The sequence below is a fragment of the Poecilia reticulata genome, chromosome 9 (genome assembly GCF_904066995.2).
Source record: "Poecilia reticulata chromosome 9, P_reticulata-male-v2, whole genome shotgun sequence".
Lineage (NCBI taxonomy): Eukaryota > Metazoa > Chordata > Actinopteri > Cyprinodontiformes > Poeciliidae > Poecilia > Poecilia reticulata.
The window spans coordinates 24,578,373-24,832,655 of record NC_088838.1 but is presented as its reverse complement, the minus strand read 5'-3'; the positions used below and the strand labels follow the sequence as shown (position 1 = coordinate 24,832,655).

Here is a 254,283-nt window from a genome sequence, read left to right as displayed (position 1 = left end):
CAGAATCAGAAATCAAAGAACATAATACCCTCAGACACAATGTCACCTTACAAGATTAATTGGTAAATATGAAAATTGTTTGCTTACACATGTTTCAAATGGACAGCCACAGTATGTTGGACCTCCAGCCATGAAGTAGTCAATACAACGGGCTGGTATGACAACTGTTGAGGTTTGGGAAGTGCAACATTTTATCAGAGATTATATCAATTTGGAAAACAGGTTTTTTCCAAAAAGCACTCTCAACCAAATCTGCTACAGACATTTCCTGTGTTCGAATATCCAAAAATATCAGAAAGTGCATCTTTTGCCATAAGCTGTTTTTCCATCATGAGGCCTAAAAGTGCTTTTCTGTTTTCATTAAATAATAATAATAATAAAAAAAACTATGAGTGAATTTATGGAAATGGACCAGAACCCTCCTTTTGCTGAATCATCTGCTATCATTATGAACCAGCAAGTTTTTGGCAAGCTGCTTATGGAACAGGTGGCGCTGTAAGCTAGATGCAGAGAGAGTAAAATTAATAATAACTACAATAGTCTCCATCGCGTTGTTCAAGTTCACTACTGAGCTTTGCAAACTGCACAGACTGATGGATGATAGAAAATAAAAAAACTGCATATGTGGAGCAATATATCGAAGTCTGTTAATAAGCTGATGCACCTTAAAGAACAAAGATGCAAAGCTAAGCTGTGTTGGTGCAGTTTGTCCATTCATCCACAGCAAATGGTACTTTTAATGGATTATGCTCATCCTAAATCTTTTGTCAACCACAACTTCATAGAGGAGAGTGACCATGCATTCTGTCATTGTTTTAGCCTCAATAAAAAGTTGCTTCTGTTGTGTTAATGTCAAAGCTGCTCTGATGCTATCATTGCTGTCTCCTGTTCTCTGGAAATGTGTCCAGTATTCACTGGAAGTATGCAAGCAGGCTCTGTGCTTTACATCTCTGCTCCTCAGATTCAAACAGCCATAGATTTGTACTGTGGTGTTTTTTTTATTGTACAACTTATAACTTTTGCCGTCAACAGAATAAGCAAACTCATCTATGCACTTTTATTCCAGAATAGTTTCCATCTTTTTGTCTTTGAAAGAGACAGTTTGAAGCTATTTGACTTTGTTAACTTTCACATTGTTCTTCTGTCCATGAAGAACATTATAAATGTGGTCAAGTAAGGCATTACTTGACCAAATGCCTTACTGTCTTTGGTCAAGCAAACCAGGTAAAAAGTGCTACACATGTTGGTGGCCTGGTTTCCTCTACAGATGATCTACTGAACTGATGTGCACTCCGTTGAATCATAGCAGCTGACATCCATCCATTCATCCATCCATCCATTTTCTTGACACCATTGTCCCTTAGTGGGGTCGGGAGGGGTGCTGGTGCCCATCTCCAGCTAACGTTCCGGGCGAGAGGCGGGGTTCACCCTGGACAGGTCGCCAGTCTGTCGCAGAGCAGCTGACATGTATTTCATAATATTAGATCCACAAACTGGTCGGAGTTCCAGGCATTTTTCTTGGGGGCACAAGGAGTTTTAAAAGTATTTGGGCCTCGGGTCACTAAATGGATAGGCCTGATGTAGGCTCCCGCTTTTCTGGCACCATGGTGTGGAGGATGGATATTAAATCCTCTTTACAGTTATGCCAACTTTTTGTTGCTCTATTACATATAAACTCCACAAAATATAATAAAATTGCTCACTGAAAAGTGATGTGAAAATCTTTAAGGGGTAGGACTACTGCAGGAACTAGTTTTGGTTGTGCTGCTTTTGACAATGCCGCACATTACACAAGCAGTTTCTTTAATGGCTTGACAAACACATATAACAATGCCTTCCACTTAACCTGTCTCCTCCTTATTTCCATTTTTTAATCATCTTCTTCTGTGCAGCTTTAGGTGTTAAAGAGTCAAGAGATGTGGTGCAAAGTGACAGCGCACAGCAAAGCTCTTGTCAAGTTTAACAGCTCCCTATCTGGGAAGCGGTGACGAAGAATAAAATCTTTACGGAGAAAGAAAAAAGAGCCATATGCTCCTGGTTAATTATGTATTTTTTAATAACATATTTATTGTTGGCATGAAAAATTCATAGTTTTTTTTTTGAGCCAAGTGCGTCTCTCAGCTTGATCAACCATGGAGACGCATTACCGGCTGACTCACCATATATGCTTTGAATATCTTTAATTGCTATCTGTTCCATGTAGGCGTTCCTCTGCTCTTTATCCAGAGGGCACGTTCAGACAAGCAGAAGATTTGGGTGATTATAGGGATAGACCCACTTTGAACTGTATATAAATTACACATTTTAACCAGACTGATATATTGGGTCTTTCTAAGACTTTTCAGCATGTGTCAATGCAATAATTGCTTTAGGCGCTACAAGAATCGCATATGTGCCCAAGAAAAGTTTGAGAGGAACATTAAGTTTTAAAAGATGCTGAACATGTTTTGTATTCAGTCAAGCTGATATAGAACTCAGTATGCATCTTTGCGCTCACTGGATGGGTTGTCTGCTGGTGAAAGGCCCTGCAAACTTACTTTAGCCTCTAAGAGAGTATTTAACATTCAGAAATGTGCGCAAGTTTAAGTGCAAAGTGTAAAAGTCACCCTGCCTTGAGCACTGACAGACCCCGACTTCCTGTTAGCCCTGTGTCATGATTCATTTTTGTTCTTTCTGACACCCGACAGGCACGGTGCACAATTTAGGGAATTTTGCTTCTGTCAATCAGAAGCGCCAATGCCAATCAAATTACTCTGTTCTCTCTTGGCTCCCCTCTTGTCTTTAATCACGCAGTCAGCTGCTTTTGTCATCTGGCGTGCAGTGACAACCACAGGAGGCGATCTGTATTCAACAATCATACATTGCAACACTCCCGCCGCCTCCATGCTCTATATTGAAATAAGAGTGTGAGAAGTCTCGAAGAGGAAGAAAATGAGCGCGTACACATGCACATAAAGGCTCCTGGATATACGAGCCACGCTCTTCATTTGGCTGTGCTTTTACAGATATGAAACTCTCAGAGGAACATTCTGGCATTATTGTCCTCAAGTGGCACAGAAATGTAAACACAAAAAGTTTGCTTAAGTTAATTATTCCATTTCCACTTGGTTGTCTATTTGCATAAATTCCAGCAGCTCTATGAATACATTACAGACTTGAAAAACAAATCCACCATTTGCATTCAAGTTCTACGTTTACATGCACACATCATCGGTGTGATTGTCTTAATAATTTGGGAGATTTTTAATGATACATCTGAGCCATTCTTTTCTCAGGTTGGATATGTATCTTCAATAATTAATAGTAATAAAAAAACTAGACAAACACGTTTGAATTCTCACAGGATGAACATTTTGGATTCAGGCTCCAATGTATTCATACACGCCCAAAACCTTTTGAACACGTTTCATGTTCCTTAGCAAGATGCAGACATCATCATACTTTTTGGACCTTTGCAGGATCCTGGCAGACTTTTGACAGAGTTTATAGAGTTTATTTAATTTAGTTGTACTGTAGGCAAGGAACTGGTCTTGAAGAATGGTTAATAAATTTTTAATAGACTTAATGTTAGTCTATTTTTTTCTATTTCCAAATCAATTCTGATGTATGTTTGGGGTTGTTGTCCCATTGGAACATCAGCTTATGTCCACCAAGATAAGTCAGTCTAAAATAAATCTTTGAAGAATTTTAATTAATATGAGTTATAGCAACTTTAATTTCCCTTTGGGATCAATAAAGTATTTTTGAATTTTTATTTGAATCTGAACCTGTTGATTTGAGGTGAAGTTAAAGAAACTAGATGTGAGGATCTTGGGTTGTTTGAGTTTGGTCACTATTTGTATTCCTAACTATTTTCCTTTTCCTTTATAAGTGTTTGATATGTCTGCAACTTGGTAAGGTACTAATATTCAAATATTAGTGGTTATGTGTATGAATAAGTTTCAGCCTATATAATTTTTACTTGTTTTGAACAGAGAAAATCCACAAAAAGTTTTTTATTGTGCATCAAATTATTACTTTTAAAAATAAGTAAAGTTTTAGGCTTTGCAAGCAAAATTTTGAAATTTGTTGTTAAAGTCACAAAGTTACTGTGACATGCCACTTGTACTTTTATGAAAGCGTCTGACTTTATAAAGGCTTTGCACAGTGATGTTATTATCTTTCTGTAACTATCATAAGGTTATGTTGATTCACCAGCAGTTTGTGGGTTTAATTTATTTAATTTTTTCCCCCATCCATTTGAAAATAGCATAATCAATAACTCCAAATGGCCGGTGTTGTTTCTGCAACACTAGCCACAGACACTGCATTTCTGAGAAATGAGAGTCTTGGTTCTTATCAGTTGGTTTGCAAACACCATTTGGTATCAGATGGAGATGACAGACACTCAAGTAATAGAGAGTAGCAGTTTTTATGCGTTTACATTGCTTGTTTATGGTCCCCAGGCATGTTCGAATAGCATTAAAATACACTGCTCTAATTGTTAATTCATGGTTGACACCATTAATGTATTTAAATTAGGTTCAACTAGTAAAGCTTGTGCCTGTTCTGAGAGAAAAAGATCAGTATGATACATTTTTTTCTTTTACTGAGGAGAACCTAGGTTGCATTTTCTAAAGTTTTCTTGGATTAGGATTAGCGTATAGTAGCAAGTATTGTCTTGAATCCATTTTTGTATTCAAAAAAAGCATTTAGACCTTTTAAATGTTTTCCACATTCCATGTTAAAAACATAAATCTAAAGGGATTTCTTTGGTGTTTTCCGTGACAGATCAGCACAAAGTTGTGTGTATGAAGCAGTAGGAAAGGATACGTGGGTCTTACCATTATTCAGAGAAGCATCAAGAATCCCACACTAGCTATTAAGAAAAGCAGCAATTGCCACGGCAACAGCTAATGGGGATCCAGATAACCAAACAAACAAAACAAACAAGGAGGTATACGCTACAATGAATACATTCAAACAAAAACGAAACACAGAACATAATCAATTGTTGTGACGAAAAAAAATGAAATTGATTAACATGTGGATGAGGACAAAACTTTTTTCTTTTAACCTTGGCAGTTATTTTCTAATTTTCTGTTCTCTAATTGGTGAATAGAGAAGAGATTGAAAAGGAAGAGCTGCAGAGATCCACAGCTCAGGCTGGAGAATCACTTGACAGGAAGCTAATGGTCAAGAAATTTGTCACGAGTCATAAAGGAAAATATGGGCAAATATGTAGAAGAAAATGATTTGCTCGGATGAGACCAAGATTTAACCTTTTAGTGTAAGACGTTGTATGTGTTGCAATGAACACATAGAACACAACATGATGCTGCAACTGCTGTGTTTTCTTCCAGGTACGGGGAAACTGGTCACAGTTGAGGTAATTATGGAAACCCTGAGATAAAAACCTATCAGGGGACTTCACACTGTAGGAGAGGGACACTTTTCAAAGGTGGTGGAACAAAGTTTTGATTCATGAAAGTAAATAAAATTGCATACTATGCTATGAGATTTGTAAAACTTTGAAAACCATGTATCACTTTGGCTTCAATTACCTAATAATGCAATATTTTACTTGTTTATTACATAAAATCCCATTGAAATACATTGATGTTGCGGTTTTAAGATCTCAAAATGTGAAAAGCTTACATTTTCCAGGCACTGTGTATACCATACTGTATTCTGTACTTAATTGGTTAAATGTCGACAAAGTATACCTCTGACATAAACGTTTTTATAAAGCAGATGGACTAAAAATACCTATCTCGCAGCAGAATCTATTAAATGACAAAGTAGTTATCTAGTGACAGTCCATGTCTCTGCTGTGCAGTAAAGTGCTTCAGGGAAAATCACATCAATGTTTTGTAAAATGGCTTTGACATTTGACATTAACCATTACCAAATGACTGGCATGGGAACAATGTTTGTGTGCTTTAGCATCCTGGAATAAGCTCTGCTGTGATTCTGCTTCTAAGCACTTCCTACATTTCACAGCGATGCTTGTAGAAAATGTCTGACTTAAAGATCTCATTGTTTTCTTAACCGTCTCTGCAGAATTTAGAAAGAGAGCAAGAGTTTCCTCTCTCCACTCACACATTCCCACTTTAATATTTAAGAGAGCAATATTTTCCATTAAAAAAAATAAAAAATTCAAGCATTTCCATATTGTAAAATGCCCACGCAAGTGAAGCTGCTTCTTCTTCAAAACACATTCTAGCATTTTTTTTTTTTCCAGAAAATGCATAATAATTTAAATGGTAATAACACAATATTCTGAACTGCCAGCACATTGCTACCCACACATGAGTGCATGTGCGGGTTGAGAGCTGAACGAGTCGAGAGACATCAGAACGCCGTGTTAACACAGTCTGCACTCCTTAATATCTTCGTCTGCTGCCCTCGTTCTTTGCTCTCTGAGGAATAAATACCTACTGATATAAAAAAAAACAAAAGCTCTGAAAAAAACAAAAAAATTAGCATAAAACAAACGAGAACTGAAAGTCACATGGAGCTCTTCGTCCGCTTCTGTAATGAGAAGCCAGCCACTGAAATTAGCCGTATTAGAGCTTCAGAGCGGAGCGATGATGCTGGAAGTCTAAGGTCAGCAACCTCATTTCAGAAACTGTGTTACAAGTAAATTTCCTCTAATGTAATTTTGCAAATAAAACCCCAACAACCAGACGGTTTTATTGCTGTGAATTTTACATGGAGAGAAAAAATGTTGGAAAATTTATATGAGCTCGAGTGAATTTGTTACAGTGAGTGAGTGATTCACATGTTTACACATAATCTGTTTAAATTAGGGTGGCAAGAGGAAACGGTCCTATAATTACAAACACAGCGTGTCCAAAACAAAAAAATATTCAGATGTTTTTGTGCAATTTGACTGAATGTTATAAGAATAAAAAAAAGTCTGCAACAAAGAAGTGAGTTTCCTCTGTAATGCATGTCCTCATAGAGTTCAGAAATGAAGAATGTTCTCTTTACTTTGCCAAAAGCAGAAGTACAAGTCTGTTTTGTTCTGATGAGTTGTGTAGAGTAGGTTAATAAGGTACTGGCATTAGAAGAGCTTGGATGTGATCCTCATATTCGTCTTTCACAACCTTAAATTAGCAAAAGTTTGGACTTCCTAAAATTGGGAATAGCTAATATTCTCCTGTTTATAATTTATTTATTTGCTTCATTTTTACCTTGTTGGAGAACATATAAACAGAAAACAGCTCTAACGGGAGCAACATAGAAAATGTGATTGAAAAATAAAATTAAAAATGTTAATTTCTAAAGGAATTCAAATATTAGTGAGGAAAGTTTGAGCATGCTAGCTGGTCACGCTGTGTCTGTGATCCCTCCAGGAGCTTCTAAACAAGAATCACCATTCATCCAGAGAAGGTGTCATGTTTGCAGAGTGAGTCGGACCCAAAGGCAGGAAGGCAACAGGCGTCAGGCAGAACACAACATGATGGGGCGATTAATTGAATGTGACACAACTCTGGACCTGCAAAAGCTGAGGAGTCCAAAAGCCAACACAGAAGAACACGGGGTTCAAGCTGGTATGAAGCAAACAGGAAAATCTGACAACGAGAGGATGAAAATCAAATGCTTATATAAATGTATACTTGGATTGTGTTACTGCTTTTGGATGAAATACAGGGGAATCATTTTTAATAGGCAGCAGATTTTAAAAGAACTGAACATCTCAGAGGAAGGTGGAGAAATGACTGATGAGTAAAACAATTATTTAAATTAATAAATTAAATGTCTGAAACATAACATGACAAAGCTAAAAACAAGAGGTATAAACATGAAAAAAGGCATAGAAAGGGGATGTTTTTTTCTTTTTTTGCGACTATTATTAAACTGCAGTTTGTTTAGACCTCAGATGTGTTGAGTCACTGTTATCAGCACCTACTATCTGTAGTGGTACTGGTATTGTTTTTGGCAGCTAACTCTAATTAGTTGGCTGCATTCATGCAAAATTGTATTTTGGTGATTACTTCTTCACAGAGGAAGTATACTTAAAAACCACAGAGTCATAATAAAGGCTCCCTCAATATCACTGCTCAGTAATTCAGTTAAAATCAAAGTAACATCTTAAATTAAATCCTAATAAATATGCAGTTTAGATTCGTTTTGAAATAGTGAAATAGTCTTTTTTTTAAGCAATGAATTGCAGTCATATTCAGTTAGTTAGAAACATATTGGTGAGTTTACACATACTGTTTGTCATCTTCAAGCTGGTATAAAACACTTTTTCAAAGCTACATCACTGCTTTGAAAGCTTGTGATTTTTAGTGATCAGGTGTAATTTCCTCATTGTAAAAGGGAAAATCCTTTTAGTTAATAGAAATAAAGGCTTTCAAACATTAATCTGTGTGTAATTAATCTGATATAAAGTGTTTCACTTTGTAATAAATATGCATTTCAGTAATATTAAAATTTATGGAGTGGGTTTGTAGATATTATGACTTAAAAACCGCTACTATCCAGTCAGTTTTCATATTTTCTTACAGTCCCAGAACCATTTCTAATGTAGAAAGTTTCTGATCTTCATTTACATGATGTGGAAATAAGAGAAAGAAAGTTGGTTGTTGCCAAAATTCTGTTCTGTACACCATCCCTAAATCTGTGCCACCCTGGATAGAGAGCCCATGTCATATTTGTAGAAATAAAATATGACATAATCCACAATCTACGTAAAACTGAGTATATTTGTTTTGCTAGTTGTGCAGATGTGACACTTATATTGTGATACTGGGAGGATTTATGAGCTAAAACCTTAAAACAATGGATGTGATCAGAGCTAATGCCACCCACAGCCCAGTTCAGCCGTTGGTTACCGTGGTGACAGAATACAGGTTGATGGAGAGTCGCTGGTAACCGAGGAGACGCATAGACTACATCCTGCAGCTCTGGAGTCGAGAGACGTAAACAGGTGCTGTTTTGATCTCTGCTTCATCAAAATCCTTTTAAAAAAATCTATTTAATTTCTGTCAACATTTTTTAAACAAAAAACAAATTATCTGTGTGCAAAGAAATAAAACTTAAAGTTAAGTAGTTTATTTTTTATAGTTATTCCTTTCCTGTTTTTTATCCAGCCCAATTCAATTAAATCAAGAAAGTCAGAGGAAGTCACAGCTGTGAGAACTGCACAAAAATACCAAACGTAAAATCAATGGCGGACTGATTGCACACTTAATATCAGTACACAAAGTAAACTTGACAGTATTACAAAGAATAACAACAAATATCAGAGTCTAATTATGAAACTGGTTTTCTATAGTAGTTCTAAACAATGAAAAGCAACGCAACACAGCAAGCATCACCCTCACATCTCAGCAGCTGAAACGCTCTGCAGCTGCAGCAGCACGGAGTCAGCCCACTCCTCTGAGCTTCATAGGTAATAAGATGGTGAGGCAGTAATGCTGATGAAATACCAAGAGAATCTGATTTGAAATTTGAGCTTTCTTTTATCTTTTACAATTGAGAGATGCCTATGGAATATTTATGACTTACTGACATGAGCACAAATTCAATTGCAGCTTCAAAAGCCTGCGATAAAGTGGGTGTGAAGTGGGTCGTTATGTTTAAATCAGCACTTCATTATGGGCAGGGTTTCATTGTGTATTTTTAAGGTATGTTAAGCAAACAAAATATATTATATCAGTAAGTGATCACCTGGGATGCAGGCTAACCAATTATTTAACTTACAAAAACAGATTTCCCACCCAGCAGTTTTCTCAGTGCTAAACTAACCTTCTTAGCTGCTGGCTGTAACTTTATTATTTTAAGACAGAACAAAGGAGTTGTGCTAATCCTCCTACGCTTAATCCTATCCCTAGAATTTGCATCATCTGCTGAAAAATAGATATTCTTGCTTCTGATAAATTGTTCCAAAGGATTTTCTTTATTTATCTAAACTCCCATCTATCTTATCTGTATGTATAAACAGTTTACTTTAGTTTCAAGTATTTCAGATTCTTTTTTACTTCCTGCTCTGTGCTTTATTTCATTGTAACAGATTCAATAATTACGTCTGAGGATGAAGAATTGCACAGCGCCCTCCATAATTATTACCATAAGTAGATGTGTACCGATGCCATAAAACACACGGTTGTTGTGCAGACTTGGTGACCCAGAGATGCCGCTCTTTACTCTGGTTCTACACCAGTCAGCTTTGGAGATCTTTTATTATAGTAGTTAAATTTGTTGGGCTGAAAATGAAATGTCTTAATGTTTTTGCTTAAAGTTCACCAACAAGCTTCAGCAATGAAAGTTTGCACGTGTGCAGGTTTTCTACCGATAAGCATCACACATAACCTCAGGAGACCTGAATTTTCCAGACCATATCAGGATGTGTATTTTTAGCACCGTCCACATTTATTGGCACTTCTGGTAAAGATCCATAAAAAGACTTAAAATAAGGTAAGTTGCAGTTGTTGATGATTAAGCTTGGGTCCTTGTCAAGCCTTTCTTGCTAAAGTCCCAGCTGTCATAAACTTTCTTTCATTCTTTTGCTCTGCCTATAGTTATGGGCAGATTTAGAGAAAATATCTAGTCGTACTCCTGTTTCCTGACTCAACAAGGCCTGCATGCACGGGATTCCCACCAGTCACAACTCCAAATTCAATTGACCAAAGGTAGATAAAGTGGAAAACAAACTTTTGGAGTTGCGGATTGCTTGCAGACAATCTGATCTATTTCTCACACATTTCTTACATTTATCTTACAGGATGTCTGGTGTGATGGCAGTGGAGCATTGATGATTCTGATAAAAACATCGCTTGTTTTCCCATCTTTACCAGGGTTGCCAATAAAAATGTATGTCATTCTGGAGAAGCTCCCAGATGACAGGCTGTGAAAACAGCTGCATTATATAAAATAATTTTAAAACAAGTAATTACTGCAGACTATTGATGGAAACTGTTGACTCAGTGTGATATACACTGCACCGAGGCTACTGTACTACCGTATATATTTGGGGAGGACACGACACTTTCACATCCAAACAGAACATCCTGTCCCGCTTCCTGCGCCAAAAGTGACACACAAACACAGATATGACACACATACCGACTCGCAAATAATACAGAACATGCATCTCTACAGACATCCTGCTCGTCACATTCTCCTCGTTCTTTTTACTCTCCTTTTTTTGAAATTATTATAATATGCCACTGTCCCGAGAGTAAACTTTGAAGGTCTCACAGAAATGCAAAGTGAAAAAGTGGAAGTCAACCTAAATAATGCGGAAACACCTTGTTTATTTTCTTTTTGGTGCCCTTATTGTTTAGGTTGTTGCTTTCTGTGGTTCAGGTGTGCGTGAAAGCATGTGAAGGGAGTGTAAAAGAAAAAAAGTGTCCTGTTATACCAGGGAGGGCTGGTCATCTGTTTCTCTATTTTAGGCTCAAGTTGTTTCCCCCTCTCTCTCCCTGAGTGGGTTTTGTTTTAGCGTGTGACTGCATGTGTTCTGGCTTCAGCGTGTTTGTGTTTGTCTTAGCGTGTGGGTCCATATGTGCACGTTGCAATGAACTCTGTGACCTTTGCATGATGGTCCGGCTAAATAAAGACACACACATCTTTCTCCCCCTCTTCATGTTTGGCAGCATCGCTCCGCCGTCTCAAACAACCGCAGGAGTCTAGGTTTCGGTTGCACGTCGATCTGCAGGATTTCACGGCCTGTAATGGTGGTTTTCACTCAGGAGAAAATTCGGTTTTGACTCGTCCTCTGAGTTCAGACGAGGCCGCGGTCTTTCTCAACAGCTCTAATGGAGTTATTAAACTGATGCCATGCTGCCCATGACAATCATGTGACAGCTTTGCCTCTCAACTCTTTCTTTATCAACACCAGGAGGCACAATAATGCGTCAGTGTTTATGAAGCTGTGAAAAACACCGGAGTAATTGTGTCCACGGGGAAAACAAAAATGAGTCTCATGCTTAAATCTTTTTTTTTTTTTTTCTCGAAGTGTCACACATCCAGTCGGAAAACAGTCTTATTTAGGATGCGATTTATTCAAACTCACATACAGGAGCCCCAACCTGTTTACATAATGCTTTATCAAACCCCTGAACCTCGAACCTTGCTCAGCCCAACACTGGTGCAATAAAAATAAATAGTACCTTTACAGTCGTATCTCTTTGGAAATACGTGAGCTGAATTATAAGTCAAAGATCTAGCAGAAAACCTTCATAGAAGCAATAAATCATATGCAGCAGGGGTGCTAAACTTTATGTTTATTCAGCCTCTCTTTGGCCAGTGCTCTGTGCAGGACAAATAGATGTATCTGATTTTATGTAAATGTGCTCCATTTTGTTGCTTATTATTAGTTACCGATTAAAGCTCTTATGACCTACTTCAGGGTGGACGTTTTTGCACAAATGCTATTTGTTCAAGTTTATTTTTCAAATTATGTTAATCTACTGTATGATGGAAAGTTATGTATACTGTTGTCAACAGTGTAGTACAATATGAGGGGAATAAATGATCATGGTTGGTGTCCGTTTCAGTAAATATGTGAATAGTTATTAAAAAAATGAGGACAGATCAGTCTCAAGGTTTGAAAAAGCTTAATTATTCAAATGTTACAACCTTCATATTTGTTGGCACCTTGTGGAAATCTTATTTTCAACAGAAAATAACCATTTTCTTTCTTTGTCATCAGGAATATGCTCCAAGATGTTCACCCACAAAACCCTTAATATTTTCATATCATATAGAAATATTTAGATTATTTTATTTAGTATGTTTATTAAATGGGGGCAAAAAAAATTCAATTAAAAAGGAGTTTTAAACAAAATGAACAAACTCTATTTGGGATTATTGACAAATTTAAATAAAATAAATATAACTGATGCACTCTTCTCTACTTTTTATTAGGTTCCTATATTTGAAAAAAATCTTTCCCTTAGGTGAAAATAAGATTTGGCACAAATCATATTTGATGTTGCAATTATGGTGGGATTATTGGTGATGAGTTGCAAAGCTAAAAATTGTGCAAGATGAGAAGACGGAGCTTTAATATGCATGAGCTGGAATACATAATCAGTTGGTTACCAAAAGTAAAAAGTATTATTTTTTAAATCACTGCAAGTTAAACTGATATTTGTCCTACAGTAAGGTGAGAAAATTTGTCTTTTGTGCCCAATTATGTACAACTATACTTGAGATTTTTAAATCTACAAAGTATAACAGAAAACTCAAATGTCTACAGTACAGTTTGAGTCAAGCCAGCCAAATGAGATGTTTGGTGAACAATTGTCCAATTCCTCTGGATCAAAGCTGAACATACAGACTGTATGTCTCCAAATCCTCCTGAAGTTTCTGTCATGGAGTGGTTGGTTGAGGTGAGGAAGTGGACGCAGGTAGACCCAGGATGTAATGAAAAATGAAGAATTTAATGATAATAATCCACACAAGGAACAACAGAGAACAGCACGGGGAAACAGGCATCTACGGGAACAGACGACAAAGATTGACAAGGATCCGACGAAGAACACAGACAACAGGTGAGACTAAATACACATGGAGTAATCACGGGGAGACACACCTGGGAGACAATCAACGGGGAAGACGCAGAGACAGGACTCACAGAGAACAGGATCACACAGAAAACTCAAAAATAAACACACAGAAACACGGATCACGACAGTTTCAGTAAAACCTTAGCGAATAGTTTGGCCACTTTATGAATCCCTGGAGCTAGACAAAGGCTTTCTGCAAAAAACTAGGCTTCAAATTATTATGGTGAGAAAATCGATGTGAAAAGTTAGCCGCTTTTTTGATGCTGGAAGTCACTAAATCTATTTTATGATGCAGGCCTCAGGTGTGTAAAAGCAGGTTAACAAGCGTATGGCACAAGGAAGCAGAACCTCCATGTAGAAAGATCTGGGATTTGAACCAGTTACCTTCTTGCTGCAAGGATTAGAAATTATTTAGAAATAAGCAGAAACAAAACATAAATCTAATATAAACTTTTTTCTACCCAAAGAAACATTTTCTAAATCTCACTTGGTATTTGCAGTGCTTTAGTATCTGAATGTTTTCTACATTTGCATTATCTTTCTGCTAATTATTGGAGCTATGAAGTCAAATTGATGGTGTAGTTTTCTAAATTTGCTTCTTCTTTGTTTACTTGCAGGTGTTTTCCCGGATCGATTACACCAAGGAACACCATGTGGCACCGTTCCTAACTCAGCTTAATTGTAGATTTTTCTCCTTTCAGAAATAACAGATGTCTCCAAGGTAACAGCCGGAGGGGGAGAGGGAAGGAGGGACGGTCAAATGAATAACAAATGAATGCCCAATTAAGTTTTTAACACGTTACTTTATTCACACGTGCAAAAAATAAATAGTGAATAAGACATAAATAAAACTAGCCTCTGTTTGGTCTTTGAAAAGAAAACACATGCTTTATATGTTGTCTTAACTTGCCCAACCAGTCCGTCTTACCGACCAGGTCAGTATTTATACTGGGGATTCTCCCAGTGAACAACAGAAGTGGTATCAACACACATTCAGAGCACCACTCTGCGACACAACGGCTGCTGAAATGATTCTAATCATAATTGCCTGTGCCCTCTTAAAAATGACATTTTTATCACAGGCTTCACAAAGCAAAAGTGCATTTTAATGCCTCCACCTCTGGTCGCCTTCCCCGCGCTCCGTTTCTCGTTTCTCATCCAGCCTCTCGGGAGTTTTTCGAAGCCAAATTGCACAGAGAGAGAATTTATCTGGCCTCAGAATGGGGCTGAGATTGGAAAAGGGGAACGCTCGTTGGTGGAACGCCCTCTTGAAAACATGCATATTCATGAAGCCAAATGCCACATCCATCAGAAAATTTATAAAACGCTTGTTGCACATCCAAATCCAAGCCTGCAGTGACTCTTAAAACCAACAAAAACAAAACATGCTACATAATATGATGCATGTTGTGTAAAATTAAACTAAAACACAAACAAATCAGTTTGGAGGAGAGATGGAGAATCAGTAAAATGCTTGGAGAAATGTGGCTGGAACCCTAAACTGAAACTTTGCCGATGCACATTTTGATTTAATATAAGCATTCAGTCTTCTTGGGTACATATTTAACTTCATTTATAGTGAACCTGATGAACTTGAAATGAGTTTCTTCTGCCCTGATAAAATCTGACATTTTACATTCGAAGAGATAATTTGGAGAAACGTTACAAAGACTCCAAAGGTACCCATTGTGTTAACAAATTCTGGCATTTGTCTACAAAGAACTAAATGTTCTTGGGTCAAAATGTATTTCTGAGCTGCTTGTCAAGCATGAACCAAGTAAACCCCTCAAGTCTTCAGACTCCTGATTACTCAGCGTTCCACAAAACAAGATGACGAAGCATTTAGTCTTTCTGCTTCTCAGATCTGGAACAAACTCCATGACAATCTGAGATGTGCAGAAACTGCTGAGTCCTTTCAATCAGGACTAAGAAAAATGACTGCTTGTGATCAAAGATTCTGACTCATGAACTGTTTCTTTGAATTACGGGACTGAATGTAAGGTTTGGCTTTCTGTTTCAATTTTAGATGAAACCTCAAGTTAAAATTGCTTTTTAAATCTGTATTGACATTTATTTCCTTAGTATTTCCTTGCCTTGATTATCATTATATAACATAACGATTTGTCTTGCCTCATGAAGGAATTAGTGAAGTTAGGGGAAGCACAAAAATCTTTAAAGGTGACTTTTTCTTTCTTGAACAGGTTAGGAAAGGCCTATGGACAAAACATGTTCATAACATTTTTTGATCAAATCATAGATGATGAGATTTCAGTCTGTCCAGTTTGATCTCCTTTCACAATGAGCAATTTTAGGATGTCTTGTTACTTTAAATCCAAATAAGCTGTCGCTGGCTGTGCCCCCAACTCGATGTTTACACTCATATAAAAATGGTCACCAACAGATACACAGTTACACAATGGTACGTCTTGGAAGAGCAGAAGTAGAGCCTCCTGCACAACCAACAAGAGTACAGCTGGTGGTTTCTGGTTGCTAAGTAAACAACTAACCACATGTTTCTTCCAGCAGCCATTGTACAGGGCATACAGCAGTAAAATCAGCTTTGGTTGAAAAGTAATGGGACTCTGCTGGCGCAGTGCCCAACAAATGTGACTTAACAATCTGGAAGCTTTTGAAACGGCTCACTTTGCAGACACCAAAAATCATTAATGTATTGCCAAAAAAAATGGCTGAGTAGTTTGTTAAGCATTTGGGTTGTTTTTAAAAGCAGTTGCGACCCAAATGGAAGTATCAGAATGCATAGTTTCCTTTAAATTCACAGTGTAGAGACAGTCATCCTTAAAATGAGAAAAATATGCAAAGTATGACATTTTCTGCAGTAACATTTTTCCATAATTAATGAAAAACATAACAGTAACTGATTAGAGAGCTTTTCCAGAGTCTAGTAGTAATGTTGAAGTAACTGCTAACTACTGGATGAGGTCATCATAAACCAACCAAATGATGTCTATTTGTCAGGTGTAATGAGTAGGACTCCAAAAAAGAATCCCACTTTCCAAGAAATCATCCAGATCTGGCTAAAATATTGTGTGAGAATCTCCTGTGGTCTGAACAGATCCGAGATTAACTTTATGCTGTGATACCAAAAGGTAACTTTGACACAAGAACAACTTTTCACATCTTAAAAGAACACCGTACTCTAAGTGAAACGCAGTAGTCATGGTTTTGTAGAAGAGGACTAAAACATGAATGTTTTAGTCGGTATTTACCCAAAATCCTCAGGTGTTTGCTAAGCAACTGAAGATTAAAAAGGCTCAACATCATGTTGAGTCCAAGCATACTTCCAAAATCAACATGGCTATTCCCTAATGAGATTAAAATTCAACCCTCCCTTATTTGAATATGTGTTGTAGCCACAACCTGATTGGTTTAGAAAGGTAGAGTAGGCTGATATTACCAAATCAGGATGTGAGAGGTTGATTTACTCCTACTAACAAAGTCTGAAATCAAATAAAGGTGCTTTGACAAGGAATTAAAGCATGTGCACATTTATTTATTTCATTTATTTTCACAGTTTTTTTGTTGTTGATTTAAATAAGATCTCACTAAAGGTGGAACAGGAGGTGTGTGAACTTTTGAGAGCCACTGCAATTATGCATTTTCACTCCCAGTGCAAGGTCCCCTTCCTCCCTGCTGTGGGTCGGCTGTGCGGACCAGTCCTGCTTTGTATTCAGTCTCAGGTCAGCGAATCAGGGGCACAGGGACGCTGTGTTTCAATGAATATACAACACGGTAAACATGAAACTGACTGCTCTCAATTCTTGGCCTTGATAAGTTATCTGTTCACCTCCTAGTGCAGCTTAAATCAAAGCTCTGCTATGAATATGGAAATGAAACTACAGAGAGATAAAGGAGGGCACATTTTGAAGGTGCATCCTCTATGACTACTGCATGTGTCTGTGTTTGTGTTTGTGCGTGTGTGTGTGCGTGTGAGAGAGAGAGAGAGAGAGAGAGAGAGAGAGAGAGAGAGAGAGAGAGAGAGATGGAAAACCAGGACAGGGCAGCTTGAACTTGGATCTGTGAAATCTCCAAACTGCCCGTCAGCATAAATCAATCAGAATTCACTGAAGACCTCCTGACCTCAAATCTAACAAGCTGTCACAACAAGAGAGAGTGTGTGGGGGGCTGCTTTGCTGCACGTCTCATGACTTGAATACAGCTGGTGCAGAATGACATATTAAGTATGCGTGTGTGTGTGTGTGTGCGCGTGTGTGTGTGTGTGTGTGCGTGTGTGTGTGTGTGTGTGTGTGTGTGTGTGTGTGTGTGTGTGCGTGTGTGTGCGTGTGCGTGTGTGTGAGCGTGTTCATACACAGCCTAATTCCTCCTAGACTTCCTCTGTGTTTGTTGGCAGTAGGCAGCCTACATCTCATGTCCCACTGTGACAGGAGATTTCCCAGTGACATTTTGAACAGCTATCAGCCCACAACGTTATGGACTATTTCCTGAAGTTGTGTTGCCATTGAGGGCTTTTTTACGACAGCTGGAAATTGCTTTGAATTGCACTTGGCTTCGGCGCGTACGCAGGAGAAACACCTCATATTTGTGAGCATATTCCAAAATGTCCTCCTGGAAATTACCGCGTCGTCTCCCCACTCCCACCTCCTATTTTTCCATGATGCTCCATTACATAAAAATGTATGAAATAAACGGACCGGAGAATGACTCATGCTTTTTCAAGTTGCTTTATTTTCGACCTGGGAGGGTGTGTGGAGAGGGGGGGGAGGCCATGACAGATGGGAGAGATAGTAGATTGTAAAGCTTAGACCGAACAAATTGGTCCAAACACAGTTGAGGAAGAGACAAAGCAGGGAGCTTCAGAAGCATGGCAATCAGCTGCATCTGTGACCTTTTAAGTCATGAGTTTTGACTGTTTTTAAATAAACAAAGTAGGACTCTTGTCACAGGAGACTTTATTTGGTGAGTTTTGAACATCTTTGCCACTGAAAATGATTAAAAACCAACATGAACATGATCTCTGTGGCTGTTTGTTTTAGTCATTTTATGGAACTGAAGCAGCATTTTCTTTAAAGGAAACCAGGGAACTGTTAAACAAGTGCACAAAGCTCCCGCTCACATCGGTTTGATTAAATCATACTTAAACCTCCCAGCAGCTCCATGTGATATGGATCGTGGCCTTAAAGTCCTACAAACCATTGACATTTTCATGCTCGATTACTGTTCCGAGGAAAGTTTGACGAGAGGAGAGGTTTTCCTGCTGCAGAGTTTTAAGCTTGGTAAAAATTTGCACCCTGCTGAATGTGCTTGTATCTCCGATGAACGATTTCACGCCACTACGACTAGATGAAACGATGGCAAATTTTGCATTTTTAGATTCTGCACAAAATCCTCAAGAGCTTGAGTTCAAATAAACTGCACTCTCACCAAGCACTAACTCTGATGGCAAAAGGAAACTTTCGCTCTCGTCAAGGAACTTAAAAATTTGTACAGTGTTCTCATTCTTTGTTCAGTTGGCTTCATCCTCTGCACAAAAGCATATAATTACAAATAAATAGGTTACAGACAGAAAATGCAATGCAAATAAATCTTCAATCTGTGCGTTCCATCATATACACCAAAACAAAAAAGAAGTAGTAATACTAGGTAAATACGTCACAGAGCCAGATGTCACTGAGTCAGGCTGGTGTTCTGTAAGGCTCTTTGGTCCCTGCAGGGTGCTCACTAGAAAGCCATGCACTCAGTTCACGTAAAGAGAAACACTGACTTTCAGCTTGGTAAGACTGTCTCAATGGAGAGATCTCTTCATTGACAGCAATATGTTGCCTGAACCTGCAAATCTGGTCTCTGCTCTGATCAATATTACAGTAGATCTGCAGCATCGCAGCCAGACGAGGCACTGACTGTTTCTACAGACGGAGAAGAGAACAATAAAGTCGTCCCACATGCAGAAACACACACATACACATTCACACAGGTCAGCAGGATTAGGAAATTGGTGTGTCACTGCTGACAGCCCTTGTCCCATAGAGTTCATAATAAGCCTGTTGTGGCGTTCACAGTTAGACACATCTTCCTCTCTTGTTTTCATCACTGTCAGTACCTCTGCCATCCATCCATCCTCTCTTGCCTCCCTGCAGCAGAGAGGTTTAGCTGCGGGTGACGCTGTATCCCAGGTGCTGCTGAAGAGCCACTCAGACACATTGTTCACCATGACCCCTGTAGGTGTAATTAAGGGGCACATCACGCACCCATAATTGCATTGTTCATCCACCTTTTACAGTCGCTCTGAGTGTCTACCTGGTAAATACTAGCAGTTTTTTTTTCTCAGAAAATAATGCTTGGAGTTTAAATAATATTCTAGTTTTTTTTTTTCAGTCTTCAACAGATGTAGCTCACATTAATGAGCTCTGAAGGAGGATCAAAGCAGTTCTGAAAGTTACATAAATGGTCCAGTTTGTTGGAAGAGGTCCTCATGGTTCAGTCCATTCAAAGTGACAGTCCAGTTAAACACAGGAAACAACATGTCAAAAGGCCCACACTTTAGTAACCTACACAAGTTAAAAAAAAAAAGTAGGAGCCATTTTTGGAACTCCTGCAAAAGCCAGCAGCAAAGGTGGCTTTCCACATAAAACCTCTGCGAGTTGAGTTTGAAAGGGCGCTCTTGTTTGTGAAATCACATCTGAGAACCTTTGAAACCTTCTCTTGTTGTTGCTCTTTAAAATCAAGGAACACATGTTTGCCCTGCAGCGGGACGAATTAAGACTGCAGACGTAAGAAATCACCGCTAACCTTGTGTCCTCCTTGTGCTCTGTGCTGATAAATAAAAGGCCCCCAGGCGCACAGGAATCTAAGGCCACTTGCCTCTCAATAGCCGGTACTTACAAAACATTGTATGTACATATTATAAAAGTCTTTATTCACAATGAAAACTTGGTTCTCAGGATATTTCCTGCAACATGTAGCTCTTCGTGTACATTTCTGCAGCGATGTGTCCTTGAGTCGATACAATCTGGAGACGAACGCCGTATTTGGGATCTCATCAGCAGTCCCGAAGCGCCAAGCAGTTTTATGCAGTCAGCCCCCTTTTCATGTCCCATTTTCAACTCATCCCCAGCTTCAATTCATGACTAAACACAGTTCAATTTGTCTGTTTGCGCACTACGGTTGAAAAAGTGTCCCTCAGTTCTGAATTTTACACTGAAATCTCCACATTTTAACATATTTTTAAAACAGCCCTTTGAGTGTTTGGTAAAATGGAAATGATTGTTCTGCTTTGCCTCAGGAGAAGCTCTGTCTGTGTGCACGTTATGTGCAGCACATTTACATGCTAAAAGAAAGTACCCTTGGTGGTTCTGCACAGAATCTTTTTAAAAGCCTTTCTGAAGTCTTTGTTGAAGATGGTGTATATGACTGGATTGAGGGAAGAGTTGCAGTAGCCAATCCAGAAGAAGAACGTGAAGAGTGGGTCGGGAATGACGCAGGTCTCTGGGCACACTGCCCGCAGAGAGTAGGAGAAGAAGAAGGGGAACCAGCACACCACAAAGACACCGATGACCACGGCCAGGACGAAGGTGAACCGTTTCTCCCGGTTGACCATTGCCTTACGCCTCGCAGCCCCCGGATTGCTCTCTGTTTTTGACTTCCTTCCTGGCACCAGGCGAGCGCCCTTCGAAGTGGCAATCATGTCACGGTAGCGCTTGACTGAGGCTGGGGAGTGGATGCCCCCCCCAGCAGGTGACCCCGGCATGCTGGCGCTCCCCCGGCCCCTTCCCTGGCTGTGCTCTGCGTCACTCTCTGTGCTCGAGCTGTCGTCATTGTTATTGTCGGCCTTCTTCCCTCTCAGCTTTTTGCCCTTCTTCACCTCCTCCTTGGTTTTGGGTGCAGGCTGAGGCGCAGGGTTGGATGAGGGGGCCGAGGTGACAGGGGGAGTTGAGACGGGAGACACAGCTGGAGACTGGGCAGGGGGCTGCAGGAGGTTATTAGTGGTTGGATTCTGGGGACTCTGTGAGTCTCCTGGGGAAGGGGAAGGGGTGATAGCAAGAGTAGGGGGTCTGGTGTTTGAGGTTTTGCTTGCTGAAGGGGGAGTGCTCTCTTCATCATCCTTTCCGTTGGCTTGTATGTGTCGTGCAGGCTGACTTGGTGTTGCACAGGCGACCCCGTCCTTCCTGGGCTCCCCAGGAGGGCAGCGTGTTCTCTGTTTGGCTATTTGGTAGATTCTCACATACACCAGGATCATGATGAGGCAGGGGGCAAAGAAGGAGCCTATGGTGGAGTACAAGATGTACCAACGCTCATCATTCAGCTGGCACTGAGGTCCTCTTTCACTCGCCTCATCACTAACCTCACTCTTGTTGAGTGAGAGCAGAGGGGGGAAGGAGATGACGGAAGAGATCAGCCACACCACCACGATGGCGCCTTTGATGCGTCTGGGAGTCCGCTGGCGCCCGTAAGTGACCCTGGAGATGGACAGGTAGCGGTCCAACGAGATGGCGCACAGGTGCACGATGGAGGAGGTGCAGAACAGCACGTCCAGCGCCAGGTAGATCTCACACCACAGAGATTTAAAGTACCAGTAGCCGAGTAGTTCGTTGGCCAGCGAGAAGGGGATAATCAGCGTGGCCACTAGGATGTCCGCAGCAGCCAGAGACACCAGGAACAGGTTCTGCGGACCTCGTAGAGACCTGCTGGTCAGCACGGCGATGATGACCATGATGTTTCCGACGATGGTGAAGACGACCATCAGCGTTATGGCAGTGGCGAAGGCCGCCGTGGCTTCGGGGGAGTAAGGGGCGAGGGATCGGACACTCTGGTTGCAGGGCGCGGAGCCTCCGGAGCCGCTCACACTGCTGTTCCAGCCGGTCAGCAGCATGGAGCAGCCGCCCTCCACCGCTGAAGCCATGCCTGGATTATTTCTCTAAATCAGAACAAAATATGCACGTAGGACACCGTGATTACTCACAGAGCGTCCACTTAACGGATGCATAAAAGTGCAAGAAACTGTGCAGTTGTACGCCGTTTCTTCTTGCGGTCCAATGCGCATTTAAATCAAGACATCAGTCATCCATTCATAATGAATTGAAAGTCATATTTACCTCACTTCTTTCAGTTCTCTTTCAGCGCCGTCAAATGATTGATTCTTTGCATCCTCCGCAACATTTTCTCCAAGTCCATTTTAGGCACAAAAACCAGTCCAAGTCAATGCGTCAGAGCGCAGATAGCGGATTCTTATCAGTTCTTGGAACCAATTTCCTCCAAAAAAAGATTAAAAGTAATTTTTTTCTGATGCGGTGCGTCCGCCCTTTCGGAGTTATAAAACAACGGAAAAACCACTGACACTTCTATTCCGCTCAATTTGTCTTTAATGATTAAGTTGTGTCCCAATTACGAGGAAATTCAATTAAAACATGTCTAATTCAGTTTTGTTAATTGCGACAATATAAGAAATTGGATCAGGGTAAATTTGGACACTTTTGCAGTCAGTGCGTCCTCGTCTGGAGACACGCACGTATCAAATAAATAATAAGAAAGAGAAAAAGTGAAATTTTCACGATGGCTCAATAATAAAAGCTACTTGTTCTTAACTTCAAAGGACAGGCTGTCAGTCCCCGTGTTTCCTGTTGGTCGAGCAAAAAAAGGGGGGGAAAAAAGAAAAGAAAAGGAGGAAAAGTAAACATTTGGCTCTCCAACCTGGCGCACGCAGCCAGATGTGCTCCTGAAACGTTTCCTCACATCATGAAATGATCCCTTCTTTTCGGACTAAGCTCTGTGGATCTCAGGAGTTGCGTTTTTTTGGTCCTCGGTGCGACAGAAGTTCGTGAAGAACCCTTGAATCAGCCGCTCCACTGGCGCACATCACCCGACTTCCTCGCCGAGGCGCAGCAGCATCTTCTCTTGCGAGCAGGACCTTCCGACGAAATCTAATAAGTGGGGGTGCCTCCCATCCGCCTCTTGCGCCTCTTTCAGACCCGGTGATGTCACTGTGGAGCGTCATGGGATCCTTACTCTCTTCATCGCTGCAAGCCCCACTCACTCTCACAACTTAAGACCTAAACTCAAGCCAACGCAGATGGGACATGGCTTGTTTCCCCTGGATGCTGAGGCGACCAGATGAGGGCTGATGCCGCCCGCTTCAGAGGAAACATTAGCTGGATTTCAGATGCTGGGACGCTTCATCACTCTCTTTCTGCTTAAGCATTTTTAAATATCCACCAAAGGATTTTTAAAAGACTACACAAATACAAACCATGGCAGGTTAAGGGCGTCACTAAGAAGAGCATTAATTGGTTTAAAAAAATAAATAAAATGTTTTATTCATCATGCACCGAGGGGTTTACAAATAAAGTCTACTAGAGGTGTAATCTAGAAAAGATCAAGAGTGTTGTGTCCATGCATTTTAATAAGAAGTTGAGTGGAAGAAAAAAATGTGGCACACAAAGGAGCACAAGCAGAAGTTTTTAGAGCAGGCCTCCCCCACTCAACTCCTTCAAACTAGCCAGCAGCAATTAGCAAACATCTGGTGGAACTGTGTGTCTGCTGAGCTCGTTATACCAGCTACTTCTGAGTGAAATGCTGATAAAAACGTGGTTAAAGGGTTGATAGAGGAGTGATGCTGTGATGATTTTCTGAAGGTGGGGTTTCAGAAACAGTAGGGGGTTCTTAAAGAGATACAGGCCTAATTTCAAGGCATAAAATTACAAAGTCAAAATTCTTTTAAGTCATATTTGATATGCACAGCATTTTTATAACAGCTGAAAAGTAACAGTTACTTGATTGTGCTATAAAATAGCAAAATGTGCCTGGAAAATACATAATACTGCCCTTTAAACCATGAAATAATCATTTAATGTAGCCCATAGGCTGTAAATCAAAAAGTTATGGATCATCAGTGAACCATGAGGTCAGCTATATTTTCTCACAGTGTGTCCACTCACCAGTGGGTAGTCAAGCAAACAAGCAACATAAGACACATTTGGGGCACAGCTAACATAGATTTGTCCTCCTCCACCCCATTAAAGGACGTCCCCCTGAATGGTGAGTCCCATTGTGGATGTATAGCAAAGTAGCAGAAATAAATAGATGCATATGAGAATATTTGGACGGGGAGTCTGGGAAATGGAGGAGTGGCCGCTCTTAGGAGGGCTCGGTCAGGAACTTTTTAAATGTGATATTTTGTTCTAATTATTCAATTAGACTATAGTGCACATAATGGACTGATGTTTCACTGCAAAAAAAAACAAAACAAAAAAAAACATAATGAGATTTCCTTAATAAAGTGAAATCATGACAAGTTCTGAAGTTCACATAAAATAAACGTGTTCTGTTTGGAGACCGCAGCCTCCCTGAGTGCTGCAGCGCTAATGCATTAACTGTATAAGTGGTCCTTCTGGGTTGGGAGCTCAGCGCACTACATTATGAGGTTTCATATCTCAGTTATGAAACATCGTTTTGCGAAGAACGGGGGTTATTTCAGCAACAAGATAAGTAAATTATAACCTTCTCCTCTCTCCAGCAGCTTCCACTCCCCTGCCTGAAAACGCACCGAGTCACCCTGCACCTCTGCTGATGGTGCGAGGCGCAGGGCAGCGGTAACAGCCGCTCTCTGCGATAATGCGTCTGCATCATCACTTGACTTCTGTTTAAGTTTATCTGCATTAAGAATCTGTCTGCGCTTTCTTTCTCCCACGAGAAAAACAACCACGACACATCTGATTGGCTGGCCGCTTGAGATCGAGGGTCCGATTGTTCAATTATCTTGTGAAACTTGCGTCACGCTGGAAGCTTTAATGGGCCGCAAAGCTAAACAGCAGCAGAGTGTTGGTTAACGCAGGGAGGGGGCTCCTGTTGCTGCAGCAAACTCGGATGCAAAACGGAACAATATTCCAACATGCACTCTAAACTTACACTGAACCTAAATGGGTTAATGTTACTGGGACAGAAATTGGGTGATTTAAACCAAATGGGTCAAAGTTGTGACCCAGTTTGTTAAGGAAGGAGCTTCAACAGAGAAACGCATTTTCTTTGAACAAACTCCCTTTGCCTTTTTGTACTAAGGATGACACCTCAAATGTCCTTACACACTGTGAAAAAGAACATTAGTAAAGTATTTAATATTAATTATTATTTTGTAGAATAGTCACGAAGCAATTTATTTTGTGAAAGTCTAGCAAATTACAACGTTTCAGACAGTGACAAAGGCTTCTAAGTTTTTGAGAAGCATAAAACACAGAATTTGGAAAACAGTAAAAAAAAAAAAGGGACAAAATGAATTTGGTACTTTAGAAACTTTGGGCCCAGAACTACTGCCTTGATACGCTCTTTTAAGAGTTTGGTTAAGGCTGCAGCAGTGAGGTCCATCACAACCTGGACTTTTAAAATCATTCATTGTTTACTATTAACATTCAACAAAACAAGGAAGCATTTCTTATGAAAAGATACCAAAGGGAAAACAGATTAGATTCACAAATACACACAAACACAACACAGAGAAGGCGAGTAATGATTTCTCTGTGAAATTTGAATGTTGTCTCAAGGTTACTGTACAATCTCTTATTCTTATTAGCATTTCCATTTTACGCTGAAGTTGCGAATCAAGAGAGAAATAATATTTTCCACAAGCAAAGATATTAAACTAGTCGATATTTCCTGACACTGATTTTTTGCCTGAAAAATCCTAATGAATGTCATTACTGTGTTTTAATTACTCATAAATTTAATGTCTCTCCTTAGTAATTAATGTACCTGCATGAAACTCCTGAAATTCTTCTTTGTTTTGAGGTTTGCTAACGCAGCTGAGATTTCCCTCCTCCTGCTCATGGAGCAAACTTCAGCGTGATGAAGCAGGCATAAAACTGGCTTCTCATGAATTTTTCATCAACATATTACCCCATAAGTTATTCTGTTTAACCCACTCTTTGGTAGCTTCACCAGTAGACATAAGTAACTTTGACCAACTCATTTGAGAGAAAAGCAGAACTAATAACCAAACCCTGCTGAATTAAATCAACCCAGTGTGTGAGCAAAGTAACCCTGTTTTTTAAACAGCGGTTTTTGGAGTGTACATTAACCTGTCACGCACACACACAAATACACACACAGTCTTATGAATGGTGTGTGTGAGTGGGAGGTTGTGCTTGCTTGTTTTTGTTGTGCATACCCCTCCCCACCCTTCCACACACACACACACACACACACACACACACACACACGCACACACACGCACACACACACACACACACACACACACACACACACACACACACACACACACACACACACACACACACACACACACACACACACACAAACGTATCTCAGCTTTAATGAGAGAGAAGCTCTGCAAGCCACCCATGGAATTACAATCGGACGGCCCGCTTACTGATTGCGTGACCTGAAGCAGCAGCCAATAATGCTCGTACATTTTTTTCCTGCTCCTGCTACACATTCTAAATATAAAGGGACGGAGAATAAAGCTTTTAGCGAGAGAGAGAGAGCGCACTCCAATCAAGTGTGTCTGTTTTTGTAGGTGAACTGTGCTTAGTAACACGCTGAAAATGCATTCTGGGGTTGAGGGGTGTGTCACCGATGCCAAGGTTGCAACTCATAGCGTTCAGTGTGCGGTACACACACGGCCTCTGAAGTGCTTGTTGTGTAAGACCACGTGCACACACTCTCACGTACAGTATGCCGCACACAAAGACTCAGGAGCCTGGAGGTAATTCTGCTGTCATGGATCAAGCACACCGGATCAACAGTTCTTGCTTGACATCCAGGTCTGGAAAAGATTGAGTTCCCTCCGGGGACGGAGCTGCTGTCTTTAGGAAAACTTGCTGAACTTTTTCCATTGTTGAAATCTGTTCAAAAAGATCAAAAACGTTGGGGAAAAAGTCTATAAATGCTGCATTTGAACTTCCATCTCTGCAGGTTTACTCACGGCAGGGCTCTGCTGGGATTTTATGTGCATGTCGGGCTCAGGTCAATATCAGTCAGAGGGCACTTCCTGCCTGTTTGATTTGAAAGTTCAGATTCTTTTTTTAAGGTCTGGACCTTGTTTCCATTGAGCTTCTATTTTTAGTGCAAATTTGATTTCTGGGAGTCAAGAGAATACACTTTGAGCGACTTATAGAGATGTACTGTGAACTGTAGAGCTGTAGAAAAGTACATATATTGGGCATCTTATGTTTATTTTGTCACATGTAAAGGTTTTCAGATCTTCTGATAAATCTTAAAATCGAACAAAGATAACATCAGCAAACAAAATGGCTGTTTTCAAATGTGAAACGTCGACCCCCATCATCATTTCAGGGTCTCGTCAAGATGGCGCCCACCTTCAGTAGCCACAAGGTGAGGTCAGGGCCTTCCTGCTCCCAGCTGCTCCAACATGCAGTCAATTTTCAAATCATAATTTATTTTACAAAGACAAATATTCTATCCAAACCATACAGGCAATGACTGCAATCAAACATTTGTGGTAAGAGGCAGTGAGTTTGTTATACGACATCAACATTGACTTCAGGAAATTATCCTAATCATATTAATGTTTATTTTATTTTATTTTTTTTACCATGAACAGACCACATATGGCGATGCCACAATTTCCCACTTGTACTTAAGTCCAGATTTTGAACATAAATAGAGTTTGCAACCTTCTTTGAGTTTAACCAGGTCACCAGCGGATGGTCAGATGACCTCCTTACCGGTAGAGACCTGAATTCACGACTCCATAAGTCATTCAGGTTCTGAAGCATCACAAAACCATCATAGCACCACCACCATGTTTGAGACTGTTTTCTAAAAAAGGGGACTTTTTCTAACAGGCTAAACATCTTCCAAAAAACAACACCTCGTTCCTTTGCTCTGTAGAATATTTTCCCCAAAAAGTCATGGCAGTCATTAAGATGTAAATATGAGATGAGCGTTTTTTTGTGTTTTTCACCTTGTTGCTCCTCCACGGCTGCCATTTTTACCCAGTCTCTTTCCTGTTACTGAATCATGAACTCTGACCTTTAGTGAGGCAAGTGAGACCTGCGTTGTGGCCTCCTGAATGTGTTTCTGAAGCTCTCTGGGAGTAATCTGGGTAACCCAACCACTCCTGGAAGAGTCACCACTGTGCCATGTTTTCTCTGTGAATAATGCTACAGTTTGATGGAGTCCCAGAGTTCATGACTTTCTAATATTTTCTAATTGATCTGTTCATGGTTCTTTTCCCTAATCACAATTTAAAAAGGATTTTTGCATTTACTCTGGTTATTTTTGACTGATATCAACATTTGTTGGATTATGTAAAACATTTAAGGGTGATAATAAAGCCAAAAACATAATAAATGTGTGATAAGGCAAATACTTTTCACAGTACCAAGGACTGCAGACATTGAGTGCAAAGAATGTTTATGTTTTTCTGGCCATTTTCCAGCAATTTCAGGGGAAAGCTCAGCGTTTGGAAGAAAGTAAGAGATCATGGTTTAGTATTTCAAGCTTCTTCTAGACTTATTCTTAATGTGAGTTCTGGAAGCATGCAAAGAATTAATTTTACTGCTGTCAAATGGTCAAAGAGTCATTTCCCGAACTGCATTTGCAATGAGAGACCCTGCTGCTTCTGTATGTACCAGCAGGCCTCGGCAAATGAATGCACATTGTTATTCTGCAGCCTCTTATATCACAGATGCATTTTCATCACCTGGGATTCCTCATACAAGAGACATGAACCGTCCCCATCTGTGAACAGCAAACCCAGCAAAACTCCACGTCCAAAAGGAAGAGGGATCGCTGTGCTAATCCCTAATCTGACACAGTCACCCATTTGTAAATACGTTACAGAGACATACAGACGCAAACACACACGTATAAGCCATCAGTAGGTATTGCCGCAGCTTAATATAATATGATTAGAGCTGACAGTAGTTTAATCCAGGCTCAGAGTGTGACTAATAGTTTGAGTCTGTTTTCATTAGGGAGGCTGATTGATAAAGGATGAACTGAATATGACAAATTTAATGAGAGGCATTTGAACAGAGAGATGGTGGAATAGTTTTACTTCCAAGCATGATTATTTAAACGCACAGAAGGACAACAGCACCAACTCTTTTGTGAATTAAAAAAAAATGCACTGGGAGGCACCGCAGATAAAGATTGTGTGTGATTGAAATGATTCTGGGTTAAATCCATCAGGAAAAGGCAGAATAAACAGCATGCTGGCGTCATCTGCTGGACGCTCAGAAATCTCCTCATTTCCCGGTTGTTTTAAAAGCTGTCACTAGAGAGCACTGTCCTGCTGCAAACTAGACATTTTTTGACTTATTCTTTTCTTCTCTGGTAGTCTGCCTTTCCCTCTGGAGTAGCCTACGGATCACAATAGAGTAAAAATAACAACAATGACGTGTGAACTGAAGTCAAATTTCCTGTCACAGAATCTTGGCCAGTAGAGTTGAATGATTCTGATCTATAGGTATAAGTCAAAAATCTGTCTGCAAACACTGGTAAATGTATAAAGCGTGAACAATGATAGCGATAAAAGCCCTCTCAGCGAGGGGAGATGGATTAATGCAGGGCCGGAATAACAAGGATGTGGGCCCCTGGGCCGGACCCAGTTATGGTGCCCGATCCACTAACGAAAAAATATTTTACTGATGCAAATTACAGTTGATTAATGAGTGATTCTACCCATCCGAAGGTTTGAGTTGCTGCATGGCAGGTTTAATTTGTCCCCTGGTCAGTGGCTCCAAAATATCTTACTATAATTTCATGATTTTCAAATTCTTCAGTATAGTTTATATTCATAGAAATCCCAAAGTGTGTAAAAAACTGATATTGGCCTACGAGTTTTATGCACATTCATAAAATAAAAAAAAGTAAAGTTGATGACCTCGTTTTGAAGTTCCATGACCCAGAATACATGACAGCAAACTGCATCACGCGATTGTTTAAGATTGTTTATTTACCCAGCTAACTTCCTGTGTACACAACTACCACTTCCTGTAGTTACAGTAATGAATGACCTGAAACAGATTCTTTCATCTGGTTTCTGTTGACCTATATTTAATAGTGAACTTTTAACTCCCCGTAAATAAATAACGTTGCACATTATCTCTGCCTCATCGCCACGTAGGACACAATTTTAAAATCAAATAATCTATTTTATAATGTTGCAACATTCAGACAGAAACACAAACAATTTGAAACAGTGTCGTTTCGCTTGACTGAACATTTTACTCATTAAATGTTATAAACTTGGATGAATTTGTTATTTTTTTGAAAAGGTCAGGGAGGATATTCCACAAGCGAGGCACAGCAGATTTATTTTTACATGTTTTTTTTTTTAGATAATCTCTGCTAGACAGAGCTCCAGTAATCAACATACTGTAAAATGTGCAACAAAAAAATTAACATGATGCAGTTACAAAACATGTTAATACAGCTTTTATTGTGGCACGAACATAAATTGAAACATTTTGACAAATCCAAGCTTTACTTTGACAACAAAATGCTATAATAGTATAGAATAGCTACGGCCACATTTATCATAACATGGCCTTTAAAATAAATGTAACTCCTCATTGTGAATGATGATAAGATGAGAAAAAATCTGATCTTTGCACGGCCTTTTTTTTTTAAAACTTCTGCTTTTTTGAGTTGATCCTTTTAATTAGTAATCCATGACTGGTGTATAAATATGACATGACACAGAGACCCACTTGTGCTGCCGGCTGGACACTTGGTTAAAAATAGACTAAAATTTAACTTGTCATCACAAACAGAGAGCAGAAAGGCAAAGAACGTAAAAATAACCTCCAAGGCTCACAGATTTAGAAGTGCAGAGAAGAGTCAGGCATAATAAGATCAATAAGTCACAACCATTTTGATGGCTTAATAGATACTGAAGCAAAAAGTTTATTTTCTGCTCTACTAATCCAAACATAAACATTTAGAGTTTGCTAAACTCTATACTGGGACATGAAAACATGTGCTTTGGTTATGGTAGAAGTTTTCAAAAATAAGCTGCCATTAAGTCTTATGATGATGTCTGTACAAATCAACACAGAAATTATAACATGCTTACATGTAATCAAATTAGAAGTCATATTTCGTCACATTTTTCAGTTGAAGACTTGATTACATTAAAACCTGTGGTGAGCTCTGTTTGTCGTGGTTTTACGTATTTGTGACAAAGTCAAGTCAAACTAGGAATTTACCACTAATGTCAGATTTTTTTTATTGTAAAATCAGGTTGTTTTACAACATTATAAATCAGAAGAGAAAATATATAATGTTTTCTACTTCACATTAGCACTGAAGCCAACCTGATATGCAATAAGATTTATTATGTATTTCTACAAAGGTTGTTTAAAGAAAAAGAACGAGAAGATGGAAAATCCTGTCAGTCTATGAAATCTTGTTTATATTCATAAAATGGCTTGCAGAGAACATTATGTCTAAATTAAAATCAAGGTGCAGAAGTGGAAGTTTAAGTTTTATAGAAATATAATTAAATATTCATTTATTTATTTTTTCTAGTCTTGACTAAAGCCAATGGGCATTTTTCTGATGTGGAAAAATGTGTCAAGTGGAAGAAAGAAGTCAAATATAGTTCCACTAAAGCACACGTTAGGGAACGGATACTTGTAAATGAGAGGAAGTTGGGGGTTTTGTTTTGGCCATGGGTAAAAATAAGTGTGGGCGGCCCGATAATAAAAAATGAGGTAGTAGATGGAGCTGATCTTTTAACAGAGGTGAGGCATTAATGTATACAGTGCTATAAAAAGCATTGGTTACATGTTTCAAATCCTCAAACAATTTTAAAATCACCCAAAGATTATCTGAGTTTTTAAATAATGATTTTATAATAAACTACTTATTCCTAACCTTTAACAACTGGCAGCAAAATCTAGCATTTGTGACTGCTGGTCATTAATCTTTTTCATCACTGTAGATGTATAACGAAAAGTCACAATTCTTCTTAGAAATTTTTCACATTTCAAATGTTTTCCTTTGTCATTGTCCAGGATCGGATGATAAGACCAGGAATCATAGATCCATTAGTTGCAAAGGACCCGTGAAAAATTACATGACCTCCACCTTTATTGACTAAAAGTCTCATCTGCTTTTCCAGAAATTTCCCACCTGGTGTAACGTGACCCACGCTTTTCAAAAAGTTCCCCATAAAGAACCGTTAAAATAGGATGTAAATGAAAGGAGAGATGACAGACATCTGTAAAGTGGAAAAATATCTTACAGAGCTAAAGCTGAATGTTTGAAATAATGTATATAAAAAGTCAGTTTAGAAGTAAACTTTAACAGGATATGCACTTTAAATATCCTGTTGAAATTTGAGAAAGACTCTCCAAACTAAGTGAGAACATTCTGCAAAACTCAAATCTCTAAAGCTGTTCACACAACTCCAGTGTGCAGATAGAACTTTGTATGTATGTGTTGGGGGTGGAAGAGGACTTTAGACCGTAAAATCCACTCTGCAGGATAATCCTCCAAAGCACGCAGCAACGAACAGCTTCAATATTCCCTGATTCAGCAGGAGCGCTGCAGGGTCGGTGTGTGAAGTTATGCATTTGCAACGTGCTCTGGGAAACCACTGCAATACTCTCGGGACCATTTTGTCTCTGCAGAGGGGCAGTTGAAGAAAAATGATCTGATGTACCAGAGCAGACAGGTTAAGGTGTGTTTATGAAAAAAGGAAGAGGAGGACAAGAATCAAATGTGTTTTCCTGCAAGTTTTTATTCGAGTGGAAAAAGCCCTCCCAGAATAGATTGAAATTTGCAGGATTAAAGTGCAGTAACACATATCAAAAACTGCAACACAGTCATTGCAAACCTTAAATAATTAAAAACTATTTACATAATGGAAAAAAAAAAAAAAACTGCTGCCAGCCAATATATGCGTCTCATAAAACAGGCTGTAGTTAGTGCATTTTCATAACTTCAATGGAATAAATCCGAGAATTGTTCACTATTGCTTTAAGTAGCTAACACAGTGCTGCCTGAAAGATGTCACAGTGGCTTCAGTATGAAAGCAAAAACAGACCTTTCAAATAAACAGGCACCTTATTCTTAAATTAGCACACACACACACAACAAAAACACACTACCAGAAAAGCAGGAACAACTTCCCTCACCGGTAAAAGGGGAAAGTACAAGTAGCTGCTCCAACCTGCTACTTCTGGACTGTAGTCATTTTCAAGTTCAATACTTCAGCAGGTTTCTACACTGCAACAGTTTGTTTTAACCAGTAATACATTTGTCAGTTTCTGCTTTAAACAGAAATCCAGTCATGTGATGCCAGCAACACAAGTAGCTTTTCTCCGAGTCCTTGTTAGATGTACCATTTTCTGCACAAATGAATCATTTGTTGAGTCCTGATAAGAATCTGAGCTGAAGACATCACTCGTCTCAGCCCTGACAGAGGATGTCGGTCTCAAACTGCAGCAGCTGTCCCATGAAAGCCAGATTGGGGGAGATGACGTGGCGCCGCTGCTTGACGAAGTCAAAGGCCTCGTCGAGGCGGACGCGCTGCGTGTGCATGAGGTAGGCCAGACAGATGGTGGCTGAGCGGGAGATGCCTGCCTGACAGTGCACCAGCACCCGACCACCGCTCTTTTTCACAGAGTCTGTGGGTAACACCGGAAAAAACAACAAAGTTTAGTACAATCGGTACTGTTCACACATTTTTAAAACAATCATTGCACTGCCTAAAGCTTTACTTGTCTGGTAAACAAACATATAGACTCAGTAAAAACTCTGATAACTGATGATGGCACTTGACAAAATGTAAGATTTTTTTATTTTTACTCTTTTATTTTTATGATGTAAAAGCACTTTAAACTACCTTGTTGTTGAAAAGGGCTTTAGAAATAAACTTGACTGATTGGTTGAACAAGAAGTCCAAGAGAGCCTCGTTTTATGCAGTACATTTTCCAACTGGACCAGATTTACACATAGTGAGGAAAAGTGAAGAAAGTACATTCTCATTGTTATTTAAAGCCTCCTCTGACTACATGTTTACTATTGGCTACAAGGTCAAAGCTTAGGAGTGAATGAATCTCATCTGTAAGTTGTGGAAAATAATCCACTTGTTTTGTAACTAGATTATTATATTTTGCCAATAAGCTACAAAATCATCTCTTGTACATAAGCTGCTTAAAAGTGTTATGTTGCATTTCATATCAAATTAGGTCACTTGAGTTTCTTTGCCCTCTAAAATGTGGTTGGTTAAAGTTCAAACTGGGATTTGAACAAATAAACGACTTGAGGTCACTGAGCAGAAGGTGAAGGGGCTCACCGATGAACGAGATGGCTGTGTGAAAGCAGGCTCTAATGTCGGCCACCAGCGTATCCTCCACAGTGAGCCGAAGGTACTGGAGATCTCCTTCGTAGAAGTTTGGGCAGGTGGAGGACACGTTGAGGACAGCTGTGATGCCTGCTGCTGCCAGCGTCTCTCTGCGGGACGAGTGGATGGCGCTGCCCAGGAACAGGAAGGGCAGCAGCTCCACCGGACCATCCTGGAAATTATTAAAACAACAATTAATCAATACGTTTGATTTTTTTATTTTTTTTTATTTAGAAAGATAACATTTAGATTCACTGATTAGGATTTCTTGACATACCTGATCATATGCTGGAGTCCTCCGGCCTGTCACCATTGGCTCTGGTTCCACTGAATGGAGGGGGTTTACACCAGAGTGGTAACAAAGATCTGGAAAGGCCTCTGAAAATCCCTCAAATCCACCTAAAAATGGAGGTCAAACAGCGTTTTAGCTTAATGAAACATTTTACAAGAATGCTCCTCTTATATAATGTAGGAAGAAGTAAGAACATTTTATCATTTTGTTCCATTTTCTAAGTGTGGAAAAAAAAAAAGCCTTAGCAAATGATTGTTTTTCATTAATTAATGTTCAGAAATGAAAAGTGTTTTCACCTTGCAGAAAGCAGATTTGCGTCTGGACTTCGTTCTGCAGGGCGGTGAGCAACATCTGGGCCACACTCTCCGACTTGAGCTCGGCCAACGAGCCGCTCCTCTCATCCACCACCACCAGCGGGGAGAACTCTCCGCGCCGCAGCCGGCCCAGGAGCGCCTTGTCCGGGATGAGCCACTCCAGGGCCACCACCGAGCTCTTGGACCTGCGGCGCAGCATCGAGTTCCAGTTGACGTTTCGGGACTCGCAAATGTGCGTCCTGGAGAAGTCGAGGAAAGGTCTGCAGTCCAGCACCACGCACCCGCTGGAGGTGTACTGATCCCGTGGGGTCCTGAGGATGTGGACCAGCTCGTTGTTTGTTATTTCTAGTGTTACACTGCTTGAAGCCATGGCGCAAAAGTTTGAAATAGGTGAAAAGTCAACCTAAAAAAAACTTTCAAAAGTACACAAAATCGAGGTGTTTACTTAAGAAAAAAACTAAACTAGTATAGTTGTAAATGCAAAACAATGCGCCTGTATTAAAACTGAAAATAAATTTGAAATTGAGTAAGTGTAGAGAGAACTTAAACTCTCCCTGAGGCGGCTAAAACCGTCTTCAGTTTCATAGTTTCAGTTGTTCATTGATAACAGCCGCGAAAATGGGCGGGGTCGCGTGGGCTCCGCCCCGTTTTCCGCAGAGGCAGCAACGTCACAGGCGGAAAAGCCAAATATGGCTTGTCCGACAGTCCTCATATGGACACTGACGTTAAGCTCAACTTTCCTACTGCGCACGTGGTCGTTTGGGGTTATACGGTGTTTTTGTGTTGAGTGACGTGATGCTGCGAGTTGAAAGCTAGGAACTGCAGCCTTCAGAGGAAATGCTGAAGGCTGTGAGCTATCATTTAGGTCAAATTAATCCCCTGGAGCTCTAAGCCACAGCAAATCTGTCCCGTTTCTCTCTCCATGTCTGTCACAAACAGATGTTGCACTTTTCCTCGTTCATCCCTGTTTGTTTTTTTATTATGAATTCACTTTTGGGAAAGGGGAAATGTTACATTCAAAGTATGACATTATAGACTTTGTGTCAAAGACGTTTACCAAGATTACTGGGGCATTTTACTGCATAATGCAACATTTATTATAAAAAAATATATAAATGACTAAGAAATGCAAGCTACTAAACATGTTAGTTAACGATTTTTTCTTGAGTGTTTTTAGCATTAAAGTGAAAGAAATCTGTAAAAACATTTGTTGTCACAAAGGTCATAACATGGTTTTATTGAAGTGTACTAAAACAGGACCTTCACTGAAGCCTATTGCGTAGGGAAGTCTAAATAAAACAATGCCTTATTCAGCTATGAATATAGCCAATTTATTTTTATTCAATGATGGACGTCATGGGAAAGCGGAAGATATGTCACAATGACAACATTTCTCAGTGGGATTAGCATGCTGCTTTGATGATCTAAATATGTTCATTTTTGCCAATTCACAATGAAATAAATACAAAATATTTTAATCAGACTGACTAAAACTGTCACGTACTTTGTTTTGCAGGTGCTCTGAGGGTGAAATTTTAAATATACAAGTATGGATGTTAAGAGGTTTGCAATGTTTAGTAAAGAAATTAGAAGCCTTATCCTTATATTGGCAAATGTGAAGTAATGGATATTTATGACCTAAAATAAATTAACAAAACAAAACAAAAAAAAACCCAAACAGAAACAAGTTGTTAATAAATAAAATGTCAATATCTAATAAACTCAAGACTGCTTTTTTCTATCATTAAAGAGGGTGGTGTAGTTCACACTCATTATTGGTAAATGCCATGTTATGTCTGATCTTTAATTCATTTGTTGAAAAGGTGTTTTTTTTAAGTGTAATTTGAGTAGACAAAGCTAGAAGTAGGCATAAAAAGACATTAGTATTAATTGTTAACATCTTGTAGTTTTACACCATGATGATGAACACTGACAAACTTCAGATTTATAAATATTTTGGGTTAAAACAGGTAAAAACTGAAAACCAGATACAGCGATACGAGCAGGCGAGTATTTAAAGAAAAAAGTGGGAGTAAAAGCAGTAAAATATGATTTGAATTGTAAACTTATAATCAAGTATTTTTCAAATTTGTGTAGAATGATTGTATAATCATTTGATTATCACTATTTAGGTGTATTTCAATGTGACTGCAATGGAATGAGTTGTTTTGAATTAGACTCTTGGTGCTGTAAAAATAAATTTCAATGCAAACTGTTTCAGTAAAACACAAATAACAAGGAAGTTAAATGCCAGAAGTTCTATTTTGGTGAACTAGTCATGCAGATGTCTTTCCATAACTATCAGTACGGTGTCTGCATGTTTACTGTCGTATTGCTCATATGATAGGCTGTAATCTCACATCTTTGTCCTCGTTTCCTCATAGCCCACACTGAAATTACTCTGCCTTCCCACATGATTCTCTCCCACTCAAACCTCTGACTCCAACTTTCTTCATGCTCCCACTTCCCTTTCCCTCGCCGCTGCCTGTTCCTCCTCCGGTAGCGCGACCACTTTGTCATCCCGTCTCCCTGCTGAGGCAGCACTTTCAATCCACTGCAATGTACACACTCAAGCACACTTTACTACACACTTCATCATGGCTGTCAGGAGAGCAGCTGAGAGTGCACTTATGGTAGCCTCAGCCTGCACAGTGGGTTTAAACACAATGGGGTAAGACTGGTGAGACGCTGAAGACTGCTTGGCTGGAAGGTTGTGACGTGAGAGCCTTTGTGTGTGGGCGTCTTTAAGAGTGTTTTCTGTTTTTTTTTTCACTCCTCTCCCCCATGTCAGCAAGCCCCAAAGGAAGCAGCAGCAGCAGACACACATCCTGTCACCATCAATGCAAACCTCAACCTCCACACACCCTCACGTTGTATTGTCACAACCTCTGTTGTCATAGCTCATAACCCAAACTACCTACACATATTCAAGCCTTTGTCAGAAATTTTCCGAAACGTTCTCAGCACCGTTTGTGATTTCGTAGGTGATTTCCTGGTGATGGTTACTCATCTAATATGGATGAGTAATAATATCGGTTAATTTCATTTTCGGTTTTTGATATTTCATTATCTTCCCCGTTACATAAGGCTGAAAGACTGGTTTAAATTTGTCGTTGGTAATGACTGTTTTTACAGGAAGCGTGACTTGATGCTGACATCAGGAAGCAAATTAACTCAGTAGCATACAAAATATGAAGCAGTGTTGTTTGATAAACACAGTCAAGATCAGCAGAGGCACTTCTTCTGAATCAGTTAACAGTCATAACTGGAAATCGTGACACACTTAATATTCACAGTCACATTTGCTTATTTCTTTTTCTCTGAATGAACACGAGTAAACAAACATCAACAGAACTTCTGACGACAACATCTGCTGCTTGGTTTTTATCTCCTTTCTCCCACCAGAGGGATTATCTAGGATTATTTGGGTGGCTGGGGCTATTAATCTGAAAAACACTAATCCAGGAGATTTTCCTCATCCTGATTCTCTTCTTAAATGTCCACGTGGCTACACAGCTCCACTTCATCTGGCTGGGACAGGAAGAGGAGGTGTCCATGCTGGGGTCTGAACTGTAATACGCTCTGGTGCAATTACGGTCAAAAAGTGAACTTCTACTTACTCTGAGCACAAATAGCAATTTACAGTGAATTTTAAAAACAACAATTGGGTAAACAATTTTGAAATTTATGGGATTGTTTTCTTCTACACAGGGTCAAAATTATACTTACATATCAAAATAAATACATTAACCCCTAGTAACATTAGTTGAAATGACCATTTTCAAGTTGCAGCTCAACACCAAATTTGTTCACTGAAATAAGAGAATCGAGCTCCAACTTATAAAATATGTGTTAATTTGTCACATGTAATCAGATTAGGTTTGTCAAATGTATTTGTTTAACTTAATAAACACAGTGCAGTAAGATAGAAATCAGTATTTTGGAGACATTGGTATGATTACCTCCTAAAAAGATAGGGGTCTTTTTCTTTTTTTAGGACTACAAGTTTGTAATGTAATCCATCTGATAAATGTACTTAGATAAACTTATTTATTTAAGGTTTCATTTGCTCAATTGAACTTTATTTGAGAGTGGGAATTCCCAAAGGTCATCAGGCTGCGACTCAAACCAATCCTCTTTGAGAACTAAGGCCTCCATACATGAGTTGTGTTTTACACCACAGCAGAAACTTAATTTGATTACTTTTGACCAGTAAACTGCATTATGTGATCACCTGTTTCCTTGTTTCAGTGTAGTCACCATCAATTTCCTGGTAAAAATCTGTCTGAATTTCCTCTTTTTGGGGAAACTGAAGGACTCATATAATTTGAATGATTTGCTTGGACGGATTTGGCTTTTAGTCCATATACGCTTTCTGTAGAACTGAAAGTTACTCCAGGAGCTTAATGTTGGGCTGCTTTATCAATTCTTAAGGCAGTTTTGATGTGTTTGAATGCTTTTGTACTTCTGAGACATCCAGCTGGGTCAAAGCATCATCCTATTATTGATTTAAACTAAAGTTCATGAATTTTAGAAGTTATTCTGTCTTCATTGCCAAACCCACAGCATGATGCTTCCACCACCTGGCTTGACAGATGGCATTTTGTTCTGACGTTTGTAAGGTTCAATGTAAAATTGTAAGATTTGTAGGTTATTTTTATTATTCCATATACTTTGATCATTACAGAATTACAACTAGTAGATCCTTTTAGTGTGATTTAATGCAAAACAGTCCCAAAGTCCTATGCTGCCACTACTTGCTTTGGTCACTTCTAGTGCATTGTAATGTCAAATTTGCTTAGCTCTGGACTTTAACACTGGTGTCTTTAGATCTTTTAGTTTATGACAGACTTCAGCTTTGTTGGTTTCTGAGATGTTCCTGACCAAATTTATATGGATCACTGTTCGGGTCATGTTGAAACTTGACCATAGAAGGTTTTTTAATTGCACAATAATCCAAAAGTGCACATCAAAAGTGGTTTTGGAGTCAATAACAGAGACTGACATTATTTCTCTGGTATAGTCCCTCAAATCACTGACCTTAGATTATTTGAAAATGTGTTTTATATGCATATGATCCAGGGTGCCAGAAAAAAAAAAACAATAATAAAAAAAATCCCCTGAAATATGCCAGGAGTTTGTTGATGGTCGCTGTATTTAAAATTTAGACCCTCTGTAGATTAAAGAAAGTTCCTCTACAAAATCAGATTGACTCATACCACCTTTGTTGTTGACTCATACCACCTTCAAAAATAGAGTTTAAAATAAATCACCAAAGGCCCAAATTAGTATGTAGTTTATGCTGATCGTATGTGAAGGTAAATGTCTGAGTGCAGCTGAAATAACTCAGTGTTGAGCAATTTCTGCTTTTGTTCTTCTGCCAACTTTCTGTCATATGAGCTGATCCAAATAAAAACAAGATCTACAACTCTCAAGCGACTTATCATTTTTCAATGGCACCAAAACCCATATGAACTTTCATATCATTTCTAGACATGACTTGACATGACTTTTCATGCTGGAAAATTTATTTGATCATGGCGTAAAATCTATAAACGGAAGTGAGTTGCTCAATGCCTTTCCCGTCATGTTAAAGTGTAATTACTGTGTACATCATACTGTGGCCTTTGTGTGTTTGTTCTTCTTTTTGATCCTCAAGTCTTTGACTTCTTTCTGCCGATTCATCATCATCCTACAGAAAGGATAACAGAGAAAGTCCCTTTTAAGGAAAAATGTTTTTTTTTTAAACATGCTTGTGGTTTTAAATATCAATATAACTTACAACACTTACTGGAAGAAGTAAAAAACATTTTTTTTCCAAAATAACAAAAGTCGACTGACTCAGATGAGCTGTGTTCACTCAGTCTAATAAATTGGCATTTAGTAATACAATCTAAGATCATAGCTGGCTCTAATTCACCTTACATGATTTAGTCTGTCATACATGTTGCTTGGTATCACTTCTTTTCACCTCCACTCTTCCTGGGAATCCCCGCCCACTCATCCACCCAAGTCTCTCACCTCAGGAGAACTATGAGGCCTACGCTCGCTGCCAGACTCAGTGTTGTAACCGCAACAATGAGTACCATAAGCCGGTCCTCTGTAGGAGAGTAGACGTCATGAGCCAGTGGGGGCAGAGTGACGAAGGGTTGGTGGGTCTGAAGAGGCAAAGGCTTGACTGGGAAGGAGGAGGAGGACAAACACAGATGTGAGTCAGTGTCTGTGTTACAGGCCAGGGATTGTTAACACCAAGCATTGTTGTTCAGATTAAAGTCACTAAACAGACACATCATTAAACACCTCACTTTTTATAGGTCATCAATACATGTTAGTACAGAACACAGGAGAATACAATGAGTTATTAGGACGCCATCCTCTAACTCCATCTAGAGTTAACCCCAAAGCCCCAAAAGTTTTAAATTATTCTGGTTCCTCTGACTGGAAGTAATAGCAACATTTTGGATTTGTTGCCCAGTTGCCCGGGTTGAGAGATAATCTGTAGAGAGAATAACAGATTAGGGTGATGGCAGGGAAGCCTTCCAACCTTAAATAAAAAAGATAAATATGAGGTTGCTGTGGTGGCACAGTGGTAGAGCACAACCCACATATGGAGGCGTTAGTATGGAGGCATTAATATGGAGGCGTTAGTATGGAGGCATTAATATGGAGGCGTTAGTATGGAGGCGTTAGTATGGAGGCATTAATATGGAGGCATTAGTATGGAGGCATTAATATGGAGGCGTTAGTATGGAGGCGTTAGTATGGAGGCGTTAGTATGGAGGCATTAATATGGAGGCGTTAGTATGGAGGCATTAATATGGAGGCATTAGTATGGAGGCATTAATATGGAGGCGTTAGTATGGAGGCGTTAGTATGGAGGCATTAATATGGAGGCGTTAGTATGGAGGCATTAATATGGAGGCGTTAGTATGGAGGCATTAATATGGAGGCGTTAGTATGGAGGCATTAATATGGAGGCGTTAGTATGGAGGCATTAATATGGAGGCGTTAGTATGGAGGCATTAATATGGAGGCGTTAGTATGGAGGCATTAATATGGAGGCGTTAGTATGGAGGCATTAATATGGAGGCGTTAGTATGGAGGCGTTAGTATGGAGGCATTAATATGGAGGCATTAATATGGAGGCGTTAGTATGGAGGCATTAGTATGGAGGCGTTAGTATGGAGGCATTAATATGGAGGCGTTAGTATGGAGGCATTAATATGGAGGCGTTAGTATGGAGGCATTAATATGGAGGCGTTAGTATGGAGGCGTTAGTATGGAGGCATTAATATGGAGGCATTAATATGGAGGCATTAGTATGGAGGCATTAGTATGGAGGCATTAATATGGAGGCATTAATATGGAGGCGTTAGTATGGAGGCATTAGTATGGAGGCGTTAGTATGGAGGCATTAATATGGAGGCATTAGTATGGAGGCATTAATATGGAGGCGTTAGTATGGAGGCGTTAGTATGGAGGCGTTAGTATGGAGGCATTAATATGGAGGCGTTAGTATGGAGGCGTTAGTATGGAGGCATTAATATGGAGGCGTTAGTATGGAGGCATTAATATGGAGGCGTTAGTATGGAGGCATTAATATGGAGGCGTTAGTATGGAGGCGTTAGTATGGAGGCATTAATATGGAGGCGTTAGTATGGAGGCATTAATATGGAGGCGTTAGTATGGAGGCATTAATATGGAGGCGTTAGTATGGAGGCGTTAGTATGGAGGCGTTAGTATGGAGGCATTAATATGGAGGCGTTAGTATGGAGGCATTAATATGGAGGCGTTAGTATGGAGGCGTTAGTATGGAGGCGTTAGTATGGAGGCATTAATATGGAGGCATTAATATGGAGGCGTTAGTATGGAGGCGTTAGTATGGAGGCGTTAGTATGGAGGCGTTAGTATGGAGGCATTAATATGGAGGCATTAATATGGAGGCGTTAGTATGGAGGCGTTAGTATGGAGGCGTTAGTATGGAGGCATTAATATGGAGGCGTTAATATGGAGGCATTAATATGGAGGCGTTAGTATGGAGGCGTTAGTATGGAGGCATTAATATGGAGGCATTAATATGGAGGCATTAATATGGAGGCGTTAGTATGGAGGCGTTAGTATGGAGGCATTAATATGGAGGCGTTAGTATGGAGGCGTTAGTATGGAGGCGTTAGTATGGAGGCATTAATATGGAGGCGTTAGTATGGAGGCGTTAGTATGGAGGCGTTAGTATGGAGGCATTAATATGGAGGCGTTAGTTCTCGACGTCACAGGTTGGCGTCCCGGCCTGATGACCTTTTGCCACATGTCTCCCCCTCTCTCTTTAATTATTCTCCTGTCTAACCACTCTCAAATATAAGATTTATTTGAGCAACTTTTTGTAAAAAAAAAGACTTTTAGTTGTATTTTTACTGTACTGTTGAGTAATTTTACTTTGAAGTATTGCTAGTGGATACTCTACCCACTGTCAGTAATGTCACTGTCTGAACAAGCTTGTTTTTTTAACCAAAACAAAAAAATGACCATACACAGATTTTTCTTAAAGCTACATACATTTTAAATAGGAAGAAATTGATTTAGAATTTTTAATTTTTTTGCCTAATTTTGTTTTTTGTAATTATATTATTCATATGAATTATTTTCATCTTGGTCTTTAAAATACCCACATTTCCACATAACTTTATATTTTGATCCATTGAATGATGCAATTTTTAAATATTAAATGACTGATGTTTAGATAATTTACTCAGTACTCTTGTAGCCTTTTTACCAAATACTTTTTTTACTCTTACTTCAGTTATTTATTGGACAGTTACTTTTTAGCCAACACTACTTCAGCATATTATTACTTGTGTAAATATATATAGCTACTCTTACTTGCGTTCAATTTTTGGCTACTTTACCCATTTCTGCTTGTTAAATACATTTTCTTGATCTCAGTTTCTGATTGTCTGTTCCTTTGTTAGTTTTTATTTCACTGTTTGTAATGTTGAAGTTTCTGTACTCTTATATCTCTACTATTGTCTACAGAGTGTCTGTACATCTACCAATTAACTTCTTTCCATGTTTAAGCTGCCTGCACTCCAAGCTGCCTGTATAACTCACCTATCCTGTAAATCAAGCTGTCTAGATTAAATACTACTTATTGGTTTCTTATTCAGTTCCTGATTGTTCTGATTCCTTGCATATTATTTTGAATTCAACTTGATCTTAATCCAATTAATTCATTTTAAAGACACAACTACACTGTGGGCGCGCTCACAGTGTTAGAGCATAATACACTTCCTGCAAATACACTGCACTGCATCGACTGTCTGCCATGTAATAAAACCTGACTTCACCTGTGAGCTGGAAAGAAGCTCGATAGTAGACGGCTCCATTTTCATCTTGCAGAGAGCAGCGATATGTTCCTTGTTCATCCAAATGAAGCTGATTCAGGACTATAGACGCGTCTTGTGTCACCACCAAGGGCTGGAAATCCTTTTCAGTCAGCTGTGTATACAAATTTCGAAGTGATACAGCAAAGAGGAATAATGTGGCTTCAAAAAAGCTAAATATGGGATAAAACCAGGACATGCACTTTGTTCGGGCTATTAAAAGTTATGTTAAAGTGAAATTTAAAGTGCCATGCATGCTTCCTTTTGCAATAACATGTTTCGGCTGTGAGAGACCTTTTTGGTGTCTAGCTCTCCAGTAGCCCTGGAGTAGTGGTACTCTGGCTTTCCCAGAAGGAAACGATGCCATGGAAGGAAGCAGTTCAGTACCGCTTGGCCTCCCTCCTCTGCCTGCACCGGATGCACTGGGAAAAAAATGAGATGAGGGCAGAACAGGAGCTTTTTTATTCATTTGCATCCGGATTACCTCTGTAATCTTCTTCATTAGCACTGCACATGGACATGCAGCAGATTTTGCTCAAGAACACATTTCCACACCCGTGACATGTTTTAATGCACTCTCAAGAATGACTTCCCTCCTACCTCATAGGTAGGACTCCCATCCATTCATCAACCCTCTCACTAACATATAAATACTAAGCTACAAAAGCATAAAAGCATACCGTCACAGTCCAGCTGGCCTGACACAGCTGGACAGATGTGCGTCTTGTACTTGCAAGAGACACAATCCATGACTCTTCTATTGAGAAGCCCTGTAAGCCACACATGCATGCACACGTGTTCAGTTAGCATGCGCCAACTCAACCCGGTTTGCACAGGCAGGAGCAGCACAGGTGGTGGGATCAGAGAGCAAACGTACCACACTTGTTGGGGCAAAGCTCTGAAGGAAAAAGAAACAGAAAAATGAACCGTAACTAATGCACAGCACTGACTTGCACAAAGTGCTTTGCTTTTCATGCCAGGCAGAACTTGCTACTGTTCAAGTTGATTACCATTAGGGATGAAAGCTTCCAAGTGTTTCTCCAAGATCTTCCTGCCTTTCTCCATGATCTGAATGGTTTCGTGTCTTAGAGACTCTTTGAAAACAGAGACAGGATGCACTGATGTTAGATTTAATGCAAAGATATGAGTAATATCTGAGTTCATCACTTTACTTTGCATTCAGAAACAGTTACTCACTAATTTTAAGCAACAGTTTTCCTCTCATTTATCTTTAAATCTCACCAATATGAGGAGCGTTCAAGAAGCGGTGAAATTCACTCTGGTACTCAGTTTTGGCTCTGTACAACGTGGTTGGATCTAAGCAGTTACCAAAAAAACACAAAATTCTTGGTGATGATATTTTAGAAAAACACAATAATAACAAGCAATCACATAAAGTGTAAATGCAAAATGAAAATAGTATGTTGACTTATATCGGTTTCCATCAAATTGCTATCAACATTTACTTTTAGTAAGTTACTTGGAATTGTGGTTGAAAAGTCCTTCCAACTTGATAATTGTGCTTTTTTTCTGTGTTGGAGAGTACTTTGTCTCAATACTGCCTCCAAGTACAAATGCTTTACTTGAGTTTTTTTATTTTTTTTCTGGGGCCAGTAATGTATCTCATCCGACACATGAAGAAAGACTAAAAGGAGCGCATACACATATAGCCAAAAATCAGAACAAGTTTCAATTTATTATTTTATCTTAAGCTACGCTGTTAGCACTATGCTAACTTTAGTTTCCAACAATAACAGGACAGGACTACCACAGTGTGTTGACATATCATAGGGATATCACCCCATTTAATGCTTTGTTTTTCTTCGTTTTTTTGGGACCATTAGTGCAATTAATTGCATTTTTTTTTTACATGCAAAAGTCCCAAGCCGGAACCTTGGTATTGTGTTTCTGGTATTCCTGTAAATCTGACACAAGAGCGACACCTGCAAACGACAGTGATGGTAATTATGAAGTAATAATTCTGTGAAGTGGAACAGAGGCGTGCTGCATTGCTGCAGGTCCTGTGGCTGTTAGAATCCCGGCCTGATAACCTTTGCCGCATGTCTTCCCCTCTCTCTTTACCCACCTTCCTGTCTGAACACTCTCAAATAAATAAAGGCCAGTAGAGCCAATAAAACCTTAATGAAACAGGAAGTATGTGAGAGAGAGGAAGGACAAGGACTCATTCTAGAAAATTGACCTGATTAATTTAAGTGAACCTGACAAAATGAGTAAGCAGTAAGCTGTTATAGATATCTAGTAACTCTTATCAGGGTTAAATTTGTATCAAGCGGTCCACACAAGTAAAACAAAAATAAGTTAACATGGCGCATGACAAATATGTTAGATGAGTAAAGTGAACTAAATAGATTTTACAGTGTACAGGGTTTATAGTCTCACCAATGACTCCCTTTCGACTCTGACTTGTTTCCCTGTATGTCACAAAGGCTTGATCGGAAATCATTTGGAACATAATTTGTTGTTCCACGGAGGAAGCAGACAGGATGTAGTCCTCATGCATGGTCTTGATGGAGCGTTCACACTGCAGACAGGCCGCAGACGTAACGATGCGGTGGACCAGAACCACCAGAATCAGCAGCATCTCCCTGCAGCTCTATGAACCAGAATGAATGTGTTCAGCAGATCTGAATATTTAGAATTATCAAAAAATATTACTTTAAAGATGCAAACACCTTTACCGATTGCTCTTTTGGTATAACTGTCCCCATGGTGTGCGGTGGGTGTGTTTTCTGATGTTTAGTAAGTTCACCTGGAATACAAAAGCACTTTAACTCATTTGAAGGCCAAAATGTTGTTCACAAACAATTTCAACATACTTTTAATGAAGACAATATATAAAAAAAATTAAAATCAATCGTATATCAAATCAAGACCAAAGCAATCCTGCTCATACTGTAATACTGTTTGATACTAGAATACATTGTAATAGGAAGAAGATAAAAATATGCCTACTTCTCTGCTTTAATTTGATGACTACTGATGAAACAAGAACTAGTTGACTGAACCTGTCTCATGACTCAGTGGTTAGTTTCTGAGGTACTGAACTATTCTGGTTTGATTATTATTATTTTGTTCTGTATTCTATATCTGACATTTCTTCACAATGATTCTGTAGTCCTCTGTTGATTTGCTACATACATTTTTTTTTTGTCATATTTTAGTTTATCAAGTCTGAGTAGATTCCTACTTTCCAATCTTTCCAAAATATAACGTAGACCTCTAAAATAAGTAATATATAAATAAACAATACAAATACTGAAAAGCTTGAAAGTTTTCCCTCTGTTGGTACTGCTGGTGCTGTTCCACACTTAACATTAACAGAAACACCAACATGATTTCTACAGTGCCCTGCAAAAATATTTATGCTACAGTGTGTATGTAAAGTATTTACAGCATGTCACTTTTCCACATTTTGTAATCTATTCCAAAGATTACCAAAGACTCTATTCCAAATTGTATTAAATTCAGCTTGACCAAGCGTGAAAAGAACAAACAAACAAGATCTTCTCTAAGCATGGAAAGCTGGTTGAGAACACAAAAAATTGTATTATGTGGAGAAATGTGGAAAAGTTCAACAAGTCAGACTACTTCTGAAAGGTAGTGCAACATATTTAATCAATTAGCTAGATTTAGTGAGAGAAAAGTGACCTTATCGCCCACCTCATCTGTGTGTAGCTTGTTGCTGTCACCCAGTGGCAGAAAATGACACAGCAATATATCGCCTGATCTGATGATCTTACCTTTTTATTCATTCTGGGTAGTTGCTGTGCTTGGCTAAATTACAGAAGTGAATGGTAACTAATTATGTTCACTCTGTTACTTTTACTTGAGTAACTTTGTAGAAATAAAGCACTTTTAGGACTATCACTGCATCAAGATTTTTATTTTTACTTGAGTAATAACATTATGAAGCATCTCTCTTACTTTTCTGGATACTCTGGTTAACTTCAGGGAATGAAGAACAAAACATTTTAACCAAAAATTCATACGACACACATCTGCAGCTCTTATTAAAGTGACATAGTGTTTGCACATATAATATGTTGTTCTAATGTTGTTTTCTATCTACTGAGCCATTTGGAGACAATAAATATACTGTAAACACCATAAGTCATAAATTGAAGTACCTTACTGTAAGATGCAGTATTTAAAAATTACATAATGTATTGTAATGTTTTACTTTTAATATTAAAAAAAAATGCCTGGAAATGTTTTTCTCTTGCTTGAATTTATTATTTCGTAATTATTTGTATTTAGTTTTTAAAATACTCAAATGTTCAAATATCTATTTTTTTGTCAGTCTGATTATAACATTTTAAAATATTACATCAAATGTTATGATTAGTGGCCTTTTAATTAAATACGTTTTTACTCTAACTTGAGTAATATCTTGGACTGGTACTTTTTACTTTAACTTGAGGAAATATAAGGTTAAAGTAAAAAGTAATAAGGTTTTTAATAAGTTAAAGAAGGAAGTTGAGTATATTTTTAGCTACTTTATCCTATCGAAGTGTTGTTTTTATCGCACAGAAGCAACAAACTAGTTATTTTTAAAAACAACAAAAATTAAATTAGTGAAAGCAGGAAACTGAAACGATATTAAATCCTCAGTCATCGCAATCTTACCACCTTACCTTTAGCCTCAAATAGATATTCAGTGTTTCCTATGACAACGAATATTTCAAGGTAACTGACATACATTTTGCATGTTTAGGTCGTGTTAATACATGTAAAACCTGACTTGATTATCTTAATGGCTAAAGTTACTTTATAGATATTTATTTTGCTCCGAATTTGTAATTTGAGAACACAAAACACTATAAAAAATGGGATATTTCATTTCAAAAGCCAAAACTGTTTGCATACTACATTTCCCATGAGTCTGTCTTGCGGTGCAATGTGAGCGATGGGTTCATGGATGAATCCCCGCATTGGCTGGGCGGGTTCAAGCCACGACGCACATGCGCAGTACGATCGATACGTTGGTTGACATCTCGACTGTGTGGCTACGCCAAGTGACCTCGGCGACTCAACTGCAGAGAGAAGGTAAATATGTCCTGATTATCAAGCTGTTGGGGTCATTTTAGATGTGTTAGGTATATCTCTCTACCTTTATTTGTTGTACTAACGTGTATTTCAACTGTAAAGGTAGCTGGCAGGACAGGTTGTAATGGGAAACCTCATATACCGAGCAGAAAAGTGCTATTGTTACACTGACGTCTCGACAGGTTCAGCCTCTTGTGAAAACTTACACTAGACAACAGCTTTGTAATTCTATCAAAGTAGAATTATATATTTTTTTATTTATAAATCTGGAGTTACTATGGAGAAAATATAGGTGTACGATTGTGTTTATCATGTAGGAAAGGTTTGAAAACATGCTTTGTGTGTTAAAGTGCAATAGTACGCACTTCCAGAGTTACCAACAGAAACGCATTCTGCCTCAGCTGTAAAATAAAGGAGAGTTTTAGTATGTTACAAGGAGTTCCTAAAGTCTACCTACCCTTTAAATTGGTCACATTTGGTTTTGGATTGGATTTAGAATCTGGATTTTGACTTAAGACATTGTAATACAAGAATGTAGACATAGACAGATTTTATTGTCATTCAACTATATTTTTTACATTTAAAAATGTACAAATTGAAAGAAATTTTGTTGCAAGGCTCCAATTATAATAGGTAAATAAATAAGTAATAATAAAAGGATCAATATAAATGTATATAATAAAAGACTGAACGAATGGGAGTTTAGTATCCTTATGAGCGTTGGCATGACGGATGAAGTTGTTGTGGAATCTGGTTGTTCTGCATTTGAAGCTGCTGAACCTTTTCCAAGAGGGCAGCAGGGAGAACAAACTATGCTGAAGGTGGAAGGAGTCTTTTATAATTGCCCGAGCCCTGGACAGGCAGCGACTGTGAGCTGTGTCAAGGATGGAAAGAAGCTCAGTCCCAATGATTTTCTCAGCTGTCCTCACCTACACGTTGCCAGTCACAGGTATTAAATGCTCCAAACTAGACAGAGATACTGCTGGTCAGTGTAGTCTCTATTGTCCCTGTGTAGAGAGGATGGGAGGGGGTAGGTTTGCTCTTCTCATCCGACGTAAATTCCTGTATCCCCAGGAATTGAATTTAATGTCCCTGACCTGTTCCACTGCAGCAGCATTGATGAGGAGGGGTGTGTGACTTGGCTGATTTTTCCTGAAATCAACTTTATGCTTTGGGCTAAACGTTGTAGTTCTGGCTGCATGGTAGCGCTTGTTCTCCTGCCGGAAGACGAACCTTTACCCCATTCTTAAGTCTCTTGGAGTCTTAAGTCATTATCTGCTGGACGTAAAAGATTCTCTTCAAGTGTTGTCCTGTGTCTGTCATCTTCCTATCAACTCTGGCTAGTCACATTGTCCCAGCTCAGGAAAACCATCAGCATCATGCAACACTGTGGAAATGGTGTGTTCATGTTGTTTGTTTTCCATCACACGATGGCCAAGCAGCTACACATGCTTACCATCCCTCCTCTTTTTCAGTGTCTTTCCTCATGCCACTCTTCCATTGAGATACTATTTACATAGCTGTTCTACTAACACTCTCCTATTTGAAATGTGAATCTCTGCACTTCCTCTTCTCCTCTGAATAATGCTCTCTTCTATGCGCCCGGTTAGAAACAGCTGCAAACTGACTGTGTTTTGCTAGGTTTGCATTTGTACCATATTCTTTCTGTTTTGGATGATGGGAAGAAAATGTAAGATATCACATTTTCATGTATTACATGTAAGATACAACATCCCAAGTAAAGAACTTGGGATGTTGCTTTGTTTAATTTAGTCCTGTCTTAAAACGTATTACAGCTTTATATGTGACCTACCTGCTAAAGGTGGGCATTTATTGTATTGCTTATCATTTATTGTATTGCTTATCATTAGGAATGCTGTTTCGCAATGCAGCTCCATTTGCATTGCGATTAAATTACACATGTGGACTCTAATCAATACATTAGCATGCCGTTCTATCCAGATTTTTTATTGTAGATGTGTTTTACTGTTTCCTTCTGCTTCACAGTCATGTAGTACTTTGCGTTGGTCTAAAACTACAAAAAATATATTGAAATTAATGCTGCAAAATGTAGCACAGTTATGTGCACCAATGATTTTGGGATGAAAGAAGGACGTAAAAGTAGAACCGAAGCAACTGCAGAGAATGAGAAATTCTAGACCTTTATCGGAGGGCATTATGAAAACAAGTGAAGGCAGTTTTTGCAGAATATGTCCCATTTCCTCAAAGTAACTTTAGCAAAAACATAAGAACACAGAGTTGAAACTTAATCATAGTTTGCCTTATTTAAGTGACGTTTTAATGATCTATCAGACGTGCAGTTGACTGAAAACCACAGGCTTGCTGCTGTGCAGATGTTAGAGGGCTGCTCATCCTAAATATTATTTACTCTGACCCAGTGATAAATGAAGCTGTACCTTGCTGACTTGCTGTCTGTGCCGTTCTGACTGATTGTAGCCTCTCGTTAGGCTTTCATTACTTCTGTTAGCTCTGGTGCTTATGTAACTTTATATGAACACTGAACCTGACTACCTGATGTTTATCAGATGACACCTGCTGCGCACATTATCTGCTGGACGATAATTAGATATGCTGCTGGACGCTTACAGCCAATGTGAGTTACTCAGAGTGGTGAGTAACTCTATCGCAGGGTCTGGGAGCCGGACCAGAAAGCAGCTTCAGACGTTCCGCTGTCATGTTTTATTCTTCCTTTCTCCTTCTGATTGGACATTGAGGCATACCCCAGCTGACGTTTAATACTTCTCATCTTACAGGTTTCGACAAAGCAGTCGTTATCCAGATATGAAGACATTAAGAATTTGCAGGTAGACTTCAGCTGCCAACGAGATCGTTTTCAAGAAGCACTGATACCAAGTTAGCAGCCGTCGCACCTCCACCAAACCTGCTTCTCTTCACACCTTTATACAAGCTTTCAGCATGTATCAGATTGTCCCAGGAGCTCCTGGAGAGCAGCATGTGATTGACAGAGCCCATGGCTCCCCGCGGAAAAAGAAATTTGGACAGGAGAGCCGGCCGATGGTGCTGGCAGGTCTGTTGGGTGCCGTGTTGGTTCTGGCCGCTGTCGTCGCCTGGTGCTATTATTCATTGTCTCTTCGTAAAGCCCAGCTGCTGAAGACCGAGTCGCTGGAGCTGAAAAATAATGGCTACATTATACGGAACGGCACAGGGGATATTATCTTCACCATGGCATTCAGGTAAGTCTGCAGTGGAAAAGTGTTTAATTATTCAACAGATTTTCATCTTAATTCATGTCAATGAAGACAGAACTAGTACAAAAGTATGCTGATGTTGATAGTAAAATTAAACACGGTTTACAAATGAAATGAATGGAGAGTTTTAAATGTGACGGTATAAGAATAGCAGAGTGAGAAGATGGATAAAGAACATTACCTTCTAAGTTTATTGAATGAAAAATGTGACATCAGCTAAAAACACAGCAAAGAATGCCGCACTCAATATAATCAGTAGTTAGGATATGGATATAATATAGTAAAATGCTCATGCTACTGGGTGAAAAGTTCAGTTAGATCTATAATAGAACATTAACAGGATATTGTGGTTTCTGTATTATTTGCATGTAGATTTTTTTGATATTAACTAAATCAAAGACATTTGCTTAGGAGACTTTCTTCTCTAGTGCTGCCACCCGGTTGTTATAAAGTCAACAAATTGTTGCAATCAACTAGCCTTACTAAAAACCTTTTACCAATTAATTTTATATAATCTACCAACTTTAATTTTACCGTACTTTTAGTTTGATCTAAATCTGAATATATGCCAATCATAAGGTTCCTGTTAATACTGGCATGCATTTTGAGTGAGTTTGACAACAATTTGAACGTTTAGCGCTTGACAATTGGGTCAGAACATTTCCAAAAGCTCATTTTGGGATTTGACCCATTGTGCAGTGGTGAGTGTTTGTCAAAAATGGTCCAAGGAAGAAACAGTGGTTAATCAAAGAATGTTTATGGGCAGCCAAAGCTTATTGATGCACTGAGGGAAGGCGTCCCTTATTGAGGGAAGGTCAGTCAATTAAACAGTTTAACTACTGTAGCTCATATTATTGAAAAAAAAAAGTTGGGACTGATAGAACGGTGTCAGAATAGTAATCAGTGCTCCATGATTTGTTGCATATGGGAGTGCTTAGCTTAAAGATGAGTCAGCATGCCTTTTCTTCTCGTAATGTTATTCCTCATGAATGTACATGACTAAACTAAATTCATTGTCTTGGACTGAATTAGATTCTGCACATAAATTGATAGCTGGACCTTGTGAAGTTAAAAGTATAGGCAGATGGACCAGGCAGTCTAAAACAAAAGTGAAAAGGGGAACTGCTATGAAATTTTAGGACTCAGCAATGAACCAAGAATAAATATTGGTAAAAGAACCATGGTTACCTCTTGTGGAGTGACTAGATGTGTTTGCATCAGCAAAGTTGTTCAGCTTTTTTGGCTGCTCGTGCTGAGCAGCTGCCAGTCTGCGCTTTGTGAGTTAGAGATGGGAAACCAGATGAGACATGATTGCCCCCTGAGGGGAGACCGATTTAGTCATGGACCATTATCTGCAGAGGTCATATCAACAGAAATAGCTTGTAGCTGGGGCTTTGTCGTCTATCTCCAGCTAGTTTTGATTTCAGCTGCACAGAATATGACTTGCTTAATCTGTAGTGTGAATAACTTCCCCTATTGTGTTGTGTATCCTCTCTGTCCATGCATTGTTCGAGGTCTGGCACTCTGGATCTGGACTCCTGCACAAAGGAGGGACATAATCTCAGCTGTACTCGGTCAGGAACTGGCAAGCTGAACTTTTTCATCCAGACAGTCCAAGAAAAGACTGTCATGTGCTATCGCATCCGCTGGGAGGAGCTGCTGGATGGGAGCTATGTGGAACATGCCATGGTCTACAATGACTCTCACTGGTACGGAGGAGCAGAGATGGCAAGGCAGTACTGGCCTATGAGAAACCAAGGGGAACAGGAACCGCATCCTTTCGTCACCAGCGACGTTTACGCCAATCGAAATGCATTTGGGGGAATCCTCGAGCGTTACTGGCTGTCTTCCAATGCAACCGCAATAAAGATTAACGACTCTGTACCTTTTCATTTGGGCTGGTCAGAGAAGAACAGGACTCTCAGATTTGTGGCCCGATACCAGGGCTCTCCTTTTAAACCACCGGTGGGACATTCTGGCTTCCCTGAGCTCAGCTACAGGGTCTGTGTGGGGCTTGATATCACATCCCTCCACAAATATATGGTAAGTATGTTTGCATACATGGAGAGAACAGAAAGTTATTTTCTGACAAAACCTTAATTGCACTTATGCACTAGGAAGAGATTTTAAAGCTCATTAGTGTCTTAAAATCATTAGTGTCTTAAAATCTAAAATATTTGCACAAATAAACTCTATAGTTTGTCCTTGATAAATGCTGCTGCTGATGGTGGTGGACATTTATTATATCATTTATCATGTGATTCTTAAGAATCAACATTTTTCTGTCATTGTCATGTCAAATTCCCGTTAAGGATGTTTAAAACCCCACAAAACTGTCACTGTGGTTGGGATTAATACTTTTACTATTTTCTCCGCTGTTTGTTCAATGAAAGCTGCAATAGATACCAAAACATTTGAAAATATAATTACTGTGTGCAGTTTAGTGATACAAATCACACTACTTTCATAGTAACTGCCTTACTTTGTGGTCCATACAACTAGAGAAGACTATTCACTCCATCACTCCCTCTGTAATTTCACTAAAATGCCAGAGAACTGTTTAAATGGTATGGTAGAAAATTTTTGTTTAGAATCGGTTCATTTTTAAAACCTTGTTGTGCCTTGAAGCCATTAATATAACGTATAAACATATAGAAAATATAATCAAAAAGCTAGTTTACATTATATGTCCTCTAACAGTATACCAGATACACAAAATTAGCATTTATTTCAAACTGTTCCTCAATAACAAAAAGAAAAGAGGTTGCTATTAAATGTTATTAAACTCTTTATGTTCTGTGTGTTGCTTTGTTTTGTCAGGTGCGTCGATACTTCCCAAAGCCCATCAACGTTCCATCCCAAGAAGTGTTCAGAAGGCCGGTGTGGTCCACTAGGGCTTTTCTTAAGTCTGCTGTAACTCAGGAGAAGCTGCTGCGCTACGCAGCAGACATCATTAAATATGGCTTTAAGTGGTCCCATCTGGAGCTGGATGACCGCTACACCTCTGACTACGGAGAGTTTGACTTTGACCCCCAGAAGTTCCCCAATGCCAGCGGCATGTTTGAAAAACTCAGAAAAGACGGGTTTCAGGTGACGCTGTGGACACATCCTTTTATCAACTACGACTCCATAAATTTTGGAGTTGCTCTGGAGAAAGGACTGTTTGTCCAGGAGCCGAGCGGAGAGCTGCCCGCCCTGGTCCGCTGGTGGAACGGGATTGGAGGCATCTTGGACTTTACAAACCCAGAAGCTTCTGGGTGGTTCTTGTCACACTTAAATTCCCTCAAACGGCGCTATAATGTGACGTCGTTCAAGTTTGACGCAGGGGAAACGAGCTACCTCCCTCGTCAGTTTAGCACTCTGGTCCCTCTGTCTGACCCCTCCACCTTCACCCGGTACTACACCGAGATGACCATACCTTTCAGTTCACACGCTGAGCTCCGTGTGGGTTACCAGAGTCAGAATATCTCCTGTTTCTTTAGGATCATTAACAGAGATTCAGTTTGGGGATATGAGCTTGGCCTCAAGTCCATCATCCCTACTGTTCTGACTATAAGCATTCTGGGATACCAGTTTGTCTTACCAGACATGATAGGAGGAAATGCGTACCCCAACCGCACTGCAGGTAGAAAACACCACAGCCTAGATGTTTTGATCTGAATTTTTAAAGGTCTTGATAACTCTGCTGTATTTCAGGTGTGATAAATGGAACACAGGCTCTGCCAGACAAAGAGCTGTACATCCGATGGTTGCAGCTGTCCGCTTTTATGCCTGCCATGCAGTTCTCCATACCACCATGGGCTTACGATGATGAGGTGAGCATGTACAAGACATATCTCACAATTGGAATAAGTTGATGATTTAATTTATTTATTGTTATTGTTATAATCACAATATTGCCCTCTCTTGTACTTTTGGAATCAATGCATATCTCAAGTAGGTTAAAAATGCAGGAATTTGTAAAAGGTTTCATTTTGGTCTCCTCTGACCAGTGCATCGTTCTTCCACATAGTGTCCCTTACCTTGCTTGTGCCAAATTGGACTTCTTTTGGATTTCTTGTAAAAATTCATTTTTGCTTATCGCCCCTTTGTGAAAACTAGATTTGTGGAGTAGAAATCTTACAGTTGTGCTGCTGTTAGATTTTTCAACATTAGCTGTAGACCTGTGCAGCTTCTCTAGTGTTACCATGGACCTCTTGGCTCCTTCTCTGATAAATGCTCAACCTGTCAGGTCGGAAAACAATTAAATGGACATATGGTTGTATGTTGGTTGTTGTTCCGTCTTCTGTTCAATTTTTGAGTGTTGGGTTGAACTCCGAGAGCGTCAAAGCTTGGTATATTTATTGTATTATACCCTAACCATGTTTAAACTTCCCTGTACCTTCCTCCTTAACCGTTCTGCTGTGTTCTTTGGTCTTTGTGATGCTGTTTGTTCACTAATGTTAACCACTGAGGCCTTCGCAGAACAGCTGTTCCAAAAAACATTAATTTACACACACAGGTGTGCTGCATTTACTAATCATTTGTATCTGGAGGCAAATATCTGCTCTGGACTTAAATGTTTTGCATCAGAGTAAAGAGAACTATATAAATGCATGTCACACTTTGTACATTTGTCCTTGTAAAAAATGTATAAAACCATGTAGAATTTTCCTTTGATTGTACAGTTATGCACCACTTTGTGCTGGTCTGTCACATAAAATCTGTGAAAAATGCATTGAAATTTTGTGACAGCATTTTAAAAAAATCAAGGACTATGAATACTAATTGGTTTTTATGCTTAAAATACATTAAATACATTTGCCAAATAAAGAAATAGTTTATAAATTATTCTTATTCAGAAAAGAAATTGTTTTCTTTGGGCAGTTTTCAATATTACCACAAGAGGGCGTCAACATGTTTCTTTTAAGTAGAAAGATTTTTGTCTCAAAACCAAACTGCAAGCAATATGAAACCCACAATGGTTTCAGTATTTTTCTTTCTGTCTTGCAGGCAGTTTGCTATTGTTATGAAGCAAAAAGTAGTTGCTGGAATGCTGTGTATCTGAGGCGAATTGTTCAGGGTTTCAATGGGTCTCTTCTAGAGATGTGCCGATCAGGATTTTTTCTGCCGATACCGATCACCCGAGGGCCGATACCGATCACCGATACCGATCACATAATAATAATAATTATTATTTTTATCATAAACACTACCGGTTACATTATGTGGAAAAAGGAACCATAAATTCACCTTAATTTAGACAAAAACTTTTTTTAATAACTTTTTCCAAGAAGAAAACTAAACAAAACAGGCATTGTGCAAATTGTACTGCTATTGGTAATACTATCTTTAACAGACTGATAAGATATGAAGGTTCTGAAAAGGCTAAATAATGCAAGGAGTCAAAAATAAAACCTCTCAACATTACCAAAAAAAAAGTGTAAAACTTAACATTCAAAGGCAAATACAGGATCCATTACAATAAACAATCCAGAGTTACTGAATGAAAACTTCCTGATAGCATGGCGGCTAGCTGATTACTGCTAGTTCTGAGTGGCTGTTTCTAACTGAGCGGAGTAATTATGCAGAGCAGGGAGGAGATCGATAATTTTTTTTTTAGAGATTATCTGTCTTATGTTAGGACAGCAAAAGTTTTAATATGTAAAATGTATTTTTTTAGGTTAGATGCTGCAGCTTTAAGCAGAGGTTCGGTGTGAGAGTCACTACCAGGTGGAGCAGAAGCGGCGCTCCGTCTGTGAGATATTACTACCTGTAGCGCGTAGCAGCGGTTCAACAACGAGAGCAGAACCAGCGTCTTACATTGCAGCTCAAAGACTTAAATAATTTTGCGGGTTATTTGTTTAGCTTACTGACCATCATGCTAATCCGGGTGAGTGTTTGTAGCTGTGTGCTGCTTTACCTGCTATCTAATCCTAACATATGTCTTTTTTACTGCAGTGTAGCCAAACTCCGTCAAGTATGCCATTGTTTTTATGCTATATTAGATTCGTCGTATTGATGCATTCTGACGTGCTTCAATTTTCCGCCGCAATACGCAAACGTCCCCATTCACTCAGTGCGTTATAGTTCCACATCGCTTAGGATTTGTTGCTGCGCGTTTGCGCAGTGTGAACAAAAGAGGAGACCAGCTGCACAGGCAGGCTGCGAAATGAGATGCAGGTGATCGGTATCGGCAACAAGAGCCGATGATCGCCGATCACCGTTCACGCACTTTTTCACAAAAATCGGCCCGATTATGATTGGTGACCAATCGATCGGCAGACCTCTAGTCTCTTCTCATGTCCTTCATGTCATAACCTGCTGGTTAAAAACCATCTCAGCCGAAGATTTGACTGTAATACCAAATTGTTCCATTATTAACTGAAACCCTTCCTTCCTAGTCAGATATTATGCTGGGATGCAACCACCAATGAAATTTCCCACGTTCATGCAAAATATAAATGTATAAATGCTTGATAATTTGTTGTTTGTGCTCTTTTGTGATGCTAAAACACAATTTATTAATCTCCAGGTGGTTCAGATTGCACGGAAGTTCTCAGAACTCCATGAAAGAGACGTGGCTCCAAGGGTTCTTGAGCTGGCAGGGAAAGTTCTTGGTACCGGAGACCCCATCATAAGGCCTTTGTGGTGGATCGCCAAAGACGACGAGGCAGCCTTCAAGATTGACTCCCAGTTTCTGATTGGGGATGATCTTTTGGTGGCTCCAGTGTTGGAGCCAGGAAAACTAGAGAGGGACATCTACCTCCCAGCAGGCCAGTGGAAAGGCAAAAAAAGAACGTACAAAGGTCCCTTGCACCTCACTGACTACCCGGTGACTCTGGATGAGTTGGCTTACTTTTATTGGGTTGAGACATGAAAAATAACTTTACATAAGGTTGCACTGACAAATGCACTGTATCTTCAGCAAGTAAGACAGTAAATGACAGAGAATGTTTGCTTTCTGAAGGGAAAGTTCAAATTTTGGTGGATGTTGAGTCTATGCCTCCAACAAGCTGCTCTTCTTGCCTAAATAAATGATTTTTTGTTGAGATGCACCAATCAGGCCTTTACTGACCAACACAGATGTCTGGTTTTCTTTGACGTTAGACCTGTCAATTTACATTTTTCCCCTAAGAACTTTAAACACTTAGAAAAAAACATGTCATGTTAGAAAACTTAATCCAGGTCCAGAACTCCAATGAATATCCTGTTGGTCCCTCCCAGAGCATTTACCACTAGTTAAAAATGTGTGACCAGTCACACACAAAAAATATTCTGTTTAGAATATGTGCTAAAAAGAATCTAAAACTATCAAATTTTACCTGGAGAGAATAATTTCATTTTTTCTTTCTTGCAACTCCGTGAGGGTGAACTAATTTCTCTGCTCTTGTGGAATATATATGAGCCTATAATCTCATTTCCTTTGCCTTACAGTTGACATATGCAGCATGTGATTCATTCACACATTGTTAACTGATCCTGATATTTTGAAGAAAGTAAAATGAAATGCCAGTAAAAAATGACATGCTTTGTCAGGAGAACACTTTGAAGTCCACATTCTTAATGCCAGTATGCATACACTATTCAAATGTGGATATTTAGCTTTTATAGGTTTAATGAATATAAAGAAAATCAGAATCTGCTTTGGAAATTACTGATCAGAGCCAATCAAGCCAGATACGGTGATTGATTGGTGCATCTCATTTTTAGTTTTCTTTACGTTTTTGTGCCAAACCCCATCCTCGTGCCTTCCATCAAGCGAATCCTTGATAGTGCCATAACTAAAGCCTTCCTTTGTTGTGCAAAAAGCTAATCCTCAATGCCTAAGACCATCAGCTTTAGATGTCATGCAAATAGGGTTATGGTTGTGTCAGAGTGTTTTTTTACTCTGTGAAGGACAGTGTCAACTAAAATACAGAGTAGCTCTGATAACTGTGCCATCAGATAAAAAAAGTATCTGATGGGGGATTTTCTGGATGCAAATCTGAACCCTGACTTGGGCTTCTGGACCTCTGGTAAAAGTGCTTGTCTTAACTTGCCAACTATTCAACTGCCCAAGTTAACACACATAAACTTACATTTTAGATTTCTGCACTTTATTGTAATCTCACTTGACAATAACAAACAGTTTAAGGAGAAATCCTGTCTTTCTGGGTACTTGTAAGCAAACTGCAAATTCCTTACAGGTTGGTGATTCCTAACCTATTGTGCCATTTCACTTTCAAAATCACACAAGCTAAATTTATTGCTCAGGGTGTCATTAATGTTGAGATGTTCTTTACTTACAGTAGCACATTTATTATAAACTATTATCCTTTATGATGCCATATTTTTGCCTGTTCTCACATTTGCCTTGTAGTTTTTCTTTCCTTATCTCTGCTTTGCAAAGTAAGTAGCAAAGTATTGATACAATTCTGTGCACGCTGAAATGCTTGAAGCCACGTCTTTGCAAATGCATGAACTATTATGCACTTGCAGTGATTGCTAGCATGAGACAAAAGCACAAAGATGGTGAAAATATCTGGATGTAGTGCTCTTAATATATTCACATGTCATGAGGTTTGTCTTTAGTCTGTTTTACTTTCTAGCAGAGCTAAAAACAGCTGGCAGGAAGTGAAAAGGTGACAGCAGATTGTAAAATGTTATCTTTACAGAGATTTTAATCACCCAAAGGCTTTTTAAAGGGAACTCTATTCATAAATTAAATAAATACGTTGAGTTATTTCTGACATGTTTATTGAAATTAACCCAGGGATCTCCAGCGTGACAATAGAGATCTTTCAAGGCTTAAAGGGGGATTTTTAAAAATTTTGTTTTAATGGTAACCTTTTTGATTGCTGCACACAAACACTTGGTATTTAAAGGGCGAGTGCCAAACAATATGAACAATGCATTATTAATGCAGTGCATGTATGTTTGAAGTGTACCAGAGAACTGTGCATTCCTCACTATGATTCTGTATGGATTTCCTAACATTCTGTAGGTTTGAATGAATATGAATGCTCTGCAACATTGTGCCATATTGTAATTATAGTATTCATATGTAATGTTTTTTACAAGGTTGTATGCATAAAAAATAATTTTTTGTTCTCACACTCCTGATAGTGTTTGGTTGATAAATCTATGCTCAGTGTTTCTCCTGAGTATTGATTTTCTTTATCTAAACTTTTGACTGAATGAACTGCATGACATGCAAAAACCTGATATGACATGTGATTCCAGCACAATCTCAGTTATCTTCCTCTTCCAGTATGAGGAAGACTTCCTTTTTCAGTGTTAAGCTCAATTTAATTTCAGCTTTAAGTCATGCAATGTGTTAAAAACTCATATTTGGTTTCCCACTGTTATTGTTTTGCTGCCGTGTTAAAATTGGGCACAATCTAATTTTATCGTATTGATTTTAACTTGATTTGTTTCACTAATAAATATAATACATTTTAAATATTGTTTCTAGTCACTGCTAGTGTTATAACGTTTAAGAGAATAAAACCCTATTTTATTCTGTTACACACAGAAACCAAAAAATCTGCTGCAGTGAAACAAATATGTTGAAAAAGAAAAATCAAGAAATGCTAATGATTTGGTAAATAATTAAGGATGAAATATATCAAGAAATGTTTGACATCAGAGTCTGAAAGACGAAATGCTTATCAATATTACAGGTACAGTGAGCAAAACGTTCTCAAGCTTTTGTGAAAAATAAGAGTTTAAAAATTAATGGCTCCTTTTTCCTCTTCCAGGGAAGTCATTGAGAGTTCAACGTCTAACTACAATTCAGTTCAATTGAATTTTTTCAGTTTCCTCCCACAGTCCAAAAACATGACTGTCAGGTAAATTGGCCTCTCCAAATTGCCCCTAGGTGTGAGTATGTGTGTCTCTGTGTTGCCCTGCGACAAACTGGCGACCTGTCCAGGGTGATCCCGCCTCTCGCCTGGAACGTTAGCTGGAGATGGACACCAGCACCCCTCCTGATCCCACTAAGGGACAAGGGTGTAAAGAAAATGGATGGATGAATTAAGTTCATCTATATAACACCAATTTTACAACAGATGTCGTCTCGATGAAATTTTTTTTAGCAAAGATTGATAAAAGTTTTCTATCAGAAGAAGCTTGCAGCATTCGTTCCTCCTGGCCCAACATGTTGCCACAAGTTGTCGCTTGCATTGCATTGCTGACTTTGAAACTGTCCCTCATGAGAGCCACACTTTTAGTGATAATGGAAAGGAAAACTCTCCTTTAACAGGAAGAAACCTCCTGCAGAACCTGGCTGGGTATGAGCAGCTATTTCTCACGAACAACAAGCTTCAAGTTGCTGTTTCTTCTTTAGTGGATTCCTGTGCAGTGACTCTGCACAGAGGGCATTGTGGTTCAGCACATCATGAATGGTTTCCATATAAAGCAATTCTGGTGTGATGATGGAGTGCACGGTTCTTCTGGTTATTTAATCTTGTTTCTTTGTCACAATCTTGTAAGAGATAAAAAATATTTCTTTCCTTTTGATTATGGCTGCTTTCAGATCTTTAGAAATTAATTTATAACAAATCTCTTCACAGTTCAGGTAAATACCATGTGGAAGTTCAAAACGTTCTTCCTCTTCCATTATGTAAATTGTTTTGACATTTTCAAAACATGAGAGATATGAGAGATAACTAACTAGTAGATTTTCAGTCACTGGAATAGCCTGATGTTTGTCACTTTATTAGTTTTAAATACTGTAAAAAAATATCAGAGAAACATGCTAATTATCTTTAAAGGTTTTGATATCGAGAAGATCATATAAATAAAATAATTACAGTACAGCAATTTGTTAACTGAACAGTTCATTAGTTTATTCCTTCATTGCTTACATTTGTATTGATTATGTTTAAAAGAGACATGTGTGTTAAATGATAAATATAAATGCTGCATATTTGTCCTGACTGCATGTTTGCTGTCAACTCAGTAACTGTTAATAGACAAAACAAACCAGAATAGCATCATTATTTCAGAACCTTAAATAAAGAGCATCATAAGAGCTGGAGACAGGAGCAGCAGGATGATACCGGGTCCAGTTGGTACGGCACTGTTACACAAGTCCTTGTCACAGCACTTTATGGGAGAAATGCATGCTGCTCTGGGCACGCAGCTCTTGGTAATCAGATCTGTAAGAGCAAGAAAACGTCTCAATAGTATTTGTAAATATGCTGTATGATGTCCATAAAGTTCTTATACAAAAAGTTAAATCTTTTTACAAGTGATCAATTCTATCAGCAGAGAGTCTCATACATTTAACAGCTTACCATTCACCTTCGCAGAAATACATCGGTCGAGACCATCAGGACAAGTTAGAATAAATGTGCAGTTACTGGGTTCAGTTGTGTAGCATGTGTAGCATCTCAATCCAGATGCTAAATGAAGAATTAAAAGAATTTGACATAATTATCAATGACAACAAAAACAAGCTAAGAACTTGACAGATGTGTGTCTTTCTTATTAAACTTACAAGCTGCTTAAATACAAATTTTCAGTTAAATGAAAAGAAAGTCTTAAAGCCTTTAATGGTAAAAACATAAGGAAATTGTTTGTACTGTTGAACACAGCATTAACACTGTTCAATCCAAACTCTTAATACAGAATTCAGTACATTAATGAGTTCATTTCTGTACTAATTGTTTTTACAGAAATGAGTAAATCAACCAATCTTCAACAAAAACAAGACTCAAAATTTGGTTTAAAATAAAAAAAATAAATAAAATCCAGTTCAAATGTTTTGTACACTAATAATGAGAGCTTTAAACAAATATATGACTTACAGCTTTGAATCAAGTCATAGAGATACTCCTAAACTTTAGGACAAAACCTGAATTGCTTATAAAACCTAATCTTTCTTTTATTTCTCCCTTTTTTGTTAAATTCAAATAATTCTTACCAATAGAAAAAGTTACAAACAGGACAAGAACTCCGTAAAGCTTCATGATGAACGTAGGCTGTGCGTAGAAAATTTTTTTTTCTTTTAGCCCTTTATTCTTTCACTTTATTTTTGTACGTAAACCCACTCTAACTTGACCTGAATATAAACTCCTCCTAAAAACTCAGCATTACTTTCAGTTCTGACTGGTGTTTATTCAGGATATTAGAATATGTCATTTAGAAAAAGAAACGTAAAAATGCCAAAGTCAGTAACTATTAACAGATTTTTATTGCACTGTATTTAAAAACAGTTTAAAGAAATAAAAAAATAACGTACTTTTAGTATTCCACTTCAAACTTATAGAAAATCAATCTGAAAGTGAGGCAAAATGCGTCTATTTCATATTTACACTCATGTTTGTAAAGGGAACATTTCAATGTAGTAAAGCTTATACATGTAATGATGCTATCACAATAAAGTGACTTATTAAATATAAAACCCTTATTTTCCAAACAAACTAATGTAAAAATATTTTGCAGGTTGAGAGGTTTAAATATTTAGTTAGCTACAGGTTTTAGCCATGATATAAAGAGGGGATAAATTCTTAAATATTTCAGGTTTAGAAAAAAATCTTTTAAACCTGAAACGCATGAATAAATCACAGGTGTTCTGCTTGATGAAGTCAAGTGGGAGGTTGATGACGGGAAGTCTACCATCCCACTGTTTATTGATGGCATAACTGGAACCATCCCTGGAGTGATGTAGGCAGTAGTTTGATCCGTCCTTGGAGGGTGTGAAGGTCCAAGGCTTCCTTGTGGTAGACTTTGTACAGGTAGGGCTAAAGGCGGAGATGAAGTTTCAGGTAAAGTAGGCCTCATGGTGGAAAAGAGATGCTCAGATGGCATGGGGAGACTTGGTCTGACACCATCAAGAGCATGAATAGCTGTAGAGAGTCTAGTGTGCTTTAGCTTCTCTATTTCAGCCCTCCACTTCTCATCTCGTCGCAACAAACAGTCTACTACCTTAGCTTCAAATTCCTTAAAGGCTGTGTTCATGCATTGCTCCATGGCCTCGACATTTCTATCCATGTTTTGCTCCCTATTCAAAGCACTATCTACGGAGGCCCGGAAATCTTCTTCCAATGATGTAATCCTACCCCTCATGTTAGTTAAATCACTCCTAATATCTTTAATGTCTGCCATAGGGAGAAATTCTTCCTCATCTTCCTCTCTTTCTTCAACTTCATTATCTGATACATAAAGGGAGCTAATCAGAGAAGTTATTTTACCTACAGGATTTCTCCTTGTAACCCAGGCTTCTCCTCCTCTGTTGTCAATTGCCTCTTCCTGATCTACAAGAAGACCTGCTCCACTTTCTTCCTCATCCTGATCAGTATCTTTTTCCTCAGCATGTTCTGATTGAGAGGTTGTGTCATTCATCTTGAAAAAAACACCCAAACAAATAAATTCAAATCTACAACAAGATTCTCTTTAACTGTGTCAACATATATATAGCACAAAACCTGAAATTATAATATCCTGGTCCCCATACCGGCCACCATTTTGTAAAATTCAGCTTCTATTTAAAGTGGAACACACAAATACATACAAGTGGGGATACTCCACAGGCATCGGGTAAAAAATGTTACACCAGTTAAATTGACAACAAAAATAAATAGTCAACCACTCAGAATGAAATTTTGTTCGAGTTTTAGCAACAATGATTTATTACAAAAACCAAAACCTAAGAAAATATTAATAGCAATCTGGATAAATAAATCAGCAGCCAAAAATTCAAAAGTCCATGTCATTAAAGAAACTCAAATGGTTAAATGTTCAAATATTCTCAATCCTTTTTAATACAAATATTGTCCACAAAAAAGTTCCATATCCTGGAAGTTCCAAGTTCCTCCCGTTTAATCCAAAATCCTAATGCAAAACAAAAAATCCAAAGCGTCAAAAACCCCCGCCCCAAAAAAAGAGAAAAAGAGTGGTACCACCAAAAATCCCCAAAAAGAAACGTAAAGTTCAGATCTCACTGGGAATGTCTGTCCCAAAGAATGAGTGAGTCGCTGGGTAATCAAAGAATGAGTGAATTGCTTGGTAATCAAAGAATGAGTGAGTCACTGGGTAACCAAAGAATGAGTGAGTCGCTGAGCAATCAAAGAATGAGTGAGTCACTAGGTATCCAAAGAAGGAGTGAGACACAAGGTAACCAAAGAATGAGTGAGTCGCTGGGTAATCAAAGAATGAGTGAGTCGCTGGATAATCAAAGAATGAGTGACTCACTATGTAACAAAAGAATGAGTGAGTCGCTGAGTAACCAAAGAATGAGTGAGTCACTGGGTAACCAAAGAATGAGTGAGTCGCTGGGGAACCATAGAATGAGTGAGTCACTGGGTAATTAAAGAATAAGTGAGTCGCTGGGTAATCAAAGAATGAGTGACTCACTATGTAACAAAAGAATGAGTGAGTCGCTGAGTAACCAAAGAATGAGTGAGTGGCTACGTAACCAAAGAATGAGTGAGTCACTGAGTAATGAAAGAATGAGTGAGTCACTAGGTAACCAAAGAATGAGTGAGTCACTAGGTAATCAAAGAATGAGTGAGTCACTATGTAACCAAAGAATGAGTGAGTCGCTGAGTAACCAAAGAATGAGTGAGTCGCTACGTAATCAAAGAATGAGTGAGTCACTACATAACCAAAGAATGAGTGAGTCACTGGGTAATGAAAGAATGAGTGAGTCACTAGGTAACCAAAGAATGAGTGAGTCGCTGGGTAACCATAGAATGAGTGAGTCACTGGGTAATGAAAGCATGAGTGAGTCACTGGGTAATGACAGCATGAGTGAGTCACTACGTAATCAAAGAATGAGTGAGTCACTACATGATCAAAGAGAGTGAGTCACTACATGACCAAAGAATGAGTGAGTCGCTGAGTAACCAAAGAATGAGTAAGTCACTGGGTAACCAAAGAATGAGTGAGTCGCTGAGCAATCAAAGAATGAGTGAGTCGCTACATAACCAAAGAATGAATGAGTCACTGGGTAATGAAAGAATGAGTGAGTCACTGGGTAACCAAAGAATGAGTGAGTCGCTGGGTAACCATAGAATGAGTGAGTCACTGGGTAATGAAAGCGTGAGTGAGTCACTGGGTAATGACAGCATGAGTGAGTCACTACGTAATCACAGAATGAGTGAGTCACTACATGACCAAAGAATGAGTGAGTCGCTGAGTAACCAAAGAATGAGTGAGTCACTGGGTAACCAAAGAATGAGTGAGTCGCTGGATAATCAAAGAATGAGTAAGTCACTGGGTAACCAAAGAATGAGTGAGTCGCTGAGTAATCAAAGAATGAGTGAGTCGCTACATAACCAAAGAATGAATGAGTCACTGGGTAATGAAAGAATGAGTGAGTCACTAGGTAACCAAAGAATGAGTGAGTCGCTGAGTGATCAAAGAATGAGTGAGTCACTACATAATCACAGAATGAGTGAGTCACTACATAAAAGAATGAATTAGTCACTGGGAAATGAAAGAATGAGTGAGTCACTAGGTAATCAAAGAATGAGTGAGTCGCTGGGTAACCTTAGAATGAGTGAGTCACTGGGTAATGAAAGAATGAGTGAGTCACTACGTAATCAAAGAATGAGTGAGTCACTGGGTAATGAAAGCATGAGTGAGTCACTAGGTAACCAAAGAATGAGTGAGTCGCTGGGTAACCAAAGAATGATTGAGTCACTGGGTAATGAAAGCATGAGTGAGTTACTACGTAATCAAAGAATGAGTGAGTCACTACATGACCAAAGAATGAGTGAGTCACTAGGTAACCAAAGAATGAGTGAGTCGCTACATAATCACAGAATGAATGAGTCACTGGGTAATGAAAGAGTGAGTCACTAGGTAACCAAAGAATGAGTGAGTCGCTGGGTAACCTTAGAATGAGTGAGTCACTGGGTAATGAAAGCATGAGTGAGTCACTACGTAATCAAAGAATGAGTGAGTCACTACATGACCAAAGAATGAGTGAGTCACTACATGACCAAAGAATGAGTGAGTCACTGGGTAATGAAAGAATGAGTGAGTCACTACGTAATCAAAGAATGAGTGAGTCACTACATGACCAAAGAATGAGTGAGTCACTACATGACCAAAGACTGAGTGAGTCGCTGAGTAACCAAAGAATTAGTGAGTCACTAGGTAATCAAAGAATGAGTGAGTCACTACATGACCAAAGAAAGAGTGAGTAACTACATGACCAAAGAATGAGTGAGTCGCTGAGTAACCAAAGAATGAGTGAGTCACTAGATAATCAAAGAATGAGTGAGTCTCTACGTAACCAAAGAATGAGTGAGTCGCTACGTAACCAAAGAATGAGTGAGTCGCTGAGTAATCAAAGAAGGAGTGAGTCGCTACATAATCACAGAATGAGTGAGTCACTACATAACCAAAGAATGAATGAGTCACTGGGTAATGAAAGAATGAGTGAGTCACTAGGTAACCAAAGAATGAGTGAGTCACTAGGTAACCAAAGAATGAGGGAGTTTCTGAGTAACCAAAGAATGAGTGAGTCACTACATGACCAAAGAATGAGTGAGTCACTAGGTAACCAAAGAATGAGTGAGTCGCTACATAATCACAGAATGAATGAGTCACTGGGTAATGAAAGAGTGAGTCACTAGGTAACCAAAGAATGAGTGAGTCGCTGGGTAACCTTAGAATGAGTGAGTCACTGGGTAATGAAAGCATGAGTGAGTCACTACGTAATCAAAGAATGAGTGAGTCACTACATGACCAAAGAATGAGTGAGTCACTACATGACCAAAGAATGAGTGAGTCACTGGGTAATGAAAGCATGAGTGAGTCACTACGTAATCAAAGAATGAGTGAGTCACTACATGACCAAAGAATGAGTGAGTCACTACATGACCAAAGACTGAGTGAGTCGCTGAGTAACCAAAGAATTAGTGAGTCACTAGGTAATCAAAGAATGAGTGAGTCACTACATGACCAAAGAAAGAGTGAGTAACTACATGACCAAAGAATGAGTGAGTCGCTGAGTAACCAAAGAATGAGTGAGTCACTAGATAATCAAAGAATGAGTGAGTCTCTACGTAACCAAAGAATGAGTGAGTCGCTGGGTAACCAAAGAATGAGTGAGTCGCTGAGTAATCAAAGAATGAGTGAGTCACTACATAATCACAGAATGAGTGAGTCACTACATAACCAAAGAATGAATGAGTCACTGGGAAATGAAAGAATGAGTGAGTCACTAGGTAATCAAAGAATGAGTGAGTCGCTGGGTAACCTTAGAATGAGTGAGTCACTGGGTAATGAAAGAATGAGTCGCTGAGTAACCAAAGAATGAGTGAGTCGCTGAGTAACAAAAGAATGAGAGTTGCTATGTAACCAAAGAATGAGTGAGTCTCTACGAAATCAAAGAATGAGTGAGTCGCTGCGTAATGAAAGAATGAGTGAGTCACTTGGTAACCAAAGAATGAGTGAGTCGCTGGGTAACCATAGAATGAGTGAGTCACTACATGACCAAAGAATGAGTGAGTCACTACATGACCAAAGACTGAGTGAGTCGCTGAGTAACCAAAGAATTAGTGAGTCACTAGGTAATCAAAGAATGAGTGAGTCACTACATGACCAAAGAAAGAGTGAGTAACTACATGACCAAAGAATGAGTGAGTCGCTGAGTAACCAAAGAATGAGTGAGTCACTAGATAATCAAAGAATGAGTGAGTCTCTACGTAACCAAAGAATGAGTGAGTCGCTAGGTAACCAAAGAATGAGTGAGTCGCTGAGTGATCAAAGAATGAGTGAGTCACTACATAATCACAGAATGAGTGAGTCACTACATCAAAGAATGACTTAGTCACTGGGAATTGAAAGAATGAGTGAGTCACTAGGTAATCAAAGAATGAGTGAGTCGCTGGGTAACCTTAGAATGAGTGAGTCACTGGGTAATGAAAGAATGAGTGAGTCGCTGGGTAAACAAAGAATGAGTGAGTTGCTGAGTGAACAAAGAATGAGTGAGTCGCGACATAATCACAGAATGAGTGAGTCACTACATAAAAGAATGAGTGAGTCACTAGGTAATCAAAGAATGAGTGAGTCACTAGGTAACCAAAGAATGAGTGAGTCGCTGGGTAACCATAGAATGAGTGAGTCACTGGGTAATGAAAGCATGAGTGAGTCACTATGTAATCAAAGAATGAGTGTGTCACTACATGACCAAAGAATGAGTGAGTCACTACATGATCAAAGAATGAGTGAGTCACTATGTAACCAAAGAATGAGTGAGTCGCTGAGTAACCAAAGAATGAGTGAGTCACTGAGTAACCAAAGAATGAGTGAGTCGCTGAGTAATCAAAGAATGAGTGAGTCACTGGGTAATCAAAGAATGAGTGAGTCGCTGGGTAAACAAAGAAAGAGTGAGTCACTACGTAACCAAAGAATGAGTGAGTCACTACGTAACCAAAGAATGAGTGAGACACTAGGTAACCAAAGAATGAGTGAGACACTAGGTAACCAAAGAATGAGTGAGTCGCAATGTAATCAAAGAATGAGTGAGTCGCTACGTTGTAAAATTCAGCTTCTATTTAAAGCGGATCTCACAAATACACACAAGGTGGATACTTCACAGGCATCGGGTAAAATATGTTACACCAGTTAAATTGACAACAAAAATAAATTGTCAACCACTCAGAATGAAATTTTGTTTGACTTTTAGCAACAATGATTTATTACAAAAACCACGACCTAAGAAAATAATAATAGTTATCTGCATAAAAAAATCAGTAGCTAAATATTTAAAAGTCCATGTCAGTAAAGAAACTCAGATGGTTAAATGTTCAAATATTCTCGATCCTTTTTAATATGAATATTGTCCACAAAAAAGTTCCAGATCCTGGGAGACTCTCTCCCTTTTAATCCAAAGTCCCAATCCAAAACAAAAATTCCAACGAGTCCTCCATTTGCTGGGCCCAGGCCTCTCTCCCCCCGCTCCGCTCTCTCTGCCCCCTTACAGTCAGATTGCTGTCAAATAAACTAGTGCCTAAAAAATCCTTAAAAAAAAAAGACTACCGGAGTAATGTGCGACAATGCGTCATGTTGTCGGGGTTTTTTTATTCCTCCAACTGATCAGCGTCACCCTGCGTATTGAAGCTTTTAGCCTGGCAGCCTTACGCTCTTATGAAGATATGTTTTGACTGCATCTGTAAACTAAGTCCAAGCTTCATCCTGAGGGTCTGATAGAGGCGATCTCTGCTGCCTTTTGCATGTCGGTTCAGAGAGCCGCTGCTTAGTCAGCAGAGCTTCCTGCTGCGCATCGGGCGGAGGAGCAGCAGGTGGTTTTGTTGAATTCAACTGTAACCAAACGGGATCCGTTCATAGTAAGTTTGGTTCGTGATGTTCCAAAAGCACCATTGTGGTCAGTGTGATAATTTGACTCCTATACGAGTAACTATCCAGAGATCATCAGCATCAGTGTTTGGAAAAAAAAAAGTCAGACCTTTGTGCAACGAACTTTTCTCCGCTGCTCACGAAGAATGATGTGTTTATTGCTCTTTTAATTCTGCATAATAGACTTAGTAAAAGAGGAGGAGGGGGGTGTCAATATTTGCTGTGAAAATAGCTGATAAAGCCTCCAAGTAGTTGTGAAGGGTTTTTGCGCTTACGTCACTATGACGTCGTCGCGACTAGTCGACATCGACTCAACTATTATTAATGTAGTCGACCTTAAAAAACATGTAGTCGTTCAACTCTTAATGTAAAGTAAATGCTTTTACTTTACAAGCGTTTTAAATTTGATCAGTTCTTGTTAAAAAGTAAATCTAATCTTACCTGCAGAGAAAGAGAGAAACAGGATCAGAACTCCAATAAGCTGCATTGTGAACTTGATCTGCACTTGATCAGCCCTTTGAATCAATCTGGGTCCTACAGACGGTTTTTAACCCTCTCTGGTTTCATGCAAGGTCCAACAGAGCGCCTGTAATCTGAACAAACAGCCCACAGATGACGTCATTTACCTGGCAGTGAATTAGTTGAAAATCATAAATTATAATATCAGGTTTGTGCTGCAATTTAGAAGATGTTGGCTAGATAAACAAAAACAAACATAAAACATTTAATATAAACTGCTCTAAATAAGTAAGTTTAAAACAAGAATTGCGAATTGCCGAGAGGACACGAATAAATAGGAGGAAATAGCAACAACAAAAAAGAGAAAGAAAGTAAAATAATTCTCTTGTCACCCAAAAAAAAACAGTCAAACTGCAGTTCTAGTTCCAGTTTACATTGACAATAGCAAATGTAGAAAAGTACAAGTGAAACTGAGCACAACAACGTGAGAGAAAACTGTGGATTAAACAGGAAAGGTCCAGTCACCATTTTGGCAACAATAAATCAACAATAATCAATTTTAATGGATATAACAATCATATTGTAATTCAGCCATCAATTACAATATGAAGTGTGTTGCTGTGGTGTTTTTCTCATTTATGTCAGCGTCTCCTCTGACTTTCTGGGGGATATGAATAGTGCTGGTTGTAATAATTAGGGCTTCAAATGTCACATTAATCAATTAATAAATGCTGTATGCTGACTGGATCAAACTTTTGTTGAACTTGCTGGCAACAGATAGAAAGTTAGTCTTTGGAAGGAGTCCAACATCTTGATTTGACAATTCCAGCTTCTAAGCGTTTTTGTGCACACACCTCTTTCAGATCTGCCTGAAAGGATTCATGCCACTGGCAGATCTAGGTTCAAAATAATCTCTTTGTTATATCATATGCTTCTTTTGATTGGATTAAGGTTTTGCAGTGGCAGAGTCATGACTGGATTCTAGATGGAGCTAAAGATTATTTAGGGAGTCCTTCTACCACATTAACATTTTACTTAAGTAAAAGTAAAAAAAGTACTAGCTTTTAAAAATACTTAAGTATTAAAAGTAAAAGTACTTGCTGAATACATAACCTAATCGCTAAAATCTCTAAGTGTGCCGATCGTATTTAATTTTAATACATCAGAAATGTGCCATTTTAATGAACAATGCCACAGATTAAACATTTTCTTGTTGTGTTTATTCTCTGTAACAGTTTAGACTTAGATATGTGATTCTATGAATCATAATTTCAGGGATGGAAACATCTTGTCTCCTGCATTTATTTAGAAAGATATCCAACTGAAAGGGGATGGAATGAAGGTGTGTGAGGGAGGACATCCAACCAAGGAGCCATGTAGCAGAGTTGTAATCAAGACCACAGAACCCGAGACCAAGACCAGGGCCCTGCGCTACATGACACAATAAAATTAAGTTTACCTATCAAAATTGGTTCTCAGATTGATATGAAAGATCCACAGTCCCACCTAGATATTAAATACTTAGAGCTGAAATATATTTAACCAGTATCAATTAAAACTCATTTCATTCTGTTTTGCTTTCATCGCTGTGCTACAATCCGCAGAGGTCTCCTGCTATCCCTAGAAAAATAACACGCTGGGCGGTTGCCCATGTCGGAAACCACAACTGAAACATAGCAACTAAAGGTAAACAGTTCAACTATGAACACTATCCAACGACGCAACAAGCAAGAAGTAACCAAGCAGCATCGTGACTGTTCTCATCCTCCCTCCCACTACAATGTTTGCCACCATGACAGGAGACGAAATCAATCAATAAGCAATGAGCATGCTCTGTGTTCATAATTTCAACTTTTACTTATTCGGCGATTAAATAAATGTGTGTGTATTATATATATATATATATATATATATATATATATATATATATATAGCTACTGCAGTGTACACAACAACAAAGAACAGGCTGTCACTGAGGCTTCAGTCCTTTAGGACTTAGTAAAGATCCGTCCAGAAGAATCGGATCGTTCCTGAATGTCATATCACTATATTGCAGACTTTGGTCACAGCGTTGTCCCATGCAACACCTCAGTCAACACACAGTAATTCAGGGCATGAGTGACAACTTTTTTTCATCGCGGATGCAACATATTTTAGCTGATTTTATGATTTATGCAGCTATTATCGATTAGACAGACATATTCTCCCGCTCAGAGAAAACCACTGCACATTTCTTGGAGCTCCGAGTGCGAGTAAAGGGGGAGGCGAAGGGTGACAACAGACACACGCAAGTCACGTTATACTTGGATTTTACGACGCCACGTTAAGTCCCTGAACTTCACATTTTAACGGAAAATTTTTTTAATGCGACTTGGATGTAACGAGTAACGCGACAGTTTTCTAGAAATGTAGTGAAGCAGAAAGTACAGATACTTGCTGTAAAATGTATTGGAGTAAAAGTAGAAAGTACCCATTATTAAATCTACTTAAGTAAAGTACAGATACACGAAAACTCTACTTAAGTACAGTAACGAAGTACTTGTACTTCGTTACTTCCTACCACTGATTTACAGCACGAGTGGTCATAGTAGAAACAATGCGGTTAGCTCCTCTACTGGTATGTCCATGACTCTAACAAATTTGAGTTAGCTTTTGAACATATTTTCTAATATTTTTTCATAAGAGAACCAGATCGAAAGACTTACCACAGCGGAGCACTGAGCAGACTGTGGAGAATTTCCGGTTTCCTGTCGTCTATGGCAACCATAGAGGGCGCTAAAAAAACACCCATCACAGGGCAACTACGACACAAATTTTAGCAAGAATTTCACTAATACCCGTTACATAAAAGTAAAAAAATATTTGGTAAATGACGACTCAAGTACTGAGCAACTAACCAGAACATATGAATTAATATTTAAAAACAACGTCATCAGATTCACATCAGAACTTCTGAACAGGTATTGTAGCTGCTAAAATCCTATATTTTAGGCTACTGGTTGTTCTTGAAAGGCATTGGTTTTACGTGCGCTAGATTCATAATGCCGATCTTCCGTTTGACATAAAATAAAGTCATTTATTGTCAGAACAATGTCCATTGCCTTACTGTTTCCATTTAGATCCACATAAATTCGACCTACATCCAAACTAAGCACAGTAGAAAACTGTTTGCCTCAGCCTATTAACAACACCTGAACAGAATCATGGTTGACCTTAAATAACCCATCCCCCCATCAGACACTCAGAACTCAAAACTAAATACGCCCCCTGGTGGCGATATATCCATCCATTTTCTTGCACCCTTGTCCCTTAGTGGGGTCGGGAGGGTTGCTGGTGCCCATCTCCAGCTAGCGGGCCGGGCGAGAGGCGGGATACACCCTGGACAGGTCGCCAGTCTGTCGCAGGACAACAGAGAGACACACAGGACAAACAACCATGCACACACACACTCACACCTAGGGGCAATTTGGACAGACCAATTAACCTAACAGTCATGTTTTTGGACTGTGGGAGGAAGCCGGAGTACCTGGAGAAAACCCACGCATGCACAGGGAGAACATGCAAACCGGGGCTGGGAATCAAACCCAGAATCTTCTTGCTGCAAGGCAACAGCTCTACCAACTGCGCCACTGTGCAGCCCCGGCGATATACCCAAGAAAGGATAAATGGCTCCTACAGAAATGCTCTTATTTTAAAAAAATGTTTTAAATGAGTTATGTATCTTTTGAATGTCTTTGATCTGTGCAATCCTTTTGATGTGTGATGCATGTTTTCAGCCCAGGTACCCTTTACAAATTAGTTATTGATTTCAATGACATTTTAACCTTAAGACGACGAAATTAAATAAAAAAATGATGGTAGTGCATATAGGCAGTAACAAAAACAGGAAATGGTTACCAAGGTGAAAACGACATGTGCAAAGTTTACACGCAATGGAGCTTGCACACTTTACCCAAACCTGAGGGAAATTATTTAAAAAGCAACTTACCTCCCTTAAGGTTATAGTATCTGAGAAGTCACATTGACCGATAATATTGTCTGTATAACGAACATAGGCAAAACAAAGCAAATTTATTTAAACAAAATATGTACACAAAAAACATTAAGCTATGGAAAAAAATATATTTCATAGGAACACTGTTAGAATTGCAGTCAAAATTCAATTAATTTCAATTCAGTTTTTTTATATAGTCCCAGTTGAGAATATGCCATTTAGGAGCATTTAAAAACTACGACAGAAAAACCTCCAGCAGAACCAACATCCTCCACATGAGCAGCCATCTGCTGTGACGACTGGAGCTGCAGAAGACACACAAAAAGCAAACAGACTTTGATACACAGGCTTTGATAAATTAAAAGAGGACTTCAGGACCATGTTGCAGGCCAGTGCACAATCTGGAATAAACAAAGTGATTCGAGTTTTAGTCATCCTGCCTCTTTAAAGGGGTGAAGGCAGCACACCCACATCTTCCCATATTTTAATGGTTTTGTTTAAACATAAAGATCCACTTGAACACAGATTCATTCCTTGCTTGGGGAAGCACCTCATGATTACTCTGGTAACATACAGACTGAGGCCTAACAGGAATGAACTAACAAGAATGGAAACATAACAAGACATCTTGTAATTAATTTAATCTTCTGAGAGCTAAAATAAGACTCAAAGTGCTAACAGACATCATAAAGGTTTGTTTGTAGAAGATTTGGAAAAGCTAACTGGGAAACAGTGTAAGTGGAAGCAAAGGTGAACTCTTTGGGTGTTGGTGAACACGTTTGGAGGAAGAATAAGTTTAACACGCCAAAAGTGACATTTGGGCTCAATATGAGCTGTCTAACAAGATATAGCAATGTCAAACCTCAACTGAAACAACAGCACAGGTTTTATCCTTTAGCATTAACAAGCTCTGGACTTTATTTTTTTTTACATCTGCTTAAAGAGAACTATATGAATGCATGTCACAATTTGTACATTTGTCCTTGTAAAAAATATTAAAAACCATGCAGAATTTTCTTTTGATTGTACAGTTATGCACCACTTTGTGCTGGTCTGTCACATAAAATTTGTGTAAAATGCATTGAAATTTTGTGACAGCATATTTAAAAAAATCAAGACCTATGAATACTGATTGGTTTTTATGCTTAAAATACATTAAATACATTTGCCAAATGAAGAAATAATTAATATATTATTCTGATTCAGAAAATAAATTATTTTCTTAGAGCAGTTTTTAGTATTACCACAAGAGGGCGCCAACATGTTTCTTTTAAATAGGGAGATTTTTGTCTCAAAACCAAACTGCAAGCAATTTTGAAACCCACAATGGTTTCAGTATTTTTCCTTTTGTCTTGCAGGCAGTTTGCTATTGTTATGAAGCAAAAAGTAGTTGCTAGAATGCTGTGTATCTGAGGCGAATTGTTCAGGGTTTCAATGGGTCTCTTCTCATGTCCTTCATGTCACAACCTGCTGGTTAAAAACCATCTCAGCCGAAGATTTGACTGTAATACCAAATTGTTCCATTATTAACTGAAACCCTTCCTTCCTAGTCAGATATTATGCTGGGATGCAACCACCAATGAAATTTCCCACGTTCATGCAAAATATAAATGTATAAATGCTTGATAATTTGTTGTTTGTGCTCTTTTGTGATGCTAAAACACAATTTATTAATCTCCAGGTTCAGATTGCACGGAAGTTCTCAGAACTCCATGAAAGAGACGTGGCTCCAAGGGTTCTTGAGCTGGCAGGGAAAGTTCTTGGTACCGGAGACCCCATCATAAGGCCTTTGTGGTGGATCGCCAAAGACGACGAGGCAGCCTTCAAGATTGACTCCCAGTTTCTGATTGGGGATGATCTTTTGGTGGCTCCAGTGTTGGAGCCAGGAAAACTAGAGAGGGACATCTACCTCCCAGCAGGCCAGTGGAAAGGCAAAAAAAGAACGTACAAAGGTCCCTTGCACCTCACGGACTACCCGGTGACTCTGGATGAGTTGGCTTACTTTTATTGGGTTGAGACATAAAAAATAACTTTACATAAGGTTGCACTGACAAATGCACTGTATCTTCAGCAAGTAAGCCAGTAAATGACAGAGAATGTTTGCTTTCTAAAGGGAAAGTTCAAATTTTGGTGGATGTTGAGTTTATGCCTCCAACAAGATGCTCTTCTTGCCTAAATAAATGATTTTTTGTTGAGATGCACCAATCAGGCCTTTACTGACCAACACAGATGTCTGGTTTTCTTTGACGTTAGACCTGTCAATTTACATTTTTCCCCTAAGAACTTTAAACACTTAGAAAAAAACATGTCATGTTAGAAAACTTAATTCAGGTCCAGAACTCCAACGCAGTAAAAACTGCTGGGTTAAAAATAACCCAATTCGTAACCCAGCGCTGGGTCATATATGGACCGACCCAGCGCTGGGTTGTTTTAACTCAACTGGGTTGGGTTGAGGGTTTGACCCAGCACATTGGGTCATGGCAACTAACCAAACGTTGGGTTAAATTGACATGTTTTAATTGATCTAAAATTGGGTTGAAACTCATAACCCAACATAAGGGTTATTGTACCACTATAGTTGGGTTAAAATTAAGAAAGATTTATTTTAAATTTCACTATATAAAAACAGGATTGAAAACAATCTGAATTTAAAACTTCTTTTATTTCCACGTGATACATATATAGAGCCAGCAGATTTCACTTACAAAAGTTACAAAACATAAGTAAGTTGTTTCAAAAGTATATAGTTAAACTCCAGAAGTATCTGTTACTACACATTAGAAAACATTTCATGTAAAAAGTCTGTTTTAAAGCAAACTACAAGTAAAACTTTCAGCCATTAAACAAGGAGCATTTTTAACGACACTTTAGCATTTTTGCCTGTCTCCCTGCATGAGGACATATGGGTTCCATGTTGTCACATTTTGTAGATGTGCCACCAGGTTTGTCCCAACCTGATGGATAGAGAAGACAGAAAAAACAGGCCATTAGTGATGCACTTATTTAAACAGCAAACAATTTGAGCATGATTCAGAGATGAATGTTGACTTACAGGCTGGATATCAATGAAACCTTCTGAACTTCCAGGTTGATAGGTCTGAAACTTCTCCCAAATGAGTAAGGTGGAGCCGGGAGGAGTACTGGCAGCAGCTGCAGGACTACATCTTCTACTGTATCAAACATAAGCTAGTGTTAAAATGTTTTAGTAACTAGAAAGCATGAAAAAAATGTAGAGAACATTTCTTCTGAGCTTCAATACCTTGAGGGAGCAGACTCCTGTTCTTCGCCATACAGAAGGTCTTCGTTGAGAACGAAGAGTTTGGGTTTGGCTCAATTCTCCTGAAGATCCTGGATGTAAAATTACAAAATCTATCAGAAAAGACAAAATCACAAATCAAACTTTCAGAAAGACTGAATTCAATCTTATATATGTCTCCACCAGTGGTGGAGAAAGTACTCAAAAAATGTACTTAAGTAAAAGTACAAATACACAGACAAAAATGTACTCAAGTAAAAGTCAAAGTACCACATTAACATTTTACTTAAGTAAAAGTAAAAAAGTACTGGCTTTTAAAAATACTTAAGTATTAAAAGTAAAAGTACTTGCTGAATGCATTGCCTAATCACTAATATCATTAAGTGTACCAATCATATGATCATATGCCACAGATAAAACATGTTTTTATTGCATTTACTCTGTAACATAGTTTAGACTTAGATATGTGATTCTATGCATCATAATTTCAGGGATGGAAACATCTCGTCTCCTGTCATAACATAACATGAACTTCACTTTTTTGCCACACATTTATTTTGAAAGAAATCCAACTGGCAGAGGAGGACATGGAACCAAGGAGCCTCATAGCAGAGTTGTAGTCTGGACCACCGAACCCAAGACCAAATCAAAACCAGCACCCCGTGCTACATGACAATAAACTTTAGTGCACCTATCAAAACTGCTTCTCAAATTGATCTGAAAGATTCACTTTCCCACCTAGATATTAAATACTTAGAGCTGAAATAAATTTAACCAGTGACAATTCAAACTCTTCTTCATTCTGTTTTGCTTTCATCTCTGTGCCACAATACACAGAGGTCTAGAGGTCTCCTGCCATCCCTAAAGAAATAACGCCCTGTGCGGTTGCCCATATTGCCAATGTCATAAATAATAATTGTCTGCACCATTAAACATAGCGATTAACAACGCTCAACTATGAACACTGTCCAAGGCCCAATAAGCAAGAAGTAACCAAGCAGGAGGAGCACCGTGACTGTTCTCATCCTCCCTCCTGCTGCAACGTCTGCAAAAACAAAGAGCAATGAACATGCTCTGCGTTGCTACATTCTTGTTTTATTTATTCACCAATTAAATATAAAGATATTTTAATGAAATAAAATAGCTACTGCAGTGTACGCAGAGCATTACAAGAGCAAAGAATGGCTCTCACTGAGGCTTCAGTCCTATAGGATTTAGTCAAGATCCGTCCAGAAGAATCGGATCGTCCATGAATGTCATATTACAATATTGCACTTTGGTCACAGCGTTGTCCCATATCTGCAACATGTCAGTCATCGCAGATGCAACATGTGTCTCAGTCAATTCAGCTGGCTTTGCTAGCATCACCGGAGCTTACCTTTCTTTAAGCTTTCCTTCCAAGTGACGTTAAAAATTGGACAAAGTTCCCACCGTCTGTGAAAGCTGCTGATTTTACATGTCGCCATATCTTATGATTTATGCAGCGCTATTATATTACTGACGCTCAGAGAAAACCACTGCGCATGTCTTGGAGCTCCGCGTGCGACTAAAGGTGGAGCCGATGGGTGACAACAGACACTAAGTCACGTTATTGCTTGGATTTTACGGCGCCACCTTAAATCCCTGAACTTCACATTTTAACTGAAAAAAAACCCACTATGCGACTTGGATGTAACGAGTAACGCGACAGTTTTGTAGAAATGTAGTGAAGTAGAAAGTACAGATACTTACTGTAAAATGTAGTGGAGTAAAAGTAGAAAGTACCCATTATTAAATCTACTTAAGTAAAGTAGAGATACACGAAAACTCTACTTAAGTACAGTAACGACGTACTTGTACTTCATTACTTCCCACCACTGGTCTTCACTGCAAATAACTTGTAAATAGCCAGCAATTTCAAATGTTCAGAGTAATTTTTATGTTCCTAAAAATAAATATAGCACTTAATAAAATAACACATATAATTTAATTTAGAAGTAAAACTTAACTTAAACACCAAGTTAGTGCTGAATAACTTTCAGCACTAACTTTAAATAAATGTATTTGTAATTAACAATAATAATAAAATTAGCAAACATTAACATAGTCTTATTTTTGCTTTTAACTCGTTGCGGAAAGCCAGCGGGAGTTTGAAAGCAATGTGCCGGGAGAAGGTCGTTCTCTCTCGGCTTAACGAGCCTTAACGAGCCGCACCCGATGACCCGGTCAACGGACTCTTTGCACCTCAGCTTCCGCGTTCGGGGAAAAGCGGCTCGATTGTTTCCGATCCAATAAAAATATCATTTTACACTAGGTGCTTGCAGGACTTGGCCGAGGTTTGTACATCGATCCGAAGCCCCAACAACTGGAGAAAGGTTTTAAGATGTACATTCACTGATACGAAGGTGAGTTTTACTTAAACTTTGTGGCTAACATTAACCTTAGCTTATGCTAGTAGGCCATATTCTCGGACATTGTTCTTGTAAAAATGTGCTATTTAAGTATCTAAACATTCTAATGGACAATGTTTTTTATCTTATTTTCGTTAGTGTCAGAGACTAACGGGGGAGATTACGGTTTGGGCTTTTAGCTTCCGAAGCCTGACGGAGCACAACAAGCCTCTTAGCTTAACAGTAGCGCAGCTCTGGTGTCAGAGTTCTGGTTCAGCGGACAGTTCAGGTTCAAAGTTGCTGCTTTTAGAAAAATATGACCGTGTTGCTTAATGTCTGTCTCCGTGTTATTTCGTTTTGTTACCTTTGCATGTTTCTTGTGAAGAGCTCAGATAGGACGATGTTTACAGCAGTGTGTACAGGCGGATCGGTTTCTCGGCTGTCTGGCACTGGTCCGCTCACTCGTTCCAAGAACTCGCTCTTTCAGGCTGAATACAGAAGTGATTCCATGGAAATAACTCAGGGAGGCTCCTTTATTTACCATCCGTCTCCTCCGGTAGTTTTAGGCTGATCCGGAGTGAAGTGAAGGCTGCAAACTTTGTGTTGTGCAGCGTTAGCTTTAACTGGTAGTGGCAAATATTTACAAGCCACCATCTTCTTAATTCAGGATCGCTTGGAAATTAATGAAAACTTAAAAGTCCATTATATTAGGAAGACAACAATGTTCATAGTATTGCTTTTTTGCATCTAAAATACGACTTAGTCTTTTCTAGCAGTCATAGTAACTCAAAGCGGAAACAAGTGAGCCGCATTAACTCCTGGAGATGTGACGTCAACGCCGTAGGCGTAAAGAGCCCACTGACAGAGGGGGCGAGATGAGCGAGCGGCTGCAGGGAAGCATGTTTGTAATTAAGCTATATGTTAATAAGCCGAGCACATAGTTATTATAAATGACACAACTAATTTATAATAACTTTGCAAAAGTTATTTTATTTTCAAAAAGCATAATATACCCACTTTATTAATAGCTCTGTTCGCTCTCCTCCGCCATTACTGCTGGTGTTGTCGCCTAAGCCCGCTGAGGATGGGCGCGCATATTACACCCAGTGAAAATCAGGGGACAAACCGTTAACTGTCATTCTTTCTAAAACTAAATCGATTTTTAAACATTTAACATGTTTATGGAGAGCCGTTTCAGCCAAAATTAAATCTGAATTTAATTTACTTGACAAATTGTGCCCTTCCCCTTCATCTTTTTTTTCCCCCAACAGCCATGTGGTAGCAACACCGAAGCTCTTTGTCAGAGCAAGCTACCGTAATAAACATTTTAAATAACCATAAAAATAAATATCAGACATGTTTGAAAAAAATAAAATTTATTTATAAAATCCTATTCACGTTGAAACTTTATGTTCTTTTTACTTATCATGTCTTATTTCAAAGGAGAGGAGAAGCCCGATGTGCAACGTTCACAGTCTTGTTGAAAATGGAGGCTTGTGAAGAGGGGCGTGGCTTCTTCCAAGTTTCGTCTTTAACCCAACCAATTGGTTAAATCTACCCAACACCTGACCCAACAGAAGTGTTCAAGCTGTAAACCTCCGGTAAATTTCTGACCCAGCTCTTGCGTTATGAATTTTGATCCAATATTTGGTCAAACTAACCCAACCTATGACCCAACAGCTTCAACCCAGAAATTGGGTTATGAAAATAGCCCAGCATTTTTTACTGAGAATGAATATCTTGTTGGTCCCTCCCAGGGCATTTACCACTAGTTAAAAATGTGTGACCAGTCACATAAAAAATATTCTGTTTAAAATATGTGCAAAAAAGAATCTAAAACTATCAAATTTTACCTGCTGATAATAATTTCATTTTTCTTTCTTGCAACTCAGAGAGTGGGAACTAATTTCTCTGCTCTTGTGGAATATATATGAGCCTATAACAGTGGTTCTTAACCTTTTTTGAGGTACCGAACCCCCCAGTTGCATATGCGCATTCACCGAACCCTTCTTGTTCCAACCCCTTCTCCCCCCCTCCCAACACACAAAATACTTAGCGGTATTCTGATTTAGTAATGTAATTATATTAGCTGTGTAACCACCCCCACGCCACTAGAGGCAGTACAAACCCCGAAAAAATGAGACAGATTTAGACTATAGAATTTGGTAAAAACTGTGAGCTTTGCTGAAGTAATTAAAGACAAAAGTTCAAATCCATGCTGAGAGTGGAACTCCTTCAATTGGTGCTCCTCTGCAGCACTGATTGGCTAAGCAATGTAACGTCACCCTCTGCAGCAAGTGATGGCAAAGCGGGGCGTCATCACGACTTTACACAAGTGTGTCTTTACCTCCGCGGCAGAGGCTCCGCCGAACCCGAGACCGACTCATCGAACCCCTGGGGTTCGATCGAACCCAGGTTAAGAACCACTGGCCTATAATCTCATTTCCTTTGCCTTACAGTTGACATATGCAGCATGTGATTTCATTCACACACTGTCAACTGATCCTGATATTTTGAAGAAAGTAAAATGAAATGCCAGTAAAAACATGACATAAATTGTCAGAAGAACACTTTGAAGTCCACATTCTTAATTCCAGTATGCATACACTATTCAAATGTGGATATTTAGCTTTTATAGGTTTATTGAATATAAAGAAAATCAGAATCTGCTTTGGAAATTACTGATCAGGGCCAATCATAGATACGGTGATTGATTGGTGCATCTCATTTTTAATTTTCTTTGTTTTTGTGCCAAACCCCATCCTCGTGCCTTCCATCAAGCGAATCCTTGATAGTGCCATAACTAAAGCCTTCCTTTGTCGTGCAAAAAGCTAATCCTCAATGCCTAAGACCATCAGCTTTAGATGACATGCAAATAGGGTTATGGTTGTGTCAGAGTGTTTTTCTTTACTCTGTGAAGGACAGTGTCAACTAAAATAAAGAGTAGCTCTGATAACTGTGTCATCAGATAAGGAAAGCATTAGCTGGGCGATTTTCTGGATGCAAATATGAACCCTGACTTGGGCTTTTGCACCTCTTGTAAAGGTGCTTGTCTGAACTTGCCAACTTTTCAACTGCCCAAGTTAACACACATAAACTTACATTTTAGATTTCTGCACTTTATTGTAATCTCACTTAACAATAACAAACAGTTTAAGGAGAAATCCTGTCTTTCTGGGTACTTGTAAGCAAACTGCAAATTCCTTAGAGGCTGGTGATTCTTTGACTGAATGAACTGCATGACATGCAAAAACCTGATATGACATGTGATTCCAGCACAATCTCACTTATCTTCCTCTTCCAGTATGAGGAAGACGTCCTTTTTCAATGTTAAGCTCAATTTAATTTCAGCTTTAAGTCATGCAATGTGTTAAAAACTGTCATATTTGGTTTCCCACTGTTATTATTTTGCTGCTGTGTTAAAATTGGGCACAATCTAATTTTATCGTGTTGATTTTGACTTGATTTGTTTCACTAATAAATATAATACATTTTAAATATTGTTTCTAGTCACTGCTAGTGTTATAACGTTTAAGAGAATAAAACCCTATTATATCCTGTTACACACAAAAACCAAAAAATCTGCTGCAGTGAAACAAATATGTTGAAAAAGAAAAATCAAGAAATGCTAATGATTTGGTAAATAATTAAGGATGAAATATATCAAGAAATGTTTGACATCAGAGTCTGAAAGACGAAATGCTTATCAATATTACAGGTACAGTGAGCAAAACGTTCTCAAGCTTTTGTGAACAATAGAGTTTAAAAATTAATGGCTCCTTTTTCCTCTTCCAGAGAAGTCATTGAGAGTTCAACGTCTTAACTACAATTCAGTTCAATTGAATTAAGTTCATCTATATGACACCAATTTTACAACAGATGTCGTCTCATGGAAGATTTTTAGCAAAGATTGATAAAAGTTTTCTATCAAAAGAAGCTTGCAGCATTCATTCCTCCTGGACCAACATGTTGCCACAAGTTGTCGCTTGCATTGCATTGCTGACTTTGAAACTGTCCCTCATGAGAGCCACACTTTCAGTAATAATGGAAAGGAAAACTCTCCTTTAACAGGAAGAAACCTCCAGTAGAACCTGGCTGGGTATGAGCAGCTATTTCTCACGAACAACAAGCTTCAACTTGTCGTTTCCTCTTAAATGGATTCCTGTGCAGTGACTGTGCAGAGAGGGCATTGTGGTTCAGCACATCATGAATGGTTTCCATATAAAGCAATTCTGGTGTGATGATGGAGTGCAAGGTTCTTTTGGTTATTTAATCTTGTTTCTTTTTCACAGTCTTGTAAGAGATAAAAAATATTTCTTTCCTCCTTTTGATTGTAGCTGCTTTCAGATCTTTAGAAATAAATTTATAACAAATACCATCATGATTTCACAAAACTTAATTTATGATCATTTGTTGTGATTATTTATTTAATTACTTTTTTATATGTGTGAATTACCCACATGTTATATGAATGTCATGTTGGCACCCAATACAAATAAATGGAATGACAAACAAATTGACCCTAAATTAACCCTAAACAAATCTCTTCACAGTTCAGGGAAATACCGTGTGGAACTTCAAAACATTCTTCCTCTCCCATTATGTAAATTGTTTTGACATATTTTCAAAACATGAGAGATATGGGAGATAACTATTTAGTAGATTTTCAGTCACTGGAATATCCTGATGTTCATCATTTTATATTTGTTTTAAATACTGTAAAAAAATCAGAGAAACATGCTAGTTATCTTTAAAGGTTTTGATATCGAGAAGATCATATAAATAAGTGTTTCTCAACCTTTTCTGGCCCAGCGCCCCCCTAGCCTTTATCCAGGTCCCTCACCGCCCCCCACCAAAGAATTTGCAGGCTACTTTGCACTGACCATTATTTTATCATTAATATTACTATCACTGTTGTAGATGTTTTGATTTTTATGCTTCTTTCTGTATTTATCATCAAAAATAATACATATAATATAATATAATATAATATAATATAATATAATATAATATAATATAATATAATATAATATAATATAAAAATAATACAGGCGTCTACGAAAAATGCAATGAACATTCAACTTAAAATTGGTTGGCCTAACAGCAGCCAATCAGAGTGGAAAAAATATTCTTATTTTGTGCCATTTTCTAGTTGTTAAGTCTTGCACAAAATGACCAGATAAAAGATGTACAACATGCCAGTTTAAACTTTGAACTATTTGCAAACGACTGAGCTCTGCAACATTAAAACATGGATAGAACTGTAACTACATTAATCATAACTCTTCTTCCCTTCAGTGTTTCTGTCGGTTTCTGGTGGTGCAGCTCTGTGCTGCCTTCAGGAGAATGGGACAACAGAGCATCATCCATAAAATTTCACCCACATGGCATTTATTGTGCAAACCAGAGCTTTCAGTGGAAAAATAAAAGTTCCAGATCCTTTTAATACCATACAAATATGAGACAGAAACATGGATTATATCTTTATATAGACCTGTCTATTGATTTATAGAGTAATAGTTTTACTGGACAGAAATTACAAAAAACAAATCTGGTTCTTAATCAAATCCTAATGAGTCAAATTGAAAGTGTCATGGAGTCATCAGCCTCATGACATTAACACTGACATGAAAAATAATATTGAAGAAATAAATATATCAAATCTAATAAAAAAAATATAAATAGGTGATCAGTTCTTTACTGTTTGATCACATCAGTACTAGATGTGGTCTCAACAAACCCATGACACTTCAACAATATTATTTTACCTTTCATCTGGAAATATTGTCTGTTTACTCTTGCCATACAGTCCTCTGTATTAATTATTGCTCGAAAGGTCTTGCCATACCAGTATTTACTTTAGTTTCTTAGTTTATTCTTGCATTTTGTTCTTCATTCATTTCCATTTACTTTAATTTGATTATTATTATCATCTCTTGGTTTATTGCTATGTCCACATTAGTTTCTTTCCTGTTGCTACATTTATTTTATCGTTTATTGACGCTCACCACCAGTAATCTCATCACCTGCTGCGCCGCCTAATCATCATGTGTTTCACATCATGTGTTGATTTTTCACTGTTCAGCGTCGGATCCTCTGTTGTTATGCCATAATTCACATCTATAGATGAATCGGGCAAAACAGAGCGAAGAACGCAGCGCTTCGTTTTGCCCGCTTCTCATGTTTCAGTTTTGAGCAGCGTTTTTTTGTTGTTGTTTTTTTTACTCCCTAAGGTGCAGGGCGGTCGGGAAACAAGTAAGTTCTCATAGTACCAAGTAAGTTCTCATTTCAGTGAGAAGTTGCAAACCTCAGCACCTTCATGGAAACATTGAAAGCAACTGTGCGTGAATAATTTATTATCATCATGTAGTGAATCTAAATAACAGTCTTGTAGTGTTGATTCTGATGATTTTCTTACCCTTGCACACAGATTTAAACACAGTCACCAAGGGTTGCAAACTTCCCTTTATGCCATGTGGTGGTCTGTCTTCTTGCTGTGCAATGGAGCCGTACCGACAGGTCCTGGCGTCTTCCTGCTGCTGATGTCTTCAGCTCTCTTTATGCTCTTCATTTGAGGCCCTAAGTCAGTTCTGTTCTGCTTTATTGTTTAGACTCAGTTTGTATGACTGAAGAATAAATAAAAAAAATGTTAACCTTTGAGAGTGTCTCTGGGTACATAATAAAACTACACAGAACTGAATTCAAGTGACTGTCACCTATCCTGCATATATGCAGATTTATTCACACAAGAATTTTGTACATTTTATACAGTACAAGTTAAAATATGTCCAATCCACTTTATTTACATAGCAAATACAAGAGCTATACATAGAGATGAACATTTAGGCAACCGAATATTTAAAATGCAGTAGCGAACACTTCTTTGTTACTGTGAAAATTACATTAAAATTTATTATTTGACATCAAATATTGGTATTTATAATTTGACAAAACTGAAGCTCAATTCTGTATGTTGGTACATTTATTGTATCCCAGTAAGTTTCCATAACAAACAATTTTATGTACCATCTTGTTCAAGGTCACAAAAGACCTGGAGCCTTTCATAAATAGACATCAGCATAAATCCAGCTAGTTCGTTGATAAGTACAATACATTTTTAATGTTAAGATAATCTCCATAAATTAGTCATAGATAAACGTTCCAACTGTAGACCAAATGAAAATACGCGTATGTTTCTTCATTATATCTACATTAATACCTGATCTCATAAGCACAGGACAGGTTTTACTAAACTTTTAATTTTCCTTGTTTTGCAATCATTGGAGGTTTGCATCATTGCATCAAATTGGAGGTTTAAAAATCATACTTTCTGAATAATGTTATGATTTAATTAGATATAAAGCTTGAGTAATTACTCTTTACTTATACTGTTTATCAGGGATATCAAGGCTGCATGTGTTAAAATGATCCCCTCAGTACTATTAATAGGTAAATCCTTAAAAGCACTTAAGTTGTTTCCAAAAAACTTAAAGTAATGAAATTAATATTCTCACCATCACTGGTAGAGAAATCAAAACAAAACTTAATCAGGGTTAGAGAAAGTAAAAAGTGCACAATACTGATATTAGAATAGATTAAAAAAAATAAGCTGACATGTGATGCAGGTGGAGAATGAGTACCAAAATAAATTATTATTTATTTATTTATTTTTTAACTTTTCTGGTTTGGTACACCTCACCACATTTTGTGACCTATAGCTTGATGGAAACTTACATTTAGCCACAAGTTTGACTGTGACGGTTATAGAGTGTCACATGTGTCAAGTGAAGTGCTAGGTTTCAAATAGTGCAAACAGGAACTGTTTCTTGTTGTAAAACTGTGTGTGTGAGAGAAAAACATTTAAATTTAAAATAAAAAAACTTGGAATTTAAAGTCGCTTTAAAGTTGAGAGCTGCAATGTCGACTTTAAAGTGACATTCTATTCTATTCTATTCTATTCTATTCTATTCTATTCTATTCTATTCTATTCTATAGACGCTGATTTTTATTGTCATACCCACAATCTATTCATAGATTCTTATTTACTGAAACTCACTGACTTGGTAGAGTTTCAAATTGCACAGATTATGGTTAAAGTCAGAAACAAAATATTACCAGAAAATATTCAAAAATTATTTTCTGATAGAGTGGGGGCATATGACTATAGAGAAAACCTCAATTTCAGAACTTTGAAGGCTCGAACAACAATGAAAATAATGTGCATTTCTGGTGTTGGTGTGAAGATCTGGAATAAACTCTCTAAAGAGCTGAAGCAAAGTCCAAGCATGAGATATTTTAAGAAAGGTCTCAAAATAGCTATTATTCAAAGGTATAAGGAAGAACAAGGGGGATAATCCTTGCTGGGAATTAAAACTCTAAGTATGATTTCATCAAGTGGGTGCAGGTCTGTGCAGGTGTGGGTAAATGTATAAAGGTATGTAAATAGTTGTGTATTTTGTATATAAGCAGATGGGTGTGTATATGGGTGTATGTATGTATATGTGAATATGTATATATGTATGTGTACAAATGTGTATGTGTGTGTATGCAGTACTTTCATTTGGCTGAGGAAATATTACTACATTTATTATTTCATTTTGTCAAGAAGGATATTGGAAACTGAAAATAATGTGATAAATTACAGCTGGAAAAGGGGTATGATTATATAAGTTATACTTCTTCATACTCCTTTTCAGACTCATAATCACCGATGTGATGTGTCTTCAAGAAATTTATTATGTACTTTGTGTTTGTTCTACACTGCCGGTGAAAGGTTTGTCTGAAATAAATTACTAAATTACAAATTCTATTCTATTCTATTCTATTCTATTCTATTCTATTCTATTCTATTCTATTCTATTCTATTGTTTTAACCACAAAACAATATACTTTCTAAGCAGGAAAATAGGTGCAGACATGTTATGTTCAGACAAAGTCAGAAAATCTCTCATTTTCTCTCTGATGCTTTTCTCAGGTCTTCAGTATAAAGTTCCTGTAGTGAAGAAGAACATAGACTTTCCTTTATACCAGTGTTTCTCAACCTTTTTTGGCCCAGCGCCCCCCTCTCCTTTATCCAGGTCCCTCACTGCCCCCCACCAAAGAATTTGTAGGCTACTTTGCACTGACTATTATTTTATTATTAATATTACTATCACTATTGTACATGTTTTGATTTTTATGCTTGTTTCTGTATTTATCATCAAAAATAATTTCCCAGTGAACAAAAAAGTCATGGGAATAGAAATTATTTTCACAGGCGTCTACGAAAAATGCAATGAACATTCAACTTAAAATTGGTTGGCCTAACAGCAGCCAATCAGAGTGGAAAAAATATTCTTATTTTGTGTCATTTTCTAGTTTTCAGACTGACATAAACCTTTTAAAACAACGGAAACAATTTCTGCATTCTGATTATTGAAATTTAAAAGTGCTGTGTTGTTCCATCACCCCCGTTTTACTGGACCACTTACAGCACCGGTGTTAACGCTATAAAATGAACGCTCTCTATCGTGGTATCACCCATGGAGGGATTTCTTTATTTCTTTATTTAAATGGGTTCATTTTTCAGAGGGATGCACGGTGAGGGTATCGTGATTTTAGCTACCAGTAGCAGGAGAACGGAGCTGCGCCAAGAAGCTAACAGAAGCTAACAAACACTGAATAGAAGAAGAGCTGCCATCGGTACAGTTGCAGCCAAGCATGATTTAATGTTACACAATACAGTTTTATCAAGTTGCTCAAAGTCTAAACTGGCATTGTTGTAGATTTAAGGTGTAAAGTTTACCTTCGACCAAACGCCCCCCAAAGACCTCCCAGCGCCCCACTTTCGTAAAAATGTCCGCCAGCGCCCCCTGCCGTCCTCTGAACGCCCCCTGGGGGGCGGTACCGCCCACGTTGAGAACCGCTAAAATAAAATTTTTACAGTACAGCATTTTGTTAACTGAACAGTTCATTAGTTTATTCCTTTATTGCTTACATTTTTATTGTTTTATCTTTAAAAGAGACATATGTCTTTTACATGATGAATAAAAATGCTGCATATCTGTCCTGACTGCATGTTTGCTGTCAACTCAGCGTAACTGTTAATAGACAAAACAATAAACCAGGACAGGATCATGATTTCAGAGCCTTAAATAAAGAGCATCATAAGGGCTGAAGACAGAAGCAGCAGGGTGACACCGGGTCCAGTTGGTACGGCACTGTTACACAAATCTCCTTCACAGCACGATATGGGACCAGTGCATCCTGCGCTGAGCATGCAGGTCTTGGTAACCAAGTCTGTCAGGCAGAACAGGAAAACATGTAAATGAGGTTGATAAATATAATATTGTGTCCATAAAATACTCATGCCAAAAATTTAATTTTTTTGTAAGTGATCTGTTGTAGCAGCAGAGATTCTCACACATCTAACGGCTTACCTCCTGTCTTGACAGAAGAACATCGGTTGGTTACCGCAGGGCAGGTCATAATGTTAGTGCAGGAGTTTGGTTCAGCTCCTACACATGTGTAGCATCTCAATCCACACGCTAAATAATGAAAAAAGTATTGAACATGAGCAGCTTATAGAAAGTCAACGTAAAATGTGACAAAATGTGTTTACTTCATATTTACACTCATTGTCTAAAAGGGAACATTTTAATGTAGTAAAACTTATACATGTAATAATGTTACCACAATAAAGTGACTTATTAAATACAAAACCCTTATTTTCCAAACTGATGTAGAAATATTTTTACATGTTGACATGTTTATTTAGCCAAGATATAAGGGGAGGATGAATTTTTGAATGTTTTACATTTAGAAAACAAATCTTCAGAGAGTCACATTTACTTTACATAGGTTTGATCAGTTCTTGTTAAAAAGTAAATCTAATCTTACCTGCAGAGAAAGAGAGAAACAGGATCAGAACTCCGATAAGCTGCATTGTGAACTTGATCTGCGTATCGACCTTCTGAATCAATCTGGGTCCTACAGACGGTTTTTAACCCTCTCTGGTTTCATGCAAGTTCCAACAGAGCACCTGTAATCTGAACAAACAGCCCACAGATGACGTCATTTACCCGGCAGTGAATTAGTTGGAAATTATAAATTATAATATCAGGTTTGTGTTGCAATTTAGAACAAGTTAGCTGGATAACAAAAACAAACACAAAGCATTTAATATAAACTGCTCTAAGTAAGTAAGTTTAAAACAAGAATTGCCGAGAGGACACGAATAAATAGGAGGAAATAGCACCAACAAAAAAGAGAAAGAAAGTAAAATAATTCTCTTGTCATCCAAAAAAACAGTCATACTCCAGTTGTAGTTCCAGTTTACATCAACAATAGCAAATGTAGAAAAGTCCAACAAGAAAAACTGAGTACAACAATTTGAGAAAAACAGGACCGGTCCAGTCACCATTTTGGCAACAATAAATCAACAATAATCAATTTTAATGGATATAACAATCATATTGTAATTCAGCCATCAATTACAATATGAAGTGTGTTCCATATACACCAAACCTTCTACATCCTTCACTACATCTACTAAGTTTCTGTGTGCTGTCCTCTTTCTCAGAACCTGTTATTTCTGGTTCTGAGAAAGAGGAAGAGGAAAACTTCCTGTCTCTACTGTCCCTCCTAACTAATGGTTTTAAAGTGACTGACTCCTTACTAAGAATCTGATCCTCTCTTTTCAGCTTCAGCCAATACCAATTATGGTCGCAAGTGCCATCTAAAACTGATATATATTTGCATTTGGACAAAGGTTGGCAGAGTACCCAAAATACTCAAGTAGAGTAGCACTACTTCAACACCACTCAGATAAAAGTAAGAAGTATTCATCGTGACAGTTTCGTGTGTATGTCCCGTTATAAATACTCAGATGCCAGAGGATTGGATGAGAATGTATTTACAGCACATGAGTGGTCATAGTAGAAACAATGCGGTTAGCTCCTCTACTGGTATGTCCATGACTCTATAACAAATTTAAGTTAGCTTTTGAACATATTTTCTAATATTTCTCAGAAGACAATCAGATGGAAAGACTTACCACAGCAGAGGATTGAGCAGACTGTGGGGAATTTCCGGTTTCCTGTCGTCTATGGCAACCATAGAGGGCGCTAAAAACCGATAAATGACAACTCAAGTACTGAGCAACTAACTGAGCAACTAACCAGAACATATTAATTAATATTTTAAATCAAAGTCATCAGATTCACATCATAAATTCTGAAAAGATATGCTCTTAATTTAAAAAAAGGGTTTTAAATGAGTTAGCCTATGTCCATTTTGAATGTCTTTGATCTGTGCAATCCTTTTGATGTGTGATGCATGTTTTCAGCCCAGGTACCCCTTACAAAATAGTTATTGATTTCAATGGCGTTTTAACCTAGTTAAATAAACTACATAAAATACAAAATAATGGTAGTGCATATCAGAGGCAGTAACAAAAACAGGAAATGGTTAACAACAGTGAGTAAGGTGAAAACAACCTTCCATTGCATGCAAAGTTTACATGCAATGGAGCTTGCACACTTTACCCAAACCTGAGGGAAATTATTTAAAAAGCAACTCCCCTAAGGTTATAGTATCTGAGAAGTCACATTGATCGATAATATTGTCTGTATAACAAACATAGGCAAAACAAAGCAAATTTATTTAAACAAAATAAGTAAACAAAAAAATTTTAAGATATGGAAAAATATATTTCATAGGAACACTGTTAGAATTGCAGTCAAAATTCTATTAATTTCAAATCAGTTTATTTATATAGTCCCAGTTGAGAATATGCCATTTAGGAGCATTTAAAAACTACGACAGAAAAACCTCCAGCAGAACCAACATCCTCCACATGAGCAGCCATCTGCTGTGACGACTGGAGCTGCAGAAGACACACAAAAAGCAAACAGACTTTGATACACAGGCTTTGATAAATAAAAAGAGGACTTCAGGACCATGTTGCAGACCAGTGCACAATCTGGAAAAAACTAAGTAAATTGAGTTTTAGTCATCCTGCCTCTTTAAAGAGGTGAAGGCAGCACACCCACATCTTCCCATATTTTTAACGGTTTTGTTTAATCATAAAGCTCCAACATATTACTATCACTTGAAGACAGATTCATTCCTTGCTTGGGGAAGCACCTCATGATTACCATGGAAACATAGAGACTGAGGCCTAACAGGAATGAACTAACACAAGAATGGAAACATAACAAGAAACAATTGACTCAAAGTGCTAACAGACATCATGAAGGTTTGTTTGTAGAAGATTTGGAAAAGCTAACTGGGAAAACAGGGTCAGGTTAAGTGGAAGCAAAGGTGAACTCTTTGGGTGTTGGTGAACACGTTAGGAGGAAGAATAAGTTTAACACGCCAAAAGTGACATTTGTGCTCAATATGAGCTGTCTAACAAAATAGCAATGTCAAACCTCAACTGAAACAACAGCACAGGTTTTATCCTTTAGCATCAACAAAGTGCAATGTGCAGTAGAATTGGCAGCAATAATTAAGACTTTATGTTATCAAGCATAACGATAGTCGAAGGTATAGGAAAGTCTATGTTCTTCTTCACTACAGGAACTTTATACTGAAAACCTGAGAAAAGCAGCTGAAAATCATCAGAGAGAAAATGAGAGATTTTCTGACTTTGTCTGAACATAACATGTCTGCACCTATTTTCCTGCTTAGAAAGTCTATTGTTTTGTGGTTAAAACAATAGAATAGAATAGAATAGAATAGAATAGAATAGAATAGAATAGAATAGAATGTCACCTTAAAGTCGACATTGCAGCTCTCAACTTTAAAGCGACTTTAAATTCCAAGTTTTTTTTTATTTTAAATTTAAATGTTTTTCTCTCACACACAGTTTTACAACAAGAAACAGTTCCTGTTTGCACTATTTGAAACCTAGAACCTCACTTGACACTTGTGACACTCTATAACCGTGTTTTTCAACCATTTTTGAGTCAAGGTACACTGTTTTAATTGAAAAAATCCCGAGGCACACCACCAACTAAAAATGGAAATAAAGATACTCTGTAGCCGCCTATATAGTCATTCTTATCAAAGTCTCTTGAATAGGAATCAAATAAATGGGGGGGGGGGGGGGGGGGGGGGGGGCCGTCGCTCCTTCACCCTGACGCTCCTTCCCTCGGTCGGGGGGGGCGCCGATCTATGTTTTCGCATCCACCTGAATAATGTGTAGTTGCGCCACTGGCAGCACTCCGTCTCCAAAGCCGAACCATGGTTTCGTTCACACCGAGCTTAAGTGCAGCGGCTCTATTTCCCTCCTGTAGTGCCAGATCGACAACCCTCAACTTAAAAGCTGCATGATATGAGTTTGAAAACATTTCTCCGTCGTGCCTGCTGCTAGCATGTGCTTGTTCTAAATGAAAATTAGCCGTTCTTCCTTGATTTACAATTTTGACTTCTAATGATTCACTTCCTGCTAGAAAGCCCCCTGGTGGTTGAAGAAAAATCCACAGAAAAGCCACAGCGGGCTGCAATCCGCATGGTTCAAAGTTAAGGAAAAAAGTAGCAGCTTTTAGTCCGGAAAATACGGTACCGTAGTGAAATTGAATAATTTCCACGGCACACCTGACGATCACTCACGGCACACTAGTGTGCCGCGGAACAGTGGTTGAAAAACACTGCTCTATAACCGTCACAGTCAAACTTGTGGCTAAATGTAAGTTTCCATCAAGCTGTAGGTCACAAAATGTGGTGAGGTGTACCAAACCAGAAAAGTAAAAAAAAAAAACAACCTTTTTTATTTTTATTTTGGTACTCATTCTCCGCCTGCATCACATGTCAGCTTATTTTTTTAATCCATTCTAATATCAGTATTGTGCACTTTTTACTTTCTCTAACCCTGATTAAGTTTTGTTTTGATTTCTCTACCAATGATGGTGAGAATATAAATTTTATTACTTTAAGTTTTTTGGAAACAACTTAAGTGCTTTTAAGGATTTACCTATTAACAGTACTGAGGGGATCATTTTAACACATGCAGCCTTGATATCCCTGATAAACAGCATAAGTAAAGAGTAATTACTCAAGCTTTATATCTAATTAAATCATAACATTATTCAGAAAGTATGATCTTTAAACCTCCAATTTGTTACAATGATTGCAAAACAAGGCAAATTAAAAGTTTAGTAAAAACTGTCCTGTGCTTATGAGATCAGGTATTAATGTAGATATAATGAAGAAACATAAGCGTATTTTCATTTGGTCTACAGTTGGAACGTTTATCTATGACTAATTTATGGAGATTATCTTAACATTAAAAATGTATTGTACTTATCAACGAACTAGCTGGATTTATGCTGATGTCCATTTATGAAAGGCTCCAGGTCTTTTGTGACCTTGAACAAGATGGTACATAAAATTGTTTGTTATGGAAACTTACTGTGATACAATAAATGTACCAACATACAGAATTGAGCTTCAGTTTTGTCAAATTATAGATGCCAATATTTGATGTCAAATAATACATTTTAATGTAATTTTCACAGTAACAAAGAAGTGTTTGCTACTGCATTTTAAATATTTGGTTGTCTAAATGTTCATCTCTATGTATAGCTCTTGTATTTGCTATGTAAATAAAGTGGATTGGACATATTTTAACCTGTACTGTATAAAAGGTACCCAATTCTTGTGTGAATAAATCTGCATATATGCAGGATAGGTGACAGTCACTTGAATTCAGTTCTGTGTAGTTTTATTATGTACCCAGAGACACTCTCAAAGGTTAACATTTTTTTTATTTATTCTTCAGTCATACAAACTGAGTCTAAACAATAAAGCAGAACAGAACTGACTTAGGGCCTCAAATGAAGAGCATAAAGAGAGCTGAAGACATCAGCAGCAGGAAGACGCCAGGACCTGTCGGTACGGCTCCATTGCACAGCAAGAAGACAGACCACCACATGGCATAAAGGGAAGTTTGCAACCCTTGGTGACTGTGTTTAAATCTGTGTGCAAGGGTAAGAAAATCATCAGAATCAACACTACAAGACTGTTATTAGATACACTACATGATGATAATAAATTATTCACGCACAGTTGCTTTCAATGTTTCCATGAAGGTGCTGAGGTTTGCAACTTCACTGAAATGAAAACTTACTTGGTACTTTTGTAGAGAAGCAACCGTTTATCCCATCAGTGCAAGACTCAATGGAAGTACAGGATTCCTTTTCAGCACCGACGCATGTGTAACATTTTAATCCACACGCTAGAGAAACAAAAAAATGAATGCATGCAGCCACGAACAAACATCTGAAATTGTATAATTTATCATCTAAATATTTTAATTTGTCATTGTCACTGAAATGGAAATGGAGAATCTTTCTGAGCCTGAGTATATTAAGAAAGCTTTAACAAATTGGTGAAAAGCAGACACTGACCCAGCTAAAAATGAGCTACAATAATTTTTGTACATAATTTTACAGGCTGTTACTGTAAATGTTAGTTGAGGGAAGTAAATATCAGGTTCTTTCTGCAGCAGGTGAAAGCTAAGAATTTATATCCCATCCAAGTTACCAGAACATTAGTTAAATAGTCAGCAATAATTGGGAAAACAGACAATTGCTATTGTTTTTTTTATTTGTTGCTGTGCCAGGGTATTACTTCACTTGAACTTTATTTTCATCCAACATTGTGAACAAAATCCCACCATGAATTCCAAGTCATAGCTATCTATTCTACCAAAATGAATCAAAAATTAAAATTAAAATGGCTTTTATGTACCACTAACTGTATTAGTGCTACATAATACCACTAATATTATGGTATTATGTACCATAATATTAGTTTCTGTTAAGAAACTAATCCTGTTAAGATTAGTTTCTTAACAAGATTAGTTAAGAAACTAATCCTGTCACCAAATAGTAACTTTCCTCTACATCTGCATCTACAAATCCTTATCATTCTGTAGAAAACCACAAGAACTGCAGTTCCTGTTTGTTCTTTGAGTGGGTTGTGATCTGTGACCAAATAGAAACGTTCCTGAAGTGCAGAGAAAACATTTCCGTGCTATAGAAAACCACATTAACGGCAGTTGATTTTTGAGTATGTGGTGGTATGAATTGGCTTAGAAACCCTAAAGTCAGCCGTACTTTGATACATTCTGCTATGAATCTTGGTTGTATCTAATATAACTGATTTATTTGCTGCTTTATTCAACAAACTCTTGTGAACATAGTTTGTGAAAGAACAACAACAAAAAAAGAACAGAGACATGATTGTTTTTCTCTTACATATGCTTTTGCTGCCTCTTTCAGGCCATAAATACAAAAATCAGTTCCCAACTTGGCTTTGGAACCAAACTGATTATCTGTTGTGCTAATAAACTGACGGAACCAGTTTTTGGTGAGCATATTTCAGATGTTCTGCTGTAATGCCATCTGAACCTGTTGCCTTATTCTAAGTACGCTATAGCCTGCTGGACTTCATTTGGGGTTATTATGACCGCATCACTCTTAGCAATGTTTCCCATTCCCAGGGTTCACTTTTTACACAGTTAAATAATGCAGAGTAGTGTTGTCTCCATAGCTCTACTATATTAGGGGCCTTAGGTACGCCCCCTATGGCGCTGGGGAGTACTGCAGCAGACCTGTTTAAAGCTTCTGCATCATTCCAAAAGCCGATAACATTATTACACAGCAGTGTTTCAGCCATGGAGTCTGCTCTCATGTTCTGTTCACATTTGAAAATGCATCAAATAGAATATTAATACTTTGCACTGCAGTTTCTTTTTAATCCAGGAGAGACCCATCTCTGGATCTACCTGCTTGTTCCCACATCTTATATGCCTGTTAGCTTCTGACCCATGTTTATTCCAGCCTGGCCTGATATTATTAGCCTTTCTGCATGTAAGGTATGGTCTTGTACTCTCACACAAAGCTCCCACAATGCCATAATACATAGTATGAAGGTCTTTACATTGAGAAATATTACTGCAATTAACATCTGGGCACATAATAGATTGAAGAGGGAGACTTATTTATTTAAAAGAAGATCAGTTTTTATGTGACATACTAACGAGTCATCTTTAGAGAGTCTGGACCTGTGGGGGCACTATTTAACCCCCATATAAATTCTGGAAGACTTTTAAATATCCAGCATCATTAAAAATACAACATAATCTGACATAGAAAACTCATACAAAATTTCTATTGACTTTACAACAAAATGGGCATCAGCTGAGCTAATGCAGTGGTCAAGCCATGACGTTGTATGCCAAGCTTCACTTATGTAGGTAGCAGGGGCTGAATGGACAATATGAAACTGTTATCATCAGAAAGCTGATGCATTGACAAACAAAGAATAGCCATCAAATATATGTGGCCAAGTGTAGACGAATGAGCCAAACACATTCAACTATGAAACACATAAGTGGGTTTATTGTCCTGACTGCCTTCAGATGGAACAGCATTAATTTTGGTTTGATTTGGTATAAACTAAATAAAGAAAATTGTGAAATGTGTTATTAAAACAATTAATTCAAACAGCTTTAAAAAAAAAAAACTGAAAAAAACTAACAAAAATACAATTCCCCTAAATTGTGAATTACAAATAAAACTTTGACACAAGAGAACAGCAGTGTAAAAAATTACATAAAAGCACCATTACATAAGCATTCTATATACATTCATAAAGGAAACAATAAACAACTTTGCAAAAACCATTAATTTAAACATGTACCTACCTCAAAAAAATCAACAAATTCAAACTCACTTCCAAAAAGCCAACAGCCTGTTCAGAGTGAAGCAGATTTTCACCCTGAACGCAGGACAATTTATCTCCCCTCTGAACAAAACAAATACACAAAACAGGTAAATAATAATAATAATAATAATGAAGCCACAACCTCAGAAATCGGTTTATATTTTTATATTAAACACACACGCCGCCACAGAGCCATGTAATCTCCCTCAAAGGTTGCAACGGCCTGGTCTCACTGCTCACGGACATAAATCAATCAAAAATAAAACCTCATCGCTACAAAAAAGAAAAAAAAAAAGGAAAATCACCAGTAAAGTTTTCAGTACCAAGCGTATGCTTGTATACTAGCACCACAGTTTATTCCTAGGTCCGCTTACCAAGTTTGAACTTTTTACTGTTATCTTTACAGCTTCAGATCGGGACCAACGGCTGTTCCGCAGACATGACGGCACATATGCGGCTCAACGCTTAGAATTAAGAAGCCCAATTACTCCACAGTGCCACCTGCTGGACACTTTGAAACCGGCTTTAGACAAGCAAGGGGAATAATAGTGACCTCAGTATTGAGATTTAACTTCACCTGGTTACAAATATCTGCATTGCATTTTCACCTCCTACATACATAGAGGTAAAATACACTAATGCTCTTGAATAAGAGTGAAAGCAAGTCTATCCAAATAAATGTCTTTATTCTGAGGAAACTCTCATGGTGTGTGGACATTAATAATGACAAATTCTTTGTTTTCAACTTTTAAATGTACAACAATACACCAGTCAACACCAGTCCTGATGACATCCAGATTTTTGTGCCATAGAACGGCTCCTTTCACTAAACTCATAGAAAGATCCACAGTAGATTCACCAGCTCCACAGAAACAATCATTAATAGACTTCAAACTTCCCAAATCCTGTTTCGATGAAAAAGTTTCTTGTAAACAAAGGATAACACATTTTTGCAACAGTCTATCCACAACCAGATTAAGTTAGTTTTTGGAAACACAAAATCAAGCTGATTTAAAAGATTATAGAGATTTCTACAAACCATTGATATTAGAGTGGACATTTTTAGACAGAATACCTTTCATTGTTGTGAACAACAGCCTGAGTAAAAGACAGAAGGGACATTCAGAAAACTAATTCAAACTGATTATCTTATAGGACTGGACTGGGTAGGGGCCAAAGGAAACCTTCACAAAGTCTGGGCAACGGCTGATGAAGGGTGCTTCAAAAGACTATAAGAAAGTCTGCTTGAGATATTATTGGCTTGTCATAAGCATAAGTAAATAATTTCAATAGAATATAAAGCTTTTATTGTCAATGTACAACAAATCGCTTTGCTGCAAGTACAATGAAATCACAAGACCTACATCAAACTGCTATTTTGTTCTAATATAAGTTAAAATGCAAAAAAAAAAGAAACAACAAAAGGTAAAAAATGATAAACATGACCAGTTATAGGTGAGGGGGCTCAGCACACACCCCTGTGGGGGCGAGTTTTGGGGTTAGTTAGTGAGAAACTTCTTCTGGATACAGATGAGGGGGAGAAGTGTGAGGCTTCGATGTTTAACCGCTCCAGCCAGTTAAAGACGATAGGCATGGTGGGAGTCACTGAGGTTGGCCAAAGTTGTCTTTATCTGATGATAGGTGCATTTGATTAACAAAGAAAGAAACTATTTGTTTGACAAATTTATTCCTGAACATGCAAACCTTTTAAAATGTCCACCCAGGTTTTGGGTCATGTAGGTCCAGTTAAGGATCATCACTATGTAATTGTCTTAGATTCGACTCATTATCCTCCTGCGGTGGTGAAAGAATAAGAAATTGCAAGATTTACTTTTAAGAGTTTATCTTTGCACAATGTGTGACATAAAACCAACAAACTTCAATGCATTTTGCTGGATTTGTGAGTAATAGATCCACAGTTATTCATGGTTTTGGGAAAGGCAAGAAACAAATATGTGACGATCTGTGTTTTTGTGTATTTAATTTTTGTTTTTTTCTGTGCCCTTGTTCCCGGTGAGTCTCTGTGATGTCCTGTCCTCCCTGTTGATTGATCCCAGCTGTGTCTAGTTTTCCTGATTACCCTCCCTGTGTATTTAAGTCTACCTGTGTCCCTTGTCTAATGTCGGGTGTTGTTGTCTAAAGTCAGTTCTTGTCGTACGTCTCTGCTCTCCAGTTGAACTGTAAAGTCCTGGTTTGCGTTAGCTCTTGTTTTCAGTCCTCTGTGTATCAGTAGCTACCGGTAATTAGCTGTGTGCTAAACTCTCTGGCGTGCCGCCTGTATTGGACTGTTTGAGTTTCCATAACTAAATTCATAATTTCCTCACTGCCTGGGTCTCAGCGTTGATCCTCACCACCTCTCATTCACCAAATCATGACAAAATAGGATTTTGCAGATTAAAGTCAAAGAACTGTAGCATGAGTTGTGTGCTGACATTATTGTAGCAATTACATCTTCATGTATTTTGGCTCTATAAGTCTATGAATAATTATTTTCTGATCCTGTGCACTAGCCCAGCAGAACTTTACAGTCTGCCTTAGGAAAGTACTACTATTGTGTCCGTTTTTAAAACCTGGCTTAAGTGTAACTGGTTAGTTATGGAGATAAACTCTGTTAAACCCACATCGCTCATGCCCCTATTGTTGTATTCACCACAGAAAGTTGTATCGCTTGTTTTAAAGGTAAAATATTAGGTAAGGTCATTTTATTTATTTTATTTTCACCAACAAGGCAGTTCAAAGTGCTTCACATGAATTAGAAGGAAATGCAAGCAAACCAACAAAACCAAAAGGAAAACAAAAAGGTAAAAGTATAAAACTACATATTGGTTCCCATGTTTAATAAGAATATAATTGTCTTACATGACTGTGAAGAAACAGAGTTTGGGTAAAAATACACATAAAATGACCTAAAAATACAAAATAGATGAGAAATTGATATATTTTGTACACTTGCAGAGATATTCAGAGAGACTTGGACTTACAGATTTTTCAATTTGAATCTTTAATTCAAAGAATTTTATTTCAGTCTATTTATATATCACTAATTCACGATACATCATCTCAAGACACTTTACCAAAAAACCCAAAGCAAAACAGAACTGCAACACAAAGTCCCCCAAATCCATTCAATCCAATCATACGTTTATATTTTAATTGACCCCACTTATCAAATAATGTAGTCAAGTTCAGTTCATTGGTTTCAAAAAAGTTGTTTTTCTAAGGAAACCCTGCTGATTGCATTGAGTCATTCACTTAAAGCACTCAGTCCTCCTGAATGAACACGTAGCAACACAAGACAATTACTTATATTGTGTCATTGACTTTGCAACAATCCCTCAGCGACACTAGTGGAGAGGAAAATGTCCCTTTAACAGACAGAAACCCTCAGGAGAACCTGACTCAGTGTGAACGGTCATGTGCCACGACTGACTCAGGGTTTTAGTATTCAGAGCACAAAAAAAGAAACAGAAGCACTAATTCAGGAGTACCTCGTATTTAAAAAAAAAAGTAAAACGTTAAAATTTGGGTCACTTGGACACATGTACGTTTTCAGTTGTCATTTCACTATGTATCAGATACTTTCAAAGCTTGAAACTAGATTTTTAAAAAAATTCTTCAGTCATACAAACTGAGTCTAAACAATAAAGCAGGACAGAACTGACAGAATTTACTTTTAGAGCCTCAAATGAAGAGCATGACGAGAGTTGAGGACATCAGCAGCAGAGAGACACCAGGACCTGTTGGTACGGCTCCGTTGCACAGGTTCCCTTCACAGCAAGTAATCAGACTATTGCATGGTAATTCGGATAGTTTGCAACCCTTGGTGACTGTGTTTACAACTGCGTACAAGGATAGAAAAGCAATCAGAAACAACAATATATACTGCATGATTACCATAAATCATACACAGAGTTGCTTTAATTGTTTTCATAGCAGTACTGAGGACTGGAGCTCCAGACTAAATGGAGAACTTACTTGGTAGTTTTAAAGAGAAGCAATTCTGGATTCCACTGGCACAGGTTTCACTGGATGTACAAGATTCCGGTTTAACATTGATGCACGTGTAGCACACCAAGCCACATCCTAAAGAGAAAAACAGAAAAAAATGATTTCAGCCACAAACAAACAAAAGAAAACCGACAATGTAACATTTATCATCTAAATATTTACTTATCAGGGTCTTTAAAATGACAATTTACATGCAAGAACCAGAAACAGCGTGTTAAATTGTGTCGTTAATGTTATGTTAAATATTTTAGATTTTAACAACAGTTAAAAACACAGACATTAAGTACATCATTTACTTTACTATTAATCTAACTCAAAATAAATTCTCACCTGCGGAGACAGTCAGAAAGAAGATTAGAGCTCCGTACAACTTCATCTTGAACTTCAGACGTCTCTCAGCCTGGTCAGTCAACTCGAGCAAAGGCATCCTCTTTAGATCATCTTCTTTCTTTCTTTACTTGAACATTTGCATTTTTCAGCCAAGTGTCCTCCCAACTATTGAGAATAACAAAATAAATAACCAAATACTATGTAAACAAATTACCTAGGCAGGACAGAGGCCTCGTATTAAAATTTAACGAATGAATCAGGGAAAAGCTGACTTTGACTCTTCAAAACATCAGGTGTGATATAGATAACAATTCTGATTTACAATTTTACTGACTATTACAGTAACATTTTAATTGAGAGGTTTTTTTTTTATTTTATTTTAACACACACAAAGACAAAGTAAATGTCTGTAGGTGAGACCAAATAATTTAAATACCATCCATGTCATCCTCGGTTACCAGAAAAATGGTTTCACAGGAAAAAATGGGGGGAAACAGATTTTAATACTATTATTGTGAATTAATTATTTGTTGTTGGTTTATGTATTCAGCCACAGTAAAACACAGAACACACTTTTAAAGCGCTTAGGGGTTGTGTTTTAAAGTGTAATGAAAGTTGCATGGTTTTAATCAAGATATAATATTATTTAAATTTAACTTAATTAATAAGGCAAATACAAACATTACCAAAAAACTGCACTCACCACCAGGTGGAGGCACTCACCACCCAGTGGTGAGGAGAATCAGCAAGATCTCCTTCTTCAACCATTCTGTTACACTGTTGTATTGAGAATATCACTAATCAGTGTCTGTCTTATCTGTACACAACGAACATAACTTGTCATTTCAAAGTACTGACAAGTTCATTGACTTAGACTTTTAATTTATGGAGATGAATAAAGGATTTTAAGAAAGAAACTAGTTTTTCCAGGTCATCCATGCAGTTATGCTTTTTGAACAAATTGTTTTGAGAAATGCACTCACTGTTTGGCAAATGTTATGTATGGCTTGGATGCAGCTGCTCCACCATGGAGACCCATTCCATGAAGCTCTCTGCGCTCTGTTCCTGAGCTAATCTGAAGGCCTCATGAAGTTTGGAGGTCTGTAGTGATTGACCTCTCTGCACTACGGCTTCAGCAGCCGCTCCATCAGTTTATGTGGCCTACCACTTAGTGGATGAGTTGCTATTGTTCCCAGACACTTACGTTTTCTTATACAGCTTACAGTTGACTGTGGAATATTTAGGAGCAAGGAAATTTCATGAATGGATTTGTTGCACAGGTGGCAACCTATCACAGTTACTTTCTGGAGTTGCATGGGCTCCTGAGAGCGGCCCATTCTTTCACAGATGTTTGCAAAAACAATCTGCATGACTAGGTGCTTAATTTGGCCATGGAAGTGATTGGAACACTTGACTTCTATAATTTAGGTGGGTGAGCAAATGCTTTTGTTGATATATCGCATAAGAACCTTTTTTGAGGCAACAAAGTAATGCAGTTTGCTTAATACATTTATTCTAAACCAAAAGCAGCATGTTCAATATTAAATAATGTTAAACATTTTAAGCCAGCAACAGTTAAACATAATGCTAATAATATTTTGTAGAAGAGAATCTCTGTTTTACATCACATTGTATTTGAAAGAAAAGAATAACTTTCGGTTACAAGCAAAAAATGTTCGGGAGAACAAAAGAAGAGTCAAGTAGGATGAAATAAAACTTTATTTTATTTCCCAGATTACGCTGGAAGGCCATCCTTTGAAGTGACAGTAAACAAAGGGAAAAAAGTTGTTCATCTTTTACGAGCAAATTAGAAAAACATTGTTGGTAGAATCGTTATTCTGACTCACCAGAACGAGTATAAAACATTTACAGTCAGGTATCTTGTAAAAAAAATGTATATAACGAGAGATCCGCTTTAAAGAAAATATTAACAGACTTGTGAAAAGCAGACATTGACCTAGCTAAAAATTAGCTCCAGTAAAGATAAGAATTAAAATTTATGATTTTATAGGTTTTCACAGTAAATGGTAACTGAAGGAACCAAATGTTCCTTCAGTTTCCAATCACTCTGCAAGTGAAACCTAAGAATTTAAATCCCATCCATATGTTCCAAAGTTACCAGTAAATTAGTTAAATAGTCAAAAATAATTGGGAAAGCAGATCATTGCTACTATTATTTTTATTATTGTTTTATATGTACAGCCAAGGGTATATTCAACTTTAATTTTATTTTAATCCAAACTTGTGTACAAAATCCCACAAAGTATTCCAAATCGTAGTTATCTATTAAAGATAAATTAAAGAAAAAAATGAAAAATATATGGACTCTTGTGCACCACTTATCACAGCAGTTAAGAAACTTAAGCTGCTACATAATAGAAACATTCCTTAAGTCACTAAAACCATTTTCATGCTATAGAAAACCACATAAACTGTAGGTTTTTTTTTGTAGAAAGCCTTCATGTGACTGCCTGCCTGTCAAGTCGCCTTACTTTCATCCACTCTTCTATGAATCTTAGTTGTATCTAATGTGTCTTAGATTAAGTTAGTTTTTTGAGACAAGAAATGAAGCTGAGGCAAAAGGTTGTGATTTCTGCACTTACCCACCCACACAACATACCAGAGCACATCTGTATTGTTTCAAAAGTTAAAATAAAGCACGGCAGCTCACAAGGAAGGGTGTAGCTATGTTAAATATTTGTAGTCTATAATGGTTTAATATTTTTTAACTTAAGTTGATAAGTATGTTGAATAGAGTTAGCATAAAAAGTAGTTATACAGTTAAGCTATGCTAAGTTAAACAGGATAATCGCGTGACTGGGAAAACATAGCTCGGTTTCTAGGCCACTGTAGCAAAATGTTTCCCGTCAACCATACTGTTCCACCTTTTTGATCTCTTACTTTTTATTCTCAGTGCTGAAACTTTCCCGAAGAACTAGAAGATCCTAAATTGAAGCTGCACATCAGCAAGACATCGTCTTAACGACACTACTTCATTATGCTGCTTACAACTGTTCTAAGGAGAGTTGAATGAGTATGATGAGCTCAGCAGACTCCCATTTCCACCAGGCATTTGGTAATTGCTGCTGCTAGTCTGGAGGAGATGAGTGGTAAACTGCTCCTCTGTGAGGTGAAAGCTCGGCTGGGGCCTGCAACTCCAAGGAGGAGCTTTGTGCAAATAGTCAGCACTTTGTGTGAGCAGCCGTTTAACTTCAAAATTGTATCAAACATGTATGAAAAAATCAAGGCAACATTCCAGGTATGTTTGTGATGACAAGATAATATTATACCATAATATCAAGAGCTGATCAAGTTATCTTTAAAAATGTCGATATTGAAAAGACCACATAACAGCAATTTGTTTGAGCATTTGATTAGTTTATTCTTTCATAGCTTACAAATTTAGTTTTATGTTTAAAAGAGACACATGTGTTTTACATGATGAATATAAATGCTGCATATCTGTCCTGACTGCATTTTTGTTGTCAATTCAGCGTAACTGTTAATAGACAAAACAATAAACCAGGACAGTTTCATGATTTCAGAGCCTTAAATAAAGAGCATCATAAGGGCTGAAGACAGGAGCAGCAGGATGATACCGGGTCCAGTTGGTACGGCACCGTTGCACAAGTCCTTGTCACAGCACTTTATGGGAGAAATGCATTCTGCTCTTTGCAAGCAGCTCTTGACAATCAATCCTGTAAGAGCAAGAAAACTTCTCAATAGTATTCATAAACATGCTCTATAATGTCCACAAATAGCTCATACAACAAGTTAAATCTTTATGCAAGTGATCAATTCAAGCAGCACAGATTCTCATACATTTAAAAGCTTACCTTCCGACTCGACAGAAGCACATCGGTCGTAACCAGCAGGACAAGTTAGAACACCTGTGCAGGTATTGGGTTCAACTGTGAAATATGTGTAGCATCTCAATCCGGATGCTAAATGAAGAAATAAAAGAATTTAACATGATTATCAATAACAACAAAAACAAGCTAAGAAGTTGACAGATGTGTGTCTTTTATATAAAACTTACAAGGCGCTTAAATACAAATTTTCAATTAAATGAAAATAAAGTCTTAAACCCTTTAACAGTAAAAACATAGGGAAATTGTTTGTACTGTTGAACTCAGCATTAAGACAGTTCAGTCCGAACTGTTAAGACAGAACTCAGTACGTTCAGTACATTTCATATACATTTTTACAGAAATTTTTACAGAAATCAATTTATCAATCAATAAAAACAAGACTCAAAATTTGGTTTAAAATCTCAAAATATATAAAATCCAGTTCAAATGTTTTGTACACTAATAATGAGAGCTTTAAACAAATATATGACTTACAGCTTTGAATCAAGTCATAGAGATACTCCTAAACTTTAGGACAAAACCTGAATTGCTTATAAAACCTAATCTTTCTTTTATTTCTCCCTTTTTTGTTAAATTCAAGAAATTCTTACCAATAGAAAAAGTTATAAACAGGACAAGAACTCCGTGAAGCTTCATGATGAACGTAGGCTGTGCGAAGGAAAAAACGTTTTCTTTCAGTCCTTTCTTCTTTCACTTCTTTTCCTAAATAAGCCCGCTCCACTAGGACCTGAGTATAAAGAGCACTCAAATGACATCATGGCCCTCATAAAAACTCAGCATTACTTTCAGTTCTGACTGGTGTTTATTCAGGATATTGGAATATGTCATTTAGAAAAAGAAATGTAAACATGTCAAAGTCAGTAAGTGTATATTAACAGATTTTCATTGCACTGTATTTAAAAACAGTTTAAAGAAATAAAAAATAACATATTTTTAGTATTCAAATTCAAATACTTTATTGATCTTGTCTTGGAAAATAAAACTTTTGCTTATTTACTGGGAAGAAATAAGCAAGTTGTATTTCCTTTGGAAAGTTTAAAGCTTCTAAAGGACCCTCACCTAAAAAATCATTACCGTCCGATATGAAAAAAAAAACATACAAACACTGTCAACGTTAACAGGCTTCTACAATCTTTAACCTTGACTGCTGAACATGTCAAGGTTAAAGCTTAACCTGACTCTCTTATAGTTTTTAGAGTCTAAGATTATGTGGGAAAAAGCTTTAATACCAAAAGCCATTTTAGTATTTCAAAATAGGTGTAATATGTTCAGCTGGGATTGCATATTAAAACATGTTTATCATTTAAAGAAATAAGTACATTACATATCCGACTAAAGAAAACATTGAAATCACACCAAAAGGTTTTGCTAAATGAGCATCCCCAAAAAAGGTGGGTTTATGTTTCTTGTTCGATGTGACAAAAGGAACAGAGAGGATCAATATTTGGAATATATTTTCTCAGTATTGAATTTACAGGGTAACACTTGTGCAAAATTTTAAGAGATACCTCGCATACTTTGCTTGAAATAAAAAAACTTTCTTGGCAAGAACCATGTTTGTTCCCAATCAATATCTGAATAAAGATGGTTCCAAAAAAATATAGAAGCAGGTTTGCTAATGGTATTCCTCTGGATTATTTCTCTAATATGTTTATTACTGGTTTTGATACTAAGGAACAATTCTGAATTACTAATAAATAACTCTGGAAATTTGGAATATTGGACATGGACTCTACCTGAGTTTGAAATAAGAAATGTCAAACCTGCTGGAATAATATCGAAAACAACCGCAAATTCTTTAGGGGTCACAGGGAAGTTACATTTACAAAGAAATTCACCATTTAACCATTCTCGTTAAACAACTGTTTTACAGATATATTATTATCCACCCAATTCTTAAAGAATAAGGATTTATGCTTGAAGCAAATATTTTGGTTATTCCAAATAAAACCGTTATGAGGGGAAAAGTTATGTTTATAAACTAATGTCCAGGATAAAAGAAGTTGTTTATGGAAGCTAGATAAATTAACAGGGAGCTTTTCTATTTTAAAGTTACATCTTAATAAAAAGTCTAGGCCACCCAAGGATTTAAAGACTTGTGAGGGAATCCAATGCCACATTGAAGTAGGATTTTTCAGATATCTTTGGATCCACCTAACTTTGAAAGTAGAATGTAGGGTATTAAAGTCGAGCACATTGAAACCCACTGAACTTAGTCTATTGATCATAACATTTTTCCTAATGAGATGGGGCTTTTTTTCCCAAATGAAATCAAAGAGTATTTGATCAATTTTAGTACGCAGGCAGTTTGGGACATTTAGGGCTGAACTGGCATAGACAAGATGAGACAGTTCTTTGGTTTTGGCCAGCAGGACTCGGCCAGTGATAGTCAGGCCTCTCTGTAACCATGGATTAAATCTTTGTTGACAAGAGAGTATAATAGGATAAAAGTTTTTGCTAATCCTTGCTGTTTGCTCTTTAACTATAGTTACTCCAAGATATTTGACTTCAGACTTCACAGGAATTTCTGACTGTTACGACCCGGCTCGGCCAGGGGAAAACGGAAGTAACATTAAAGAAACCAAGGTGGTACGTTTTAACAATTTAGGTTTATTGTTTGGGTTTTGACAACAAAAATAAATAAGGAAAAAAAACTAACAATAATCAAAATGTAGGGACTTACAACAAAATGTACTAAAAAAACAATCCACAAAACAATCAGAGTTGTAAACCAAAGATCTTAACCAAACAAAAATGGACTTCAAGTCCAGGATAAACTAAAACAAACTACAAATCTCTAACAGAGATTCAAAGATCCCCCGCAGGGACAAGGCGAGTTACACAAGCTATCAAAAGCTTTCAGAGCTAACTAAAGCTAGCAGAGCTAACAAAGCAAGTGTACAACAGTCAAACAAAGTAGGAAGCTGTCTGAACAAAGAATCAGCCTCGCCTTCTCCCAGGAAGTCCTTGGTTTTAAAAGGGGAGGCCTCTTCAGGGATTGGTGGAGCTGGCAATTGATGAGTCAATCGCTGTAGGCCTCAGGGAGTGGCACAGGAAGGCAGGGCTGCATCCACTTCCAAGTGGAGTCAATCTGATTAGAAGCTGCAGATGTACAAAAAAGGAAAAGAAAACATACACAAGGCCACTGGCCGTAACACTGACAAAGAAAATTCATTACAACTGTTGATTGGAAGAAGTTCACATTTAGATAAGTTACGTTTAAGACCAGAGGCTACAAAAAATGTATTTAAAAGTTTAAGAGCAACATCAATTTGAAAACTATCTTGTAAAAACAAAGTTGTATCCGTTGACTTAAGAGTATAGTTTTTCCTGCAACTGAGAAGCCTTTGAGATCACTATTCTTAATAAAAGTAGCTAAGATTTGCACAGGGAGAAGAAACAAAAAAGGTGATACAGGGCAACCCTGACGAATCCCACGGTCTATGTTAAATCTTTTAGTAGTTCCATGAGGTAATTTTATTAAGCTTTTTCCATAAGCATAAAGAGTGCGGATTGATTTTTGAAAATTTCCTCCAAAACCAAATAAGCTGAGGGCTTTGAAGATGAATTCATGTTCTATCGAGTCAAATGCTTTTTGAAAATCTAAAAATAAAATAAAGCTGTTAGCTGAAATCATTTCTGGATAGTCTAACATATCAAGAACCAATCTTATGTTATCTATGATATTCCTTCCAGCCATAAAGCCGTTCTGAGATTCCTCTATAATATCACTGAGAACCTTTTTGATTTTTTTTCCTAAGCAATTGGCTAAAATTTTGTAATCACTGTTAAGTAAAGAGATGGGGCACCAATTATCCAAAATTAATTCATCCTTCTGATGTTTCGGGATTAGAGTAATTAAACTTTAAGAGAGTGAAGGGGGAAGTCTTTCATTACTAATGCTTTCAATAAACAAGAGTGTAAAAATGGAGTGAGTTCTTTAGAGAACATCTTATAAAGTTCTGATGTAAGTCCATCTGTACCAGGGGATTTATTGTCCTGGTGCGTCCTGGTGGCGTTCAGTTTGTCACCTAATGCCGAGATCGACTCAAAACCTTCCGCGATCGACATGTTGCACCGCTGCTCTAGCAAATCCCAAACAGTTCAGAAACAATATGAAATGGAAAAAAAGTTATTTATTAACCGATTAAGTCGTGTTTTAGATTGTTCTTGAAAACTAATCAGTCACGGCTGATTAGTGGGTGAACTCATGGCTGCACAGTGAACCCGTTGATTCTTTACAGCAGAGAGCCGCTCCCTCTCTTGCAGGTACTGCGTACCCCCACTAAATCTTTTAGGGGTACGCAGTACCCTGCCGTACCCCCTTACTTTCACCCCTGCGTCTATGGTCATAGACATAATATAAGAGCTGATCTTCCACAGAGAGATCTTCGTTGAACAGGAGATTTATATGTCTATGTCTATGGTCTTGACAACGGCTCAGCGTCATTTTGCGCGCCTGGGTGACGTCAAGTCCTGTGCCACTATGTTTTGAAAACTCGGTGGAGATTCATTACTTTGATCACTTTCGTTCTGACCGATTTTTATCCAGGTTTTAATAATATTTTGGCTAGAAAATGAAATGTGAACGTTCCAAAGTCTGTGAAAAAGCTCTGCACTACTCAGACCTCCATCAGCTCCATCAACTTTGGAGGACTGAGCAGCAGAAGCAGCAGCAACATCAGCAGCAGCAGACCTCAGTGTGGGATTAAACCAAATCCCAGAATTCAGTTTCTCTGAAAGTATAATGTCACATGAAGATTGATTTTTAAAACACAGCTGTTATTTCATGGGGATTTTGTGACCCACACAATCATTGACAAAACGTCCAATAAATCAGTACACAATCACTGGGAAAAAAGTTACAGCTAAAAGAATCATCTACTGAAATATTGCTGTGTCCAGTTATATTAATTGAAAATTGAGAGGAAGGAGGAAGTGTGGTAGAAAAAGTTGATTACGTAACAGGGATCGTTGAACCGTAATGGGTAGATTTTGAATCAAAGTCTACAGAAGAGTTGGTGGCATATTGTATTTTATTTAGACATCAAGGTAATATAGTCTGGAGGAAAAGTAAGTAATCGAAGTTGCTTGAGGTACTGGTTGAAGTTTTCACAGTGTAAAATTTAGGGTGCCATGTCATCTTCAGAGCAGCCATTTGCAGGAACTTTAAAAATATTTCATGTTTCGTCCTGCTGACAAGCTTTATGGAGTTCAATATCACATTCAAAGTGAACGTTCACCTTTTGTAGAGAAGCAACTGGTAATCCCACCAGTGCAATACCTAATGGACATACAGGATTCCTGAAAAGCATTATCTAATGTGTAACCTTTTAATCCACATGATAGAGAAACGCACACAAAAACTCAAACTGATCCGACAAAGCTGGGAACATGGAATTGTCTAACATGTCTTGATATGATGAAGCCTTCAGAGTTCCTCTTACTGGAATTAGGGTTAGGGTTAGCTCAGCTCCTGAAAGACAACCCCACATCATGATGGATGCCACCTCCACCAAACAGCAGAACGAGTATAAAACATTTACAGTCAGGTATCTTGTAAAAGAATGAGCATAACGAGAGATCTGGTTTGAAGAAAACATTAACAGACTAGTGAAAAGCAAACAAATGGACTCCAGTAAAGATAAGAATTTAAATAGATAATTTTATAGGCTTTTACAGTAAATGGTAACTGAAAGAACCAAATGTTTTCTCTGCAAGTGAAACCTAAGAATTTAAATCCCATCTATATGTTCCAAAGTTACCAGTAAATTAGTTAAATAGTCAAAAATAATTGGGAAAGCAGATCATTACTATTATTATTGTGATTTTTTTGTTGTTTTATATGTACAGCCAAGGGTGTATTCAACTTTAACTTTATTTTAATCCAAACTTGTGTAAAAAATCCCACAAAGTATTCCTAATCGTAGTTATCTATTCAAGATAAATGAAGCAAAAAATAAAAAATATATGGACTCTTTTGTGCACCACCTTTTTACAGCAGTTAAGAAACTTAAGCTGCTACATAATAGAAACATTCCTTAAGTCATTAAAAACATTTTCATGCTATAGAAAACCACAAGAACTGCAGTTGTATTTTTTTTGAGTGGATGGTGATCTGTGACCAAATAGAAACTTTACAGAGAAATAATTCTCATGCTATAGAAAAACGCATAAACTGTAGGGGGTTTTTTGAGGCAAAAGGTTGTGATTTCTACACTTACCCACCAGAGGTATCAGAGTGGACATTTTTACACAGAATATCTTTCACTGCTAGGTTGCAGTTGGTAGCACTGTTGCCTTGCAGCAAGAAAGTTCTGGGTTTGATTCCCAGCCTGGGGTCTTTCTGCATGGAGTTTGCATGTTCTCCCTGTACATATGTGGGTTTTCTCCGGGTACTACGGCTTCCTCCTACAGTCCAAAAACATGACTGTCAGGTTAATTGGAATCTCTAAATTGTCCCTAGGTGTGAGTGTGTGTGCATGGTTGTTTGTCCTGTGTGTCTCTGTGTTGTCTCTGGTGACCTGTCCAGGGTGTACACTGCCTCTTGCCCGAACGTTCACTGGAAATGGGCACCAGCACCTCTGTCGACCCAATTGGGGTGTACAGAGGATGGATGGATGGACCTGTCACTGCTGTGAACAACAGCCTGAGTAAAAGATAGAAAGGAAATTCAGGAAACTGGTTATCTTCTAGGCCTGTATTTTGTATCTTCCTGTCAACTCTGACCAGTATGCTGGCAGCATGATGTCACTTCCAAGGCTGGACTGGGACCAAAATATAGCCATAGTATCTTTTCCATGGCAGCCCATGTTGACTACTTATGCAGAGGCACACAACATACCAGAGCACATGTGAATGCTGTATTGTTTCAAAAGCACAGCAGGTGACAAGGAAGAGTGTAACTATGTTAAATATTAAATGCTCTTTCAGTTCTAACAGAGTTTTATCTTGGAAGATACCAGTGCCAAAATTTCCATCTTAAAATGAAAGGGGATGTTAAAGAAACTCTTCTAGAAATGTTTATGTCTATAGTGGCCCCAGGATTGGTGGTTGAGGGTTGGGGCTGGGGCACAGCTACCCTTGAAATGTGATATAGCCCCCTGCCTGGCCACCCCCACCAGTGCTACCAATTAGTTTGCTCATGTCACACTAAACATAGATCAGTGTCTTGACAGAAATGCTCCTTTTGTTTTTCTACAAATGGCATTAATATTTTTTTTTGTTACTGATTGTTTCAAATTTCTGTTTTTAAATGGGACAGTACATAATAATTAATATCTACATGGAAATAGACGAGTTTATAGCCAAGTTTCTAATTTCCAAACTTGGTCCCATTGCCAGATTTATGTTTAATAATAATAAGAAAAAACAGACGCAGACCACAGAACTCTTCATAAAAAGATAAAGGGGTAATTAAACAGCTGTTTTCAATTTGTAGTCTATAATGGTTTAACAATTTTTACCTTAAGTTGAAAAGTATGTTGAATAAAGTTAGCATAACAATGTGAAAAGTGGTTATATACGATTAAGCCAGTGGCTCCCAAACTTTTTTTTTTACTGGCCCCCCCCAGTGGTCTCCAAACACTCCTTGGTTAGGTTGGGGGATGGGGGGGCCAGAGAGACTCCCCCCAACCCCATCCCCCCAGCACAGCGTTGGGAACCTGTGAGTTAAACTATGCTGAGCTAAACAGGATAATTGTGTGACTAGAAAAAATAGCTCGGTTTCTGGCAAATAGCAAAAATAATTAAAAAAAATTAAACCTAATACACATGAGAGATAACTATTAAATACATTTGCAACCCCAGAAAGAACTTGGTATCCTTCATGTTTTATTCTTAATCTTAGAAAATGTAAAAACATAATAGTTGATCAAGTTATCTTTAAAAATGTCAATATTGAAAAGACCACATAACAGCAATTTGTTTGAGCATTTGATTAGTTTATTCTTTCATAGCTTACAAATTTAGTTTTATGTTTAAAAGAGACACATGTGTATTACATGATGAATATAAATGCTGCATATCTGTCCTGACTGCATGGTTGCTGTCAACTCAGCGTAACTGTTAATAGACAAAACAATAAACCAGAACAGGATAATAATTTCAGAGCCTTAAATAAAGAGCATCTTAAGGACTGAAGACAGGAGCAGCAGGATGATACCGGGTCCAGTTGGTACGGCACCGTTGCCAGTTCGTACAGCACCTTTGCCAGTCAGTAAGGTACCGTTGCCAATCAGTACGGCACCTTTCCCAATCAGTATGGGACTATTGCCAGTCAGTACGGCACCTTTGCTTCTCAGTAATGCACCGTTGCACAAGTCCTTGTCACAGCACTTTATGGGAGAAATGCATTCTGCTCTTTGCAAGCAGCTCTTGACAATCAATCCTGTAAGAGCAAGAAAACTTCTCAATAGTATTCGGAAACATGCTCTATAATGTCCACAAATAGCTCATACAACAAGTTAAATCTTTATGCAAGTGATCAATTCAAGCAGCACAGATTCTCATGCATTTAAAAGCTTACCTTCCGACTCGACAGAAGCACATCGGTCGAAACCAACAGGACAAGTTAGAACACCTGTGCAGGTATTGGGTTCAACTGTTCCATATATGTAGCATCTCAATCCGGATGCTAAATGAAGAAATAAAAGAATTTAACATGATTATCACTAACAACAAAAACAAGCTAAGAAGTTGACAGATGTGTGTCTTTTATATAAAACTTACAAGGCGCTTAAATACAAATTTTCAATTAAATGAAAATAAAGTCTTAAAGCCTTTAACAGTAAAAACGTAAGGAAATTGTTTGTACTGTTGAACACAGCATTAAGACAGTTCAGTCCGAACTGTTAAGACAGAACTCAGTACGTTCAGTACATTTCATATACATTTTTACAGAAATTTTTACAGAAATCAATTAATCAATCAATAAAAACAAGACTCAAAATTTGGTTTAAAATCTCAAAATATATAAAATCCAGTTCAAATGTTTTGTACACTAATAATGAGAGCTTTAAACAAATATATGACTTACAGCTTTGAATCAAGTCATAGAGATACTCCTAAACTTTAGGACAAAACCTGAATTGCTTATAAAACCTTATCTTTGTTTTATTTATCCCTTTTTTGTTAAATTCAAGAAATTCTTACCAACAGAAAAAGTTACAAACAGGACAAGAACTCCGTGAAGCTTCATGATGAACGTAGGCTGTGCGAAGGAAAAACGTTTTTTTTCAGTCCTTTCTTCTTTCACTTCTTTTCCTAAATAAGCCCGCTCCACTAGGACCTGAGTATAAAGAGCACTCAAATGACATCATGGCCCTCATAAAAACTCAGCATTACTTTCAGTTCTGACTGGTGTTTATTCAGGATATTGGAATATGTCATTTAGAAAAAGAAATGTACACATGTCAAAGTCAGTAAGTGTATATTAACAGATTTTCATTGCACTGTATTTAAAAACAGTTTAAAGAAATAAAAAATAACATTTTTAGTATTCAAATTCAAAAATACTTTATTTATCTTGTCTTGGAAAATAAAACTTTTGCTTATTTACTGGGATGAAATATGCAAGTGTTATACTTATGGAACTGACCAGAGGTGGGGACTCGAGTCACATGACTTGGACTTGAGTCAGACTCGAGTCGTTCAAATCACGACTTGAGACTTGACTTGAAAAAATGCTCAAAGACTCGGACTTAACTTTGACTTTTATGCCATTGACTTGGGACTTGACTCGACTTGAAGCTGTTTACTTGAAAAGACTTGATATGTTTTACTCAAAGTCTTAAAATTTAAAACACATTCTTTATAAAGTGGCGTCATTAATTAATTTCACTCATTCCGTATCAGTATGCGCAGACCGTCCCTCTGTTTTTCCTCTCTCCTTATGTAAGTATGTGTGTAGCTGCAGCACAACCAATCAAATTAACAGGATTTGGACATTTAAACAAACGCGAAGATGCTTCCGCGAGTAATTTCTTTTGGCTACGTAGGTTGTGAACTTTTGAATAAAAAACGAACTGCAACTTGTAAAACACGCAAGAAGAGAATATCGGATGGAGATGCCACGACATCCAACTTTGTCCGGCATTTGAAGCTTCACAAAGATCGGTGGCACTTTTCTTTTGCTGTAAGATAGTTGACTTTAGCTAACTTCGTGTTAGCATGTGTACTCCGGGTTAAATTGGTGATTATTTACCATAAATCCGGACCTGAGTGAAGATGGCCCCCCCACCTTTTTCAAATCAGACAAAATTGGTGTCAAACGTTTGTGCTACGTTTGTGCTTGTTTGTGCAGCAAAAATCTTCGTTTGTGCTGCTATCATTTTAAAGATATAAAGAAATGTTTCTAGAGGTCATCCAAGGTCAACCAGCCCCCCACCTTCTTCAAATCAGACAAAATGGGTGTCAATCAACTCGGCTACGTTTGTGCTGGTTTGTGCAGCTAAATTTTTTGTTTGTGCTGCTTTAGCTTTGAAGATATTAATGAAAGTGTAAAGGTCAAAAGGTCAACCAGCCCCCCCACTTTTATGAAATCAAACAAAATTAGTGTCAAATGTTAGTGCTATGTTTGTGCAGCAAAAAATTTTCGTTTGTGCCGCTATTATTTTAAAGATATAAAGAAAGTTGTATTTCATAAAAGTTGAAGGTGGGGGGGTGGTTGACCTTGGATGAACTCTAGAAACATTTCTTTATATCTTTAAAATGATAGCGGCACAAACGACATTTTTTGCTGCACAAACCAGCACAAACACAGCACAAAAGTTTGACACCAATTTTGTCTGATTTGAAGAAGGTGGGGGGGGCCAACTTCACTCAGGTTAAATCCGGTCCTTCAAATGCCTCCACAAATAATGTGCACCGTGTTATTAGCTCAGGAAGCCAGTGGATAGTGAGTGGGGCTCCGGAAAAGAAAGCAGATTCTGGACCTGAACTCAGGGAACAGAGTCTCTCTGTCCCATCATGATGATGAGCCGGTCTAGTATCATCTAAGGATGGTTGGTGTATTTGAAGACATCTATGTTGGGAAATTATATTGACAATATATTGTTTACTGCAGTCAGTGTATTAAGTCAACTGTTTTTGACTTAATGCACTGACTGGCGTGACTGTCACATGTCGCACAGAACCCATTTCCAAGTAGTGTAGCTTTGCTGGAAAAACAAATAAAAAAAAATCCAGGTTTTTTTTGGCCATCTTTCAAAAATGTCTGTAAAAATAAAAATTGTACAATCTCACTGACCCTGAATATAACACTAAGTGGGATAGTTAACTGAGTAAGACATAAAATAATGAGCTCATTATTTTGTGTTTAGTGATTCTGACCAGCTTGATTCACACAACATGTTTTTATCAATATTGATGTGAAATTGGCTGTAGATTTAACCCACTTGGCCTGACAAATATTTATTTTACCATCACATCCAAATTCAAAACCACTCCACTTTATTTGCAATGATTTTGATTTTTTTCATGTGGTTTATTTGTTAAAACTGACCAAATACAGTGCCTGTCCCAAATAAATGTTGTGATTAGAATATCTGGCCCATATTTACAGAGGACTGAAACTAATATACTTAGAAATAAAAACAGAAAAATAAATGCACCAGACCTTCCTGAGTTTACTTGTGATAACTTCATATATACTTACTTCATTTTTTGAAAACTTTTTTTTATTGAATATCAAGTTTAACAGAACTGCGTAATAAAGAGGTCCAATTTAAAAATGTTTTTTATACTTTGTGTTCAGCTGCACATGTTCTATCATTTGAGATAAATACAGATTTTAAAAGGAACAAATGGTCCATTATTTGAATTTTATGTATAATTGTAAATTATAAAAAGATAAAATAAAAACGACTCGAAGTGACTTGAAATTAAAGGTTCCTGACTTGAGACTTGACTCGACTTTTGCCTGTCTTGACTTGAGACTTAACTTGACTGTCTTTACTTGATACTTTACTCGGATTTGAGGACAGAAACTTAAGACTTACTTGAGACTTGCAACACAGTGACTTGGTCACACCTGTGCTGATAACGGAGGTTTCAGTTAATATGTTCTTTCTTCTCTTTCAAACCCAAACTCCTTTGAACCAGGTTTGATTTATAGACAGAGGTACCAATTAACCAGAGATAGGAGAAACTGAGAGAGAAATGTGACCGATAAGACATAAAAGGAGAATTGTGTGTGTTAAGTTTCACTTCTTCCCTCTTGCTTTTCTTTTCTCAGACGGTGATATTTACTCAGATTTTCTAAAGAAAATATCTAAAGACAAATTTGCATTTCTCTGATTGATTCAGTGCATTTCCCTTTATCAAAACAAAAAAAGAATTTTCCTAAACAATCCCAAAAGAAAACTATAAGTTGTTGTAGCTCTTTAATTCTTCAAATAGTTATTGTAGACAGTGACGGCTATTGACAGGAAAGATCTTCTGTAACGGTCTGTATTACAATTATTTTGAAGAAGCCACTGACTGAAGACACTCTTTTTTCCTTCCCCAAGACAGTCTCGTGAAGAAGATGGTCAGGGTTGTCCACAGACATCTTCTGTGATGTCTCACCAGAGCTTTTCCTAGCGTGACACAGTTTAAAAACAAAACGTAAAAGCACAAAAACAGAACTTAAAAGAACACAAGGTTTTCTGTGATTTTGGCACAAACATGATGCATCAATCATTGAATATTGTTTATGCTACACACACTGTTATGTGCTGACATTTTATTGTGTGTGCAACTATAAAAGTTTTTCTAACATGTCATGTTCTGAACTCTGGATAAAGATAAGCTCAGCAGTTAGCTTGTTAGACTTTTTCCTTTTGGCATTGGTAGGATGACTTTTAGATGTTTATGTCAGAAAAATCATGAAGTTCTCTGAAGTTGTATTTCCTCCTTCAAAAGTTTAAAGTTTCTTACTTTAAGTTTTCCAAGACTTTAAACTTTAAAAATTTAAAGTACTGAAACTTGGAAAGTTGTGATAAATTACTTAAAATTGTTTACTGTCCAGATAAGATAGTAACACACCTTACTCTCTGATATGGTAAAAACATATAAAATTGTCAAAGTTAACAGGTTAATTATTGCTATATTTGACCTTGTCTGCTGTGCAGGTTAATGTTAAAGTTCTGCCAGATTAGAATTACACTGATGAGTCAAACTGACTTTCTTTCTAGTTTTTAGAGTCGAAGATTTCCTCCTTCAAAAGTTTAAAGTTTCTTACTTTAAGTTTTCCAAGACTTTAAACTTTAAAAATTTAAAGTACTGAAACTTGGAAAGTTGTGATAAATTACTTAAAATTGTTTACTGTTCTGATAAGATAGTAACACACCTTACTCTCTGATATGGTAAAAACATATAAAATTGTCAAAGTTAACAGGTTAATTATTGCTATATTTGACCTTGTCTGCTGTGCAGGTTAATGTTAAAGTTCTGCCAGATTAGAATTACACTGATGAGTCAAACTGACTTTCTTTCTAGTTTTTAGAGTCGAAGATTATGTGGAGAAAAACTTTAATACCAAAAGCCATTTTTATATATCAAAATAAAAGTGTAATATGTTCAGATGAGATTACTTATTACTTTAAAAAAAATGTTGTTAAAGTTCACAGTTGTGATAATATAAGTACAGAGAAAAAATAGAGAAGAGTTTGTACAATCAATGAAAATGTTAATTTGTTGTAACAAATTGTAAGAACTAACGACTTATTAAATGGTCCCTTTTCTTTATCAAATAATGTTCATAGAAAAAAAAAGATAATATTTCTTGTATTATGGTTATTGAGCTTAGAAATTCAACTAAAAAAGTTTTCCTGGAATTGTATAAAAAGACCTGGGAAGTAAGTTTGGGTTTTTTTTAACCTATAGTATGGAAAGAAGCAACCATAGTTCCAAATCTAAAATCAGGTAAAGAGTGGTCAAACCAGCAAGTTATAGACCTATTGTATTAAATTCACATATAACTACTTTGTTAAAAAGAGGGGATATTTATAAAAATTTCAAAGTGGACTTAGAAAAGGTAGAAGCAGTATGGATCCTATTCTACGTTTAGAAGATGAAATCAGAAAAAGGCAAGTTAGTAAGGAAAGTGTGGTGGCTGTCTTTTTTCATATGGAGAAAGCTTAGGATATGGAAGGAAGGTTTTTAATAACATTTAAAAAGGTGGGAATTAGTGGATCAATGTTTTATTGGATAGCATGTTTTTTACAAGATAGACCAGTACAAGTAAGAATAGGACAACATTTTTCAGAAAGAAAATCTTTTCGCTTTACTTCCGTAGGGAAGTGGTTTGACGTACTTCCCTGCAGGCGTACGCCAAACATATTTATGATAGGTTTGACAATTTGGAGAGTGGAATGGGGTTTTCTATATTTGCTGATGATGGAGCAATCTGGAAGAGGGGTAAAAACTTACATTTTATTGTTAAAAATATACAAGAAGCAATTAATAAAATGGAAGATTGGTCCTTTAAATGGAGATTTAAAAATGTTATAGACAAAACTAAGATTTTATTTATAATTTTCTTTACAAAGGAAGTCTCTGAAAATCCAAAATTGCAAATATATAATCATGATTTAGAAAGGGTAAAGCCATTTAAGTTTTTGGGTTTATGGCTGGATGAACACCTTACTTGGAAAATTCATATTTAAAAAGTAGTGGAAAAGTGTAAGAGAGTTTTAAATGAGGTGTTTGGTGGGGAGTGAGTGGGATGCTGAGAGAAAAGCACTGAAAGCAATAAACACAGGTTTAATACAGTCTGTATTTGATTATGGCAGCATAGCCATCATACATGTCAAGAGATTTGTGGGAAAAAGAAAAAAAGAAATTAACCCTTTCATGCATGAATTATAATCCTTTGTGTCAGGACTTTTTTCCAAAATATTTTTTGATTTTCTTAAGGCATAAAAAAAGTAGGAAAAAAATTTGGTAAAAAGTTTTTAAAATTTTTTTTTAGGTGATCAATTGTAAGTTTCTTCAATTACAAAGTTTTATTTGAAAAATACATCAGTAGTATTGTTCTTTAGGGGTTATCTGATGTCACAATATTTTTTTTACCTGCAAGAGTCGTCTACAGTAGAAGAAGCGACCGCGTTGGTTGTCTGTCGGCCATATTGGATTTAACAAAAATAATTTCTTGCATTTGCAGCAGATGGCCAGTAGTTGATAGTGTATTTTATCCTCCTGACTACCAGTAGTTCATTTTCATCTTTTCAATTCTGAATATTTTTGTTCTTTACTGAAATACCTCAAGAAGTCGAAATTGATAGAAAGGATAGAGTATATACGTAGTATACACACTCCCCTCCAGTAGATGGCGGTAATGCACATCAATACGTTGCGGCGTCATTTTACGCGCCTGGGTGACGTCAGCTCCTGCGCCGCTATGTTTTGAAAAGCCGGTGGAGCTTCAACTACTTCGTTATGACCTGGTTTTATCCAGGCTTTTAAAACATTTCGGTTACAAAAAGAAATGTAAACATGCCAAAGTCTGTGAAAAAGCCCTGCACTACTCAGACCTCCATTAGCAGGTACTTTGGAGGACTGAGCAGCAGCAGCAGTAGACCTCAGTGTGGGATTAAACCAAATCCTGCAGAGCATCGGCTCTCAAGAGGAAAGGTGAGGTCTGCCATTTAACTCATTGGATATCCGACATGTCATCTGTGGTTTGCTTTATGCAACTCTTCCAGAATATAGTTTCTCGGAAAGTATAATGTCACAAGAAGAAAGGTTTCTAAACCACAGCTCTTATTTCATGGGAATTTTGTGACCTCTGCTCTATCAGCACTCAGTCATTGGAGTCCTCCACTACTATGGGCTGAAAAAAGTCGCAGCTAAAGGAATCATGTATTGAAATATTGCTGTGTCCAGTTATATTAATTGGGGGTTGAGAGGAAGGAAGAAGTGTGGTAGAAAAACACGCAAGTGTAATATGTATAATTGAACCCTTTATTTGATGACTTTGAATCACAGTCCACAGAAACCTTGATGTCTGAATATTGTATTTTATTCAGACATCAAGGTAATAGAGTCTGGAGGAAGAGTTGCTTCAGGAACTGGTTGAAGTTTTCAGTGTAAAATTTAGGATGCCATGTCATCTTCAGAGCAGCCATTTGCAGGAACTTTTAAAAATAATTCATGTTTCGTCCTGCTGACGAGCTTTATGGAGTTGCTGATTTAATTTTCCAACAAAACTTGGCATCTGTCCACATTGCTAAGGGAATACTACCTGCTGCTGTTACTCTCCTTTTATTGATAAGCAAACTGTACTGACCTGTACCCCAAGCAGAATGTCATAGACAACAGACCCAAAAGTTCAGATGAGCTGAAGGCAACCTGGATGAATTAAAGAATGGATACATTACTTAATCAAAACCTCAGCAAAGCAACAGGCTGCTTGCCTCCATGCACTGATTCACTAATTTATGCAAAAAGGGTCCCAGCCAAGTACTGAAGGCTCATACTTTACAGTACAAGAACATATATTTCCTTAGATTTCTTTTGTTTCTTATTGGTTTTAGGTTAAGTTATACTTTTCTGATAAACCACATTTAGGGCTTTCATTAGCTGTAAACCACAATTATCAAAATTAAAATGAAAAAAATAATCACTTTAAATATTTTACTGTTTCTACAAATCAAAATTTTTGAGTTTCTTGAATTAAAAATTGAAGTTAATTAACTTTTTAGGTACACACTAATTTATTGCACCTGTGATTATTTGGCTTCTGTACTTTAGTTGAAACTTTCCTCTGGTGATGAAGATGGGTTGCCATCAAAACGAACCAAACTGGCTGTGAAGGACCAACAGATGGGAGACGTGCAGTGTGAGCCTGGACCTTCTCTGAGTGTTAAAGGTGAACACAAGCTTATCATCTAATTTCATTTCTTCTAAAAGTATTTTCTTTACTGTTTGAAAACTAAATGTTCTTGGTTTGTTTCTTCTCCCTAGAGGCAAAGCCAACATTGAGCCGAAGAGGAGGAAGAGGAGGAGGAGGTCTGTGCTCCTCCACTTTGGAGAAGCTGAAAGGTTTCTCCTGCTTGATGGCTGATCCGTTTCTACGGGCCATCAAGGATGAAACAAAGATGGATGACCGCAGTAGCAAAAGCTCTAATTCGAGGAGTTCTGTTTCGCCTAGTTTTGGGGATTCTCATCAGCAAATCAGCAACACACTGCCTAGGACAGAGAAGGAGCGAGATTATGAAACGCAGAATCATGAAGAAGAAGAGGATCCAGAGCTGGCTGTCACTAATCAGGTATGTTAAACAAATTCTTCTCTATGTGAAAAAGACATGAGTACATATTTAAACCTCAAAGGTAGGTAGTTTAAGCCCTGAAGATAATATTTATCTGCTCTCTATAAATGTTCTGACTAGGGCCTCTGACCTCTACCTCTTTCAGATGGGGTCAAGTAAAGCCAGGCTTGCGTCATCAAGCGAATAATGATTGTTAAGTTTATTCTTCACATAAACTCTGAAAAGATCACAAGGACACAAAGACTTGTCTTTTGCAAAAGGAGAGAAGCGTGTCAGACTTAACTGTTTAGGCTAACTCCAACGAGAACTTGCAAACCTTCAGTATTTATTCTCCTCAAAGCATAGGTGTGCTGTCATGGTGATTCAGCAGCACAGGCAAGTGCAGGAAATGCATTCCATATGTGGCAGCTGCAAAGAGAAGCGTTTTGCACAGGATGTCAAAGTTCAGCTATCTTTGTAAACGGCTGCGAAATCGTCTGCGCATTGTCTGGAAACTTCTTTAACAGGAAAACACCTGCAGACAGAAAAACACAGCAGATATAGCAGTGAATAAATGGTAAAAAGTATCAACATTTCCTTCAATGACATTACTGCAACTCTCTGTGCCGACGCCTGATGCGTCCATTCAACAAGCTGAATATGTTACTCATAAGCAGGGACTGTATTCTTTAGGTTTGGATTAAACCTGGCTATAAATATTACATAACAAACAGTGCTTTGTTATACTAAGATTGGGCACACTACTATAGTCATGATGATAAAATACTTTTTGTCACTTTGATCAACTTTGTTTTCTCTGTGCTTTTTTGATCTGAGGAGGTAATTCTTAGAATAATTTACCACATCTGTTGATAAACTGTGCAAATATATACAGTCTAAACACAGATTAACCAGTTTGCTCAGAAGGTGCAAATGTTTCTTATTTCACTTCCTTTTTTTGGTTTACTTTGTCCTTATTCCCTTTACTTGCTGTTTATTTTTCTTGTCATGTGTCCAGTCTTGGCATTTCAGGCATACCATATCAAGACGCTGGTTCCCAACACGTGACAGAGCAGATTTGCTCCAAAAAAGGATATCTGAAGTCTGTGTCATAATTGCATGATTGGCTTTATTAAATCAAGCTTGCATCTTTGTGTTTTTATGTTATTTTATTGGGATATTCCTCAGTGGTGGGAACCAGGAGCAGCAGTTTGAAGGAGTCAGTGAATCATTTCCTTAAATTGCCACTCAATACAATTTTACTGAGCAATATAATATAATTTTTTTTAATGCACCGCTGTTCAAAGAGCTTAACTTCAAACTTGAGCACCACTAACAAACTAAAAATAACCACATATTTTCTTCCCCTGCAGGGATTTTGCTTGTCTAAGATCACAAAGTCAGGAGGAATGGAGGGAGGCAAGGCTGCAGAGTCTCCATCAGACTCCAGCGCCCCCTGCAGACGCTCCAGAAGCACATACACCCCCCTGGAGCAGCAGGTCATGGAGCTGAAACAGCAGCATAGGGACGTGCTGTTGGCAGTGGAGTGTGGCTACAAATACAGGTTCTTTGGAGAAGATGCAGAGGTAAAAACCCGAGCATGCTTAAATAATCGCATGTAATTGTTGCTCCAGTGTCTCTGCTACTTTGCAAAAGAAAGTATTCTTATTGAAACTACACACTCTTCATTTCCTAGAACCCGGGGGAGGAGAGAAAACATCTTTACTCCAGATTTAGACCAAATAATCATTTAGAAACTTTTGCGTTTGAACAGATTGCTGCAAAAGAGCTGAATATAACTTGTCACCTGGATCACAACTTCATGACGTGCAGCATCCCGACTCACCGCTTGTTTGTTCACGTCAGGCGCCTGGTGTCTCATGGACACAAGGTACCAGATGATTGTTAGATTCTGCTTCTCTTCTTCTCCCTTCCACTCTGTTAGCAGAGACAGATATCGTCTCGTCACTTCTGTCTGTCATTTTTAGGTCGGCGTTGTGAAACAGACAGAAACGTCTGCGCTGAAGGCGTCAGGGACCAACAGAAACGCTCTGTTCAGCCGTCAGCTCAGCGCCTTGTACACCAAGTCCACTCTGGTGGGAGAGGGTATCCTTCCAGGCATTTTCTGTCCTTACATGCCCCTAAAATAGCTTCTTTTTAATCCCTTGATGTCCTTCACGAGGTATTATTTCCAGACGTAAACCCAGTCTGCAGAGTGGCAGATGTGGAGGAGGGGGGCTGTGCTGACGTGGTGTCGGACCCTTCTGACAGCTTCCTGCTGTGCATCAGTGAGAACTGGGACAAAGTGAAGAAGCAGCTCTCCGTGGGGGTGGTGGTGAGTCTGATAAACATAAACTGCAGCTGAAACCAAGCAACATGGTGTGCATTTCAGCAATATGAAGCACATCGAATCTGAATTTATCTGGAATCTAGAAGATTTTAAGTAATTCCTGAAGGGAAATAGTTTTTTTAGCCAGATAAACTATGAGAAAATCTGTGGTTATTTGTCAGCAGGGTTGAGAGAGTCTGGCTGCCTCATGTTGTAAGATAATATTTTCCAACTAAAGAAGTTTGATAGCCGATTACTTCTCCTCCTCTGTTTAAGTGAGATATTTTCATAACAAATTCATCTATTGAAACTTATGTGAAAGTGTTGGTCAATGCTGACATTTTATATTGGAGTCTTTCTTGGCAGATGTTATTGGTATTTGATCAAAATTAACCGTGATGCATGGACAGGTTTATGATTTTTTGTTTGTTATATTCAATCCTTAACAGAGTATTAGGGCCATCATAGATTAAAATTAAAAATGGGTACATTTCAGACAAAAACGTCTTTAATATTCTCTGATGTCAAAATATAATAAATTAGCAAGAAAAAATATATTTTCCTTGATTAAAGGCATACATTTCTGAAATGAGAACTAAAATATTCTCTGACGTGAGAAATTTGTAAGAAAAAAAAATCTCTTAAAGAAATATTTTACATTTGTTTGTCTGGATTAAGGAATACATTCATTTACCCTCTTGTCAAAAAAATAGATATTAAAGACAATATCTTAAAATTCCAATTTCAACTTGAACTGGAAGGAGAGTCATTTTTATGCACATTTAAAAAATTTAAAAATATGGCTGACTTTATTTGTAAAGTCAGCCATCTGATATGAACTGAGTGATCAAACTATCTCTTTACCCTCTAATCTTTTGTTTTCTCCTTTTTCTGTCCCTGTGCTTGTATCTTGTGCATCAGGCCGTCCAGCCCAGCACTGGAGACGTGTTCCTGGACTGTTTCCCTGACGGTCCGTCCCGCTCCGAGCTGGAGAGCCGTATCCTGAGGATAAACCCAGTGGAGGTTCTGGTGCCTTCGGACCTTTCAGATCAAACCTCCAAACTGCTGCTCAGTATCGCTAATGCCAGGTAATCTGCTGTCACGCCACAAGGGGGCGACGTATCTTCATTTTCCTCACGGCAAACTTCTCTGCCGAGCTTATCTCTGTTTCGATAGAACTGAGTGTGTCTGCGAGTTTGGTTCATTTGATTCTGAGGGGTTGTGTTTAGATTTCCCCAGGCAGGCAGGCAGCCCTGCTGAGCGGAGCACTTTGGGCTTAGTGTGGCAGAGAGGAAATCGATGCGGGCGCACTGAGCGGTTATGAGATGGGGTCTTCAGCACGCAGGTTCTCACCACGAGGCTCAGCGGGTCCATAAGATTCATTTACTATTTAAGGTTGAGGATGGATTTTGCTCAAACTGGAAACTTCACAGTTTAGTTTGTGAATGTTTTTGGCTCAAAGTAAATAAAAGTTTGATTTGGAAAGACAATCATGTCTCACTTTGTGAGTTTCAAAAACACTGTTTAAACAAAGTTATTAGAAAAAAAATACTGTTATGATTAATTTCCCAAATGCTGGTCACACTTACTGCATGATTATAAAAGTGATCAAAGGAGTTTATTGAGATAATTCATATTAGTTGCTTCTATAACTTTAATGTATGCAAATTGGACAAAAAAAGCTTTATTTCCGTATGATTGACAATTGGCTGTTTTTTTTTATATCTGCTTTTGGTCAGAAAGAAATAAGCAAACAATCTTTTTTTATATATATTCTGATACTGACTTAAAAAATATGTATTTTTCCCCATAGTTACACAAACAGCATTGATTATTGCATTAGTAAACATTATTAACTTGTAAATAAAAAGTTTTTAAGTTTTTGTGATTATTATCATTATATTTTTCACTTATTTTTCATTCTTTTTAACAGTAATTGGGGGCAAGATAACTTTGGGTTCTTGTCCAGCCCATTACTCTCAGTGTAAATAATAAAAGTAATAAAATGTTTTTTGTCTACATTCCTGCATTTTTAAGCATTCTATTGTTACTAAAATAGCAGATTTTTAGTATTTCTCACTCTAACTCCTCACTCCTCATAGAGGACTGTTGTGTTTCTCACTGTGCTTCAGTATGATGCAGTCATTAATCGGAGAAAGAAAGAAATGTTTCAACTTGCTTGATACAGGAGGTTTCTTGTTCCAGTCATTTTCTGACTTGATCAACACAAATCTCCACTCTCCAATTTTACAATCAATTTATGTCTTTGGTTTTGCAAGAGAGAGAAAACACAACCTCTTTTTAACATCAGGAAGATCTAGTTTCAACTGTGTGATCAAAAAGACAAAGAACTGAGATTTATGTTCGTCTGACTGACGACACGGCCAGCACCGCTGACGTTGAGCTGCTTTGTTGCGCCGTCCTTCATGTTCACATCGGCGCCATTGACGTCCTCTGTAGCCCGGCCATGACCGCGAAATCCTGAGGAAATGAGACAAGAGAAAGGGAGGGAGTGAGGAGCGTTTGATTACAAGCTGATAGTTGGATAAACAGGAGAAATGTCTGCCTCATTCTGCGTCTCTTCCCTTAAAAAGCGAGATGGAGCAAATTTATTATCCTCTCGTGTACAATCCTTGCAGCTATTTTCTTAGTTTTTTCAATTTTCAATCAGTTTCATTGATAATCACAGCTCCTCGGGGAGCTACAAATCAGAACCAAACTCCTCTTTGGCCTCTTGTGTCTCAGATAAGTCTATTACATGTCTGTAGCAAACGGAGCTTAACGACAACATTTTCTTGCTGATTATTTTCTCACTGTTTTAATGACTGAACCTGAGAGAAATGATACATTGTGCATCAGTAATTCAGAGATAAATGTTTCAATGAGTGCCGGTAATGAGGCTCCTTTAAAGGAGCAGCCCAGGAGAGCGTCTGAATCGAGGGATTTTTGTGGCTGCTGACGTCAGCGTGTCGGTGCTTCTGTCTCTGGGGTGGGCAGACGAGACGGGACCCCTGGCAACGGACTCGTGTCCATGGAGTGGCTGGTAATGAGTCCCTCAGAGGTTGATTGTGACGACTGGGTGTGGTGTTGGTGACTTTACTCATGCAGACGGAGAGGGAGTTTGCATTTTACCTGGAGGTTTAAGGTGGGGAATATTAAATGTTAAGATTAAATGCAAACATCCCGGAATAGATTCACTCCAGCTCACACAAATTCACCTGAAAACAAACTCGAGTGCTCAGAGTATATGGTTTTTTTGGGTGGGGGGATTTAGTTTTCACCCTGCAGGAATGATGGCACTTAGGTTTTATGGACAGTTAAAATATTAAAGACATACTATTAGATGTATGAACTGATAGTCTGTTGAATTTATGTCAAATCCCTATTTTGCCTAAATGCTTCTAATACTTTTGTATTTTATGGTTTTAGCTCAAAGTATCAACCGTACCAAAACTGATTCTGTTTTTGTTCTTTCATTTCTTTTTGTATAAACCTGAACCAGTATCAGTCTTGGCTGTCTCAGTATTTTAAGTCGGGCTCAGCTTAATGCAATCCTCACCACGCTCAGGCCCCATCAGGGTTTTGCAGAAATGCTCCTATAACACCAACCCTGGATCAATAAGTGCTTCAGTTGCAGTTCTTGTAAATCTCGTAATGTGGTGCAACTGACTGGCTCAGTGATTAATTGCTCCAGTCTAATTTCAAGCACAATGTGGGATCTATTGATTGCTTTTATACAATCTGAGCTCCTGGACGGACCATTTGCTGAACAGAAATATGATGATTGTGTGTTTGCGCATGGGTGCTGGAAAACGGAAGACCGAAAGTGCTTCAGCGCTGCGAAGAGAGCCATGGCAACAACACGGCAGACAAAGCAACAGAGTCCTTGAGAGGTGCAACGCCGAGAGAGTGGATGGAGCAACAGGGAGATACGATGGTGCACCAGGGAGACGCAGAGGAGAATGTGGTTTTATGGCTGTGACTGAGGCTTTTGCGTCTCCATAGAGTCTGAACACAATATGCAGCTGCATCTGTATTTTTCTCAAATAGAAAACTGTGATTCGATGTGAAGTATCCAAGTTCAAACACTGTTGTTTATCACTGGATCGATACTAACACGTGGTCGTTATAATAAATTAAGGTTATTGCTGTTGTTGTTCCCCTCCAGTGCTCAGACTGATGACCGAATCAGAGTTGAGAGGAGGGACAGCGCTGAATTTGAGTTCACCTCTGCAATGAACACAGTCGTCAAGTTCTACTGTCACACCCCGGAGAAAGGTGGATTTTTATGTTGTGTCATTTTGTTCCGCTTAGAGCTTTTACTCTGAACGCATTTTTTTCTCTGTTTGGTTCCTGCTATTAATACCACGACAGCCACTCAACGGTAACACTGGATGTGTCTAACAAGGACTGAGCTGTGACTCACGGCTGTGCTTTAGTGTTAAAAATCCGAACATGACTGCGCGTTTTGTTTTCCTCCAGACTCGCGCTCTCTGTCGAGTGTGGCCTCCTTCGACAGCCCGGTCATCTGCTGCCTGGGGCCGCTCATCCAGTACCTCCAAGAATTCAATCTGGAGAGGGTTCTTGGAAACGAAAGGTGCACGACACAGACGCATCCTGCAAGATTAATGTTGGGAATCCTGGGAGAGATTATTGAGATAATTGCTGTAATTCTTCCATATAGAGATAATAATTTAACATTTTCTTTGGGTACAGCATTTACAAGAAAATTTAGCTTTTTTCTTTCTTTGTTGAACATTACTGTAATGAAACTTTGCAATGTTTAAAATAACCAGGAATATGTAACTGACAGCCTGACACTTTTATTTATTATTACAAACATACAATTTGAGATTTACCTGCAACCTTTGAAATCAGAGAATAAACGCCTTCTTATATATGCCAGTCGTTTCTTGTTGGGCTTGTGACAGTTTCTGCCATCTGATATACAAAACTAAACATTAAAATTGTTCCAACAAGGGGAGGTAGCGGTGTATAAATAAGATTTTTCATTTTGTGCAGCTCGTTTCGGCATCTGTCCAGTGAATCAGGGGGGATGAAGCTGAGTGCTGCCACTCTCAGGAACCTGGAAATCCTCAGTAATCAGGTACATGCTCCTGTCATTTAGCTGTCATGGCCAATTTTTAAGGAGAATAAGATCGTATATGTGGAGTTAATAAATGATTCATACTATGCTATGAAATATTTTAAGGTCTCTCTTTGTATTTGCCTCGAACCGAAGCCTGTGCTGCAGGACATAATGCACTTTGTGCGGCTCGGGAAGATTTCCACGCTGTGCTGCCAAACGCTGTTTACTTTGGCTCTGTGTCATCAGTGACACTTGAGCATCTCAGCCTTCATATATTTGTGAAATCATATGTTGCCTAACGCGTCTGGAGCGTTGTGCTCTGCATGTCAGCCGTAATGATTTACTCCCTGTGATTTCCATTTCAACAATTTTTATGTTCTTATCCTAAAGTGCTTTGCTGCTTGATGGTGCAAAGGTGAATTGAGTTTTTCCGTTGTTGTTTTTTTCTTTGATTCATAGACAGATGGGAGCGTGAGGGGAAGTCTGTTGTGGGTGTTGGACCACGTTCGCACTCCGTTTGGACGGAGACTGCTGAGGAAGTGGGTCAGCCAGCCGCTCACAGAGCCGCAGTGAGTACGCGTCACCTTTGACCCCCAGCTTCATTCTCAGTCAGCCTGCACAATATCAGTAAAATATGCAACAATTATTGCTAAATGCCATAATAAGGATATGATTATTGAATTATCTGCATCATTTTACTTCTTTATTTGTTTTGAACTATGTTTAGGTTTTTAGGCTCTGAGTTTGTGGAGCAATTTGTGATTTATTTATTTTTTATCTGTGAAAGGAGTTATATAAATAAAATGTACTTATTTACTCCAAAACAACAGAGCGGGAGATTGATAGGTACCAGTCTGTCTGCAAGCTCATCTTTAAAAAGTCTTAAATTCATGTATCTAAAAATATGGCCATAGAATGTCTTCAATTCATTTAAATAATTGTAAGTTGGCCTTAAATACTTTAATCACAGGTTTCAAATGTTGTCTTTGCAGGACTGCTTAGTCGTGTATATTCAATATTTTATTTTCTTGAGGGACTTATCAGTTTGAGTCTCCCCTTGCTTGCTTTTTGCAAGAACACACACCATCATGGGTAAGTGTAAATCTAACACAGGTCTGGTGAACAGAGATGGTGGCAGAAAATATTCTAGCTAAACACAGAGGGAGCCATAAATACCTTCTAATGGAAAAACCAAACCAGTGACAGACTAATGGTGTTAAATAATGTCACCACCAGTTGACGTGAGAGAACCGACTGGGAGAAAACAAGAAACTCTGCTACTTTCCAGGTCCTTGGTTTCCACTTTGTTTTCTGATATGGATCATTAAGTAAAATGTCAGGAAAACAAACTTTGAGAATGAAAAATGTTATTGTCCTCTTTTCATCATTATGACCTCCATAAATGAGCTCCAAGAAGAACTCCTATATTTTTTGTTGCTTTAGTCTTGTTTGTGAATGAAACTGTGCAACATCCACAATAAATAACTCGGGTTAACAATACATACAATACAAAGTCCATAATGTTAATCTGTTACAGCAGAAGAAAGAAGGCATGTAAAGTTTGTTTAGAGTCAGCTGCTTAAAAAAAACAAAACAGGGTTTTTCAGTCTAATTCTGTTTTCCATACAGTCAAATTGTTAGTAATTTCTGTCTCTGAGGGCAGACCTCTTTTCTTTCTGCACAGGGATTATGGTTGTGGATTGGGCACCGCTTTTCAGATTAAATGGATAACATCTCTGCAGAATTTAGACATGAATCTAATCCTGATTACACGCAGGCGGATTAATTCCTCGACACGCTGCACATCAGCAAAAGGCACGGATGTTCTGGCCCAAACCGAGACAATGCACCATGACTTTTCGTTCTGAGTACGATGTTCAGGTCACAACTTCTCTAAATCTGCTCCAGTCTGCTTGTTTGGGGCTTTTTAATGCCCACACTCAGATGAACTCTCTGTGCTCTTCAGTGAATTGCTCTAATGGAGTTATTTGAAATTCTATCTAAGTCAATTCTTTGATGTATTTTTACAATGATTTTTTGTTTTATTCTGGAGTGAAATTCTTAACGTCTTCTCTGTCTGTAGAACCTCAGATCTTTTAAAGATGAACAGCTTTTCAGAAGCGGATCGAACGTGAAGAGAAAGGCAGGAAAGCTGAAAATAATATTCTTTTTAGTGAAATTGTGTCATTTATGTTAATTATAATAAAGTAAAAGCCATCTAAAACTATCACCATTTGTCACTTTGAACGGTTGTACAGGAGTGTAATTTTAGGATTGCGTTGGTGTTGCAGTCAAATAAATTCTCCCATCAAAAGGTGACACAACCAGAAATATTAACATTCATTTAAATTTTTGAGATCTTACTTTTTTGTTTCTCTTACCACATCTTCTAAGAAAAAAAAAAAGTGAAGTTACTGGAGCGAGACAACCACATGGAGCTTGATGACTAATTTGCTTTTTAAATAATTTAACCTTTATTAAGAACTGAGAACAAAATTAAATCAACTACCCACTCAGCAGAGTCTGACTGTTCAACTTTACCACTTTTAAAACCAAAATTAATTGCCCACTTACAATTATTATTACTAACTAGATCTCATATCGTCTGACAGATATTTTACTTCATCTTTTACTAACTCAGGTTTCCTGTGTTTTTCTTGTTCGCATTTTGTGATGTTTCTGTCACAAATCTTAATGTGTTTCATTCTCAATATGATTTAGGGTCCAGACTTTGACTGGGCCATTCTAACAGATAAATATGCTTTGATCTAAACATTGTTGCTACTACTGCTCTGGTTTAAGGTAATAGTTTTATATCATGATTTTCTTAATTACGATTGAAAAAAAAAGGCTTTTTTTTAACCTTCCTGAATATGAAAACTGAGAGGTTTGGTTTGAGACAATAAAACATTTCCTTAAAACAGTTTTTTGAAAATCTGCATTTTTACATTTCAAGCTAACAAAGTCAAGATTGGGGATTATTATTTATTTATTTTTAAATTGATTGACACCACTAGTATATTTCATAAACTCAATAGAACACATTAAAGTTTGTGTGACAAAATGTGATAAAATTCAATTAATATTAGTGACTCTGCAAGACGTTTAACTGTAAGAATCCACTCAGTTTCTCTCCTGCTTTCTGCCTGCTTTGCAGAGCTTCCACCTCAGAGTTTTTCCAGTTATGTGAATAAAGCTCAACCTGAGAATTTCCTGCCACATGTGTGAAAAGGAAACTGTAGGCAGAATCTGCAGTATAATTGCTAGGACCTTTTTCTGAGGTGTTCCATGTGACAAAATATGAAAAACTGTAGGAAGTCAGGAGGTTGTTTGGCACTTAAACGCAGCACTGTAGCTGCAATCAGCTGGGTTGCAATTATTCATAAAGAATCCAATCAGCGGCAATCATTTCAATCAGAAAGGATTCAGCTTTTCTAAGAACACATATCTTTTGCTTCTTGCGTAGCTCGAACGTTTCGATGACTTTCAGCCCGTCTTTGTAATTCACACCTCTTTTCTTTCCTCCCGTCTCCTCCTTCCTCTCGCCTGCAGGCGTATAGCAGAAAGACAGGATGCTGTGCAGGAAATGATGGAGTCAGACTCGATAACTCTGAACCCCATCAGAGCTCTGCTGTCACATTTGCCTGATCTGGAGAGAGGCATCTGCAGCATATATCATGGAAAGGTAATCAAAAACACTTAGATGCATATTTTATTTAACTGTGTGTGCTACAAAGCTTTGTCATCCAGAGATGGTTATAAAGTACCTGAAAATATGGTCTGACCCTCTCAAAGATGAAAAACAATTTTCCTCTTCTTCTTCCTCTCATCTCCATTGTTCTGTCTTTTTTTATGGCAGACTTGATCAACAGGAGAGAGCAGTCACCTCACTGTCGCTTTCCTGATTGTCTAACAGAACCTCATCTCCCACCAGACCCCGTCTTAAGAAGTGCCACATGCTTTTCTTCTGTCTCCATATGCGCATTTGTGTGTGTTTGTCTGTGAGGCAGCACACGTGTATTGCTTCGTGCTCATCTTTCTGTCTCCTTCATTTGGGGTTAAAAGAAAACGATCTGATGTCTTCAAACGTGGACACACAGCGAGCACACGGAGCCGGGCCTTAATTGTCATGTTGCCCATCTGCAGATAAATGGGTCTGTGTGTAATGGCCTGTGTCTCAATGGCTCCATTGACATAATGGCAGGGAGGGCATGCCTGTGGTCTTCTGCTGCTCTCTGTTTGTTTTTCATAAAAGTGCAACGTGGGGGCTGCAGACGTGGGGCAGCATTGAAACCGCAGCGAAGCCTTTAGTACCAAAACCCCCGGCGGCGTGACCGTCATTGATGTGAGGCTTCTGACTTGTTGCCATACAGTAATAATATTGGATATGCTCTCTCTCATCAGAGCCATTCCCAGGGAAAAGATTGATTCGTGCTTTATATTAACTTAATTTAATTGCTACGGCAATAATGTTGATGGCAGAAAACAGGGAGCTGCTGTTTTTTAAGGTTGACTGGTTTTATATTTCTCATCATGTGGATTACTGGAACTGTTTGCCTTTAAACACAGTTTAAAGCCTTTATTTTTCCATTTTTGAATGAAAGTTTTGACATGTGAAGGTGCAATATTTTTAATCTTTTAAAGGAACAGCATGATGCAAAAGACTTAACTGACGATAAGTGGGATTAATTCACATTTTTCACATCACTCTTTTCTTTTCCACCATCATCAAGATCATGGCACCTGTCAGGTTTGGGCAAAACAACTGAAAGTCCCTCCAACAAGACAAATTCAATGGAAACCAAATGTTTTGCACTAAAAGACAGAACTCTTTTTTTTATCACTGTCTGACATTAATATTGGTCAGAAATGTTGCAGTTGGATTTCTTCTTCTGATACTGGTGATGTTTGATTAGTTTGATGATATGAAACATTTTAGTGTGATAAAAAAGCAAAAACAGAAGAAATCTTTATTACAACGTACGTCACCACTAAGCTGGTTGTTTTGCTGCCGTTTTCCTCCATGTGTTGCAGTCTTCCACGCAGGAGTTTTTCCTCATCTGCAGCAGTCTTTCTCGCCTTGGGCTGGAACTGCAGGCTCTTCTCCCAGCTGTCCAGGCGCAGATCCGCTCCTCGTTGCTCCGGAGCCTCTTATTGGACACTCCTGACCTGCTGGCTCCGGCCCATGGGTTCCTCAAGGTGCTCAATGAGAAAGCAGCAAAGTAAGTTGAACCTAAGGACAAGAAAACGGGTTTTTATGGAGGAGAAACTGTTCGACTTTTAAATATTTTTCAAAATCACTCAAGAAAAATAAGATTATCTCTATTTATCCATCAAGGCATGTTTTGATGGATAAAGGCGTGAACAGATATTTTTCTATTGCTTGTGTTTATAAACCAAACAAAAGAGGGGTTTTTTGTTTTAATTCATGTAGTATAATTTTATGTTTTTCTTAATCCATCCTAATAAAAAAAAAACTGATTTCAAATCTCTGCATATATTTGTTTTTTTAATTTACATAAATGTTACTTAGACCCTCAAATCTTTTACACATTTTGATCATTTGACATTTTTGTTGACTTCAGGTGTTCTATATAATAGAAATCAGAAGTTTACATACGATGAATAAAAAAAAAACATATTCTTTTTAACTGCCTGAGATTAAATCAGACCAAATTTCTCTTAGGTCAGTTGCAATTTCCAAAGTTATTTCTTTTTGCTAAATACCACAATGATGAGAGAAAAGATTATGTCAGAGATTTATTTAGTAGCGTCTTCAAAATCAGACGTTTATAATGAATATCTGTTTAGACGATGAGGGAAAGCCCAGAATGTGACTGCTGGGTCGGACTCCCTGCTTATGATGACATCCACAATAAAACTCCTGAAATCATGTAATTCCCTTTTTATTTTTCCTTCCCAAAAGTATCAAATGCCATGTTCCCAACCATTTGAACACTTTCTGAAGGTGCTGCTTTAAGCTGATGCTCCGCACTGTTTCTGACAGCTGGCATCGAGTGCCGCAGATAAAGGCATCAGAGTGTTATATATTGACACAAGGATGTTTCTTTTTCTTGTTGTGGTTCAGATTGTCAAACTGTGAACTCAAAGATTGGCAGAGTGAGGTGTTACCAGCAGCTGTCACCTTTAAATTGGCTGTTTCCGCAGGTCGGGGAATAAGACGGAGCTCTTTTCAGATCTGTCTGGCTTCCCGACGCTGCAGGAAAGGATGAGCCAAATCCAGTCTGTCCTCGCTGAAATTCAAGCCCACCGCAAAGAGGTCCGGTTGGTGCTGAAGGCCCCCGCGCTCGATTACGTCACTGTTTCTGGACAGGAGGTACGGCCTGTAGCTGTGTGCGAGTCTGGGAGAGGGGAGGAAAGTGGGAGGAGGTCAGCTGGCTATTTGGGTCGAAGTCCCAGCTGTTTGTGTTTGTCTGATTTGAGCAAAGCTGACGCATTATTTTTATTTGTCCTCTGCTCTGATTTGTCACCGTCCTTCTCTTCTGCTTTCAGTTTCTGATTGAGGTGAAGAACTTGTTGTCAGCAATCGTTCCACCTGACTGGGTCAAAATCAGCAGGTCAGCTCACTTACCAGTGAAACAAACACTTTTTACAGGTTTTCCTTTAGTTTTTCCATTTTAAAATTCCCAACCTAGATACTTGAGTCTCTAGATTATTTTAAATTAATTCTATTCTGGACAAAACCCTGGAAAAAGTTGTACTTAAACCACTTTGGCCTATATCAGGATCAAATTCAAATCTTTTAAAACACACTTTGCAATTTTATTTTAGGTTTTAATGAATATTAAAAACAGCAGAGAAGTATTGATGTTGATTTGGGACATAATCCAGAGCTATATAAGGAACTGAGACGAAAAGAAGATGAAAAATTTAGCTTGTTTGATCTTGAAACAAATCAAATTTAAGGATTCATTAAGAATGGTAATCTTTTTGAAACACGACAAATAAAAGACTTTCAACTTAAGACTTTATTGAGCCCTGAGGGAAATTTGTATTGTTATTCTAAAGTATACCAAATAAATGCAAAAAAGAACATTGGTTTTACAACAGTTTTGTTTTTAGTCTTGTGGTAAGTGCTATAAAAATAATATCCCAGTTCAAACATTTTCCGACGCCCTATTGTCTTCATATTTTCCATTGTTATCAGACAAAGCTAAAGACTGAAGCACTGGACTGGCATATCTTCTGGGATTCTTTGAAATTTTCAGATAGACACAAAAAATTATGTTGAAATAAAATATGTATTAGGTTATTCAAACCCATAATCTGATAGTTAGGAGGACTTAAGCAGATCCGACTCCTATCTGAGAAGCACATGTTGTCATGTCATCTGAAAAAGGAATTAAAAACAAACAAGGAAACAAGCAAATAAATAGCCAAAGTTAGGGATTTATTTTTAACATATTGGTATTGATGCCATAAGTAAAACTGGACCGATATTAAAAACCAATATTTGCAACAACAGAAAATTATTCAAGGCAACAAAATAGCTCTAAACGGGAAATTTGACCGGAATTAAAACAACTAAATAACAGATAAAGTTATGCAATCATCTAGAAATCAGAAGCCTGACATCCAATATTGCTGTGACAGTCCGATTCTGTGTATGTTTGCATAAATAAACATCTTTGCACTGGCATTGCTGTTCACATGGTTCTCGGGAATGGTTTGCTTAGCATCCAGAGGCGAGCTGTTTGCAAAGCTCCTCTCAGCATCAATTCGTTTCACCCACACAGCCGCACCTTGAATCATCACGTTTTGCTGCAGGAAAAGTTGGTTGTTGTCGAACTCTTTTCTTTTCCTCGTGAGGCGACTGGATTCCCGAAAGGTTTGCAAGATAGCAACCAGAAAAAAGGAATCCATGCGTCTCTGCTTCTGGCCTTATCTCTGTGTTTGTTCAAATCGATGTCTTTGCTTGCTGATGTTCCATATTTACACTTTGAACATCAGCTCAATATCAGCTGGGTGGAAAGTAAATGCTCATTGTTGTTGCTGCAGTTTCTTTTCTGAAGCCTGAAGACTATTTACGTTCTAACCCTTTCTTTTTAAAACAAAAATGGTCATTTTTAAAATTTTGCCAAAAACGCTGGTAGTGTCTTGTAAAAATTTTAATAGTATTTATGTTGTACATGTTTAGTAACTTTTATTTTGTTGGAAAATTATGATATAGACTAACACTGACTCGTTCATAATTGTGAATTGAAAGGAAAAGAAGAACATAAAAAATCTGAAACGGTTGCTCTGCATTTCTATTCAACCCCCTTTACTCTGAAGCCTGTAAATAAAACCCACTGCAGCAGTCAGCATACTGAAAATTGGAAAGGTTAAAATGGATAGTTAAGAACTAGAGTTTGGTAGTAAGTAGTTACGTTCACTCAATTACATTTACTATCATTTAGTAACTTTCTGGAAAAATGTACTTGTAGTACATTTTTCCAGATGTACTACATCTGGAAAAATGTAGTACCTAAAAGCTTAGGTATTTTTCCTAAGCTACTTTTTACTTGAGTAACTTTATTAGGAAGTACCGTTACTGTTATTTGAGTGAAATTTTTGGATACTCTACTCATGGTGAGGAGCTTCACTGAATGAAGAAAAAACATGTTCTAAACAAAAAAAAGTCACATAAATATTTACAGTTTTTGTTAAAGTAACAGTTAGGGTTACGTTTTAAATCGGAAGAAACTGATTTGGAGAAATTCTTTTGTTATTTTGTAGTTATGTTATATTAATCATTTTTATTGAGGTCTTTAAAATACCAACATTTTTACATACGTTTATATTTTGGTCCATCTGATGATATAATTTCTAAATATTGAAGAACACACATGTTAAAAAGCTCTGAGGTATCAAGATCCAGTCGTTTTATTACTGAAGAAGGACTTTAATGCTTGTTCTCCTCCTCTTCCTCTGCAGCACGAAGACTGTCAGCAGGTATCACTCTCCTCTCCTGGTTGAACGCTACAAGAAGCTGCAGCAGCTCCGAGAGCAGCTGCTGCTGGACTGCCAGAGGGAGTGGACCCGATTTCTGGAGTACGACAGAGGCAACTCCACACACACACACACACACACACGCGCAAACACACACAGTTCTTATCAGGAATTCAAATAAAAAACTGTTAAAACTCATAACAAGTCTGCGGTTCAGAGGTATGCGTCCACAGCTCTCTGCCTGCCAGAATTGGTCTGTTTAAGTCAAGCACCCTGTCAGAGCCGTCTGCTCTGAAACCTGTATTCACTAAGCTTAATTTACACTTGAAAATAATTTTTTCCTCTCTCTTTCTCTCTCTGTAGTCAGTTTGGGGAGCACTACCACACCATGAAAAGAGCTATTAGTCACCTAGCAACCACGGACTGCCTCCTTTCATTGGCTGAGGTGGCCAAAGAAGGGAATTATTGCAGGTGATTTCCTCTTATGCTGACCATAAATATTGATGCATGTGCTGGAGCATATATTTTGTGTGTGTGTTTGGGTATTGTTTATATTTCTCTGTGTGGATACGTGTGTGTATGAGTGTGTGTGTGGTGGTGGGGGGGGGGGGGGGTCGTCCTCTGTCGTGTCCTATAGACTCCGACAGGCTGTATGTGGGTGTATGCACCGGGCTGAGCACTGTGCTCTGCCAGAACACCAACATCTCTCCCACTCACTCACACACAACCATCTTTATAGTGTCTATTTCTGCACGTTAGATTTCAGCTTTTTCCTCCATCCACATCGTAGCACTGAATGCGTTCCTTCATGCAGCTTCCTTTTAACCTCAGCTCACTTAAAATTTCTCACTTTGGCTGTTTTAAATGTTGCATTCAGCTGTAAAAGCTGAAAGCCTGTGCTTGGAGAGTTCTGGAGCGGAAACAGAAAGATGCATCTGCAAGCCTGTCAAAGAGGATCAAGCCTCATGGGTGGGGAAAAGGAAGACATCTCATGAGACAACCCAACTTTTCACAGAGCATAAAGCTCTTACTTCACCGCTCCGTCTGTGTTTTGACCCTGAGCTATGGTTATAAGATCCTGACCAGAACATCCTGCATTCAAGTGGCTGAAATGAACTTTCGGTGTATGGTGGCTGAAATAAGCCTTAGGCTGTGTTCACACAGAACTATGCACAAATCCAATTTGTTTTTTGTTTTTTTTGCTAAAATCCATGTTTTTGCCTTGTCATTCATGCTGCTTATTGAAACCGACTACAATCAGACTGTGTAGTGTGAACGGCTTGCGTCCCCAAAACTGATGTCACTCAAAGATGCAATGTTTAAGGAAGTAATAATGATGGAGCTGTTTATATATGATTTTAAAGTTGATTCAGGGAGCCACCACTCCCTGAATAAATCGCAAGATCATTACAAGATCAAAGGAAGCTAATAAAAAGAAAGCACAACTAATAGAAGCGGCCTTTTGTGGAGCATTGACTGCAACTTCAGTGGGGAAGTCTGTTTGGATGTGTAGTCAGAGCCAGAAGTGGTGGGATTGTGATTTGATTCGCTCCAGTGACACAGACTTCTTTTATAATGTCACAGTCATTTTCAGCCATTGTTTACGTCCTGATTTAACACGACTGGCTTCCTATGGTGCAAAATCATGATGCATGTATCACATAAATGACATAAAACCCGGATAAAATGTGACATGATTGTTCAGCTCGCAGACTCTTTGAAAACAATCAGGTACACATCAGATTCACTGCAACATATTAAAGTGGAATTGACTGGATTTTTTGGGGGGGATGAAATAATTAAAATTGTGCCATTCAGACTGCAGTGAAAAAGCCAGATGTGGGTCGCATTTGCCTTAGAGGAGGAGCTTTGTTATTCTGGTGTAAAGTTGTTTGCTGCTGTGCATCAAAAGGAGTCAGGTGAGATAGTTCTGTTATTTTGGAATGATGCCTTCTGGATCATTTCCTTTTGAAGGTTTGAAGGTTTTCCAGTCATGTTCCACTGGGAATAGACAGTAAACCAAGACAACACCAAAGAAATTAGAAATCTGTGCTGGACTGGAAGCACCTGGCAGCACCCTCTCCTCCTCAGAATGAGCAGGAGAGGGATGTTTCAGTCCTGATCCCCGTCCAGGATAACTTGGAAAAATGGATGGATGGATCTAAGCTCCAATTTCAAAATTAGACATAAAATTGTCATTTTCCTTTTTTCTACATTCATATTTATCTTTTTTCTCTTTCAAAAAAGTCCCATTGAATCATTTTCAATCCCAGCAGTTAAAACCTCTGCTGCTCACTCTGTTGTTTAGATGTCAGTATTTTCAGAGATGTCACTGTCAGAATTATTTGCATCCCTACTGTTAATACTTTGTACAACCCATTTGCAAACAGGACAGCACTTTCTCTTCTGTTACATCTCACATGGTTGGTTTATCATTATGTTGATAGATTGTCTAGATTCCTTGCTCCTCTTTCAGGGTCTCTTCTCCACGCTTTAGAAAATCCTTCATCTTGATCTGAAGCTGTTTCACTTCTTTTCCTTTTTTTGTATGTGCTCCCAATTTTCTTTATCCACTCAACTACTTAAAAGGATAAAAATTAAGAATCAGTGGTCCTTTTTATTTTGATTTCAGATTTAGGGCATCTGTTGTTGTTTTTTAAAATATTTGTACAGCTTTTACAAATTCACCAGCTCCTAAACTACAAACTGCCACTATTTTGCAACCCTAACAAGCAAACTTTGGTTAGAAATGAACATCATGTCTGAGTTTTGTTTCTACTGTGTGTTCACGTCTCTCACTGACTTCTCTCTATTCAGGCCAAAGGTGTGTGAAAATAATCACCAGATAATGATCACTGATGGCAGACATCCTGCGATAGATTTATTGATGGGAGAGCACAGCCAGTATGTTCCCAACCACACCATATTACAGGTACAAACACACACGCACATGCACATATTCAAATAACTCTGAGACAAAGAGCTTTGCACGACACACGCTCACACACACGCATACCCACACACTGACTTCCTCGCTCGGTGCTCGAGTGGGTGTAGGTTAATCTTGCAACAGAAGCACAAGGCTGTGGGAAGAGGAGCCAAGCTTTTTCAGTCCACCCACCTCCTCAGCTGTGCATGCAAGCATGCAAATATCTCATTCTAGTCACAGTTGGTGTCTTCTTCTCCTCTTTCTGTTTGTTTTAGCGTGACGGCAAGAGGACTATGATAATCACAGGGCCCAATATGGGGGGCAAGAGCTCCTACATCCGCCAGGTCGCCCTTATCTGCGTTATGGCCCAGATAGGCTCGTACGTCCCGGCGCGTGAGGCCTGTCTGGGCGTACTGGACGGTATTTACACCAGGTACGGCCACAAGCTCACACACATTTAGGTCTCATTCCTGCATTGAGTTATTACAAGCCAGAAATTACTAACTTGAAAGAAACTCCCTGATTTCTTAACATGTAGCAAATCACTCATAACTGAGAAAAAATACTACAAAAGATTATTGCATATTTGTCTATAAAAAATAGATAAATTCTGTGGAAAGACCCTATCCGCATGCTCCAACATCTTGACTTAGTAAAATATTCCCATACCGACTTGCAAAAGTTCCTCGGCTTTATGTAATCCTAAAGATTTTGATTCATAGTTAGTTTTTTACTGCATCCCATTAGTGTAAACTATTCTTGTGTTGATTTGGTTGTAAGCTTGGACACCAGTCAGCTTTCTAGGTGTCAGCTGACCGGTGTCTGGTACTGTTCATGTTTTGACCCACGGTTACTTGTATAGACCCAGTTCTGCCTCACTGAACTTTTATTGCACCATTACAACCTGCATTTTAACCATAAGAAAATGTTGGATGAACATACAAATAACATTTCTTATTTTTGCTCACAATCATGACAGCAACGCTGATTCCGATTCCGATTCCAGCTAGGTTTTTGTCCAGTTATATATTTTTATTCATCTGTTTTTTATTAAATACTCCCCCCCCAGCTCTCTCCCTTTTTTTGTCTGTGTGTTTTTACTTTTACCAGTTGCTTTATTTGTTGTCCACTTCCCTTGGATCTCTTTGTATGTGTGATTTATTTCAGTTGTTGCTGACGTGTGGTGTATATTTTATTCCACTAGAAGTATCTAATCTAAGGAAAACGTCGACGTCTTCCTCAACTCCCCTGCTCTATATGCGATGCTGTCGAATGTGTTTTTATTCCTTTCTTCCTGACTGATGCCTTTGTTAGATGAGATTAGTTTGATCCTTTGCAACCTCTCTGCAATGACTTTGTGTATGCAGATGAGCAGATGTCAAACACAGACTCACTATAATTGATTGTAAGTGTGAACACATGAAAATTGAATGGTGAAATTGAATGGAGAGATACTGCTGCACATGCTGTGGGTTTCATTTTCCTGTGTGGTTGAATCTCTGATAGAGCGTTGGGTTTGTTTCAGTGCATTTGATGCTTGATTAGATCAAAAAAAACTGTAGAAATTTGAGGTTAACTTGTTCTTTCTCAGGTTCTCCGAGGATTAATGAGCAGTTTTGCTGTGAGGTAAAGATGTGTTTTAATAAATGCTGCTGGAGACCTTTACCATGGAGATTGCACTTGAATTATATATACGTAATTCAAGTAGTTAACAGTTCATTTATTGAGGGTTCCTACACAAGTCTAGAAAAGCATGGGATTTAATTTCAGTATTTTCCAAGTCTGGAGGAGAATGGAAAACGAAAATAAAAGTATAAAACAATTATTTCCTGTTTTTATCCAAATAACACTATTGGATTCTACACAAACTTCAGTCAGGTTTAAGCCCAGAAGACCTTTTGTAAATATGTGACTTATAGTTTTGATTTCCGTTTGTTTTATTTACGTATTATTTAAATTAATTTTTAAATTTGTCTTTAATGAAGGTGATGCAGATGTCTGTTTGCTGTCATCTTGTCTGTTAAATTAGCGGTGAGCACACTTGAGCAACCATGGATATCAAACGAAAGGTCTCAAGCTGCACTATCAAGATTTAATTATGTGATTTTCTCTCATTTTCTCAATAAACAGTAAACATGTTTAATAACTCACACCTTCACTGCTAAACGTTCTTTATTGGTTCATTATTAGGCAATCGTTTATAAGGACATTGGTGAAGAAGGAGATGTCTCTCCGACTGCACGTCTCTTAAAACTAATCTCACTTTCCCTGCCTGTGACACCACTGAGTTTATTTTTAGGTCTGACTCTCAGACAAATCCCATTTAATCCATTTTGTTGCTTACCTCAAAGAAGGTGTGCAACAGAACGGAAAAAAAATGAACAATAGTCGTTCGACACAGCTGACTTTATTGTTCCATCTTGGTTCGATACGCCTCAATTCATCTCTCTGCCAGACAAACCCTCAGACAGTAAGGCTTTGTTGCTGCAAGCTTTTTTTTCTATTTTATCATTATTCTTATTATGATGAGAGTTACTATAAGCCCTCCAGTTCTCCCTGGCATATTGGAATAGAGTGGAGGCCAATATATGGACTCCTTTATTCTCCTGCTGCAGCAGTCTGTGATTAGACCTAATGGCTTGCAGATGTGTGCTATTGTCTTTTTTTTTGTGGGTTTAAGCATGTTCCCATGCAACAGCCCAGTGGGAGCCTGAGTTCGTCTGCAGTATGTGTTCAAACTCAAGTTTTAAAAGACACATTCTGGGATTTGGGCTGCAAGCTTGGATCTTTAACCTGTACTAGCTGCTTCTGGAGTTTGTAAATATAGAGGCTGAAGGTGTGGCGTTAACTTTGAGAACTGAAGAAAAAGCTTGGGTATGTAAAGTTAACGTGAAAATATGACTGTATATGAATTACATTTCTCTCAAACTGAAAGTGAGGATACGCAAGATACAAAACTGCAAGGCGTTCTCGTTTTCGTCAGTTTTCCCCACAAACTGTGGCTTCACTCACCATCAGTGTGTAAATGTGGGACTGACTGGTTGTAATGTAAAATGCTTTGGAGTCCTCAGACTTGATAAAGCGCAACCTATACAAGGCCATTTACTGTTGGGTGTTTATGTGAGTCAAATTTGTAAACTTTCTTTATGTAGCAACCTGTTCACAAGTCCAAGACCACAAAGGTGTTTTACAATAAAAACAGGCATGAAAAAAATTACATATAAACCATATCTGTACCATATCTTATTTCCCTTTGCAAATAATTAGCTTGCAGTAGAATATCGTAAAATATACATAACATTGTCAGGTTTTGCCAGGTTATGATTATTATGTATTTTTTATGTTAATTTATATTCACCTTTGATATATCTTACACATTTCAACACCTTGTCACTTTAGTGAACATTTCTTGCATAAAAGTCCAATGGCAGCTAGCGTTACACTCTTTGTTTCTCTCTCCCCCTCTCTCTCTCTTTCTGTCGCTCTTGGTTGCTCATCCACTCACTTGTTCACTATCTTTATTTACACTTTTCTTCAAATGCAAAAATAATATTAATTTAAATTGGGGTTACAGTTCATTCTCATTTTTTAAGGGCTTTGGAAGATGTAAATAGTTTTAAGTTGGGGTCTATTACATCTTTATAATTTGTTAAAGTTAAAACAGCCCAGAGTAATCCCTGTTTTACCCAGATGTTCCTGTGTTTTTTTGCCTTTGCTTTTTTAGCTCACTGTTTAATTTGCAATAAAGATGTTAATATTGTCTTTATCTCAGAAACAAATAATTAATTTCCAGAGGCGAAACACACCCACATCATGTATCTGCTGTTGTCTCCTCTCCTTCTCTGTTGCTTCACTCATCCTGTCAGTGTCTAATTAGACTATTTATCCTCTCCCCATCAGAGGTTATGATGCTGGGGCAAATCTGTCTCCATGATAAACGCTCAATCAGCTCCTACTGCTGTGTCAGCCATAATAAACACAGCAGTTGGAATTGCCTCGTCACATGAGAGAGGGGGAAATGTAAATTAGAGCTTGGCAGGTGATTTTTAAGGGGAATGATCAGATTTTTTTTTGGGTTTGGAGTAACGGGAGGGTGCATTGATGTTAAATCCTATCTGGGCTGATCCAGATGACTGATCATAAACGAGGACAAAGAGAATAATCTGGATTAAAATTCTGTCCTGCCTTGCAGAGTCTTATCATTTTTCTGCCCTCTTTGCTATCAAGCAGTTATATGTCTGTTATGGCTGATGGTGTGTGTGTGTGTGTGTGTGTGTGTGCGCGCGCGCGCGCTTGCGCGTGTTGTTTCATATTGGCTGACAGATGCATATTTGTATGTGGATGCATGCAGCTGCTGTTCTCGCTTGTCAGTATCGAGTCCTGAAGGTTACAGAGCACATTCTTCCATGGCTCCATGGTTGTTATGGAAACAGCAAGGGGAAGCAGGATGTAAAACTGTTTTAAAACGACCTTTAATTGACAACGCGTTCAGAGCTGTGATTAGACCTTCTGCTGAAATCTCTTCCTTGCGTTTAGAAAGTGACTCGTCTCTTGTTTCGGAGTTCAAAAGACACGGTCAGTCTCCAGGAATGTGAAAGCAGCAAACAAATATCAGTCTGTGTTCTGCTGCCAAGACGTCTGTGGGTAACACAAACACCTAATGGGGCAGATGGGTGTTGGAAGCAGGGGGAGAAAGGTATTTATTCTCCACTCACTGATTCATTTGTGAGTTTTTATAGAGTTGTAGAATTACTCTGGCTGTGCTTTCTTGCAGGTGGTGTGAGGGGATTCTTTGGCCTCTTTCGTTTTATGTGCAACTCACACTGATGGTTTTATTTCAACTATATATATTTTTTTAAATCCCAAGGCATGCACAAAGCATGAATCAGAACATTGCCTCCAAGATTTCAGAATAAGGGATGCAAAGTGCTACCTTATATATAGTCCACGGATATAGAAATCCGCAGAAGTAATTTCCAATGATTAAATCTATTTAAGTTTTAAATATTGTTTTATTTCTTGATATTGGTCCTCATATTTTGAAAAACATAATTTTTCTGCATAAAGAAAATATTAAATGGGTGTTGTGATGGGTTTTCAGTATACATGGTGCTTTGAAAAAAGACTAAAATACTAATTATCCTTTAAACTTCACATTCTGTCAGGTTAAAGTTGCAAACTTAGAAAAAAGGTGCCTTTTATCGGGATTTTATTTGACAGACTATTACTGCCTGCTGTAGGATTTGACAAGTTGTATGTGTTTTGCATACTTCTGGTGTAATGAGAGCGTACTGTAGCCATTTTTCCATCTCTTATTTGTCTATTCTCTTATTTGTGACACAAGCACACATGCGGTTTCTAAACACTAGCTGTATTGTCTCTTCTTTTGGACCAGTCACTGTGAGCTGGTGAAGTGGTTGTCATTCATGTATAAAATATGGAAATATTTGAGAGCATTTTATACAAAGATAAAGTTAAATTTGGCTATAAAAAAAAGAAGAAAAAGAGGTGTGAGATGTTGACTAATGGAGCCTATTTTGAGAATCTGAGTTTCTGTCAGGGACTCATTCAAAGCAGCAGGGCACCCAGCTGGTGGAGAGCTGCTGCGTTTTCTTTTCAGTAGACGATCTTTGGCGTCAGATTCTGTTTATCCGTTCTGACTCTCGGTGTGGATCTGCCACCGGTCAGCTTTCAGACACAGAACATGAGAATAAAATGCAGCAGCACGCCTGCCACACCTCTTTCCTGTAAGGCATGTGTAGTGCAACCATGGTAACGGCCGTTTGTGGTTCATTCACAGGAATGGATGAAAGTCGGTTCAGAAAAAGACCGACTTGGAAAGGAGAAGCATTCACTGGAAAAGAGCTTCGGTCAGGCGTTTGTGTCGGATGAAGGAAAATACAGACTTTTAGTTTGCTTTCAAGAATCCAGATGAGCGTTCAGAAAGGTTTTCAGACCTGGGAGGATATCAGTATGTTGGTGTTGTGTCAATAATCTGAAAACAGTCGATAGATTTTACATGGCCCTTGGGTCCATATAAAATCATTAACTGTATACATGCATGTCTAAAAAAAGTGGATGTTGTGAAAAAGCTGAATTTTGCCATTAGGAAATAGTAGGTAACTTTTTGCTTTCTTCAAACAACCTTTATTGAGATGCTGGTTTTATTTTGCCTCCATGCAATACTGCATTTCTGCAGTAATTCACACAAAAGGAGCCCCAACCAACTACTGAGTGCATATAAAAGAATACACTTTCCAGAAGCTTGGCCTTTTTTGTTTAAAATATTACTTTTGTTGATGTTTAATATTCTAATTTTCTGAGACAAAAAGTGGTGGGTTTTCATTATCTGTAAACCACAACCATGAAAAATATAAGAAATAAATATTGGTCTGCATTTTGTTCTTTTTGTCTTTTGTTTGTTGCATTCATTGCTCCGGTCTGTCCACGGAAAGCATGTGGAGAAGGAGCTGTTTATAGTGTCAGATAAGACTGATTGCTGTTTTTGTGTTAACATCAGTAACACGTGTATTTGAACGTATCCACTCTACGTTAAGAGTGTGAATACTCTCACCGATTGTCTGCCAGCTGTTAGCTACATGGAGGCAGTTCGGTACATTCTGTTCCTATATGAATCTCCTCCAGAGAGTGTTTGTGTGTGTGTGTGTGGATATTTTCTCTGCTAGATTGTTGAATTATTTTACACTCATGTATCACCTGCAAAAGCATACAGTGTCTGGAGTTCTCTAAAATGCATTTCTTCTGTTTTTGATTTTTTTTTGTCAATGTAAAACAAAGTCATTGACAACCATCAAGGTTATACAGATATCAGAATTAGCTTTATTCACCAAGATTATAATCACAAGCAACGTATTTAACTTTGAGTTCACGTTTCTATTATAATAATGTAAACGTTTAAGTCATGTTCTTTTGTAAATATGTATCAAGTGTTTTTGTAAAAGAGGAAAGCAAGGTTGATGTAGTGGAATATGCCTGGGATCAATCTGGACTTATTTTTGCAAATAACGTTCCGTTACCTGTAGGTGAAAGTCTAAACAGTTTGTGTCCAGTATATGTGGGGTCTGCAGATATGTGAGCTGTTCTATTCCTGACCCTAAACCTGCATTTGTTTCCATTAAACAATGTAATTAACTGAGTTATCTTTGTCTGATATCTTGTCTGGTTTGTCATAAACTTTATTTTCTTTTGCCTGACATTCAGAATGGGGGCTTCGGACAACATCTTCAAAGGCCGCAGCACGTTCATGGAGGAGTTGACGGAGGCCTCAGAGATCATATCTCAAGCAACAGAACGATCGTTGGTCATCCTCGATGAACTCGGACGGGGCACAAGCACTCATGACGGCATTGCCATTGCCTACGCTACCTTGGAATACTTCATCAGAGATGTAAGTTGGTTTTTATGTTTGCTTATGACTGCGAAAAGCATAATGGTTGACTATCCCAGATAATTACAGGGTTAACAGATCTTTTGATGTAATTTGTACCAACATTTTCATTGTAGACATGAAATAAGCCCCCAAAAGCACTTTAACAAGTGAGACCCACAATAAGCAGACATGCAGAGAAGAAAGAGCAACATTAATAGTGAGACAGAAAGATGTCAAGGAAAAGGAAATGAATAAAAAAGACGATCCCTTGATATCCAAATAGATAAATCCTGTGTATAATATTGTCCTGTTTCTTTTAAACCCTGTATATATGCTGCTCATGATGAAATGTATTCATCGTTACACACATACTCTATAAAATTTTGTTATGGTCTGTTTATAATAATTAATAGTTAGAAATCAATGAGCCAAAAACCAGATAAAAAGGGAGAATTATTGATACTGACCGCCCTTGACAGAAAATCATTGACATAATCATTGGCCACTGTCAAGCATGCTGGGAATCAGGAATCCAGATTTGCTCTTATTGATTGTTTGTTCAATATTTCCTGCTTCTTTTTGTCAGATGTGATTGCATTAGTAAATGCAGAGTAGATCTTCACAGTATGAGGAAAGTGCTACTGGAGCTACTGGAACATCTACTAGCGGACATTTTTCTTGCTCTTGTCTTTCACACCCGTCACTATCAGCTGTGCCAGGTGTAAACTGCCCTTTGTATTACTAATATTGCCCACACTGGTGCTGTAAGGATAATAACTTTGTGGTAAAGGTTACCATGAAATCTTGTAATATTGAAATGCCGCAATATCTCTCATCAAAGCGAAGTCTGTCCCCTGAAGTTCTACAAAGGTGCTGTGAGCATGTGACTTTACCTGGTGAAATAAGTCTAAATGTGCGATTCCACACCAAGAACCTCTTCCTCTTCTGATCATGCTAAACGTTTGCACAGCATCATTTATGCAAATGCTCTGTCTATGCTGGCGAAGATTCACTCACCTCCTCACTCTCAATGTTGGGTGCTTGAAATCGACCTTTTTGCTGATTCATTTGGTTGTGATAGGGAATTTAAATGTCAGTTTCAGATGATCAGTGGATTTCTACAGACTGAAAAAAAATAGGAGACGGTGATGAGAGTAAATGCAACGTACCCTGACCTGAGGCCATTGAACAATGTGTGTGAGTTGCATGGGGAATGATTGACACCAGCTATTACCAGCCTTGCTAATCAAATAGGATTTAATGGTTGCAACCCTGTTTTGGGAAGCAACCTTTCAAACTGTGCATTGCTCTTTTTATTCATATACTAAATGATTAGCTTGGCGTAAACGTCTAGAAGCTTTGTGATGTCTGCTCCAGTGTTTTTGTAGTTAAAAAAGGACGTAAAGCCCCAGGGTGCAGTGGTTTCTTTATTCTACAGCCGCAGCTGCTTTTCATTGGCTTCAAGAGTTTGACTTTACTTCTGGTTAATGTGTAATCGAAACTGAACAGCTGGATAAAATTTGGGAGCTCTGGTATTTTATTGTGGGTTAATTCTACTTTCTAAGATCCTATTCCAACAGGTTTTGGTTGCTATGCATATAAATATGGATGAGTAAGGATGCATCTTTAAAAACTTCCCTCCAGTTTTTATATTTTGTCAGTTTTGCATTAATCTGGGATGGAATCATGGGAGTTATGTAATTCTGCAGGAGACCATGGGATGAAATGTGTCAGTAGTCATTTATGCAGCAGGGATCTTTTATTGGCTGGAGGAGGACGCTCTCTACCTTGCATAACGGCATTGATTTATAAGAAAACATCTCGCTATTAAAAGAAAAGAAAAGAAAACAAAAGGGCAGTAAAGAAGTTATGTGATATGGGAAGAAGCCTCTCTTCAGTTCTGGCTTCCTGCTTGGGTCTTTCATGCCGTCTCCTTGACTTCCCACTCCTCCCCCTCCTGTTCCCTGCTATGCAGACGCTAAATGTTAACGTCAAAAGCCGGGCTGCTCCTCCTTGATCTCAGTTGTTATAGAAACACACCTTTCCATCTGAGAATAGTTAAGAATATGGATGGATTTCACAGCATCCCTCAATAATGGAGAGAGCCTTGAAGCATTGTTGAGTAGGGAGGAGAGGTTCTCTAAAATTAAAAAGATCTGGTGAAAGTTGCTCTATTGCTGGTGTGTTGCTGGCTCTTTATGTGTTTATTTGATTCCATCCTCTTCTTTTTGAAGAAGCTCACATTGTTCTCTGGGATGTACGTTGGGTCCAAGGTCATCTGGACCCGATTCTATGACTCGGCATTTGCATGTGAAAGAACTACTTTTGCAAAGAGGGAATCATGTCTTTGGAAACAAAAAGACCTTAGAGCTTCACACTAATGGATAAATATCTTGTGCAACATATCCCTGCATGTGGGAGTAAATGTTCTGATGTGTTCATGCTGATGCACAGAACTCCAACCACATTTTCTTCTGAGCTCTCTGCACCTGTTTCTGCCTTCAGTACACTCCTGAACATGGGTTAAATCCTGTTTTTTTGTGCTTTTTTTTAATGCCGCTTTTGATTTTTCCACATGTCTTAAAGTTCTGACTTTGATGGAAAACTTTTGAGTTAGAGCACAGCTTGTGGTTCAACACCATAAAAGTGAATCTAAAGGTTAAAAAGTAAGAAGAAAAAAGTTATGCATATGAAATAATAAAAAAAAATCCTTCTTCTTATGTTTTTCAAGTTATAAATATATTACCAGCACTTTAAATTTAAAAATCCTGTAAATAAAACAACAAAACAAAAAAAAAAAAACCCTCAAATACACATTACCACAATAAAGTAAACTTATGGCACATTTTGCATTGTCTAATAATGACAAGTTAATGGACAGTCAGGTGGCCTACATGGAAACTTTCGTTTTTCACGGTGCAGAGCCAGCGTGTGGCTGTGAAAGATTAGCGTTGTGTCACATGTTTTATTCAAAGCAACAAACTGTGACCTGAACACATCTGGACTTCTCTCATGCACCAAGGATTCCTCTTTTTTGTTTACAAACAGAGCAGATATGGGTTTACATTAATTGTGCTGATTTGTATATGTGTAGACGTGCAATGTTTCTGGTATCTTAAAGTCTCCTCTTATTGAGGTCTGCACTGTTGTCCTTTTTTCAGTTTCTTGTGAGACAAATACCCAGGTAAACAGGTAACCGTTCAACTTAAATGTGATGAGACAATTGTTTTATTAATGAAATTACGCATTAATGAATCTTTTAATCATTGCCTAATCGATTAGTTGTTTCAACACTAATGTGATCAGATTATTGCTCTGCAGAGTCGACCTCTCGGGCCATCCCGAGGTTCTCTGGTAATGAGCCACCATTAGAACCCAATTAGATGATTATTCAGATTCCAGCCTCCATTTGGAAATCCTGCTTTGTTTGTAGCCTTCAGTGCAAGAGAAGACTTTTCTATTTGTGCATGTTGATTATTGATTTGTTCTTGTTGAATCTGAACAGGTCAGGTGGAAGTGTGTGGGAGTGAAACCACATCTGTTGACAGACCCAAATCATTTCTTTTCTGCTCCATGTCCATAAGAATGATGATTAAAGAAACATGCTAGTCCAGTTATACAAACTTACGGAGAAAACTGGAGATTATGAAATCTTTGCCCAAATATTAAGACTTGCTATCTTTAGCGTGCTTTGTATATTTTGGAGCATGTAAACTTTCTATTGACAAAGACGGTGCCACCAAAATTCATAGCAGGTGGTTTTCTTGTGTTTAAAAGCCTTAACATGACCTTTCTAAATATTCTTCTTGAAATATTGGCCAACAGTTCAGCAAGTCTCTTCTCAGCTTAAAGCTTTTCTCAGGATGGGATTTAGCTTGGTGATGTGGACGGATACGATTTTTAGCTGTGCCAAAAGGTTTCAGTTTGCATTTCATTATCTTTCTGTTCTGGATGCTTCTTACAGCCGAGTTCCTTGGTTTCATTTGATCAGTTTTGTCCCTGACTCATCGTATTGGGATACTGTTGTCTCCAGTTTGATGGGCTTGAGCCTTGATGGTGCTTGGATTGTTCCTGAACCTCAAAATCAACGTCTGTTCATCTGAGGGTGAGGGTCTGGATCAAAACCTGGAGATCGCTGAATGTTTTAACAAAACCATATCACTTACACGAAGTTCCAAACTTCACCTTATTGAATTTATAAACTGTGCCAGGAAACCAGCAATTTAGCAATTTTTCCATTAAAGTTGTCCGATGTCCAGCCAGAATTGTGAATTTTATATCTATGATATCACAATTTTGTCAGGTTTGTTCTGGTTTTACATCTTTATCTCCACACAGCTTTAAGTCGTACTGCACTGGCTGTATGACTCTAACAACAAATTCTCATCAGCTGTAGACTTTAATATTCTGTTCAATGCAATATTAACCAACACAGTCTGTGACCACAAAACAGGTTTTGAAATAAATGCCCTGAAGCAGCAACGCTAAAGCTTTGCTTTTAAAACTTTTTCCAATTCCTGAGGAAAGGAACCACGATGACCTCTTTGTGGAGCCGAGATGCAACAGTGGACTTAGTGCCTGATTATTTCTTAATAAGTTTGACCAGTTCATCTGTCGGATGTCTTCTTGGAAAAAGATAATTGCATTTCCCTGGCTAAAATACAGATGAATACAGATGAACGTACCAAATGATGTATTTGGTGAAACTAGGTGTCAAGAGTTCACATTTAAATATAAATCAAATGCAAAATAAAAACGTTTTGAGAACAGAAAAACACAGGTGCAACCTTTGCCACTATGAAAAACATTTATACCATTTAGACCAAAAAAACCCCCCAAAAAAACAAAACATATATATATGTAAATGTGGCAAATGTCTATTTTACTGAGTATTAAAAGCACTGCATTTAAAACTGTGAGTCAATAATGACTTGGTTTCAACAATTCCTAAAACGTAGGAGAGGATTTCTCTAACCATATCTTTGTACTTTGTTTTCCATTTGCTTGATTGCCTCGCTAATGTGAGCAGAAGAAGGTAATGCATCTGTTTTACTAAAAAGCTTTTAGAAACCGTCTTCAGAGAGATGCACTAACCAGTGAAATGTTTCTGCAGACGTCTGAAGCGGCCTGAGTAAGTGACTGGCTGCGTGCACCACTTGCTTTGTGGTTTTCACGTGGAACCGTTAATTCCAGGGTTCAATCACGTTGCCTCTCTGTGTCTTTCACCTCTGGCTGAGGTGAAGAGCTCCTCTCCCTCTGGTCATTTTTTTTTTTTTTCCAGAACCTGAAAAGCTGAGTTTAGCGTCTGCTCCCAAAGGCAGGAAAATTAGAGAGGCTGAATGCGGGAGGCATTGAGTGATAAAACAAAATAAGAGAGAACACTGTAAGGGAGAAAATAAATAAGCAGTGAGTGTACAGGGTATTATTTCAAAAATGCTGGCTGCAGGGTACAAAGACAAAGAATCAAAACAATGTTAATGGTGATGCTACATTTTTGTTTTGTAGCTACGTCTTGAATAGTTTTCTCAAGCTGTTATATCTCCCTTTTGTTATGTTTTGTGTACATTATGTTCGCTATAAAGAGGCCCAAGAGAGCAAATTTTGCTTTTAGACATCACCAGTTAACATTTGGCTAAATAAAGGTGGCATACGTCAAATGCACATCTAAAACAGAAATCGACAGCATGCCTCAGCTGTTTCATCCTAAAGACTTTTTTTATTGCATTCACTTGGAAAAGGCTGTTATTGTTTTGAAATGTTTCAATGTTGCTAAATTTTCCGTCATGTCATTCCTATTCTGACATTATATTTATAGCATTTTATGGTATGAAAATAAGGACAGGTGTGGGAGTGACTGGAGCGTTTTCATCCTATATCCGACCAATGATGGTGTCGTATTGATTCTGGTATAAACTTCTCGTCAGGCAGCTGACGTTTCTGTTTGTTGTGATGCTAACTAACCATGTATATCGAGGTTAGCTAAATATCTTCTTTTTTTTGTCTGCCTCCTCGGTTCACACATTTGTTGTGCTGTTTTTAATCTTTTGAGCCCTAACCTTTGGCTTCAACATGTTTGTGTGTTGAACACACCCCCGAAGTGAAACTGGATGTTTACTCTGATTGGTAGTTCAATTTCAAGACAAAAGTGGCTATTTTGTGTTTTTGCATCTTTCACTCTGTCATATAAAGCCCACATAGAAATGTCTTTCTTTTTTAGATTCAGTGATTACCAAGAAAAACAAGTTTTGGAAACATTCTAATTACATTAGGAATAAATTATAATCAGCAGCCTGAACACCATTTACCCAACACTAAGATTGTTGTATTTTATTAACATCATGAGTCAAACAGACAACAAAAACAAGGGTTTCTCTTTAAAGCAAATGTTGTATTAATGCCTATTTTTGTTTTGAAACGGTAAACAGTGGTGTCCTTTTTTTTATCTACTACATGACTTTTTGTCCTATTTCCCTTAAGATGTTTTAGGAAGTTTAATACGACTGTCTTACTGTGTCCAACTTCACCAGCAAAGGCATATCTCAAAAAATGTGTGAAGTTCAGAGACAGAAAACCTTTTTGTCATTGCCATCGGGGATCATGAGAGCATGAATGGCTTACAGAGAATTACACTAAAGTCAGATTTATGTGCAGGTCTAATCTTTTGATCAGCTGATGAACATGCTGTTTGAATTAGTGTATTTGAATAAATGCTCATTTTTTTTCTTCCTCCTGATTCGTCTTGCACTTTGAGGGTCCACTTCCAACCAGGTTATAATCCTCAAGCATGAAATGTGACTATTTCCTTCCTTTTATCAGGAATGTTTTGCAGTTTAAGGTAAAAAAAAAAAACAAACAGCCTTTTTTCACTGAAACCTCTCGAAAAACCCAACTCCATTCATTTGAGCCTGATTGTGCAGAACACTGACCGTAACATTAGCAGGTCCTGCTGAGTGGATCATCCTGGATAGTAATCCTATACTTTCTCTTCTCTCTCTCAGGTGAAGTCCTTCACCTTGTTTGTGACCCATTATCCTCCTCTGTGTGAGTTGGAGCAGGTGTTTCCTCAGCATGTGTCCAACTTTCACATGGCTTTCTTACTCAATGAACCTGACGTCACAACTGATGGTATGTTTTCACTTTTATGCCAACATTGCTGTAATACCACAGACCCGTTGCTAGATTCTGCAAAACATAGACATGGTTGTTTGTCAGGATTCATTTTTGCACTTTAAAGGGGATTAATGATGCAAAATACACATTGTGCACATTTTTGTACTTTCATTTGGTTCTCTACTGCTTCTCGAAACAGTTCAAGCCTTAAAAAATAAATAAATAAAAAATCACCCCGTCGGTTTTTAGCACAGAAAAACTGCATTATGTATGAATGATTTTGTGCAAAAAATGTAATGAACATATTTTGTATAGTCCTAACCTAATCTGTTTAGGGAAACATAAAAGGTAATCTCTAAGACTACATTTCCTGCCACTGCGTGTGTTGTCAGATGGAGAGGTTCAGCCAGAGTTCATCACCTTCCTCTATCAGCTAACCGAAGGAGCTGCGGGGCGAAGCTACGGCCTGAACGTGGCCCGACTAGCTGACGTTCCTGACCCGATACTGCACACCGCCTCCCGTAAAGCCCGAGAGCTGGAGAGTCTGGTCAACGCCAGGAGGTAACGCACACACCACCACCCTGACATTTCCTTCAAGGAGACACTAAAGTGCATGTCCAGTCAGTCTGTATTTTTATGGTGTGTGTACTGTGAGCTCTTTACTTTTCTGAGAGTGATGCGTGAAATCTTATGAGCTCAGTATAAATCCCAGTTCCCAAATGATTTAAATATTTTAAAGCTCAAATGCAAGGTTGACACTCAAAGATGCGGCTCTGTCATAATGTTATAGACATAATCAGAAAGCTAATCTCGACTAAACTAATGTTTATTTAAACTTCAGCACTCAAATGCACTTGATTTCATACTTGAGTTCACACATTTGAACCGGAAAATGTGCCACTCTTCCTGGAAAATAGGGAGCGATGCAAATGGCAGAAGATTACAGGAGAAAGATTTATCATCATGAGATGCTTAAAAATCCCCTTAAGTAACTGTAGCAGGTGTTAATGACGCAGCTTTGTTTTGAATGGTCTTACTTAGAGTAACACATGCATTTTGAAACGGCAGCAGCAGAGTTTTTTGCTGTAATGTGTCTAAATATCTGGAATCGAATAAAATAAATTGGTTTCTTTTTTTCATGCCTGATTTTTAATGAATGTTTCTTGACCATGTATGAGCTGCAGTGAATTTTTATGCTGAATTATGACTTGTATATTATTAAGCTTTGCACAAATATGCAGATCTGTGAAAAGATGTAACCAAAAAGCAAATTACAGATTTGTCACACTTGCATGTTTTAGATCATCAGTCACATTTTAATCAGACAAAGCTACTCTGAAATATGCTAGAAGTAGTTTTCATTTCAACATATGATTTCATTTTAAAATATTTAACAAAATCAACATGACTCATTGTGACGTTGAGTCACCTGCTTGATTGTTTTTTTTTTTTTACATCAATAGTTGAAGTGTTTACAAAACTTAACAATCAGTCTTCTACGTCACCGTGGGGGAATTTTAACACACTCTTCTTTTCATAATTATTCATGCAATTATTTAAGGTGACAACACCACACCTCTATCAGATCTAAGTTCAGTCTTTGACAAGGCCACTTCAAAACCTTTATTTTGGCTTTTATGAGCCATTCAGAGTTAGGAGCAGCTTTGTGACTCAAGTGTGCTTGAGCTTAAGTTGGCTGAATGTTCTCCTTCAGAAGGAATGGGACGCACATCTTCCACAAAGTTCAATTTGCTTTTCTTTGTTTTTCCACTAAATATTTTCCTAGAAGTGTCTCAAGAGACTTTGTGTTCTGAGTAGTTTGCAGTGGTTTAGGCTCTGAAACTCTTCGTCTTGTTTGCCTTTTCCAACAGTTCTTGTACCATGAGCATTTGAAGTACAATGGCATAAAACAGAACAGAAATATCCTTTACTGTCCCACAGTTTGGAAGTGCAGGTGTACCAACAGCAAATGGAAGAATGCATATTCAAACTAAGATAAGAACTATAAAAACATAAAAATAACAGGTGAGAAAAAAATAATGTACATTTAATAAGAATAGCATACTTTTGAATTCTGTGACTGAATATGGTTGTTTAAAAATGCATACAATGTGTTTGTGTATGTGTGCCTAAACACCTGCATGTTGTTCTGGGTTCCTTTGTGACTTACTGGGTGAATCATTGAATATTGGATACTGCAGGAAAGTTTACAAATTGTTGGATGTTTTTTTCCCAATTGTGGCTCAGAAATTGGATCACTGATGTCCCAATGATCCAATGGAAATGGGTTTGTAACTATTCCCTGATGGACATCAAATACTTTGGTTCTCAAAAACACCAAATGTTCTTGATTTACATGTATATCAGGAACATTTGGTGTTTTCTTTTTGAGCATTTTTTAGCCTACTTTTTGTTGTTAGAAAGGTTTATTGTTTTTACAGGTTTATTAGTAATCGGGACTCAGTGTGGCTAGTAATGTTTAGTGACAAAGTGATATTTAACTCAACTTTTTGAGATTTATTTCTTTTAATGAATGAAAACATTTGAAAAGTGCATTTTGTTCACTCAGTTTTCTCTTGAGAATCAAATCTGGTTGATTTGAAATATTTAGATGGGACAAAATAGCCAAAAATATAAGAAATTTGATTTGACTTTTTTATACCACTGTATTTTTCTGTGTATTACAATAGTATATTCTCAAAGATGAGAAGTGAAATATATATATTTTTAGAAATTTTAGTTCTGATTATTAAAAAAAACAAACACATTTTTATCTTTGCAGTCACAAAGGTATTTGCAATTACGTTTTTGAGGGAATAAATTTTACTCCCTAAAAGAGACTTACATTAATAATAATAAACTATTATTATTAGAGTTTTAATAATTTACATTGCAATTTGGTTGGATTTGCACTCTTGAAGCTGAGGACAACATATTCTGTCCTCAAAGCCACCGGAGTCCACAGTAATGTTAGCTGGATGAACATGGGAGCTGCTGATATCAGCTTTCTGACGGAAAGGCTTCTCTGTGAAGAAGCTCAAGTGCAAAAAAATGTTCTGAGTGACTTTGGACACATCACTGAGTTTGTATATTAAATTTAAAATCCATCTGTTTGATGCTGACGCAGATGGCTTCTCTGTTGGAGTTCAGCACACAATTCCTATGTGGCTCAAATTCAGCTTAGTACTGAGTGATGAGATGGAGGTTTGGATAATTGTTAGTGTTTTACCAATAAATCAGCATATTGCTGTATATGTCATTCTCTGTATATAACATACAGACTGATGCATGGCTGTTTATCCTCTAACCTTTCCACCACATAAAAAAATGTCAACGCTATACACACACACACGCATGCACACGCACACACACACACACACACACACACACACACACACACACACACACACACACACACACACACACACACGCATGCACACACACAGCCACTCGATCAGAGTAATCCTTCTTATATTAAATGTGTTTATGTTAGATGCATATGTCCAACAAAAGACAGAGAGGAGTTGAGTGTAGATTTCATTTTATTTCTACATGAATGTTTGTGACTGCAGCATTTTTGTTTCTGTAATATTTAAAGGAAATAAAATATTTTTGGTAACACTTTATTTGAAGGGGGTGAATAAGACTGACATGACACTTTCATAAACATGACATAACACATGTCATGAACATGAATAAGCCTTCATGAATATTTATGACTGTTGTAATAAACCGTCATTTGGTAGATTATGACACTTTTAATACAAAGTTGACATTATTCAAAATGTCTTTATGACAACTTGACATTAACGAACAAATTATTACTGATATAAATTTGTTATAACAGTATTACTGATGGAACTTTAAAAATTAGGTAACTTTATGTTATTAAAGGTAAAGTTTAATCAGTAATGATTTCTTGATTAATGTCAAGTTGTCATAACAAAGACATTTTGAATAATGTCAACTTTGTATTAAAAATGTCATAATTTACCGAATGACGTTTCTGACAACAGCCATAAATATTTATGAAGGCTTATATTCATGTTCATGACATGTGTTATGTCATGTTTATGAAAGTGTCATGACAGTCTTATTCACCCCCCTTCAAATAAAGTGTTGCCATATTTTCTAGTCCCGGATGGTTATTGTTTTTGGTGTTTCTGTGTCTCTGCAGGAAGTACAAGAAACTTCTCTCAGCTCTTTGGAGCATCTGCGACAAATCCTCCCTCGAAAAGTGGCTGCAGTCGAACTCTTGACGTCTCAACAGCTACAACCGTCGACCTGAAAGCACTTCCAAGAAATAAATCATGCCATTGATGACTGAACATTTTTAATCCACACAAAAGAGTTTTTTCTTCTCTCTGAAGGAGCTTGTTGATTATGCAGTTTTAAGCCCCTCAGGTTCTGGTAGCTGTCATCACAATAGTTGATACCAAAGGATCACATTTTACCTACAGCTGTGTGGTGTCCATGTGTTCGACGATCAAATAAAGAAAAATGCCAGACCCGTTTTTTTTTATGACCTTTTAAACTGGAGTTCTTTTGGTCAATATTGAAATCATAATCATTATATTAGATTCATTGCTGAGACTTTGGAAACCCATTATTCTTTAAAAAAAAAAGAATGAGTGTGCAAGTAAAGTGGAATACATTCAAATAATCCTAATATTTAAGTTTTATTTCTTTGTTAGTGTTTTTGTTTCGAGCTAAATTGAAACAAAATGCGTTTATTGGAGGGCTTCACTTATTGTTGAACGGTTCTGGACTCGTGTAGCATTTTATTAACAACTCTATTTTATTTTGTACATAGTTAAGTGGTTTTTTATTGCATGCACACTAATTGCATGGACTTCATAAAACGATAGTACAACTAAGAACACAATTTTGCTTTCAGCAGTTTGCATTTATGATGATAGTGTTTAATGATAATACCCCCTTCATCTCAGCCATAAAGAACTAAACACCCAGCTCATGAACGATCACTTCAGTTAGGCATTGACAGTAGTTTTAAAATTATATTTTATATACTTCTTACATACAATCTGACTGAAGAACATTTTCTGGGTTTATGTAAAGCTGATGTGTCGTTAGTTGGAAGCAAATGTAATGCATGATTAAAATGAAACTAAAATTACATAATGAATTCCAAACATCATGCAACATTATTGGAAATGCTCCACCATTAAGGCATAAACTCTGTTTCCCCTCCTTTTTTCCTTCCAAAGGAAAATGAATCAAAAGTACCTGAAGCATGAAATGTGAAACTTCAACTCTAGTTTGACTAGTTTGCAACAATCCACAGTATATGAGATCTCAAAGCACTTTAAAAAACAAGTCCAGCTCAGTTCAAATGCTTCTGAATGCAGTTCAGGTCAGACCAGTCACATAGTCTGTTTCATATTTAGTTATATCCAAGATGTTGAATGCTTTTGGTATTACTTCATAATGTAACCCTGTGATAAATGCCCCAACATTAAGCCTCATCTATCTGCAAGCCTCAACTACACTTCCAACTTTTCATCAAACTTTTTATTTTTCACCAGGATAAAATTATTACCAACATAATTTTCTTACAACGGAAAATGTTAATTACAAAGCATTCATCTTTTTACAGGCAAATTTTATAAGTAGGACCTCGTCTACCCAGAGATTGTTACTCAAATGCTGACTTTGCTGCACCTAAATCAGCTTTTAGATGGCTAAATATACGAATAAACGTTTTGAAAGAAATTCACCCGAATCCGGTTGTGTGACTGAAAAAGAAATTTGTCAAAACCAAGCCAAAAAGTATTTGAAAATTAGATGCAATTCTTAATACAACAAACTTTATATAAAACAAAACAAACAAACCCTAGCTTTATTTGCTTTATTTTAGTTTTTCCCCCCCTTGACCTGTAAATTGACTCAACGATTTTATCCCGTGACAAAAAGGTTGGACACCTGCCTCGATCTTAGGCCTTCATATAACAGCTGCATTCATGCTGAGATTAAAACACACAGGTGGAATTCATTTACTAACTAGAGTAAAGGACGGTGAGTTGAAAAACAAAACTGTAATCGAAAACGCAAAAGAAACAGCAACAACTTGTGTTCTTGTTATAATTATTTGCTTGTTAAGCAGAGATAAATCAACAGTTGCCACTGAGGACCTCTGAGTTTCATCTCCGCATGTCTCACTCTCCTGGAGAAACAAGCAACTCTCGCTCCGCCTTTAAATCCACCAACTCCAGGATCCGCGCGCATCACGGAGAGGGAGACGGATAGAGAGACCCTGAGAGACTGAGCGCAGGAGAGAGAGAGAGAGAGAGAGAGAGGGACAGAGTTAACCGCTGCCAAAGCGGATTACTGCGCGTCGCCTCTGTGATTCTATCTCTTCCTTCTCCCGCTTGAGGGTTTTCCCCCTCCTGCTCTCACAGTCGTTTCTTCTTAGAGGAGAGAACCATGGCTTTATTATTAAGTGCGTGTTGGCTCGGCGCATCTCTGCAATGAGTTCCTCCGCTGCTGCGCTTCCGTCACCGCGGCAACTTTTCCGTGCGCCACGGCGCCACTGAGGCGCTTCTCGGTGGGAAAGTTTTACATGAAGCCCGCGGGGACCATGGGCTCTCGGTGAAAGCTCCCACGTTCTTCCCTCTGCCTTTCAAGCCGCGCGGCAAAAATGCAGAAGAGCGTCCGCTACAACGAAGGGCACGCACTGTTCCTGTCGGTGGTGGCGCGTAAAGAGGGCACCAAGCGCGGCTACCTGAGCAAGAAGACGGCGGAGAACAGCCGGTGGTCGGAGAAGTTCTTCGCCCTCTACCAGAATGTTCTGTTCTACTTCGAGAACGAGCAGAGCGCGCGGCCAGCGGGGATTTACCTGTTGGAGGGATGCACCTGCGAGCGCACGCCTGCGCCAAAAATATCCACGACCGGGAAGGAAGCGCTGGAGAAACAGGTGAGGTATTTGTTTAATTGTATTTCTTGTTTGAAATAAACAAATCCCAAACATTCAGTCACTCAGACTGAATGTTCCTAAATCAGATTAAAAGTGTGACACAGAGAAAGGTTACACCGGTACATCTGGATAATTTGGAACAGCGTCCATATTTTTTGTTTGTACGACACATAGAGAGACAGTTTTTCATTCCCCTCAACTTCCCAGCGCTTAAGTAACACAGCTGAGGTTTTATATGTGCAAGTTATCACTGTTGTAGCGTGTGCGCCGTTTCTTCTGCCACTCTCTCTTCAGAATATTACAGTTGAGTGGAAGGAAAAAGTGTGGCACAAAAAGGTACACAAGCAACAAGCATAGACACAAGCAGCCTTGAGAGGATCCATTCACAAGTTTTATAGATTCACAAAGCACGAACTGCATCTGCATCACAATTCAAGAGCCACCTTTCATAGACATATCCAAGTTATGGGCTACAGCAGATTTATTATTTGTGTTAAGATATTCCTAAACTGGAGATAACATCAGAATGATAAGGAGAAAGTGAACTGGCTGTGGCTCAGGTGTCCACCTCCAATTTTAGTAAAATAAAAGTAAAATTAGCATTTTATTAGAAGTTCTAGTGTCTGCAGGAAGACGTTGCTTGAGGTCCAGTAGTAAGTTTCCCACAGTCAGTGGGGAGTCGTGTCATCTGCTGGTGTTTGTCCAATGTGCATCATCTGGTCTAAGCTTAGCACAGAAATGTTAGAGCTCTTTGAATGTCCCTCGGCTGACGAGTTCGATAGAGATGCTGATTTTATTTTCCAACAGGATTGGACTCCTGCTCACACAGGACTGATACCTGTTTCAATGACCATGGTTCTTGATTGGCCAGCAAAGTGGCCTGACCTGAAGGCCTTAAAGAATCTATGAAGTATCGAAGAAGATACGATTAATCAGAGCTAATAACTTAGAAAATCTGATGGTCAACCTGGGGTTCCTTAACGCCTCACAGACCTTTCGCTTTTTAAATTAAATGACTAAAACAGATTTACTCAAAGATATTAATTGAGAGACACATGTACCTGAAAATGGAAGATGTATTGGTGGGGAAAGTGTCTCATTCCACAGGCTGGGTGGATGAACGGTGGGAGGGGAATTTCCACCCTCTTTTACCTTATTTAGAAAATGCGATTTCTCTGCTTTGTCATCAAGTTTATTGTTGTTTTTCAGAGCTCAAGTACTACTTTGTCTGTGACAGTTACCCTGTTTAAATTCTGTATATCCTATATTTTTTGTTATTTTTCATCTTTTATTACATTTAAAGTGTTTTAAAATATTCATCCATACATATGTTGTTTTATGTTAAATATTGATATTAAATACTAATAGGACACAGTTGATTTTATTAAGTCACAGGCATTAGTCCTTGAAGTTTGGTGTCCTGCAGCTTTTAGATAATTATGTCTCTGCTTCGTCATGCTTGATTTATATAATCAGGTGATTAGCAGGTGATTAGGAGTGGATGCTCAGGTGTGTTGAACCAGAGACATGTCTACATGTTGCAGGACACAGGCCCCGTGGTGGACAGCCCTGGAAATGCTGTGAATTAAACTTGACCTGCTAAATTGATTATTTCTTTCAGTGTTGTAACTTAGACTGCCTTCATATTATGTTACATTTCAGGTATGACTGCATTGATTTCAGTTTATACAGACATTTCTGCAGACTTTGCAGGCATATTTTTTTATCTTCAGTTTCTATTGTTCTATTAAATCTCTATTTAAAGAACTCACTCAGATCACAAGATCTCCTGGTCAAGACAGACAGTGTGAGGTAAAGACTCAGAAATTTTGTTAAGAGGTAGGCACAAATAACAAATGATGATGTTCAAACGATGATATAACATGTTTTCTATCATCCATTCTTACAGTAGAAGGCATGAAAGACTCTAATCATGTTGGAAAACAAAAAACATCTTGGTGTTTCATGGTGAGACATCAAAAATGAACTCCTGTACTCGTTTCCATCTGATTAATATACTTTCATGATAAGTGTCACATTTGTGGTGCAGTTTGCAGATGGAAAACAATATTGCAGATCCTGCTATAATCTTAAAAAAAAAATTAAATAAGAACAACATGTGTTTTTGTAAAACTAACAAACAAATAAACAACCCTGACGATTTACTGAACTTTAGTTTTTATTAAAAAGTTTAAATATTTATAGACTTTGAACTTAAACTTCCAAGTGTCAAAATGGGATTTTTTTTTTCCTGAGACCAACATGAAGCAAATAAAAATCAGTAAGGTGTGGGATGCATTTGTAAACACCCACTTTTGACTCTGACACCCCTAAATAAAACCCAGTGGAAACAATTGTTCTTGGAAATCACCTAATTAGTAATTTGAGTTTTTCTCAGTGCATTTACATCTCAGTATATATACAGCAGTGAGCAGGGATGAAGCTGTGGAGCAGTTCAGGACAGCATTGGGTTATAAAACAATATACCAAGCTTCAAAATCTCATACAGAGAAATGCTAATTTCAGTATCTGAAAATAGTTTGACACAACTGCAAACCTGCAATCCTTTTTCCTTATTTAGTAGACTGGACATGGATAGCATTAATGAGAAGCAGCCAGCATGCTGGTGGTAACTCTGGAGGAGTTGCAGAGATGCACAACACAAGTGGGAGAATCTGCTAACAAGGCAATTTATACAGATGGATCCCACAATCTGAGCTTTATGGAAGAGTGGCAGGAAGAAAACACTTTTATACTCATTTCCCATTTGCCACAAGCCATATAGAGGATACAGCAGCAAAAATGGAAGATTAGATCATAACTGAACCTTTTGACAGACATGCAAATTCCTATATATAGTTCTATGTATTGTTACATGTACACAGAGTATTCCAGAAAGAGGTTGTAAAACACCTGAGCCTGGGGCAGAGACTTATCAGCAGGACAGCCACCTCATATTTACAGCCAAAGCTGTACTGGACGGTTGTAGGCCAAAGAGTAAAGATGTTTAATTAAGGCCAATTAAGGTCAAGATCTAAATTCAGTTCTGCAAAACCTGAGAAAAAAAAACCCATGATGTTCACAGGTCCTACTCATCCAATCTGTCTGAGATTGAGCTATTTTACAAAGAATTACCAGTCAATTCTGAGTAGTGAGATACAAATACATAAGACAGTTTCTAGATTTTATTTTATTTTTGCAAAATATCTAAATATTATGTATCATTTCCCTTCACGTCATATTTATCCCATTAAAATACATGATGTAAAAAAGTGAATGAATACTTTTAGTAAGGAACAGTAATTCAAGACTCCTAGTGTGCAGTCCAAAGACTGTAGGGAAAATGAGATTAGGCATTTAAACATTTAGAGTAACTTTGTTTTTCTTATTAAAAATAAGAAAAAGAGAAAGTTGTTCAGAGCACAATTTTATTAAAGCAACATTGCTTTTTGTTTTTTTTTGAAGTGAAACCTCCAGCTGTGTGCAAAACCAGTGATGTAATCTCAGAGTTTTATAATTAGTATATGGAAATATGCAGCAAGCCTGCACAACAAAAAGATGCAAATCACAATAAAACAACAACCAGTGAAGCAACATAAAAATATTCTATTTTATCAGCCTAAGCAGGGAAATTAAACAACTTCAAGGTCTCCATTAAGTTCCCAGTTTGCTAGACAATGTTAAGGTTTTTCTGAAAGTCTTACTTGTGCTGCAGGTTCTGGTTTAACTGGACTCTTCCTAATCTCCAGCTCTGTAAAAAAACAGGAGCTCTGCCTTTGTGATCTAAATTACAAAGTTGAAATAAAGCTCTGCGGATTTAAATAATTTATGCTTGTGCAACCTGGATTGTACAAGCCAGCAGCTGAACGTTTCTGGGTCAGTTCTTTGTGCATTAAATTAGTGATATGCAGTGGGATAGTTTGGACTGTAAATGTTGTGTACTGGAATTTCTTCACATCACTGTTGCTCCGGGAGCATCGGCACATGGGGAATTACAATTCGCAAATGTTTTTACTGAGAATGAAGCTACTGAAAAAGTGAATAAAAAGCCAGGTTTTTGGCTATTTCACATTCACATTTATCCCTGTCTATCCCAGAAAACCGTTTAAGTTTAGCCTAAACAAAAACATTGGAACTAAGCTTTGGATCGCCTATTTGATGTAGGCTTTTAATAGAAAAGGATGTTTTTTGTTATTTGACTTTTCAACAAAACTTTTCGTCACATGATTTTTTTACTCCAGTGTAACTGTAATAAAACAAAAACATAGTTTTTTGGCATAGACTACACAACTGTATTGGTGCATGTTGTGTGCCTGAGGAATGTGACATTTATTTCTTCATGGCTAACTTAACTACTGTGTTTGAAAATGTGCATTCTGTAATTAATCGACTGTTAGATGATGTTTGATTTGAAATCACCTGTAGTTAAAAATCATCTAAAATGTAAGATGAGGTCGGACAACCTCAAAGTTGGAGTTTGTTGGCAATGCACAGCCAGCTAAGAATGGAAAACTGAGTCTAAAAGTAGCACAGGCCCATTGAAATCAGACAACAGACCAGAAACTGTTACTCATGAGTCCTGATCTTAGTTGCAATGTTCAGATGGCGACGTCATAATTTTACAAACATAAAAGCCTGGATCCATTCTGCTTTGTATTAATGACTGAGGCTGTTAGTAGTGATGTGTGAAAGATATTGTCTTGGCACAGTTTAGCGTCTTTACGCCAGCTGAGCACCGTTTAAAAGTTAAAGCTTACCTGATTGTTTCTGTCCGTCACAGTGTGCGTACCCTCAGTTACAAGAACAGCAACTATTCTTGCTATTCAGGAATAGATTTTTGAGTCTGAAGAAACTTAAGTAGTTTCTTGAGGATCTTGTGCTAATGGCAGAAAAACAACGAACCATTTACAGAACTGTTTATCCATCGTCATTGATGGCCATGCTAACTAGCCTGAGCATTCATCAACATTTCCCAGCAGATCAAGTTGTTTTTGCTCTATTAGCACATTTAGTAGCAAGTGCAGGAGGTTGATTGACAGCGCTAAGACACTCCTCCTGGTTCTGATTGGTTGTTTTTGACCGGGAGCGGTGCATTTCCTCAGATGACAACAGTAGCTCAGGGAAGAAGAGGAGGAGCTCTTGACAATTTTAATAAATATGTCAAGAACATATTTTTAAAAGTTACATACTGCAGCGTTAGTGGATTACGTTATCTTCAAAATACAGCTCTGCTGTTTAAACAAAGCATTACAAGTCACTTATTTTCTCCTTTTCCATTATGTGCGTTTTTCTTTAAACTTTTTGTTGGAAGCAGTTAATTAGAGTTGTATGCATACCGGCAGTGGGGTAGTGTCATTACACAAGAACACATCTTTGTAACGGAGTTACTTCTGAACAGAGCAAATTGCCATGTGGTTCTTCTGTTGCCGGCACAGATGTCGGCGTAAAATCTGTTTTGTCTGATGTTCCAGAGCTTGGCAGTGATGTCTTATTTTGTCGCCTTTTATTCTTTCACTCTCTCTCCCACTCTTTTTTTGCCCTGACACTGCAGCTGTGGTGTTTAATTAGGGTTATTTTCAATCTGTCCTCAGGTAAAAATCTTTAGCTCTGATGTGTAAGTGTTTGTCCACAAACAGACTCACAGAAAATAAGAAAACCAAGTGTCGGTAGCGTGTTTTCTCTGATATCGGCTCATGTTTTAATCAAGCAGCTTTTCAAAACTTGGCCATCTTTCGTTGCTTATGTGAAAACAAAACAAAGTGAGGCCTTTCCTGGTTCTGTCAGTTGCTCTTTCTCTTCACTGTTTGTCCGTGCGGCAGAGTCAGTCTGGCAGCAACCTGCAGCATCACACCCCCACAGTAAGCCACACAAATGACACACAGCTCCAGCCTCCCTTCCTTTCTCTGTGTTTTGCTCTTCAGACCCTTCAGATAATTTGGCGAGCGTTTGCAGCAGTCTGAATGGTTTCCACAGCGACTGTGGGTATGCGTTGCTGATGTGAACAAGCATGTAAAGGGGCCAATAGATCTGGTACAGCTCAGGGAGTCCATGAAGCAGGAACAGATGACAAATCATAAAAGTGATTTTTTTTTTCCTGATAGCTGCTCATACATCAAACTTTGCTGACAGTTGACATTAATGTGGAATTAATGGGGTGGCAATAAAACAACTGTTCAGTTTGAGGATAGAATGAATTTCTATTTTATTTGTCACTCACCAGGGAGATTTGTGTGGTTGCAGCAGCAGAGGACGAGACTGAATGCAGAAAGAAATAGTTTACCTAGAAGTCTATTGAAGTCTATGGAAGTAAGTCTGAATAAAGAATATGACTTCAAGGATTTAGTGGTAGGTATGTAATAGTATATTATAATATAATATGTAATATATATATATATATTACATGATATAACATATAATAGTATATTATACATAGATTTTGTGATATTTTACACAGTGGAAATTAGAATTGTTGGAAAACTTATCTAGATTTTGCTTGGTATACTGAACTTTTAACATTTTTAGTGAAAGTGAAAACAATTTTGACTTCTTATTTAAATTTGGTAAATTTGAGATTTTTTTCTAACCCAGCAAACAGGTCAGCGATGAAGATGCAGAGAAGTTAAAAGAGATTTAGGTCATAAAACAATACGCCAAGCTTTGAACAACAAACGCAGCACTTTCCCAGACACCATCTGAAAATGGAAAGAGTATGACACAGCTGTGTCCACGTGTTTTAATCTCAGAATAAATTGAGCTGTTCTGAGAGGTTGGTTAGAGTATCCTAGTGAGAAAACAGAATCAAGGAGGCCGAGGGAGGCAGAGTTATTAGTGAACAATATCTGAAGCTTTGGACATCAAATCATTCTAAAATGGAGAGCAAAATAGAAAACTTACACGTAGGGAACACTGAAAACATGAAAGAAGTAGTTCCGGTCTGACTGGACTAAATTTTACTTTTTGGCTTACACAGCCCTGAATACCAGAGGTGGGATGCAGTGAAGCACAATTAGCTGGTTTAGTTTACTTGTGTACATTTTTCACGTATCTGTACTTTACTTAAATAGATTTAATCATGGATACTTTCGACTTTTACTCCACTACATTTTACATTAAGTATCTGTACTTTCTACACTGCTACATTTCTTTGTGTTGCGTTACATGCTACATTCACGTCACATTGCATTTTTTTGTTTTATTAGTTTGAAAGTAATCAGAGACTTATTCAACTTATTCAAAAGGCGACTCCATGCGGTTCAAAGTTTTGAAAATGTTTTCAGGAAATTAAAATTGATTGAAGATGGATGGGACTAAATATGGGGTAGAAAACCTGCCTCAAAAGAGTTAAGACTAGAGCAGATGTTACCTGCCCATCAGCAAGAAAACAACCTCATACAGTCAGACCAACAGTGGACAAATAATATTGATGTTCTAAAATGGTCCAGTCAAAGTCCAGACCTAAATCTAGTTGAGACCAGCTGTGCTACAAAATACATGCAGTTGTTACTACAACAGAGCTGAATGGAAGTACAGGCCACTCCTTTCATACTTTTAATTGTAGAAAATGTTTGAAAATAACCATTTAGCGATAAGGCACCACCCTGTTTTGCTACATCACAGAAAATGGATTTTCGGTGATGTAGTATATAACTTAAGATGTAGTATACTGTATCTTAAAGTTTTTGGTTGTAAGTTGTAACATAATTAATGTGAAAAAGTTCATGCTGGACCTTTTTTTCCAAGGATGAAAAGGTGGGATCAGACTTAAGAGGGGTGATAACTATTGCTGATGTATTTGAGTGGGCTGTTTGTGATTAGTTCCCGTTACGAAGCACTGCTAGCCTCTCACAGCTTAGTGTTTTCTCTGATGTGCACTAATTGGAGCTGATTCTTCATTTATTCCCAGAGTCTGATCCGCTTTCCTCTTCAGGGCTGTTTGTAATTTCCTCTCTTGTTTTTTTCTCAAGTGCCAGATCCATTATGGGCTTCCGTAGCGTTAGAATTTAAAACTGTCCTCTTCAATTTGAAATGCTGTGAAATTAAAGTGCAGATTGCACTGAGGGACGGTTCTACTATCCAGGAAACGCTTCTGGTCCAAAAAAGGCTCATTAACATATTCTCCCTCCGTTTGAAAAAAATGCTGTAACAGGATTACAATGAGCTTCTTTTAAAGAAACTAAGCAGGATTTCATGAAATATTCTCAAGTATATTCTCTTCAGTCTCTGAAATGTAGAGATCAAATCTAAAGATAATAACCTTATAAGGAAAATACCCTGTGAAATTGATTGAATTGCTGTTTTTGCTACACCATGCACCTATATTTTTGTTTTGAAAGAAATATACAGATACAGATTACATACTAGTTTATTTTTTAAGGCCAGCAAAAATCTAAATTCTCCCTAAATATGGTTGAATGGTGTTGCAATATTTGTTGTTTTCTGTGTGTTTGATTTGTGATGAAGCTGCTTTAGAACTGAATACGGTGAATAAATGAACAATAGTTAGTTACCACTGAGTATTGAAGCTAATCCCACTGCAAACACTTTAAACCTCCACTAGAATCATTCAAAATGCTCCTGTTTGCTGTGCTAGTTTTCTAAAATCATTAGTTTGACCTTTAAACTCAACAAACTCAATGAATATTGGTTTTTATCTATAATTCACTGATGGAAAAAACGTATAAAGTAATAAATATTTAGCTCTAGAGTTCTGCATACCAAGACATAATTGGAATGATCTGGTCTTCAACAGCTGCCCAAGTTATTTAACGTGGAAAAACTAAGTACACCACTTTATTCAGGAACTTTCTGAACCACAGTTGTCAGCCGGTAATCTGAATAGTTTCTGCCTGAGTCTAGTAATATATGACACTGCGATGGGGGAATTTTAGACCATTAAAGTTTGTGGGTTTATGCTTTTGCACAAGGCTGCGAATCAACAAAACAACTGAGCTTCTTGTTGCAGAGATGGTGACTGAATGAGGTGTATTTAATTAGCTTCACCTGGCTGCCACTTTTCCACTGCAACCTTTTAGGAGCAACAATTTATTGTTGTTCTGCTTTATTTTAAACCACAGCTTTTCAAAGTAAGGTGATGTGTGTTTTTTCTTTCCTTCTTGTTAAACTCAAGGTAAAATTAGGTAATTTTAGAATCTGGCAAAGACCAGACTGTTTTACAGAATGACTCTTCAACTCTGAGTTTTATATACAAATTTTACAGAGGGAAAACTATTCATAAAACAAGCTCAAATATGTGCTTACATTCCCATTAACTTAGGCGAAAATTAGGTTAAATCAGTTGTCTGAGTCCAACCTGGAATAAAAAAAAATTTGTCAGTTCAACCCCCAAAATTTTCATGGAAACATAGAATAGAAGAAAATTGTTTACTTTCTTTTCTTTTCTCCATGATTTTATTCTCAGTAATCATTTATTGCAGCCTGGGTCAACAACAATTCCAGTCCTCGAAACCTTCCATCCTGCAACTTTTAGATGCATCCCTGCTCCATCACACGTGGATCAAAAGGCTGAATTACCTTCTTGGGCTGTTTTGCAAAGACCTGGTCATTAACCATTCATTTAATTCAGGTGTGCTGAAGTTGGGATGTCTTCAGAAGTACCAGGACACCGACACTGCATGACTGGAGTTGCAGACCTCAGATCTATTGTTGTAAAACATCTGGTGAGAATTGAAAATGTACTTTGCCATTTTCTTGTTGTGCCTCACTGATTTGGATGAAGCTGCTGGGACTAGAATCAGTCATAATCCCTATCGGTTGACAAGCTGTTGCAGATTAGACAGTCGAGAGAAATAATGAACAAAAACACTTGAATCTTTCTCTGCTCTCTCTTCTCCTAAGTTGCAGCTCACTGGTTTGTGTTGACAGCCTGATAATTTAAGATCATTACGTGTAAATCATATTGGTGGTGCTGTTGGGAAGAAAAAGATGTACACATTTTATGATGTAAGGAAGGTTTTATTGCTTGTGTTTCTGAGGACTGCTTTTATTTGATCAGGTTGGGAGCAATTCTCAAGAACATCATAAAACAGATTTATGGTGTTCTGATATGTCGTCTCGCACTGTGGGACTCAACGGAGATCTTCTTTATATTCTATATCTTTGGCATCCAAACAGCAGGATGTTTTGCTCCAACTGCTCCTAGCAATATTGAGAAAGTAGAACTATAAGACAAAAAAGCAGAAAACGGGACTGAGTCTGCAGAGTCTGAGTCTTATTGTCCATGGGTGCATGCAAGGTGAAAAACTGCAAAACAAAAGTGTTTTGTGCTTTAATATCAAAGTTGTGTCTCATCTGTACATCTAAATTGATTCCTAACCTTTAGTTTTCGATAAGATGTTTTAGCTGCACAGAGAACAATAAAATCAACAGGACTTGAGTTGTTAATTCAGTGATTGTTTGTTAACTGTGACATCATGAGGTGGATTCAGTGGCTCCAAATATTATCACTTTATCAGATTTAGATAAAAACAAAATTATTTTTCTGTTCTTGCGTAGAACTTTATGTAAATGTTTGTGCTGATATCTTGTTTGCTGAGAATCCTCCACCGGTCAGAGAAACCACCCTGTTTCACTTTGGGGACATGTTATACACCTGCTGAAATCACAACTGAAGCGTCCTCTTAAAGGCGCAAATAACACAACAATTAGACATGTCTGAGCTGGGAAATTATTATCAGAGCAGACAAATTTGGCTAAATACAAAACCTTTTTTAAGGAAACATAAATCACTTCAAACTGTTCGCAATCGAAACAAATAGTCCAACAGCAACAGGAAACAGGTGGATAACCTGGAAGCACACATTAACCAAATTTCAGCTGTGCAAATGCAAAGTCACACTTTTACAATATGCGTGAGAATATTTCTGGACTCATCACCCTATGGTTGCATGGCAACTGGAGGAGGCTCTGGGAGGATTTCCTAAAATAAAAAAAAGAGGTTGTTGTATTTTACAATTAGAAATAGTAACTGAGAAGTAGTAAATATTTGCCAGTGAATCTTCTGAACCTGAATTTTAAGCATCGCAGCATACTCAGTGGTTCAGGTGAGCCGTGAGACCGGACATTGCATTGGGCGGATCAGACTTCAGATTGTTTGCAAGTTGCTCAAAGGATGTTCACACACACCAGATTAAATGTCAGAATTTAACCATACATGGACGTCTCTGCACTATTGAAGAGAATCTGCTAAACAAATAAACAGGCAGACAAAGAACACACAAACTGCACAGTTAAAGGCTAACGGACCTACTACTGTGATGTTTATAGCTGTGAGGTGAAAGTGCTACTTGCACCTTTGTGCTGCTCAGTCAGTAAACAAACTCGATTTAATGTTCCAATTCCTACAGGGCATTTAGGATCTGGTGAAATCCATCTGTTGTAGCAGTATTATGCTGAGCTGCACCGGCCAAGGCCTCATTCTTGGCAGACGTGGTTCCATCTAATCCAGCCAAGGATCAAATGAGGAGATTCTAATCTGACAAAATGTACCTGCAGGGTACAACATGCTTCAGAGCTCTCTGCAGTGTTATTCCTAATGGCAAGTATGATGGATGACACTGCAGCAAATAAGTTTAAATGTGTATTTCTGAGTCTGCAAGATTTTCATTATGTTGGTGGTTTGGTTGTTTTGCTCTTGTCCTTGGAGCATTTCATAAGGCTTCATTCAGCATATTATTGCCCCTGTGGGAGCAACAGGAGCTGAGGAATCAAAGGATATGCAGGCGGGAGAGGCTGTTTTTTTATTTCTTCCCAATAACTTAATATATGGAGCTACTAATACATTTAGTGGTAATTTTAAGCTACAACAGAGTTTTGGGGGAAATATGTGACTTCTCTATTCATTTCACCATATTCCTGGAATAATCACAGGGAGTTCTTAAACTAAAAACAGTCACATCCTCTAATGATATTAGGTTTTTAATAAAAAGATGAAGAGTAGATATGCCATACTTTTTTCTTGAGAGGCCAATAACGGCCATCCTCTTTTATTTCTTATTGTGTCCATGTTTTAATAGTTTTTATTTGCATAGTTGTTACTTTGGCCATGTAAAAGACATTTCAGATTTTAAGTATAAATAAATAAATAAAGGTTGTTAGGAAAATTGGAGGAGCTAAATGCTGCATGGTAATCCTGGAAGAAAACCTTTTAGCGGCTGCAGAAATCTTTAGACTGAGATTCAGAATGTGAGCAAATGCGTGCGGCACTTTTCAGATTTTTGTCAGAAGTATTGAAAAGCAGTGTCTGTGTCCTGCCACTGTAATTATACACTGTCTTGTGTTAATCTGTCACATGCAAAAATACACTGAAGTTTGCAAATAACAAAATGAGTAAAAATCCAACGGATACAAAAACCTTAAGGCAGTGATTATTATGGTCTCCAACTCATTGTAAAGCTGTATTAGAGAGACCCAAAACGATGGCACAGAAGGTTCGGGGTCTGAATCTGGGCCTTGGGTCTTTCTGCATGGAGTTTGCATGTTCTCCTTTTGCATGAGTGGATTCTCTCCAGGTACTCTGGCTTCTTCACGCAGTTCGAAACGTAACTGTTAGGTTAACAGGTCTCTCTGACTTGATTGCATGTGTGTATAGTTGCTTGTGTTTTTTCTTTGCATTGCCCTGTGACTGACTTTGACCTGTTCAGAGTGTCTCTCTAAATGACAGCCGAAGATAGGCCCTGCACAATAAAGGCGGGTATGGACAATGGATGGATAGGTTCAAAACGGGTGAACAAAAATGTGCAAATTTACACGTGCATTTTGTAAACTAAGAATCCAAATAACGCTGTAAACACTCTGTGGCAGTTTATCTATTGTTGTCTGAATGTATTTGCATACACACTAACGTCTAATCACACCTTTAACACTCAGCATTCAGATTTCTCTCTTACAAGCTGAACACAATCAAAACAGCAAAATGCCTCCTGCTTTTAGAGTCTGATTGAGAGACGGGGGGGGGGGCAAAAAACAAGGCCCATCTGTGGTACCGTGGTACCAGACGGCGCAGTGGCATCATTGGTGCTTATTTCGGTCTCTAGTCATTTGTGGGTCCCAACACTGATTCACTTATTCCTGTTACAGCATGACATCTCTGCATCCCTGAAGCCGTGTTGTGCAAAATAAAAATTTCACCAAGTCCAAATTAATCTTTAAGTCTATATTTGGCGATAAAGAGAAAAGCATTCGAGCCCTGTCGAACAAAGAATACTTTTTTTTGTCTCAGACCTTTTTCTCTCCTCTCACTTCAAGCAAATCAGAATTACTAATGGAACGCTGCCTGTGAATAATAAGAAATTCTGCCATTCATTGTGCTTGTTTCTCTCTTTGGCACAACACACTCCTTTATGTCATTCTGTCACAGCCTTGTTGTTATATGACAGCTGCGAAGATTGGAGGGGAAAAAAGTAGTTTCATGTGGGTGTTAAATTGATTGTTTGTAACATGAAAAAAGAAGGAGCAGGGAAGGGTCTCAAGCTATTTTTTTTTAGCCTTTCCCTTTTCTCTCGTTCTTTATTAGTCTCAGTGAAATTTCCTACAGTGCAACGAAGCCTGGAGGGATGGAAGATGTGTTTGAGCTGATGTGAACAGAAAAGAGCTGGTAGACCTGAAAGCAGCGACAGAGTCGGGAAGCAAAGCAAAAGGGTCCGATTAGGGTTCAGACCTCTCATTACATTTGTGACATCCGCAGGAACAACCCAGCCTCTGCAGTTTTTCCCGCTGTCTAATGAGAACATGGTACAGTTTGGCTGTATGCAGTACTGCAAAAGCTTCGATGCTACAGTCTGATCCAGATGCAGCAACATTAAACTTTAATGATCGCCCCCGGGGCTGTTGGGTCACTGCTTCTGCAAGAGTTGGTGGCATATAAACTTAGGAATTGGATGCTCAAATTGATATAAAAAAAAAATTATTGGCAATAATATTAAAACAATGTTGGTATTAATGTAGATAAAATAACTTTAACTGAACTTAGGCCATACAATGTAACTGAGTTGAGCTATTTTTTAAAAAGGGACTTCAGTGTAGAGAAACATTCATAGTGCAGAAAGTTTTCTGTTTCTTCAGTACAGAATCTACTTTGCTAGTAGATATGCAGTGGACCTCTGGTATTTGCAGGGGTTAGGGATCACAAACGCTGACACAGCAGTTCAAAGACCAAATATACCTTAATGCTCATTCATGCTGCGTCTGACCACACAGAGGACTTTGTTGTGCTCAGACAATATTCAAGCAAAGGTCGGAGACGCTGAGTCTAGACGAACAAGGGATGTATGGATTTAAGCACATGATGTGGAAAGTAAGCATGTGATAATTTTGTAAGATGTACACGTTGGAGAATGCCTGATGTTTGGTGTTCAGAGCCCTTTAAAAGGGAGACAGTGCAGAGATCAAAGAAAGACGACTTTTATTGGCTAATTCCCTCTGACCAGTCTCTAAATATTGGGCTTGTTGAATCTGTAAATTTGGATTGCTCAATAAAGATGTTTACTTTTTAAGTCTGGCTTACAAAGTCTTTAGTAATGCATCTCACAGAGACATATTAATAGACGACTCCCAAATATACTTCAATACTGACAATACTGGAAGCGTTTTACGACTACAGCAACGCTAACGTCTGCAGTCTTAGCTCCGCTCTTGGAGCTACAGCCAATTGCTCCTGGCTGCTACTTTACCTCTAATCTCTTAAAAAGCAATATAAGTGCACTCAGTTTTTCACCCAAAATGTTGTAGTTGTGCTTTTTTTTGTTCAATAAATTGTGGTCAGTGTATTTTAATAACCCGAGAACACAGCTTTATATAGTAATCAGTAAAACATTTAACTATAAAGGGTTTTTTTTTTCTTTTCACCATACTTACAAATACTATTAATTTCCTGGATATTGTTTGAAATCATCAAATAAAATGTAATGATTGCAATGATTTATGATATTAATTTGTGTGCTCTGGTGTTAATGCATTAATTCAGTGCCGTTTTCTGTAGCACTTGTGATAATTCACAGATTTGGGTTGCTGGTTGTGTTAACCAAGCATTTTAATGGTGGTCCATTCAAGCCACAAATCCAATGATTGCAAAAAGTTGCTGAAAGAGTTTTGTCAACAGAGAAAAGTAAATTTTGTCATTTTCATTTATTAAAAGCTGCCTCATCTGCAGTGCTGTGAAAAATGTCTTGCCCTCTTACAGATTTCTTCTGGTTTACTTTTTTGTCTCACTTAAATATTTTGGTTCATGAAAGAAATTTTAATGTCAAACTAAGATAACTTGAGCAAATACAAAAAGCAGTGTCAAATAATGATTTATTTTATTAAATTAAAAACTATCCAGAACAACCTTGCAGGGCTGTGAGTGTTCAAATAGGACAGAAAAAACATAAATAAACTTTTTGCATGGCCTAGTCAAATTTAATTGAAATGCTGTGGAAACAGACTGTTCCTGCTTGAATGCAACCAAATGCCTCCACAGTGATATAAAAGACTCATTGCCAGGTTTCACAAAGGTTTGATGCTGCCTGAGCCATTTATGAGGATCACAGGATCATTACCTTTTTTACAGGGCCAGGCTGTTTTAAACAGCTTGATTACCATAATAAATCAAGTCATCTTGTGTATTTACTCCAGCTGTGATGTTCTGATAGTAAAATCTGCTTGATGGTCTAAAACAATTAGGTGTGACAAAAAAAATCAAACACTGAGGAAATCTGCAAGACAGAAAGCCTTTTTTTGTGGTACTATACCTGTTGGCTGGATACCGAGTAGGAGAAAAAAAAGACAATTTCACAAGCAATCTGTTGCACATTTTCAAATGTCAGGGTGTTGGTGAAACAACCCATCAGCTGCCTAATGAGTCAGCATAGAGCCTTTTGCAAGATGGGCAAAGTAAGCCCTGCCTATCACCATGCATCTTATTAACAGGAGGGTTAATCAGTTGGAAGATTGAACATTTCTTTTTAGTCTTCTCTCGGCAGCTTTCACACCTGGAGGAAAATGGTCGTTAATGGATTAACGACCATTAATATTTGGCACAGAAGTGCAAAAACATAAAAATTGCATAAAAATCTGTAAGTATGCAACTTAAAATCAACAACCAGGACCTAAAATTGAAAAAAAAAAAAAAAAAAAAAAAACTACCTCATTCAAGGATTTCTTTAGTTTTAACATTTTGCCACAAATGCAGACTTAAAAAAAAAAAAGAAAAACCAATATCCATCATTATGCTAAATAAAATCCACTCCACGTTTCTTTGGTTTAAGAGTTTGTCTGCTGTGGACAAAAAGCATTTGAGGCCCTGACTTTTGTATATTTTACCAAATACTAGGAAGGAGAACATATTACATGAGAAGATATAATACTATATTTTAAGCTTCACTGTCGGCACTAGTCTGAAATGTGTTGTGCATCACAGCACTATCGTATGCAAACATACAGACAGAATCAAAATTAGTCAAATTACACATCATAAAATGAGTAGATGATGTAATATTGCAGGTAATGTTCCACGTTTAGCTTCAGGATTGACTGAAGAATAAAAGCATTCCTCAGTTTAACCTTAATAAACTTTGGGGCCCTGTATCTTTAACATGACAGAGGGTTACAGTCTGTATTATCCAGAGCACAGTCGGGGTTAGAGGTGATATTATTGGCTTATCTAATTATATTAGGAAGATTCATAAAGTTAGAGATTCACAATGTTAGAGCAAATTTTTATTTGATGAAGCAGTTTAGGTTTTTACGCAGTGAACGACATTGGAAACTGCTCATTATCACTGAGGTGTAAAACAAAAGAAGACATTTTTCACTTGCTCTGAAGGACCTCAGGCGTCAAAAGAAACATGTTTTGTCTTTTTACAAACCACTTCCATGTGGATTTTTATAGACGACAGTCAATCATGACTCCTAAGTTTTTATAGAATAGCACCTGATTGAACATCCTATGAAAATGATGTATGGTGTCCTTTAAAATGCCATCTACTCTGCACACACTGGGCTCTGCTTAGATGACCTGGAGATGCGTCGGTGAGACTCCAGTGATCTTTTCAGCAGCTCTCACTATCCTGTTGTGATTGTGCCTCACTGTGGCTGTGCTGTTGCCAAACCGGGATGTGATAAAACATGCGAGAATGCATGTTGTATCACATGCAACATGCATGTGATACAACATGCATGTTGTGTTGTATCACATGCATACAACACAACATTCATGCCATAACATTCATGTTATGGCATGAACATTCATGTTATGGCATGAATGTTGAATGCCATAACTGAATGCTGTTATGGCTGGGATGAAAACGTTCACATTTTTAAGTCTGTGAAGGAAGTGCTAACGTTGTAGTACTTATTTCTTGACAGTCATGGTGTTTTTCTCATCAGTCCGGTGGATCCCCAAAAGCCTGGATTAATCGTGTTGAAATAACCAGCTAATTTAGTAATTAATTAATTGTTAACTGGAATATACAGATTCAAAAAATAGGTTATATAGCTGAAAGAAAAACACACAAAGTAGTTAACAGTTTTAGGCAAAAAAAAGAATTTATTTTTTTTAAATGATTTTAATGTATATCTTATATTAACTTAAGCAATGAATCGGAACAATCGATAGATTTATCGATTACTAAAATAACCATTTGTTGCAGCTCTATTTGGAAGTAATTCTTCCATTTTTAAAATTTTTTGCTCTTTTTGTACAATTGACAGTAACATTTTCTCACAGGCCTCTGCCGCGATGCTTGTCAGCGTATTCTCTGTTCTTAATTTTAAGAGTCTCTGAACTTTCCTCATGTAATTGTGGCCAAATAACTCGATCTTTGTTTTGCCTGTGAAACTGTTTTTTCCAGAAGGCATTTGGTCTGTCCATGTGGAAATCTGCAAGTTTCACTCCCGTTTGATGGCATTGATTTTGGAGAAGTAAATGATTTTCTTGTTGTCAACCTTTTGGCCAATTTATGTAAAACTCTCCTCACTGTCTACAGCGACACTGGTCTTCCAGTGTTTGAAACCTGGAAACAGTTGGATAAATGATCTAAAACATACAGTAATTAGTTTTGGAACAAATAAAGCAGGATGACATTAATTTTCTGGAGTGAACCTCCTAAAGCACCAACACCAAAATCTATTTGTGAACTGCACTTCTGTCAGATTGTCCCAGAACAGCTGTGGCTACATCAGTGTGTGAGTAACTGATCCTCTGGACTAGAGAAAGCGCTTTACAAGTACAGGCCATTTAATAATAAGAAGCTCCTCAAAGCTGATAAATGTATGTAAAACATCTGACCAGAACTATATTATCAAAGCAGCAAGGTGATTAATTATCATATACACCTATAAGTCACTATATGTAATCACAACTGTTTTTCATTTTCATGAACATGATGTACAGCTAAGCAGCTCTGACTGAGAATATGGGTCCATCTGTAAAATCAGCATTTGCAAAAATCTTTTATTTTGTACTTGAAGATATTTTTTGCTAACGTCTAAATTTACAGGATCCATCCTGTAAATTTAGACGTTTACAGGATGAATCCTGTAAACGTCCATCCTGTAATTCATTCATGAAAGCCCTCATGAATGGCAGCACCAAGTAGCAGAAAATGGAAGTGTAAAATGGCCAAACCGTCAAACGTTGCGTTGCCATGGAAATGTTTTCTTGTTGGGAGGTGACACAGTTTAGGAATATGTACTTGGTTAAGATTCATTGCGTAACTGTGGCCCTCGTCTCTTTCTGTCTCTCTCCCCATCGGAGCTTAGATTATTGTTGATGTAGTGACACGCAGCCAGGTGGCGAATTGAAGTGACAGATACATAATAAGCATGACGGGGATGATGGAGGTGCAGATAAAGATGGAGGAGGGTCTCTAAAATGTTCACGTTTCAATAAGCTCTCCTCAGTTCCCGGTCCTTCCCCACTGCAGGGGCTGAAGCCTGTCTACAAACCTACAGGGCAACCGTCTCCTCTCTCAACTCTTTTTGGTTCACTGAGTCCTCCCTATCAGAAAGAAACATAAAGAGATGAAAGGGTGAAGGGAGATGGAGTAGGAGGAAGAGGAGGAGTGGGTTTCGACAACAAGAGGAGCGAGGATGCTGGCTGAGCGGGGCAGAGGAGGTGGAGTGGGAAGATAGGTGAACTGCAACTGGAGAGGGAGGAGGAAATAGATGGATGGATGAAGTGAGCAGGAGAGGAGGACAGAAAGTCCATGCAGAGTTCAGTCTTCTCTGAGTTCAGTTTTCCTTGACTAAAAATAGCAGCTCTTCTGGTAACCCACTGCCCCAGGACAACACCATTTGAATAAAAGCCTCTATCACTTCACACAGCGCTCATGTACATGCGTGTGTGTTCTACTGTAGCTGTGTGTCTCTGTACTTGCTTGTGGTGGCATGTGCCCGTGTGTGGGAGAGTTTTTTGTTTTTTTTAAGAGAAATTCACACAGATATTCGTATTGATACAAAACAGACAGGGAGGGAAGAGACCAGCAGAGAACAGGCTAATTGATGGTGATGATAATGGGCTGCTGGAGAGGGGAAGCGCAGGCGACACTCCATGTTTTATTTCAGTGAGCAAATTGCTGTGTTGAGCCACCAGTCCTACCTCAGCGTGTCTTTCTGTCTGTCTTTTAGGGCTGCGTATGGAGGTTGTTGTCGAGTAAATTAAAAAAGCATTTCAAATGACTCAGAATGGTATCCGGGAACAGAAGTCTTAATCTAGAAATCCACACCTTTGACTTTCTCTGTTTTTGTTTCTTTGACAAGATTAGTGGTTTCAAGGTGATGAAGTCTACTGCAATAAAACTTCATGCAACAGGAGAACTATATCACTGGCATGCAGAGTCCAAACTTCTGATACTTTTACATTTCCACCAGTCAAACATTTATGTATATGAACTGGAACAACACGTTGTTATTTGTTGGAGCGTCACGTTTCTGATCAAGTCTCCTTTCTTTTTCCTCTTAGCATTACTTCCTGATTGTGTTTGGCCACGATGGACAGAAATCTCTGGAGCTGCGGACGGATGAAGAGTGCGAGTGTGATGAATGGGTGGAGGCCATCCAGCAGGCGAGGTACATAAAGCGATAAGTACTTTTGATGCAAATAAGCATTAAAGTTAAAGTTGTATTCCTGTCGTTACATCAGGATTTGGTCAAATCTAACTTTAATGAGTAATCATGTCTAATTTACCCAAAGCTGGTTTAAAGAAGCGGGATTTAACATATTCTTGGGGCTAAACGTATTTTAGAAGAGTGAGAACCCTCTCATCTGATAATATAGATACTACTAGTCAATCTTGTCTTAGACTTTTTCTGACTTGGAACTGGTTCTGATCAAACCAAAAGCCGCATAAAAAGCATGTTTAGGACAGGTGCGGTTACCCGGTGGTTCAGTCAGGTTAAATGTGAGGGAGGAATCTGACTATCTGAGTTCAGACACTTTTACCTCATATTTACTGTTTCCTTAATTAAAGATTGAACTTTAAAGTTAAGATGCATTTCATTTTGTTTTACAAATGTTTTTTCTACAATTTTCAAAGGTGGTAGGAAATTTAGTGTAATTATGTTATGTCATAGATTTGCAAGGTTTTGGACTGAGTATTTAAGAAACTGCTGATGTACTAAATGGATAATTTACACACAAGGATATTTTTTTTTTTAGAGAATGTCTTAAAAAAGAGAAATTATCTGAAGAGTTGCCAGGAACACATTGTTGGTTGCAGTATGGTTCAAGATGTTAGAAACAATCAAATAAAAAACAGCTGTTATGACAAAAGAATGTCGAATATCACCTTTGAAATGAAAATAACGGGAATCTTGAAATGGATGGGCTTTGACAGCAGAAACCACACCGACTTCTGCTCTAAGTCTCACCAGATCCTCTGGATTAAAAACATCTCTCCACATAAGTCATGGGCTTTAAAACACTGAAATACCCTCAGCCATGCTAACTTTTTTAACTTATAGTTCAAAAAGATAGTTTTCTGATCCATGCCTTGTAGAACCCAGTATCTACTGTGGTTTTTAGAAACAGGTTCAGTTGTAGGTCCTTCTGATCACAGAGCATCTCCACTGTCTCCTTGTCCAGCTGAGTTGGGTTTTTTCCCAGAGTGCACATACTCTGGAAATATATTTATTTAATCCTATAAATATATCCACATAATTTAGAAGTGGTTTATAATCCTTTCCATATTCTTGGGCAACAGCAACTGCCCTACAGTTATTACTGATGTTTGTCCTCCTTGATATGAGCAACACACAGCCATAAACCAGTGATAATGTGCCGTGATTAGTAGCAGCTGGTTGCCAATTTCCTCCTTATCATTACAGAATGTTTTTCATTTTTCATGCAGCTTTGTCTGTTACGTTTTGCTTTTACTACATCGATGCCGCAGCTCTCACACCGTTTACACAAATATAAATTACTGCTTCAGAATCATTTCAAATGTACGGAAGCACATTCCGTACAGATGCAACTGAAATTTTTCAGAAAAAAACAAAAAAAATTCAGTCATTTGACACTGATCTTGGACTTGGTGCAGGAGGGAGGAGATGTGTGTTTGCTTTTTACTCTAAAGGTTTCAATACTTCTGGTACTTGATGAAGCTGAGATTATTTTTACTCTGCCAGTTTTAAAAAGTTTTAATTCACTGTTTGATCATTCCACATTAGAAAAATGTGGATGGTTGGATAAATAAAAGCTCAGTGATTAAGACATTCATTCTCATGAGTATGTAAGCTGCTTTTTATAATATAAAATGTTCTTTTTTCACAGCTACTCTGACATAATTATTGAGCGAGAAGTGCTGATGCAGAAATACATCCACCTTGTGCAAATTGTGGAGACTGAGAAGGTGGCTGCCAATCAGCTCCGCACTCAGCTGGAGGACCAGGACACAGAAATTGAAAGACTTAAATCTGAGGTAGATAACACGCATTTATGACTGTAGGGCAGTTTGAATAAACATGGTTTTATTCAAAATTATTTAGTTTATTCTTTTTACTTTTTCACCCTCGCTTTTAAACATTTGTCCTTAGAAAATATGCACAATGTGTGTGCATATTTTAAAATTGCAACATCTAAATAAAGAGAATTAAAGGATTTTACAAATAGACTTGGACAGCTGATTTAGTGCTTTCCATTAAAACAACTCCTTCAGTCTACGGTTTATTGGATGGCCTTATGTCTCTACTCTTATTGCACTTCTGACCCTCAAGGCACGTTTCTGCTACAGGAGAGCGATACAAATCATTTTCAATGGAAATCCGGGACCAATAATATTAAAAGGAGTTTGAAACACCAAGTACTTTACAGCGCTGCAACATTACGAAGCCGTGCAGATAAAATCATAGGATAAAAACCTTAGAAGGCATTTCAACAGGACTCTTGCATAAACATTTTCCCTCTATTTCCCAGTCATATTCTATATTCTGTTACTCACCATCCTGCCCACACAGCATTGTGTTCTCATTTTAACAAATCACAAAGGGTGAAAGCAAAAAGAAAGCATTTGAATAAACCTATACAGTGTACATGTCGGTGTCGGTGTGCGTGCTGTGGGTTGTTTTCTACGTTTGTATTCTTGGCAGTGAGAGAGTGGGTGCACTCGGTCACTTCTGGGTGTAGGAGGCCCTCAATAAAGATACCTGATTGGCGTCCTCACAGACAGCCCAGCTCATCGAACGCGTCCTGTTTCTGTGCAGCCGTCGCTGCCCGATAAATCACACGTTTGTGTGAACACATACAACCCAACAGACCCTCACAATAGTGTTAATCAAAATGATTCCCCTTTCTCTTTTTCCCCACCGCACAGATTAACAGGATCTAGTTAGCTGTGTGCATTAACTAGATTGATAGCATCATTTTGCTTTAGTAAACATAAGTGTTCCCATAATGCTTTAAAAATTGCAGTGGAAAAGGTCCTGGCTGGCCAGAACCTGTAAAAATATTGCTTTTGCCAATTTTAAACAGCTAAGATGTTACAAACAGTTGGCAGACAACAGATGAATAAAATATGTTTAGGACATTGTAATGTTATTGTAATGATTAGGAAAGTCAAACAGAGGCAGGCGCAGCCTCATTGTGAGCGATCATTGCAAAGTCTGCGTTTACTCTGAGCGCTGTTGGTTATCTGTGAGGTTCCACCAAAAGGTCAGCAAACCTGAACAAACCTTACAGGACATGTTGCTGTAAATTAGGTTGAGAAATACTGGCTGAAACTCAACAGTGATGCTTTTTCTGTGTACAGAAAAGTAAAACAAACTATTTGAAAAGAGATTAATTGTGTTAACACTCGTGGCTAATGCCATCCACCAATCAGTCATAACTTTATAACCTTCTTTTTTAATAGATTGTGTGCAGATTGTCTAAACATGATTTAAATTACAGTAGATTTTATCAGATTTAATTCCTCTACAGTTAATCAAGCAAATTGAACTTTTTTTTTTTTTTTGCAAAACAAAAAGGAAGATTTTCAATTAGCTTCCTTACTTCTAATGATGCAAATGCACATCTGCCTCAGACAAAACCAGAAAGAACTCCAAAGTTGCTCCTAATGTTACAGGGATTCGTTCAAAATTGCATTCTGCTGCGAATAACGATTGTTCAAAGGGGGGGATGCTGTTTGTTCAATGGTCCAGCTGGTAAACTCTCAATAAATCAAAGCTCTGCTGTTGTTTCCAATTTGGTCTCTGCTCATTTGTGTCAGTAATCGCTAGTCTAAACACCCGAGCTCACGTGTGCAATCTTGTCTTTGAGAAGAAATGACGCACTCACTGCTGTAAATTTCTCTTTGAGCAACAAGTGTGCCACTTCCACTTCTGTCTAATGTGTGTTGTTTTGGCGAATCTTATTGCCAGGATTCAGGGTTGCTGGATGATAATAAAACAATACTAATGAAAGTTATTTTGCAGTAGAAAACATCTGCATGTTTAATGAAGCTGCTCATGAAAAAAGGATTAGAACTTAAGAGCAAATGTGCAGGTGGTTATTAATCTCATTAAAACATAGTGGTGTATGTCTGTTTGTTTGTTTTATTCTGTGTGTGTGCGTGTGCGCGTGCGTGCGTGTGTGTGTGTGTGTGTGCGTGTGTGTGTGTGTATTGCTCTGCATTTATGAATATTTAAACAAACTAGCCAGTGTTACACTCAGGACTTGGCAGACTGGCTCTTCTTTGCTATAATTTGCATGTTAACTCTGGCAAATGGGAAAATAAAGATGAAGTGTAACTGAAAATGTGTTTGGTTTTATCACTCGAGCTCGACCACATATGTCAGAAGCAGATACTGTTAATTGGGTTGAAAGTAGAAACAAACAGGTTAAATAATGTCACAGTGGAGTGCATAAATCTGTGAAGATTTTTTTTTTCTTAAGTAGAAAATGTTGCTGTTCTTGTCCAAATGTTAGCCAGAACGTGTTTACTGTTAGCCAGAACGAGCTGTCCTCCATGTTTTTCCCTTGCTCTCTGCTCTGAATGAAGGCTTTCAGTGATGAGGAAGTCTGATTGGTATCTGCTATAAACACACCAACGATTCTTTGAGCACACTCTCCACTAGAAATATTCAGGGAATCAGCTGGAAGCAAAAGTGGGGCATCCTAATTTTGTTAATTACGTAATACTCTGAAATCCTATTTTAATAAATATCCCTGCTAATAAATAATGAAAGGGATTTGTTGTGCATCTGCTGTTTTACGTGGCAATAATTTCTGAATCTGGACCGAAATCTCTTTTCTTAAAAGATTGTAGCTTTGAACAAAACCAAGGAGCGGATGCGGCCTTATCACGTCTACCACGAGAATGAAGACCCAGATATCAAAAAGATCAAAAAGGTAAATATTATTACAATCACTTTTATTTCTTATTTCTCATATGTGCATTTACCTTTAACCTTTTCCTTCCACAGGTTCAGAGTTTCATGCGGGGCTGGCTGTGTCGCAGGAAGTGGAAAATTATTGTCCAGGACTACATTTGCTCTCCGCATGCTGAGAGCATGAGGAAGAGGAACCAGATCGTCTTCAATATGGTGGAGGCAGAGACAGAGTATGTAAATACATTATGCCTCGAGCAACATCACAATCTGCATCTAAATGGTCATGGTTATCTTCCTATGGAAATAGTCTGATAACAGTTTGGTGGCTCTGTAAATGTAATTTCACTTTAGATTTAATTTTACACATTTGAATTAGTCAAATTAGCAGAAGGAGTGCAGCAGAGAGATCACAGAGTTCTCAAGGTGGTTGTTATATGGACTGATTTTGGTTAATATTGTAAAATAATATCTGGTGCTAGATTAAGACTTGGAGATTAAGACTTTCTACCTGGAGAGCTTTCTTTATTAAAGAAAGAAAAGAGAAAGAAGAAAAAAAACATGTTTGAATTTTAATAATATTGAGAACACAATTAAAGATTAAAAGGAAGAACTTTTGGTTGGTCATGCAACATTTTGCATGAGAAACTTTAGCATCATGTATAATTTACTTATTTTACAGCTTCATTGTTTAAAATTGTTCAGTGGTATATTATTCACTTTTATCCGTGGTTGAACATACGTTTTGCACTAAGAAAGTGGCTGGTCTGGCGACTGCAGATGAAGCTCTATGAATGATCTCCCATGATATCTAGGATGGCAACAGACTGGATTTTTATGGGCAATACTAAAACTGGACCTGACAAAATGCATCGGCTTCAGATTGTTAGATTGACCAGAAGGCATCCGTTCTCCACCTGCTCCTCTTCCTTTTATGACTCTCCCATCACTTTGAAACAAGTTAACTCTGAAATAATCACAACTTTAAACATATGTTAAAATCATTTTCCGAAAAACAAACAAACAAAACAACTTAACTATAGTCCTGTTTAAAACATTTCTTAATTTCACTAAACCATTAAAATGATGACCATACATTTTAAATCCTTCCTGATTCAATTCTGACCTAAATGTGTCAGTAGTTTCTGAACACCTCAGGCTTTCAGGAACCTGTTTCAATAACACAAAAACTAGATGCTGCTTCTCCTTGTTTAGTTCAGGTCATCAAAACAAAAAGTGTTGTAAGTCTCTGATGACCTGAGAAACAGATAGAAAATGTAGGTTCAAGACCATTCAGTGCCTTAAAAATCCAGCTACAAGACGTTAAAATGTATCGTTTTGCAAACTGGGAGCCAATGATTTCAGCTCTGCTATTTTATAAATCATTTTTCTAGTGTTGGTAAAGATTGTGGCAGCATAATTTTAAACAAACTGCAGTTGTTAATGTTAAGTTAACATGAGCTGACACTTTTTTAAATTGTTGCTTACATTCGATACCATGCATTTTAACTGATGTAATACTTTATAATTATTGGCACTTGTTGTAAAGATTTTTAACAAGCTTTCTGATTCATTATTTTGTTATAGAGACTTGTTGATCTCAAGATCAAAAATCAAATCAAAATTAGTTTATTTGTAACACACCTGTGGTGGAAAAATAAACTGTGGGTCCCTGCTAGAGCCGGATGTTTTGAAGATAATCAAGTTATAGCAATATTACTGTAGAATATTGTGATCGCAATACTAGTTACAATAAATAATTTCTCGTTTTCCAGCTTATCCAGTTGAGGTTATTTAGTCTAAAAATATCAAATGTAATTTTAAAAGTAAGAATAAAACTTTTGCAACAAAACTGAGAGCTCTTGTTGGAGCTGGTCAGGTTCATTTTAAATAATGTGTTTATGTTTGTTTTCTGTCGTGTTTAAAAGCTAAGCTTATTAAAGCTACATTTATGCAAACTAATGTAAATGATGACATCCAATTGTTTTAAAAGCTTCTGTAATTGTTGTTTTTTGTTCCAGAGTTTACAGTTTTACATTGTGCACTACAATCCTGTTAAAATCTTACAGCAAACTGCTGCCTATCACAACACCAGGTGTTGCATTTGCACCATGATTTTTATTGACAGTCTGCAAAGGTTCTTTGGAAACATGGATGGTTTCTGTGCGTTCACCATCTGTTTTAGGCTCACGTTGAATGAAGGCACCATTAAAATTCATCAATTTATCAGCAGGATGAAATGATCCAGATGACAGGAGTTGTCTGAACGTAGCACAGGGTGAAGAGTCTGAATAACCCGATACGTACCCTGTATCTTATCTTAGCATTTGCAGTAAGAAGGAGTGATGGACACAAAAGCAAAAGTCTGTTTTTCACTGATTACGGCAAGACTCTGAACCCTGAATCAGTTTGCACTGCACAATTGTAAAGTCAGATCTTAAACCACATAACCCTTTCTTCTCCTTAACTGGTGCAATAAGAAATCAATCAATCAATCCCATGATAAATTAAAAGAAGCTTCATAATGTCCATTCTGATGTATTTTTGAAGGGTTATTTTGTTTACAGATACATCATAATTCATTTTATTTATTATTTCTGTTGTGTGTGGTTTTCCATTTCCATTTTAATTATTCTTTTTATGTATTTTATTTGGGATATTTAGAATATTTTCCAGTTGCATTGTAGACAAGTCATTACAGCAGAGAATGCAAAATGTAATTGCAAAATTTGTTATTACGGCAGGCTATGGTGGCTAATGTATTTTGTATTCAAATTTCAACCTACAAAAACCCACAACCTTCTTCAGTCCCAGGCTGTTTGGGACAAAAGAAGGTCCCAAACAATATGTTCCCAGGCTGTTTGGGACTGAAGAAGGTCCCAAACAATTTGGAGGTGTGTGCGCATTACCACATCTGGGAGCCCTATTCTACAGGATGCACATTGCATGCCTCTCTTTTTTTGCAGTATGACTTGTGATACCACTATATTAGGATATCTTGCAGAACAACCTTTCATATTTCTTTTTACTCGTGTGTGTGTGTGTGACAGGTATGTCCACCAGCTCTACATCCTGGTAAACTGTTTCCTCAGACCTCTGAGAATGGCCGCCAGCTCAAAGAAACCTCCCATCAGCCATGATGATGTGAGCAGCATCTTCCTCAACAGGTGTGTTGGTGTATGTTTGAATATGTCTTTTTGTTACTTTTAAAAAATAAAACCAAAAAACTCTTCTCTGCTTTTCTATAAATCTCCCTAAAGTCGTCACTATTAATGCGTTTTCAATATGTTCCCAGTGAGACCATTATGTTCCTCCATGAGATTTTCCATCAAGGCTTGAAAGCGAGGATCGCCAACTGGCCAACGCTGGTGCTGGGTGAGCTGTCACTCGCCTGCACACACAGAGCAGAGCACACAAACACAATCCATAACCGCGCTCGCTGAAGGCATGAAGGTCGGCTTTGTAGCGATTCTCCGCTTCAATATTTTCTATTCAGACCAGACGTCACTGTTAATGTCACTTAGTCCTATTCACAAAAACCCAGATGTTCCTATCTCAGTCTGCACTGAGCAGACTCATTGTCTTCACAGACAATAACCATCCAGACCAGAAGCTTCTCACCGTCTCACCCCCTAAAAAAAGACCCCTGAGCGGATAAGCATCACCCTGGAGACAGGCGGCCGACAGATGTGGCAGCAAATTACTGGTGACAAATTATAACATAGAGGAGAGCGCTGATTAAACTTGTCGACCTGATGTGACTCTTCTTTTCAAGCGGAATCTGGATGTAGACATTTCATCACCGACGTCTTTCTAGTCAATTACTGTTGTAGAAAACATGTTTGAGATCCCCTCATTATGCAGCCAGTCCTTTTTTTCACCAAAAAGATCTGTGCAGCTTTTATTTTTCATAAATTTCTTTTTTCCCCTTCTCAGGTCATAAATACATTTTAAGAAGGCTAAACATGTTTCAGACTGTGGTTACTTTTTTATTTTTTATTAAATAGACTTAATTAAGAGTTGAAGGGGCTGAATGTCTCACCTCTTTTGATCTGCCAATACTGATTTTAGCCAATTTCTGCTTCAATTTAGTAGAAAGCTAATTTTTGTGAGCAAGTGTTAATTATTTATTTCATGAAAAAAACCGTGATGTCACACCCTTTGTTTGAGAAAAGTTTCACAGTTGTTTTAAAACAAAGAGAAAATGGTAAGAGATTTTAATCCTAAAAATCTTTAGCAAATTATAAAAGCAGTTACCATCTTTGTGCGGCTAACATTTCTAACGCAGTGTGTACATTCTAGAAAATGCATATGTTTACCATAACCTTTAGATTTGCAAAAGGTTGATAACATAACAAAATGCTATATTTTCCATGGCGGACCTTGATTGAAAGCTCAAAGTATAGAAAAAAGCAACTTTGCTTTAATACATGTAGTCTTCCTGTTATCTGCTCTTACTATCATGCAGCCTGAATGAAACCCTTAGAAAATTAAATGGCTTGTGAAACTATCCAACTTTACACACCGAGGACACACAGTTGTTAGCTTGACCAGGGAGTGGTCAGTCCAGCATGCTCACCATTTAGGAGAAAAATATTATTTTTGGACTTTTCAACACTCCAATCATTGGTCAGGGCTGATTAAGGTGAAATGTATGAATTTCTAATCACCCGACAATTTCTCAGTGCATCGTTAAGCTTCATAAATTATGTACTGCATGTACTCTAGTAAGGACATTAAAATTTCAGTATATCTAATAAAACATTTGGACTCTGCTGCTTCTGCTGAAGAAATACCGAGGGGACATTTTCTTCTCGCAGTCTGATTTATCATTTTATAGCTGAATTAAGTAAAAATAATGCTTGGAAATATTTTGCTTTTATGTTTATAGTTTCCTATTTTATATGACTGAGCACACAAACGTTAAACACTGAAGAAAATTAACAACAATTAATTCTATGTGCAACATGAATCCGTGCAGCTTGTGAAAGAGCTGCACAGTTAAAGTCATTGGATAGAAAAAAAATGCAACTGAATGAATGTTTATAAATATGCAAATTATTGCTATTACCAAAAATATTGTGGCAAACATCCTACTGACAGTGTGACAGATAATGTCCTAAAAAAAACAATGGATTTGTGTTGGACACAATTTGCAGGTACTGACTGCATGTGCATTTATATTGTATGTTTTTACCTCCAGCTGACCTGTTTGACATCCTGCTGCCCATGCTAAACATCTACCAGGAGTTTGTGCGTAACCATCAGTACAGCCTTCAGGTTTTAGCCAACTGTAAGCAGAACAGAGACTTCGACAAACTGCTGAAACAGTACGAGTCCAACGCTGCCTGTGAGGGAAGGATGCTCGAGACTTTTCTCACATACCCGATGTTCCAGGTAGATCATAAACTCTGCCACACTTTTGCACAACTGAATTAGATGTATATATCCACTCAACTTTGCTTTTCCATAATGCTCTTTCCTCCATAAAGATCCCCCGTTACATCATAACACTACACGAACTCCTGGCCCACACACCTCATGAGCATGTGGAGCGCAAGAGTCTTGAGTTTGCCAAGTCCAAATTAGAGGAATTATCTAGGTAGGTGTTGAAAGACTCAACATTTTTCTATTCACTCTGATTATAAAAACTGAAATAACTGGATTATTGTGTATCCAGAGTGATGCACGATGAGGTTAGCGACACAGAAAACATCCGGAAGAACCTGGCCATTGAGAGGATGATTGTTGAAGGCTGTGATATCCTGCTGGACACCAGCCAGACCTTCGTCAGGCAGGGTGAGTCTTCATCGGTGCACAGCAATGCTCTTTAGTGGTTTGATTCAGAAAACTCCTTGTTTGCTGTGATTTATGCTGTTTCTTTAAAATAGTGCGATAGCAGCTGTTTGTATTGGGCTCTTGTCCCAGTATCGTAACATCTGTATGCCTCACATGCTGGACAGCTGTCAGCTGCAGCCAGAGGATCTCCTACAGACACCAAAAGTGATTTTTTTTTAAACCTCATCAAGACATTGGGATCATGTCTCATGCACATAACTGACTGGTTTTGCTATTGCTCCAGTAGCAATAGGGCCACTATATCTTTCCCTGTGCAGATAATGTGATTCTGTCGAAATCTGGATTTTGGTGTTTGGTTTTTCCCCCTGGGTCTGTTACCCCACATCTGAATGCAACTAAACACGTGCAGGATTTCACCATAGGCTCTGCCTGGTCTAACAAAGTAAAACCACTCAATTACTTTTATTACTCCACATACCCCTGCACACCTTAAGCAACAAGTAGCTATTATAAAAACACAATCTTTCAAAACTGAATTATGTTGAGAAGTTATTGAGTTACATTAATTCAATATGGACTCTGGTGTTCATCCCGAATGCTCTAATTCTAATTCAAAGTGTAGAAACCTAATAACGGCTTCCTACTGTTTCATAACAACATTAATTATCAAATTGGTAAAATTGGATAAGATTTTCTCATTTAGCAGCGGCAATGAAACTACTTGTCTGATGTTCTGCTGTGAAAAACAGCCGCAGCCCCTTGTGGCATTTACAGAGAACCTTTGTGGGCATCCTGTGGTGTTTGGCTCTTGGAAAATAGCAGCAGGTGACTGTGGGTTGCAGGATTTTCCCTTTGATGATTGGGTTTACCAGTTGATCCTACAGATTAGGATCTTATGCTTGTTGAGCTGTCTCTACCGTGTGGTGAAACACACAGTCTTGTTGAGGAGGCACGACGTCATCTGGGAGTGGTGCCGCCTTGAAATAGGTGATGGATGCCAGGAACCAAGATTTCTCAGCAGAACAATGTGTTGTACCCAAATAGTCGATTTAATTTACCTGTCGGTGGTTTTATTGTTAAGTCTGTGGGCTGGGAGAGATCTACAAGTCTTTAAAGACACATTAAACTGTCCTAGGAAATCAGGCTGAGTTTTTCCCTCTGTAGCTGACTCATCAGAAGTGGCTTGTTTTTTTTCTAATTTGGATCGTGTTTTTAATCCACAAAAAAAAAAAAATCTCTAAACACTGAAAGGCATTCAAGAAAGATGGTTTCCACTTAATCTACAATTGTGTGGAATTTGGTTTTAGCATCCGTCCGTCCGTCCGTCCATCCATTTATCTATTTGTCCATTCAGAGCCTCACTATAGTAAAAATATGCCCCCCAAAATTCAGTTTAGTCCAGTTTACTTTTATGTTACTGTTTTTCTCTCACTTTGTGCAAGTCCTACATCTATGTTTGACATTTGCACAACATCTTGTACATTTTTCAAAACAGTTAGAACAAAATGGATAGTTCCTTCCTCAAAAGCAAGTATTCATGTCGAGATCAGATCTTAGTGACACACCCTAAAACTTCTAAAGACAGCACTTTACAGTCTTTGCGTAGCTATTTGAAATCTGCATTTAGCGAAGTAAATAAATACAAGGCACTAAACACATATGATTTGCAGTTTGAATTTGTTCACAGCTTTGTGTAAAAGAAAAGCATAAACTTATTCACAACAAACACAAGAATCAACCGATGGACTAAACTGTGCACAGCTGTAAACAATATTATCAGTGAAAACCAAATTTTTCCTGACAGAAGTTGATCAGTTTTGGGAAGGAAAGAATGATGAAGAAAAAGTTGGCAGATTTTGACAACTATTTAAAAAATAAATTGTATGCAACGACATATGTATGTGATGACTTTTACAGGGAATGACTAATTAGCATTCATTCATAGCTATTGTTCATTTTGACTGACATAACTATATAACACTGTCATAAAGCAGCAGAGCAATGTGTGGAAGCAATTGGTGCATGTCTAAAAGCATTTGCAAGTTTGTTGGAAGAATGAGAAGCCGCTGCTGTGACGCTCAAAGAAATGTTGTGGAGGCTCAACTAACAATTGCAGGAATTTTAATTTTAATCACATAAATGGATCAAATCAGTGTGTGTGTGTGTCTTCTCTTCAGTCAGTTTAATGATGTGTTATATAATCCTACACTGCTCCTGCTCCACAGGCTCTCTGATCCAGCTGCCGTCCGTGGAGCGAGGGAAACTCAGCAAAGTCCGACTCGGCTCCCTTTCCCTGAAGAAAGAGGGAGAGCGACAGTGTTTTCTTTTCACAAAGCACTTTCTAGTCTGCACTCGCAGCTCTGGTGGAAAACTGCACCTCCTGAAGGTGACATCACCGTTACACTGTGTTCTGCAACAATACACGTAAAAGAATCTAGAATATATATTTTTTCTTCTTCTAACAGCAAGGTGGAGTTTTGTCCCTTATCGACTGCACACTCATAGAGGAACCAGATGCTGCTGATGACGAATGTAAGAACAGTGTTTCCTTTTCTTCGCTTGAATACCTCCTACATATCGGGTTATTCAGACTCTTGAACTCTTTTGAAGGTTAATTAGATGTCAAACAATAATTAATTTCCTTTAAATATCAGACGTTCACCCTTTAAATATCATGGTATGATCTTTTAACATTATAGAACTGTAACTTCTTTATGTGAAAATTCATTTTGAATCTAGGATTGGTGATTACACACATAAATGCAAAGAGTGAGGCACTCGTGTGGATTCTCACGGTCCATTTTACCTTTAATCCTCAGCAATGCACAGACGAAGAGTTGCCTAGTGAACCTCCAGTGCTGCTGTTTTCCTCATAAATATTTAGGAGCTTATCCATCTAGGTGTGTGTTGTAGTGTAAAACGCTGATTGTTTTCCCCTGTATTGCAGCTAAAACGGCTGGTCAGGTGTTTGGTCAGCTGGACTTTAAGTTGGTGGTGGAGCCGTCAGACTTGCCTTCATTTACTGTGGTGCTGCTGGCGCCGTCGCGGCAGGAGAAGGCTGCATGGACCAGTGATATTAGCCAGGTAATACGCCAACACAGATCCATACAAACACATAATAACAAGAACACCTCTAAACGGCAAGAGCACGTCTCCGCTGGGCATTGAGGGGGCTTAGTGATGAGTAAACAGAGTGTGGTGCCGTTCCCCTGGGCTCGCTGCCTCTGTGCTTCGCAAACAAGGTAACAGCGTGCAAGCATGTCACAGTGGATTAATTCTTGTCACCTAGAATACAATGACGGGTTTATAAATTGCTTTCTTGTCTTAACATATTCTTATTAATCCTATCTTTGTAATAATTTAAAGGAGGAAAACAATAAAACCAGGTCAAACTACTTTGGGATGTTTTCTATTGCTCTCTCCACCAGTTGTCTGTATAATGTTTAGAAAATATTTTGTCTTTGGTTAATTGTTGCTCTCTGCGTATTTACAGTGCATCGATAATATCCGCTGTAATGGCCTGATGACTAGTGTGTTTGAGGAAAACTCTAAAGTCACCGTGCCTCATATGATCAAGTAAGTATCTTTGTGTGAAGGAAAGCACACATATCTTCATGCTATGCACCTAGAGCAAGCTGCATGTTCAAAGTTGAAGTGCTGCGGAGAGAAATTAGTTTCAAAATTGACACAAGTTTGGATTTTAAGTAGGCATGGGCCAGTTTGTGATATCTCTTGAGTGCCAATGTCTTGCAACTTTTGCATTCATCCTTGTTCAAAATCACCTGAATCAAAAGGCTTATTTACTTCTGGTATTTTGCAAAAGCCTGATCATCAACAATTTGTTTGATTCAGGTGTGTTAGAGCACAGATGCCTCCAAAAGTTGCAGGGTATTTGAACGCGAGGACTGGAGTTGCTGACCTCTGAGCTAGAGCTACAGGTTAAAAAGTAAAATGTCAGGCTGCTCCAGAATCTCCATTGGGCTGTACCTCCAAAAGTTGCAGGGTATTTGAACGCGAGGACTGGAGTTGCTGACCTCTGAGCTAGAGCTACAGGTTAAAAAGTTAAATGTCAGGCTGCTCCAGAATCTCCATTGGGCTGTACCTTTAGTAAAGCTTAGTTATTTTAATGAGAATTCCAAGACTAAGAGTTTTATCTTAGTTTTTACTTTCTTCTGCATACTCTGATCCCCCCTCTGCCACCCGTTGCTCAGCACAGCTTTTTTCCATTACACTTTGTTCTCACGAGTCAGTTAGTAGGAATATAAAATGAGTCTAAATGAGTTCATTATAAAGTTAATGCTGTTTTGAAAGTTGTGAGCATCCGTGTCTGTTAAAAAGCTGACGAAACCCATGCTGACAGCCTGACTAATTTAACATCCTGCCTTCGTGCACGATTTTCATGTAAAACTTTAAACTCTTCAAGAAAATAAGGAAGAAAGAGTTACTATGTGGAGTAAAGGAGGACATTTTGTGCAATTTACCCGCTTTGTGGTTTTAAATTTGACCTCCTGCTGGTTGAAACCATTTATTGCAACCCCATAGCCAAATGTAGCTAATGTGCACTGCAGACAAATAATAACAAAATTACTTCAAATCAAAGCAAGTACAAAACATCCCTTTGCAGAAGGCTCTCTTTTTTTCTTCCCTCGAAAAATGGAAAAGCACCAAACCTTAGAGAAGGGACTAAAGCAAAAACAGCTGCATCCTCTTATATTTTCTTCTTTTAAATGTTTATGATAATATGTCAAATTTGTGCAACTACTGTCATTTTATCCAGGGATATAATGACATGAGAATCTCATGGCAACCCATGCTTAGTTATAGAAATGAAAACCTCACTGAGATGAGACAAATGTGTCTGTTGTCGTCTGCACTGATTTGTTTGAAAATATGGACACTCAGAAGAGCATGTCACAATCATAATCACAATTATCAAGATGCTTCTACGTCTAAAACTTTTGTGACTATTTTGATACTAGATCCATGCTCCTGTGAAAAAGTAATTGCTTTAAGTCAAAGTTTTATGTTTTATGTTGGTTTCTTTTAATTTATAGTTTTCATTTTTATTTCTCTCTTTATTGGCATAACCTTATTTTTGCTCAGTTGCATTTAATGCATTTTTCTTGCTGAGCTGCCCTTCAGTCACCCACATGCTGTTTTGTGTTTGTGTCCGTATGTGCGCGTGCGTGTGTGTGTGTGTATCCATCAGATCCGATGTGCGCCTCCATAAAGATGATGTTGACATTTGCTTCAGCAAGACGCTCAACTCCTGCAAGGTCCCCCAGATCCGTTACGCGAGTGTGGAGCGGCTGCTGGAGCGGCTGACCGACCTGCGCTTCCTCTCTATAGACTTCCTGAACACCTTCCTGCACACGTACAGGATCTTCACCACGGCAACCGTGGTCATGGACAAACTGGCTGACATCTACAAGAAGCCCTTTTCCTCCATACCCATCAGGTCTTGCAATTTACACATACAAATATGCAGTCATGCTTTTGGTCATACGACACACATTTACTGCAGGGATTGGGTTATTTTTCATTAAAATATAAGAATCGGGTTTTGATTTTACACATGACCAGCTTGAACAAACAATGTTTGTATCTGAAGGGCCAGCAGGACAGATGCCTCAACAAATTTTGTTTGGCATCAACATAAAATTCTGCTGTGTGTCACATGATGTTTCAATCTAAATTTCATTATATCTCTGGCTGCATCAGAGCAGGGTGTTTATGCTCCACGTTTTTGCTCAGCTCTGGGTTTTGACTGGAAAAGTTTGTGTTTTTTTTGTGCCAAAGGACATAGTAACTTAACTCGTCATGACTTGTGGCTGCCTTCATTGGATGAGAACAAGAAGGAAGCACTTGAGCATTAGAGGCACACAAGAAAGAGAGTTGCATGTTTGCAGTTTTTCTAGATTTTAAGATTTAATACATGCTTTTTTCAAAGAGATTAAATTAAAGCTGTATTGTACAGAAAGCACGTTTTGCCTAAACCATATATTTATTATTTTAACAATTTTCTGGTAAGCTACTCACATGGAGGAGGGGAAGGTTATTTTAGGATTTGCTTTAAGCAGATAAGTAGTAGAGATGCACATTCAATGTGTTGTGTTTTATAAAGGTGAAGCCATCAATTCGCACTTAGTCAAATCTGATTTACCCGTAAGAACAATTAAATATAATTATTAATCTATATTTTAAGTTAATCACTTACACTAGAAGTAAAATCAATTTTGCATTGATAGAGACGTGACTGTGAAACAGGGTAATTTTAAAAGATGGAAGGGTGGGTATTGTGTCAAATCGACTTATTGAGCTTTTTATCTTGCTATAATGTTATTCTCTAGTGTCAGATGTTAGCAAACACCTGATGGAGCTGCGAGTCTGCTGAGTTCATCATACAGACTACTTCTCAGTCCAATACTAGATTTAAACTGATTTAAACAGCATCATGGAGAAGCATTACTGTGATGAAAGGTTAGGAGCTTCTTAAAGAGACGGAGGCAAAGTCAAACTAAGACAAACTTCTTTTCAGTTGTTACAACTGAAGGTAACTTCAGCAACTTTATTGTGTTATAAAATGGCTCTATGTTCCAGAAAAATACATAATTCTCCCTTTTGAAACAAACATAAGATGACAGTCAAGATTCCGTTTTGAGCTTTTTTAGGCTCATGATTTAGCTATCAAGTATTTTAAATAATAAAGTACTCAAATCAAATTAAAATCAAATTATCACTCCATTTTTGGGGTAATTTGACTTGTTGCGCTAGGTGAACCTTGCATCCCTGCATTTAAACGTTGTTTAAATTATAAAATCCTTCCAAGACATTTTCTTTCCATGAACAATCTCTTTGGTACTTTAGTTTTGTCTTCTTTTGTTTTTGGAGTCTCCATTTTGTGAATACAGAGAGGATAAACGGTATTGGTGGTGTCTGTGTGTAACGCCATATTTGCAGAGAATTCAGAGCAATTTTGTTTTTAGAAGAAGTTTCCTTTCGCATCAGGGCAGTTAGTTCCTCATAGATCTTCTGGGAGTGTCAAAGTCTGCCAACTTGTGATTCCAGTTGTCACCTGCTGGAGCTGATGAAGCCATCGCATCATCAGCTTGGCCTTCACTAATTCTTTAAAGGCATAGTAATTCTAGTAGATTTGGGAAAATAAATGCAAGAAGGTAATAAGAATCTCTCTAAATCCTAACTGACCGTGACCAAAAAAGGTTTATTTGATGTCAGAAAGTAAGAAAAGTTTCACTTTGAAAAATATATCTGGTTTTAACTGAAACTGAAGATTCTCCAGAAAATAAATTACCCAGTACAGTTAAACTGCTTCCAACTCTTTCCTACAAGGGGAGAGATTCTTCCCCACATCTCATTCCCACAGGGACTGAGATGAAATATCTCCACACATAAATATGTATGTAATATGCCCATATATAAATATTTACACATTTGGAAGTAAAATGATGAGCCTTTTTGAGGTTGGGTTTCCTCCCATGTGATTATCTTAGGAGTCTGAATATTTCCTGTGCCCTGCTGTTCTCTGATTCACAGTGTCTGCTCCTTCCTCAGGCACGACTTTCCTCCAAGAGAGATTAATTAATCACTCTTCCAACATCATCCCTCTGACCATCTTCCATCTCTGTTGTGTCGCTTGGATTTCTGTCTCAATCCAACCGTTCCATCCCGACATTAAATCATGTTTTGTCATCCGTCTCTCTTGTCCCCACATATTCCAGGGTGCAGCGCCACTCATTTGACCGTCTGTCCATCTCATCCATCTGTCCTGACTACAGTCTGAAGATCAAGAAGATAGCCATGGATCAGTCCAAGTAACTTGGTCTTTTCTCTGTTGACTCTGCTGCACTTTCTCCTGTCTTCTTCTTCTCTCTTCTGGTCATGGTCTGATACTGAACTAATGCATGGCTCCAGCTTTTACTGATCCTGACTGAGAATTTATCCCAATGATTTACTGGGATTGTAACTCTCTATCTGTCTCTGACATTATAATGAATCACAACAATAAAGAAATGAAGGGAAATCTGAATATATTTTAATGTGTAAAGTCTGCATTAATCCAAAAGCATGTTTTCTCAATGGAATATTACTTTCTTTACATGTTTTCTTTCCAACAAATCATTAAATCAGTAAGATATTAATCACCTTAAGTTTGCATCGGTCAGAGATTTCTACACAAACAGAAGATGCCTGTGTTTGCCTTTGCATGATAACTCTACCCATAAACCAATTCTGACTCGACTCCCTGAACTGCAATAACCAAATGTTTTATTTTCCATTTGACAACAGCTTTTATGTTTCTGGCACAGAATCAAACACCAAACCTGTGGTGACTCTCAGACCTAAGGAAGATTTTTACATCTATCTGTCGAAAACGCAAGTCACGGATTGACTCTAATATGTTCCTGGCCTTAAATATTAGAAGATATCCATATTTTCTGATCTATAATAGTTTTACATAAACATTTAGTATTGTTTTCATGGGTAAACAAACATAAACTACAGTTACTCTCTGCTATTATTGCTCACAGTTGCATTTATAGTTATGAGATTAGAAATTACATACTAAGCACCAGAATGACAATTTTTTGACTTTTCACATTATTGTCATCCAGCATCCATCAACAAATTACTTGGTAATACAGTATTAGAACAATTAAATGTTCATGAAGTGACAATATGGCTGGTTAGTATTTGATCAAATTAATATTAAATCGTTTCAATAAAGCAAAAGTTTATTTTTGTATTCACAAAATGTCAAGATGATTATTACATCACTATTCACTGACAGCAGACTTTGTAACAATCTCTGCCTGCATGTTTAAATTTAAAGTAGTCTGACAGATCTGATAGAAGGTAAAGAAGAAATCCAACCCAAACCCAATAACTAGTTATGCTGCCTTTTACAGCAAAAACTCCCACCATGCATGTGTGAAAACATGTAAAAGAGTTTTGATCATCACGGTGATGGTATTCTCTTCTTTGGACAATTTTTAAATTCAGCAACACTGGAGAATTTTTAAGCAGACAGAAGAGGCCTGTTTACAATCACAATATAGCATCTGAGTTGGGTAATGAGTCCAGGTTTTGACTAGGCCACTCCAGGTCTCTATCTCTTCCTATTCCTATTCCTATTCAACACAGTTCATCAAACACAAAATCAATGCCTTCCAGGGCCAGCGTGGTCCCCATGCATAAATCCTCTAAAAGATGAGAGGCAAGCTACATGAGAGAAAACTCTAGTCTAGATGATCTGGAGAGACTTTGCAAAGCAGAATGTCCAAATTCTCTTTGTGCTCCAATTTCATAAAATGTTATAGAGGTAGAGTAAATGATGTCCTGATGCTCAATGTTTCCCCCCCGTTGGACAATAAAGGATATTTCAGTTCTAATCCAATTTAATTGAACAGACTTTAATTGTTCCTTAGGTGAGTTTGTTAACTATTGCTTCCTAACATTGTAATAATTCCCCAATAAATTAAAAACGCTGGGTCTTTCTCCAGTTTACAGTTTGAGATTAAGTTTGTAAAAGTGTATGTGGATATTTACCTAATAAATGTGATGTTACATGCTGGCTATTTTAAAGAAACATTATGATTTGTGTGTTCCTACAAGTGTAAATGTGAACCAGTCTGCACTCCTTCAAACCTATCACATCATCTTTGTGGAAATAAACTGCACAACACAAACTCTAACGAGAGTGAAAACTGATCGTGAGCAGTGTCAGGCCGTAAAAACCAAGCCGTCTTGACAGCTGCTATAAAGCCTTTCAGGGATAAACTGATGATAACTGTCTGTGGGCTCGACATTAATAGAGCAGTATTAAGTTCATCTTCACTTGTCTGCCTTTTACCGCTTTTATTGAAGCTGCGTAATCGCCCTGGCTGTACAAAGCGATAATATTTCTGATGTTTTAAAAAGGTATGAATTTAAACATTGGGGGGAATTAAAGCTAGCCAGGGTAAAATGGAAAATGGTTTTATTTTGTCAGTTCAGTGAACTGGAGAGGTGGATAAAGAATCTGTCACGGCTCTAACATCCTTTGTCCACTCAATACAAACCGCTGAAGAAATCTAATAACGGGAAGCTTCACACCCTCCCAGTTCTCTGGAAAATCTTCACTATAAGGAAACATCTCAGCCCAAACACAACTTTCCTCTTGTTTGTTATGAAAACTGTTCTAAAAGAAAAAAGTTTTATAATGAGAGAACAATCTTCCACACTTCTGCAATTATGTTTGTTTTCTCTTTTTTTCTCCCCTGAACTCTTTCTTTATTGCTTTTTTAATATCTTATCATTTTGCTAACTTATTGTTTCTCTCCTCTCTCCAGGTCCTTGGAGCTGTTTTTTGCCACAAACCAAAACAACAGAGGCACCGACAACACGAACGACAGATCTCCTCGTCTCTGCCGCAAGTTCTCGTCTCCTCCTCCGTTGTCCATCCAGTCCCGCACCTCTTCCCCTGTCCGGATCCGAAAGCTTTCTCTTCACTCCCCTATCACTGCCAGGGTGGGAGGCCTCGACCTGACGTCTCCCCTGTCCAACTCAAACTTCAACCACAACAGCTCCCAGTCAGCTGCCAGTAGCCCCACTTCTGCCCAGACCCCTCAAACTCCGACGCCTCAAACCCCAACCCCGACTTCGATCTCTCCGCCTTCCTCTTCCACCTCGCCTCCTCCCAACAACTGCAAGCCGTCACAGGATCCTCCGACTCCCTCCTCGCCTGACCAGAGTCCCGTCTCGGCAGCCGATGGGGAGGAGGCTCCGCGGATCGATCCTTTCTGTGGAAAACTGAGGCGGAGCATTCGGAGAAGTATGTCGAAGTTTCCCTCAACACAAACTTACCACAACCTCCAAGTGTCCAAAGGGAAAATAGCTCTTTATGCTAGAGCTACATTCACCTAGCCGCACTCACAGATGGACGCATTTGAGCACATCATCATGTGGCAGGAGAAAAATCTGCAATCAAACCCTCAGCTTCCCACTTGAAAGGATTTAGGCAGACAGTTTAGTAGGAACTTTCTTCTGTAACACGTCTAAAATAAGAAAGATCAGAAAACATGCCAAACATGCCATTCAAGTAAGACAGATGTTCTTTACAAGTAAGATAATTTCTACAAGTAAACATTTTTGAGCTTCCAGTATATTCAGAAATGTATAACTGTTTCTGTTCTGGTCGGTGTCTTTTTCTGAATATGTCATCCATCTCTCTTAAATGCATGTTTCCTTTAAAATTAGTCAAATATATTTGGAACAGATATGTAGAAAGTCGGTACAATCCCAAACCAATGTTTGCAAATAATAAATATATAGTGTGTCAATAGAAAGATCATAATTACATAAAAAAAGTTTTCTTGTCCGGTGTAACTGCAGCATTAATGCTCATCATTATAAGCAGTGCTGTCATTTATTGTGCTTTTTCTCCTGATCTGAACTTCCTGTCTAGCTGTGTTGGAATCCGTGTCGCTGGAGAAAATCATCCCAGAGTCTCCGCAGAGCAGTGAGGCGGGAGACATGTCTCCGTGTCGCTCTCCGTCCACACCACGCCACCTCCGCTACAGACAGCCTGGAGGTAAATCCGTGGGTGTGTTTGTGGGCTTTATTGCACACGGTTACACCAGGTTGGTGCCGGGTTGGCAGCGCTGTGCCACCGCCCGGTTAGTGAGCCGATCAAAATTTCTGCTGAAGCAGCCTGACACAAAACTCAAACCCAAATGGTGGCAAGAACTGATCAACTAAAAATGCTTAAAATAGTAGTTTTTTATGCAGTGATCCTATTAGACTGCATGATAATCTGTAGACTGAATTGCTGCAGACTGAATCACTGTTTTTAGACTGATGATGATTGTGATTTCTGTAATTTTAATGCTGTATTCATCTTTTTATCTAGATACAAAGTTACTGCCTTGCCTGTGTTTTTCTTTGTTTATAAAATCTTCTCATGAAACTTGATATTCAACATAAATTTGAAGCAGAATTATGATGAGTGAAACATTTGTGAAATGGATTGTTTTTACATTTTCAGATAACCTTTAACTCAGCAGAACTAATCTGTCACACAATGTTCCCTGTGAAATTGTGTTTTAAAAATGCAAATGGACACTATTTCACTAGGCTGAATACAATTTGTTAAAACTTTGACCTTTCCAAATAAAAAAGTTCCACAGTCTTTTGTTGCTCCACAGTTTTTAAGTTCAAATCTTTTAACTCCAAATAAATAAAACATTCTTTTATTTATATACATATTTTTTTCATGGTGCAATTATTAAACACATTACTCATCGCCAGGCTGTAATTAAGGTTGACATAAAAACGACAAATAATGTTCACTACAACAGAAGAATGATCTCAGCGGACAACCTTTTAATCCTTAAGTAAAGTTGTGACTCATAACGTCAAGTGATTTATTTGGAGCCTCTGTATTCCCGATGTGCTGCCGGAAGAGGTCATTTAATGCACTCCTTCCTCTTGAACTGCAGCAGCAGAAAAAAAGCAGCCATGTTGCTGCTGCTGCTGCTGATAATTATGCGTCTTTGTGTCTGCAGTTCAGTCTGGGGAGAATTCACGCTGCTCCGTCTCTCCTGCCTCAGCGTTTGCAATTGCAACTGCAGCAGCAGGACATGGTACCCCACCAGGTAAACACACAAAAGGCACACAGACTACAGAAACCTACTGCCGAGCTTTGAACTGAGGGATTTATTGCATAACCTTTAATAAAATTAGAAAACTAAAATATAGAGTTATTTGCCCGTGCAGGTTTTTATTTGTCACACGTGTGAGGACGAATACAAGGAGCTCCTGTGTTTTAATCAAACGTTAATTTGTTTAGCATTAATATTTATTCAAAACCAACGAAACAAAACAGCAGAGACACTTTATTTTACCCTGTACTGGTACTAGTTCTCTGGTTCCAAGTATATTATAAAAAAAGTTATATTATAAAAATAAATATGAGAAAGTCTTGAAATGTGTTGCATAAACAATGCTGTGCTGGAACGCCACCAGACGTTCACATAAAATTAGAAAATATTTAAAGTTATGATAAATGCTTGAAGATTTTTTTTCTTATAGCCATAGCAAAGCGTAAGCCACTAAAGAGGCGTTTGAAGGAATTCTGTATTCTGTATTGCATGTGAAAGTTGTTTTAAAAAACATACAGTGCAGGTCACATTTATTGTCATACCTGGCAAATATTTGAAAAAAGCTCTAATATAAATACATTTTCAGTGCATTAGCAATAATCTTTAGCTCAAACATACTGAACAGTTCAAACTTTTATTGAAGAGGTTGGATTTTGAGTTAGTGAAACAATTTACAAATCATTATACTACTGAAAAACCTTCCAATTTTAAAGAATTGACGTCTTCTGGTGTTTCAAGGAGTCCATAAATCGATGCTCTGTAAAAGATTTTTGAGAAGAAAAACTTGCCAACAGCATCAGAAGAACCCAGAAATGAGCAGGAAGGACTTTTCCACATGTTCATCTCCTGTTTTATGCCAAATCCCAGTTTAACTGACTTCAGTAGATTTTTTAAAAATTTCTCCTTTTCACTTTAAGTTCTTGCTCTGACTGAAGATAAGGGCAGGTTAACGTGAAGTAGATCATTTCTTTTAGAACATTTCCTGAATTCTGAAAATGGACACATATCTGCCTTTCTTGGGCAGCAAGTTCTCTTCTCTTTCCCATTTTGAAGAGCGGCTAAGAAATATAAAAATAATTTTTCATTTTTTTCTTTAGTTTTTCTGACCGCATAACAGCTTTTCATTTAACTTAGCTTACTTTTATGCTAAGCCAGTCATAACATTGAGACCTGTGGATGTGCCTCAGGTAAACAGCTAATCTCTTACAACGCTGCTGATATGAAACCTTTATGCATGAGGAATTTTGTCACCTGTGTTCATTCTCCCTCGCAGTGTTTGCCAACTCTGAGAGGACCTGTGATAAAGAGTTCATCATCCGCAGAGCTGCAACCAACAGAGTCCTCAATGTGCTGCGTCACTGGGTCTCCAAACACTCACAGGTTTGTTTACACCCACTGCTGTGTGCAGGTCTGACTGTTCCTGCTTGTTTTCATGCATCTGTGCGGTCTAATTAAAGAAGGTGACTGATGGGTTCTCTTGCTGCTCCGCTGCTCTCTACTGAAAAATATAAACGGCTCACACACACATACACACACACACACACAGCATATTGTTGCTGTTTCAGCCGGACAGCCGGCTCGACTGACCAACCGCTCTGCTAAACGGCCATTGTTTAATGAATTGAACATCAAGGTAATTGCCTGACTCTGCACAGAGGTCCTTCTAGGCTCATCGCATTGATTTGTTTTCTGTACATTTCTTCAATAATACAAAATTCTGCGATGACATGCCAGCTTTAGTAGGCTTATTAACACACGGCAGAGCTCCAATACACACTATGCTCTTTTTGCTCTTCTAGTGGCTAAAGAGCAAAAAGACATTGAATGCTGACCTCTGAACTAGAGTTGAGGTGGGAGTTAAATGGGAATTTGCAGCATAAAAAGGTGTAAAGACTGTAAGGACTGAATGGATTCTGGATGGTTGGAAAAATGTGCAAGCATCTGCAAATATCTGAGACGCAGCTAGTTCCAGATGCCTGACTAGCTGGAGCTGGACAGAGTGGAAAAGCTACAGTGGTTTTAGTTTGGAGTCTTCAGCACGAATGCGCTCAGTGTATGTGTCTATTTGTCTCTGTGATTAGGACTTTGAGATGAATGGGGAGCTGAAGATGTCGGTGATTTATCTGCTGGAGGAGGTGCTGCGAGATCCAGACCTCCTGCCCCAGGAGAGAAAAGCTACTGCCAACATATTAAGGTGTGACACAAGCACACTGCACCAGTAACTGAATTAAAGGAAACAATACGTCTCTTTCATCAGATGTTGCTTATTCTTTTAAATTCAATTTTGATAAACATCTTTTCTTGTCCTTTTAATTTTTTTTTGTCTCCCAGCGCCCTTTCTCAAGATGAGCAGGAGGATGCCCAGTTGAGGATAGAGGATATTTTGCAGATGGTGAGATACCAAGAGCATTTAATGACAGATTTTATGAGAAAATAAATCATTTGTAAAATTTTTATCCAGCAATAATTCCCTGCATAAAGATAAATTAGCAACCCTTGTTGCTAAATATTGCCCTCGTCAACTACAACCTAAGTTAATAACACACCATTTAATTTTATTAATGGCTTTATATCACCTTGCTGGTGCCTTTATATATTATTAACATTGCAAAAATACTGTACTCTCTAAATCGAAAACACTGAAAAACTGAAAAAGGCGTTTATGCCCTTCATACCCCAATGCTTTTACATTTTGTCACAGAACAAGACCAAGCTTCAATATAATAAATTAGCATTTGATTTGATAGAGCAAGACAAAATAATTTACAAATTTCTGACCCGACATGAACATGGATGTTTTTCAGAACTTTTTACAAATAAAAAGTTTAGTTTGTCATACATATTTCTGTTCAGTCCCCTTTTTCTTTGATACACCAAAATAAAATTTGCTGCAACCTCTTTCTTTCTGAAGCTAATAAACTGAGCCCACCTGTGTGTAATTTCATCTTAGTATAAATCCAGCTATTCTGTGACGCCTCAGAGGATTTTTGGAGAACATTCGTAAACAAACAGCTGCATGAAAATCACGAAACACAGCAAACACAATATAGATACATTTCTGGAGACGTTGAAGCAGAGTTATGTTATAAAACAATACCACAAGGTTTGAATATAGATCAGATGATAAAATCTATTGACACGACAGCTATTTGTTGTACACTTAATAAATCTGACCTCTGTGGAAAAGTGGCAAGAAAAAAAAAACCCTTTATTAAAAAAAAAGCCGAATGAAATCCCATTCAAAATGTCCCACATGCCCTGAACACACCCTCCCCAATAGTGAGACATGGTGGTGGCAGCATCATGCTGTGGGGATTATTTTTGTTTAGCAGAGATGGAGAAGTGGGTCATAGTTGATGGGAAGGTGGGCAATCCTTAAAATAAGAAAACTGTTAAAACTGCAGTTTAATCAATATCAAGATTAAAATCTATTTAATTGCTGTCAAAATGTAAAAATTGATGCTCACAATTGTTTTCCATAAAATCAAACTGAGCTTGGGCTGATTTAGAAAGCAGGAGGTGTAGTCTTTTGAAGTGACTGGTGGAAACACTGATTTTCAGCTGTAATTGCAGTGAAAATGAACCATTAGAGTTTAAACTCAGGATTGGGACAAATTCACTCCAGACTTATTAGATTCACATAAAATTACACAGAAGTTTATGTGACATGCAACATTTCGTAGAAAAGTTTAGGTGGCATAAATACTTTCACCAAGGAATTGCATACAACCATAAAAATACCTAAGCTTCACAGCATGTTGCTTGTGTAAGATGTGAAAGGCCTCGGTCAGTCCTCATTGTCCTGTCCTGCAGGCGGAAGGGGTCAGGACTCCCTCTTCCTGACTGTCAGTCACCAGGGGACAGTTGGCTGTCAGCGCTCATATCCATCACAGTTGCTCCCTGTACTAGACATTTACATCTTGTTATTTATGCTTGTTTATGAGTTTGTTCTCTGTGTGTGTGTGTTAAGGCGGACTGCCCAAAGGCTGAGTGTTTTGAGTCTCTCTCGGCGATGGAGCTGGCTGAGCAGATCACTCTGCTGGACCACATCGTCTTCAGGAGCATTCCCTACGAGTCAGTCCTTACGTAACACTCCATTTTAGACGAAGAAAACATTAACATTCTATAGTCCATAAATTACGGAGTTCAGAGACCTGTCTATTAATAAATTAGTTTGTCAGAGTTAAGTGGTTTAACATTCCTCTGTAAATTATGACAAAGCAGTCAGACCCCGGCGGAAAACATCTGTAAGGCTTCCAGGACAGGCGGGATTAACAAGTTGATCTGAGCTCAGCAGTTTGTCTTTGTCTCCTCTCTGCCAGAGAGTTCCTGGGCCAGGGCTGGATGAAGGTCGATAAGACTGAAAGGACTCCCTACATCATGAAAACAAGTCAACATTTCAATGATGTAACTTGTGCCTCTGTGGAAAATGTCTTATTTATCTTTAGGGCCTACTAGGTGCTTTAAGACCTTCCCATTTCCTTTGCAGATGAGTAACCTGGTGGCATCCCAGATTATGAGCCACACCGATGTTGGCTCGAGAGCCAACTCCATCGAGAAGTGGGTCGCCGTGGCGGACATCTGTCGCTGTCTGAACAACTACAACGGCGTGCTGGAGATCACGTCTGCGCTCAATCGCAGCGCCATCTACCGTCTGAAGAAGACATGGGCCAAAGTCAGCAAACAGGTACAAACAACATGTAATAAACATTTCAAACTAACCGCAGAGTACAACATGTCCTAAAGCTATTACTTCTAATGTCCGCCTAAATGTGAATCCTAAAAAATTACAAACATTATGGCAATTACAAAAATACAAAACAGAGTACATTTATGTCATTCTAATCCCCAGATAGACTGTAATTTACTAAAGGAGTATAAATGTTAATTTTATTATGACCGATACGCGGGCCAGAAGTTAATGTAGAGCCCGTATTTGTTTTGTGCTGTTTGCAGTAATGCTTTTAAAATAAATGTCATGGTGTGTTTGTTGTATTTTCCAGACTAAAGCTCTGATGGACAAACTGCAGAAGACCGTGTCCTCTGAGGGAAGATTTAAAAACCTGAGGGAGACGTTGAAAAAGTAAGACACTGTACAGATCAAAAGTAGAAAAAAAACAAGAGGTAATTTTAATCTGCCCTATTTTTTTTAAGTTATTGAAATTGAATACTGTAAAATATTCCAACCTGAAGGAAAACAGTTCAAATGCATCACTGTCTAAAATTATTACGACATGCGATACATGTATGTAAATTTCCGACGTAAACTGTGATTTTCCAACGTCCATCATGCAGCTGCAACCCTCCGTGTGTGCCGTACCTGGGAATGTATCTGACTGACTTGGCCTTTATCGAGGAAGGAACTCCCAATTTTACAGAGGAGGGTCTTGTTAATTTCTCCAAAATGAGGATGGTGAGCTTTAAAGATCCAAATAATAAATACATCAGGACTCTGTTGTTGTTTTTTTTGTAATTGTTTTTACATTTTCATTAGATCTCACACATCATCAGAGAGATCCGTCAGTTCCAGCAGACACCTTACAGAATAGAGCATCAACCTAAGGTACTTTCTTTTGTTTCTTTTCTGCTTCATTGTCTTTATTTCTGCTGTTTGTTGCAGATGTTGAGTACATAGAAAGACCAACATTATATATTTCATAATATATAGTAACAAAAACACTGCAGCCAACCATTTCTGATTAGAGTAAAACTTTATTGGGTTTTAGTAAAGTGAGAAACCTTGGTGAATTTACAAAAGTGCAAAATATGTTGTGCATATCTGGGTGCCAGAATAGGTAGCATTTTCTAAAGAGAATAACATTTTAGTCCCTGCTTTAACTCTCCAGGAGCCACATGTCGTGCATAAGGATGACAGGAGCAGACAATGTTCCTGAGAGCAAAGCAGCGTTTCAGAAAGAAGCATAAGCCTGTTTGGCAGAGTTTAGATAGCCTGCTGCAGACCTTGCATATACTCTGTAAGCAGCTGTGACTATAATTTATTTGCATATTGGTCGCTCGTAGCTGATCCTGGCTATCACCATTTAAGAGGAGTGTTTATTCAGATTATAGCATTCGAAAATTACAGTGAGTCATCCCTCATTGCTTTATATTTTGTAAACACGAACCCAGTCATGTTTTAGTCATCTTTATTCTAAATTGGGTTTAAGCAAAGATTACAGATATTACAGATAACAACTTTCACACTCTACAAAAACACTTCTATAGCACTAATGCATGGAGGGTTGACTGAATGCATAGAGGCAAGATTTTTGGATTCTGACCAGAATCTGCTAAAATGGGATCAATTTGATCACCAGCCTTTTTTTTTTACTGCATCTATACTTAATATTAATCCTAGACTTTAGTTACTTTGCGGTGCTTGCACTTCAAGTTTTGTCACATTACAAAAATATTTAGTTTAATTTACAAAAAAGTTCAAATGTGTTCAAACACATTTTCACTAATAAATGTTAGTTTAACAACAATTTGATGGTTGTCGAAGAGGAGTTGCAGAAGGCCTGAACACTTGGCCCATCCTGTTTCAGGTATTCGCAATATTTTCTGTTTTTGCCATAAATATGTTTTTCAGATACACTTTATGTCCTGCAGCTCTTCTGCACAGCTAACCTTTGTTCATTATTCATCTGTTTTTGTTTTTGACTCACTCTATCGAGAATCTGACACTAAATGCTCGAAAAAGCATCGACCTCAAGTCTCATGTCTTGAAAACAAAATATAGAGAATTTGGAGATGGGTCAACACCATCTAATATATTGGCTATAGACTCTTAAAACAAAACACATCCCTGCAAAAATCCATTCAAATCACTGATGTCATTTTTCTGTTGTAAAATCTTTCCAGTATTTTAACCAGTATTGGCCTTCCAGTATTTAATCTGCAGCAACAATCCTAAAAAAAAAAAAAAGATACAAACTCTTGTCTCATTTGTCTTTCTGTCTTAGGTCACTCAGTACCTTATGGATAAGACTCTGACCATGGATGAGGACACGCTGTATGATCTCTCGCTCAAAATCGAGCCCAGACTGCCTGCCTGAATTATCTGTTTCAAGCTTTTGAGAACCCACCGAATCTCTGAGGATGAAACACCCACCTGATCCTAATCCATCAAGAGAAAACTGGAAGGAAGTCATCAGAGCAATGTGGAAAGGAACGGGACAGGACTTGTGGAAAATGAGCTGTTTTGCAGAATAATGAGGTAGCATGAGAAGAGGACAGAGATGGGTAAGGTGCCTGAGCGATTGTTTTCAACAAGACCAAGATGAATGCGGGTCGGATGCACAGCATGAAGGTTTCCTTAGTACAGAGTGTGGTGCACACTACATTACTCTTCCTCAGAGAGCCTGAGAGTGCAGAGAAAGAAGTGGATGAACATAACAGAGATGTAGCATAAACAGGTGGAGATACAGAGAGAGGTCTAAGCTTATGTCTCTGTGCCATGACTTGTGTTCTGTTGCTTATGCATTTCCATGCAACGCCCCGAACAAAGATCCCTCTACAAAACGCTTTCTGTCATGACGGTCACCACATTAAACTTGCATGATCTCATCTTAGGATGTGTCTGTTTGAATGGCCTTTGACCTGACCTCTGAACTCAGCATACAGCACTCCAACTAGAATAACTTTATTTGGCATTACACATCCTGAGTGAGCTTAGCAGATTAAAATCAACTGCTCTCCTCAAATGTATTGTTAGACGACACACTGAAATGAAATTTCAGATTTCTTGCCGAAGATTTTCACATGCCGTAAAAAAAATTGAAGCCTATAATTATCTTTTATCTGTGTTTAGCCTCAGATTTATGTAATAAATGAAAAGCTATTTTTTTACTTATTGCCCAGATGAATGATACAAATTTAAGATATTTTCCAGTGCCTTCCACTTGTGTAGGTCAATTTCTGCATACTTGACAATTTGTCCAGTCACAGCTTTATATAACTCCTCAATGTTCTCTAAAAAATAATCGGTAACACTTTATTTGAAGGGGGGTGAATAAGACTGTCATGACACTTTCATAAACATGACATAGCACCTGTCATGAACATGAACAAGCCTTCATGAATATGTATGACTGTTGTCATAAAGCATCATTCGGTAAATTATGACTTTTAATATAAAGTTGACATTATTCAAAATGTCTTTGTTATGACAACTTGACATTAACCAAGAAATCATTACTGTTTAAACTTTACCCTTAATAACATAAAGTTACCTAATTTTTAAAGTGCAATCAGTAATACTTTTATAACAAATTTATATCAGCTTTATGACAACAGTCATAAATATTCATGAAGGCTTATTCATGTTCATGACAGGTGTTATGTCATGTTTATGACAGTGTCATGTCAGTCTTATTCACCCCCCCCCCCCTTCAAATAAAGTGTTACCAAATAGTCTAAAATGGACTTTAATTTTAGTTTAAAACTTAGATAACATATGCTCCATGGTACTGTAGCATGTTGGTGTAAAGATGGGGAATGCAGCATTGAAACATAAGCAAACATCGCCCTCTACTGTTTAATTGTTGTAACAAGCCCTGCCAGCCTAAACCATTTGCAGCATCTGTGTGCAGTTGTAATGTTTTGGCTTTTGCAAACTGTCAGCTGTGTGAATGTGTGTTTTCTGAGTGACCGCATGTTAGGCAGGGGCAGCTCTCTCTGAGATGTAGCTTTGCTTGACTGACGGTGAGATCGTTGATTACACTTTAATTTATTTAGTAGATTAAACTATATTTAATTTTATTTGTATATAGTGACTCCTCAGATATGCGACTGATAAGAGAAATTGTTATGCTGTGAATAACATTTTTATTGTTTATCATTTATTTAATTTTGATCAACTAATTAAGTTTGTTTTGGTATTTATATTGAATTGTTGTTTTGCATCTCATGAACCTACAACAATAATGTATTCTGTAGATTGAAAAAAAATGTAGCATTTGAATGATCAGACTTTGTTTTTCATATTGATGATATGATAAATAGTGTTGCATGCACACAACAGCTGCATGCTGTGCATGTCTGACTGGATTTCTCCTGTACCTTCATCCGCTGCTTCTCTGTATGAAAATGTTCCGTGTAGCTACTGAAGAAAATATATAAAAACAATATTTTGTCCAATTAAATCTGGCATGTTTGTCTCTTGTCAAGCCCAGTCTCAGGGCTGTCAGCCACAAAACAACCTGTTGTTACACAGTGATGTGTTGAAGCTTTTTCTCATTTAAAAATGCATCTCTAGCTCTGGATGTCTGTTTCACTCAAGGGGTTAGAAAAGCAGATTGATGTATTTGTGTTGTAATTATTTATGTGTTATTTGCTTTTGTGTTACTTTATCTGTTTACATTTTTCACTTGTGGGTGCAGGGAAAATAAATACAACATGCCTTATGCATTTTCTCTCTTTCAATTTAATGCACTGCAGCTTTGATTATATTCAGATAATGCTACTGCAGCTTTTACCTCAAACTGGTCCTATGTTCAGCCCACATGGAGCAAATTATGCACAACAGAATATGAGATTAAAAAATTATTTCTTGCGTACTGCACATTGTTGGACTGAAGCTCAGAAAATATCCTAAAATAAGGCACAAGTGTTAAGATTCTGTACATTTAAATAAGAAGGAACATATTTAACCAGGATAATCTTTTAGTTTTCACCCAGTTTTTTTTACAGAAAGCACCACGATCATTGGGGAAAGAAAGAACGCCAACCCTGTTTTTGTCAAATAACAGCCACGTTTCCAGTAGAGAGGAGTTTGTTAAAGAGAGCAAATAATTTTTAATTTTAACCAGTAGTTATGTGGTTTATGAGGTTTGGGATAGCACTTAATTATCAATATGTGATAGTATATTGATAGAATGATGGAGCAACAGAGTCCAATGTATTTGTGTGGCATACTAACGCTAACAAGATTTTATGTTTTCTGGCTTTAAAATGTGACAAACTTTAAATCAAAATTAATGTTTCTTCTGCTGTAATGTGTGCACACACATAACAAAGAACAACACAAAATATTTGAGCCAAGCTGGATTATAATACCAAGAAAAGCATGGTTACAAAATGTGAAAAAAATAAAACAATCAAATGCTTGAATTTTACTAGGTATACATATCATTCTTGCTTTGTTTAAATGTATTTTTATATTGCATCATTTTTTTTTACATCTCGCATAAAAAGTCCTTTTCCAGTTTTTGTAAAACAATGCAATCCACTTACTGTAGTCCCTGTGAAGACATTTAGAAACTCATTGCATCTTTAAGTGTGAAGAAAACAATCCGTGTTCATGGGAGAGGCCGTTTGATTTATCTAGCACACAGGCTACACAAAATGTAAGCATATTTAATTAACTTAAGGCAGATGCATATTTAAGCTATTACTGCATTAACAGCCAATTCACTAAATTACAATATGTATCCAAACTGTTGATGGTTCTGATTAAATCCACTTGTATTCTAATTCATTAACCACAGAGTCTAACTCAAACTGTCATGTTGCCACAATAATGTTTTCAATTGACTAACTACATTTTTTAAAACTACAAATACTTGTTTTTTATGTTGGTAAAGAGTTGATCCACTGTGATCTTTGGTACGAAATTGAACTCAATTTCGTACCAACTTCGTGTCCAACTTATTGACTTGAACAAGTTGGACATTTGCAGCCTAACAAAGAGGCATCCCAATCTGCAGACTCATAGCGAACCCTTCGCTAAATGTCACAAATACTGACGTGCATCTCTGAAGGTTATATAAGAAAACTAATTGTACACCCCTCAGTTCAGCTATGTTCAACAAGTTTACATCTTGCGTTACCACTTTGTTGCCTTTTTTTCTCTTCAGTAATTTTCTTGGTTTAAAAAGTGAAATAATTGGCTCCAAAATGAATTTAGAAAAGCTCTTATAATAATTTTTTTCAAGCTTCTGTTGACTTAATTGACTGGAAAAGACACCATAAAAAGAAACTGGAGGAGTTTACAGCTTAGGGAACGCCTCAGAGGTATGTGAAAAATAGCTCTAAATGGCAAACAGCAATGATTCATTTAATTGATCCCCCTTGACTGATTTCCTCTGAACATTTTTAGCAGAATCATTTCCCTAAAGCAAGACTTTATATTGAATAGTTACTGTCTTAATCTTTCAGCAACTGCAGTGTGGAAAGGGACACAGATGTGTGTGTGTGTGCTGTAGAAAACCATCTGACAGGATCAGCAAGAACAAGTCAAAACAAAAAATTAAAAAAATACTTTTTACAAGTGATAAAGTTGGGAGCTTCAGCTTGCTTTTGTATAATCTGTTCAGTAATGAGTGCAGAGAAGCTCTGTTCAAAGTGCAAACTGCAATACTCGCATCATGCTGTGCTTGTCTTGTGTTGTGATGGAATACAAAGAAGAACAGCTTTAAGTAAATTAAAGACTGGCATCACCTTCCCATGCATCTGAAGTTTGCGTAATGTGATTTCCAGCTGAGTAAAGGGTTTATGAATCAACTCAGAGAACAACACTGGATCCAGGTAAGCTTAATCGGGAGAAAGTGGAACAGCTGTGGAGGGTAGCAAAACAGGAAGATTGAGGGAAAGTCAAACACAGAATTAGTTGAAACAGACAGGAAGCAAACTATAAACCAAGGGGTAAAAGCTAAGAGAATGAATTAAAAATACACAGCGATACACAAATACACAACTAACTCCAAAATGGAAATACCTTAGTGACAATAAGGAACAAAAGAGAATGAACTGAATATGACAAGACGTTACGGATATAAATAAACAAATAAATGATTGGAAAACTGACACAAAACCCAAACACCTCAGGGTTGTGTGTTTGCCAATTAAAGAACTAATATTTGCACTAAATAAACAATCCCAATAATTGCCTTATCACGTTACATTGCCACAGGTCAATTGTTTTGGAAAACAAGAATGAAAGTTTATTATTAATATAATGAATCCTAAAAGAGAAAGCATAAGGTGTTGTGTCTATACTTGGTGCACATTAGTTTATACAAACAGCACAAGCTTTCAGCTTGCAGGTAACTAGAGTAAGAGCAAGAACGCAGACATTATGAGTGACGGAGAAAAGAGGATTTTCTGTCTGATGGCCAGGCAGAGGCTAATCCTGGACCGGTAGCCTCGTCCGTTTCTGATCCCTTCACATTCTTCAGGCTGCACTCACTTTGCAGATCAAGCCTCTCTGAACTGAGCTCCAGGAAACTCTCTGGCCCTCTTCTGCCTCCTCTTCTTTTCAGCTGAGCAAAGGCAAGTGATGAGATTTGTAATTAAACTTTTGATTGTTTGCTTCTGAAATCTGTCCTCATCCATGTCTTGTAACCTAAAGTGGATCCATCTTGTCTTGGAGAGGTCCATAAGTCTCACAGTACAACTGAAAAACGTGACTTTATCTTTTCCAACATGCACAGTATAAAATTGGATCATCATTTTACTTCCATTTATTCATGAACTGTGGTCATTTGCAGGGTTATTTCAGATAAAAGCTTAATATTCTTATATTACAACAGCACTCAACATGACTGCGCTATTTCATTCAGCTAAAAGTAGCTCATTGGATGAACATTTACAGTCCACTCGTATACAGCAGACAATTGTATTAAGAGTTTTTAAGCTGCCTACATTTCACAAGTGTCAGCCATCTGTTGGCTACTATTGTCTTACAAGCATTCTTTCTCAAACCTCCACTTGTGTTACTTTCACTTTCTGTATGTGGTTCAACATAAAAATGTTTACAGCTAATCAATTTCAAAGTAAATGACGGTAATGTTGCCTTTTAACATTTAAACGGAGGTCACAGGTTACTGGTGCCTTACCCCTTTACTTTTCTCTCCTCATGTAACCTTCAAATCTGGGATGAAAATCCCAACTAATCCCCCTTTTTATAATCTCTTTAAGGGGGGGGAGGGGGGGGGGCATTTTACTTCATTTGACCTTCGTGTGACTCTTAGCACACTTTATGCTGACCTCTGACCCACTATATGCCTTCAGTCACTTTGTCCATCCATTCATCCATCCATTTTCTGCCGCTTATCCGGGGTCGGGTCGCTGGGGCAGCAGCTTCAGAAGGGAGGCCCAGACACTTTCTCTTTTTACTTTACTTTTTTCCGTTTTCTCTGTGACAAATTGTGGCTCATTTACTTTTTTGTGCTTCTAAAATTGTCCAGACTGTTTGTTCATAGCTTCATATTTTTGTTCTCTTTATCTTTCTCTCTGATCTAGTCTGGTTATGGTTTAACTCCACCTCCACCTGTCCAGTCACTGTATCACTTTCTTTTCTTCCGGCTTGTCTTGCATAAGTGTAGCTGGCCGTCTAAAACGGATCAGGCAGTGCGCAGGCCTGATTCCAAATCTAAGACAGCACTTAGGCGTTACTGAATATCAAAAACTGTGAATAAGTTAGTATAATTTCGATCGTGCTTCAAACTTTCACGTTTTACAGTTGTGTTATTCTGTTATTCATTTTGTTTTACAAAACAGCAGCTTCTCTCTCAGTATCCAATCACAAATCAGCTGATCAGCTGAGCTGGAGACTTTCTCAGGGTGGCCAATCAGGGAGCTTCTGTCTGCTTCAGGAATAATCTCATCATGCAGGCTGACGGTGTATCTGCCACCTAAACATCTGATAGCCTAATGCAATTAGGAGTTTTGTCAACCTGAAAAGATATATGTGTATGAAACGAAATGACATTAACATCTTCCACTCAAACACAAAAATCATTTATAATAAAACTGATTTTGAATTTTAACTCAAATATTTTTATCTTTTAAGCAGTTATTATGGGAGTCTTTTGTGATATAATTTATGTCCTACTGCTTTAACTAGATGTGTAAATGTCATTTATACTTTTTTATGCACTACATTAATTTCACCTTTATTTGTTTGGGGGGAAAAAAAATCTAAAATCATCAGTTCCACATTTACTGCCCTTATTGTGAATATTTTATCTTTGTTTCTTTGTTTTTTACTTACACACAATTTTGTAGAAACACTGCAGTTTTCAGTTGCTAAGCCTGTGTACAATCTGTTTCCAATTATCTATTTACTCATTGTCTGTGACCTTTGTGCACAGTTCACACAAATAACCAAGCAAACACTACGCCTGACATTTATAGCAAACAAGTCAGATATTTCACCTAAAGCAGTTGGGATGGATAATTACAAGATTCCAAATTGCTCAAGGATCTAATGTTTAATTTATGTTATTACTTGATAGTTTAATTTAACTTTTATGCTGTAAAGTTTGCAAAACGTCACATTGACCTTTTATTTCTTCGCCAGGAAATACCTTGACCAAATAACTATGGCGAACTCTTTCACCCGCATGATGACCGGTCGTAACACAGCAGTGATGATGGCCATGGGAGCCGGCACTTTGGCATCCGCATTCCTCCTCACTGATAACACTGCTGCAGCTGAGAGGAGGAGGTTCTATCCCCCAAGGTGCATTTCTGGAAGAGTGTCAAAAACGAAGCAGGATTAGATTTAGCAGACTGAGGTCAACTAGATAGTTATAGCCTCACATTTTAGCACATATTGGAGACTCTGACTAATTAACGGTAAAGGTAAACCTCTTTGTACAGCATTTATTTATATGTTTTCCAAACAACTACTGATTTAATTTGTTTTTTCTATGTTGGCTCTTTTAGTCAAGGAAACTGTATTTTTTCAAAATTACACCTAATCAATTGCTGATTCATTCCCACAGTGCTGATTACCCTGACCTGAGGAAGCACAACAACTGCATGGCATCAGCAATGACCCCGACCATTTATGCTCGTCTGAGGGACAAGGCGACGCCCAACAACTGGACCCTGGATCAGTGCATCCAGACTGGGGTGGACAACCCCGGACACCCCTTCATTAAAACTGTGGGCATGGTGGCTGGGGACGAAGAAACCTACGAGGTTGGACATTGTATCCAAACCATTCTTTGCTTTCAGTATCATTTTAAAAGTTTTGTGAAGATCAAGTGTTTTTCTTTTCTTTTCTTTTTTTAAATCAGGTGTTTGCAGAGCTCTTTGATCCTGTTATTAAGGATAGACACAATGGATACGACCCTCGTACCATGAAGCACCCCACTGATCTGGAGTCTTCCAAGGTGACACTGATCCTTTTTTTTTTCATTATTTTACATAAACACATACAAACAGAAGCTGTATTTATATTGCAAATGTGTGCAAATCTTTGACTGTATTCTGTCGAAAAAACACAACTGCCATAAGAAATTAAATTAAAATAATCTACGAACAAGCTTGTTCACGTGACAAGTCATTTAAAATCATGTCAGAGATAGATGTGAACAGGTACATGAGATAAATTCATATTTCAGCCGACTCATCATCTACCAGCCATCAGGAAAGATTTTAGCATCTTGTTCAGGCGTTGAAGTGACAAGCCACTAAAACTTGGGAGCGGATATGTAAACGCCATTTTGGCAATTTTACAGAAGACCAATGGATTCAACACGTTTGAATGACACAACTTTTTATAAACTGTGAGATTTCTGGTGGAGCCAGATGCACTTTCTCCAGAAAGCTCCCAGCACACACCTCTTCCTCATGCTACTTCCTGTAGTCTTCTTCGTGGTTTTCGCCTTTAACGTCCGGCTGCTTATCACATGACTCTGTGACGCGGAAAAAAAAAAAAATTCCACAACCGTTTTGTGAAATACATCGATTTTGACATGGCTGGTACAAAAAAACCTATTAGCGAAAATCATATTTATTTTTATTTTTATTTTATTTTATTTTTATTGGCATGTTGCCATTATGCAAACTTATTTTCGTAATTTCAATTCGCGCAATTTCATGGTCGGTAAAGTGTAATTGTGTTTTCTCAGGTCACCTCGGGAATGTTTGACGAGCGCTTCGTGTTGTCGTCCCGTGTGCGCACCGGGCGCAGCATTCGCGGACTGAGCCTCCCACCTGCGTGCACACGGTCCGAGCGCCGCGAGGTGGAGCGTGTGGTTGTCACAGCCCTTTCTGGCCTGAAAGGAGAGCTAGCCGGTCGATACTACAGCCTGGGAGAAATGACCGAGAGAGAGCAACAGCAGCTTATCGACGTCAGTACCCAAACAGGGCAATGCTCCTCTTTCTTATACTGTTGATGCTGTCTAATGCCCCCGCCAATTATTCTGTCTCTTCACTGGCCAATCAGGAGCACTTCCTGTTTGATAAACCTGTGTCGCCTTTGCTCACGGCAGCTGGAATGGCCAGAGACTGGCCTGATGCTCGTGGTATCTGGTAAGCAAAAAGCAGCAGAGTATAGAGGGAATTCCACTTTTACGCTGTGAAGCCTGGGGAGAAGAGTTGGAGAAGCTCAATTAGTGACCTTCTAGCTCTGTAAAGGGATTGTATTTACTTTTTGCACTTGTTAATACAGACAACAATCTGATAGTTTTATCTCAGTCAATACCTGTATGTTGGCCCACCTTATGGACTGATAGTAAGTTGACCATGAGTTCACATGAGTCAACAATTAGGCACTCTAATTAATATGTTTAATATTTAAATAATTTGTTTAATTTATGGAGTGCATCTAGAACACCATGTGGGTCCGTCCATGTTTTTGCACAGCAATTTTTTGCTTTGAACCTATAAAGGTGAATCATGCAGGACATATATAATCTATGGACAGTCACAATGTTTCTAGAATAAGAAGTAACACAAGTAATAATCATTGTTATCATCATAGTATTTAGCAAAATCATGTCCCTTTTGAAAACATATCTAATTCCTATTTGAAATTTTAGAATAACAAAACAATATTTTGGCTAGAGACAAATAAATACTGTAGAGTCGTCCTTGAAAAAAAGTAGTAATGTGTCGGAATGGTCCACACAGGATACTGAAATAGTTTTGCCACTATAGGTTACTTTCAGTCAGCCCTAGTGGGCCCCATACAAGGAGCCCATATTGCAAACCAAATTTGACCCATCCTGCTTGAGAAAAATACATGTAGGGTCGCACATAAATGATAGGAAGAACAACAAGTAGTAGATTTGGTATATTAAATCTTTGCTTCTGAAATATTTAAAGCACTTGTTCTGAACTGGTCTTTTTAAATTTAGTCTTTATGCATGTTATGCATTAAGCATAACATGCAGAGTAATCAGTAACAACAACCATTTCTACCAGAGTATGTTGCTGTTTTTATACAAAATAGATTAAATAAAAAAGGACAACTGGAAAGATAAAACAATCCCTCACTTTATGTTCAACTTTTGTTGAGCATCTTTTCACTATTCTCCAATATAGAAAACAAACTGTTTCTTCAGTGTTGTTTTTTTTATTCACAGCATGAAAAATATTAATAAAAATAAAGTACAACACTAAAGCATTAAAGTTTACTGCAATTATTAAGCAGTAAGTTTACTTCTGGCCACCCATAAGTAGCTACTGAAAAATGTTGCACTTTAAAAAACTTTAAGCTGCATTGAGTTCAATCTTGGGTGCAAGAGCAGAACTGAGAAAGGATTACTTTTATAACCCCGTCAACAGACTGTCTTCATTTCATAGCAATGTGATCAGTTATGAGTTTATTCTGAATGAGCATGAATCCAGTCATCCTCCCCTCTGGTTTCTCAATTAGAATATGTACAAACAAACAATGTGTGTCCTTTTACGTGACGCACAACATTTGATGTGAACTAAATTTATAAGATCAAAATGTACAGAGAGGAGTGTTGTTATATGAGACTCCATTGGGCTTTGTTTTACCCAGACAAAGACCAGTGATCCCCTGAAAATGGTTTTATGGTCTACATACAACCATTTTCTCATTTAAAGTCTTCTTGTGGGTTTCTGCTTGTTTGTCATCAGCTCAACATCAAGAGCTTTCTTGTTTTTAAGTATAATTTGAAATTGAATGAGAGGCAATTTGTTTAACTCAACGTGACTGAATTTTTCCACATCTATGACTTGATATTACTTGTTTGGTTCAGGCACAACAATGAGAAGAACTTCTTGATCTGGATTAATGAGGAGGACCACACGAGGGTCATATCCATGGAGAAGGGAGGAAATATGAAGCGAGTGTTTGAGAGGTTCTGCAGAGGTCTCAAACAGGTCTGACTACAGATTCAGTTCTTTTCACAGACTATTTTTTAAACATAGCACCTGCAGGTCAGATTTGACACTGATCTGTTAGTCAGTGTCAAATTCCAAATTTTCTGATGACTCGTTTCTAAATTTTGTTCATTTAATTTTTGTAACATTTAGGTGGAGCATCTTATTCAAGAAAGAGGGTGGGAGTTTATGTGGAACGAACGTCTGGGATACATCCTGACCTGCCCGTCTAACCTGGGCACGGGGCTCAGGGCAGGAGTTCATATCCGCCTGCCGTTTCTCAGCAAGGTTAGACAAGAACTACATGAGCAAATGCAATGGCTTATTCTTCCCCATTTTCTGTTGCTTTAGTGCCTAAAGATTATTTCTGTTATTGCTTATTTATTTTGAATATGCAAAAACTACCCAGCTTCCCACTTGTTGCATAATGACACACATCTCACAATAGCAAATCAAAATTAAAGGAAGCACAATAACTATAAAACATCAAAACCAAGGAAAAACAGCTGGAATAATCAGAAAGAAGTGAGCAGAAGCACAACTTATTGTCCCTCACCCCTTTGTTCAGCAAAGAATAATTAGATGCAGCCATATAAACACATTTTTTTAAACTTGCATACACATAGATACATATTTACACACACATACTTGCATAACAAACCAACACATATATATTTATACCTCTACAAATACGTGACTTCCCTATCATCAGCACCTCCATTTGTGATGAACAGGCTTATCCATTATGTTTCTAACAACACATTTTCATACATTTTCTTAAACTGTCAGATATTTTGATTTTGTGCTGGTTCAAACCAGGATCCCCGCTTCAAAAAGATCCTGGAGAACCTGAGACTACAGAAGCGAGGCACAGGAGGAGTGGACACAGCTGCCACTGGAGACACCTTTGACATCTCTAACCTCGACCGTCTGGGCAAGTCAGAGGTAAACAAGGGAGTGGGGGGAGGTGGTGGTGGGTGGGAAGAAAAAAAAGCCTAAATAGTAAAAATAAAGTTGAACAGCAGGCAGAGAGTGGCAGAGTCCGACTGAGGAGATCAGATATACGGACCACAGCAGGTGTGGGCTGGGAATAACCCTACCTGCTGGCTCTTAAGCTCTAATCCTGGCAGGGAAGTGTTGTGTGAGGTTATAGACTGCTTTTTCCTTTGCTCAGTTGGTCGCACAAGGTCTCCAAATAGACTGTGTGGCAGCAGACTTTACTGATTAAATGCTAGAAAAACCGATACGTGTGTAAGGTCAGGCCTTTCTCTACTGGCCTGTCTCAGAAAACACAGAGGAAGTCTGATTTGAGAGAACAAAAGACTGCAAATGTAATATTCCCCTAACTCCTTATTGAAGAACCTGCTACATTTATGTGCAAAATGGTTTACAGTACATCAAGTATTTTTCACTCATGGTGAAAGAAGCCTGACTGATTTATGACAGAGTGCACATGAAACATGATGTCTTGCATTTTAGTATTTTGCAGATGATGCAGAGACTCTACACTTAAAGATATTTTAACAGAGAGCAGTAACATTTTTAACGGTCTAAACAGCAATTTATTAGAGATCACATAACAAAAAGTCCAATGTCACTTCTTTTTATCCTAACGAGGAATAGTTATCCAAAAAGTAAATTGAATTCACATAGTCATGAACCTCATACCAAACATCTGTATTACAATTAATAAAAAAAAAAAAATCCTTACAACTTACAGTTTATGAGGATAAGACACCTTCTGAGGATCTTCTCTATGATTCCTCCGCAGGTTGAGCTGGTACAGTTAGTGATTGACGGTGTCAACTATCTCATTGAGTGTGAGAAGAGGCTTGAGAAGGGTCAGGACATCAAGATCCCTTCCCCAATCGCTCAGTTCAAGAGGTAAACGTTTCCTCCGTTGGCAACATTGAGGAAGAACATTTGCTTCAGTGGCTCATTATTTAATCTTCTGATATTCATGACATGTATAAACTCTGTACTGACTTTCATGCACAGTACAGCTGCTACATGTACGTGGATTCTGATTAAAAAAAATAAAATAAAATTTTAAAAATGAACAGAATTGTTACGTCTGCTTTTGCTTTATAAATGTGGGTTGGATAACCGTCAAATAATTTCTGTTTCTCCCAGAGAAACAGAAAAACTGAATCCCATTGAAAACCTGATGATTCCCCAAATATTGATTTTTGAACTCTTCCTGAGTTAAAACATTAATATTGTTGTTTCTAAATGAATATGAACTTGTTTCCTTGGCATTATTTTAAGTCTTAAAACATCTGCATCCTTTTTGTTATTTTAATAGTTTTTTCTTTTTCTGCAAATCCATACAACATTTTTGCTTGGAATTTCTAAAAACATGTTATCAGTAGTTCATAGGATAAAAGAACAATGTTCAATTTTCTCAAACAGATCAGAGAAACTGATCATTTTAAGTAGTATCTTAATTTTTTTCCAGAGCTGTATCTAAACAATATTGGATTATTTGAATAATTTCTGGAATTGACTGATTTATTTTCATACCTATTTTATTTAAAGAACAAAGCACAGACTGTCCATCTTTGAAAACTTCTAACAGTTTGCCTATAAGTCCCTCTTTGAGAAAAAAGAGAAAATATTAGTCAGACCATTATTGGTCCTGGGGAGCATGTGGCTGCCCTGGCATTCAGCCCTCACCTCCACAATATGTTTAATCCGGGAGTAAAAGGCCAAGCTCATTAACTGACGGAGAAACAGAAGACAGGTCCAACAGAGGTAGACTAATAAACAGTTCCTGCTCTATGTTGTTTACAGGCTTACAACAGAAGACCAGGGAGGATATTTCTTAGTAAATAAAGGCACCATGCCAAGAGAAATTAATGTTTTAATTACTTAAGAAAACAGTCCTTTGATATCGTGCTGCTAAACCAGCATTTCTGAATCTGCCTTCTTTTTCTGGCAGCAGATTAATGACGCACAGTAGATCTATTAATGCTATTAGAGAGCCAAAGCAAACGGTTAACAAAAGTGAGTGTATTAGGAATCATTGCTGCAATTGATAGAACTTAGATGATGCTATAATATATTTAATAGAAGATCAAATTTGATTCCCTGTCCATGAAAAGACTTTACTGAAAAAAAAAAAGGCTTAACTTTTAGTCTGCTTTTAATGTGATGAAGAAGTTTGCAATTGATTAAAAAACGATGATTTTTTTTCCTCTTTTACCCGTTGGATGTGCTGCTTGGTTACTTCATTTACTCACAGCATCGTCACCTGTTGAGTAAATGACTGGCACCAATTTAAAAAAAAACTATAATTAAAATTATAAAAAATGTTCCTACTGTGACATCCCTTTAAAAATGTATTGCTCGTGGAGTAACTGAGGTTGGCCATTTTGAATTGATTCATATTCTATACTTTAAAATGTTACCGTTTAAACACATCCACAGATTCACCTGGAATATCATTAGTAGTGATGTTCCTGGAATCACTGGGAATTTCAAGTTTCATTGTCTGACATGCTCAGCGCCTCCCAACCAGCGCCGTACTCTGAGAGGTTAACCGGCTTTCCATCCAGCGGATGCAGAGATTCCTAAATCTGCAGAGTCTTAACGTGAACAGAATCTATAGAAAATCTAATTAGACTCGTCTGGCTGCTGACAACCTTCACCCAGAAGTCGTGCCCCGCTTAAGGCGACGAATTAGTCAGGCTGAGTAGCCTTGCAGCCGACTAAGATCCACAGACCACACCTGGTCGCTCTTCCTTTAATTTACAACTTGCTCTTAGCTAGATTTTGTTTAGTGACTCAAATGGAGCCCCAGTGGTTCAGTTTACTAACTTCAGGATTAAGGCTTAACCTTTAAACAGCTCCTATAAATTCATGAATCAAGCAGCAAGACGATTTGAAGAGCTTAAGATAAAAGTGACTCAAGTTACTGAATATTCTTTAAGATATTTTTATGCTTCCTAAATTAGTAATGCTTTGCAGGGGCTAATAACAGCATAATAACATCAGTCACATGAAATAAGTCTAGATTTTGCTATAATTTTTTTTTCTTCTTTGGATTTGGTTTATTATCTGCATAATAACAGATCTTGTGCTTCTTCAGAAGGAAGAAGCACAAAGTCTCCTTCCTTCTGAGTGGGTAATAACTATTGATAACAATAATAAGTGCTAAGTAATGATTGATTGGGGGTTAATTTTCACCTAAAATGCATATTATGAAGCAGCTTATTATTGGGTAATATTTGTTAGAATCATGTGCTGCCACAATAGGTGGATCAGTTTTCTGAGGAAGTATTGACATTACTTTTCTGAATTTTCTTTCAACTGCTATGCAGTATATCAATCTAATTGCAACCTGAAAAAAAAGCTAATCAAAGTTTGTCTGGTAAACAACAACTTAGATGTTTCTGTAGTTTTAAAATGTTAAAAAAGGAGATAATGTTTAATTGAAAGAATACTAGCTCGATGTTACATAGGACCTAGCGCCAAAAATCATTTAGTTAATTTGGTTCGTGTTGACTTACCTAACATGAAAAAGCTAATTATTTTTGGGAAAATAGATACATTTTAAAAAGCAAAGCAGCAGAGGGCAGTAGAGGAGAAATTAAATTTGGAATCAACGACTTCTTGTGAAAATACCAAAGTTAACAGACTGTTTTTAATCTTTTTTTTTTAAATTATTCAATAAAACAGTGTAAAAACAACTTGAAGTGCTCATATCTCACATTGGCAGATAGCCTCTACAGAATCTGTTCTAATGACATATTTTCTTGAAACTAATTAATGACAGTGTCTTATCTTATTCACATCCATCACATTGTTACAGAAAAAAACGCGTTGACTTTGATTGACTCCTGAAGTGTAGGAAACAAACTGTTAGACTCGTTCTTTTCAACTTCATAAGCTTTCCTACTAGAAGTATGGATTTTTTATAACTACAAAGAGCTTAAATGCCCCTTACTGAATAACACAGCTACTTTAGCTAGTCTTGAAGAAACTGGGCTAGCAAATTAGGATCTCGGTACACTTGAACATAAAGAGGCTAGTTTGATTAAACTAAAAGTAACTTTTGAAAATTACTTTTAGGCGGGTATTGGGCAAAACATGTTTTTATTAGGCTCACAAAATGTGTTTCACTTCCTGAACTAACTGAGATGAACTGACTTTTCAGTAATATTCTAATTTGCTGAGATTCAACTGTACGAATAATAATAATAAAAAAAAACCTGTAGCAGCGTGTAAAACCTTGAAAAAAGAAAAATGTGCTAATTTCTTTTGGTTTCACTATGATGCTTTTGCACGATGGAGCAAAAACACGATTTCTTTAATTACGGGGTTTCACATGAAGTTGTTAGGAATAAAGCAGCTACTGCATTTTAGCTATCTGACAACATTTTGATCAAACAGAGTAACATTACCACTGTATTGGGAGGAAAGTACTGGCTAAGTCTGACAAATGGTCAAACGACTGAATCATCATAAGACATTAATTTCTCCAGTTAGCTTCTTGCTAGAAGCAATCAGAAATCATATTTCACTCAGTGGCATCCAGGTTGCGTCTTGTACTCTAATGGAGGATGAAAATTGTAACAGATCAAGTGAAAAAAAAAGACATCCGCTGGTTAATTGAATCATTGCAGGCTGAGCAGGTTTGAGATTAATTCCACGTAAGGAAAAGATCAAAAGCATCCCAGTAGGAAGGACGTTGATGGAAACAAGAGCACTGAGGCTTGTGGGATAATCCCATTAAGAGCTGTACGTTCATTCAGACTGAAAATGCTTTGCTGTGCAGTGGCCATGGAAGACATTTGGGTTTAAACTGGAAAGAAAAACGAATAATTTCACTGAATTAAAACAATACAGTGTGTTATTCTTAGCTCTCTTTAATTATGGCTATGAGCACTGACCAACTGCAGTGAAAAGGATTTCAGAGGCAGTCTCTGGAACTGATTGGATTATAAAATACAAGAAAAAAAGAATGTGTCATTGCTTAATGCTGATCTCAAAGAACCTATTTTTAAATACATATTAATAAATACATTGAAGATTGTGAACCAAAGAGTCATTGGGACAGCCTTCTGTATTGTAAACTGTAATGGAGAATATGCTCACAAGCGTGTTGACACAGGTGATTAAATGCTGAATTATATTTGATTACAAGAAGAAGACCGTAAAATATCCTGAGGAGAGTCAGTCACTAAACAAAAAAAGGGGTAAAAAAAAAAGAACTTATGGAAGTTGATTTTCACCACTGGGATTCAATCTGTATAGTAACAGTTTAACAAGCAAATAAAAAGTGAGTTACCCACAATACTATGCATTAGTCGTAATATTTTCAGAAGTAGATTGTTTCAGTGTATGAAGATGTTGCATATGGATCTAACAAAAACTGGTTGCTGATCGACCACGGAATCATCAGAGAACATATTCATGAAAATGTCTTTGATAATTTGTGTTTGTATGAGTCCAAACACAAAATTCTAAACACAGATGAAATAAAGTTAGTCACAAAAGATTCTTGGTATTTTTTTGTAAGAGAAATGAAGCCTGTGAAAAATGTCACGGTTGACTTCTTGCTGTTCAAAACAATTCAAGTTCCCACATCAGTCTAAAACATTTAGTCTTTCATCATCCAGTGGGTCAAAGCTAACAGCAACAATAAAAACAATGTTTTTGTCAAAGTTTGTTCCTTCCATAAATCTACTATAAAACTAATTCCACAATAAGAGGTTGCATAGAAAAGGAACATTAAGTTTTAAAGAACATTTTGTGACTGGTGATTAGTTTTTGTCTCTAGTTCTGAGCCAATTTGGATCTCAATCAGCAGATGTGAATTGTTTTGTGTCATTTGGTAATTATTAATCTGAAAAACAAAAATTAGCTCATTTTCAGACCGTTTTAGTTACCATCTATGACTTGCCAAACCCAGATTATAGATTTATTTGTGCAGAAATTGTAGAGTCTTTTAAATTTCACTTATAACCCACATAAAATTGGAGAGCCAGCTTGCATTTAACGTTTTAACATTTTTATATAATGTTACTTAGTGTGATGTTTAAATGTTATAAATCAAAGCTTAAAGCTTTTTGTTATATTTATTATTTTTATTTTTTTGCATTTCCCTGATTTCCTGGCAATCCTTGAAAGATGCTATAAAAATAAACTTGCCATTATTTTGTGTTCTGATCAGTTTACTTACACTGTTATTTTACAGAACCATTTTATTTAGGTTAGAGTTGGGTTTTTGAAATAAATGTTTTATCTGAGTCTAAGTTGCACAGAAGTTTTCTCACAATAGGGAGTCACAAAAGCTAAACAATAAAAATGTGCTTTACCATGCAAGTCAAATATTTATTTTCAAATTGTCAGTCCAATAAAAACAGAAGAAATGAGAGAATATATATATATATATATATATATATATATATATATATATATATATATATATATATATATATATATATATATATAAACTATAACCAATGCAAACTGAGAGCAACAAAGCTAAAGATTTCTACCTGTAAATGTATCACATTTGGTCAAATTACTGAATATCAAACAATAAAATCCAGCGTTATTCAGCTAAATAAGAAAAATGTATTACATCAGCATAAATAGCTTATTATCAAAGTAAGCATGATTACATCACTGACTAACACATTTGGAAAATACAATGCCAACTATTTACTGACAGCATGAGTTAAACAGTACAGTTGTGTGCACAAGATGTGTTTTTCACAGAGAAGCTGGATAACCTGGTGATTGTCTTCCTGAAAGCTCACAGTTGTATTTTCTTCTGTGGTTGTGCATTTCATTCGACAGAGCAGAAGTTTTCCAGGCTGTTCTCTCGGGTTTTGGGGATCTCATTTTGATCCAGTAGTCGGTACTGGAAGGTAACACGGTTAATGTAGTTCCCGCTGGAGACCAGCCTCACCACAGAGTTATCACAGCCAATCTTCATCTGGGCTGAAGAGCCAAAGAGAGGAAAAAACACTGAATTCATACAGAAGAACTCCCCTGGTTTTTTAGAGGTTCCTATTAGCTTGTTGAAGCAGCTTATTTGTGAACTTCCGTGGACACTCACTGGTCACTTTATTAGGCACACCTGTTCAACTCCTCAGATAAATTAAACAACTAAAAAGCCGTGTGGGCTCAAAGAAGACGAAGAAGAAGAAGTGGAGAATGGTACAGAAGAATAAAAAGGTAAGAAGACAGAAAGTTTGTTGATTTTTTCTTACTTTTTTACTCTTCTTTGTCCTCCTCCTCTTCTTTTTCTTAGACCAGGGCCTATGCTGGCTGCCACCAGATTTGAGCTGAAAATCTGGCCAATCAGATCAATCAGAGGAAATACCGCCTCCAACTAACAAATGTGCACGCTCAATAGGGGTCGAGCAATTTTCTGGTGCGACTATACAGATGAGTGGAGGCGGCCTAATCTTACTGTTGGCCGTACTGCATTCATGGATCTGTTAATAAATGGAAATGTGGCAGCAGGTTAACAAGTGCAGCCATGATCAGAGTTGTGAACTCTTGATTGAAATAGGAACATTAGAGATTATGATTCTGGTGGATACTTTGAGCAGGATGATGCATGATGTCACAAAGCTTAGATAATCTCAAACTGGTTTCTTGGACTTGACAAGAAACCAGTTGGAGATTCACTGTCACCAACAGAGCACTTTCATAACAAACTGGGATGTGCTGCTGACAAGTCTGCAGCAACTGTGTGATGATATCATGTCAATATGGACAGAATCTCTACGGAATGTCTCTGTGACCTGGACGTATCTTGACCTTAAAAACAGGACATTCTACTGCGTAAAATGGGTCACAATTCAGTACTAGCAATGTGCACACAATAAAGTTGGCACATTAGTGTGTTATTGATCAGTGTTTATCAAAATATATTCGATATTTATCGTCCTCCAAGTGCAGTGCTGATTGTAATGAATGACTGGAACAATCAGCTCACATACGGACTGAAAATTGACATTTCTACTCTCTTGAGATTTTTGGATCCAAGCAGCATCAATTTACTTGTAGTGGTTGAAGTTTGCTCATGTCTGACTAATGAATGTCTCACCAATTAGTCCTAACATAAGTGATATTTTACATAAAAAATTTTTATTTAAGTAGGATTGGTCTTTTTCCCTTGAAGAAACAATCTGTTACATTATGTTAGAAAAATGTAAACAAAAAAAATGGTGAAAAGATATCAGTTTAATCACTTTCTACTACTAATTGTAAAAAAAAATATAAAGCATATTAATTTTTTTTATAATAGTTTAATGTTTCATTCTTTTAGCCATTCTGTGAACTTTAAGTGTGTCCTGCAAACAGAGTAAAACTTGCACTAGCAATGCTTCTTTGATCACATTGTTTCACAAAACAGCAGATTATTTTAGAGGCTATTACAGCAAAGGGTCTACTTTGGATTAGTTTTTCAGCAAAGAGGAGAATAAATTTGTGCTTTTGTTATGTAAAATGGGAGAAAATGTCTAATTTGCATCACAGATATTTGTACATGCGTCATGTGGGATGCAATAATTTTGAATGATTTGCAGCCCGCTATGGCAATTTAAAAGCATTGTTCCCTGATGATCTAATGATGTTTTAGAGAGCGGCACCAAACAGGAAGCTGAAACGTAATTATTCCACTTCAGACAAAACAATATATACAAACCGAAAACAGAAAGCTTCTGTTAAAAATCCCACAACATACAGTCATCATGCTGATAATGTGACCTGAAAGAGTTCTGTATAAAAAGCTGGAAACGGATGAGAGAGCAGACTAACCGAGCCCACTGAGGGAGAAACACAGGTCGGCTACAGGGAACATCTTGGAGGTGTCCACTCCGTTTCCTCCCAGCAGCTCCACGTAGTCACCTGATCCAGAGCAGCCCGGCCACATCTGTCTCTGCAAACATGGGCACACAAAATAAATTAACCGTGAGAGAGGAGAGTTTACTGCTGATGTCATGCACGTTTAAAAAAACTTGAATAGTGTGCATGTGTCAGGATCAAAAATGTTGCATTCACAGCATTCTTCATCATCAGGGCAGCATAAATCCTTAGACTGTGACATCAGTGTCTTGCTTTATTTAATTATTTATTAATATATTGATGTAATCTATAAGAACAGTCTGGTACTAACATGACGGTCCCCAAGTAGTAAGATAATGATTTGCTTAATTAATCTGAAAGTAGGTCAAGTTGTCAGTTTCACTTTTGGAGGTTAAACAGCATAGCATAGCATAATCTTATTATTGTGTTGTTGCTGCAAATATGGAGTCACACTTGTGTTGATTTTATTGCAGTGGCACCTATGCAGCAGGCATGTGGAAGAATTTATACATATAAATGTATAAATTTATATGTATATCAGCCTGCCTAAACTGGTGATGAGATTATGCACACAAATGCACAGTAAGGCGATGCTGACAAATAATCACCAGATCTTCTTATTTCATTATTTAAAAGAAACAAAAATCACAGTGGTGTAACTATACTTAGAAAATGGTCAAAGTGTTCTACACCAGGTTTTTTTATATACAGTGATATAAAATGTAGATGGCTTAAATCCCTTTTTTTTGCCAGGAAACACTTATGATGCTAGAGAGAGGTAAGTAACACAAAATAAGAAGCACAACATATTATAGGAAAAGAGAACGCAATTAACTGGAGATAAACACATTAAGTTTCTTTGTGCTTTTCTGATAATTGAGATAAAGTTTGTGGTGATCCAGCAATGTAAAGGATGCAAGGAAATCAAAACTACTTTAAACTGCATTAGAATATATATGAATGTTTATTTGTCCATTCAGCGTCTCTAAAGATAATCCAGAAACTGACTGGTGAGTTGCCCAAAACTGCAATAACTTGGGATGCAGCCTAATCATAACCTTAAATCACAAATTTACATGAAACCTTCCAGATGCAATCTTTCATACTTTTGTCCATTTTTTGTTTCAAATTATACTAATAAATACTTCCAACAAAGAGGTTGTAATCTATTTGCCACATCACCCAAATCACACCACATTGTTTAGTCCGACCTGATTTCATCTGCAGTGTAGCTGGAATACTTAAATCTTCTGTCTGATGAGTTTTCTTCACTTTGAGACAAACTGAGTTGGAATGAATTGGCAACGCTCTGGTAAATTTACTTTCTGTGCAAATGAATCATAATACCAACAGACACTCCATAAAATTGTCTGACTCGCTGTAGCACTGTTTGAATTTAAAAGTGACTAAACTATAGGATGATTTCTTTTGTTTACAATATTTGAAACCAAAAAGTTTCAATATTTGAGCCACAAAAGAACAGCTCTTTTGTGTCTAATTACTGACACCTGATGTGACTCAGAAGTGTAATTATTCTGGGTCAGTACTTACTCTCCTTAAAAAACACTTTCTTCTTCAGTACAGAACAATGTTTTTTCATTAGTAAAGAAGTCCTGTTAACCTGTCCATCTTACCAGCGGGCTGATCTCATTGCTTTTGGCATCCCCTAAACTGAGATCTGTCAGTCGGATCTCCACTGGGTAGATGATGGAGAAGCTGCAGTTCCGGCGCTGATGCGGCATCACCATGGTGAAACTGCCCTCTGGACTCTGAGACATGATGTTGCAAGCTTCAGACACACACACACACACACACGCACACACACACACACACACACACACACAAGCACACGCACGCACGCACGCACGCACACACACACACACACATACACACACACACAGATGCGTGTATACACGCACGCACACACGCACACACGCAGGAGAAGATGTTTCAGATTTCAAACAGTTCCACCATCACCTGAGAAACTAATTACTGACACCTGATGTGACAAATTGGACATAATCAGGGTAAGACCAGGGATGAGACACAGTTAAGACTGTGCATGAAACATGGCTTGTACTAGTAACAGTAAGCCGCCCAAAATGGGTACAGGCAGAAGTCAAAACACTGTGACAGTGAGTTTTATATAGAATTGATATAGTATCATCTGCATAGTGATAAAAACGTACATACTAATGTTGTGTAACTAAAGGTAATCAATATAAATCATCTGCCCAACTCAAAGTACTCTTTCTTACTGCATCTTTGTCTAAGTGATTGTTATATTGCTTGGCACGGTGTTGACACGGTGCTCTTCAAGCAGCTAGAAAACAGGTGCATCCTTCCCATTGAATCTCTTCATGTCGCCTTCAGCCTTGATTAACGCTTGATTGAGCTCAAATGTCCAGGAAGAACACACACACACACAAACACGCATGCACACAAACAAACACTGCATTACTAACGGTCTTCCGGAAACGTACAGGAAAATAAGCTAACAAATGTTGAAAGACCTTGAATCTTACATCAGCAAAGTATTTCTATTTAACTAACAACTTGTAAATCTCCCTGTTGCTGTTGCAGCTTTCCTAAAAAGAGGGATGGTGTTACAGGACTCACGGAAAGGGTTGTGCACTTTTTTGACAGCGAGGGTGAAACCGCTGTCAGGGCTGTGAATGCGAAAAAATATCATGGCAACATTCTGGGAGGATCGGCCGGAGAGCGTTGATGCAGCAGAGGAGCAGTAGTCCGTGTAACGCTCGTGTGGGAGGAGAGGGTGATCGTTACTGCTGGGGAACTTCTCGCCCTTCAGAACCCAGCCGTCAAAAATCTGCAGCAACAGGAGACGTGGAGCACTCTCAGTCTGAAGCATGGCACAAGTGTTTAGGCTGAATCAAAGCTTGGAAATTTGAGTTTACAAATATTTAAATATTTTAGAAATGTATGCACCTGCATAAGAGTACATATGTGTCTTTAAATTTAGTGTAACATGAACATGATCAATGAATGAAGATCTGTGTGTTGGACTTTATCTAAAATATTGGTTGCTGACTTGAAAATGAAGTCTGTTATCCAATCTACTTATCTATTAAGACATTAAGTTTAATTTTTAATGCACTATAAAGATGCTGTAAAATGAAATATTTTCTCTTTCTTTTCACAACATACATCTTTACGTTGTTGAATCCCTATTATTTGAAAAATCCACAAATCTGCTGTAAGTCAAACTGCCAAAACAATATGACAAGGCTTATCTTTCAGCTATTTGTTTTAAACATTTTTTACCCAAAAAAGTTCTATATGGAGGTTATATATGGAGGCTCAGATCACCCCTCAGTCCAACTTTTGAACCTAGAAAGTATCGTCTTTTTCTCTGCCAAAAGCCTTTTTCCCATTTGGCCTGGTTGAACCGGATCTGCAGTGTTACTGGCGGGCTTGGCTCCTGAACTGAAGCTGTTTTCCTCCTACATTTGCTCTTGGCAAAGCACAAAGGATCAGCGGTGGTGTTTTGCCCTCAAACAGTGCCCTAACCACATTTGGAATCATTTTAATCCAACATAAGAAGATGAAATAGAATTTACGTCCTAAATTGCAAAGGCATAAACTTCCTGGCTTTTGGTAACAGAACAGAGGTTATTTTGGAACAACCTTTATGAAGTCTCCAGCACTGCAGTCGATGCTGACGTCAGACAGCTCCATGCTGATGACCTCACTGGGCTCAGCGATGATGAAGGCGGCACAAGCCAGCTGTGGCCGGGTCGCCACAAACGTAAAATAGCCCTCAGTCGCCAGCATGTCCAAGCATCCTTTGCAAATCACAGATAAAACGGTTTCAAACATTTCAGAGGGCATTGCATTGGTGAAACCTGCAATATTTTTAAGAATCTTTGTGGGGAATTCACAAAGCAGTGCAATTTTTTCCACCTATTTTCTCCTCATTGTTGTATTTCTGTGCTGAAATCACAACCACATTGCACTAAATGCAAACAAGGCTGAACATGTCGTTCAAGTCCCACAGCTGAGAACAATTTGAACCTTATTTTGCATCAAGTTTAATTGAGACCAAAAAGTAAGAACAATGTCTTACATTTTAAAATATTTTAAATAAGCAAAACACCATCATAAATATTGGCTTTATTGTCAGACCAGCACAGCAGAACAATAATGATCAGCCAACTAAGATATGTGTGGAAATGAATCACTGAGCATCTTACAAGATTAAAAAAATTTGTGTAAAGTTACAAAAGAGCCAAATGAACAAATAAGAGTTTCTTTTTTCAAACATGCCATGTTTCCATAGTACTGGGTATCCAGTACTATGTATCCATAGTTATATAAATGTATCCATAGTTATATAAATTGACCAATAATTAACCAATTAGTGAAAAATTTGTTAATTAAAATTTTAACAACAGCTTACAATTATGTACAATTGGTTTCTTTGCTGCTTTTATTACTTCATGGTTCCTTTGCTTCAGTACTCCATACGCAGTTAAAACTGTCACCAAGAATCATCAAATACCAACCAAAGCCCCCTCTAAACGGGATAATCCTGAGGAAAGTAAATTTCAGACTGTTTATCTTGACTGGCCGTGTTAACCTCTGTGTTAGCCCTCTGACTTTGATGGATAACACTAATAGACAAAATGAATTCATTGTATGCTGCAGCATGCCACTGAAATGAGTCATTTGTAAAATGTCTACATGTCTGACAAAATAACATAAGCATATTTACTGACAACCGCATGTTCGCTTTTTTCTATATTTCATGATTGTTTAATTGACTAAGAACTAAAGTAATTATTTAGAGACCTACTTTCTCAATAGAATTGTGACACGTTTGCACCTCCATACATCACATAAAAAAGAGAAAAGAAACAAACAAAGAAAATACCACTTTTCCACAGATTTCTTACTGAGAGGTCGGCGGAAAACAAAATCCTCTGATTCCCTTTTCTGGGCCAAACTGATCAGAGAATACAATCCATCTGAAGCCTCGTTGTCCTGCAGAAAACATGACGCAAACAAATTCAGACTGTCCAAAGTAAGGTTTAATCTGCCCGCTTTTATCAATATACCCTCTTTGATTGACTTTACCATAAAAAAAAAAAGTTTGTTCGTACCTCGATGTAGCGAGTGAGTCCGGTCCCTGAGAGCAGGGAAATAAGACAGAGGAAGAGCTGAGCGCGCAGAGCCGCGGACATCCTGAGGAGCGTTTCTCCGCAAGTGTTCTCCGAAGCGCAGAGGGGGAGTAACTGCGCATCCTGTGGAGGTGGCAGCTTTTATAGCAGCAAAAAACAGAAAGGCAGAGCAACATCGGAGTCACTGAGAACGCAGAGTTATTATTTTTAATCAGAAACCAGAAATAGTGGCTATTTAAAGCCATACTTGAGCATTTATGCATGCTCGGCGGTGTGGAAACTAATGACGGCGGATGATTTGATTAAAAGAAACGCGGCCTCATTAAAAGTAAACAAACCGAAGTGCAGCAGTGCATTAATTTTATAGGTCGCTGTTAGAATTCCTAAGCTAGAGGAGCATTTTATCTCTTTTTGTATAAAATAATAATAATAATAATTTAAAAAAAAAACGATGTGGAAAAAGTGACATTCCCATGGTTTTCAGAAACTTTGGCTTGACCAGAAACTAATGTTTTCGGATGTAGTTACTCATTTATAACATAAGAAGGGTGAACTCAAAATTAACTCTGTGAACGTGGTTTGTCTGTACAAGTTTATCTTGAGTTGTTGCATACCGTGTTAGTAGCTATTGCTAATGGCACTCAAACTAAAGGGGCAAGTTTACACTTTTCAGAAATATTTAATAGCAATACATTTAAAGTACAAACTTGAGGCCTTCTAGTGTTTTGACTTTTGAGTAAAATCCTCTCTGAAAAGTCAAAAAAATATTATAGCTGTCACTGTTGTATCAGCATTTATAGTGAAGAAGATCACAAATTTTGTGAGAATGCTGACTTTTATCTTTCACAAACTTACATCCAAGAACTGGTGACTTGTTCAAGTTTTCTCATCACAGGTGAAAAGATTAAGACCAAAATACTCTCATGTGTCAATAGATGTGTAAATCCATGGAGACGATGACATCAATCTGTCTGTTTAGCACCACATTATGTTGATTAGATGGAAAAAGACATTGGAATCTTTTAACTGCTTTAGCCACAATCAGTTCACCAATACTGTAATACGTAGACAATGGTAGAAACACCATTTGCTGCAACTACAACTGCAGGACATTTGGAGTTTCTCTCTTCCAGCTTTGAACATCCAAACACAAAATTGTTCATTCATTCTTCTTTGTAAAATGACAAAAAATCTTATGGAGGCTGGATGGAGAGTCTGTGAAAATCAATCTTCAAATCCTGCCACAGGTTCTAAGTTGGATTTATTTCTGCATATTGACTAGACCAGTCTAATAAAAACATTTTGATCCAAAACCACCCAGTACAACCAGACCTGTACTGGGTGTCCTCAAGTCTTTTGCAGGCTCTAACTGCATTGCCCTTCCACACTGACCAGCTTTCCTGCCCTGGATGAAGACAATAGAAAAAAATCCCCATAGCATATTGTTATGTGTTTACTGAGGTCATGCGTCACTGTGTTGATTTTAGTTTCACATATAGAGTCATGTACAGAGGCCAACATTTCAAATTGTGTCAAATCTGACCTTCTTTACCACTTTTCTACATGTTTGCTGTTTTCCTTTTTTGGCAAACTGACAGGTGTCTCAGTTTCCCTTCAACAATGTCTGTCTTTTTTTTTTGCCACTCTTTCATAAAGGTCAGATTTGAGGAGAACATGACTCATCGTTGTTCTGTGGACAGAGTCTCCCGCCTGACCTGTGGTTCTCTGCAATTCCTTCAGAGTTACAACATTAATCAGAGAAGACCTGCTTCTCTGATTAATGTCCTTGCTGTCCTGCTGATTCAAGTGTACGGTCATGTCTTGGTCGGGTTACACTTTCTTTCTCTCTCTTTTGGTTTTTAAATGAAGGAAATGACAGTTCTCTTTGATATCTTGAAAGCAGAGATCTAGTTCAACCTAACTTCTCCCTCGTCTGCCTGCTGTGATGCTGTTAGGTCACTAATGTTTGCTAACAAGTCTCCAAAGCCTTCATAGAAGAATTGCATTTACACTGAGATTAAATGACATGTATGAAAACTCTATTTATGAGACAGTTTGGTTGTAGTGGATTGTTATGGGGGTGATTGAGTGGGTATCAAATCAAATGCATGTACAAAATCACATTCTTGTCCATAAAAAAGTTTAAGATTCTGCATAATTTTCCATCTTGTGGACTGTGGATCTGTGGGAAGGCTTGTCACCTTACAATTGTTTGGCTCCTTCAGCATGTCGATTATGTTTCCACAAGTTGTCTTGTAATCTGCACATCAGTCTAAGAATGTGTTTATGAATGAGAGTAAGTACCTTTTAGTTGTTACTACGGCTACATAAATGATGTATAAATTCAATCAATTCACCAGTTTCACTATATAATAGAGTGGATTTGTGTAGGTTTTTCAACTAAAATCCCAATAACACACAATGAACATGGCAAAATGTGAAAAAGTTGAAAAGATATTAATAATTTTGCAAAGCCTGTTGGTTTTCGTTAATGAGTTACTGTAGTGTGATACAATGTGATTTTCTCTATAGTTTTGTTGTTGTTGTCCACTAGTTACTCAACTAAAGCTCTTCCACATGCTGTCTCTACAAATGACCCAGATCTTATTTTCCCAAACTGTGAAGTAAGTCAGGAAAGGCATTATAAACCAGAAGGACCAGAATATACGCTCGAAGAAAATTAGGCAGTCCACATAAAGACAAGGTTTGTGAAGTAATTTAGTTTGCAACCACATTCTCAAATGATATGTAGCAGACTAATTTTGGGTGTCTGTGCTGCATTTATGAAAGGTCAGACTCTGGCAGAGCTTAGAGCAGGAGATGATCGTTCTGTCAGCATTTGTGTGCGTGCATCCCATAAAACAGCACTCACATTCTCACACTCGTCTCACTGAGTGTGCAGTTACACGCTGCTAATGATGGCTGACATTTTCTCTCACTGATGAAGGTCTTTGAAGCCACACGCAGGATTGTAAACCAGGGGGAAAAAGTAATGAATGAATGTAATGAGTGTTTACTGGAACAGAGACTCAGCCTGTTGTCTCACAATGCTGATGACCTATTCAAGGTGTATTACTGTCATCTTAAAATACCAGCGGTCGTTGATTATAATTAGTTGTCGGACATAGTCTTTGGTGTCTGAATTTATTAGCCGTGTAAGTTAGTCTTTTTTAATGTGAAAGTTGAGAGAACAACAGGAATATGGCAGTGAAATGCTACGTGATGTGTATGGCTGTGTGTATTTCGCTGGGCTTTATGAGCTTAGTGTTTAAGCACAAGCAATTTAAGCTAATGTTGTGCAGCAAGTAAACACAGTTGTTTCAACCAAACGTATCCAGACATATTTTATCTGACATGCAACAAGCAGAAACAGCTCTGAATGATCAACAAACATAGACAATCAGTCTGTATGTTTGCAGAAATCATTATTTTCCAAAAGTGTATTTTGATTCAGTTCAGTGTAATTTATTTATGTAGCAACAATTCACAACAAAAGTCTCTGCAGGGATTTGAGACCTCTTAATAGCAAATAAGAGGCAAAGCCACAGAAAAAGCCACAAAACTGAAATATGTTTGACAAAATAACTTTTACATCCCAAATACAAGCCTTTGATGAAACGGAGTCAGAGGGCTGAGATGTGTTTGAAAATTCAACATAGTGATGTAACGTGTATTTCCAAGATTGAACCTAATATTTAGAAACTCCATATCGCACCTTTACACCCTGCATTACACCAAGGGTTTTAAAAAAACAGCACAGCACGAAGCATTAAGTCTGCAAATGAGAAGGTCTTCATGGAGCGATGTTGGTTGGTGCCGAGCAAATGCAAAGCTTCGCTCTTAGTGGAGCCGGATTCGTTTTTATATGTTAACCTTTAATGATGCATGTTTACATTTATGAAAAAAATCTGAAATAATCTACAAAGACAACTGTGTTAAAAACTGCTACAAAACCATATTGCCTTGTATACCAATCTGGCTTAACATTATAACCACCTGCCTCATCATCATTATTGGACCAGTCATTGAGGTTTAATTGTTCATGAACCTGCCACTTATTAACCCCTTTTTATAAATACTCACCATCACAGACAGGAATCACCTCACAAGAGCAGCAGTTTTGAAAAAGATCTGTGCCCATCATCTAGTCATCACAGTTTGGCATCTCTCAAACTCAAATCCTTATTTTTGGCTATTTTTCTTTCTTTTACACATATTTGATTTCAGAACTAAATGCTCAGGTGCCAAAAATAAAGAGATAATCAGTTTAATAATCAGGGTTCACTGCTTAAGGCAATTCTATTTACTAATTTTTCCACTTAAAACTTTTAAACAGCATGAGAAAAATATCCATTGATATGCTGATGATGCCTTTATCTGTTCTTTATGAATCCAATAACGTTTTTTCATCGTCAGGAGATGTAATTCAAATCCAACATTAGACTTACATTTATGGCACATCCTTTTTTTTTTTTTATCTGTGCAGCACTGCTAAAAGTGAAAACATCCTGTCTCTGGGTGATGCAAGCTGGTCAGTGCATTGTGTTTTTTCTATTAGAAACTCCTAAACGGACTTCAAAGCCTTAAAATACCTAAAAATGTTGCAGTGAAAGTTTTTGTGAGAATTATAAGAAAAGATACAAATTTTTCAGGGTTGGCTTTTCTTCATTGACTCACTGTTTCAACCAAACACCCATTTATCCTTCATTATTGAATTGATCTATCTGTTTCCAACTCTTAGACTGAAGATTCACTGGTGGCTCCTACAGTTCCTTACCTCATTCACAGATTCGCAGAGGTTATCTTGACTGATGCTGCTTTGTGTTAGGCTTCTGGATGAAAAACTGACACTTTTTCTCCTTCTGCTTCTGTCTTTTACTTCTCTCCAGCTGTGCATCACTTGCACTTATTGCTGCTCTCTATTTCTTCTTGTCAATGAAGCTATCTCTGGTATGCACCCTTACCTTGACTTGTGATACTAAAATTCTGAGACTACGTTACCTGGTGTTTCAGATAAGATTCAAAAGCCAGACAGGGAAGGATCCTGAAAGATGAAGAAAAACTAACAGAAAATCTGGAAAACAGACAAAAGAACAATAATGCAAATTATAAAAATAAACTAACAAACTCAACTCCTTGTATTTGTTGCTGGGTTACTTTCTGTGATGCGATGTCTTTTTCACTAGGAGAAAAATAGATTTGATTTGAATTTATTAGATTTATTGTCATTGTACACTTAGCAGGACAACACAATTAATAGTACAGGTCTTCTTAGGGCATTTATAAATATTAGTATAAAACATATCTTTTCATATTGCATTTTCCAGTGTGACCTGGAATCAAATAAAGATGTATCTTTGCCTGCAGTCAATTTTACAACCTTTTTGCATATATATATATATATATATATATATATATATATATATATATATATATATATATATATATATATATATATATATATATATATATATATATATAACTTGCAGAACTGCATTGTATGCTAAACACCTTATTTTTATGATCTCTGACGGTTTTTCTTGCATTCCTACATTTAATCTTCACAGTGTCATTTAAGGTAAAACAGAGCCTGCATTGGCAACTGCATCCTCCTGTCTTTCTGTGATGTGACCTGGTCTCTGTTTGGATAGTTTTAAATATCAAGACAGTAGCAGAAATACTGCTCAGTAAAGTTTATAATGTTCAGAGCAAAGCTACTAATTTATGAGGCAGAGGAATAATGTTTTCTGTAAGTTTTGTTGGCCCCTTGACACAAACATGTCCAGAAATGTTGCTTACCCGTTCGCTTAAATGTATTAACTTATGTTCACAATGCACTGTCAAAATATTTTAAAGATCATCACGTAAAAGTCGGCATTCTTCAGTTCAAAGTTTTCAAAAGAAAACCAACTGAGCTCCATACAGGAAAGTACTCATTTGAATAAGCTCAATCACAAGATTGCCAGTTGTGATGAAATATATGTTTATTTAAGACTGTAGCTGAAAATATGTTTTTTTTTCTTTTGGTGTTTCCAGGATATTACATAAGCTTTCCTAAGTTAGCCAACGTTCAAGCAGCACATTGAAACTTTGGCTGGAATAAAATATGCTGAGGGCAAAAAAAAAAAAAAAAAAGAATAGGAGCGACTGGAGTAAAAGACTGGGTGGGGTTTCCAAAGTCGATTACGAAATTGGATCAGTATTGTGAGCAAAACGTCTTTAACAGATTGTTCTACAAAGACACCAAATGTTTGCTTTTTGGCATGCATGTCATGGTTAAACTGATGCTGCACTAACATACTTATGTCATTTAAAAGAAAGCTAATGAGCCATTCAGACCAATGTTTTATTTCATCCTCAAAGAAGCATGAGTGAAACCACATGCACTCTTCAGAACAGCACATATGTGCAGGAAGGAATATCACAAGTCAGAACAGAGACAAATCCTAGCAAAAATCCAGCCAGGAGGCAGAAATGCAGTATATTTTCTACAACTGATGAATGATTTTTGCAACATTAGTTTTCTATGATTTATGATTTGTTTTTTTATTTTTTTTATTTGTGTTTTATTAACTAGCATTCAGAATACATTTCAATGAAAACATCCCTCTCTACTGATGTTGATGGTCTGATCATATTCTGTATCAGTTTTATCACCTCTTCCTTTTTTCTGCAAACCAAACTTACGCAAACGTATAAAGTTTGTCTTCTGAATTATGTTATAAACTGTTTTACTAGCACATAGATTTTCACCCGACCAAATTAATTAGAATATGTCAAGTAAATCTGTTAAAATGTAAATAAATATAATTAAAAAAAAACAACAGATTAAAAAAAAAAGAAAACAAGGGAAGAGCCCATAGATTTTCTTTTAAGGAGATGAAAGGTTGTAGCACCATCTAGTGGCAAATGTTAGAACACAAATGTTGCTTTTTAACTGGTTTGTTACACTGTAGTAAAATACACTGATCCACTGTAATGTTTTATTTTCACTCACTGTAAGACCTGTAAACTATGCGTCTGCTTTCCTCAAGCACCTTAATAATAGAAGCAGAACTTCTTGCTTTGGGTTTGTGTGATAATTGTCCCCGCTGTTTGAATGTGACAGTCATCCTTCCATGTGGTCAGAGTTAAATCAGGCAGACTGCTGACAGCAGACATGATCGTTTAACCCTGCCTTACATCTCAGCATGCTGCCTCCTTTGGTGCACCTGCGCCCAGGCAAAGGTAGCACACAGCACTAAGTATTTTCCCTTTGCTCTTTATTGTGTGCTGACTCTCCTCTGCACACAGGCACTCGTGCTTCTTGTGTGGACCCGTCTGTCAACGCAGCAGTCCAGCCCTGCTCTCCTAAATGCCTGACTGACCCATTCATCTCCTGTGGGGACCGTAATGAGTTGACCCTCCCCGTTTGGACCGGCCTGACAGAGAGAGATTACTTTAAAGTCTGCATGGATTTTCTCACTCGCTCCTCCTCCTCATTCCTTCTCCCCTGAAAGTGGTTAAGTCAAGGTGCGCTAATGAGGAGCGATGGATAACGCACTCATCTTTTAATTACCTCCCAGCATAGTTCTTCGGAGAAGGTCTGGGAACTCCCAGCAGATGTTAGTCACTTTGTTAGCCTTGCTTTTACCAGCTACAGCCTTTTGTTTTGCCTAATGTAGTTTGCAAGTACAATAAACAATATGGATGGATTGATGGGTAAAAAATATCACACACCACACTAACTACAGAGCATATTCTACAAAAATATGATAAAGTGGTAGACCATCTACATTCAGAAAATGTAAATAAAATACATGAACTGAAAATAGTTTCTGCTCCGAAAAGGATGCTTTCAGGCAATTGCCAAAAACCTTAAAGTTACAAAAGTATAACTTTCCAATATGACAAGACGTGAACCGTTTGTCAAGGCTTTCACAAACATACTGTACATATTGTACCAGATATCAAACACAGTAGTGTGGGGATCATGCTACATGTTTGTACCAGTAGTGGTGCTTTGCTCAAAGAGGATAAAATAGTAAAAATACCAGTGCCATGACATATTAATTGTCTCTACATGCTCCTTCTTCATTTTTTTTTTTTACTTAAATATGTCAGATGGTCAAACTATATTAACCTGAGTAAATAGAAAAACACAATGATGCAATTTATTAATACAAAAAGCTTTTAAAACCAACCTAGATCTATGTGGAAAGAATTTCTCCCATAAACTGATGAGCAACTTTCATCACATGTGAGTCTTTCACATTACTATCAATTTTGACTTACTTTTCTTAGAAGAATAGTTTTATTTCAGGTTTCTATGTTTATGCTTATATGCTACAGCATTTCCAGCAGCTTTAGGCCTGGACTTTGATTAGGACACTCCAAGGCATTAGTTTTACCTTTTCAGGTCATTCAGAAGTGGACTTGCTGATTTTCAACATACAAACATTTTCTTGTTGGTCACACCAGGCACAAAGCGTCTTAACTTCAGTATATTAATGAAACACTGAATTATAACATTGAGCTTCTGAAAAGGCCTTGACACTTCTAAAAAATTAGGATATGCAGAGGAAATAAATCATTTTTCATGATATCAAACAGTTCTGATGATTATGAAGCGCTTGCTCCAAATATTTTTTGGCCACAAAAAAATATTAGATTTTTCAAAAACTTGCTAAGAAACATAAATTCTGATATTTTGGGGGGGTTTATGTATATTTTAGCCTGTATGAATGATTCTGACTATGTCTTGATCAGAGAAAATCCGGAATAAAGTTTTTTAAACATTGAAGTTGTTCTTTGCATAATCAGCCATCACAAAAGCAAAAGACCAAATGCATTATTAAAAGCCAAAAATGCATTAGGTTTGTCTGTAAGTGTAAAGTCTGAGCGGCACATTCAGTCAGAGGAACTTATATTTTGTTTTGGTTAAATTGCTTAATAGCGTTTCCCTTTATTCTGCATATCAAGTGTAAAGCTATAAAACATGCCATTAATATACAGCTTTAGGTTCCCAGGTGGAAGTTTCTTCACACTTTTTAAGTTTACATGAGGTGGGTGAACTTTTGGCACTCTGTAAATGTGTTCCTTTATCATCCAGCTTACACTGTGGTCTGGCCACTTTTATCCAGCCTAATAGACATTGATTAGTTCACATAATCAATGCACTCAATGACAATGATTCAGTGCGCTGCATAAATGTATTGACTGCAATCAGCTTTAAACTCCAATCCTCTTTTTCATGCATTTTCTGCATTTTATTATATCCCAATAAAATAATAATTATGGAACTTTGTGTATAGCTAGCAGACATATTCTATTAAATGAGGCAGAGATGAGGTGAAATATATATTGACAATCTGTCTAGATTATATGAAAAAAAGTTGGTTTTTTTTTTTTGCAAGAGTGATGACGCCTCCCCAAATCTACCACAGGGTGGCAGTGTTTAGCTGCAGTAGCCATTGAAGTAGCGTTTGCATGTCTTGGTTGCTGTCTTATCCTGATTATTTTTCCTATGAAAAATATGTATTGTCTCTCTTTTGTTTATTACAAGGCAAATTGAAAATGTATATAAGTTCAATAAAAATTCTGATTTTTTGTTTTCTAAAAATTATTTGCACTTTCATTTATAAAATAATATTTAATTTTTCAGTAGAGCGAATACAAAACTTCACACTTGTTACAATGTGCAATCACGTCCTCTCAGTTATAAAGAATAGGGCAATACCATGAACACATTCATCTGGTCTCATCATTTGATGAGGGAAGAAAATCTAAAATCAAACCCCAAGAATCGTAACTATTAAATGCACAGTAAAATTACAGAAAACCCCAACACTGAGGCATGTAACTTTTCTGCTTCTGGTTTTTGTGGCCATGCATGACCGGTTCATGTAATGAATGTTGATAAAGTAGAAAAGCCGGTTTAATCAGGACGGATCGCTGTGCAGAGGTGGAGAATGTCAGAGAAAGCAGGCACAGCTGCTTAGTGAGAAATCCAATATTGACTGTCGGGATAAATGTCCTGCATATTCTCTCATCTGTCCCAGGGGCCATGGTATTATGCCTCTCACGTTAGCACTCTCTAATTGGATTAAAAATGGCTTGTTATTGGGAGAAAAATGACTGAGAAAACTATCATGATTATTGCCTCTCAACAATGTTGGCTCCCGGAGCTGAAGAGGTGAAATAATTGCCTTTGCAGCAGAAAATGTCAGAATCAGATGATGCATCAACCCATCGTCTACAGATGGGATGATTTGGACTGAAATCAACAACTAATTAAACCTGATTTAAATCTAAGCTATTGCAGTTACGTATAGTAGGAACGGCCTCATGAAAGCTCAATATTTACGTATTTGAAGTAACAGATGCAATATATGAATGCAGTCATGAGCGTGAGCGCATGCATAAACAGAAACGAAACTGACAAATAAATCAGACATCCACTGGGCTTTGGTTTGTGCACCACCAAGAGCATCCATTAACAGAAAATAAATGCTTGACGTCAGAGAGTTGACAGAGTCTCATTCATACTGACACTCTGGCTAAATTACACATAAGAGCTCTGATAACATCATCATTAAATATTGATTTTTTTTTGTTGTTTTTTTTAAGGCTGCGCAAAGCAGA

At 37.8% G+C, this 254,283-nt stretch overlaps 11 protein-coding genes and 1 long non-coding RNA gene across 15 annotated transcripts; 4 read left to right on the top strand and 8 right to left on the bottom strand.

The window, feature by feature from the left end:
• Positions 1–18,192: 18,192 nt before the first annotated feature.
• On the bottom strand, positions 18,193–23,535 carry adra2b (adrenoceptor alpha 2B). Its single transcript, XM_008418203.3, has 2 exons — positions 22,577–23,535; positions 18,193–22,398 (listed from the first exon to the last, which is right to left on the bottom strand). The coding sequence occupies exon 2, from the start codon at positions 22,381–22,383 to the stop codon at positions 20,812–20,814; it is 1,572 nt and encodes a 523-aa protein (XP_008416425.1). The 5' UTR covers positions 22,384–22,398; positions 22,577–23,535; the 3' UTR covers positions 18,193–20,811.
• A 9,652-nt stretch (positions 23,536–33,187) lies between these two features.
• On the bottom strand, positions 33,188–36,008 carry dusp2 (dual specificity phosphatase 2). The gene is made up of 4 exons (XM_008418204.3): positions 35,404–36,008; positions 35,093–35,214; positions 34,768–34,987; positions 33,188–34,096 (listed from the first exon to the last, which is right to left on the bottom strand). Exons 1-4 carry the CDS (start codon positions 35,789–35,791, stop codon positions 33,879–33,881), a joined length of 948 nt encoding a protein of 315 aa, XP_008416426.2. The 5' UTR covers positions 35,792–36,008; the 3' UTR covers positions 33,188–33,878.
• Positions 36,009–40,927: 4,919 nt separating this feature from the next.
• Positions 40,928–49,775, bottom strand: izumo1 (izumo sperm-oocyte fusion 1). 2 transcript variants are annotated; one of them, XM_008418206.3, is made up of 11 exons: positions 49,686–49,775; positions 47,498–47,568; positions 47,199–47,412; positions 46,041–46,115; positions 45,809–45,892; positions 45,676–45,696; positions 45,479–45,568; positions 45,093–45,220; positions 44,763–44,913; positions 41,443–41,599; positions 40,928–41,113 (listed from the first exon to the last, which is right to left on the bottom strand). In XM_008418206.3, exons 2-11 carry the CDS (start codon positions 47,525–47,527, stop codon positions 41,035–41,037), a joined length of 1,029 nt encoding a protein of 342 aa, XP_008416428.1. In that variant the 5' UTR covers positions 47,528–47,568; positions 49,686–49,775; the 3' UTR covers positions 40,928–41,034. The 2 variants fall into 2 exon arrangements, with proteins under 2 accessions (XP_008416428.1, XP_008416427.1); XM_008418205.3 differs by lacking the exon at positions 49,686–49,775 and adding an exon at positions 49,454–49,663.
• A 3-nt stretch (positions 49,776–49,778) lies between these two features.
• On the top strand, positions 49,779–62,523 carry LOC103470065 (alpha-galactosidase MYORG-like). The gene is made up of 6 exons (XM_008418207.3): positions 49,779–49,865; positions 52,640–53,080; positions 54,610–55,138; positions 55,916–56,720; positions 56,792–56,910; positions 59,610–62,523. Exons 2-6 carry the CDS (start codon positions 52,803–52,805, stop codon positions 59,952–59,954), a joined length of 2,076 nt encoding a protein of 691 aa, XP_008416429.2. The 5' UTR covers positions 49,779–49,865; positions 52,640–52,802; the 3' UTR covers positions 59,955–62,523.
• Positions 62,524–63,935: 1,412 nt separating this feature from the next.
• LOC103470066 (uncharacterized) lies at positions 63,936–72,969 on the bottom strand. Its single transcript, XM_081610763.1, has 4 exons — positions 72,818–72,969; positions 66,256–66,406; positions 64,357–64,464; positions 63,936–64,218 (listed from the first exon to the last, which is right to left on the bottom strand). Exons 2-4 carry the CDS (start codon positions 66,404–66,406, stop codon positions 64,070–64,072), a joined length of 408 nt encoding a protein of 135 aa, XP_081466889.1. The 5' UTR covers positions 72,818–72,969; the 3' UTR covers positions 63,936–64,069.
• A 6,616-nt stretch (positions 72,970–79,585) lies between these two features.
• On the bottom strand, positions 79,586–80,276 carry LOC108166586 (uncharacterized). The gene is made up of 3 exons (XR_001776940.2): positions 80,089–80,276; positions 79,882–79,999; positions 79,586–79,783 (listed from the first exon to the last, which is right to left on the bottom strand). It is a non-coding gene; the product is annotated as an uncharacterized LOC108166586 (long non-coding RNA).
• A 23,773-nt stretch (positions 80,277–104,049) lies between these two features.
• Positions 104,050–110,145, bottom strand: LOC103470069 (uncharacterized). Its single transcript, XM_081611142.1, has 6 exons — positions 109,969–110,145; positions 109,343–109,450; positions 109,059–109,204; positions 105,507–105,606; positions 105,144–105,251; positions 104,050–105,007 (listed from the first exon to the last, which is right to left on the bottom strand). The coding sequence occupies exons 1-6, from the start codon at positions 110,012–110,014 to the stop codon at positions 104,850–104,852; spliced, it is 666 nt and encodes a 221-aa protein (XP_081467268.1). The 5' UTR covers positions 110,015–110,145; the 3' UTR covers positions 104,050–104,849.
• Positions 110,146–117,300: 7,155 nt separating this feature from the next.
• Positions 117,301–119,353, bottom strand: LOC103470070 (uncharacterized). Its single transcript, XM_017306634.2, has 3 exons — positions 118,532–119,353; positions 117,906–118,013; positions 117,301–117,767 (listed from the first exon to the last, which is right to left on the bottom strand). The coding sequence occupies exons 1-3, from the start codon at positions 118,575–118,577 to the stop codon at positions 117,493–117,495; spliced, it is 429 nt and encodes a 142-aa protein (XP_017162123.2). The 5' UTR covers positions 118,578–119,353; the 3' UTR covers positions 117,301–117,492.
• Positions 119,354–124,708: 5,355 nt separating this feature from the next.
• Positions 124,709–164,930, top strand: msh3 (mutS homolog 3 (E. coli)). Of its 2 annotated transcripts, XM_008418214.3 has the most exons (24): positions 124,710–124,993; positions 126,113–126,230; positions 126,326–126,630; positions 127,983–128,195; positions 128,384–128,500; positions 128,598–128,715; positions 128,805–128,944; positions 129,860–130,026; positions 133,107–133,216; positions 133,421–133,535; positions 133,961–134,045; positions 134,487–134,596; positions 137,580–137,712; positions 139,062–139,249; positions 140,196–140,364; positions 140,541–140,605; positions 142,965–143,081; positions 143,343–143,450; positions 145,797–145,911; positions 146,184–146,341; positions 153,130–153,316; positions 160,297–160,423; positions 160,801–160,969; positions 164,586–164,930. In XM_008418214.3, exons 1-24 carry the CDS (start codon positions 124,856–124,858, stop codon positions 164,665–164,667), a joined length of 3,354 nt encoding a protein of 1,117 aa, XP_008416436.2. In that variant the 5' UTR covers positions 124,710–124,855; the 3' UTR covers positions 164,668–164,930. The 2 variants fall into 2 exon arrangements, with proteins under 2 accessions (XP_081466887.1, XP_008416436.2); XM_081610761.1 differs by lacking the exons at positions 145,797–145,911; positions 146,184–146,341 and having other exon boundaries at positions 124,709–124,993.
• Positions 164,931–166,722: 1,792 nt separating this feature from the next.
• rasgrf2b (Ras protein-specific guanine nucleotide-releasing factor 2b) lies at positions 166,723–220,004 on the top strand. 2 transcript variants are annotated; one of them, XM_008418212.3, is made up of 29 exons: positions 166,723–167,342; positions 187,300–187,406; positions 189,109–189,256; positions 192,073–192,162; positions 192,237–192,373; positions 195,191–195,307; positions 195,436–195,515; positions 197,344–197,537; positions 197,633–197,742; positions 197,821–197,939; positions 200,165–200,325; positions 200,405–200,471; positions 200,887–201,023; positions 201,433–201,515; positions 203,149–203,397; positions 205,679–205,771; positions 208,289–208,770; positions 209,404–209,529; positions 210,503–210,592; positions 211,872–211,978; positions 212,680–212,792; positions 212,930–212,990; positions 214,569–214,672; positions 214,921–215,005; positions 215,088–215,285; positions 215,602–215,681; positions 215,894–216,011; positions 216,093–216,161; positions 217,561–220,004. In XM_008418212.3, the coding sequence occupies exons 1-29, from the start codon at positions 167,067–167,069 to the stop codon at positions 217,651–217,653; spliced, it is 3,894 nt and encodes a 1,297-aa protein (XP_008416434.1). In that variant the 5' UTR covers positions 166,723–167,066; the 3' UTR covers positions 217,654–220,004. The 2 variants fall into 2 exon arrangements, with proteins under 2 accessions (XP_008416434.1, XP_008416435.1); XM_008418213.3 differs by lacking the exon at positions 205,679–205,771.
• A 2,741-nt stretch (positions 220,005–222,745) lies between these two features.
• Positions 222,746–230,753, top strand: LOC103470075 (creatine kinase U-type, mitochondrial). Its single transcript, XM_008418216.3, has 10 exons — positions 222,746–222,868; positions 224,901–225,062; positions 225,328–225,526; positions 225,625–225,720; positions 226,462–226,683; positions 226,779–226,864; positions 228,565–228,688; positions 228,842–228,976; positions 229,508–229,633; positions 230,460–230,753. The coding sequence occupies exons 2-10, from the start codon at positions 224,923–224,925 to the stop codon at positions 230,574–230,576; spliced, it is 1,245 nt and encodes a 414-aa protein (XP_008416438.1). The 5' UTR covers positions 222,746–222,868; positions 224,901–224,922; the 3' UTR covers positions 230,577–230,753.
• Positions 230,754–236,135: 5,382 nt separating this feature from the next.
• LOC103470076 (corticotropin-releasing factor-binding protein-like) lies at positions 236,136–243,788 on the bottom strand. Its single transcript, XM_008418218.3, has 7 exons — positions 243,643–243,788; positions 243,436–243,523; positions 242,168–242,325; positions 241,139–241,349; positions 240,154–240,308; positions 238,472–238,592; positions 236,136–236,641 (listed from the first exon to the last, which is right to left on the bottom strand). Exons 1-7 carry the CDS (start codon positions 243,721–243,723, stop codon positions 236,487–236,489), a joined length of 969 nt encoding a protein of 322 aa, XP_008416440.1. The 5' UTR covers positions 243,724–243,788; the 3' UTR covers positions 236,136–236,486.
• Between the last annotated feature and the right edge of the window lie 10,495 nt (positions 243,789–254,283).

Coding starts and splice junctions, on each gene's coding strand:
- adra2b (XM_008418203.3), bottom strand. CDS start 22,383: ATGGCTTCAGCGGTGGAGGGCGGCTGCTCCATGCTGCTGACCGGCTGG.
- dusp2 (XM_008418204.3), bottom strand. CDS start 35,791: ATGGCTTCAAGCAGTGTAACACTAGAAATAACAAACAACGAGCTGGTC. Junction 34,988..35,092: donor GGACTCCAGCATATGATCAG/GTATGTCAAGAA, acceptor AATAATTTCCAG/GATGGTCCGGTGGAGCTGCT. Junction 34,097..34,767: donor CACAGCCATCTCGTTCATCG/GTGAGCCCCTTC, acceptor TGTTACCCACAG/ACTCTGTGAAAAAGAGCGGT.
- izumo1 (XM_008418205.3), bottom strand. CDS start 49,520: ATGTATGTCAGTTACCTTGAAATATTCGTTGTCATAGGAAACACTGAA. Junction 47,413..47,497: donor TTATACCAAAAGAGCAATCG/GTAAAGGTGTTT, acceptor TCTGGTTCATAG/AGCTGCAGGGAGATGCTGCT. Junction 46,116..47,198: donor GAGTCGAAAGGGAGTCATTG/GTGAGACTATAA, acceptor GTAACTGCTTAG/ATCCAACCACGTTGTACAGA.
- LOC103470065 (XM_008418207.3), top strand. CDS start 52,803: ATGTATCAGATTGTCCCAGGAGCTCCTGGAGAGCAGCATGTGATTGAC. Junction 56,721..56,791: donor GTACCCCAACCGCACTGCAG/GTAGAAAACACC, acceptor GCTGTATTTCAG/GTGTGATAAATGGAACACAG. Junction 56,911..59,609: donor CATGGGCTTACGATGATGAG/GTGAGCATGTAC, acceptor ATTAATCTCCAG/GTGGTTCAGATTGCACGGAA.
- LOC103470066 (XM_081610763.1), bottom strand. CDS start 66,406: ATGAATGACACAACCTCTCAATCAGAACATGCTGAGGAAAAAGATACT. Junction 64,465..66,255: donor TACAAGGAGAAATCCTGTAG/GTAAAATAACTT, acceptor TTCTTCATTTAG/CATCTGGATTGAGATGCTAC. Junction 64,219..64,356: donor TATTTCTGCGAAGGTGAATG/GTAAGCTGTTAA, acceptor TTGCTCTTACAG/ATCTGATTACCAAGAGCTGC.
- LOC103470069 (XM_081611142.1), bottom strand. CDS start 110,014: ATGAAGCTTCACGGAGTTCTTGTCCTGTTTATAACTTTTTCTATTG. Junction 105,607..109,058: donor CCCTTATGATGCTCTTTATT/TAAGGCTCTGAA, acceptor GATGATCTAAAG/AGGATGCCTTTGCTCGAGTT. Junction 105,008..105,143: donor CTTCTCTTTAAAACTACCAA/GTAAGTTCTCCA, acceptor CCTTGTACGCAG/TTGTAAACACAGTCACCAAG.
- LOC103470070 (XM_017306634.2), bottom strand. CDS start 118,577: ATGAAGCTTCACGGAGTTCTTGTCCTGTTTGTAACTTTTTCTGTTG. Junction 118,014..118,531: donor GTTTGTAACTTTTTCTGTTG/GTAAGAATTTCT, acceptor TTCTTCATTTAG/CATCCGGATTGAGATGCTAC. Junction 117,768..117,905: donor TGCTTCTGTCGAGTCGGAAG/GTAAGCTTTTAA, acceptor TTGCTCTTACAG/GATTGATTGTCAAGAGCTGC.
- msh3 (XM_008418214.3), top strand. CDS start 124,856: ATGCCAAAGTCTGTGAAAAAGCCCTGCACTACTCAGACCTCCATTAGC. Junction 146,342..153,129: donor CTGGACGGTATTTACACCAG/GTACGGCCACAA, acceptor CCTGACATTCAG/AATGGGGGCTTCGGACAACA. Junction 160,970..164,585: donor AGTCTGGTCAACGCCAGGAG/GTAACGCACACA, acceptor GTGTCTCTGCAG/GAAGTACAAGAAACTTCTCT.
- rasgrf2b (XM_008418212.3), top strand. CDS start 167,067: ATGCAGAAGAGCGTCCGCTACAACGAAGGGCACGCACTGTTCCTGTCG. Junction 205,772..208,288: donor ATAGCCATGGATCAGTCCAA/GTAACTTGGTCT, acceptor TCCTCTCTCCAG/GTCCTTGGAGCTGTTTTTTG. Junction 212,793..212,929: donor GCTACTGCCAACATATTAAG/GTGTGACACAAG, acceptor TTTGTCTCCCAG/CGCCCTTTCTCAAGATGAGC.
- LOC103470075 (XM_008418216.3), top strand. CDS start 224,923: ATGGCGAACTCTTTCACCCGCATGATGACCGGTCGTAACACAGCAGTG. Junction 225,527..225,624: donor GGGACGAAGAAACCTACGAG/GTTGGACATTGT, acceptor TTTTTAAATCAG/GTGTTTGCAGAGCTCTTTGA. Junction 229,634..230,459: donor ACCGTCTGGGCAAGTCAGAG/GTAAACAAGGGA, acceptor ATTCCTCCGCAG/GTTGAGCTGGTACAGTTAGT.
- LOC103470076 (XM_008418218.3), bottom strand. CDS start 243,723: ATGTCCGCGGCTCTGCGCGCTCAGCTCTTCCTCTGTCTTATTTCCCTG. Junction 241,350..242,167: donor GTGCTGGAGACTTCATAAAG/GTTGTTCCAAAA, acceptor CTGTTGCTGCAG/ATTTTTGACGGCTGGGTTCT. Junction 238,593..240,153: donor GCAATGAGATCAGCCCGCTG/GTAAGATGGACA, acceptor CCATGTTTGCAG/AGACAGATGTGGCCGGGCTG.